Genomic DNA, 287433 nt, shown 5'->3' on the forward strand with positions numbered 1-287433 from the left:
TCAAACAACATCTCTAAAACAGATTACCTGGTCATTAGTGATGTAATAAAACTCACTACGCACTTGGTTCGAGTATAAAGCAAGGCTTTAATCAACTTGTTTCAAAACATGGAGGTCTAGTTGTACTTCACTAGTTCCTGTCTTACAAAATGTCCCTGAGCAAGCTGGCCCACTCCCGAGTATTTATACTCTTTGGACGGCGCCACCAGCTGGCCGTCCAGTGTTATTTCATGAGTCGTTTCTTCATGATGATAAGATTTATAACAATTAACACATTGCTGTTTGTGGGAGCTTGCTGTGCGCAAATTGGCTGCCGCGTTTCCTACATTGCAACAGTGACTACACTTCAAAAAGTACTTCATTGGCTGTAAAGCGCTTTGGGACGTCAGAAATCACGAAAGGCACTGGAGAAATGCAAGTTCTTTCTTTCTAATCTCTCCCTTTGCTTTTTTTGGTAATGAGTTTAAATTTATGCCCCCGAGTTACCGACTCGCTGATCACTGGAAATATTTTCCCACGGTTTACCTTATCGAAAGCCCTCAGAATCTTCAGCAGCTGCATCAGATCTCCTCTCAACCTTCTCTGTTGAAATGAAACTAGCTCCAGTTTCCCTAGTCTCTCTTCATAACTAAAGCCTCTCGTCCAAGGTATCAGCTTTGTGAATCTCTTCTGTCCAATCTCTATGGCTCTGACATCTTTCCTAAAATCAGGAACCCCAAAACCAGACACAATATTATACCTGGGGCCGTACCAATGATTTATATAGGTTTAGCATTACCTCATCACTTCGTATTCTATTCCCCTATTTATAAAACTCAGAAGCTTTTTTACAGCTCTATCAACTTCTCCTCCCATTTTTAATTGCTGTTTGTGGGATCTTGCTGTGCGCAAATTGGCGGCTTCGTTCCCTACATTACAACAGTGACGACACTTCAAAAAGTACTTCATTGGCTGTAAAGCGCGTTGGGACGTCCTGAGGTCGTGAAAGGCAAAATACAAGTCTTTTTCTAAAAAGATTTGTCTATCTGAACCCCTAAGTCTCTCTGCTCTCCTATTCCATTTTAGGTTTTACCGTTTGGTGTATATTTCCTCTCCTTATTCATCCTTCCAAAATGTAGCACCTCGCGTTTCTCCGCATTAAGTTCCGTCCAACACCTATCTGGCCAATCTACTAGCCCATGTCCTCCTGAAGTATGAGCATGTATAGAATAGAATAGAATACAGGAAACTCTTTTTTATCCGGCACTGACGGGACCGGCGTGGTGCCGGTTTATCAAAAAGTCCGGATTTCAGAGAGGTATAGTTAAAAGGTACGAGAGCCCCGTACACAGCAACAAAGCCAGGCTTCCCTGTTGCTTAGCAACATGTGCAGGAACTCCGGCCACAGACCAAGCGTCCCTGTTGCTTAGCAACAAGTGCAGGAACCCCAGTTACACAGCCACAGATCCAGGAACTGCCACTAATATGAAGTAAAACTTACCTGAGCCTACTCTTGAATTTTGCCGGTTAACAGAGATTTCCGGTTATTTAGGTGCTGGTAAATTGAGAGTTTCCTGGCAGATAGAATGTACAGCACAGAAACAGGCCATTCGGCCCAACAGGTCTGTGCCGGTGTTTGTGCTCCACACAAGCTTCCTCCCACCCCTCTTCACCTCACCCCATCCATACCCTTCTATTATTTTCTTCCTTGCGTGTTTATCCAGCTTCCTCTTACATACATCTCTGCTATTCACATCAACTACAGTGTCATTAGTGGACATATAGAAACATAGAAACATAGAAGATAGGAGCAGGAGTAGGCCATTCGGCCCTTCGAGCCTGCTCCGCCATTCAATGAGATCATGGCTGATCATCCAAATTCAGTACCCTGTCCCTGCCTTCTCCCCATATCCCTTGATCCCTTTAGCCTTAAGAAATATATCCAACTCCTTTTTGAATATATTTAATGAACTGGCCTCCACCACCCTCTGTGGCAGAGAATTCCACAGGTTCACCACTCTCTGGGTGAAGAAATTCCTCCTCATTTCAGTCCTAAATGGCTTACCCCTTATCCTTAGACTATGACCCCTGGTTCTGGACTCCCCGGCCATCAGAAACATCCTTCCTGCATCTAGTCTGTCCAGGCCTGACAGAATTTTATAGGTTTCGATGAGATCCCCTCTCAATCTTCTAAACTCCAGTGAGTATAAGCCCAATCGACACAATCTCTCCTCATACGTCATTCCTGCCATCCCAGGTATCAGCCTGGTGAATCTTCGCTGCACTCCTTCCATGGCAAGAACGTCCTTCCTCAGGTAAGGCGACCAAAACTGCACACAATACTCAAGGTGCAGTCTCACCAAGGCCCTGTACAACTGTAGCAAGACATCCTTGTTCCTGTACTCGAACCCTCTTGCTACGAAGGCCCACATACCATTTGCCTCCTTAACCGCCTGCTGCACCTGCATGCTTACCTTCAGCGACTGGTGCACAAGAACACCTAGGTCTCTTTGCACTTACCCTTCTCCCAATCTATTGCCATTCAAATAATAATCTGCCTTCCTGTTTTTGCCACCAAAGTGGATAACCTCACATTTATCCACATTATAGTGCATTTGCCATGTTTCTGCCCAATCACCCAATCTGTCCAAATCGTACTGGAGTTTCTCGACATCCTCCTCACAGCTTACCCTCCCACCCAGCTTTGTGTCATCTGCAAATCTGGAGATATTACATCCAATTCCCTCATCCAGATCATGAATATATATTGTGAACAGCTGGGGTCCTAGGACCGATCCTTGCGGTACCCCACTAGTCACTGCCTGCCACTCGGAAAACGACCCGTTTATTCCAACTCTCTGCCTTCTGTCCGCCAACCAGTTCTCTATCCAAGTCAATACCTTGCCCCCAATCCCATGTGCCTTAATTTTGCACGCTAATCTCTTATGTGGGACCTTATCGAAAGCCTTCTGAAAGTCCAAATACACCACATCCACTGGTTCTCCCTTATCTATTTTACCAGTTCCATACTCAAAAAATTCCAGTAGATTAGTCAAGCACGATTTACCTTTTGTAAATCCATGTTGACTTTGTCCGATCCTGTCACTGCTTACCAAGTGCTCTGCTATTACATCTTTTATAATAGATTCTAGCATTTTCCCCACTACCGATGTCAGGCTTACCGGTCTGTAATTCCCCGCTTTTTCTCTACCACCTTTTTTGAATAGTGGGGTAACATTAGCTACATATACATTCCTGTCTGAAAATGATAATCAATTTAATGTGTGATCAAAATCATTTAAACCATAAAAGGGTGATTTTTTTTTTTCTGCATAATGCTAAGTTGGAGACATTTGTTCCAACCCAGTGTGAAGGGGACCGATGATCTGTGCTGTCAGTTCACTATCCGTTCCCTGTACCGAGGCCTTGGATTCTCCGTCACCTATTTCCTTATAAACCAGCAGCTGATGTGCGCCTTGAGGTCCTCCTCTACCACAAAATTCAAGGCAGCTTGTGCAAGCCGCACGCCAACTCCTCGTCCCCTCAACACACTCCCGTGGAGCTGTGAGGGGAAGGGGGGGACACCCGCCTAGCCAGCCAGATCAGCCGAATCAACCCCAGCGATCAATGGGAGTGGCAGAAGTCGCAGCCAGATCGCCCTCACACATGTGAGCAATGACGGACAGGAAAAGACCCTCTGGTCCATCCAGCCGGTGGGGTGTGCAGTGTATATCCAGCATCACAACATACACACTCCACACCCCACCCAAAAGTCAGGTGATCTCCTGGGAGATGCGAAAAACCCAGGTTAAAAAACCCCAGGCCAATTAGGGGGGAAAAAAATCTGAGAAATGTCATAAATCTTATCATTCATGGAGAAATGACTCATGAAATAACACTGGGCGGCCAGCTGGTGGCGCCGTCCAAGGAGTATAAATACTCGGGCGTGGGCCCAGCTTGCTCAGGATGTTTCCGTAACCAGGAACTAGTGATATAACTAGAATCTCATGGTTTTGAAACAGTTGATTAAAGCCTTGTTTTATACTCAAACTAAGTGCTCAGAAGTCTTTTTACATCAGGAAATTCCTCTCCGACCCCCCCCCCCCCCCCCCCAACTTTAGCAGATCAAAACGAGTCCAGGAGATCACTCTGGCCCTGATTTATGTTATAAGATACCTACCTCTTGTAAGAGGTGATCTCCGCCCCAGCCAGAAACAGGCCCAGCTCTCGCTTGAAGGAATTCAGCGAGTCAGCATCCACCCCACGAGCTGGCAGCCTGTTCCAGAGGACCACTATTCCCTGGGCAGGGAACCACCTCCTGACATCTAACCTCGATCTGCCTTTACATAACTTGAGATTGTGACTCCTGGTCCTCCCTTCACAAGCATAATCCAGCCCCTTAATCATCTTATAAAGCTCGATCCAATCACCTTTAAGTCCATGCTTCTCTAAAGTGTAGGGCCCCCAGCTCTTTGAACCTATCTTGGTTACCAAGATGGTTTGAACTAGGAATTACTCTAGCGGCCCTTCTCTGCACCCTTTCCAAAGCCTCAATATCACCAAAACTGGATATAGCATTCTAACTGAGGCCTAACCAAGGTCTTGTACAAGGACAAAATAGTATGCATTGTCTTATAGTCAATTGTCCTATAACCTCACTCCAACACCCTATTTGCTCGAGCTGTTGCTTCACAGCATGGGTCATGAGCCTTTAGAGATCTATGCACTAGAATGCCCAGATCTCTTTCTTTCTCCACAAGGTCTAGTACTTTTCCCTGAAGGGTGTACACGAGTTCAGCATTCGCACTGCCCCACATCCGTAACGCTGCACTTTTCTAAATTAAACACATTTGCCATTCACGGGCCCAATCTACCAGCGCATCTAGATCTGTCTGTAACAGATGAAGATTGTCTACAGTCTTGGCTCTGGTCTTGGTATAAAGTCACTTACAGTCCTCTTCAGAGTTAAGCACGCTCCCTATTTTTGTGTCATCTTCAAATTTTTATACTGTGCCTCCAAACCCAGGTCATCTATATATATTGAGAAGAGCAATGGTCCCAACACTGAGCCCTGGAAGACACTACCGTTTACATGTCCAAAGTCTAAAAAACATTCATTAACCAGTACTCTCTGTTTTCTGATCATTAACCCAATTCCTAACGATACTGCCACGGTCCCTTTAATACCAAGAATCTTAATTTTATCAATAGGCCTCCTATGCGGCACCTCATTAAACATAGAAACATAGAAGATAGGAGCAGGAGTAGGCCATTCGGCCCCTCGAGCCTGTTCCTCCATTCAATGAGATCATGGCTGATCATCCAAATTCAGTACCCTGTCCCTGCTTTCTCCCCATATCCCTTGATCCCTTTAGCCTTAAGAAATATATCTAACTCCTTCTTGAATATATTTAATGAATTGGCCTCAACTGTCTTCTGTGGTAGAGAATTCCACAGGTTCACACTCTCTGGGTGAAGAAATTCCTCCTCATCTCTGTCCTAAATGGCTTACCACTTAGCCTTAGACTGTGACCCCTGGTTCTGGACTCCCCCGCCATCGGGAACATCCTTCCTGCATCTAGTCTGTCTAGTCCTGTCAGAATTTTATAAGTTTCAATGAGATCCCCTCTCATTCTTCTAAACTCTAGCGAATATAAGCCTAATCGACCCAATCTCTCCTCATACGTCATTCCTACCATCCCAGGTATCAGTCTGGTGAATCTTCGCTGCACTCTCTCCATGGCAAGAACATCCTTCTTCAGATAAGGTGACCAAAACTACACACAATACTCAAGGTGTGATCTCACCAAGGCCCTGTACAACTGCAGCAAGACATCCTTGCTCCTGTACTCGAATCCTCTCGCTATGAAGGCCAACATACCATTTGCTTTCTTAACCGCCTGCTGCACCTGCATGCTTGCCTTCAGCGACTTGTGCACAAGGACACCCAGGTTTTGTTGCACTTCCCCTTTTCCCAATCTATTGCTGTTCAGATAATAATCTGTCTTCCTGTTTTTGCCACTGAAGTGGATAACCTTGCATTTATCCACATTATACTGCATTTGCCATGCATCTGCCCAATCACCCAACCTGTCCAAATCATACTGGAGTTTCACGACATCCTCCTCACAGCACACACGCCCACCCAGCTTTGTGTCGTCTGCAAACTTGGAAATATTACATCTAGTTCCCTTGTCTAGATCATTAATATATATTGTGAATAGCTGGGGTCCTAGCACCGATCCCTGCGGTACCCCACTAGCCACTGCCTGCCACTTGGAAAAAGACCCGTTTATTCCAATTCTTTGCTTCCAGATACTCAACATCCTCAGCATTTCCTTTCTCAATACCATCTGCTCGCTCCTCAAAGAACTCCAGTAAATTTGTCAGGCATAACTTGCCTTTTACAAGCCCATGCTGGCTGTCGTTAATTGACCCATGTTTTTCTCGGTGAATATTAATTTTATTCGGTGTTATGGTCCCTGGAAGCTTACTCACTACTTATGTCAGATTGACTGGCCTGTAGTTAGCTGGTTTATTCTTTTCACCTCTTTTGGCAACGCTTCAGTCCTCTGGCGCAACATCCATATTGCAAGATGTTTGAGAGACTGTCGTCAGAGCCCTTGCTGTTTCCTCTCTGACGCCCCCCAGTATTCAAGAACGCATACCATCGGGGGCTGGTGCCTTTTCCATTTTGAGTTCCACCAATTTTTTCAGTACTACTTCCCCATCTACCGTTATCATATCAAATTGCTCCGCCTCCTCCTCTTGTACCCTTTCATTCCCGCTACCACACTCTTCGGTGCAAACTGTAGGCATAATATTTGTTTAGTATCTCTGCCATTTCTTTTCATCCTCCTGCAGGGGGTGGTGGGTTTGTCGGTCTTTTGAATTGACCTTGACGGTTCGAATCGTCCCACTCCCTGGTTCTGGGGCTTGGAATTATTTAGGGGATGTGATAGATGTAGGCAGACAACTGTTTGGTGCAAGAACAAATATTTTATTTAGAAATCGCACACCACACGAATTAACTAAACAAAACGTATACGCAACAGGTACAGAGGTTATGCAGTGAGAGGAAAAAAAACCCAAAATAAAACCACCTCCCACCACTACACTAACTAAGTTAGGCTCTGAAATTACAGGGACTATGCTCACCAAAGGATTTCTCCACAGTTTAGACCAGTTGCACACTGCTTTCTCTCTCCTCAATCTTGTGGACTCCTTGGCTGGTTGCAGTGTCTTTGGTATTAGCACTGGTCGACGTTTTGATGGTAAACAAGTTTTTCCTAGAGTCAGCGCTGGATGATGGTTGATCTTTCAGTGACTCCGAGGCTTCTTGTTAGGTTTTCTTGTTGCGTTGCTGTAACCTCGTGTGGCAAGTTAGATGTTTCAAAACCAGAGTCAAAGAGCCCAGAGTCCAAGTGCTTTTCCAGTGTGTTCTCGGGTACGTTTCTTCTGCTCCGGTCTGCTGCTGCTGCTGCCCGCCAGCACTCTCTCTCTTCAGATCGTCTGTTGAGGTCTCTTTAGCTACTAGCAAGCTCCCAGTTATACCTGAGAGGCTGCTTAAACTTTTGCGCCAAAACTCGTGTGCACAATTGATTTTAGATGACTCCCTTTTGTGCGATTTTGGCAGGCTGATCAACTCTGATGTGATCCCTTTGTGAGAATTTTGTTGGGCTGATTGCGCATTAGCATGATACAAGATTCCCAAAGGTGTTGATGGGGTTTTTGAATGGCGCTGTTAGAATGTAAATCAGGTCTTGATACTGTCCATTGTTTGTTTTGCTGATGCCAGGGTTTTTCTGTATAGCCGTTTTAAGAACTATTAAAATATGTATGTATCTGGGTCCCTGGTAAGTGGGCTTTTGTTCGACTGCTAATGTCTCCCTGGGGGCCTGCCTCCCAGGTGGGATAGCAGCCCTATAAGGAAGGATCCCATTTTCCTGTGCAGACCCAGCATCCAATTTAAAATGTCCAAACTCAATCCAATAGGCCCTAGTTTAGTCCAAAGGTGCCTAATAGTGAGATATTTCTGTCCACATTTCTCCTCCAAAAGGTTCAACACAGTCCCTTTTTAAATTCCAGACACGTCCATTGAGTAGGGGTCCCGGAATTTTGTGAATCCTACACTCCATAAGAGAATGATCGTGCATTTCTATCGCGCCTTTTGTGATCTCAGGATGTTCCAAAGCGCTTTACAGTCAATGAAGTACTTTTGAAGAGTAGTCGCTGCTGTAATGTAGGGAAACACAGATTTGCGCACAGCAAGCTCCCACAAACAGCAATGTGTTAATGACCAGATAGTCTGTTTTTAGGTATTGGTTGATGGTTAAATATTGGCCAGAGCTCCCCCTGCTCTTTCAAATGTTGGTGTTCAGAGAGATTTGGATGTCCTTGTGCAAGAAACACGGAAAGCTAGCATGCAGGTACAGCAAGCAATAAGGAAGGCAAATGGCATGTTGGCCTTTATTGCAATGGGGTTGGAGTATAAGAGTAAGGAAGTCTTGCTACAATTATATAGGGCCTTGGTGAGACCACACCTGGAGCACTGTGCACAGTTTTGGTCTCCTTATCTAAGGAAGGATATACTTGCCTTGGAGGCAGTGCAACAAAGGTTCACTAGATTGATTCCTGGGATGAGGGGCCTGTCCTATGATGAGAGATTGCGTAGAATGGGCCGATACTCTCTGGTGTGAGTCAATTAGAAGAATGAGGTGATCTCATTGAAACATACAAGATTCTGAGGGGGATTGACAGGGTAGATGCAGAGAGGTTGTTTCCCCTGGCTGGAGAGTCTAGAACTAGGGGGCATAGTCTCAGGATAAGGGGTCGGCCATTTAAGACCGAGAGGAGGAGGAATTTCTTCACTCAGAGGGTGGTGAATCTTTGGAATTCTCTGCCCCAGAGGGCTGTGGATGCTCAGTCTTTGAGTATATTCAAGGCTGAGATCGATAGATTTTTGGACTCTAGGGGAATCAAGGGATATGGAGATCGGGCGGGAAAGTGGAGTTGAAGTCGAAGATCAGCCATGATCTTATTGAATGGCGGAGCAGGCTCGAGGGGTCGAATGGCCGACTCCTGCTCCTGTTTCTTATGTTCTTATGCTCTTCTTCGAAATAGTGCCATGGGATCACCTGAGAGAGCAGACACATACCTTTTCAATCTTTAATCAGCACTACCATTTCTTTAACTTTTTATGTTTATTATAACCATCAATATTGTCGCTTGTTTTTCATACCTCCTTTCAGCCTCACTAATCTTTTTTGTTTTGCTCGCTATTCAGCTTGATTCTCTTTTTGCATTTAATTCTCCTTTTAATTTGAACTCTCTATTCATTCAAGGAACTTCCGCTTTTGCTGCAGCACCTTCACTTCTTGAGAGAAGATCACGAGCCTGTACCTGAGTCATCCGAAAGGGCAAGTGCAACAATGTTGTGGGAACGCCATCCCCTCCAAGGCACACACCATCCTGTCCCTTCGTCGGCACTGGGTCAATTGCCTGGAATTCCTTGGGAGCGCGATTGCCACCAGGACTGCAGTGGTTCTGAGGGCAACGAATGTGGCCTTGCCAGCAGTGCCCACAAACAAACAAAAAAGTGTTTCAAAAATGCTTCAGTGTGGTGAGGACATCCCTTTAACATCTATGGGTGTTTTGTTCCCACTGAACTGGACCACTCGTAACCCATAATGCTGCCCGGGCAGGGTCATTTGGGGCTCTACTCCCCTTCGCCTGAGTAAAGGAAGAAAGAAAGAAAGACTTGCATTTCTATAGCGCCTTTCACGACCTCCGGACGTCCCAAAGCACTTTACAGCCAATGAAGTACTTTTTGAAGTGTAGCCACTGTTGTAATGTAGGAAATGTGGCAGCCAATTTGCGCACAGCAAGCTCCCACAAACAGCGACGTAATAATGACCAGATCATGTGTTTTAGTGATGTTGGTTGAGGGATAAATATTGGCCCCAGGACACCAGGGAAAACTCTCCTGCTCTTCTTCCAATTGTGGGATCTTTTACGTCCACCCGAGAGGGCAGACGGATCCTTGGTTTGACGTGTCATCCAAGAGTCCACTTGCTAGTCCCTGTGTCCCTGGGCTCCACACACTCAGGGTCTGGCCAGTTGGCCAAGCTGCGATTCGGGGCTCTCCCCATTTCGCCCCTCGCTCTGCAGCAAAAATGCTAGGAGGAGGCAGGGCTATTGCGCCTTCCATGCAGCAAGAAGGCAGACCACATTAAAGTAGGAACCTGTCCAAAGAAACTGGCTGCTGTTAGTGTGGTGAAATGCGGGGCAGTTATTTGGCAACTACCCACAACGGCATGACTGCAATCAGGAACTAACTGTGTGGATCATCAGAAGTTCAAATTTGTATCCCATTACTCCAAGGATGCTGTAACTCAGCATCACGAGAGTGGCCGTCGAAAAAGACGTGAATTGAAGTCGTGGCCCCTCAAACAATGTGAGTAATACTCAGCAACACAGTTGCCTCTGGAGAATATTCAAGCAACACATCCAGCTCATAAGGCAGTGCTCCTGCCCCTTCAGTCTGTTAGCTCCTTATTTTTGTTAGTTTGTGAACAAAAAACACTTGTCAATCTCGTGCGAATCCTGACTGTACCTGGCAAAAGTCACTGACGTTCGTAGCCCTCAAGAGCAGATTCGCTTTCAGCATTGTGTGCTCGGGCCGAAGACAATGAAGCGCATTGTGAAGCCTCAGGCAATCAGCCACATAAAGTTACAACTGCAAGGCTTTGTAGCCTTATTTGTCATGGCACAGGGAAAATGGGACATTACAAAATTGCACTGCAGACCTGAAGGGACGTTTGAAGGGAGCTGGTATCAGGCATACATGGGTTATTGTGACATCACTGCGACCTGCAAAATAAAACAGAACTCAGTAATTTTGTAACTTCAGCTTAAAGGAATGCGTAGAGTCTATGGCCTAGAAATTCAGGTTGGGGCGCCCAGCTCGCCTGGGCGCCGGAATTACCGCTGCGCACGGAGCCACTTGCGCCAGCGGGATATTCAGTTTCAGCGCCCCAAGTGGAAACCGGCCGCTAAACAAGGGTTTCGGCGCCCCGCTTGGGGCGCTGAAACTGAATATCGGCGTGCAAAGTGCCGCAGCGCCACCCGCTGCGGCACGGCAGCCTGCGGTACTGCAGGCCTTCCTCTCACTCTTAAGGGGGAGGTGCCTGCAACAGCGCGATCCCTGCTCGCGAGTGCCGACAAATGAGCCCGGCACCAAGGAGAAGTGCCGGGCTCTCGGGAAACAGCCGGCAATGCCGCAGGGGGGGGGTGTAGGAGGCCAGGGACGGAGGTGCGGGCAGGCGGCCGCCAAAAAAGCAGCCGGCCGCACCTCCACCTTAACTCGCCCCACTACCGGCACAGGTAGGCCCCGTGTACCGGTCGCTGTTTGCGGCCGGCGCGGGGGAGGTGGCAGCGACCAAATATGGCCAGCCAAATATGACGTCATCGGTGGCGGCGCAGCGCTACTGGCTAACGCCGCCATTAGCGCCCCGCTAAATATCGCGGTAGGTTTGACCAGTGGCGCAAAAGCCCTCTTTGGGCGCAAACTGGTGGCGCAGGCCACTGAATTTCTCGGCCTATATGTTTCTATTCTAAGGATAAGGGGTAAGCCATTTAGGACTGAGATGAGGAGGAATTTCTTCACCCAGAGAGCGGTGAACCTGTGGAATTCTCTTCCACACAGGGCAGTTGAGGCCAATTCATTAAATATATTCAAGAAGGAGTTGGATATATCTCTTGAGGCTAAAGGGATCAAGGGATATGGGGAGAAGGCAGGGACAGGGTACTGAATTTGGATGATCAGCCATGATCTCATTAAATGGCGGAGCAGACTCGAGGGGCCGAATGGCCTACTCCTGCTCCTATCTTCTATGTTTCTAAGTTTCAATGTAAAATTACTCCCCTATCCATGGGAGAGGTTATAACCATCAGGAAAGGGGCTCTTTTCTCTAGTAAAGAGAAGGCTGGGTGGTGATCTAATAGAGGTCTTTAAAATTATGAAGGTGTTCGATAGGGTAGACGTAGAGATGTTTCCACCTGTGTGGGGAGTCCAGAACTACGGGCCATAAATATATGATTGTCACTAATAAATCCAAGAAGGAAATCAGGAGAAATTTTTTCACCCAGAGAGTGGTTAGAAGGTGGAACTTACCACCACAAGGAGTGGTTGAGGTGAATAGCATAGTTGCATTTAAGGGATTGCTAGATAAACACGTGAGGGAGACAGGAATAGGACATGTTGATGGGGTGAGATGAAGAAGGGGTGGGAGGAGGCTCGTGTGGAGCACAAACACCGGCACAGACCAGTTGGGCCAAATGGCCTGTTCCTCTGCTGTACATTCGATGGAAAACTGGGGGGTTGAATTGGGAACAGTAGGTGATCCCAGGAGATCTGCGAGGTTTCTATTTTTCTGCATTTGTTGACTTGTACTTATAAATAATTGTTTTCTGCAATTACGGAATTGTTTTTCCTGGGGTGAGGGGGTTGGTGGTTATTTTCTCGGAGATCCAAAAGTATTTGCAATGTATCACCCAGACAGAAAAGTTTGAAAAACAGTGATGCAGGAAATCGGTAAAAATTTAGGGTACTATTTCCTTCTTCTCGATTTCCTGCTTTGAACATCTCCAGATTCTGCATTATTTTCCACTGATCCAATTTCGGGCAGGGCCTGGCCTACTTGACGTCAGTTGAGCAGCACCCTGATGAATAAAATGGCGGGTCTTTATAGTAGAGGAGAAATTACACTAATTTTGAATATCTCCAACAAGGCCAAGGGATTATCTGGGATAATGGAATCTTTGCTGGTGTTTTGGAGATCGTTTGATGTTGTCCATCTTTCTATGAAAACCATAACCATAAACCAATGGCCTTGGGCAGGAGGTTAAAAGAACAGACTTACATCAACAATATCCTCCCATACCTCTTACCCTTTAAACATGAAGACTGTATTCCCAGTCCTCTGATCTTCTTGTTCCCTTTGCCCTGACAGCCCAGAGTTCATCAGTGCTCAGTTAATGAGAATCAGAATCATAGAATGGTTACAGCACAGAAGGAGGCCATTCGGCCCGTCGAGCCCGTGCCGGTTCTCTGCAAGAGCACTTCAGCTCGTCCCACTCCCCCCGCCCTTTCCCCGTAGCCCTTCAAATTTTTTTTCCTTCAGGTACTTACCCAACTCCCTTTTGAAAGCCACGATTGAATCTTCCTCCACCACCCTCTCAGGCAGTGCATTCCAGATCCTAACCACTCACTGCGTAAAAAAAGTTTTTCCTCATGTCGCCTTTGGTTCTTCTGCCAATCACCTTAAATCTGTGTCCTCTGGTTCTTGACCCTTCCGCCAAGGGGAACAGTTTCTCTTTATCTACTCTGTCTAGACCCCTCATGGATTTTGAAACCTTTATCAAATCTCCTCTCAACTTTCTCTGCTCTAAGGAGAACAACCCCAGCTTCTCCAGTCTATCCACGTAACTGAAGTCCCTCACCCCTGGAATCATTCTCGTAAATCTTTTCTGCGCCCTCTCTAAGGCCTTCACATCCTTCCTAAAGTGTGGTGCCCAGAATTGGACACAAGACTCCAGTTGGATTTATTAATGACTATCTTATGTTTATGGCCCCTAGTTCTGGTTTCACCTACAAGTTGAAACATCTTCTCTACCCTATCAAACCCTTTCATAATCTCGGTCGTGTCTATTTGCAACACCAAATTTCTGATTGGTCCCCTTGGAGGACAAGACCAGATTTCTGATTGGTCCCCTTGGAGGACAAGACCAGATTTCTGATTGGTCCCCTTGGAGGACAAGACCAGATTTCTGATTGGTCCCCTTGGAGGACAAGACCAGATTTCTGATTGGTCCCCTTGGAGGACAAGACCAGATTTCTGATTGGTCCCCTTGGAGGACAACACACCCGACAGTCTGTCCGGAATGTGTAATTTGATCCTGCCTGCTGGAATAATCAAGAGCTTTGCAATGTGTAATCTGATCCATTCATAGTGGCAGCCAGGTTCCAGAGTGCTCAGTACTAACACTACTGCTTTCACAGAACAGACAGGGCTCGCCCTCCCGGGTTATGAGCACTCACACTGCTGAGTTCAGATAGGAAGGGGTGAGACTATGGAAGGATTTCAACATGAGGATGAGAATTCTAAAATCAAGTTGTAGGTGGACAATGTGCCCCCTAATTTATTTTGGGTGCACGGTCCTTTAAACGGGCTGCGGGGCCCACTTAAAATTTCATGCATGCGCAAAATCTCCCATTGAAAAGACGGAAAGCAGCCTGTGCAGGACTTCCAGACAGATGCGTGGCTGCACAGCTTAGCGGGAATGTTGTTGGTGGACCATGAGCCAGTGCAGGTCAACGAGCACAGGTGTGGGGGGTGAATGGGACTTGCTGCGTGTTAGGGTACATGCAGCAGAGTTTTGGATGAGTTCGTTCATGGAGGGTGGAAAATGGGAGGGCGGCCAGGAGAGCATTGGAATAGTCACATGTAATGTTATGCATGTTGTAGGACCAACACAGAATACGTTCATGTTTATTGCCCAGCCATAGTTGCCCTTGAGAGGGTGGTAGTGAGCTGCCTTCTTCAACTGCTGCAGTCTGGTTTTGGGGGGTGGGGTGGCGGGGGGAGGGGGGGGGTGCGGAGGGTGAAGGTAGTGCAGGTGTAAAGGGGCTGGGGGTGGAAGAACCAGGTGTGATCCAGGCCTAACAGAGGGCGGGAGAACGTGATTATCTTCCAATCTTGGTCACGTTTTGGCTCACATTCCCCCCTCCTTTAGACCTGGATCACATTCTTTCCGTCCCACCCCCCACCGTTCTCACCGTGCTCCCTCCGCCCCCCAAACAAGCTCATGATCTTCTCCCCATTTCAATCCCCTCTTCCCCCACACCCCCCACCACCTTCAACCCCCTCCAATCCCTCTTGCCCCCGCACCCCCTTCAATTCCCCCTCTCCTCTTCAATCCCCTCTTCCCCCTCTCCTCCCTTCAATCCCCTCTTCCCCCCTCTTCTCCCTTCAATCCCCTCTTCCCCCCTCTCCTCCCTTCAATCCCCTCTTCCCCCTCTCCTCCCTTCAATCCCCTCTTCCCCCCTCTCCTCCCTTCAATCCCTTCCCCCCCTCTCCTCCCTTCAATCCCCTTTCCCCCCTCTCCTCCCTTCAATCCCTTCCCCCCCTCTCCTCCCTTCAATCCCCTCCCCCCCTCTCCTCCCTTCAATCCCTTCCCCCCCTCCTCCCTTCAATCCCCTTTCCCCCCCTCCTCCCTTCAATCCCCTTTCCCCCCTCTCCTCCCTTCAATCCCCTTTCCCCCCCTCTCCTCCCTTCAATCCCTTCCCCCCTCTCCTCCCTTCAATCCCCTCCCCCCCTCTCCTCCCTTCAATCCCCTTTCCCCCCCTCCTCCCTTCAATCCCCTTTCCCCCCCCTCTCCTCCCTTCAATCCCCTTTCCCCCCCTCTCCTCCCTTCTATCCCCTTTCCCCCCTCTCCTCCCTTCAATCCCTTCCCCCCCTCTCCTCCCTTCAATCCCCTCCCCCCTCCTCCCTTCAATCCCCTTTCCCCCCCTCTCCTCCCTTCTATCCCCTTTCCCCCCTCTCCTCCCTTCAATCCCCTTTTCCCCCTCCCCCCTCCTCCCTTCAATCCCCTCCCCCCCTCTCCTCCCTTCAATCCCCTTTCCCCCCCTCCTCCCTTCAATCCCCTTTCCCCCCTCTCCTCCCTTCAATCCCCTTTCCCCCCTCCTCCCTTCAATCCCCTTTCCCCCCCCTCTCCTCCCTTCAATCCCCTTTCCCCCCCTCTCCTCCCTTCTATCCCCTTTCCCCCCTCTCCTCCCTTCAATCCCTTCCCCCCCTCTCCTCCCTTCAATCCCCTCCCCCCTTCAATCCCCTCCCCTCCCTTCAATCCCCTTTCCCCCCTCTCCTCCCTTCTATCCCCTTTCCCCCCTCTCCTCCCTTCAATCCCCTTTTCCCCCTCCCCCCTCCTCCCTTCAATCCCCTCCCCCCTCTCCTCCCTTCAATCCCCTTTCCCCCCCTCCTCCCTTCAATCCCCTTTCCCCCCCTCCTCCCTTCAATCCCCTTTCCCCCCTCTCCTCCCTTCAATCCCCTTTCCCCCCCTCTCCTCCCTTCAATCCCCTTTCCCCCCCTCTCCTCCCTTCAATCCCCTTTCCCCCCCTCTCCTCCCTTCAATCCCCTTCCCCTCTCCCGCCCCCTCTCCTCCCTTCAATCCCCTTCCCCTCTTCCGCCCCCCTCTCCTCCCCACATCCAATCCCCTAACCTTCTGCGCACGGAACCGAGGCTAGCGTGGCAGTGCAGGCTGCAGCCACTGCACGGTTTGGGTACTGCGCACACACGACCGGATCGAGTGCGCATGCGCAGTACCAAACAGGAGCGCATGCGGAGAGGGAGTTAAAGACGCCGTGCCAATAATCATGCTGCATAATCTTAAAGACCTCTATCAAGTCACCCCTCAGTCTTTCCTTTTCTAGAGAAAAGAGCCCCAGCCTGTTCAATCTTTCCTGATCGGTATAAACTCTCCATTCTGGAATCATTCTCGTAAATCTTTTTGCAACTTCTCAGTGGCGCTATGTCCTTTTTATAACATGGAAGATAAAATTAAAGTTTTAATTTAATTAAGATTTATGCCCCCTTGTACTGGATTCCTCCACCAGAGGAAATAGATTATTTTTTATCTACCCTATCAAATCTTTATAATCATTTTAAACACCTTGATTAGATCACCCCTCAATCTTCTATACTCCAGGAAATACAAGCCAAGTTTATCCAACCTACCCTGATAATTTAACCATGCCAGCCCTGGTATCATTCTGGTGAACAGTCACTGTGTCCTTCCCGAGGTCTGATGCCCAAAACTGAATGCAGTACTCCAGATAGAGTCTGACCAAGGCTCTATAGAAACATAGAAGGAGCAGAAGGCCATTCGGCCCCTCGAGCCTGTTCTGTCATTTAATGAGATCACGGCTGATCATCCAATTCAGTACCCTGTCCCTGCTTTCTCCCCATATCCCTTTAGCTTTAAGAAATATATCTAACTCCGTCTTGAATATATTTAATGAATTGGCCTCAATTGTCTTGTGTGGTAGAGAATTCCACAGGTTCACCACTCTGGGTGAAGAAATTCCTCATCTCAGTCCTAAATGGCTTATCCCTTATCCTTAGACTGTGACCCCTGCTTCTGGACTCCCCCCGCCATCGGGAACAGCCTTCCTGCATCTAGTCCTGTTAGAATTTTATGTTTCAATGAGATCCCCTCTCATTCTTCTAAACTCTTAGCGAATATAAGCCTAATCGACCCAATCTCTCCTCATACGTCATTCCTGCCATCCCAGGTATCAGTCTGGTGAACCTTCACTGCACTCTCTCCATGGCAAGAACATCCTTCCTCAGCTAAGGTGACCAAACTGCACACAATACTCAAGGTGTGGTCTCACCAAGGCCCTGTACAACTGCAGCAAGACATCCTTGCTCCTGTACTCGAACCCTCTCGCTACGAAGACCAACATACCATTTGCCTTCTTAACCGCCTGCTGCACCTGCATGCTTACCTTCAGCGACTGGTGCACAAGGACACCCAGGTCTCGTTGCACTTCCCCTTTTCCCAATCTATTGCCGTTCAGATAATAATCTGCCTTCCTGTTTTTGCCACCGAAGTGGATAACCTCGGTGACAACTGAAGCCTAACTTCCTCCTCTCTGTATGCCAGCCTCTTGGAGATAAAGGCCAACATTCCATTGGCCTTGTTGTGCCTGTCCACTAGCCTTTAGTGAGGAGTGTACACGGACACGTCAATCTCTCTCCGCTCCTCCAGTTTCTAACCATTTAGAAAACACGCCAGTTTGTTTTTCTTGGATCTAAAGTGGATGACCTCACAATTTCCCACATTGAACTCCCATTTACCACTGCCTGATCAGCTCACTTAATCTGCCAATTTCCTCATGTAACATCCTGATCCCACCTGCACTACTTACTGTGTCCCTCAACTTGGTGTCATCTTCAAACTTGGATATACAGGTGGAACGTCCCGAATCCGGCAACCTCGGGACCGAGGCCGAGCCGGTTTTCGGGTTTCCCCGGACTTCGGAACGTGTTTCTGAAGTCCGAAGTCCGGAGTCTGGAAATGCCCGAGCCCAGGTTGCGATATTTCCGGGACTTCGGACATCAGAAACACGTGCCGAGTCCGGAAATGCGTGGGCCCAGGTTGCGCTTTTGGTAAGCCTCCCTCAGGGTGTCCGGATTCCAGAACATTTTTACAGATTCCGACCCCTGCCACCAATCGTCCCGGAGTCTGGATTCCAGAACTCCGGATTTGGGACGCTCAACCTGTACAACTCTTCACTCCTTCATCCAAGCCATTGATAAATATGGCGAAAAGCCGAGGCCCAGTACATATCCAATCGGGACTATGTACCTCTTGTGCGGAACTTTATGGAAATCCATGTAGGTGACACCCATTGACAATCCCTTAGCCATCGTGCTAGTGTCGTAACACTGCAGTCCTCTTAACAGTTAACATATGCTTTACATTCAATGTTTTAACACCATGATGAAACTTGCAGAAAGTACAAGCAGACACACGTAGAAAAAAAAAACTGGTTTATTAAAAAAAAAACACACACCATGACAAAATGGGAACAATCATAGCTCAATAATTAAAGCATTCAAACACAATCTTCAACTACAAGTGAAGGTGGAGACACTTCATTCAAATCGGCTGCTCGTGCAGTCAAGCTTTCAGGCTCGCACAGAAGTCGGTACTTTCCGTCCAACAATCCAAACCTGTCTTTGGAAGGAGGCACGCTTACATTTATTTTTATTATTTGGTGGGACAAACCGGTTACATGTGTAACAGAATCAAACAGCAACAATCGCCCCATCCCCCCAAACCACCTGGATATGGTTAGTACAAGTAGATTCGAAAGGAACGGTGGGGGAGAAGGAGTTTCCATTCTGGACTGATTTTGTACCGAGACACTCTGACTGTGGGTCGCTCTCCCTTTAATTGAACCAAGGGGTTGACTCATTTTATTTCCTTGTGCCAAAAACAGCACAAATTAGTTACAAGCTTAGAGACAAAGTTACGATTAGCTTCTAATACATTCCCAATTTATTTAAAAGGAATACTCCAGGATAAGGCCCCACACTGGCCTTGTCTAAATATTTCAAATCACCCTCCACCCCCTGGATAACTTTTAAACTAATTCTGCCGAATGGCCTCCGCTGTGGCCCCACCTTAACTGCACTCGACTCTCGGTGCCGAGACCGGATGTGACTTGTCCAAGCTTGGTTCCAGTCCCAGCATCAGGAAGTGGGACCTGCTGGGAGCCAAAGCACATCAAGTTTTAGCACCGAATGTTGGGATATGTGACACAGATTAAAAACCCTTCCTTCCTCCGGTTCTCTAATTAGGAGGCCAGGCACTCGGCAGCAAGCCTTTTAGCAAGTTAAACATTGCAGGTGGTGAGGGATTCGAGGTGGAGAAAAAAAATGATGCTTTATCCTGAAGTATTTTAAAAATCAGTAAACGTTTTACTTTTCCCAACATGTAAAAAAAAAAAAAAAAATCCTAATTAATAAGCCACAACTCTACCAAATCCTTCAACCAAGTTGAGCACAAAATAGGAAACCACAATTAACTGGCAGGAAGGCTGTTTCAGGGAACAAAAGCAGTTTGCTTACAGTGCTTGAAGACGGAGAGACGGAGTGATGCTTTTCACAGGGTTAGTTCCCACACGGCATGGAATTTTGATTCATTCCTTCAATTCTGGTTTAGAAGATGGCAACTATTTCCACCTGGCTTTGGGGCTGTGCTTTGCAACATTACCCAGCAATGCAACAGACTAATGACTGCGTCACTTCGACGCTCGCCCTCTCTCAAAAAGGCGCTGACTCATGCTGGGCAAGGGTCAGAAGAACTAAAAACGCCCACCAAAGCTCATCCCTCCGGGACTCACTCTTGCAGAAGAGCATCCAGCCGCAGTTGGAATGTTCCGAGCATTTTTGTACCGACTGCCTTGCCTGGCGGAATATTCCACTTGCACTGGGAGGCCAAAAGTATCTCATTTAAATGACCGTTATTTAGATGCAAGCCTGGTCATCAAGCCTTGGAATGTTTCATGACCACCGTGGCTGGGTGTAATAAATCACAAGAGAGTGCGAGTCTCCCCCCACTCAACCACACACATACACGCACACTTCCAGCAGGCATCGCTGCATCAGAAGCAGGAATACTAGCTGGTTTCCCCTCCCAGTCTAGGGTGTTGTGTCCAACTGCAGCACCTCAACCGAGGTCAGTTAATTCAGCACGGACTGGAGGTCAAGCTTGGACTTTTGTCTGTGAGGCTCTGCACTGCAGCACGGTTACCCAGTGAGGCACAGGGGAGCCAACACACACCTTCCTAAATACACGAGTCGTGCCACTTCTCAATGAGAATACCTTAATAATGCAAGTGAAAAATAAAATGTATTTGTAAGACGGGGTCAGCTCAACTGTCAGGAAGTGTGTTGGAGGGCCTGCAAGAAAGGCAGACATCAGGCAGCTCGCAGCACGTGAACACAGCTGCCGTGTCACTCACAAATAGGCTTCAAGCACGAAACGCAAGATAAAGATTAAAACGCCCAATCTTCTGCCAGAGCGTATCAACGGTACGAGGCGCAGCAAGAAGCGGTCATCTGCATCCAGTGCTTAAAGGTGAAATACACAGTGAAGTTATCGGCACTAACTGACTCACTGAACAGTAAATCCCCAGTCGCTAAACTCACAACCAACTAACAGTAGGCCCCCAATTCTTTTAAAGGTGGCAAACAAATCAATGGATTGGCGAACATTGCTTGTTCCTGCCACAGAGAGATCGCTGGGGTCGTTGCTGCAGAAAGTTCCATTGCCAGAAATAATAAGTTACTTCAATTCCAAAAAAGAAAATATGCTAGCTACTAAAAAAAAATGGAAGTCGTGTGTCCCCATCGCCCTCCTCCACGTGCTGCCTGATTTGTGCCATCAAATACCATACTTCATACAGTGAGGCAGTAATGTTAAACATGCTACGCAAGACCGCTCCAGTGTCCCCACATTCAGTTGGAACATGAAAGATTCCCTGTAGCCATCCTGGGATCACCTCTTCTTAAAGCCGTACTTTTTCCTTTCGTAGAACAGGTCAGTTTTTGAGCTGCCAAGATTGACAATTTTCGGACATCCATCTCTCTAGGAGGCAAAAAACAATAAAGGGTAAAAACTGTACTGGAAAAAAAACCACCACCACGATTACTTCAGTATTCGGACAACCTCACTGCCAAATGTCCACATATGGGACAGAAGTTCCCAGGTTTGAACCCCAACCTGTGTGGCGTTAGAGACACCAGCTAGGGAAGCAGTTGGCACTCTTCAACAAAGCTGGGCTAGGGTGGGAAATGAGGTAGAGCTCCGGTTTCTCATTAGCTAAAGATTTCTGCAGGAAAGCGAACACTGTGAACATCGGGTGAGGACAGAAGAAGGCTGGCTGCCAACATTCTCTGGCTAAGCTCGCTCAGGAAGTATGGCCCCTTGGGCAAGGCACCTGAGGACAGCTGGTGCCTGTACAAGTGTACCTTTGTGTGTGTCTGCTCCCTCAGGAAAAGAGGGAGAAAACTTTCAAAAGAATAATGTTTCAAAGACAAAATCCATAAAACAAAGTTGAGTTTGGAAGAATGTATGACTGAAGTGTCCCTACAATTAAGCAGATCCGAGAATCGGGGACTATTGGCTGCAGTGTCATTTCTGATTGGTTGTCACATTCTACCAAAACCATTTTATATTTGTATATGCACCATGATACAGGAAACTTTTTTTTATCCGGCACCGACGGGACCGGCGTGGTGCCGGTTTATCAAAAAGTCCGGATTACAGAGAATTATAGTTAAAAGGTACGAGAGCTCCGTACACAGCAACAAATCCAGGCTTCCCTGTTGCTTAGCAACATGTGCAGGAACTCCGGCCACAGACCAAGCGTCCCTGTTGCTTAGCAACAAGTGCAGAAACCCCCGATTGCACAGCCAAGAATCAAGAAACGGCCACTAATATGAAGAAAAACTTAACTGAACCTACTCCTGAATTTTGCCGGTTAACCGAGATTTCCGGTTGTTTGGGTGCCGGTAAATCGAGAGTTTCCTGTACTTCCTCGCAGCCTGGCTGCTACTGAACAGGTAGCTCACACTATTTGATGGCTACATTTCATTAGCTTCAAAAGAAAATTCTCTTCAAACTTACATCTTTTTCCTGGATAGTGCACTCCTTGCAGTAATAGGCATCAGACACGCCCGGGCCACCACAGATCACACACCGGCCCTGGTAGGACCCATAGTTACACTCATCACAGATACGGACCAGCGTGCACGGCCTGACATAGGAATCGCAGATCACACATTTACCATCACCTAAGAGGGAAGTCAATCAAAAAAATTAACAAACATGAAAGTATGCAGGACATTCCAATACGCTTTATAGCTACTGAATTGCTTTTGAAGTGCAATCATTATGTAGATAAACGTGGCAGCCCATTTGCACACAGCAAGGTCCCACAAACAGCGAATGAGATAAATGATCAGTTAGCCTGTTTTAGTGATGTTGGTTCCGGGATAAACATTAGCCAGGAAACCAGAACTCCCTGTTCTTCTTTGAATAATACTACGATGTAATAAAACTCACTACACACTTGGTTTGAGTATAAAGTAAGGCTTTAATCACCTTGTTTCAGAACATGGAGGTCTAGTTGTACTTCACTAGCTCCTCGTCTTACAAAATGTCCCTGGCAAGCTGGGGCCCATGCCCGAGTATTTATACTCCTTGGACGGCGCCACCAGCTGGCCGTCCAGCGTTATTTCATAAGTAGTTTCTTGATGATGAGATTTATAACAACCATGATGCGGGTTAGCATATTGGCAGCAGAGTTTTGGATGAGTTCAGGTTTATCAAGGGTGGAAGATGGAAGGCTGGCCTGGAGAGCGTTGAAATAGTCGAGTCTGGAGGCAACAGAAGCATGGAGGAGGATTTCAGCAGCAGATGGCGGAGGAGGAGGGACAGAGACGTGCGATTTCTGCAACTTCCTCCAGCCCTCCAACTCGGGCTTCATGCAGCCCCCCCAATCACTTCGCCCCACCAATGGCGGCCGTGCCTTCAGTAGCCCCAAGCGCTGGAATTCCCTCCCTAAACCTCCATCTCTCCACCTCCCTTTCCTCCTTTAAGACCCTCCTTAAAACCTACCCGCTTTGACCAAACCTTTAGTCACCCGCCGTAATATTTCCTTGTCTGATTACGCCCCTGTGAAGCACCTTGGGACATTTTCCTACATTTTAAAAGGAGCTATATAAATGTAAGTTCTTGTTGGTGTTGTAGATTACATGCTCAAGTCCTGCAGTGGGGCTTGAACCCAAGACCCTTTGACCCAGAGATGAATACACCGGAGGTTAAATGTCCGGAAAGCTCTATCTACCAGCAAAATTCAGGAGCCGTTTCCTATAAGTTTTTTTTACTTCACGTTGCTTTTTTTCCCCCCAGTCAGGCTCTGCAAGGTCTAGCTGAAGCTGTTGCTTAGCTACAGAGATGCTTTTAAGCTGCGGCCGACTGTTTTGAAGCTGTTGCTAAGCAACGGGGTTTGTTGATTCACACGGAGCTCAAAAGCTCCGTATGTTTTAACATTAGCGCTGGTTTGTCCGGCAGTTTTGATGGTACGGCACCAGCTCGGTCCCGTCGGTGCCGGATACCAGAAAGTTTCCTGTGCTATCAGTGAGCTAAGCTTACTCTATAATCAATGATTTGATGCTGAAAATAGAAATTAAGGTGGAACACAGACGGGAGGAGGTCACATACCTGAATGGATTTTTCTCAGCAGGAGTTTATGACACTTAGGCCAGTGTTGTCCAACACACTAACCACATGTGGCTAACTGGGAATCCAGATGTGGCTAATTGCATTTCTGATTAGTGAACAAAAAATGAACAATTGCCACAGTCGGTGGGCGGGTGATCTCAATATTCATATTCGCACGGCCCATGCGTGTGAACTTTAACCTTTGTATGCATTTGTTGGGAAGACGAAAAGCAGAGGGTGCAAGTGTTTTTTTGATCATTGTGAGTGCTTTACTTCCTTGGTTACTGTGGCAAATTTGGTTAAGTAAATATACACGTGAAGTAAGTATATTTACCTGTATTGTGCGTATGACGTTTTCTATTAAAATGAGTGCATATGGTTAAAATGGTGTCACCACAGCGCCACCCGTGGTTAGTCTGAAATTTCCACTGGGCAACATTGCACTAGGCTATTTACAAAGTATTTACAGCACAGACACAGGCCATTCGGCCCAACAGGTCCGTGCCGGTGTTTGTGCGCCACACCAGCCTCCTCCCACCCCTCTTCATCTCACCCCATCAACATACCCTTCACAGAAATCACAGAAACCCCACAGTGCAGATAGAGGCCATTTTGGCCCATCGAGCCTGCACCGACGCATATCCCACCCGATCCCCGTAACCCCTACACCAACACATATCCCACCCTATCCCCGTAACCCCATGTATTTAATCCCCCTAACACTAAGGGTCAATTTATCATAGCCAATCAACCTAACCCGCACATCTTTGGACTGTGGGAGGAAACCGGAGCACCCGGAGGAAACCCACGCAAACACGGGGAGAATGTGCAAACTCCACACAGACAGTCGCCCGAGGCCGGATTCGAACCCGGGTCCCTGGCGCTGTGAGGCAACAGTGCTAACCACTATGCCCTATTCCCTCATGTGCTTATCTTGCTGACGTTGAATGCAACTACGCTATTGCCTGAACTACTGATATTAGGGATTATCTTATATTTATGGCCCCTAGTTCTGGCCTCGCCTGCAAGTGGAAACATCTTCTCTATGTCTACCATATCAAACCCTTTCAGAATCTTGAAACCCTCCATCAGGTCACCTTCTCAGTCTTCTCCTTCCCTGGAGCAGATCATCTGCCATTTCACTTACAAACGGAGCATGAACATAAAATAATAATATTCTGAATGATTACTTCCTTCAAATATTCACTAGGGAAGACATGAGCGACTTGTGTTACACATTCAGAGATAGCCAAAGCATAATTAGTGACTTTGATATAAATGAGCTGCAAGTTCAGGACAGGCTAAAAGGGTTGAAAATAAATAAATCCACAACGATATGTGGTATTTATCCCAGAGAGAGAGACTGTGAGCATATTCGTAAATCACTGAATCATTTTGAGGGAATCAAAATAATAATAATCCTGATAATAAAGGATGAGATAAAGACAGTAGAGAGAAAGGGTCTTAGCTCCGAAAATCAAGAAGTAGAATCATTTTGGGTGGAGCTAAGAAACAGCAAGGGGCAAAAAACATTGGTGGGAGTTGTTTACAGGCCCCCAAACAGTAGTTGTAATGTAGGGCAGACTATAAATCAGGAAATTAGAGGTGCAGGTAACAAGGGTAATACAGTAATCATGGGGGACTTTAATCTACATATAGACTGGGCAAACCAAACTTGCAGGAATAGTGTGGAGGACGAATTCATGGGATGTATACAAATAGTTTTCTAGATCAGTATGTTGAGGAACCAACTAGGGAACAGGCTATTTTAGATCTAGTATTGTGCAATGAGAAAGGGTTAATTAATAACCTTGCAGTAAAGGGGCCTTTAGGGAAGAGTGACCATAATATGATAGAATTTTATATTAAGTTCAAACGTGATTTAGTTCAATCCGAAACTAGGGTCTTAAATCTAAACAAAGCAAACTACGTAGGTATGAGGGGCGAGTTGGCTAAGGTAGATTGGGAAATTACATTAAAAGGTATGACAATAGGCAAGCAATGGCTAGCATTTAAAGAATACATAATTTACAACAAATATACATTCCTTTAAGGCACAAAAACCCCACAGGAAAAGTCCAACCGTGGCTAACAAGAGAAGTTAAAGGTAGTATTAGATCAAAGGAAGAGGCTTATAATGTTGCCAAAAATAGTAAGCCTGAGGATTGGGAGGATTTTAGAATTCATCAAAAGGGGGACCACGAAATGGATAAAAAACAGAAAATAGATTATGAGAGTAAACTAGCGAGAGACATAAAAACAGACTGTAAAAGCTTCTATAGGTATGTAAAAAGGAAAAGATTAGCGAAAGTAAATGTGGGTCCCTTACAGGTTCAGACAGGAGAAATTATAATGGGGAATAAGGAAATGGCAGAGAAATTAAACAAATACTTTATGTCTGTCTTCACGGAAGAAAGCGCAAATCGTGAAGAACCAAGGGTCTAGCGAGAATGAGGAACTGAAAGAAATTAGTATTAGTAAAAAAAATATTACTGGAGAAATTAATGGGACGGAAAGCCGATAAATCCCCTGGACCTGATGGCCTACATCCTAGGGTTTTGAAAGAGGTGGCTATAGAAAGATAGCGGATGCATTGGTTGTCATCTTCCAAAATTCCATAGATTCTAGAACGGTTCCTGTGGATTGGAAGGTAGCAAATGTAACCCCACTATTTAAGAAAGGGGGGGGGGGTGGAAAGAGGGAGAGAGAAAACGGGGAACTACAGACCAGTTAGCCTGACATCAGTAGTAGGGAAAATGCTAGAATCTGTTAAGGACGTGGTAACAGGACACTTGGAAAATAATAATAGGATTGGGCAGAATCAACACGGATTTATGAAAGGGAAATCGTGTTTGATGAATCTGTTAAGAGTTTTTTGAGGTTGCAACGAGCAGAATAGATAAGGGGGAACCAGTGGATGTGGTGTATTTGGATTTTCAGAGACATTCAATAAGGTGCCACACAAGAGGTTATTAAACAAAATTAGGGCTCATGGGATTGGGGGTAATATACTAGCATGGATTGAGGATTGGTTAACGAACAGAAAACAGAGAGTAGGAATAAACGGGTCATTTTCGGGTTGGCAGGCTGTAACTAAAGGGGTACCGCAAGGATCAGTGCTTGGGCCTCAGCTATTCACAATCTATATTAATGATTTGGATGAGGGGACCAAATGTAATATACAAAGCTAGGTGGGAATGTAAATTGTGAGGAGGATGCAAAGAGGCTTCAAGGGGATATAGACAGACTAAGTGAGTGGGCAAGAACATGGCAAATGGAATATAATGTGGAGAAATGTGAAGTTATCCACGTTGGTAGGAAAAATAGAAAAGTAGAAATGTTGGTGTTCAGAGGGACCTGGGTGTCCTTGTACACGAATCACTGAAAGTTAACATGCAGGTACAGCAAGCAATTAGGAAAGCAAATGGTATGTTGGCATTTATTACAAGAGGATTTGAGTATAAGCATAAAGACGTCTTACTGCAATTATATAGGGCCCTGGTGAGACCACGCCTGGAGTATTGTGGACAGTTTTGGTCTCCTTACCTAAGGAAGGATATACTTGTCATAGAGGGAGTGCAACGAAGGTTCACCAGACTGGTTCCTGGGATGGGGGGATTGTCCTATGAGGAGAGATTGAGTAGACTGGGCCTATATTCTCTAGAGTTTAGAAGAATGAGAGGTGATCTCATTGAAACATACAAAATTCTTACAGGGCTTGACAGGGTAGATGCAGGGGGGATGGTTCCCCTGGCTGGGGAGTCTAGAACCAGGGGTCACAGTCTCAGGATAAGGGGTCGGCCATTTAGGACTGAGATGAGGAGACATTTCTTCACTAAGAGGGTGGTGAATCTTTGGAATTCTCTGCCCCAGAGGGCTGTGGAGGCTCAGTCGTTTGAGTATATTCAAAACAGAGATCGATAGATTTTTTGGATATTAAGGGAATCAAGGGATATGGGGATAGTGCAGGAAAGTGGAGTTGAGGTAGAAGATCAGCCATGATCTTATTGAATGGTGGAGCAGGCTCGAGGGGCCGAATGGCCTACTCCTGCTCCTATTTCTTATGTTCTTATGACTGGACACTGGGAAGATGTCGGTAGTTTGGAAACAGGCTAATCTGGTGCCCATCTTCGAAAAAGGGGAACAGGTACAGAGAACTACAGAACCATTAGAAACAAAAAGGGAAATGCAGGAAACAATCAGACTGGTGAAAATCTGTGCAGGGAACCGGTCAGGCCTGGAAGAAATGACAGATAAACAGCATTTAAAAAAGTAGACAAGCTTTTTTCTTTGAAGGGGGGGGGGGGGGGGTGAAAGGAAATCACACACTTGCACAAATGATCTGTAATAGGATTAAAAGTAGAAAAGTAAGACAACACCAAGGGCACTGTCTTCTCTGCAACAAGGTATTCTGAGAAAGGGTCCCCATCGAAGTGTCAATCCACCCCAACCCAGTTTCATTCCATGTAGCCAGCATCCCCATCAAAGAAAGTGGATGCTATAGTTAAGGTCTGAAGTTATTAAAGACAAAGTTAAGGCTGGAGGGCTACAGATTTCCATATGGAAAGATAAGGTGCTGTTCCTTGAGCACGTGTTGAGCTTAACTCGAACAGCATAGAACAGCAGCGGCAGAGGTCAGAGTGGGAGTTGAACAGGGAATTAAAGTGTTGAGCAACAGGGAGCTCAGGTCACACTTGCTGACAGAATGGAGGCATTCACAAAATGGTAACCTCTAAGTATTCAGCAAGGAAGACAGGGGACTGCTTTTCTGATCAGCTGTGGTCCTGTTGCTTGCCGCTTTTAAATTCCCCATTCTGACCTCTCCATCTTTGGCCATCTGATTAGTTAAACTGAATGCCTGCAATTCATTAAAGTTAAAGCTGTAGGGACCTAGGATAAATCTTGGAAACAGAGAAGAAATTAGCTTAAGGACAGAAAGCAGGTACTTATTAATATGGAGTGAGGGGAGAGGAGTACTCAGTGGGTCTAGTGTGGGGACCACTCACTATGGTTTCTAATTTGCTTCAATGGCATGGATTCAAAATTCAAAGCAAAGTCAAATCTGCAGAGGACACCAATCTCCTAGGGGCAGTGGAATTGAAGGGTGCTCAGAAACGACAATGATCTGGATAAAATATGTACATGGGCAGAAAATGGCAGATGAAATGTAACGTACACAAGTGTCAAGTGCTACACACGGGAAGGAGAAACAGATGAAGGGTACTCCGTGAATTGTGTTGAAATAGCCAAGCACAAAATGAAAAAGAAATCTAGGCGTAGTCCTTGATTACTGTGTCCATTTCTGGTTGCCAAGAAACGTGCCATTACGACACATCCACTGCGTGCCTCTGCGGAGACATGGGGGAATTCCGTGATGTGGGGGGGGGGGCGGTATGGAAAGAAGAGGAAGCCTGCATTCAACTATTGCGGTGCTGCTCGTAGTTGCTGCTCTATTGCAGCACTTCAAAGGATGCTGCTCTCCCTCACAACAGATTAGAGTGCAATTGTTAAATGCACAACGGAACAATGCAACATTGGAGACCCAATCCCAAAAAGGTAGCATGGCAACTTTTGGAAAGGATATGGTAAATGAAGGGGAAAAAAATTCTTAATATTCCTCATCATTCACACAAACATCCTTTTGACAGTCTCACCTGCACCTGCTGTGATTAGCATACCCAGACACATGAAAGTCCTGCCCCATAATCGGCCTTTTGGAATCCAGAGACAGGCTAGGCTTGTATCTGCTGGAGTTTAAAAGAGCAAGAGGTGACTTGATTGAAACATATAAGATCCTGAGGGGTCTGGACAGGGTGGATGTGGAGAGGATGTTTCCTCTTGTGGGAGAATCTAGAACTAGGGGTCACTGTTTAAAAATAAGGGGTCGCCCATTTAAGAGAGAGATGAGGAGAATTTTTTTCTCACAGAGGGTCGTGAGTCTTTGGAACTCTCTTCCTCAGAGGGCGGTGGAAGCAGAGTCTTTGAATATTTTTAAGGCAGAGGTAGATAGATTCTTGGTAAGCAAGGGGGTGAAAGGTTATCGGGGGTAGGCGGGAATGTGGATTAATCAGATCAGCCATGATCTTATTGACTGGCGGAGCAGGCTCGAGGGGCCGACTCCTGCTCCTAATTCGTATGTTCTGGAGAGACTTCACCCTTTGCTTGCACAATGCTTCAAGATGGATTGGGCCTCTGCAGCTATCTTTTTTTCACATCAAGAATTGTTTGCAAAATTGAGAAGTCTTCAAACTGTGCCCAAAATCTCGAATTGTGACTGGAAACTTCAACTCAGTAACTAGGACAAATGACTTACTGGCTCTGTTGAGCTGAAAGACAATGCAATTCTCATGAAATTTAAAATGCCTGCTAACATTAGTGCATTTGTCCCGCCCACACTCAACAAGTATACCAACAAGAACAGAAAATGATGGAAACACTTAGCAGGTCAGTCAGCATTTAATCGAGAAAACAGATGAGTTAATGTTTCAGTGTAGACCCTTCATCAGTTCTAACAAAGGGTCGAACATCTAAAACATTAAAAGAGGGGAACAGTAGCATAGTGGTTATGTTACTGGACGAGTAATCCAGAGGTCTGGAGTAATGATCAGGAGACACGAGTTCAAATCCCACCACAGCAAACATAGAAACATAGAAGATAGGAGCAGGAGTAGGCCATTCGGCCCCTCGAGCCTGCTCCGCCATTCAACGAGATCATGGCTGATCATCCAAACCCTAGCACCCGGTCCCTACACCGACAGCCATCCCACACAAGCCCTATCCCCGTAACCCCACGTATTTAATCCCCCCTAACACTAAGGGCCAATTTTTATCATGGCCAATCAACCTAACCCGCACATCTTTGGACTGTGGGAGGAAACCGGAGCACCCGGAGGAAACCCACGCAAACACGGGGAGAATGTGCAAACTCCACACAGACAGTCACCCGAGGCCGGATTTGAACCCGGGTCCCTGACGCTGTGAGGCAACAGTGCTAAACACTATGCCACCGTGCTGGGGGCAACTGGGGAATTTAAATTTAATAAATAAATCTGGAATAAAAAGCTAGTATCAGTAATGGAACTATTAGTGGCCACATCACGGAAGACCTCTCCTGGTCCCTCAACACCTCCTCTCTGGTGAAGAAGGCCCAGCAGCGCCTATATTTCTTGAGGAGGCTGAAGGGATGTAATCTGTCACCCCTGATCCTCTCTAACTTCTACCGCTGCACTATAGAGAGCATCCTGACAAACTGTATCACGGTATGGTACGGCAGCTGTAGCTCCCATGACCGGAAAGCCCTGCAGCGGGTAGTCAAAACTGCCCAACGCATTACCGGCACCCGGCTACCGACCATAGAACATATATATCAGAAACGCTGCCTACGGAGGGCACAGTCCATCATCAAAGACCCTACCCACCCCAGCCACAGTCTGTTCGCCCTCCTACCATCTGGGAGACGCTACAGATGCATTCGCACCCGTACGACCAGATTTAGGAACAGCTTCTTTCCCAGGGCTGTCATCCTACTGAACTCCACAAATAAACACTAAAGCCTGCACATCTGCCGATGCACTTTATTATGGTCATATTTATGCTAATATATATGTACAAATGTATGTTGAAATGTTTAAGTGTCCTAATCCAAATTGTACACTCTCGGGAGCCGCAAGCCTACATTTCGTTGTACTGCACTTGTGCACTAACAATGACAATAAAAGTTGATTTGATTTGATTGAGATGGTCATAAAAACCCGTCTCTAATGTCCTTCCAGTACACTTTACACCTAATCTCAGCCTATTACCATCTCGTCTAGCTCTTTTGTTTCTTTCACTTCTTTTGTCCGATCGCAGCCCTGCCTTCGATCTGGTTTCTTTTCTTTCCAGTTTTGAAGAAGGGTTCGACCCGAAACATCAACTCAAATTTCTCTCCACGGATGTTGCCTGACCTGCTGAGTTTTTCCAGCATTTTCTGTTGTTATTTCGGATTTCCAACATCTGCAGTATTTTGCTATTATAATAAGAATAATAAAACTGGACGGAACACCGACCACCGACCTAGGCACCGTCCTCGGACACGAAAACGGCACACCCAGCCCAGTCCACCCGGCAAAGTCCTCCCACTAACATCTGGGGACTTGCGCCAAAATTGGAAATGATACCTTTAAGCCAATGTCACAGACTCCTCCATCACCATCCCTGCAGGGCAGACCGACCAGAGGTGGCAGCACAGTGGTATACAGTCTGGAGGGAGTGGCCCTGGGAGTCCTCAACATTGACTCCGGACCCCATGAAGCCTCATGGCTTCAGGTCAAGTACGGGCAAGGAAAACTCCTGCTGATTACCACCTGCTCTCCCTCAGCAGATGAATCAGTACTCCTCCATGTCGAACACCACTTGGAAGAAGCATCCAGGCTAGCAAGGGCACAGAATGTACTCTGGGTGAGGGACTTCAATGTCCATCACCAAGAGTGGCTCGGTAGCACCACTACTGACCGAGCTGGCCGAGTCCTGAAGGACATAACTGCCAGACTGGGCCTGCGGCAAGAGAACCAACTCGAGGTAAAAAACCTACTTGACCTCGTCCTCACCAATCTACCTGTCGCAGATGCATCTATCCATGGCAGCATAGGTAGCAGTGACAGTGACCACCTCATGGAGACGAGGTCCCGTCTTCAACCTGAGGACACCCTCCACCGTGTTGTGTGACACTACCACCGTGCTAAATAGGATAGATTCAGAACAGATCTAGCAGCTCAAAACTGGGCATTCATGAGGCGCTGTGGGCCATCAGCAGCAGCAGAATTTTATTCCAACACAATCTGTAACCTCATGGCCTGGCATATGCCTCACTCTACCATAACCATCAAGCCAGGGGACCAACCCTGGTTCAATGAGGAGTGTAGAAGAGCATGTCAGGAGCAGCACCAAGTGTACCTAAAAATGAGGTACCAACCTGGGGAAGCTGCAACACAGGACTACATGCATGCTAAACAGCGAAAGCAGCATGCTATAGACAGAGCTAAGCGATCCCACAATCAACAGGATCAGATCAAAGCTCTGTAGTCCTGCCACATCCACTCGTGAATGGTGGTGGTCCATTAAACAACTAACGGGAGGAGGAGGCTCCATGAATATCCCCATCCTCAATGACGATGGTGCCCAACACGTGAGTGCAAAAGACAAGGCTGAAGCGTTTGCAACCATCTTCAGCCAGAAGTGCCGAGTGGATGATCCATATTGGCCTCCTCCCGAGGTCTCCACCATCACAGAAGCCAGTCTTCAGTCAATTTGATTCACTCCACGTGATATCAAGAAAAGGTTGAGCGCACTGGATACAGCAAAGGCTGTGGGCCCTGACAACATCCCGGCTGTCTTACTGAAGACTTGTGCTCCAGAACTAGCTGCGCCTCTAGCCAAGCTCTTCCAGTACAGCTACAACACTGGCATTTACTCGACAATGTGGAAAACTGCCCAGGTATGCCCCGTCCACAAAAAGCAGGACAACTCCAATCAAGCCAATTACCTTCCCTCCATCAGTCCACTCTCAATCATCAGCAAGTGATGGACGGCGTCATCGACAGTGCTATCAAGCAGCACTTATTCACCGACAACCTGCTCACCTATGTTCAGTTTCGATTCCGCCAAAACCACTCGGCTCCAGACCTCATTACAGCCTTGGTCCAAACATGGACAAAAGAGCTGAATTCCAGAGGTGAGGTGAGAGTGACTGACCTTGACATCAAGGCAGCATTTGACCAAGTGTGGCTTCAAGGATCCCTGGTAAAATTGAAGTCAACGGGAATCATGGGGAAAACTCTCCACTGGCTGGAGTTATATCTAATACAAAGGAAGATGGTTGTTGGAGGTCAATCATCTCAGCCCCAGGACATCGCTGCAGGAGTTCCCCAGGGCAGTGTCCTAGGCCCAACCATCTTCAGCTGCTTCATCAATGACCTTCCCTCCATCATAAGGTCAGAAGTGGGGATGTTTGCTGATGATTGCAGTGTTCAGTTCCATTCGTAACTCCTCAGATAATGAAGCAGTCCATGCCCACATGCAGCAAGACCTGGACGACATTCAGGCTTGGGCTGATAAGTGGCAGGTAACATACATTCGTGCCACACAAGTGCCAGGCAATGACTAGCTCCAACAAGTGAGAGTCCAACCACTGCCCCATGAAATTCAACGGCATTACCATCGCCAAATCCATCACCATCAACATCCTGGGGGTAACCATTGACCAGAAACTTAACTGGACCAGCCACATAAATACTGTGGCAACAAGAGCAGGTCAGAGGCTGGGTATTCTGCGGCGAGTGTCTCACCTCCTGACTCCCCAAAGCCTTTCCATCATCTACAAGGCACAAGTCAGGCGTGTGATGGAATACTCTCCACTTGCCTAGATGAGTGCAGCTCCAACAACACTCAAGAAGTTCGACAACATCCAGGACAAATCAGCCCGCTTGATTGGCACCCCATCCACCACCTTAAACATTCACTACCTCCACCACCGGCGCACCGTGGCTGCAGTGTGTACCATCTACAAGAGGCACTGCAGCAATTCGCCAAGGATTCTTTGACAGCACCTCCCAAACCTGCGACTTCGACCACTTAGAAGGACAAGGGCAGCAGGTGCATGGGAACACCACCACCTCCAAGTTCCCCACCATCCTGATTTGGAAGTATGTCGTCATTCCTTCACCATGGCCGAGTGAAAATCCTGGAACTCAATCCCTAACAGCACTGTGGGAGCACCTTCACCACACGGACTGCAGCGCTTCAGGAAGGCGGCTCACCACCACCTTCTCGAGGGCAATTGGAGATGGGTAATAAATGCTGGCCGCCAGCGACGCCCACATCCCATGAACGAATAGAAAAAAACCTCATCTGCTTACTCCACAAGTGCTAACTGACCTGCTGAGTGTTTCCAGCTTTTTGTGCCTGAGATTTCCAGTTTCTGCAGTTTTAAAAAGTTTTGTTGATTTTAAACTCAAGATACTTCAATTTCAAAACAAAATGCTGTTCAGAGACTGGGAACCATTCACACTCATTTCAATGACACAAGCCCATTCAGGCAAGTCCAAAATGCGTCCTAAGTAGTGAATAACTTGTTCCTTAAACAGTCATTCCTTCCTCTTAAATTCTAAAAGTGCAATTCTAAATTGCTCTTCCTTCGCTGGTTTCAGAATCTTACAGCGCAGGAGGCCATCCGGCCCATCGAGCATTTATATAGCACGTTTCACATGTCCCAAATTTCTTCACTGCCAACGAATTATCGTTTCAGTGTAGTCACTGTGGTTCTGTAGGCAAACGAGGAAGACTATTTCCATACAGTCATAAATCGTAAACAGCAATGAGATAAATGACCAGCTAATATGTTTTTGGTCGTGTTGGCTGAGGGATGAATGTTGGACAGAATACTGGGAGAACTCCCAACTCCTCTTTGAATAGTGCCACGGGATCTTTTATGTTGGCCTGAAAATGCAGATGGGGCCTTGGCTTAACATCTTATCCGAATGACTGCACCGCTGACAATATAGCACTCCCTCAGTGTGGCACTAAAGTGTCAGCCTCGATTATGCACTAAAGTTCTGGAGTGGGGCTTTCTGACTCAAAGGCAATAATGCTACTGCTGAACAAAGTAGACACATGGAGTGAGCGGATGCAGATTTATGCTGGTAATTCTCTATGTGGTGAGTTCCCAGTCTCAACTGCGTTACCAAGATAACACTGCCTGCAAAGTAACTCTAGGTTAGGCTTGAACACTTCTGAGCAGCAGAGGCATTGGCGCAGATCCTCTGCTTATCCCCTCATCCAGAGAATTAAATGGAGAAAGATTACAAAAAGACATCAACAAAGATCAAACACTGCAACAGATCTTGAAAGAGAGAGAGTACAGCGCCAACATGTTCCCGTAAAGGTCAAGGGTGGGACCAACAAGTCCCGGGAACCCTGGATGTCAAGGGATATACAAGAATGGATTAGGAAAAAAAGGGAGGCTTTTGGAAGATACAAAGGACTAAAAACAGTGGAAGCCCTAGAGGAGTATAGAAAGTGCAGGGGGGTACTTAAAAAAGAAATTAGGAGAGCAAAGAGGGGGCATGAAAAAACACTGGCGGGCAAAATAAAGGAAAATCCCAAGGTGTTTTGTAAGTATATTAAGGGCAAGAGGATAACCAGGGAAAGAGTAGGGCCCATTAGGGACCAAATGGCAATCTGTGTGTAGAGCCGGAAGATGTAGGCGAGGTTTTAAATGAATATTTTGCATCTGTGTTCACTATGGAGAAGGACGATGTAGGCATAGAAATCAAGCAGGGGGATTGTGATATACTTGAACAAATTAGCATTGAGAGGGAGGAGGTACTAGCGGTTTTAGCAGGCTTAAAAGTGGACAAATCCCCAGGCCCTGACGGGATGTATCCCAGGCTGCTGTGTGAGGCAAGGGAGGAGGTTGCAGGGGCTCCGACACAAATTTTCAGAACCACTCTGGCCACAGGGGAGGTGCCAGAGGACTGGAGGGCAGCTAACGTAGTACCATTATTAAAGAAGGGTAGTAGGGATAAACCAGGCCAGTGAGCCTAACATCAGTGGTAGGGGAATTATTGGAAAAAAATTCTGAGGGACAGAATTAGTCTCCACTAGGAGAGGCAAGGATTAATCAAGGATAGTCAGCATGGCTTTGTCAGGGGGAGATCATGTCTGACCAATTTGAATGAATTTTTCGAGGGGGTGACTAGGTGTGTGGATGAGGGTAGTGCAGTTGATGTAGTCTACATGGACTTCAGTAAGGCTTTTGACAAAGTCCCGCATGGGAGACTGGTCAAGAAGGTAAGAGCCCATGGGATCCAGGGCAATTTGGCACATTGGATCCAAAATTGGCTTAGTGGCAGGAGGCAGAGGGTGATGGTCGAAGGTTGTTTTTGTGACTGGAAGCCTGTGTCCAGTGGTGTACCGCAGGGATCGGTGCTGGGACCCGTGCTGTTTGTAGTGTACATTAATGATTTAGATATGAATGTAGGAGGTATGATCAGTAAGTTCGCAGATGACACGAAAATTGGTGGGAGTGGTAAATAGCGAGGAGGGAAGCCTCAGGCTACAGGACGATATAGATGGGTTGGTCAGATGGGCAGAACAGTGGCAAATGGAATTTAACCCTGAAAAGTGTGAGGTGTTCCATTTTTGGAGGACTAACAAGGCAAGGGAATACACAATGAATGGTAGGACCCGAGGAAGGACAGAGGATCAGAGGGACCTTGGTGTGCATGTACATAGATATCCCTGAAGGCAGCAGGACAGGTAGATAAGGTTGTTAAAAAGGCATATGGGATACTTATATTCTATGCCTCGGCTAATGAAGGCAAGAGCAGGGAGGTTATGATGGAGCTGTACAAAACGCTAGTTAAGCCACAGCTGGAATACTGTGTGCAGTTCTGGTCGCCACACTATAGGAAGGATGTGATTGCATTGGAGAGGGTGCAGAGGAGATTCACCAGAATGTTACCTGGGCTGAAGCACTTCAGCTATGGAGAGAGACTGGACAGGCTGGGGTTGTTTTCCTTAGGAGCAGAGAAGGCTGAGGGGGGACCTGATTGAGGTGTACAAAATTATGAGGGGCATAGATAGGGTAGATGGAAAGGAACTTTTCCCCTTAGTAGAGGGGTCAATAACCAGGGGGCATAGTTTCAAGGTAAGGGGCAGGAGGTTTAGAGGGGATTTGAGGAAAAACTTTTTCACCCAGAGGGTGGTTGGAATCTGGAACTCACTGCCTGAAAGAGTGGTAGAGGCAGGAACCCTCACAACATTCAAGAAACATTTAGATGAGCACTTGAAACGCCATAGCATACAAGGCTACGGACCAAGTGCTGGAAAATGGGATTAGAATAGACAGGGCTTGATGGCCAGCGCAGACACAATGGACCGAAGGGCCTCTTTCTGTGCTGTATAACTCTATGTCTCTATAACAATAGTTTCCTAACATTCTGCTAGTCAGCTGGACAGTGTTTCTGAAAATTGATTATAAATAAAAATCAAACATCAGCTCCTCCACCTAAAGATGAGTGGAATTTTCCATTACTGCATTCCAAGGATTTCCACAGCTGGCCAGAGTACAGCTCTTTCCATCACCGGCATCGCTGTACAAACAGAACACTTCAGAACTCACCGGCACATCCTGCACAGGTTTAGAGGTGCGCTAGTTTGCTTTTGAAAACGAATGTTCCTTTCAAAATGAAGAAGAGCCAATTCTTCACAAGAGGCACTTGTGCACTAATACTCCCTTCCAAGAGTATTTCAAATGAAAGTTAACCCCAAGATCACATAACCTTGAGCAGGCCCTCCGTCGGAACACTGCGCTGCAAGGTGTCAACCTGCTTTCTCTGCTGCAAAGCTCATGAAGCCCGCTCTCCTTTACAGTTTTTTTTTTGTGCTTAAATTTCTACCTGCCTCAGCCCTAACCTCCTTCAGGTAATCAAGACGTTCTCCCTCTCGTAGATGTCTTTTATTTCGCCCTTTATTGCCTCCTGTGGACTCATGCTAAATCACTTCTGCCACTTAACCGTCTCCTGCTATAACTTAAGCACTTTATAGGTCATTCTATTTCTTTGTACTCAGAGAGAGAGAGAGACTTTATATATGTGTGAGTGTGCTCTTACGTGCATGTGTTTTTGCCTCTCTTTTCTCCTGTTCACTTCTTAAATGTTGTGCATTTGCAATATCCTCTCATTCTGGTGAAGGGTCCACAGCACATATTATGTCATCTGTTCCTTCTGTAGATGCTGCCGTGTGTTTCCAGCATCTGCAGTGTCAGCACCCCCCCCCACCCCACCCTTGCACAAGCCGTTTTTTCTTCGCCCTCCCCTCCCATTGCTGCATTGTTGGATGTGTTGCCTTTTGGATGAGAGGCTAAACCCTATCTGCCTGTTCAGGGGATTGTAAAAGGATCAAATGGCACTATTCGAAGAGGAGTTGCCTGGTGTCCTGGCCAACATTCTTCCCTCAACCAAAACAAATTAAATGGTCATTCATCTCATTATGTTTGTGGGACCTCGCTGTGTGCAAAGTGGCTGCCGTGCTCATCAACAGCGCAGTTCAAAAAACCAATTCATTGGCTGTGAAGCACTCTGGGACATCCTGAAGATGTGAAAAGCACGAGACAAGTGCAATTTTCTTTTCTGTATCATACTCTGCCCTGGAGGAATTAACATGCGTTTGCCAGCTGTAATTTCAGTATTTTAGTGAGTCGTGCTTCTGGAAATCCGCTAGACGCGCATTCTAAAAATCCACATAAGTTTTAAGAAAGTTAAAACCCAATGCGTCTCCATTTAGTGCACAAGTAGCTCAAACTAGGAACCAGAGAAACGGCTGACTCCACCGATGACCTGCACCACTCAAGTTCCACACAAAAGCTAAGATGGTGCACCTGTTGCTCCAAGTCTCTTGCGATGGAATCTAACATAGAACATAAGAAATAGGAGCAGGAGTAGGCCAATCGGCCCCTCGAGCCTGCTCCGCCATTCAATAAGATCAAGGCTGATCTGATCCTAACCGCCAATCCACTGTCACAGAACCATCTCCTGAATCTAACAGAATTAGACACACGAACTAGGAGCAGGATCAGGCTACACGGCCCCTGGGCCCGCTCCGCTACCCACAGGGCCATGACCGATCCGAACCTAGACTCATGTCCAAATTCCTGCCCGCTCCCCGTAACCTTTAATTCCCTTTACTTCTAGGAAACTGTCTATTTCTGTTTTAAATTTATGTAATGATGTAGCTTCTACAGCTTTTTGGGGCAGCATATTCCATGGACCTACCACCCTCTGAGTGAAGTAGTTCCTCCTCATCTCAGTTTTGAAAGAGCAGCCCCTTATTCTAAGACTATGCCCCCTAGTTCTAGTTTCACCCATCATCGGGAACATCTTCCCTGCATCCACCCGATCCAACCCCTTCACAATCTTATGTTTCAATAAGATCGCCTCTCATTCTTCTGAACTCCAATGAGTAGAGTCCCAATCTACTCAACCTCTCCTCATATGTCCATCCCCTCATCCCCGGGATTAACCGAGTGAACCTTCTTTGTACTGACTCGAGAGCAAGTATGTCCTTTCTTAAGTATGGACACCAAAACTGTACGCAGCATTCCAGGTGCGGTCTCACCAATACCTTGTACAACTGAAGCAATACCTCCCTATTTTTATATTCTATCCCCCTAGCAATGAAAGCCAACATTCCATTGGCCTTCTTAATCACTTGCTGCACCTGCATACTAACCTTTTGAGTTTCGTGCACCAGGACCCCCAGATCCCTTTGTACTTCAGTACTTTCCAGTTTCTTGCCATTAAGATAATAACTTGCTCTACGATTTTTCCTGCCAAAGTGCATAACCTCACACTTTCCAGTATTGTATTCCATCTGCCAAATCTCAGCCCACTTACTTAGCCTGTCTATGTCCCCTTGCAGGTTTTTTATGTCCTCCTCACTCACTACTTTCCCTCCCATCTTAGTATCATCTGCAAACTTTGATATGTTACACTCGGTCCCCTCCTCCAAATCGTTAATATAGATTGTAAAGAGTTGGGGACCCAGCACTGACCCCTGCGGAACACCACTAGTTACTGATTGCCAGTCTGAGAATGAACCATTTATCCCAACTCTCTGCCTTCTGTTAGATAGCCAATCCTCTATCCATGCCAGAATATTACCCCCAATCCCGTGATTTTTTATCTTAAGCAATAATCTTTTGTGTGGCACCTTGTCAAATGCCTTTTGGAAGTCTAAATACACTACGTCCACTGGTTCCCCTTTATCCACCCTATATGTTACTTCCTCAAAGAACTCCAGCAAATTTGTCAAACATGACTTCCCCTTCATAAAACCATGCTGACTTTGTCCTATTAAATTATGATTATCCAAATGTCCTGTTACTGTCTCCTTAATAATGGACTCCAAAATTTTACCTACCACAGATGTTAGGCTAACCAGTCTATAGTTTCCAGCCTTCTGTCTACTGCCCTTTTTAAATAAGGGTGTTACATTTGCAGTTTTCCAGTCTGCCGGGACCTTTGCCGAGTCCAGGGAGTTTTGGAAAATTATTACCAATGCATCCACAATCCCTACCGCCACTTCCCTCAAGACCCTAGGATGTAAGCCATCAGGTCCAGGTGATTTATCCGCCTTGAGTCCCATTATTTTACCGAGTACCACTTCCTTAGTGATTTTGATCGTGTTTAGCTCCTCCCCCCCTATAGCCCCCTGTTTGTCCAGTGTTGGGATATTCTTAAGTGTCTTCTACTGTAAAGACTGATGTAAAATATTCATTGTGTTTTTGCCATCTCCATATTTCCCACCATTAATTTCCCGGTCTCATCCTCTAAGGGACCAACATTTACTATAGCCACCCTTTTTCTTTTTATAAAACTATAAAAACTCTTACTATCTGTTTTTATATTTTTTGCTAATTTACTTTCATAATCTATCTTCCCTTTCTTAATCAATCTTTTTGTTATTTTTTGCTGTCTTTTAAAGTTTTCCCAATCCTCTATCCTCCCACTAGATTTGGCTACCTTATATGCCCTTGTTTTTAGTCGAATACTATCCTTAATTCTTTACTTAACCACGGATGGCTGTCTTTTCTTTTACACCCTTTTCTTCTCAGTGGAATATATATTTTTTGGAAGTTGTAAAATAACTCCTTAAATGTACACCACTGATCATGTATTGTCTTACCCTTTAATCTATTTTCCCAATCCACTCTACTCAATTCCGCTCTCATACCTTCATAGTCTCCTTTATTCAAGTTTAGCACGCTTGTTTGAGATCCAACCTTCTCACCCTCTAATTGAATATGGAATTCAACCATGTTATGGTCACTCATTCCAAGGGGATCCTTTACTAGGACATTTTTAATTAAGCCTGTCTCGTTACACAGGACCAGATCTAAGGTTGCTTGCCCCCTGGTCGGTTCAGTTACATACTGCTCAAGAAACCCATCCCTAATACACTCAATGAACTCATCCTCAAGGCAGCCCTGCCCAATTTGATTTGTCCAATTAATATGATAGTTAAAATCCCCCATAATTATAGATGTTCCCTTATTACAAGCCACAACTATTTCCTGATTGATACTCAGTCCGACAGAGTTGCCACTGTTCGGAGGCCTATAGACTACGCCCACTAGTGTTTTTTTCCCCTTATTATTCCTTACCTCCACCCAAACTGTTTCATTATCCAGATCTTTTGACCCAATATCATTTCTCTGTATTACAGTGATTCCTTCCTTTATTAACATAGCCACCCCACCTCCCCTTCCTTCCTGCCTGTCCTTCCTGATCGTTAAATAACCTGGTATGTTTAATTCCCAGGCATTGTCACCCTGCAGCCATGTTTCTGTAATGGCCACAAGATCATACCCATATGTAGTTATTTGTGCCATTAACTCGTCTATTTTGTTACGAATCTCATGAAAGCAAGGGAGTCGCGGGCTTTTGGACCTTTCCCTTCCATTTTGAAGTCACTTCCATCTGATTTAGGTCTTTCATCCTTTCCCAACAAAAAAAATACCTGCGAGACGGATATACAGGAAACTTTCGATTTACCGGCACCTAAATAACCGGAAATCTTGGTTAACCGGCAAAATTCAGGAGTAGGTTCAGGTAAGTTTTATTACTTGCCTTCCTCCATCTGTTGCTGTGCAAGGGTGTGGCTGCAGCTGTTGCTAAGCTACAGAGACGCTTGGAACTTTTGGCCATTGTTCTGAACCTGTTGCTGAGCAACAGGGTTTGTTGCTTTATACGGAGCTCTCAGCTCCGTATCTTTTACGATAGCTTTCGGTTATCCGGAATTTTTGATGAACCGGCACGTCGGTCCCGGATAAAAAAAAGTTTCCTGTACAAGGGGGCACAATTGGCCCTCCAATTTTCCCTTCCAGTGTAAACTTGCCTCTGTCGTGAACCACTGCAAACAGAGACAGCTGCAAGCAGCGAGGTTAACTTCTCTTACATTGATCAGAAGGTTGCAGCAGACCGGTTCGGCCTCATTTGCCAGAGACTGCAGCAGTGAAGTCGAACCTATACCATTTTTTACCCGTGTGTGAAAACACTCCGCTTCGTAGAGCTGTTTTTCCCTACACTAGACAGCATGGGGAATGGTTAACTGCTATTAAGATATGAAAAATACAAACAGTTGACAAATGTAGACAGTGTGAGGGTAAAGATTAAGAGGGATAAAAAGAGAGACAGCAGAATGGGGTGCGGCGGCGCAGTATACAAAAATAAAAGTGACCTTGAGCTTGACGGGCAGAAAGCTGTACCTGCATCAGTAGTTTGTGAGGTCAGGGGGTTGCAGCACGAGATGGGAGAGGAGCCAATGGTTGATAGAAGATAAAAGGGACACAGAGGAAATGCTACAGTCTGATCCAACTAAGGTCAGCTCTTTTCTTCTGCATCTACAAAAACAGAAAAGCCGGCCTGTATCCTCAGCCCGTGAGACCGTCCTTATAGCCTGGATTCCCATGGCGCAGATACCCCCAGGCAGACTGCGTGCCAACCAATGCCAATGCTCACTTCCAAAAGGAACATTTACTCAGGGACGGACTCAATCCCCACAGATTTATGTTTCAACGGTGGAATGCAGCCCAGTTTTTCCACAAAGTCAGCCTGAGCTTCAATTGCATCTTTAGAGGGAAATGGTAATCTATCTGGCTGTGGTACAGGAAGCAGTGAATCGAGCTTTCTGTGTAGTAATTAGATGAAGGAACTTAGAAAAATAAGAACATTGCTGGCTTGAATAAAGTTTTGTTTTCATTCACTGAACTTTAGCGACTTGTAATACTTCACAAAAAAAAAGACCTTTTAGGTCCAATTTTCAGTATGTTTCCCTCCCTCTCTGCTCTGCACAATATGGAAACTGGAGCACACTCTCACCATCGAATAATCAAATACAGAGAGGCTAAAGCAGGTTGCCAGCCTATTTCTTTCGACAATGGTGGGGGGAAGGGAGGGAGAAACGAAGGGCAAACTTACATTTATATAGCGCCTTTCACATCCTCATGATGTCCCAAAGCACTTCGCAGCCAATAAATTACTTTTAAACTGTTGTAATGTAGGTCAACAGAGCAAGCAATTTGCACACAGCAAGGTCCCACAAACAGCAAGATGAATGAACAGATAATCTGTGGGATTTTTAAAAACAGTGTTGTTTGAGGCATAAATGTTGGCCAGGACACCGGAAGGTCTCTCCTGCTCTTCTCTGAATAGAGCCATGGGATCTTTTATGTCCAGCCGTGAGGACAAATGGGACCTTAGTTTAATGTCTCATCTGAAAGATGGCACCTCCAGTGTAGCATTGAAGTTAGCTTAGACTACATGCTCAAGAGTGGACACAGACCCTATGAGATTATAAGGTTACTTGGAGAAGGTTGGTAAAAAGGAATGTCTCGGCTACTACCAATCATCCGTACTAAAGCATTGAAATCAGGGAGCCATGCCGACCAGGAAGGTTCCAAGCTTGATCCCGTGTTGAGTTCGCTGGGATGGTGGGATTGGCGCTACAACTGGGATCAATGCTGGGAATAGGGAAAAACCCTCCCAAAAAAAGTGTCGTGGCACTTGCTCTTAAATCATGATCCAGTGACTTCAACTCAAGACAGGATTGAGTACCGCTGCAATGCCTTCCACAAGCTACCAAAACTCATCTAGGCTCACACTTCCAGGAATGAGCACTTGGGTGAGTGGAGAGTGGCCAGTGCCTCCTGGTGGCAGCCCAGTGTCTTCAAGAGTGCAAAAAAAAAAGCAAGCTTCTATGCCAACTATTTTGGAGCTGCAGCTATGAGCGTCAATAGTCCTCTTATGTGACAAATCTCACACTGCTGAGGAGTACACATGCAGAGAATAACTATAAAAACACATGCCAATTCACACTAAACAACAGATCTGATACTAAAGCAAATTAAAACTCATTTCCCCAAGCAATTTAAATTGGATGCGGATTCGCTGAATTCCTTCAAGCGAGAGCTGGACCTGTTTCTGGCTGGGGCGGAGATCACCTCTTACAGAAGGTGGGTACTGCAGGGAATTCAGGTCAGAGCGAGCTCCTGGGCTAGTTTCAAACGCCTGGATGGGTCGGAGAGGAATTTCCCGGATTCCCCGACCCCCCTCCCAAATTGGCCTGGGGTTTTTGCCTCTCCCAGGAGATCACATGGCTCCGGATGGGGTGGGGAGTATATATTGTGATACACAAGGTATCGCAACTGTGTGGGACAGGCTGGGTGGACCAGAGGATGTTTACCTGTCCGTCATTGCTCGTAAAAAAAGCGTCATCTCCATCCATTTAGGCTTGGACCCTTGTCATTCCTCAACAGGACAACCCGAGTCCAGGTCCTTTCCCCATCACTAAGGAACCAGTTGCTAACAAGTGTGAGGCTAACCGTGTGCCAATTTCTCTCTCTCCCTGTTCTGGTAGTCACAGAATGCTTTGGAGGGATAAGGCCCCTGTTACCTTTCCCTGTTAGGTATGTAATACGAGTGTTTGGGATGGTCTGTCCAGGGAGGTATGAGGCTGGTAACACCAGTAATTCTATGAGGAAATTGGGTAGGCATTTAGCAAGAAAATCAACTGAGAGATATTAGGGAGTGAACGATATATTCTGTTTTTGAACTCTGGCCAGTCAGATGCGCCATAATAGTCATTTCTGGTCCGATCCATTCTTACAAGAAGGAAAATGAGAGGGGACAGGAAAGAATGGATAAAAGAAAAAGGAAAAAAAAAAAACATGAAAGCTTGATGAACAGTTCCTTTACTTTCTTGAGATTATGCTGTAGGTTCTGGGAATGTCCTTGGCTGTTTTTTTCTGTAACAGCAGAACAGGTAAAATAACATTACTCTATAGGCCACATCCAACTGTATAAATCAGTGCTGTTACTAGGAATTTAGTCAAGTTCCAAGCTTGTGGGGAGTGTTCAACAACAACTTACGATTATATTACCTTCACAGGAGCATTTTCAGACAAACTTTGACGAGTCACATAAGGAGATACAGGAAACTTTCGATTAACCGGCCCCTCTACACCGGCAAAATTCAGGAGTCGGTTCAGGTAACTTTTATTACTTTTTTTACTCCATTTGTTGCTGTGCAAGGGTGTAGCTGAAGCTGTTACTAAGCTAGAGACGCTTGCAACTTGTGCCGATTGTTCTGAAGCTGTTGCTAAAGGGTTTGTTGCTTTATACGGAGCTCTGAGCTCCGTATCTTTTACTATAGCGTTCGGTTATCCGGAATTGTTGATGAACCGGCAACACGTCGGTCCTGTCCGTGCCGGATACCAGAAAGTTTCCTGTATTAGGACAGGTGACTAAAAGCTTGGGGAATGAGGTAGGTTTTAAGGAGCGTCTTAAATGGAGGAGAGAGGTCGAGAGATTTAGGGAGGGAATTCCAGAGCTTAGGGCCTAGACAGCCGAAGGCACTTCACAATATCCACCTGAACTTGTCAAAAGTAGTACAATTAGAGTACAGATTTTGTCCTTCCAATCTTGGGTTGTATTTTTGAACGAAGGTGAGGTACGGATCTTATAGTCCAATCACTGGTGGGGACAGCTACTGATCATGAATTAAGAGTGCTACACAAGAACCACAAGTCTGACTTTTCCTACAGCATATTGGTCCAATCTATACAATATATTAAATATCTTGTATCTGCATGCACTGCTGGTCAACTTTTACCATGATAAATGTGTGCCTGTGTAAACCTGTTGCGCTGTCAATACACGCTTCTCCACTATGGAGGTGCTGCAGCACCACACCTGGCAGGAGGGTGTCATTACTAGTTCACAGACAATTTCCATTACAGGAAACTCTCGATTTACCGGCACCTAAATAACCGGAAATCTCTGTTAACCGGCAAAATTCAGGAGTAGGTTCAGTTAAGTTTTACTTCATATTAGTGGCCGTTCCTGGATCTGTGGCTGTGTAACCGGGGTTCCTGCACCTGTTGCTAAGCAACAGGGATGCCTGGATCTTGTGGCCTGGGTTCCTGCACCTGTTGCTAAGCAACAGGGAAGCCTGGATCTGTGGCCATGTACGGGGCTCTCGTACCTTTTACTATACCTCTCTGTAATCCGGACTTTTTGATAAACCGGCACCACGCCGGTCCCGTTGGTGCCGGATAAATGAGTTTCCTGTATATATGTGGCGATAGGAATTTCTAAAAGAAATATAAAAACAGTAGAATGCATGACTGCTTCACATGAAGGCTACATTTGGCTTGACTCCCTGTGTGAAACACCACAGGAGGAGATCGACTAGTATAATAAATAATTCCAATTACAATACTGTAATTATCTTTTCAAGTCACAGTGACAACATCAATAGAATGCTAACTCCTGGTCACAATCCCATGAACCTGGATGGAAAGTGTGCATCTGTGTATACGGAGAAGGGGGCAGGGGGAAGTAGCGGGTTGGGAATCTGTGCCCCTCTGTGCTTGAATCACCCGGCAACTGTCAGGATTCAGCTGTGAACAACAATCACTTCAGGTGAGGTATCAGAGAAAAAGAGACTTGCATTTATATAGCGCCTTTCACCACCTCAGGACGTCCCAAAGGGCTTTACAGCCAATTTTGAAGTGTAGTCGCCGTTGTAATGTAGGAAACGCGGCAGTCAATTTATGCACAGCAAGCTCCCACAAACAGCAATGTGATAATGACCAGATAATCTGTTTTAGTGATGTTGATGGAGGGATAAATATTGGCCAGGACACTGGGGATAACTCCCCTGCTCTTCTTCGATATAGTGTCTCATGGGATCTTTTACGTCCACCTGAGAGAGCAGACGGGGCCTCGATTTAACGTCTCATCTGAAAGACGGCCCCTCCGACAGTGCAGCACTCCCTCAGCACTGCACTGGAGTGTCAGCCTAGATTTTTGTGCCTGAACTTTGAATCTTCTGACTCAGAGGCGAGAGTGCTACCCACTGAGCCACAGCTGACACTACCTGTGTAACTATACTCGGCAAGAGCCAGTTCAGTCAGATGACATTCTTTTTCCCCGTAAAATGCAATACAGGATTAGGTCCAAAGAAGAAAGACTTGCATTTATACAGCACCATCTCACATTTCGCAGAAACTTCCCAAAGTACCGCACAGTGAATTACTTCGGAGTCCAGTTACCGTTACATAGGTGAATGTAGCAGTCGCAATGCACAATAGATTTAATAACCAGTTCATCTGTTTTTGGCGGTGTTGATCGATGGAATTTGGCTGGCATGCCAGGAGAGTACTCTGCTAGTCTACAAATAGTGCTGTAGAATCTTCAACATTCACCTAAACAACTGCAACAGGCAGATTGGGCCTCTGTTGAACATCTCATCTGAAGGACAGCGCCTCCAACAGTGCAACACTGCTGAAGTACTGCACCAAAACATCAAGATAAATTATTTGCTGTAGTCCTGGAGTGGGAATCTGACTCAGAGTTTAGAGTGTTAAAAACTCCCAATCCGCACCCCCACCCCATAGAAGCAAGAAGGAGGCCATTCAGCCTCTCAAGCCTGCTCCACCATTCAATTAGATCATGGTTGATCTGAACCTCACCTCCATTTACCTGCTGTTGCTCCATATCCCTCGATATGGAGCAAAGGCTAAGGGTCCCGACAACATCCTGGCTGGCGTGAAGACTTGTGCTCCAGAACTAGCCACGCCTCTAGCTAAGCTGTTCCAGTATAGCTACAACACTGGCATCTATCCGACAATGTGGAAAACTGCCCAGGTATGTCCTGTCCACAAAAAGCAGGACAAATCCAATCTATCCAATTACCGCCCCATCAGTCTATTCTCAATCATCAGCAAAGTGATGGAAGGCGTCGTCGACAGTGCTATCAAGTGGCACTTACTCACCGACAGCCTGCTCACCGATGCTCAGTTTGGGTTTCGCCAGGACCACTCGGCTCCAGACCTCATTCCAGCCTTGATCCAAACATGGACAAAAGAGCTGATTTCCAGAGGTGAGGGAAGAGTGACTGCCCTTGACATCAAGGCAGCATTTGACTGAGTGTGGCATCAAGGAGCCCTAGTAAAACTGAAGCCAATGGGAATCAGGGTGGGAAACTCCACTGGCTAGAGTCATACCTAGCACAAAGGAAGATGGTTGTGGTGGTTGAAGGTCATTGCTGCAGGAGTTCCTTAGGGCAGTGCCCTAGGCCCAACCATCTTCAGCTGCTTCATCAATGACCTTCCCTCCAACATTAGTTCAGAAATGGGGATGTTCGCTGATAGCTGCACAGTGTTCAGTGCCATTCACTCCTCAGATAATGAATCAGTCCATGCCCGCATGCAACAAGACCTGGACGACAAGCCTTTCCACCATCTACAAGGCACAAGTCAGGAGTGTGGTGGAATACTCTACACTTGCCTGGATCAGTGCAGCTCCAACAACACAAGAAGCTCGACACCATTTAAGACAAAGCAACCCGCTTGATTGACACCCCATCCACCACCTTAAACATTCACTCCCTCCACCACAGGCGCACTGTGGCTGCAGTGTGTACCATCTACAAGATGCACTGCAGCAACTCGTCAAGGCTTCTTCGGCAGTACCTCCTAAACCTGTGACCTCTACCACCTAGAAGGACAAGGGCAGCAGGCGCATGGGAACACAATCATCTGCAAGTTCCCCATCAAGTTACACACCACCCTGACTTGGAAATATATCGCCGTTCCTTCATTGTCGCGGTGTCAAAATCCTGGAAACCCTCTAACAGCACTGCGGGAGTACCTTCACCACAGACTGCAGCGGTTCAAGGCGGCTCACCACCACCTTCTCAAGGGCAATTAGGGTTGGGCAATAAATGCTGGTCTTGCCAGCAATGCCCACATCCCATGAACGAATAAAAAATAAATCCTCATCTAACAAAACTGTTATTGATTCCAGTCTTGAAAGGTACAATTGACCCAACATCCACAGGCTTTTGGGACAGAAAACTCCAGAGTTCTACTAACCTTTGTATGAAAAGTGCTTCCTGATTTCCCTCCCAAATGGCCGAGCTCTAATTTTAAGATTATGTCCCCTCGTTCTTGAATTACCCACCAGAGGAAATAATTTCTTTTTCTACCCTAGCGAATCCTCTCATCATTTTAAACAGCTTGATCAGATCATCCTTCAATCGTCTATACTCAAGGGAATACAAGCCAGGTTTATGCAACCTGTTCTCATGTTTTAACTAGCCCCTCGAGCCTGCTCCGCCATTCAATGAGATCATGACCGATCTGCCACCTAACTCCATATACCCGCCTTTGCCCCATATCCCTTAATACCTTTGGTTAACAAAAATCTATCAATCTCAGATTTAAAATTAACAATTGATCCAGCATCAATTGTCGTTTGCGGAAGAGAGTTCCAAACTTCTACCACCCGTTGTGTGTAGAAGTGCTTCCCAATTAACTCCTGAAAGGTCTGGCTCTAATTTTTAGACTCTGCCCCCTAGTCCTAGACTCCCCAACCAGCAGAAATAGTTTCTCTCTATCTGCTCTATCATGTCCCCTTAATATCTTGAAAACTTCGATCAGGTCACCCCATAACCTTCTAAATTCCAGGGAATACAACCCTAGTTTGTGTAATCTCTCCTCGTAATTTAACCCTTGGCGTCCGGGTATCATTCTGGTAAACCTACGCTGCACTCCCTCCAAGGCCAATCTATCCTTCCTAAGGTGTGGGGCCCAGAACTGCTCCCAGTGCTCCAGGTGTGGTCTAACCAGGGCTTTATGTAGCTGTAGCATAACTTCTACCCCCTTGTATTCTAGTCCTCTAGATATAAAGGCCAGCATTCCATTAGCTTTTTTGATTATATTTCTGTACCTGTTCATGATATTTTAATGATTTATGTACCTGAACCCCCCAAGTCTCTTTGGATCTCCACTGATCTTAGTTTTCCACTATTTACAAAGTACCCTGTTCAATCCTTTTTGGGTCCAAAGTGGACGACCTCACATTTGCCTACGTTGAAATCCATTTGCCATAGTTTTGCCCATTCACTGAATCTATCAATATCCCTTTGTAATTTTATGCTTCCATCTGCACAGTCTACAACCCCGGCTTATCTTTGTGTCATCAGCAAACTTGGATACAGGAAACTTTCGTTTAACCGGAGGTTAAATGTCCGGGAAGCTCTATCTACCAGCAAAATTCAGGAGCCGTTTCCTATAAGTTTTTTTACTTCTCGTTGCTTTTTATTTCCCAGTCAGGCTCTGCAAGGTCTAGCTGAAGCCGTTGCTTAGCTACAGAGACGCTTTTAAGCTGCGGCCGACTGTTTTGAAGCTGTTACAGGGTTTGTTGATTCACATGGAGCTCAAAAGCTCCGTATGTTTTAACATTAGCGCTGCTTTCTACGGCAGTTTTGATGGTACGGCACCAGCTCGGTCCCGTCAGTGCCGGATACCAGAAAGTTTCCTGTATATGACTTTCTAAGCCAACATCTAAATTGTTAATAAATAGAGTGAATAGTTGAGGCCCCAACATCTGTGGGACACCACTAGTCACCTCCTGCCAATTAGAGAACCTGCCCATTATCCCCACTCTCTGTCTCCTGCCGCTCAGCCAATCTCCTAACCAGGTCAATAATTTGCCCTCAATTCCGTGAGCTTCAACCTTAGTTAACAGTCTCTTTAGGAGGGACTTTATGAAATGCCTTCTGGAAGTCCATATAAATAACATCCATACACATTCCCCTGTCCACTACTTTAGTCACCTCTTAAAAAAATTCAATCAAGTTCGTCAGGCAAGACCTACTTTTCACAAATCCATCCCACGTTGGAATCAGTGAATGAATGAATGATGTACCCCCTCCAAGGCTTCCCGAGTGGCAGGCAGTGACTAGTGGGGTACCGCAGGGATCGGTCCTTGCACCCCAGCTATTCACAATATATATTAATGATCTGGACGAGGGAACTAGATGTAATATCTCCCAAGTTTGCAGATGACACAAAGCTGGGTGGGCGTGTGTGCTGTGAGGAGGATGCCGAGAAACTCCAGTATCATTTGGACAGGTTGGGTGATTGGGCAAAAGCATGGCAGATGCAATAGAACGTGGATAAATGCGAGGTTATCCACTTTGGTGTCAAAAACAGGAAGGCAGATTATTATCTAAATGGCAATAGATTGGGAGAAGGGGAAGTGCAACGAGACCTGGGTGCCCTTGTGCACCAGTCGCTGAAAGTAAGCATGCAGGTGCAGCAGGCGGTTAAGAAGGCAAATGGTATGTTGGCCTTCGTAGCGAGAGGATTCAAGTACAGGAGCAAGGATGTCTTGCTGCAGTTGTACAGGGCCTTGGTGAGACCACACCTTGAGTATTGTGTGCAGTTTTGGTCGCCTTATCTAAGGATGTTCTTGCCATGGAGGGAGTGCAGCGAAGATTCACCAGACTGACACCTGGGATGGCAGGAATGACATATGAGGAGAGATTGGGTCGATTGGGCTTGTATTTGCTGGAGTTTAGAAGAATGAGAGGGGATCTCATTGAAACTTATAAAATTCTAACAGGATTAGACAGACTAGATGCTGGAAGGATGTTCCCGATGGCGGGGGAGTCCAGAACCAGGGGTCACAGTCTAAGGATAAGGGGTAGGCCATTTAGGACAGAGATGAGGAGGAATTTCTTCACCCAGAGAGTGGTGAACCTGTGGAATTCTCTGCCAAAGAAGGCAGTAGAGGCCAATTCATTAAATATATTCAAGAAGGAGTTGGATATATTTCTTAAGGCTAAAGGGATCAAGGGATATGGAGAGAAGGCAGGGACAGGGTACTGAGTTTGGATGATCAGCCATGATCGCATTGAATAGCAGAGCAGGCTCGAGGGGCCGAATGGCCTACTCCTGCTCCTATCTTCTAGGTTTCTAATATTTAAGTGATTTGTGTACTTGGAGTCCCAAATATCTCTGTTCCTCTACAGATCCTAGCTTGTCACCATTTACAAAATACTCTGATGTATCTTTCTTGGATCCAAAGTAGATGATCTCACACTTGCCCACGTTAAACTCCATCTGCCATAGTTTTGCCCACTCACCGAGTCTGTCTATGACTCTTTGCAACTTCCTGCTCCCATCTATATAACTTATACTATCCCTCCTAGCAACTAGCTCCCAGGAGTAATTTTATCTAATTAAATGACACGGCAAAAAAGGTGGCAGATGGACCATGCAGGGCTGAAAGGAGCCAATGATGAAGTCCCAGGAAACTGCTAAAAAATGTTAAGAAAAACGACAAGTAAGCAAGCTGCTCCACAGACAGTTTGAAGTGCTGGTGGCAAATAAGCAATCATCGTCCTGTGCTGTTTTTTTTTAGTTTTTTTTTTAAAAACATTAACCGTGCAGCCCTGGTCATAATTTTTCTCCTGAAAAATAAACGATGGGACTTCACAAATACTTCAAAAAAAATAATTAACGCCAGGGAATCAGCCAGAGCTGCAACTCACCGTGGAAATAAAAGACAGGTTGAGCAAAGTCAGCTCTTTGCAGCCCCAGCTAAAACGCCGGGTGTACATTCTACAACAAATGTAATTAACACTGTAAACCAGGAACTATTGCAATAAACAACCTTTATAGGACACCATTAAAACAGAGACGGTTACGAAGAGATCTGACTGAGGTGCTAAATTTTTTTTGACGGGTTTTGCTAAGTAAATCAGGAATATCTATTTCTGTTGGTTGGCGAGTCAATATTAAAGTATATAAATTTAAAATCATCTAGAAGAATGAAGGTACTTTTTTAAATAAATATATTGTGAAAGCTCCAAGATGTTTTACCTGGACAGAAGAAAGAAGGAGACAGACACTGAGCAATATGAGGAAGTGTTTGGGGGGGGGGGCTTGGCTGAAAGCATGGTTAATTAAGCAAGTCGGCTTTGAGGAAGCTTTTGAAGATGGTAAAAGATGCAATAAAGTAGAGGGGTTTAGGAGGAGAGCTCCAGAGTGCTGGGCCTAATGGCTGCAGGCACTGCCACCGATGGTAGAGCGGAAGGAGGGTCATGGGGGAGGTACAGCAGAACAGAGTTGGAAAACCAATGTGAACTGATGTGCTTTCCCGGAGCTCCTGTTACTGACTTACGGTTCTGTGTTTGAGGCCACTGCGGTTCACAATTTTTCTAACCCAAAGCCAGCCACTTAGTGCCCCAATTCTTTGGTCCTCTGCTCCTGTTCCCTATTTTCTTGCACTCCCCCCCCCCCCACCCACCACCCCTCAATATACAGGAAACTTTGTATTATCCGGAGGTTAACTGTCCGGAATGCTCAAGCCACCGGCAAAAATCAGGAGCAGTTTCGTTAGTTTTTTTTTCTTTTCGTTGCTTTTTTCTCAACAGTCAAGCTCTGCAAGGTCTCGCTGAAGCTGTTGCTAAGCTACAGAGACGCGTGCAAGGTACAGCCGACTGTTTAGAAGCAAGCAACAGGGTTTGTTGCCAGATACGGAGCTCAAAATCTCCGTATGTTTCAACATTAGCGCTGGTTTGTCCGGCAGTTTTGATGGGACGGCAACAGCTCGGTCCCGTCGGTGCCGGATAGCACAAAGTTTCCTGTAATGGGAGAGAGTCAATACAAATGAAGATGGAGACTGCAACACCAAATAATTGGGAAGTGGGCAAGAAGCAGAGAAACAGTTACAGTAAGAGAGACATTACCAGGACTACTTATTTCTACCTCATCAAAAGGAGGATGTAGAGGTCAGGGGGAGCAAAGCCACGAGAGAGAAAAACAATTGTAAACGAGAGTTCTGACGTCAACGTGCAGAAACACGAGAGTCAATGGATGGCGAGCAACAGTGTGATAGGTGAGCAGGGCTTGGTATAGAATAGGGTGTGGGCACCAACGCTCTGGATTAGTTGGAGTTTGTAAAGGGTAGAAAGAAACATAGAATATAGGAGCAGGAGTATGCCATTCGGCCCCTCGAGCCCACTCCGCCATTCAATAAGATCATGGCTGATCATCCAAATTCAGTACCCTGTCCCTGCCTTCTCCCCATGTCCCTTGATCCCTTTAGCCTCAAGAAATATATCCAACTCCTTGAATATATTTAATGAATTGGCCTCAACTGCCTTCTGTGGTAGAGAATTCCACAGGTTCACCACTCTCTGGGTGAAGAAATTCCTCCTCATCTCAGTCCTAAATGGCTTACCCCTTATCTTTAGACTGTGACCCCTGGTTCTGGACTCCCCCGCCATCGGGAACATGCTTCCTGCATCTAGTCTGTCTAGTCCTGTTAGAATTTTATAAGTTTCAATGAGATCCCCTCTCATTCTTCTAAACTCTAGCAAATATAAGCCTAATCGACTCAATCTCTCCTCATATGTCATTCCTGCCATCCCAGGCATCAGTCTGGTCAGAAAGCAGCTAGCAAGCAGCGTCCTGGAAAAGGAGGAGAGTTTCAGCCAGCCATACGGCGGGGAGGGGGTGGGGGAGAAGATCACAACTGACACAGGTTACATGACAGAGGTAGAACAGACCTGGCAATGGCTCCCTTCCTGTAAACTCTGTCTCTGCTTCTTGCCCACTTCCCAATTATTTGGGTGTTGCAGTCTCCCATCTTCGTTTATATTGACTCTCTCCCCTGATATTGCGAGGGGGGAGTGCAAGAAAATAGGATATAGAAGCAGAGGACCAGAGAATCAAGTCACAAAGGGGCACTAAGTGGCTGGCTTTGGGCTCGGAAAAATTGTGCATTGGCCTCAAACACAGAACAAACAGTAAGTCAGTGACAGGAGCTCCGAGAACAAAATGCAAGGCCGGAGCTGGTAAGGATGACAGGGTTATGGAGCTGCAGTGAAGGCTCCTTAAAAAAAGTCACACGGCAGCGGAGACAGGGGATGGGACAGCTCGGAGAATTAAATGAGGGGACTCAGAGCTGGCATGGTGTTCAAAGGCTTTCCGCCCTTTTTGTTTTGAAAGTTGAAACTGTGTGTGACAATGGGGAATGAGAGATCATTAAATACTCTATGTACCAAAGAGTGTTTGAGTGTTTCTTTGATTGTAAAATTTGAGCCATTCATTAAAAAGCGACACATCAGCACATTTCACTCCCCAAGGACATGTTGGAACTTTTCCCACATCCCACAGACTTGTGCCACATTAAAAAATGAACAGATCACAGATTTTTCTAAAGGGATACAGACCAATAATGAGACTTTATGCGGCTGTTTTCTATATCTTCCTTCCCCTTAATGCACAGTAAAAACCCCACTTGCTAGAACAGACTGACTGTTACAGCTCAATAGTTGGGTCACCAATGGCTGTAATAAACTTTCCAGCAGGTTTATGCCAGATCAGAGACGTTGAACACGGAGCTGCGTCGTGTGCTTGAATCAGCATTTTGTCCTCTAGTGCAGTTTGAAAAACACTCATTAGAACCATAAAGATGCAGTGACCCAGTTGCAAACTCTTTTAATTAGGAGAAAGTATGCAAGGAAGTAACAGACTGCAAAGAGGGATGGTTACGAAAATAATCAAGAAACAAAAATACTTACATTTCTCACACAATCGCCCAATAGCTGCAAAATAAAAAAAAAATCAAGTCAGATGAGGATTGACGCTTTGCAATAAGGTTATTTATTTATTTTTCGGTGAGATACAAGCAGGGTTTGTGAAAAGCATCAGCGACGCTTTCTAATGGGCACCGACTGGTTCAGCCAGGCAACTGAGGGTGCGGGGGAGTGGAGAAAGAGAACAATTTCTGCTATTCACTTATTTACAGCAATATAAAAAGCCAACAGTGGAAATTTTACCGTGGGTGAGGAGTCCTACTTGCATTTCACACTCTTGAGACAGTGAGCTACAGATAGCACAGCATGCAGGAGTACTAACGGACTATGTCTAACAGCAGCGGGATGAGGCTTTGCACACTGCACAACCAAATACAGGACACTCTTTATTATCCGGCACCAACGGGACCGGCGTGGTGCCGGTTTATCAAAAAGTCCGGATTACAGAGAGGTATAGTTTAAAAGGTACCAGAGCTCCGTACACAGCAACAAATCCAGGCTTCCCTGTTGCTTAGCAACATGTGCAGGAACTCCAGCCACAGACCAAGCGTCCCTGTTGCTTAGCAACAAGTGCAGGAACCCCGGTTACACGGCCACAGATCCAGGAACGGCCACTAATATGAAGTAAAACTTACCTGAACCTACTCCTGAATTTTGCCGGTTAACAGAGATTTCCGGTTATTTAGGTGCCGGTAAAGCGAGAGTTTCCTGTGTATACAAGGCACTTCCCAAGAGGGAAGGGGTGGGGGGGAAGAAATAAAAGTTCAGACAGAGCGAACCATCTGGGACTGTCCTCCACATGTCCTGGTGGCCTGTTCAGAACAGGACTGATGACAATATGGGAGCAGGATGGTGCTTGGGGGGAAGGAAAGGAACTGACAACAGTGGGAATTTTGGTTTTCAGAAACAAGGCAGAGTGGCATGGGTAGGGACTTGGAATCAGGCCACCAGCTGATCTCGGGGCAAAACAGCAGTTACCTTGCGGGGAGCTTCTGGTTCTTTAACCTTGTCCCACAAGGTACAGCCATCAAACATAACACTTTCCAATGCAGACCGAAGTCTACCACATTTTCCTCAACAATCCTGCTCACCCTAACCACACAGCTGTCTGCATCCTGGAGCTCTAGAATATAGACACAGCAATTATACCGCCAGCTACCCACAGACAAGCCCAGATTACGGGCCTTGAAATTGCGGTCGGCGGTGTAGCTAAGGAATACGCTGTCGATCTCCGAACTAAATTCACACCTGCCTCATGTGAAGCCCCAAGCGAAAACTTGCTTTGAAACTCTGTGGAGCTGTGCGCAGTGTAGTGGCCCACGGATCCCAGGCGTGTATCGTTGTGCCTAAGCGTACCTGGGATCACGTGGGGCAGCGCTCCTTTCACTAGCCAATCAGGAAACATAGAAAGCCCCGTGTATGACAACTTGTGAATTAAATGGTGTGATACTAATTATATTTATTTGACAAGTACAGTACTTGGCTTTAAAAAGCACAAGGAATACTTTGGAGTAAGTACAGTTAATTACTGGAAGACTCAGCAAGTTAAAAAAATGAAAACGATCTCATCCCTCAAACCGAGCCTTTACAGCTGCCTAGTAGGTTCTTTTACATGTTCCCTTTTCATTATTATACAATATCATCCCCCCCCCTTTCCCCATACACTGTGCAAACAGGCTCCTGCGCCTGTTTGCACCAGCCGTAATCTTTTCCAGCGCAATTGATGTGCAGTAGGTGGGCAATTAGCCCAGCTTTTCCATTTCAATGAAGACTTGAAAGTCGCAACGGATCACTTGTCTATTCAGAACCTGACAGATCGCAAGTTCGGGATTTAGCGTATGTGCTTCCCAAACTTGTGATCAATTTCAAAAGCGGTATGACGGCGTACTCGCAGAGTATGCCGTCATACCAACTGCAAATTCAGGGCCATTAATGTAGAACTGTTTCAAGAGTGTTGTATACCAGTGGTAGGACATTAGATCACAGTTGGAATACTGTGTTCAGTTTTGGACTCCATACTATAGGAGGCAAGAAAATGGGTAAGTGCAGATTCACTAGGCTGCCGCCTGGCGTAAATACATACGATTTAATTAGAACAGAGGAGATTGAGGGGTAATTTGATAGAGGCATTTAAAATTATGATGGGATCGGACAGAGTAGATCGAGCTGTTTCCACTAATTAAATCCCTTCATGGCCTTGCCTCTCCCCACCTCGGTTACCTCCTCCAGCCCTATGATCCCCAGAACTCTTTATTCCTCTGACTCTCGCCTCTCGTACATCCCCTCCCCTTCACCGTTAGCTGTCTACTCCCCGCATTCTGGAATTCCCTCCCGAACCCCTCTGCCTTCCTGTAAGGCTTGCCTTAAAACCCATCTCTCTGACCAACTTTAGTTACCCCTCTTAATATCTCCTCCTTTGGCTTGGCATCCATTTTCGTCTGATAATGTAGAAAAGCATCCCTAGGCATAAAGAGCACTATATTAAGGCAAATGTTGATTTAGGGGTCTAGAAGAAGGGGGATATAGGTATAAGATTAAATACAAGAGATTTAGGACAGAGAGCAGGAGAAACTTTACAAAAACAGAGGGCTGCGAGAGGCTGTGGAATTCAGGGTTAGGGGTCAGTGATTGAAGCAGCAACCAGGCCAATGTTTAAGAATAAGTTAGACAAGTGCTTGAAGGAAAGAGGAATAAATGGATGTGGGAACAGAGCCGCCACATGGGGATGAAAACTGCTGCTTACAGGGAAAGCAGTTAGTGGAGACTTAGCACTTCACAGCAAGAGAGAAAAAAACCGGAGGAAGAATGCATCGCCAGAAGCCCCACTTGTTTGCCTCCTTGCAGCAATCGCAATCAGTCCCAGGAAAAGGCCTTGATACTCGAGCACCCCGGGTTCATTTATGGACTAAGCTGATACAAAAGGAAAGGCACCTTTTTATGTTGTCAAAATGAACAGATGTCCAAAAATACAGCCACTTGCAGCCCGAGCTCTGGCAACTGCGGCCTAATTGCACTTATATTTCTTATTCATTGGTGGGATATGTGTCGGTGCAGGCTCGATGGGCCGAAATGGCCTCTATCTGCACTGTGGGGATTCTGTGGATTGTCCAGTTTAAATTACATGGCTGCTCTTAGCGTTGTCGCTTTGGTGAATAAAACCTAAATCAGAGCACCGAGATCTGTTAGCATCACCGACTTGACATCTATGCAAATTAATGGAAACATTGGCCCAGATTTTCCCCGCAGCAGCAAGATCGGTGATGTAACTGCCTGGCATGCTGATAAGCTCCTTCGTATTTTCCTGCAAATCTAATTAGAATACGCTGCAGTGAAGATGGCGGAAGATTGGGAGCGGCGAGGACATTTTATTCCCAGTGATTCGCCAAATATATAAACAGAGCGCCACGGTGAAGACTGGCATTAATGCGATACCGAGTTACGGCACTCAGCAAGAGTGCTGCTTCCACCGGGCAGATTTCTTCTCAGTGGGATTGGGCGGCCAGCTCCAGTTTAGACAATGCTGGTAAATCGTCACAAATTTGAGCGCGGAGATTTCAAGGGTGTGCTGAGCCTGTTCTCCAGCCTCAGACTGGCCAGTGTTTAATCTTGATATCTAGGTCCTGAAGCTCCATCTATGTGGCCAAAGACAAAAAACCTTGGACATCCCTGAACTAGAGAATGAGTGATCAAAGGAGCACAATTTTATACAGAAGTTAATTCCAGTCCTAATATACTCAACAAAATACTTGGTTATTTTTACAGCCATCAGTAAAATGCTGAAGGTTACAGCTAAAACATTAACTTTCCTTTCAGATGCTGATCAGCAGTTCCAGCACTCTATTTGTTTCCTTTCCAAGATTTCAGCATTTTCTTTCTAGCTGCACAAATTAAATATGTTTACCACATTCTCTCCTCTCCATATGGTTGTACAGCTACAATCTGTCAATGCCACTGTCCTCTCCACCCGAACACAGAAGCACACATTCAAGGTATGTCACATCCCAAGAAAAATGTGAAGGCGGTGATGACACAACCAATCGTAGAACGACACAGCGCAGGAGGCCGTTCGGCCCATCGCACCTGTGCCGGCTCTGTGAAGGAGCTCTCCAATTAGCACCACTCCCCCTGCTCTTCCCTCATTGCTCGAAAAGTGTTTTCCCATCTAGTATTTAGCCAAATGCTTTCAGAAAGTTACTATTGAATCTGCGTTCGCCACCCTTTCAGGCAGCACGTTCCAGATCATAACTCGCGGGGTAAATTTTTTATCCCCTCCTGTTCTTTTGCCACTTACCTTAAATCTATTCTAGTAAATCTCCTCTGCACCCTTCCTAAGGACTTGACATCCTACCTAAAGTGTGGTGCCCAGAATTGGACACAATACTCCAGCTAGGGTCTAACCAGCGCTTTATAAAGGTTTAGTAGAACGTCCTTGCTCCTGTACACTCTATGCCTCTTTTTATAAAGCCATGGGTCCCGCACGACTTTTTAAATAGCCTTCTCAACTTGTCCTGCCACCAAAGACTTGTGAAGGTGCACCCCCCACGGTCTCCCTGTTCCTTCACCCTCTTGAAATTTGGACCAATTCATTTTATTGCCCCTCCCTTTTTCTTCTTACAAAAATGAATTGCTCCTGTGTTAAATTTCAGCTGTCGTGTGTCTGCCCAGTCAGAGTATCAAAGCCTTTCTCCCCACTCTGTCCCCTACCTCCCACCCAATCAAAATCAAAATCAAAAGGGCACCTCAAATCCCAGGCACTCTCAGGTTTTGCTAATAATCTCTGGTGTCGAACCTTCTCGAATGCCTTCTGGAAGTCCATATAGGTAACATCCATAGATGCTCCCTTATTAGTGACCGCCTCAAAACTAGGATTAGTCAGGCATGACTTGCCCTTAAGCCATGCTGGCTCTCTCTGATGAGCTCACACTTGCTCAAGTGCTCAGTCACTCTGTCCCCAATGACAGATTCTGCAGCTTTCCTACAACGGACGTTATCTGGTTTCGCTCTCCCACCACTCTTAAATAATGGGAGTGATGTTCGCAATTTTCCAATCGAACAAGCACAATTCTCAATTCAAGAGAGCCTTGAAAGATTATAACTAATGTATAGATACTTACACAAATGTAGTAGGTACCTATACATTAATAGTTGAAAGATCTTACAGGCACTTCCTGTCAACCTTGGTGCTTCCACTGGTTGGGGAGGCCTGTGGGGGGCGGGGGGAAAGAGGCCTGTGGGGGGGGGGTGGAGAGGCCTGTGGGAGGGTGGAGAGGCCTGTGGGGGGGGGGGGGAGGCCTGTGGGGGGGGGGGGGAGAAGAGGCCTGTGGGGGGGGGAGAAGAGGCCTGTGGGGGGGGGAGAAGAGGCCTGTGGGGGGGGGGAGAGAGGCCTGTGGGGGGGTGGAGAGGCCTGTGGGGGGGTGGAGAGGCCTGTGGGGGGGGGGGGGGAAAGAGGCCTGTGGGGGGGGGGGAAAGAGGCCTGTGGGGGGGGGGGGGAAGAGGCCTGTGGGGGGGGGGGGGGGAAGAGGCCTGTGGGGGGGGAGAGAAAGGCCTGTGGGGGGGAGAGAAAGGCCTGTGGGGGGGGGGGAGAAAGGCCTTTGGGGGGGGGGGGGAGAGAGGCCTGTGGGGGGGGGGGGAGAGGCCTGTGGGGGGGGGAGAGGCCTGTGGGGGGGGGGGAAAAGAGGCCTGTGGGGGGGGGGAAAGAGGCCTGTGGGGGGGGGGGAAAAGAGGCCTGTGGGGGGGGGGAAAAGAGGCCTGTGGGGGGGGGGGGGAAAGAGGCCTGTGGGGGGGGGGGAAAGAGGCCTGTGGGGTGTGGGGGTGTATTTAGTGAGACAAGTTTACATAGGCAGCTTATCATCATCATAGAATTATACAGCACAGGAGGCCATTTGGCCCATCATACCTATGCAGGCTCTTTAGTAGAGGTATCCAGTTATCCCACGCCCCTGTTCTTTCCCTTCAAGTATTTATCAAATTCTCTTCTGAAAGTTACTATTGAATCTGCTTCTACCACCCTTTCAGACAGCGCGTTCCAGATCATAACAACTCGCTGTGTTAAAAAATATTTCCTCCTGTCGCCTCTGGTTCTTTTGCCAATCACCTTAAACCGGTGTCCTCTGGTTACCGGCCCCTCTGCCACTGGAAACAGTTTCTCCTTATTTACTCCACCAAAACCATTCATGATTTTGAACACCTCTATCAAATCTCCTCTTAACCGTCTCTGCTCTAAGGAGCACAACCCCAGCTTCTCCACAAAACTGAAATCTCTCATCCCTGGTACCATTCTAGCAAATGCAAAATGTGGAAATCTGAAATAAAAACAGAAAATGCTGGAGACACTCAGCAGGTCAGGCAGCATCTGTGGCGAGAGAAACAGAGTTAATGCTTCAGGTCGACGACCCTTCGTCAGAACTTGCAGATCATTCGAGCAAATCTCTTCCGCACCCGCTCCAAGGCCTTGACATCCTTCCGAAAGTGCGGTGCCCAGAATTGAACACAATACACCAGCTGAGGTCTAACCAGTGTTTTATAACGATTTAGCAGAACTTCCTTGCTTTTGTACTTTATTTCTCTATTAATGAAGTCAAGGATCCCGTATGCTTTTTTAAAAACCAGCCTTCTCAACTTGCCCTGCCACCATCAAAGTTTATAAATGTGGAGATAGGAATCTAAAGACACAATATGATCAAATCATATTGTATCTTTACTTTTAGATTCCAATCAATTTAAAAATGGGGGACTAAATTGCATCTGCACACCCTGGTCCAATTATTCCCCCCACCTATGCTCTAAATGCACTTCACCTGAAGGCTACACACAAGTCTTCTCTCAACATGCGTCAGCTGTGACTCAGTGGGTCGCACTCTCACCCCAGAATCAGAAGGTTGTGGATTCAAGCCCCACTCCAGAGACTTGAACACAAAAATCCAGGCTGACACTCTAGTGAGGGAGTGCTGCACTGTCGGAGGTGCCGTCTTTTGGGTGAGGCGTTAAACCGAGGCCCCGTCTGCCATCTCAGGTGGACGCAAAAAGATCCCGTGGCACTATTTCGAAGAGGAGCAGGGGAGCCCTGGGGCCAATATTTCTACTTCAACCAACATCAGAAAATAAATGATCTGGTCATTGTCACACTGCTGTTTGTGGGAGCTTGCTGCGCGCAAATTCGCGGCCGGTTTTCCTACATTACAACAGTGACTACACTTCAAAAAAAAACAGTACTTCAAGTGAGTGGACAAAAATTGGGCAGATGGAGTATAATGTGGGAAAATGTGAGGTTATCTAACTTTGGTAGGAAAAATAAAAAAGCAAATTATTTTTTTAAATGGAGACTACATAATGCTGTGGTACAGAGGGATCTGGGGTCCTCGTACATGAAACACTAAAAGTTAGCATGCAGGTGCAGCAAGTAATTCAGAAGACAAATGGAATGTTGGCCTTTATTGCAAGGGGGTTGGAGTATAAATGTAGGAAAGTCTTGCTACAACTGTACAGGGAACTGGTGAGACCACACCTGGAGTACTGCGTGCAGTTTTAGTCTCCTTATTTAAGGAGGGATATACAGGAAACTTTCGATTTACCTGCACCTAAATAACCGGAAATCTCAGTTAACCGGCAAAATTCAGGAGTAGGTTCAGGTAACTTTTATTACTTGCCTTCCTCCATCTGTTGCTGTGCAAGGGTGTGGCTGCAGCTGTTGCTAAGCTACAGAGACGCTTGGAACTTGTGGCCATTGTTCTGCACTTGTTGCTAAGCAACAGGGTTTGTTGCTTTATACGGAGCTGTCAGCTCTCCGTATCTTTTACTATAGCGTTCGGTTATCCGGAATTTTTGATGAACCGGCACCACGTCGGTCCCGGATAAAAAAAAAAGCTTCCTGTACTTGCATTGGAGGCAGTTCAGAGAAGGTTCACTAGGCTGATTCCTGAGATGAAGGGGTTGTCTTATGAGGAAAGGTTGAGCAGGTTGGGCCTATACTCATTGGAGTTTAGAAGAATGAGAGGTGATCTTATTGAAACGTATAAGATTCTAAAGGGGCTTGACAGAGTAGATGCAGAGAGGATGTTCCCCCTCATGGGGGAATCTAGAACTAGGGGGCATAGTTTCAGAATAAAGTGTCGCCCATTTAAAACAGAGATGAGGAGGAATTTCTTCCCACAGAGGGTCGTGAATCTTTGGAATTCTCTACCCCCGAGAGCTGTGGAGGCTGAACCAGTGAATATATTCACGGCGGAGATTGACAGATATTTGAGCTACAGGGGAGTCGAGGGTTATGGGGAGCGGGTGGGAAAGTGGAGTTGAGGCCAAGATCAGATCAGCCATGATCTTATTGAATGGTAGGGAAGGCTCGAGGGGCCGAATGGCCGACCGCTGGCTCCTAATTCTTATGGGCTGTAAAGCGCTTTGGGATATATTTAAACATAGAAGATAGGAGCAGGAGTAGGAGTAAGCCATTCGGCCCCTCGAGCCTGCTCCGCCATTCAATGCGATCATGGCTGATCATCCAAACTCAGTACCCTGTCCCTGCTTTCTCCCCATATCCCTTGATCTCTTTAGCCTTAAGAAATATATCCAACTCCTTCTTGAATATATTTAATGAATTGGCCTCAACTGCCTTCTGTGGTAGAGAATTCCACAGGTTCACCACTCTCTGGGTGAAGAAATTCCTCCTCATCTCTGTCCTAAATGGCTTACCCCTTATCTTTAGACTGTGACCCCTGGTTCTGGACTCCCCCGCCATTGGGAACATCCTCCCTGCATCTAGTCTGTCTAGTCCTGTTAGAATTTTATGAGTTTCAATGAGATCCCCTCTTATTCTTCTAAACTCCAGCGAGTATAAGCCCACAATCTCTCCTCATACGTCATTCCTGCCATCCCATGTATCAGCCTGGTGAATCTTCACTGCACTCCCTCCATGGCAAGAACATCCTTCCTCAGATAAGGCGACCAAACCTGCACACAATACTCAAGGTGTGGTCTCACCAAGGCCCTGTGCAACTGCAGCAAGACATCCTTGCTCCTGTACTCAAACCCTCTCGCTATGAAGGCCAACATACCATTTGCCTTCTTAACCGCCTGCTGCACCTGCATGCTTACCTTCAGCGACTGGTGCACAAGGACACCCAGGTCTCGTTGCACTTCCCCTTCTCCCAATCTATTGCCATTCAGGTAATAACCTGCCTTCCTGTTTTTGCCACCAAAGTGGATAACCTCGCACTTATCCACATTATACGACACCTGCCATACATCTGCCCAATCACCCAACCTGTCCAAATGATACTGGAGTTTCTCGGCATCCTGCTCACAGCACACACACACACCCAGCTTTGTGTCATCTGCAAACTTGGAGATATTACATCTAGTTCCCTCGTCTAGATCATTAATATATATTGTGAATAGGTGGGGTCCTAGAACCGATCCCTGCGGTCACTGCCTGCCACTCGGAAAAAGAGCAATTTATTCCAACTCTTTGCTTCCTGTCTGCCAACCAGTTCTCTATCCAAGTCAATACCTTGCCCCCAATCCCATGTGCCTTAATTTTACACGCCAATCTCTTATGCGGGACCTTATCGAAAGCCTTCTGAAAGTCCAAATACACCACATCCACTGGTTCTCCCTTATCTATTCTACCAGTTACATCCTCAAAAAATTCCAGTAGATTAGTCAAGCACGATTTACCTTTTGTAAATCCATGTTGACTTTGTCCGATCCTGTCACTGTTCTCCAAGTGCTCTGCTATTACATCTTTTATAATGGACTCTAGCATTTTCCCCAATACCGAGGTCAGGCTTACCTGTTTTCTCTCTACCACCTTTTTTGAACAGTGGGGTAACATTAGCTACCCTCCAATCCATGGGTACTGTTCCAGAGTCTATCGAATTTTGGAAGAATTTAAGGAGATAGATTTCTAGACACAAAAGGCGTCAAAGGATATGGGGAGAGAGCAGGAATATGGTATCGAGATAGAGGATCAGCCATGATTATATTGAATGGCAGAGCAGGCTCGAAGGGCCGACTCCTGCTCCTATATTTCTATGTTCCATGTCCTGAGGTGGTGAAAGCCGCGGTAGAAATGCAAGTTATTTCTTTAGATGATCACACGTGCAAACTGGCTCAAGGGCCAAACGGGGCCGGTGAGGAATTATGGATCACGTTGTGCGGGGTGAATGCAGGCACACGTGTGGGGGTGTGAGAGAGCGCGGGGTGGGGAAAGGGCCTCCTGCTATTCCCAGCTACAGAGGGAGGGGGAAGGAGGCCCTGCCGGTTGATGCCTGTCCCGGCTCCTTGTGTGAAACTCGACCAGAACTTCCAGCAAGGCCTTCCGGCCGAGCTCAAGGGCCGGTGCGCGCTGTCCACTGGACCATTGCTAGCGCTCGGTGTGGAGTTATCTTGCTCACCCTCCCTCCCGGGGTATCTCTCGCCTCACTCACCCACTCCGGCCTGTTTCCGACAGAAGATCAGGTCGGGATGATGCTTCGCCATCTCGCCGCCCAACCGCCGCCGGAAGCGCCATCCGCTCGACCTGTGACCCCATTAAAAAAAAAACTCCAATTCAACGTTAAGAGAGAGAGCGGGAGGGGGAAATAATATCCGATTAGATTTCGAAGAATAATCTGTAAAAAAAAAATTAGAAATACAATCTTAAAAGTGAGGTATAGCACAAGGAGGCGGGACACCGGGCGGACGTCACATCCCGTGGCAGGACCTAGAAGTGTAAAAGAAAAATACAATGTCCAAGCTAAAAGCTGCACAAGATATGCGTGTCGATTTTTTGAAATAAATTGTGAGATTACGTTCTAAGATGGTGATTTTATTTATTTTTTATTGGAGAGGAAAGGTTTTTTTTAAAGCCGCGGTGGCGCCTCAGCGGATAGGACCCGGCGACGGCTATTTAAGGCCGGCTGTGTGACGTCACGGGCAGGCGGCATCTTTGTCAGTGAACAAAATGGCGGCGCGCGTCCTGAGTGTCCGCGGACTGCAGGTAAAAGAGCGCGGCCCGAGTGGCGATTAACCCCGAGGGGACGGAGCAGACTCGGCCAGGAGCCGTACCCTCATGCCGAGCACCAGCCGGAGGCAGCGCCCCGAATTCTCTTTCGCCCCTTTTTTAAATGGCAGCAATCGGTCACCGCGCATCCCCTTTTAACAGCCCCGTGTCACAGCCGCCGAATTTCCATGGCAACCGCTTCAGCGGCCCTTGTTGTCCGGTTTGGGATTTCGGTTTTTGAAGGTTTTTTCTTTGTTGGAGTGGCTTAAAGTTTCAAATAAAAAAATAAAGGTTTTTTTTTTAAGTGGTGGTGATGGTGGGAGTCCAAGGGCACTGGGATGCTCCGGAGGGCCAAGGTGACAGCAAGGTGACAGCAAGGTTACCCCAGTCCTGGCTCTGTTCGGGCACAAATGGAGTCAGTAATCAGCCGGGCACAGCACCAGTTATCAAGCGTGTGTGAAATAAAAACCGGGGGGTGGGGAAATACTCAGCAGGTCTGGCAGTATCTGTGGCGAGAGAAAACGGAGTTAACGTTTCAGGTCGATGACCTTTGGTCAGAACTGGAAGAAGTTAGAGATGTAACTGAGATGTGAGTTCCAGTTCAAGAACATGTTTTCGTCAGCACCCCCCTCCCCACCACCAAATTTGCTCCAGTTTCTTCAACAAGAAGCGGAGTAATGGTCAGAGTAAAACTGCAAGTGCTGACATGCGTGACTGCAAATCCATCAACATAGGAAACGACACGTTCATGTTTTGTTTGCCCTTTATCAGAAGCGAAAAGAAAGACTTGCCTTTCTCCAGCATTTCACAACCTCAGCACGTCCCAAAGCGCTTTACAGTCAATGAAGTACTTTTTGAAGTGTAGTCACTGTTGTAATGTAGGAAATGTGGCAGCCAATTTGCGCACAGCAAGCTCCAACTAACAGCCATGTGATAATGACCAGATAATCTGTTTTCTCAGGTGTTGGTTGAGAGATAAATATTGGCCAGGACACTGCGGATAACTCCTGTGCTCTTCTTCAAAATAGTGCCGTGGGATCTTTTACGTCCACCTGAGAGGGAAGATGGGGCCTCGGTTTAACGTCTCATCCAAAAGACGGCACATTAGAAACATAGAAGATAGGAGTAGGCCATTCGGCCCCTCGAGCCTGCTCCGCCATTCAATGAGATCATGGCTGATCATCCAAACTCGGTACCCTGTCCCTGCTTTCTCCCCATATCCCTTGATCCCTTTAGCCTTAAGAAATATATCCAACTCCTTCTTGAATATATTTAATGAATTGGCCTCAACTGCCTTCTGTGGTAGAGAATTCCACAGGTTCACCACTCTCTGGGTGAAGAAATTCCTCCTCATCTCTGTCCTAAATGGCTTACCCCTTATCCTTAGACTGTGACCCCTGGTTCTGGACTCCCCGGCCATCGGGAACATCCTTCCTGCATCTAGTCTGTCTAGTCCTGTTAGAATTTTATAAGTTTCAATAAGATCACGTCTCATTCTTCTAAACTCCAGCAAGTATAAGCCCAATCTCCCCTCATACGTCATTCCTGCCATCCCAGGTATCAGTCTGGTGAATCTTTGCTGCACTCTCTCCATGGCAAGAACATCCTCCCTCAGATAAGGCGACCAAAACTGCACACAATACTCAAGGTGTGGTCTCACCAAGGCCCTGTACAACTGCAGCAAGACATCCTTGTTCCTGTACTCGAACCCTCTCGCTGCGAAGGCCAACATACCATTTGCCGCTTTAACCGCCTGCTGCACCTGCATGCTTACCTTCAGCGACTGGTGCACAAGGACACCCAGGTCTCGTTGCAGTTCCCCTTCTCCCAATCTACTGCCGTTCAGATAATAATCTGCCTTCTTGTTTTTGACACCAAAGTGGATAACCTCACATTTATCCACATTGGGCAGATGCATGGCAGATGCAGTATAATCACCCAACCTGTCCAAATCATAGTGGAGTTTCTCGGCATCCTCTTCGCAGCACACATGCCCGACCAGCTTTGTGTCGTCTGCAAACTTGGAGATATTACATCTCGTTCCCTCGTCCAAATCATTAATATATATTGTGAATAACTGGGGTCCTAGGACCGATCCCTGTGGTACCCCAGTAGTCACTGCCTGCCACTTGGAAAAAGAGCAATTTATTCCAACTCTTTGCTTCCTCTCTGCCAACCTCCAGCAATGCAGCACTCCCTCAGTACTGCACTGGGAGTGTTAGCCTAGATTTTTGTGCTCAAGTCTCTGGAGTGGGACTTTAACCCACAACCTTCTGACTCAGGCGAGGGTGCTACCCACTAAGTCACAGTTGACCACCAGGAAGCGATGCCACGATTGTCCAATCTGTCAAAGGTGTTGTGCAGAGCAGATAGAGTCCCTGGTATGCAATGGCTTTCCCTGTGTAAAACTCATCAATCTTTTTAAAGGTTTGATTAACTGCAGAATATTTTGTCTGCATTTTGCAGTAGCGTAATGAGTATTAAGGCGCTTTGGCTAGGTGCAATACTATCCATGTTGATCGTATGGTTTTTGTTTCTTTATGGAGTTGTACCAAACTTTTACTTGCTTTCTACCCCCACCCATTGATTTCAAGTTCAAATGAGATCGGGGATTATGGGGGAGGAAGAACGCCCTCGCGTTCTATTGGAGTGCCTTTTAAGATGCACTTGGTACAACTTGTCAACAAGAAAGCCTAAAGCCCACAGTATTAACCTACAACCTGATTAGTACTTTATCACTGGAGTGCAGAACTCTTACCATCAGCAAAGGGTGTTTGACTAAATGCCAGGGTATTGCTTTACAAATGTAATGTGTGACTTACATTGTAGTAGAGAAAGTTGGCAAAGTTCCAAAGTGGGCACAAGACTGAAAATGAGCAACTAAGGTGATACCAAGGACAGTGCAAGGTTGTTTTCTTGCTCTCGCTCTCGGGGCCCCCCCTCCCCACTACAGTGTTACAGGTTGAGAAGGCAGGAACAGCTTGCAGCTCAGACTCACTTTTCAAAATTGGGTACGTTTCCCCGAACTTTGACAAAAATGATTGTCAAATGTCAATCATCTGAGTGGATGGTGATGATCATGGAGTATGGATCACAGATGAGACCATATCTTCTGCTTGGCTGGCTCAGACTGGGCGTTAAACAGGGTGCTGTGCGTAATTTCATTTTAATCTATATACTACACATTATTAAGGCTTGAGAGTTTCACTTTAATTTGATTTTTTTCGACTTGGTTTCTCTGTTGGAAATATTTTTTAATTAGTTCCTGGAATGTGGGTGTCGCCAGCAACGAGCATTAATTTCCCTTGAGAAGGTGGCAGTGAGCCATCGCCTTGAACCGCTGCAGCCCGTGTGGTGAAGGTACTCCCACAGTGCTGTTAGGGAGGAAGTTCCAGGATTTTGGCCCAGCGACGATGAAGGATCGGCGATATACTTCCAAGTCAGGCTGGTGTGTGACTTGGAGGTGATGGTGTTCCCATGTGCCTGCTGCCCTTGTCCTCCTCGGAGGTAGAGGTCGTGGATTTGGGAGATGCTGTGGAAGAAGCCTTGGTGTGTTGCTGCAGTGCAATCCAAATATATACATTTATTTATAAACTGTTTCAAATGTGGAAGCTGGCTGGCCCCAGTTATACAAAAATGTGCTTTGAAAGGTTAGGTGTTCAGTCAGTATCAATGTCGTTTTACATTTATTTATTCCAGGAAGTTGTCCTTGTTTCAGAACCTGTTTACAGGGACAGTTCTGGGCATCCCTCTGTCCTTGGTATGCCTCATTGCTGATGAAACGGTTCCACTAACACTGGGCACCCTCTGACTCCTTGCTGAGGGAATGGTTCCACCAGCGTTGAGCCCCCTCTGACTCCTTGCTGAGGGAATGGTTCCACCAGCGTTGAGCCCCCTCTGACTCCTTGCTGAGGGAATGGTTCCACCAGCATTGAGCCTCCTCTGACTCCTTGCTGAGGGAATGGTTCCACCAGCGTTGAGCCCTCTCTGACTCCTTGCTGAGGGAATGTTTCCACCAGCATTGAGCCCCCTCTGACTCCTTGTGCTCCATCAACCCTGGACATCCACTGTGACTCATTGATGGGGAGTTGTTTCCACCAGTGCTGAGCACACTCTGTCATCTTGCCTAATTGTGTCAGCCAAGATACTGAGCGTTGTATTGCTGTTTGATGAGGCAGCATCAAAATCCTGTCCCCTCGCATCCGCAGGTGTACTTGTCAGCTGGGCTTGCTCGATTGTGCCTATTGTATTCATTCTCAGGATGTGGCTGTCGCTGACCAGGCTGGCACTTGTTGCCCATCCCTAGTTGCCCTGCGAAGGTGTCGGTGGACCTGACTAGCTTGCTAGGGTTGGGTGGGACTGGAGTCACATATAGGCCAGACTGGGTAAGGACGGGAGGTTTTCTTCTGAGCCAGTTGGGATTTTACAACAATCCGATGGCTTGGTAGTCACTCTAATGCCAGCTTTTAATTTCCAGATTTTTTAAACTGAATTCAAATTGTCAAATGACCATGGTGGGATTGAGCACATTCTCTGCAATAGTCAAGGCCTCTAGTCCAATAAGATAACCAGTATTCCAACATACTGCTGCTTAGGAGCAGGAACCCTGGCTGATTTCCACCCCCCCCCCCCACCCCCTCACACCTTAGCCCAGAGGTGCTGATCCTAATTGTAGCTCCTAATGCTGCCTCACTGACCGCAGTTAATTCACAGCAGATGGGGGATTGAAAGTGGTGACATTTTCTGGGTCTCTGGAACTAAATTTGAATTTAGTTTTAAAAAATCTGGAAATTAAAAGCTGGCATTAGAGTGACTACCAAGCCATCAGATTGTTGTAAAATCCCAACTGGCTCACTCATGCCCTTTAGGGAAGAAAACCTCCCGTCCTTACCCAGTCTCTGGCCTATATGTGACTCCAGTCCCACCCCACCCTAGCAAGCTAGTCAGATCCACCGACATGGACAAACTCACTGAGGCATTGCAAAGGCACGGAGAACATTTTAACCTGCAAAAGACGAGCGTTCACCAAAAGTTTTCATGGGTTGGTTACTTGGTGTGCAGCCTGCACACTCAAGCGGGCAGTATGCCAACACTGAATGCTTGTACAGTTCCCACCACTTGGACCATCTCTGTGTATCCCAGACAGCCGCCTCTATCGGGCAAATGGTGCTAGCTATTTACAATTACCATAGCTGTCGATTACAAAGGTGCGGCATCACCCGCATAAAGGGCATCACCCGCATAAGTGCGCTGACTATTTCGAGCAGTTCAGCAGCTGTTCACATCTCTCGGTTACCTGTCATTGAAAGTCGTCGCTCACCCCGCGTCACACCTCCAGCAGTGATGGCCTGTCCTGGACTCCCTGCCGGACGCACCGAACCCGCCACTGGCTGCGTTCAGCTGTTCCAATCCTTCTCCAGGTGGAAGAGATGCTCTTTCCCAGGGCAGGCTCCCTTTACCAGAAGAACAATCTCCCCATCGGGATCCTCCTTTTAAACCGGTTCCAAATTGCACCCTCTAACGGGGCCGGGAGCCAGGATTTGTGGTAAAATTCCAGTCTGTGGAGAAACTCCGGACCAACCAGTTATAGGGCTGTGGTGATTCCGGCCTCTCTATCTTAATCCCCAGCATTCCGGGGTTGGTTCAGGTGCCTGACGCGAGGATTCTGGTTGTGTCCGTGCTTTTTTTATAAAAAGAAAAATGTTTTGGCTACACTGGCAGCCGTATATAGCGGGCCAATTGTGGTGACACTAATGCACCTGTTTTAAGCGCTGGGGATAGCAGTGCAGCCTAATATTTGTAAAGAACAGAGAAAAATACATCTTTAAATTGCTATTTTCTAGGTCTGCACGTTTTCCAAGAATTAGGTTTTCTGAGATGGAAAGCGGCTTTGGAAGAAGATCCTTTTAACTCCTGTGACCTCTGACCGTTCAACCAAAAGTTTCTAAACCACGAGACTACAAAGAATATTATTTAGCACTTTAACAAGTGGTAGCTTGTCCTGCGTGCTGTTATTTAAACAAACTATTTTGAACATTTAATGTTGTACACCGAGCCGATAGGTATGGCACTGCTGCATTCTGTACATATTTTCATTACCAGCACCTTTTAGAATGATGCAGCACGGAGGAGGCCATTCGGCCTGTCGTGCCTGTGCCGGCTCTCAGAGCGAGCTCTCCAATTAGTCACACCCCCCCCCCCCCCCCCCCCTCCCTGCTCGTTTCCCATAGTCCTGCAAATTTTTACTTTAAGTATTTATCCAATTCACCTTTTGAAAGTTACTATTGAATCTGCTTCCACTGCCCTTGCAGGCAGTGCATTCCAGACCATCATAGCTTGCTGTGTTTATATAAAATATATATATATCTCCTAATCTCTCTCCCCGGTTCTTCTGCCACTCCTGATCAGTGTCAAGTTATCCCTGCTGAAAATGCATGTGTCTGTACTTTTGGTGACGACAGGATCAAGCTTGGCTCTGATGCTCTTTGCAGTGGTGCAGCTCGTCAATGCTTGGCCAAGGTATCTGTGATCTTGCAGACCAGTTGAAAGTAACGTGTACGAGTCTACGTTTTCTGACTGTGTGCTCCAGTTTCTCTCCTGACACCCCCCCCCCCCCCCGAACGTGCAGTTTCCAGCGGGAATGACTGAACTGCGATCAAGTTGGAATCCTGTTTTTCTTCTTTTTCCCCCCCCTCCCCCCCGCCCCCAGCTCAGGAGTCCTGAGCCTAACTATCGTGCTCCAACTGCTGCCACAGCGAACTCGGCACAGACCTGGAGTTAGATGATGATCTTGTACAGTTTGACTGTACCCTAGAGACCCGCAGTGATGAATACTGTTCTAACCCTAATTGACCGTGGCTCTTGACTTCCGCCGTGTCAGCCGTGGCTCAGTTGGCGGCAGCAGCCTCGCCTCCCGAGTCAGAAGGTTGTGGGTTCAAGTCCCACTCCAGGGACTTGGAATCATAGAAAGTTACAGCACGGAAGGAGGCCATTTCGGCCCATCGTGTCCGCGCCGGCCAACAAAGAGCTATCCAGCCTAATCCCACTTCCCCGCTCTTGGTCCGTGGCCCTGCAGGTTAGAGCATCCCAAGTGCACATCCAAGTACTTTTTCAATGTGGTTAGGGTTCCTGCCTCTACCACCCTTTCAGGCAGTGAGTTCCAGACCCCCACCACCCTCTGGGTGAAGAAATTTCCCCTCAAATCCCCTCTAAACCTTCCACCAATTACTTTAAATCTGTGCCCCCTGGTTTCTGACCCCTCTGCTAAGGGAAATAGGTCCTTTCTATCCACTTTATCTAGGCCCCTCATAATTTTATACACCTCAATAAGGTCTCCCCTCAGCCTCCTCTGTTCCAAGGAAAACAGACCCAGCCTATCCAGTCTTTCCTCATAGCTAAGATTCTCTACTCCTGGCAACATCCTTGTAAATCTCCTCTGTACCCTCTCTAGTGCGATCACGCCTTTCCTGTAATGTGGTGACCAGAACTGCACGCAGTACTCTAGCTGAGGCCTAACTAGTGTTTTATACAGTTGAAGCATAACCCCCCCTGCTCTTGTATTCTATGCCATGGCTAATAAAGGCAAGCATTCCGTATGCCGCCTTAACCACCTTATCTACCTGGCCTGCTACCTTCAGGGATCTGTGGACATGCACTCCAAGGTCCCTTTGTTCCTCTACACTACTCGGTGTCCTACCATTTAATGTGTATTCCCTTTCCTTGTTAGCCCTCCCCAAATGCATTACCTCACACTTCTCCGGATTGAATTCCATTTGCCACTGTTCTGCCCACCTGACCAATTTATTGATATCTCCCTGCAGTCTACAGCTTCCTTCTTCAGTATCAACCACACAGCCGATTTTAGCATCATCTGCAAACTTCGTAATCATATCCCTTATATTCAAGTCTAGATCATTGATATATACCACAAAAAGCAAGGGACCTAGTACTGCGCCCTGCGGAACCCCACTGGAAACGGCCTTCCAGTCACAAAAACACCCATCAACCATTACCCTCTGCTTCCTGCCTCCGAGCCAGTTTTGAATCCAACTTGACACTTTGCCCTGGATCCCATGGGCTTTTAACTTCATGACCAGTGACTTGAGCACAAAAATCTAGGCTGACACTCCAGTGCTGCACTGTCTGAGGTGCCATCTTTCAGATGTGACTGCCCTTGACATCAAGGCAGCATTTGACTGAGTGGCATCAAGGAGCTCTAGTAAAACTGAAGTCAATGGGAATCGGGGAGGGGGGGGAAACTCTCCACTGGCTGGAGTCATACCTAGCACAGAGGAAGATGGTTGTGGTGTTTGGAAGTCAATAATCACAGCCTCAGGACATCGCTGCAGGAGCTCCTCAGGGCAGTGTCCTAGGCCCAACCATCTTCAGCTGCTTCATCAATGACTTTCCCTCCATCCTAAGGTCAGAAGTGGGGATGTTCGCTGATGACTGCACAGTGTTCAGTTCCATTCGCAACTCCACAGATAATGAAGCAGTCCATGCCCGCATGCAGCAAGACCTGGACGACATTCAGGCTTGGGCTGATAAGTGGCAGGTAACATTCGTGCCACACAAGTGCAGGCAATGACCATCTCTAACAAACGAGAGTTTAAACACTGCCCCTTGATATTCAACGGCATTATCATCGCCAAATCCCCCACCATCAATATCACCATTGATCAGAAACTTAACTGGGCCAGCCACATAAATACTGTGGCAACAAGAGCAGGTCAGAGGCTGGGTATTCTGCGGCGAGTGTCTCACCTCCTGACTCCTCAAAGCCTTTCCACCATCTACAAGGCACAAGTCAGGAGTGTGATGGAATACTCTCCACTTGCCTGGATGAGTGCAGCTCCAACAACACTCAAGAAGCTCGACACCATCCAAGACAAAGCAGCCCGCTTGATTGGCACCCCATCCACCACCTTAAACATTCACTCCCTCCACCACCGGTGTACCGTGGCTGCAGTGTGTACCAACTCTACAAGATGCGCTGCAGCAACTCGCCAAGGCTTCTTTGGCAGCACCTCCCAAACCCTTGATTTCTACCACCTAGACGGACAAGGGCAGCAAACGCATGGGAACACTACCACCTGCAAGTTCCCCTCCAAGTCACACACCATCCTGACTTGAAAGTATATCGCTGTTTCTTCATCGTTGCTGGGTCAAAATCCTGGAACTCCCTCCCTAACAGCACTGTGGGAGTACCTTCACCACACGGACTGCAGCGGTTCAAGAAGGCAGCTCACCACCACCTTCTCAAGGGCAGCTAGGGACGGGCAATAAATGCTGGCCTTGCCAGCGATGCCCACATCCCATGAACGAATAAAAAAAAAAAAAAAAGCACCCTCTGCGCTCTCCGGTGTATCTAAAAGACCCCATGGCACTATTTTGAAGAAGAGCAGGAGAGTTCTCCCCAGTGTCCTGGCCAATATTTATCCCTCAATCAACATCCCTAAAACAGATTATCTGGTCATTATCACATTGCTGTTTGTGGGAGCTTGCTGTGCGCAAATTGTTGCCACGTTTCCTACATTACAACAGAGACTACACTTCAAAAAGTTCTTCATTGGCTGTAAAGCGCTTAGGACTTCGGTGGTTGTGAAATGCGCTGTATAAATGCAAGTCTTTTTTCGTTCCCCGCTGCTTGACTTTTTTTCTGTTGTTGCCTGTTTAGTGGCACGTGCGTCACCAGGGTGGAATGCATCTGCGATCGACCCGCCTGGCCCTTGCAGTTCAAATGAAACATGCCTTTTTGTGTGCTTTTCATAATCCTGTGTTTTTCACTGATTGCAGAAAGCCCTGGGCCATGGTGCCCGGAGGTACCACCTCTCTGCTGTGTGCCGGCGAGCTGTAGTATCCATGAGCCGCTTCGAGCCCAATAACTATATCAAGTATGAGACGCTGCGGAAGAACATTGGCATCATTCACAAGAGGTACATGGAAAGGATCTTCAGAGATCTTCCTGGTCACCACATTACAGGAAAGATGTGGCTGCGCTAGAGAGTGTACAGAGGAGATTTACCAGGATGTTGCCAGGACTGGAGGAAAGATTGGATAGGCTGGGGTTGTTTTCTTTGGAACAGAGGAGGCTGAGGGGAGATTTGATAGGTGTATAAAATTGAGAGGCCTAGATAGAGTGGATAGGAAGGACCTATTTCCCTTAGCAGAGAGGTCAATAACCAGGGGGCATAGATTTAAAGTAATTGGTAGAAGGATTGGAGGGGAGTTGAGAACTTTTTTCACAATGCCTCATTGTCTGAAAGGGCGGTAGAGGCAGAAACCCTCATCACATTTAAAAAGTACAGGAAACTTTTTTTTATCTGGCACCGACGGGCCCGGCGAGGTGCCGGTTGATCAGAAAGTCTGGATTACAGAGAGGTATACTTACTAAGGTACGAGAGCCCCGTACACGGCCACAGATCCAGGCGTCCCTGTTGCATGGCAACAGGTGCAGGAACCCCGGTTACACGGCCACAGATCCAGGAACCCCGGTTACGCGGCCACTAATATGAAGTAAAACTTACCTGAACCTACTCCTGAATTTTGCTGGTTGAGAGATTTCCGGTTATTTAGGTGCCAGTAAAAAGAGAGTTTCCTGTACTTTGATGTGCACTTGAAGTGCTGTAAACGACAAGGCTATGGACCAAGAGCTGGAAAGTGGGATTAGGCTGGGTGGCTCTTTCGGCTGGCACAGACACGATGGACCGAATGGCGTAAATTTCAATGATTTGAGGAGTCTATGGTTAGAATCTGTTGGGCCGAATGACCTGTTTCTAAGCTGTATATACTACTGTGCTTTCATGTTCCGACAGACTGGAACCTGAGATCCAAAAACCTGTATTTCACTCCTCCTATGCACTTTCCCTGGTCACGCTTCCAATTGCAGCTCTATGGGCAGATGCCGGGTATAAATTGGGATACTCGGTGGTTGTTTTTGGCCCCTTTTCCTACCTATGGGAACCGAACCTTCCCTCAGCGCCTTGCCACCTCGCTGCCACGAAGTCTCCACTGGGATAGCCACGGGGAAGACTCCCTGTCCTCCCTCGTCATAGCGCAGCGGCGAGTGGTCTTCCCAATGCCAAACTTGCACCCCATTAAACCTTTTCCCTGCCTACCATTGTTGCTTAACACTCTTGGTAGCTGGTTGCAGACTGTCCTTGGCAGAAGCCTCATCACATCTCTCGAACTTCTCCGTGCTGCGCATACAATGAAACTCGGACAGCTTTTTGTGTCGGCAAATGCAGCAGTCCTTTTGTGCACAGCAAGATCTCGCCAGCAATTGACCAATGGCGAGTTAGTCTGTTGTTGGTGCTGATAGTTGAGCGAGGAATGTTGGTTGGGACACTAGGAGAGCGTCCTGCTTTTCTTCAACTACAGGTACACTATCCCTTATCCGAAAGCCTTGGGACCAGCTGAGTTTCAGTTTTCGGAATTTTTCGGATTTTAGAAGGTATTATTATAAGACTGGGAAATTTGTATTTAATATAAATGTTAAAAGTTCAGGCTACCTCTTGCGACTGTTCCGTGTCTCATTCCCCTTCCTGCTTCTCTGGAAAACCGGATATCGGCTGACTCCTACTAAGCTGGCCTGCAAATCAGGTCGGGGGTCGGGTGGGGGGGAGGAGAAAAGAATATTGGACGGGCCGCGGTTCAGGTGGGGGGGGTGGGGGGGTGCGGTCGGTCGGGGGGAGAAAAGCATATCGGACGGGCCGCGGTTCGGGTCGGGTCGAAAAGAATATCTGACAGGTCGGGGGGGGGAGAAAAGAATATCGGACGGGTCGGCGGGGGGGGTAGAAAAGAATATCGGACGGGTCGGGGTTCGGGTCGGGTCGAAAAGAATATCGGACGGGTCGGTGGGGGGAGGGGGGGGGGGAGAAAAGAATATCGGACAGGCTGCGGTTCGGGTCGGGGGGGGGGGAAGAAAAGAATATCGGACGGGCCGCTGTATTGTTGGGTTCACTCTCCCGGTACCTCCTTCACACTGCCCGGCTCGGCCTGCAATCTCCTACCCAGGAGGGAACTCTGACTCTCTGCCCTGCTCAGCGTAAGTCGTGCGCCACTCTGGTCATGTCGTGCGCACGACTTACACTGAACGAAAAAACTTTCGGTTTTTAGAGGTTTTCGGTTTTCGGAAGTTCGGATAAAGGATAGTCTACCTGTATAACCACAAGATCTTGATTGTCCACCTGAGCCACTGCAACAGGCAGATGGGATCTTGGTTTAACATCCGTCTGAAGAAGAGCCCAATGTAACACTCCCTTAGTGTTTCACTGCTCAAGCCTTGGCTTGGGTTTTGAATCCACCACCTTCTGTGTTGGAGGCAAGAGTCATACCGAATGAGCCAAGCTGGCACTTGCCTGCCTGCCCCAACAGTCTGGACATGTCATAGAGGAAGAAAATCCTTGCCACAACCGGAATCTACCAGGTACTGACATTGGTTGTGGGTTCCAAGTTTCACTCCAGAACTTGCTCACATAATCTGACACTCCAGTGCACTATTAAGGGAGTACTACATTGTCAGAGGTGCTGTCTTTCAGATGAGACATTAAACCAAGGCCCCTTCTGCCTGTTCAGGTGGATGCAGAAGATCCCAGGGCACTATTTGAAGAAGAGCAGGGGAGTTCCTGATTTAACTGATTATTTATCGAATTTACTGTTTGTGGAACCTTGCGTGCAAATTGGCTACCTTGTCTGCCTACTTACCACAGTGGCTACCCTTACATTTATTGGCCCAGAAATTCGGGTCGGGGGCTTCCCGCGGGTGCAAGCCCCCGACCTGCACTTATCTTGCGCGCCGGCAGTTGAGCTGTAGGGCCCCGTGGAATTCCGCTCCGGGGCCTGGCCAGCTGCCAGCGCGCTGTGCTTGCGTGTCCCAGGGGCGTAGTTAGTTCGATGCGTCCCCCGGGATCACTTGGGCCATGGGCAGCCAATCGGCGCAGGAAAAAGGCCATTCATAAGTAGTGACAGGAAGACCTGTCAAAACTTATAAATACTACGGCCCCAAAATAGCAGTAAACCTTCAAATAAATTTTAAAAAATCATCACACTTTTTAAATAAACTATAAATTACATTAAATAACTATTTTAAACAATTTAAATTTTTGAAAAAAATAATTTTATATTCTAACAGGGCTAAAAATAAACTTACCTTTAAAGTGTTTAAAAATAATAAACCTGTGGAAAATTTTTTTTAATTTTAATTAATTGACCACTTATCTTTTAAAATGCAGGCCTTACGCCTGGTTTTTACATTTCTAAAATCTAAAGACTTACCCTCACGGAAAAACCTGTTTTAAAAAAAAAAACAATAAAAAAAAACGTAAGTTCAAAGCGCACGCGCAGACTCCCGCGCGCACGCGTTCGACCTCTGAACCCCTTCATTCTGAGGAACGGAAGTGCCGGTTTCCCACGCATGCGCAGTGCATGCAAGAAACCAGCACTTCCATCAGGCCCACGCGTGAGTACCCCGTGCGTACTCACCCGTGGAGTCCCGAATTTCTGGGCCATTGGCTGTGAAGAACTGTGGGATGTCCGAAGGATGTGAAAGATGCTATCCAAAGACAAGTCCTTTCTTTCTATGCACCAGTGCCACTGCCAGTCCCTGCAATTGGTCCCTGATGCACCGCCATGGTATAATTGGTTAGTAATGTATATTTAAAAAAAAAACACGTTTCCTGTATTGACCTTTTATAATGGAAACTAGCTATGTAAACATGTCACATTGTAATTACACCCTTCTGCCAGTGGCGGTGCCGAATAGGCAGGTTTCATTTTGGATATAGCAATTTATAATGGCAGCGTATCAAAATAAGGATAGAAAATGTGGACTAGATTATGTTTGCATGCCTGGGTCCTATTCCCTCCTGCTCTCCAATCCCACTTCACCTGGTGACCATTCTTGGCCTTGGATCCCTTTGTGCAATGCCATGGGAGATTGTCTGGTGTATTCTATAATAAATGTAATATATGCCGGTGTGTTATAACCACAAAATAATTGTACTTGGAAAAACAAAAGTGCTGCATTAATTGGGGATACGTATTGGTTTTCATCTACACATATTCAATGCCCATTTGTAACATTTAGTTTTGCCTTCGCTGATAGGCTGGACAAACCACTGACCTTGTCGGAAAAGATCGTGTATGGCCACCTCGATGACCCGGTCAACCAGGAGATAGGTCGTGGGAAGACTTATCTGCGCCTCCGACCTGACCGGGTGGCCATGCAGGATGCCACGGCTCAGATGGCCATGCTTCAGTTCATCAGCAGCGGGTTGCCCAGAGTTGCCGTGCCATCTACAATCCACTGTGATCACTTAATCGAGGCTCAGCTTGGCGGAGAGAAAGATCTGGCAAGAGCCAAGGTAATTTATTGAGCGCAGCACTTTGAGATGTCTTGATGGCGTGATGAGATGCTATTTAAATGCAATTATTCTCTGAGCATACAGGTATAAAACCTTGGTGCTGTGCACGGTTAGTCAGAGAATATAGTCTCATTTGCCTGTCTCGATTGTCATCATGTTGCCGTTTCTCTGCATCTCCTCAATAAATCCAATTAGAATGAGCTCTTTCTTTCTCTCTCTTTCTCTCTCTCTTTCTCTCTCTCTTTTTCTCTCTTTTTCTCTCTTTCTCTTTCTCTCTTTTTCTCTCTCTCTTTTTCCCTCTCTCTTTTTCCCTCTCTCTTTTTCCCTCTCTCTTTTTCCCTCTCTCTTTTTCCCTCTCTCTTTTTCCCTCTTTTTCCCTCTCTCTTAGGGGCCCCCCCTCTCTCGCAGGGCCCCCCCCTCTCTCGCAGGGCCCCCCCCCCCCCTCGCGCGCTGGGGCCTGCCCCCTCCCCCTCGCACGTGCTGTATACCTGCAGATTGCGAATGGGCCGAATGGTTTTCCTCATTTGTTAATATCTTTGATTACATTGCTTCAGTAAGAGGCTGACATTGAACACTGCACTGTCTTTCTGCTTTGTAGGATATAAATGAAGAAGTTTATAATTTCTTGGCGACGGCAGGAGCAAAGTATGGAGTTGGCTTCTGGAAACCTGGCTCTGGTATCATCCATCAGGTGAAGTGTCAAAAATCAATTCTTGCTCGCTCTTTAATGTTCCTTACCTCCCCTTCCCCCAAGAGTGACCAGATTAATTAACAGCTTTTGTTTCCTGTTGCGTACACCAAAAACCACGGAAGCTCAGCGTAAACTCGAGGAACAGCACCTCCTCTTCCGATTAGGCACTTTACAGCCTTCCGGACTCAATATTGAGTTCAACAATTTCAGATCATAACCTCGGCCCCCATTACATTTTTACTTATATTTTATCCACACCTTTGTTTTGGCCCTTTCTCCCCTCCCCCCCCCCCCCCCCCAACACCTTTTTTCCTCTTTTTTCTCTCCCACATGGCAGCTGTCTCCCATTCTGCCAGTGCATTTCATGCTAATCTAGAGCCGTCTTTTGTCTCTCCACTAGTCCTATCACCATCTCGTCTGGTTTTGAATACCTCTTAATGTCTCTTCACTTCTTTTGTTCTCTCCCAGCCCTGCCTTTCGATCTATTTCATTTCCTTTCCAGTTTTGAAAAAGGGTTTCGACCCGAAACGTTGACTCTAATTTCTCCACGGATGTTGCCTGGCCTGCTGAGTTTTTCCAGCATTTTCTGTTGTTATTTCGGATTTCCAGCATCTGCAGTATTTTGCTATCGTACAATTGTCAGCCTTGTCTCGGTGGGTAGCACTCTTTCGCCTCGGAGTCAGAAGGTTGTGGGTTCAAGTCCCACCTCCAGAGACTTGAGCACATAAAGCTAGGCTGACGCTCCCAGTGCAGTGCCGAGGGAGTGCTGCACTGTCGGAGGTTCCGTCTTTCAGGTGAGACGTTAAACCGAGGCCCCGTCTGCTCTCACAGGTGGACGTAAAAGATCCGTGGCACTATTTTGAAGAGGAGCAGGGGAGTTAAGCCCAGTGTCCTGGGGCCAATATTGATCTCTCAAGCAACATAACAAAAACAGATGATCTGCTCATTATCACATTGCTGTATGTGGGAGCTTGCTGTGCGCAAATTGGCTGCCGCATTTCCTACATTGCAACAGTGACAACAGTTCAAAATAAAGCACTTCATTGGCTGTAAAGCGCTTTGGGACGTCCTGAGGTTGTGAAAGGCGCTCTATATATGATGCTATATATATGCTTGGATTAGCCCCTTTCCCCTATAGATCAGGCCAAAACTAGCTGGAGAATTCCCACTAAAAACAATAAAAATTCTCAACAATCTGCACATTAATGGGGACGAAAACTCCACTTGACCTCATTTAGGGTCAAATCACAGTTAAAGGGTTAATCTGGATTTGCCCACCATGAAAGCAGAATTCAGTTAACCAGAACAATTAGCAGTACGTAAAATAAAACGGCATTTTCTCATGTGCAGGATCACGAGTGTCTCCATTAGTCCTCATTTCGGATTGACTGCTGAAGGGTTAAAGAAACTGGACCCCGCCATCTTTAATAATAAAAGACCACCTACTCCCAATACTACTTCTTGCTTTAATAGCAAACCACACTGCTTCAGACCTCATTACAGCCTTGGCCCAAACATGGACAAAAGAGCTGAATTCCAGAGGTGAGGTGAGAGTGACTGCCCTTGACATCAAGTCAGCATTTGACCGAGTGTGGCATCAAGGAGCCCTAGTAAAACTGAAGTCAATGGGAATCAGAGGGAAACTCTCCACTGGCTGGAGTCATACCTAGCACAAAGGAAGATGGTTGTGGTGGTTGAAGGTCAATCATCTCAGCCCCAGGACATCGCTGCAGGAGTTCCTCAGGGCAGTGTCCTAGGCCCAACCATCTTCAGCTGCTTCATCAATGACCTTCCCTCCATTATAAGGTCAGAAGCGGGGATGTTTGCTGATGATTGCAGTGTTCAGTTCCATTTGTAACTCCTCAGATAATGAAGCAGTCCATGCCTGCATGCAGCAAGACCTGGTCGACAGTCAGGCTTGGGTTGATAAGTGGCAAGTAACATTCGCGCCACACAAGTGCCAGGCAATGACTATCTCCAACAAGCGAGAGTCTAACCACCTCCCTTTGACATTCAACAGCAGTACCATCGCCGAATCCCCCACCATTAACATCCTGGGGGTCACCATTGACCAGAAACTTAACTGGACCAGCCACATAAATACTGTGGCTACAAGAGCAGGCCAGAGGCTGGGTATTCTGTGGCGAGTGTCTCACCTCCTGACTCCCCAAAGCCTTTCCACCATCTACAAGGCACAAGTCAGGAGTGTGATGGAATACTCTCCACTTGCCTGGATGAGTGCAGCTCCAACAACACTCAAGAAGTTCGACAACATCCAGGACAAAGCAGCCCGTTTGATTGGGACCCCATCCACCACCTTAAACATTCACTCCCTCCACCACCGGCGCACCGTGGCTGCAGTGTGTACCATCTACAAGATGCACTGCAGCAACTCGCCAAGGCTTCTTCGGCAGCACTTCCCAAACCCGTGACCTCTACTACCTAGAAGGACAAGGGCAGCAGGCGCATGGGAACACCACCACCTCCAAGTTCCCCTCCAAGTCACACACCATCCTGACTTGGAAGTATATCGCCGATCCTTCATCGTCGCTGGATCAAAATCCTGGAACTCCCTCCCTAACAGCACTGTGGGATCACCTTCACCACACGGACTGCAGCGGTTCAAGACGGCGGCTCACCACCACCTTCTCAAGGGCAATTAGGGATGGGCGATAAATGCTGGCCTTGCCAGCGACGCCCACATCCTGTGAACAAATTTTAAAAAAATCCAAGTCTTTTTCAAGCAGGGCCTTGGAGGCTCCTCTTTACCTTTTTTTAATTCTTTCCGAATACAAGCGTGAGCAGAAGCAGTTACCAAACGATTCCCACTTCGGATGAAATCCCCTGCCGCCATCGCAAAGCTGCTGGTGCAACAGCGCAGAGGGTGTTCGCTGACTCTTGAGCATGTAAGCTATGAGCGGCTAACACTTGCTACTTACTCGGTGCCATTTTACAAATGAACACTTGGAATGGATCGGATCTTGTCACTGGATGTTGAGACTGAACAGGATGCATCGACGGCAGCTTTGAACACAGCAGGGTGAATGGCAGCACAGCCTCAGCAGCTTAGCCTGCTCCACCTGCTTTAATTAACAGCCTTTAATTTCTTCTTTCCCCCCCCCCCCCCCCCACGCTTTCTCGGGCTGCCTTGCTTCACCTTAGTTCTTCTGTCTGGCAGTCCAGCCACAACTGGGAATGCGCACTGTGGGCGAGGCCCTACATCCTCTGACTCCCTAGAGCAGCATGTAAAAAGCTGGATTCCCAGGAGCTTGAGACTGCCGAGCTAAGGATTCCTAATTACAAACACTTCAGAGCAACACCACATTCCAGATGGTGCTGGGGCCATTTTCTCCAGAGTGCTGTGTCAAGGCACCTCTCTGCAGAGTCTGTTTGAGTGGTCGGGTTATCGGGAATTTCAGATTTGCACACCAAATATTCGTGTGTGGAAATAAGAACATAAGAATATTCAACTATGCAAAGCTTTAGGTGTAGATGCACAGCCAGATCAAGTTCGCAGTCTGCTGATCATTTTCAAATGTGGATTATTTTTGTCAATGTTTTTGGCATTGTATCTTCTACCCCCATCAAGCACAGTCACCAGCTCCTCTCGAGAACATAAGAATTAGGAGCAGGAGTAGGCCACGCGGCCCCTCGAGCCTGCTCCACCATTCAATAAGATCATGGCTGATCTTCAACCTCAACTCCACTTTCCCACCCGATCCCCATATCCCTTGATTCCCCTAGAGTCCAAAAATCTATCGATCTCGGCCTTGCATATACTCAACGACAGCCCTTTGGGATAGAGAATTCCAAAGATTCACAACCCCCGAGTGAAGAATTTCCTCCATCTCAGTCTCGGGATAAGGGGTCAGCCATTTAAGACACTGCCCCCTAGTTCTAGACTCTCCAGCCAAGAGAAACAACCTCTCAGCATCTACCCTGTCAATCCCCCATGGAATCTTGTGTTTCAAATGAGATCACCTCTCATTCTTCTAAACTCCAGAGAGTATCGGCCCAGTCTACACAATCTCTCCTCATAGGACAACCCTCTCATCCCAGGAATCAATCTAGTGAACCTTCGTTGCACTGCCTCTAAGGCAAGTATATCCTTCCTCGGATAAGGAGACCAAAACTGTGCACAGTGCTCCAAATGTAGTCTCGCCAAAGCCCTGTACAATTGTAGCAAGACTTCCTTATTCTTGTACTCCAATCCCCTTGCAATAAAGGCCAACATGCCATTTGCCTTCCTAATTGCTTGCTGTACCTGCATGCTAACTTTCCGTGTTTCTTGTACTAGGACACCTAACTCTCAGAATACCAGCATTTAATGAGGCTCAGAATATCATAGTGTAAACACTCACTGAGCTGTGTGTGAGAGCAATGACTGGCTTGTGTATTGAGTTTCTATTTGTTATGGTGGTCTGCTTGACTTCTGCATGGTGTTCCTTCTATTTTCCAGGTAGCCCAACTGAAATAGGTCCAGGAGGAGGCCATTCAGCCCCTCGAGCCTGTCCCGCCATTCAGTTAGATCATGCCAGACCTGTATCTTAACTCCATTTACCTGCCTTGGTTCCATATCCCTTAATACCCTTGCCTAACAAAAATCTATCAATCTCCCCTGACCTTTTCAATTGACCCCCAGCTTCAACAGCTTTTTGAGTTCCAGATTTCCACCACCCTTTGTGTGAAGGAATGCTTCCTGACTTCACTCCTGAATGGCCTGGCTCTAATTTTAAGGTTCTGGACTTGCCCATAGCCAACAATATTTTTAGTTTTATAAATAGGGTATATAGAGTATCAGAGTAAAGCAGCAATAAAATTATGGGGCAACACTGGTTAAGCCACGGTTAGAGTACTCTGTGCAAATTTGGACACCCCATTATAGATAGGATAGTAAAGCCAGAGAGAATGCAGGAAATTCACTGGGATAATATCAACGATGCGAAACCATGGTTATGAGGAGGCTCTATTTCCACTATTGCCATCGCCGAATCCCCCACCATTAATATCCTAGGGGTCACCATTGACCAGAAACTTAACTGGACCAGCCACATAAATACTGTGGCAACAAGAGCAGGTCAGAGGCTGGGTATTCTGTGGCGAGTGTCTCACCTCCTGATTCCCCAAAGCCTTTCCACCATCTACAAGGCACAAGTCAGGAGCGTGATGGAATACTCGCCACTTACTTGGATGAGTGCAGCTCCAACAACACTCAAGAAGCTCGACACCATCCAGGACAAAGCAGCCCGCTTGATTGGTCCCCTGTCCACCACCTTGAAACGTTCAATCCCTCCACCACCGGCGTACGGTGGCTGCAGTGTCTACCATCTACAAGATGCACTGCAGCAACTCGCCAAGGCTTCTTCGGCAGCTCCTCCCAAACCCGCGACCTCTACCACCTAGAAGGATAAGGGCAGCAGATGCATGGGAACACCACCACCTCCAAGTTCCCCTCCAAGTCACACACCATCCTGACTTAGAAGTATATTGCCGATCCTTCATAGTCACTGGGTCAAAATCCTGGAACTCCCTCCCTAACAGCACTGTGGGAGTACCTTCACCACACGGACTGCAACGGTTCAAGAAGGCAGCTCACCACCACCTTCTCGAGGGCAATTAGGGATGGGCAATAAATGCTGGCTTTGCCAGCGATGCCCACATCCCATAAACTAATTTGTTTAAAAAAAAAGCTTCCCCACTACTGAGGTTAAACTGACTGACCTGTAGTTGCTGGATTTATAGTTGCACCCTTTTTTGAACAACGGTGTAACATTTGCAATTCTCCAGTCTTCTGGCACCACCCCCATATCTAAGGAGGATTGGAAGATTATGGTCAGTACCTTTTGCAATTTCCACCCATGAATCCCATCTGGTCCTGGTGACTTATCTACTTTATAAGTACAGCCAGCCTTTCTAGTACCTTCTCTTTATCAATTTTTATTATCCCATCCAGTATCTCAACTACCTCCCCTTTCACTATCTCTTTGGCAATATCTTCTTCCTTGGTGAAGACAGATGCAAAGTACTCATTTAGTACCTCCGCAATGCCCTCTGCCTCCATGTGTAGGTCTCCTATTTAGTCCCTAATCAGCCCCACCCCTCCTTACTACCCGTTTATTATTTATAATATGCGTATAGAAGACTTTTGGATTCCCTTTTATGTTAGTTGCCAATCTATTCTCCTGTCCTCTTTGCCCCTCTTATTTCCTTTTTCACTTCCCCTCTGAACTTTCTATATTTGGCCTGGTTCACCCTTGTATTCTCATCCTGACGTCTGTTATACGCCCCTTTTTCTGCTGCATTTTACACTCTATCTCTTTCATCATCCAGGGAGCTCTGGCTTTGGCTGCCCTGACCTTTCCCCTTTAACTGTACCCGAACCATTTAAAGGCAGCCCAATGTTCAATTACAGTTTTGCCTGCCAATCTTTGATTCCAGTTTACCTGGGCCAAGATTCGTTCTCAACCCACTGAAATTGGCCATCCTCCAATTAAGTATTTTTATCCTAGATTGCTTCTTGTACAGCACAGAAGCAGTCCGTTTGGCCCATCGATTTAATAGAGCCCTTTAAATTTATGAGGGGTATTGATGGAACGAATAGGGAAAGATTATTTCCTCTAGTTGGGGAGTTTGTGATAGAAACATAGAAGATAGGAGCAGGAGTAGGCCATTCGGTCCCTCGAGCCTGCTCCGCCATTCAATGCGATCATGGCTGATCATCCAAACTCAGTGCCCTGTCCCTGCTTTCTCCCCATATCCCTTGATACCTTTAGCCTTAAGAAATATATCCAACTCCTTCTTGAATATATTTAATAAGTTGGTTTCAACTGCCTTCTGTGGTAGAGAATTCCACAGGTTCACCACTCTCTGGGTGAAGAAATTCCTCCTCATCTCAGTCCTAAATGGCTTACCCTTTATCCTTAGACTGTGACCCCTGGTTCTGGTCTCCCCTGCCATCGGGAACATCATTCCTGCATCTAGTCTGTCTAGTCCTGTTAGATTTTATAAGTTTCAATGAGATCCCCTCTCATTCTTCTAAACTCCAGCGAATATAAGCCTAATCGACCCAATCTCTCCTCATACGTCATTCCTGCCATCCCAGGTATCAGTCTGGTGACTCTTCGATGCACTCCCTCCATGGCAAGAACATCCTTCCTCAGATAAGGCGACCAAAACTGCACACAATACTCAAGGTGTGTGGTCTCACCAAGGCCCTGTACAACTGCAGCAAGACATCCTTGCTCCTGTACTCGAATCATCTCGCTATGAGGACCAACATACCATTTGCCTTCTTAACCGCCTGCTGCACCTGCACGCTTGCCTTCAGCGACTGGTGCACAAGGACACCCAGGTCTTGTTGCACTTCCACTTTTCCCAATCTATTGCCGTTCAGATAATCTGTCTTCCTGTTTTTGCCACCAAAGTGGATAACCTCGCATTTATCCACATTGGGCAGATGCATGGCAGATGCAGTATAATCACCCAACCTGTCCAAATCATACTGGAGTTTCTCTGCATCCTCTTCACAGCACACACGCCCACCCAGCTTTGTATCGTCTGCAAACTTGAAGATATTACATCTAGTCCCCTCGTGTAGATCATTAATATATATTGTGAATAGCTGGGGTCCTAGCACCGATCCCTGCGGTACCCCACTAGTCACTGCTTGCCACTCGGAAAAAGACCCGTTTATTCCAACTTTTTGCTTCCTGTCTGCCAACCAGTTCTCTATCCAAGTCAGTACCTTACCCCCAATCCCATGTGCTTTAACTTTGCACGCCAATCTCTTATGCAGGACCTTATCGAAAGCCTTCTGAAAGTCCAAATACACCACATCCACTGGTTCTCCCTTATCTATTCTACCAGTTACATCCTCAAAAAATTCCAGTAGATTAGTCAAGCATGATTTACCTTTTGTAAATCCATGTTGACTTTGTCTGATCCCGTCACTGTTTTCCAAGTGCTCTGCTATTACATCCTTTATAATGGACTCTAGCATTTTCCCCACTACCGATGTCAGGCTTACCGGTCTATAATTCCCCGATTTCTCTCTACCACCTTTTTTAAATAGTGGGGTTACATTAGCTACCCTCCAATCCATGGGAACTATTCCAGAGTCTATAGAATTTTGGAAGATGACCAGCAATGCATCTACTATTTCTAGGGCCACTTCCTTAAGTACCCTAGAATGCAGATTATCAGGCCTTGGGGATTTATCGGCCTTCAATGCTGTCAATTTCCCTAACACCATTTCCCTACAAATACTGATTTCTTTCAGTTCCTCCCTCCTCATTAGACCCTATGTTCCCCAACATCTCTGGGAGGTTATTTGTGTCCTCCTTTGTGAAGACAGAACCAAAATATGTATTTAATTGGTCAGCCATTTCTTTGTTCCCCATTATAAATTCCCCTGATTCTGACTGCAAGGGACCTACACTTGACTTCACCAATCTTTTTCTCTTCACGTCTCTATAGAAGTGATGGGTTATCAATTTAAACGTCAGAGGAGTGAGATCAGAAGCAATTTCTTCAATGGATTACTTTGCAGCGAATGGTTGAGGCAGAGACAGTTTCATTTTGTTCGGAAAATTGGCTAAATATTTGAACTTGAGTGAGACATAGTCTATGGGAGAGAGCAGGGCCATGGGAATAGTTTTGCCTTGCCCTAGGAAAGAGACAGCACGGATACAATGGGCCAAATGGCCTCCCTCTGTGCTGTACATTACTGTGGTTCCATGGATCAGGCTCGACAGCGATGCCGTTAAATAGCCTGCCAGCACTCAATTGTGTAAGTTCATAGAGCGAGATGGTAGAGGTTGATCAGCACATGTGGAATTGTACTCCAGCACGGGATTGGCATGGTGCGGAGACGAGGGAGAAGAAAGTAAAAGTTGCACTGAGACAGCAGCCTCCACTGTGTACTGACAAAACGTGATCTTACTTGCAGATTGTTTTGGAGAACTACGCTTACCCTGGTGTCCTGCTGATTGGCACAGACTCCCATACTCCTAATGGTGGCGGTCTGGGTGGCATCTGTATTGGAGTTGGAGGAGCGGATGCAGTCGATGTGATGGCAGGAATCCCTTGGGAGCTGAAGTGTCCAAAGGTAAAATGTCTACCATGATTTGTTAAATTACAATTGTCTTGACCAAGAAGCTCAGTCGCCCATAGCTGCCAGTCAGCCACAGGCACGGGTTGAGTCGAGACCTGCCTGCCTGCCATTGATGCTCATCCACTGAAGGGAATGAAATGTGGTCGGGCTCGGTCTGGGTTGTTGTGTTCCACACCTTGCCAGATGAAGGCAAAAACTGACTGGCCAACTTGCAAAGGCACCTCTTATTGTCATTGCCAGCATTGTGCCACAGCTGATGGTGTAGACTGTTCTACATTCTCTGTTTTAAGAAAACAGAATGGCAGGTGGTGTGGAGAATACAACAACAACAACTCGCATTTGTCTAGCGCCTTTAACATCCCAAGGCGCTGCAGAGGAGCATTGCATTGAAATGCCAGCACACAGTTATATCGCTGTTGCAGCTTCTGCGCTGCTGAGCTTCCCTATCTGAATTACAATTCAATGGTGAGAGAAAATCAAATTGTGTGTGTCTATGCATCTAATCGTCCATTACTGGGTCCCTCATATCCCTGCCTGTGCCTGGCGGGAGAGACATTGGTAGACATTGGACTGGGATCCCCAAATTTTTGTTTTTGTTATCGCAAAATTAGAGTATGCTTCACAAAATGAGCAAGGCTGTTGATTTTTATTTTTAACAGCTACCTGATAGTTTGGTGGGTAAATAGACTGTCTGGTGTGCTGTTGAGCCAGACAGCAAGTCTCTGGTTCCATCTCTAGTCTGTGTTGGGTCAGCTAATCTTAATCAGGATAGAGGCAGAGATGGTGCAGTTGGTCACATTGCATGGAGTCTTTTTTTATTCATGGGATGTGGGTGTCGCTGGCAAGGCCAGCATTTATTGCCCATCTGTAATTGTCCTTGATGTGGTGGTGGTGAGCCAGTTAAGAGTCAACCACATTGCTGTGGGTTTGGAGTCACAGATAGGCCAGACCAGGTAAGGACAGCAGATTTCCTCCCCTAACCAGATGGGCTCTTATGACAATCTGGTAGTTTCCTGGTCACCGTTACTGGTACTAGCTTTTTATTGCAGATTTATTTAATTAACTGAATTTAAATTTCACAGCTGCTGTGGTGGGACTTGAACTCATGTCTCCAGATCATTAGTCCAGACCTCTGGATTACTCGTCCACTAAGCTACTGTACGCCAAGCCTAGGGAGGGTTGGTTTCTGCTGCTGATCACTATCCAGTGGAAAGTTCAGGTGTGTGTGGTCGTTGGGTGAGGAGAAGTTTGGGCTTGCCTGTGATGCCCCCAGTGGTCAGGTGGATTACCCACCCTCACCGTCTTGGCCAACACACCAAGACTGGCCATTTTGGCAACACTCTTGAAAGTTGTCGGTACTTCGACGATCAAAAGACAAAGCCCTAGTTAGACCACACCTTGAGTACTGTGTTCAGTTCTGGGCACCACACCTTAGGAAGGATATATAGGCCTAGGAGGGAATGCAGTATCGATTTACCAGAAAGATACCAGGACACCAAGGGTTAAATTACGAGGAGCGATTACACAAACTAGCGTTGTATTCCCTGGAATTTAGAAGGTTAAGGGGTGATTTTGATCGAAATTTTCAAGATATTATGGGGAACTGATAGAGAGAAACTATTTCCGCTGGTTGGGGAGTCTAGGACTAGGGGACATAGCCTAAAAATTAGAGCCAGACCTTTCAGGAGTGAAGTTAGGAAACCTGCAAAAAGGGTGGTAGAAGTTTAGAACTTGCCTCTGCAAATGGCTGTTGATGCTGGGTCAGTTGTTAATTTTAAATCTGAGATTGATAGATTTTTGTTAACCAAAGGTATTCAGGGAGATGGGGCAAAGGCAGAACAGGCTGGAGGGGCTAAATGGCCGGCCTCCTGTTTCTATGTTTGAGGTGCAATTGTAGAATATCACGGGCCTGGTGTGGCATTCACATCCTGCACAGGTATATAAATGTAGCTTAACTGACATATGATCACTGGTGTTCACGGAACCATATCACAGAAAGTCGGTGCTTTCAGAGGAAGGGGGTGGGAGAGAAAAGAAACAGCTCTTTTTGTTTGAGGGTGTTTAGAATTCATGTCGATTGCTAATCAGGTATTTCCCTGTGTGCTACATGCAAACTCCAAAACCGGTTAAAACCACAGCCCTAAAGTAGGTCGCCTTCACACCAACGTGGAATCCGTGTGGGGAAAAAAATTGGCTTGTTTTACAGTAATGAACAACGGTTCAACCAGACTGCTTCTACCTCTGTTTCTGGTATCGAGTGTGGTAATTCTGGTGGCAGCTGGTTTCTCCTTGGTTGTTGAGGTTCTTGGAATATTGTGAAATAAAACACTTTGTTTGCTGTTTAGGTTATCGGAGTAAAGCTGACGGGACATTTGTCAGGGTGGACTTCTCCAAAAGATGTCATCTTGAAAGTGGCTGGCATTTTGACGGTTAAAGGGGGCACTGGTGCAATAGTAGAATATCACGGGCCGGGCGTGGAGTCCATATCCTGCACAGGTACATAAGATAGAGCTCAACTGTAATGCAAGATCACTCTAGGCAATCGTAATGGTATGTTTACGATATTGCTTTCCCTTCCTACAATTTACAGGCTGTTAAAACTCCACTTTATCCTCGCCTAATAACTGCCCTAGTTTACCTTGTCTTCTGCCCTATTTTTATTTCAACCTTGCACAGTCTGGCTGTGGCTCTTCGGCTTACATGCGTTTAAAAAAAATAAAATATTGTTTTGATCCTTGTGCTGCACTGTGCTAGCTGATAGCGGAGATACTGTAATCAATGTTCCTATTAAGTTGCGCAGCGGACAGGAGTTCCTGCACAGGACGGTCACCGGCTTTTGAATGGAAAAGCCACGCGGGTGCAGAAATTTGAATGGGCCGTGCAGACAAAAAAAAAATTAGTCACCATTGACTAATTACTCTCGGTATCCCTAAGTAAGAGGGAAAAATCAGCCAGGGATCCTGTTGCTCATCGCAATCCATTGCCCCCTGCAGGAGCTGAGTGTGTGTGCGGTGATGGGTTTGGGTGAGTGATAACGCCCTCCCGTGGTCCATTCGGCAACTAACCTTCCCTGTCACGCATGGATAATGGCCACTTGGGTGAGATACCATAGGGTTACTACCTCCTGGGCACATACTCCAGCTAGGCAGCAATGCTTGCAAGAGACAAAGGAAGAAAATTAAAGCGGAGGGAAGGCTAATTGTGATACCTGCAATGTCACACACGTTGGGAACAGGGAGACAATCTTCTATCAGGGTGGGGAAGGGCATATTGGGTGCTAAATCCCCATGGCTTCTTGTGCATCTTTAAGTGGCCAATTGAGCAGCAGAGGCCTATGGTAAAGGCGCCATGCTGTGTAACGCTAATCTACACCGACCAGAAGGACCCTGGTTTGATTGGCGTGAATTTTTTTATGGCAAATATAATGGCACGTGGAATTAATGAGAATGTGGCTAGAAAGATGGGTAGAGGACACACATTTCAGATTTTTTTTCTTTGTTCATGGGATGTGGGCGTCGCTGGCAAGACCAGCATTTATTGCCAAGTGCCCTTGAAAAGATGGTGGTGAGCCGCCGCCTTGAACCGTTGCAGTCTGTGTGGTGAAGGTACTCCCACAGTGCTGTTAGGGAGGGAGTTCCAGGATTTTGACCCAGTGACTGAAGGAACAGCCGATATATTTCCAAGTCAGGATGGTGTGTGACTTGGAGGGGAACTTGGAGGTGGTGGTGTTCCCATGCGCCTGCTGCCCTTGTCCTTCTAGGTGGAAGAGGTCGCGGGTTTGGGAGGTGCTGCCGGAGAAGCCTTGGCGAGTTGCTGCAGTGCAGCTTGTAGATGGTACACACTGCAGCCACGGTACGCCGGTGGTGGAGGGAGTGAATATTTAAGGTGGTGGATGGGGTGCCAATCAAGTGGGCTGCTTTGTCCTGGATGGTGTCGAGCTTCTTGAGTGTTGTTGGAGCTGCACTCATCCAGGCAAGTGGAAAGTATTCCATCACACTCCTTACTTGTGCCTTGTAGATGGTGGAAAGATGATCAAGAAAATAATTAAATTGAAGGGGAACTTAGAAAAAGTTTCTTTACATGGAGGGAGGTTGGAATGTGGAATCCAATTCTGTAAACCATTGTTGAAGCAAAGCCCATATGTGCTTTTAAGAAGGAACTATTATTATGTAGACAGGATACAACATCCTTTTCACAATAAGGTAAATGACCAGTTAATCTGATTTTGGTGATGGCGGTTAATGGAAAGATTTTGGCCAGGGTACCAGGAGAGCTGTAATGTTTTCTTGAACCACAAGAACAGGCAAACGGGGCCTCAGATTAACATATTATCCAGCAGATAGAAGCTATGCCATGGCAGCACTCCCTCAGTAAAGGACTGGAATGTTGGCCAAGATTATGAGACTCAAAACCGTTACCTTCTGATCAAGTGGCATGCAAGCCCATCAATAAAATTGGGAGTACTGTGCCCTATCAAACTAATTATGATCTCGCCTTCATGGTTATTTAATATCCTCCCAGTTCCTGCAGATTTTGTTTACTGTCTCCCAGCAGCTGCTGGTTTTTGTTACTAGAGGACGCTGGTAGATTTATGGTGCTACCTGAGCAAAAACAGGAAATTCCAGTTTGAGCTATAATTGAACCGCTTTCCCCTTCCAGGCATGGCGACTATCTGCAACATGGGTGCCGAGATTGGTGCAACCACTTCAATTTTCCCCTACAATTCCAGGATGAAGACATACATGGACAAGACCGGCAGAGAAGGTGGGTCCAAGGAGAATGGGTAACTTGCTTTCTGTTTGGGGAAAAAAAAATCGCATCCCAAGGGTAGATGAGATTTTATTCGATAGAATTTCAAAGTGTGTTTCAAAATAAACAAGTGATGGAACATGAGTTATGAGGGGAGACTGGTGAAAGCGTGAAAAAAAGATCGCATGGATGAACTACAGAATTTGTTCATCCCTGTTTGGTATAAAAATGAAACAAAAAAGGTGACTCAACCATGGCTAACGAGGGAAATTAGGGATAGCATAAGATCCAAGGAGAGGACATATAACTTGGCCAGAAAAAGCAGCAAACCTGAGGATTGGGAGCAGTTTAGGATTCAGTGAAGGAGGACAAAGGGATTAATTAAGAGGGGGAAAATAGATTGAGAGTAAGCTTGCAGGGAACATAAAAACTGACTGTAAAAGCTTCTATAGGTATGTGAAGAGAAAAAGATTGGTGAAGTCAAGCATAAGTCCCTTGCAATCAGAATCAGGGGAACTTATAATGGGGAACAAAGAAATGGCAGACCAATTAAATACATACTTTGGTTCTGTCTTCATAAAGGAGGACACAAATAACCTCCCAGAGATGTCGGGGAACATGGGGTCTAATGAGAGGGAGGAACTGAAAGAAATCAGTATTTGTAGGGAAATGGTGTTAGGGAAATTGATGGGATTGAGGGCCGATAAATCCCCAGGGCCTGATAATCCACATCCTAGGGTACTTAAGGAAGTGGCCCTAGAAATAGTAGATGCATTGTTGGTCATCTTCCAAAATTCTATAGACTCTGGAACAGTTTACATGGATTGGAGGATAGCTAATGTAACCCCACTATTTAAAAAAGGTGGTAGAGAGAAAACAGGGAATTATAGACCGGTAAGTCTGACATCAGTAGTGGGGAAAATGCTAGAGTCCATTATAAAAGATGTAATAGCAGGGCACTTGGAAAACAGTGACAGAATCGGACAAAGCTAACATGGATTTACAAAAGGTAAATCATGCTTGACTAATCTACTGGAATTTTTTGAGGATGTAACTGGTAGAATAGATAAGGGAGAACCAGTGGATGTGGTGTATTTGGACTTTCAGAAGGCTTTCGATAAGGTCCCGCATAAGAGATTAGTGGGTAAAGTTAAAGCACATGGGATTGGGGGTAAGGTACTGTCTTGGATAGAGAACTGGTTGGCAGACAGGAAGCCAAGAGTTGGAATAAACTGGTCTTTTTTTGAGTGGCAGGCAGTGACTAGTGGGGTACCGCAGGGATCGGTGCTAGGACCCCAGCTATTCACAATATATATAAATGATGATCTAGATGTAATATCTCCAAGTTTGCAGACGACACAAAGCTGGGTGGGCGTGTGTGCTGTGAGGAGGATGCCGAGAAACTCCAGTATGATTTGGACAGGTTGGGTGATTGGGCAGATGCATGGCAAATGCAGTATAATGTGGATAATGTGAGGTTATCCACTTTGGTGGCAAAAACAGGAAGACAGATTATTATCTGAACAGCAATAGATTGGGAGAAGGGGAAGTGCAACGCGACCTGGGTGTCCTTCTGCACCAGTTGCTGAAGGTAAGCATGCAGGTGCAGCAGGCGGTTAAGAAGGCAAATTGTATGTTGGCTTTCATAGCGAGAGGATTCGAGTACAGGAGCAAGGATGTCTTGCTGCAGTTGTACAGGGCCTTGGTGAGACCACATCTTGAGTATTGTGTGCAGTTTTGGTCGCCTTATCTGAGGAAGGATGTTCTTGCCATGGAAGGAGTGCAACGAAGATTCACCAGACTGATACCTGGGGTGGCAGGAATGACGTATGAAGAGAGATTGGGTCGATTAGGCTTATATTCGCTAGAGTTTAGAAGAATGAGAGGGGATCTCATTGAAACTTATAAAATTCTAACAGGACTAGACAGACTAGATGCAGGAAGGATGTTCCTGATGGCGGGGGAGTCCAGAACCAGGGGTCACAGTCTAAGGATAAGGGGTAAGCCATTTAGGACTGAGATGAGGAGGAATTTCTTCACCCAGAGAGTGGTGAACCTGTGGAATTCTCTTCCACAGAAGGCAGTTGAGGCCAATTCATTAAATATATTCAAGAAGGAGTTGGATATATTTCTTAAGGCTAAAGGGATCAAGGGATATGGGGAGAAAGCAGGGACAGGGTACTGAGTTTGGATGATCAGCCATGATCTCATTAAATGGCGGAACAGGCTCGAGGGGCCGAATGGCCTACTCCTGCTCCTATTTTATATGTTTCTATTAATATTAAATGTCTTGTAGAAATATATAGGCTATATTAAAACCAATGTTAAATCCAAATTATGTCTGCAAAGCCAGAACAAGGCTGAAAAAGCTGGACGGTCAGTATGTCAGAAGGAGCTTCTTTATGGAAGCGATGGAATGGCCTTCTGAGCAATGTTCCCTGTAGGCTTGCTGCACTATGTTCTGCGTGGCCTGTTTCTTTCAATGTGCAGTCCCTTTAAATTTCTGCGCATGCGTGGGATTTCCAATGTAAAAGCTTGTGAGCGAACTGCGCAGGAACTTGCAGATCACTGCGCTGACGCACACACTCTCAGCTTGGAGGGGGACATTGCTTCTGAGTACGAGCAGGCGAAAACCTTCATCCATTCAAGATTTGTGATGGGGAGGAGGAAGCTTGTTCCCTCAATGAATGCACTAAGTTGTGGCAATGGCCCACCTCCTCTCTATTTATCCTGTGCTCACATTGGTGTGATGGAGATATTCTCTCATAATTAAAGGCCATTAAGTCTTCAAGGTACAGCTCTGTTGACGATTCTGTTGTTAAATTCACCGCCCAGTGTGGACAAAGTAATAATGCTTCAGGTTTGGGTCTTGGCCTGTGCTGTGCTAGCTGACCGAAGCCTAGTGCAACAGTCGGGGTGCTGTAGTTGGCCTCGGTGTGGGCTGAGGTGGATTGCTATCATTTTGACTGTGTTAATTCAGTGCCCTCATACTGTTGACCTCAGCAACTCCTCCAAGCACATTTCTGTGCTGCCCATTCTCCATCCTCCCCTATTAAGACAGGGAGAGACCAGTATTCCTTAATTGTTAGTGCGCTCCACACATTGTTCCACCCTGCCATCTACTGAGATGAACCGAATCTGTTGTGCACGCGCACACTTTTAGGAAACATGAAAATAATTGTCTAAACCTGCTTCTATCAGGCAGGAATCAGCAATGAGTTACAGCTTCAGTTTTGTTCTTGGCTTTCGGATTACCTCCATAATTGAGCCTAAATCTAGGAATCATAGAATGGCTTCCTTCTGTGCTGTAACCATTCAGTCTGTGCCGGCTCTCTGCAAGAGCACTTCAGCTACTCCCACTCCCCCGCCCTTTCCTCGTAGCCCTGCAAAAAAATGTTTCCTTCAGTTACTTATCCAATTCCCTTTTGAAAGCCATGATGGTATCTGCCTCCGCCACCCTTTCAGGCAGTGCATTCCAGATCCTAACCACTCGCTGCGTAAAAAAGTTTTCCTCATGCTGCCTTTGGTGCTTCTGCCAGTCACCTTAAATCTGTGTCCTCCTTTCAAGCCTAAGCTTCTCCAGTCTTTCCTTGGAATTCTGATCGTTCGCCGCCATTTCGCCTTTGAAACTGACCACCGCAACTTCAGGATTTAGCGCACGTGCGGCCCAACGTGGAAATCCTGAAGTTGTGGTCTGTCATTCACTGCTCCTCCACAGGCTGCGCTGTGCACCCTGCCGCCCCCACCTCTCTGTCCTCGGCCTCTTACACTGTTTCAACAAAGCTCAACATAAGTTCAAGGAACAGCACCTCATCTTTCGATTTAGGCACTTTACAGCCTTCTGGACTCAAAATCGAGTTCCACAATTTCAGATCATAACATCTGCCCCCATTTTTTTTCCAGACAGCAGATATTGATGATTCTGCCATTCCCATTTACACCTCTCCTAGACCCATCTTTTGTTTCTTTACTTGTCCCATTACCATCTCCTTTTGCCTTGCACCATCATCCCTTTTGTCATTTAATCTCTCCTGCCTTCCATCCTATCACAGACCTTCTCTTTTGTTCTTTCCTCCTGTACCCCCTTTCCCTGCCCCTGTACGTGCGTCTGCTGCCCTTGTCCTTCTAAGTGGTAGAGGTCACGGGTTTGGAAGGTGCTGTTGAAAGAGCTTTGGCGAGTTGCTGCAGTGCATCTTGTAGATGGTACACACTGCAGCCACAGTGTGCCGGTGGTGGAGGGAGTGAATGTTGAAGGTGGTGGATGGAGTGCCAATCAAGCGGGCTGCTTTATCCCGAATGGTGTCGAGCTTCTTGAGTGTTGTTGAAGTTGCACTCATCCAGGCAAGTGGAGAGTATTCCATCACACTCCTGACTTGTGCCTTGTAGATGGTGGAAAGGCTTTCCACCATCTACAAGGCACAAGTCAGGAGTGTGATGGAATACTCTCCACTTGCCTGGATGAGTGCAGCTCCAACAACACTCAAGAAGCTCGACACCATTCGGGATAAAGCAGCCCGCTTGATTGGCACTCCATCCACCACCTTCAACATTCACTCCCTCCACCACCGGCGCACTGTGGCTGCAGTGTGTACCACCTACAAGATGCACTGCAGCAACTCGCCAAAGCTCCTTCAACAGCACCTTCCAAACCCGCGACCTCTACCACTTAGAAGGACAAGGGCAGCAGACGCATGGGAACATCACCACCTACAAGTTCCCCTCCAAGCCACACACCATCCTGACTTGGACCTGTATTGCTGTTCCTTCACTGTCGCTGGGCCAAAATCCTGGAACTCCCTTCCTAACAGCATTGTGGGTGTACCTACACCATATGGACTGCAGCAGTTCAAGAAGGTGGCTCACCACCATCTTCTCGAGGGCAATTAGGGATGGGCACTAAATGCAGGCCTAGCCAGCCAGCGACGCCCACATCCCATCAATGAATTAAAAAAAAACTTGTTACATCTCTAACTTTTTCCAGCTCTGATGAAAGGTCATCAACCTGAAACGTTGACTGTTTCTCTCTCTCTACTGATGCTGCCTGACCTGCTGAGCATGTCCAGCAATTTCTGTTTTTATTAACAGTTTTAAAGGCAGTGCAGAGAATAGCCATAGGCTGATCCCTAGAGTGGAAGATCTGAGTTATAAAGAAAGACTGAAGAAGCTTAGGCTTTTCAGCCTTGAAAGGAGGCATCTGAGAGATGATCTAGAGATATCCAAGATTGCAAATAGCATAGAAATGGTAAAGTCTGAAAACGATTTTAAATTAAATTAGACCTGGAGCCGGAGCTGCAACTGCAAGATGCTGAGCTGCCATTGTAATCAGAAAATAGGACAGGGGAACATAGGTTCAAACTAGTAAAAGGTAAATTTAGTACTGATCTCAGAGTTTTTCCCTTCTGTGATCAGCAGACGGAATGGACTCCTGGATAGAACCAGTTGGATGCTGTTCCAGGAGAGATGGAGTGTTATGCAGGAGCAGGTCTTTCAAGGTTTTTTGTTTCTTTCACAATTTTCAGAGATCGCTGCCCTTGCCGACGAGTTCCAAGACCTGCTGGTTCCCGACGAGGGCTGTGAGTACGATCAGCTGATTGAAATCAACCTCAGTGAGGTAAGGCAGCCTCGACAGCATCTGGTGGTAGTTTCCAGTCAAAACCTCATCGCGCCCACGTTGTTCTAAAACTGGATTCAGCCCTCCTTCAGCTTATTTCATGAGTAATTCACAAAGAAAGCAAGACTTGCATTTATATAACACAACCTCAGGATGTCCCAAAGTGCCCAACCAATGAAGTACAGTTGAAGTATAGTCACTGTTGTGATGTAGGGAAATGCAGCAGCCATTTTGAACACACAGCAAAGTCCCACAAACAGCAATGAGATAAATGACCAGATAATCTCTTTTTTAGTGATGGTCAGTTACATAGAAACATAGAAGATAGGAGCAGGAGTAGGCCATTCGGCCCCTCGAGTGTACTCTGCCATTCAATGAGATCATGGCTGATCATCCAAACTCAGTACCCTGTCCCTGCTTTCTCCCCATATCCCTTGATCCCTTCAGCCTTAAGAAATATATCTAACTCCTTCTTGAATATATTTAATGAATTGGCCTCAACTGCTTTCTGTGGTAGAGAATTCCACAGGTTCACCACTCTGGGTGAAGAAATTCCTCCTCATCTCTGTCCTAAATGGCTTACCCCTTATCCTTAGACTGTGACCCCTGGTTCTGGACTCCCCGACCATCGGGAACATCCTTCCTGCATCTAGTCTGTCCAGTCCTGTTAGAATTTTATAAGTTTCAATGAGATCCCCTCTTATTCTTCTAAACTCCAGCGAGTATAAGCCCAGTTCAGGGATAAATGTTGGCCAGTACTCTGGCGAGAACACCCCTGCTCTTCCATGGGATCTTTCAGGCCCACCAGAGAGGGCTAGCGTGGCATTCAAAAGACGGCACCTCCAACAGTGCCGCGCTCCCTCAGTACTGCGCTGGGAATGTCGGCCTAGATTGTGTTAAAGCCTCGAGTGCGGATTGAACCCACGACCTTCTGACCTGAAGGCGAGAGTGCTACCAACTGAGCCAAGGCTGGCAGCCACCATGTTGTCTTTATTGTACGGTGCCGTGGCTTCCTCTGCCAATTGCTGCCTGTCATTTTGGGGCAAGCAACTGCAAAGGTAAAAGCCATTAGTCCATCAATTTAACGGTAACGCAACCTGTGTTTGTTGGCGTGCTTTTATACACACACACACAGTTGTTTATCAGAAATAACAACAAAAAATGCTGGCAACACTCAGCAGGCCAGGCAGCATCCATGGAGAGAGAAACCGAGTTAAGGTGTCAGGCCACCATTTATTGCCCTGAGAAAGTGATGGTGGGCCTTGTTCATGAACCGCTATTCTTTGTAACACTTTGATACATCTGAGTGGCTTGCGAGCCTACTTGGGCGAACAGTTAAGAGCCAACCGCATTGGTGTGGGATTGGAGTCACATTTAGGCCCAGACCAGGTATGGGCGGCAGGTTTTCTTCCCTCGAGAACATTATTGAACCAGTTGGGTTTTTGCACCAATCTGGTACCTTCACGGTCAATTTTACTGATGCCAGCTTTTTATTTCTAAACTGAAATCAGGTTCTCAAACTGCCCGGAATCATCAAATCTTACGGCACAGAAGGAGGCCATTCGGCTCGTCGTGCCTGTGCCCTGCTGGGATTTGAATTCTCGTTCCCTGGATTACTAGTCCAGGCCGATGGATTACTAGTCCAGACCGATGGATTACCAGTCCAGTTGATAGCCTTGGCAATAGGGGGCACTTCATTGAGCGTCCGCCCACCTGTATTGAGGTAAAATTAAGATGGCTGCTTCTGATGGCTGTCCAGTAACACCTGCTGCAGACACTTGGATGGCAGGTGAAGCGCGATTGGGTGTGACCCAGACCTTCAACAAGAGCTGCTGGCTCTCCCCGTCTGGGCTGACGTGAGGAATTATTGCCATTTCTTCATTACATTACAACAGTGACTACACTTCAAAAAAGTACTTTGTTGGCTGTAAAAGGCTTTGGGGACGTCCTGAGGTTGCGAAAGGCGCTATGTAAAAACAAGTTTGTCTTTTTATTTATTTGGTTGAGGTAGTGGAGGACAGCTGGCAACCACGGTACAAGGCTCCAGTTTGAGATGCTGCCTTTGGAAATGGTGACAATTGTGGATTTATCTTAATTCAGCATTTTTTCGTATGTCAGAGCCTAATGCAGTTTGTTTGTGTAGCTGTTTGAATAGACTGTTGTATTGACCTGCTGCATTCCTGGTCTTATTGATCCACTTAAAATTGTACTGGTCCCAGTCCAGTGAACTAATGCTAATTTCAACCTGTATAATTTTTGATTTATTTGCAAAAAATTATTTAGATTAATTTTTTTGTGACTTGGGACCCAATTTGCATATTGAGAAACTGATTTATCGCTCCTTTCCCTGCTTGCGTTCCAAGCAGGCGGGGTGAATTGATGTTGTTCCCAGTTCCACAGAACAATGTCTGTATTCTCAATCAGTCCAGCACACACCAATCCCACAGGAGCGCCGAGCGCCTAACAGTGTGCGTTGATCCAGCAAGCTGCAAACAGCCTCATTAATAGCTTCACAGAATTCTGCATTTTTTCCCCTCCTCCTCTTGAAAATCAGCAGTTTGTTGGCAAGTGTGAGAGTTTCAGCATTACTTCTCTGGCCTGTTGATTCATGCCTCTGAGCTCCAGCTTTTCCTTTGTTGGACCTGGTATGCTCTGTGCGACAATGCAATATTACACTAAAAGTAACACCGACAAACAGGAAATGCTGGAAATACTGGTCCACCCCCATCTGAAAATACGGGGCAACCTTTTGGGTAGAGACCTCGTGTGTCATGGTTTTTTCCTTTTTCTGATGCTGACAAACCTGTGCGCTGCCAGCATTTTTATTTGGCAGGAATCTAAGCTCTAAGTCCACTTATGAAGAGCAAACTCTTTGATGCCTGAATTGGTAATTGTGGAATTGAGCCATGCGGAATAGGAAAGTCCCCCAGGTTTGCTTCTCGGCCAGGGTGGCAGTAGGGTAAGATGCAATTGGCTTCAGCCTCCCTCTACCGCCACCCACCACCCCCAAACCATGTAGGAGGGATAAGGTTGATTAAGGTTCCTGCTTTTGATCATTATCCAGTGACCTGCATGTCAGGACAGGATTGAAAAAGAAAGACTTGCATTTCTATAGCGCCTTTCACGACCTCGGGACGTCCCAAAGCAATTTACAGCCAATGAAGCACTTCTGAAGTGTGGTCACTGTTGTAATGGAGGAAACACGGTTGCCAATTTATGCACAGCAAGCTCCCACAAACAGCAATGTGACAATGCCCAGATAATCTGTTTTTAGTGATGTTGATTGAGGGATAAATATTGGCCAGGACACCAGGGATAACTCCCCCTGCTCTTCTTCGAAATAGTGCCATGGGATCTTTTACATCCACCTGAGAGAGCAGAGGGGCCTCGGTTTAACGTCTCATCCAAAAGACGGCACCTCCGACAGTGCAGCACTCCCTCAGCATTGCACTGGGAGTGCCGGCCTAGATTTTTGTGCTCCAGTGGGACTTGAACCCATGAGCTTTTAACTCGGAGACATGAGTGCTACCCACTGAGCCAGGGCCGACATGCCTCTGAACTGATTGGTTTCGGCTCTGATGTCCTCCCATGATTGAATCATGGACACTCACTGCCTCCACCACCGGGGGCCACTAAGTTAAATTGTAGTCCTTTACTGCTCGGCTGAAATCTGCTAACTTAGCACAGACTGGGGTTGAGCCGTGAATCTTCTGGGTCCTATGGCTCCGGTCTACATCCCTCAGTGGCTTTACCTTTTAGGTGAGTTCTGTGACAGTATTTATACTAATTCTTTGTAATGCTCCACAATGGTTACTGTGGAACGTGTCTGTCTGGCTTTCAACAAACCCCCCTCACGAAAGGAAGTATGTTGGTTGAGAGAAATTTTTGTGTAGTGCCACGGGATATTTCACATCGACCTGAGCCACTGGTACAGGCCGAGAAGTCCTCAGGAAGGTTGGCACCTCTGTCAGTGCAGCATTCCCTCAGTCCAGGTGATAATTCAGTACCCAACTTCTGGACTGAGGCATGAACCCACAATCTTCTGACCGCAAAGCAAGAATCGTACAAACTGAGCCAAAGTGTGGCATTATGCATTGAATTAAATGGTTACAGATAAAATAAACCCAGAATATTACTTCAAAGTATGCCAGGAAAATAAGACCAGAGCACATATGTAGAAATGTTCGAGAGGTAAATTTAGCTCAAATTAATATATTTACCCAGAGAGTGACAAATGTTTGGAGTAATCTACCAGGCAAAGTAATAGAGGCAACAAAATACAATTGGATGCCATGATGGAACAGTTAATGTGCTGGAGTGGGGAGAGCTTTGATGGGCTAAATTAACCTTTCCCATTTCTGAAATAAAAACAGAAAATACTGGAAATACTCACCAGGTCAGTCCCCATCTGGACAGGTTGTTCTGTTTTGGGGAGCAAACACCCCCGACTGACCTGCGTATTTCCCGCATTTTCTGTTTTTATTTCAGATTTCCAGAATTTGTAGGGTTTTTTTTCCCCCCATTCCTGACTTTTGTCTTGTCTTGGTTGAGTCGGCATGTGCAGTCTGGCCGTACTCCGCCAACTTTTGGCCAGGACACCGGGGATAACTCCCCATCTCTTCTGCGAAATAGTGCCATGGGATCTTTTACGTTCCCCTGAGAGCGCAGACGGGGCCTCGGTTTAATGTATCATCCGAAAGATGGGTCCTTGTACTTTGCAAACTAACCTTTCTTTCACTACCTTGCTGGAATGTGCTTATTTTCTTTTGTTTCAGCTTAAACCACATATTAATGGACCTTTCACCCCTGACCTTGCACATTCAGTGTCAGAGGTCGGGGCAGTGGCAGAGAAGAGCGGTTGGCCTCTTGATATCCGAGTTGGTACGTGACAGAAACTTTCAATTTAAGCAGCTCTGTTTTGCTTTGCCAACTAGGCGTGGATTAATATACAGTGACCCTTGAGATAGCAGCTAAGGAATCATCCCAGGGTATCCCTCTAATTTTATGGACTATGTGCTGTGGGTTGATGGGGATAGGTGTGTTCAGATTTGTTTTTTGTTTTTGTCCATAGCTGCCCCTATGACTAAGGTAAAGTCCCTGAGCCATACAGACGGAAGATCCCAGGCGCTGAGTTACCCAACCTCAACTGGGGCAGCAACAAGGGCACGAAAATTGGCCAGAGTGCCCTTAGGATCGGGAAGAGAATCATCCAGGGTTCCTGCTCCTGATAGCTGTTTAGCGACTCCTACCGAGGGAACGCATGCGTGGACAGGGAATGGGCTTGGCTGTCGCATCCTCCATGAAGGCAACATCCAAATAGCCTGTGGAGACTCACCATTGAGGCTCACGCACAAATAATGTCAGCCAAACCCTGCAGAACTGCTCTGGTGAGAGATTCGCTGCCTTCAGGGGCAGGGGGATGCAACAACTGGGGGAAAAAAAAAAAGTCTGTTTTGCTAGTGGAAATAGTTGTCCTGGTTGTACACTGAATGAATGAAGTAATTGCTTTATGCTAACTGACCTACATTGGCTCCCAGTAGAGCAACGCCTTGATTTTAAAATTCTCATCCTTGTTTTCAAATCCCTCCATGGCCTCACCCCTCCCTAACTCTAACCTCCTCCAGTCCTACAACCCTCTGAGATCTCTACGCTCCTCCATGTATAGAGCTAGCTACATGTTCAATTTGAAAAAAGAACAATTGGAGTTTTGCTTGTGTGTCAGTACTCCGACAAGTCGCGCCACCTGGTGAGCTGCTGATCCTGACTGTCCTGTGGGGGGGATGGGGAGGTACTGAGCTGAGATGCAGACACTTTCCGTCGACAGAAAAAGATATTTGAAGCAGTAGTTCTCCCCAGGGTGCTTCTGAACACATCTTCCTGTCACCTGGCTCCAGCAGCCTTCAGGCAAGCTTCCAGGCAACACATGTTCAACCAGAATATGGTCTGTAGCACTGGGAGAGCAACAGAGGAGAAATCCCAATATAACTTGGACACAATTACAGAATTCACAAGCTTGAAACAAAATTGGAGGTTAAAGGCATTCTCCTCTCACCCTTACAATAGTGGATAGACGACCAGAAAAAGTCATTATTTCTGGATTGTTAAAATCTCTAAAAGGGATCTGGTCCAAGAATTTGCAAGAATGCCTTCTCATCAGGATTTATCCTTTGCTCTTAAAGATTACCATTGTTACAGCTACTTCTCACAGGAAAAACCTTGGTCCTCTTCCAACTATGCCCCAATTTCAACTGTTGTCTCCTCTCTAAGGTTTGCTTTTTTATGGCCTTATTTAACGTGCATCACTACTTTGTGATTTGTATATCTGTGCTCCTAGATCCCTCTGCTCCTCTACCTTATTTAGACTCTTTATTTTCCAAGGAGCATGTGGCCGCCTTATTCTTCCTACTGAAATGCACCACCTCACACTTGGCTATATTGAAATGCATTTGCCAATTCCACGCCCACTCCACAAGTTTGTTAACACCCTCTTGTAATTTGTCACAGTCCTCTTCAGTATTAACTGTACCCCCCAATTTGGTGTCATCCGCAAATTTTGGAATTGTGCTTCCAATTCCCGAGTTCAAATTGTTTATGCTAATGGTGAACAACAGTGGTTCCAGCGCCGATCCCTGTGGAACACCACTTCCTACCTTTTTGCCAGTCTGAATAACTACCCTTAACTCCTACTCTCTCTCTTCTGTTTTGTAGCCAGCGTGCTATCCATTCTACTACTTGTCCCTTGACTCCACATGCGATGACCTTGGGCATGAGTCTACTATGCGGTACCTTATCGAAAGCCTTTTGAAAATCCAAATATATTACATCTACTGCATTCCCCTTGTCTGCTCTTTCTGTTACTTCAAAGAATTCAATAAGGTTGGTCAAGCCTGACCTTCCCTTTTGAAATCCGTGCTGATTAATTCTTTACTATATTTTCCGTTGTTTTTCCATTGCATAGACCCCATCATGTCCAGGTGTGATCCCTGGTCTGTGCTGAGTTAGTGGAGCTCAGCTGTTGGAGTGATGGGGGTGCTGTTGTTGGTCTCAGTCCCACCCTCGGAAAGGAAAAATCTGCCAGGGTTCCCGCTGCTGATTGTTCTCCACTGACCCAGACTGGGTGTTTGGATGCCTGATGAGGATAAGACCAGGGTTGGTTAGGATGCCCTTCCCTTTCTCCCTTTAACTTCTTTACTCAGTGGTAAAAATGGGGAACTCGCTACCACATGGTGGCGTTTAACATAGATGCATTTAAGGGGAAGCTAGATAAGTACATGAGGGAGAAAGGGATCGAAGAGTATGCTGATAGGGTGGGAGGAGGCTAGTGTGAAGCATAGACCAGTTGGGCCGAATGGCCTGTTTCTGTGCTGTAAACTCTGTAACGCTATGTAATCTTTGAGTAAGGATTCCATTATCTTTCCTACTACCGACATTAAGTTAACTGGTCTATAGTTCCCTTGACTATCTCCCTTTTTAAATATAGGAATCGTACTAGCTGTCTGCCAGTCCTCTGGTACTAGTCCCTTTTCTTATAAATATTTAATAGTGCCTCTGCTATCTCTTCCCTAGCTTCTTTTAATGTGTGCAGATGCAATCCATCCGGACCAGGGGTTTTATCCTCTCTAAGTTTGGTTACTTTATCAATTATCTCCCCTTTTCTATCATAAATGTCTTTATATATTTTTTTTAAATCTCCTTCTAATGTCATGCCCACCCTGTTGGTCTCCCTGATAAATACCGAGGCAAAGTAACTGTTCAATATTGCTGTCATTACTTGTGAGTTTGTCTTGTGGATCCCTTAGTGGCCCTATCCCCCTCCCGAGTTTTCTTTTATTTATGTGTCTGTGCTATTTCTTTTTATATTCCTTGATAATTTGATTTCGTAGTTCCTCTTTGCTTTCCTAATTGTTTTCTGGACTTCTATCCTAACCCCTTCGTATATTCCCTTTTGTCATCCCCTCCTTTATTGTCTATGTACTCAGTGGACGCCTTTTTCTTCAGTTTTAATTTTACCCATCTCTCTGCAATTGCTACATTTGCGATGGTTTCTCATCACGTCGTTCCAAAGGTTGCCCCGGGCTCAACTATACCAATGCTCTCCTCCACAGCTTCCCCGAAGTAAAAATCACCGGTGGAATCCTAATGGCATCGTAGGATCCCGGCATTTAAATATTAACGGCGGCCCAGGCCTCCCTGACGCTGCCGTAAACCTGGCAGTTAAAATGGCAGCGGGCGTGAACCTGTCTGGATAGGAGGAGGAAGCCGCGGCCACCATTTTACTCCAAGTGTTCTGCTTCTCCCAGTTTGTGTGAAAATTAAAATCGGCCATTAAACCACTGTTTTTGCTACATGCTTCCCTGATCTCTCTAGTTGCACATCTCCCCCCACCACCCCCCCCCCCCCCCCCCCCAACTACATCACTACTATCAGGAGGTCTGTCGATGACTCCTGCCAGAGTCTTGCATCCTTTACTGCTCCTTAACTCTACCCATAGTGTTTCCACTGCCGATCACCATTATTGAAATCCCTTCTTCCTACTGCGGGAATTGTGGGGCGGGGGGGGGGTTTAATCAATATTGTTACTTCCCCTCTTTTCCAAATTTCCCAGTCCTTCCCAAAGATCCTTTAACCCGGAATATTTAGCTGCCAATGATGCCTTAAAATTGGAAACGGAAAAATAAAATTTGGATGCACCTTGCACATTGAGCCCTTATTTTGAGTACGTTTTTTTTTGAGGGGGAAAGTGTACACGTTACAACCTTTGATTGTCCCCAACGCCTCCCATGCATCCACATTCCGCAGGTTAGAGTGGAGTCGCAGAGACTTAAACAGTTTGATGTTGTATTTCCTCTCCTCCTACACCAAAGCCAATGACTCCTTCGAGTGGTGCGGCTCCGCAGGTGCCAGGTATTATGGGAACGGTAGCAGAGTGGTTATGTTACTGGGCCAGTAATCCAGAGGCCTGGGCTAATGATCCGATGACAATTAGTTCAAATCCCACCACGGCAGCTGGGGAATTTAAATTCAGTTAATTAATTAAAACTGGAATAAAAAAAGCTAGCACCAGTAATGATAACCATGAATCTACCGGATTGTCATTAAAAAATCCATCTGGTTCACTAATGTCCTTTTTAAGGAAGGAAATCTACCGCCCTTACCCGGTCTGGCCGATGTGACGCCAGATCCACAGCAACGTGGTTGACTCTTAACTGCCCTCTGAAATGGCTGAGCAAGCCACTCAGTTCTACCAAAACCGTTACAAAAGTATACCACGTGGACTGCAGCGGTTCAAGAAGGCGGCTCATTTATTGCCCATCCCTAATTGCCCTTGAGAAGGTGGTGGTGAGCTGCTGCCTTGAACCGCTGCAGCCCGTGTGGTGAAGGTACTCCCACAGTGCTGTTAGGGAGGGAGTTCCTGGATTTTGACCCAGCAACGATGAAGGAACGGCGATATATTTCCAAGTCAGGATGGTGTGAATTTGCAGGTGGTGGTGTTCCTGCTGCCCTTGTCCTTCTAGTGGTAGAGGTCGTGGGTTGGGGAGGTGCTGCTGAAGAAGCCTTGGCGAGTTGCTGCAGTGCATCGTGTAGATGGTACACATTGCAGACACATTGCGCCAGTGGTGGAGAGAATGAATGTTTAAGGTGGCGGGTGGGGTGCGAAACAAGTGGGTTGCTTTGTCCTGGATGGTGGCGAGCTTCTTGTGTTGTTGGAGCTGCAGTCATTGAGGCAAGTGGCGAGTATTCCATCACACTCCTGACTTGCCCCTTGTAGATGGTGGAAAGCCTTTGAGGAGTCAGAGGTGAGACACTCGCAGCAGAATACCCAGCCTCTGACCTGCTCTTGTAGCCACAGTATTTATGTGGCTGGTCCAGTTAAGTTTCTGGTCAGTGGTGACCTCCCCAAGATGTTGATGGTGGGGGATTCGACGATGGTAATGCCGTTGAATGTCATGGGGTAGTGGTTAGACTCTCGGAGATAGTCATTGCCTGGCACTTCTGTGGCGCGGATGTTACTTGCCACTTATCAGACCAAGCCTGAATATCATCCAGGTCTTTCTGCATTTGGGCATGGACTGCTTCATTATCTGAGGAGTTGCGAATGGAACTGAACACTGCAATCATCTCCACTTCTGACCTTATGATGGAGGGAAGATCATTGATGAAGCAACTGAAGATGGTTGGGCCTAGGACACTGCCCTGAGGAACTCCTGTAGTGATGTCCTGGGGCTGAGATGATTGACCTCCAACAACTACAACCATCTTCCTTTGTGCTAGGTATGACTCTAGCCAGTGGAGAGTTTCCCCCTGATTTCCATTGACTTCAGTTTTACTAGGGCTCCTTGATGCCATACTCTGTCAAATGCTGCCTTGATGTAAAGGGCAGTCACTCTTAACTCACCTCTGAATTTCAGCTCTCTTGTCCATGTTTAGACCAAGGCTGTAATGAGGGCTGGAGCCGAGTGGTCCTGGCGGAACCCAAACTGAGCATCGGTGAGCAGGTTATTGGTGAATAAGTGCCGCTTGATAGCACTGTCAATGACACCTTCCATCACCCTGCTGATGATTGAGAGTAGACTGATGGGGCGGTAATTGGCTGTATTGGATTTGTCCTGCTTTTTGTGGACAGGACATACCTGGGCAGTTTTCCACATTGTAGGATAGATGCCAGTGTTGTAGCTGTACTGGAACAGCTTGGCTAGAGGCGCTGCTAGTTCTGGAGCACAAATTTTCAGCACGATAGCCGGGATGCTATCAGGGCCCATAGCCTTTGCTGTGTCCCGTGCGCTCAGTCGTTTCTTAATATCACGTGGAGTGAATCAAATTGGTTGAAGATTGGCTATTTCTAATGGTGGGGACCTCAGGAGGAGGCCGATATGGCTCTTCTGGCTGAAGATGGTTGCAAACACTTCAGCCTTGTCTTTTGCACTCGAGTGCTGGGCTCTGCCATCATCGAAGATGGGGATATTCATGGAGCCTCCTCCTCTCTTTAGTTGTTTAATTGTCCACCGCCATTCACGACTGGATGTGGCAGGACTACAGAGCTTTGATCTGATCTGTTGATTGTGGGATTGCTTCGCTCTGTCTATAGCATGCTGCTTCCGCTGTTTTGCATGCATGTTGTCCTATGTTGCAGCTTCCCCAAGATGGCACCTCATTTTTAGGTACGCCTGGTGCTGCTCCTGGCATGCTCTTCTGCACTCCTCATTGAACCAGGGTTGGTCCCCTGGCTTGATGGCACTGGTAGAGTGAGGGATATGCCAGGCCATGAGGTTACAGGTTGTGGTGGAATAAAATTCTGCTGCTGCTGATGGCCCACAGTGCCTCATGGATGTCCAGTTTTGAGCTACTCGATCTGTTCAGTATCTATCCCATTTAGCACAGTAGTAGTGTCACACAACACGATGGAGGATGTCCTCAGTGTGAACATGGGACTTCGTCTCCATAACGACTATGCGGTGGTCACTGCTACCAATGTTGTCATGGACAGATGCATCTGCGACAGGTGAGGATGAGGTCACCTACCACAGTCCCAGTCTGGCAGCTATGTCCTTCAGGAAGAATACTGATTCATCAGCTGAGGGAGGGCGGTAGATGACAATCAGCAGGAGGTTTCCTTGCCCGTACTTGACCTGAAGCCATGAGACTTCATAGGGTCCGGAGTCAATGTTGAGGACTCCCAGGGCCACTCCGACCGTATACCACTGTGCTGCCACCTCTGGTGGGTCTGTCCTGCCGGTGGGACATTGGCTGAAAGGTATGATTCTGAGAGTTTGACTGTGAGGCTGCTGCTTGACTCGAATGTGGGACGGCTCTCCCAATTTTGGCACAAGTCCCCAGATGTTAGTGAGGAGGACTGGGCTGGGTGTGCCGTTTTCGTGTCTGAAGCCGGTGCCGAGGTCAATGCCGGGTTTCTTCTTCTTGCTTTTCCTAGTGGTTTGTTGCAACTGAGTGAAGTGGCCTAGCAATCCAGAAGGCAGGTAAGAGTCAACCACATTTCTGTGGGTCTGGAGTCACGTATAGACCAGACCAGGTAAGCAGATTTGCTTCCCTAAAGGACATTAGTGAACCAGATGGGTTTTTACGACAATTTGCTAGTTTCATGTCACCATTTTTTTCCCCAGTTTTTTTATATTATTTAATTAACTGAATTTAAATTCCCCAGCTGCCGTGGTGGGATTTGAACTCGTGTCTCTGGATCAGTCCTCTGGATTACTAGTCCAGTAACATAACCACTGTGCTACCGTTATGGCCAGTATCTCCGCGATTTCCTTAACCTGCCTCAGCATCCTAGGCTGCATCCTATCTGGTCCTGGTGACTTATCAGCCTTTCTAGTACCTTCTCTCAATTTTTATCTCATCCAGTATCTCTACCACCTCCTCTTTCACTATGACTTTGGCAGCATCTTCTTCCTTGATGAAGAAAGATGCAAAGTACTCATTTAGTACCTCAGCAATGCCCTCTGCCTCCATGCGTAGGTCTCCTATTTGCTCCCTAATCAGCCTCACCCCTCCTCTTACTACCAGTTTTTTATTTGTATACCCATAGAATACTTTTGAATTCCCTTTTATGTTGGCTGCCAATCTGTTCTCATACTCTCTCTTTGCCCCTCTTATTTTCTTTTTCACTTCCCCTCGGAACTTTCTATATTCAGCCTGATTCTCACTTGTATTCTCAATCTGACATCTGTCATACACGCTCTTTTTCTGCTTTATCTTACTCTCTCTCTCTTTTGACATCCAGGGAGCTTTGGCTTTAGTTGCCCTACCTTTCCCCCTTGACTGTACCCAAACCATCTCCTCTTTAAAAGCAGCCCGTTGTTCGATTGCTGCTTTGCCTGCCAATCTTTGATTCCAATTTACCCAGGCCAGATCTGTTCTTAACCCACTGAAATTTGCCTTCCTCCAATTAAGTATTTTTACTCTAGATTGCTCCCTGTCCTTTTCCAAAGCTAATCTGAACCTTATGAAAATATGATCACTGTTCCCTAAATGTTCCCCTACTGACATTTGCTCCACTTGACCCACCTCATTCCCCAGAACCAGATCCAGCAATGCCTCCTTCCTTGTTGGGCCAGATACATACTGATCAAGAAAGTTCTCCTGAACACACTTCATAAATTCTTCCCCCCTCTCTGCCCTTTACGCTATTACTATCCCAGTCTATGTTAGGATAATTGAAGTCCCCCATTATCACTACTCTATAGTTCTTGCACCTCTCTGTAATTTCCCTGAAAATTTGCTCCTCTATATCCTTTGTACTCATTGGTGGCCTACAGAATACACCTCGTAGTGTAATCGCACCTCTGTTGTTTCTTAACTCTAACCAAATAGATTCTGTCCTTGATCCCTCCAGGGCATCCTCTCTCTCCAGTACTGTAGCATTCTCCTTAACTAATACTGCCACCCCACCTCCTTTCTTTCCTGAGCACCTTATATCCAGGAATATTTAAAATCCAATCCTGCCCTTTTTTGAGTCAGGTCTCCGTTATCGCCACAACATCATATTCCCATGTAGCTATTTGCACCTGCAGCTCACCAACCTTGTTTACCACGCTTCGTGCGTTTACACACACATTTTATGAAATAGTATGGGGGGGTGGGGGTGAAGAGAGAAATAGAGTTTTATATGCAATAACACTTTCTGGATTCCAGTGCTAAGTTGGACCAATGTTTTTGTGTCGGCAGGTCTGATTGGCAGCTGTACCAACAGCAGCTATGAAGATATGGGCCGTTCAGCTGCCGTGGCTCAACAAGCACTCGACCATGGCCTGAAGTGTAAGTCACAGTTCACTGTAACGCCAGGCTCTGAGCAGATCCGTGCTACCATCGAGAGAGACGGATATGTGAGTACTCATCTGCAATTCTGTTCCCAGTGCACTTCAATGAAACCCATGATATGTGGTCTCCAAGATTGTGCCCACCTCTCTACTTAAAGCATATTACCAGTCATTTTTTTCTCCTGCCTCGTCCCCAATATTCCTATCCTGCACGAAGGCACAGATGCTTCCACGTATGCTGAGATCTCTGCTTCCTCCAATTCTGACCTCTTGCAGACGCCCTATTTTAATTGCTCCACCATTGGCGGCCGTGCCTTCAGCTGCCTCGGCCCTAAACTCTGGAATTCCCTCCCTAAACCACTCCGCCCCGCTACCTCTCCTCGTTTAAGACCCCCCTTAAAACCTTTGACCAAGCTTTTGGTCACGTCCGAATACCTCCTTATGTGGTTCAGTGTCAAATTTTGTTTGATAATTGCTCCTGTGGAGCTCTTTGGGACGTTTCACTACATGAAAGGCACTATATAAATGCAAATTATTGTTGCTGGAAATCCCTCATCATTCTTCCAGTATGAGCCGAGATGTTGAGTGTCGGCAGAATATTCATCCCGTTGAGGGCGTCGCAACCGAGCCTGATTCTATCCGTGCCTACACTCTCCAACAGTCCCCTCCCTAACCTGATGGGGAAGAAGTTATTGTAGTGTCCCAACTGCAGTCCCAGATTGGGCCTCAAACCCTGATGCCACTGGAAGAGCTCAGTTGAAATGTTGAAGTATAAGATTTAAATTTTGCATGTGTACAGTAGTTTTTTTGGTGAACTGTAAACCTGGCAGCGCTTCTTGTGCACTGATGCACTCTGAGGTTGTAAGTGTTGCAATTTATACTAGTGAGATCAGTGCCCTGGATCTCAATGGGTTTGTCTTTTGCTCTCCAAGGACTTGTCCATTGTGGTCACAAATTAAGTCTCCGTTGTGTTCGTGAGGTTATTTGTTCAAATTACAGCCTTCAATGGATTGAAAGAAAGAGGGAGTCATTTTGGTGAATTTAGAGTAGATTTGGGATTTTTCAACTCCCTTTCCAAAACTGGGTACTAAGAGACCCAACAGCCCTTCGGGCTTTTATTTTGTGCTCTTGGATATACCTCTCGAGGCTGGTGACACCAGATGACATAAGTTGGCAATTTGCGTAGTAAATCATAGGTTCTCAGACTAGAGTCTTTGGACCCTGGGGGAGAGGTGGTGCTGTGGTGGGATCCATGAGGCCATTCAATTTCTATCCATCGGATTTCTATATTTTTCTGTGTTGATTTACTACCACATAATTCCTACTATATAGACAAACAGCCTTTTCTTGCAGTGATAGCGTAGCATTCCTTTGAGTAGTTGAAGCTGTCTTTTGAAAGACAGCACGGGGTGGAGGGGGGAACGGTGTCTGTGTACGTGTCAATATTTATAGAGCTTCCCTCCCACCCAACACACAAGTTTGAAAAACACTTATCCAAATCCAACCATAGTGGCATTGGAAATGGTGATCCCAGTCATGTTCATTGCTGTTCTGAAGGCAGATCAGCAGCTGGGGCTGGTACAGTTGATCTCCGCATCTCTGGGTGAGAATTACATAGAATTTACAGGCCATTCGGCCCAACTGGCCTGGGCGCTCCACACAAGCTTCGATTTCCGTTTACAATTTTTTTCCCCAACGCTTCACTCGCCAGGTGTTGACCTCACTGAGCGCATTGTGGCAGTAACTGACCGGAAGGCCCCCATACTTAACTGAACTGGAGGCGGGAGGAGCCGGAGTCCAAGTTGGGATTTACCCAGCCTCCAAAGTCGTGGCTCTGTGAGGGGTAGCACATTAAAAGAGCGCGGGCCGCCCTCCCCGGACACCAACCCCTTGCCCCCCCCCCCCCCCCCTCCCCTCCCCCCCACGACAACAATCCCTCTCTGAGGCCCAATCTCCCTCCCTGACCTCGGTATTGGAAAGATAAAGACAAGAATGGGATCGGTGGCAACTCCCAGCTCATTCGACGTTCCTCAGTCAGAGACCGGTTGTGAATTGAGGCCCAGAAATCTGTAGAGCCACAAGTTTACTGAAAGGACAGGTTGGACGGGCCTTATTATGACCTCTGCTGCTTCAGGCAAAGACCTTTTCTGCATTGTGGAGCTTTAATCTGAGGAGGAGCAACAGACTGTTTGGAGAAGCTCCCCCCTGCCCCAGTCTTCCAGACTTAACTCAACTTTCTGTCTTCACAGGCCAAGATCCTGAGAGACGTCGGTGGGATTGTTCTCGCGAATGCGTGTGGGCCCTGCATTGGACAGTGGGACAGGTAGAGGAGTTGCACTTCAATTTTCTTCTAACTGCACTAAGCATGAGGCTACATCAGAAACTAGCTTATCTTCCCACAATGGTACTGGCTCATGAGCATTGTGTTAGAATAAGTGCAAGGTGGCTCCAAGTTGGGATTTACACAACCAGACCCAAAAAAAACCTGCAGCCTCCAGCTTCCAAAGCCACTGGTCTGTGAGGTAATTCGCTGCAGTGTGGCTCCTTTGCACTGATCTGACGACCATTCCATTTGGTTTTCAAAATGAGAGATTGAGTAGACTAGGCCTATATTCCCTATAGAGTTTAGAAGAATGAGAGGTGATCTCGTTGAAATGTATAAAATTCTTACAGGGTTTGACAGGCTAGATGCTGGGAGGATATTTTTCCCTGGCTGGGAAGTCTAGAACTAGGTGTCAGTCTCAAAATAAGAGGTCAGCCATTTAGGACTGCGATGGGGAGGAATTTCTTCACTGAGGGTGATGAATCTTTGGAATTCTCTACCCCAGAGGGCTGTGGAGGCTCAGTCATTGAGTATATTCAAGACAGAGAGCGATAGATTTTTTGTTACTAAGGGAATCAAGGGATATGGAGATCGGGCGGGAAGGTGGAGTTGAGGTAGAAGATCAGCCATGATCTTATTGAATGGCAGAGCAGGCTTGAAGGGCCGCATGGCCTACTCCTGCTCCTAGTTCTCTTGTTCTTATGTTCAATAATCTGAAATGTAATAGTTATGGGCTCAGTTGGCACGTCCTACAGATCAGAAAAGTCCCGCGTTTAATCCTGAATCTTCGCTGAGGCAGCAGTGGGCACTAAAGTTGGTCGCAGCATCGCTGGGCTGGGGGGGTGGTGGGAAATCGCCGAGGCTTTTCAGTGCCGATCCCTGTCCAGTGATGTCTACTTGAACATGTGCGTGTTGACATTGGGTGGGGCTACGCTAAGATAGCCGCCTCGGCAGTCGAATAACCTGCCAACACTCACTGTCTAGACTCCCCCACAAAGAACCGTTTCTCAAGATTTCTTTGAAGTGTTGCCGGCCTTTGTGCAGCATAAAGAGTTGGCGGCGTCAGGAGAGAAGGGGAGAAGAATGTATAAAGCGAAGCTCCTCTATCTCGATATAATCAGATGGCTGATGAACTTGGGAGTTGTCCTATTTAAATCTGTGATGATGGCGATAGGCAACACCAGCCAGAAGATGGCAAAATGCTGTTAATTTTAATGCTGTCAGTGCTATTTTAATGCTCCCTGTAAGTTAAGGTCCTGCTAATGAAAGTAGGGCTGTAGGTACCCCACCAATGAAGCGATTTAATGTGCTGTAAAGCAGAATTGCACACCACTTCGACTCTGCTCTGCATTGCCATCTGCCTGGCTACTCTGTTTGAATTGATGCTACTTCAATTAAATGACTTGATTTAGAAACATAGAAGATAGGAGCAGAAGTAGGCCATTCGGCCCCTCGAGCCTGCTCTGCCATTTAATGAGATCATGGCTGATCATCCAAATTCAGTACCCTGTCCCTGCTTTCTCTCCATATCCCTTGATCCCTTTAGCTTTAAGAAATATATCTAACAACTCCTTGAATATACTTAATGAATTGGCCTCAACTGCCTTCTGTGGTAGAGAATTCCACAGGTTCACCACTCTCTGGGTGAAGAAACTCCTCTTCATCTCAGTCCTAAATGGCTTACCCCTTATCCTTAGACTGTGACCCCTGGTTCTGGACTCCCCCGCCATCGGGAACATCCTTCCTGCATCTAGTCTGTCTAGTCCTGTTAGAATTTTATAAGTTTCAATGAGATCCCCTCTCATTCTTCTAAACTCTAGTGAATATAAGCCCATTGACCCAATTTCTCCTCCATACGTCATTTGATCTGTTGTGAATGTTTGAATGAAATCCCCTTTGAAGAATATTTTCAAACCGTCGTTTTGCCTGTTCCTGGGTCCAACTTACTTTAGTCTTTTTTTAAAACTTCCCCTCAAGGCGGGACGTTAAGAAAGGTGAGAAGAACACCATTGTGACCTCCTACAACAGAAACTTCACTGGGCGCAACGATGCTAACCCTGCCACACACGCCTTCGTCACATCGCCCGAGGTAAAATCTCCAGGACGCCTGTGTGTTTTTAGTTTTAATTTTCAAAAGAAGTCTGATGACACTCCGTCAAGACTGACTCGTGAATAATAGCATTGATACATTTAACGAGGAGACTTGCACGACGGAGAAGAGAATCGAGATTATGGGGGCAGGTATGGAAACTATACTTGTGCAGAGTATAAGCAGTATGGACCGGTTGGGCCGAATGGCCTGTTGCTGTGCTTTAAGCGCTGTGCCGTAATGGCCACTTGGATGAAGTACTGAAGAGAAATCACTACCCATGAAACTATACCCCAACAAGGTGGGGGGCGGTCTTGTTAAGCACCATTGCAGTGTTTCCTGTAATGGCAGGTTAAGAGTGCAGTGGTACCTATTAATAAAAGTGTATGTTTACACTATAACTGCAGCATTGAATCATAGAAATTTACGCCACAGAAGGAGGCCATTCAGCCCATCGTGTCTGTGCCGGCTGGAAAAGAGCTATCCAGTTTAATCCCACTTTCCAGCTCTTGGTTCGTAGCCTTGTAGGTTACGGCACTTCCAAGTGCATATCCAAGTACATTTTAAATGCGATGAGGGTTTCTGCCTCTACCACCCTTTCAGGCAGTGAGTTCCAGACCCCCACCACCCTCTGGGTGAAGAAAGTTCTCCTCAACTCCCCTCTAATCCTTCTACCAATTACTTTAAATCTATGCCCCCTGGTTATTGACCTCTCTGCTAAGGGAACTAGGTCCTTTTTATACACCTCCATTAAGTCTCCCCTCAGTCTTCTCTGTTCCAAAGAAAACAACCCCAACCTTTTCAATCTTTCCTCATAGCTAAAATTCCCCAGTCCTGGCAACATCCTTGTAAATCTCCTCTGTACCCCCTCTAGTGCAATCACATCTTTCCTGTTATGTGGTGACATAAGAACATAAGAAATAGGAGCAGAAATAGGCCACTTGGCCCCTCGAGCTTGCTCTGCCATTCAGTAAGATCATGGCTGATCTTGGGCTCAAAGCCACTTCCCCGCCTGCTCCCCATAACCCTTCACTCCCTTATCTTGCAAAAATCTGTCTATCTCCACCTTAAATGTATTTAATGACCCAGCCTCCACAGCTCTCTGTGGCAGAGAATTCCACAGATTTACGACCCTCCTGAGAGAAGAAATTCCTCCTCATCTCAGTTCTAAAAGGGCGACCCTTTATTCTGGAAACTATGCCCCCGATTTCTAGATTTTCCCACGAGGAGAAACATCCTCTCTGCATCTACCCTGTCAAGCCCCCTCAGTATCTTATATGTTTCGATAAGATCCCCTCTCATTCTTCTAAATTCCAATGAGTATAGGCCCAACCTGCTCAACCTTTCTTCATAAGTCAAACCCCTCATCTCTGGAATTAACCTAGTGAATTGTCTCTGAACTGCCTCCAGTGCAAGTATATCCTTCCTTAAATAAGGAGACTAAAACTGTACGCAGTACTCAAGGTGTGGTCTCACCAATACCCTGTACAGTTGTAGCAGGACTTCCCTGCTTTTATACTCCAACCCCCTTGCAATAAAGGGCAACATTCCATTTGCCTTTTTGATTACTTGCTGTACCTGCATGCTGACTTTGTGTTTCATGCACAAGAACCCCCAGGTCCCTCTGAACTGTAGCATTTTGTAATCTCTCTCCATTTAAATAATAATTTGTTTTTTTTATTTTTCCTGCCAAAGTGGATAACCTTGCACTTTCCCACATTATACTCCATCTGCCAAATGTTTGTCCACTCACTTAGCCTGTCTATATCCCTTTGCAGATTCTTTGAGTCCTCTGAACAACTTGCTTTCCCACCCATCTTTGTATCATCCGCAAACTTGGCTACATTACACTTGGTCCCTTCATCCAAGTCATTAATGTAGATTGTAAATAGTTGAGGTCCCAGCATCGATCCCTGTGGCACCCCACTAGTTACCATTTGCCAACCGGAAAATGACCCATTTATCCCGACTCTCTGCTTTCTGTTAGTTAGCCAATTCTCGATCCATGCTAATATATTACCCCCAACTCCGTGAGCTCTTATCTTATGCAGTAACCTTTTATGTGGCATCTTATCAAATGTCTTCTGGAAATCCAAATACACCACATCCACTGGCTCACCTTTGTCCACCCTGCTCGTTACCTCCTCAAAGAACTCCAGCAAACTTGTTAAACATGATTTCCCTTTCATAAAACCATGCTGACTCTGCTTGACTGCATTATGATTTTCCAAATGCCCTGCTACTGCTTCCTTAATGAAGGACTTCAGCATTTTCCCAACGGCAGAAGCTAGGCTAACTGGTCTATAGTTTCCTGCTTTCTGTCTCCCTCTCTTAAATAGGGGTGTTACATTTGCGGTTTTCCAATCCGCTGGGACTTCTCCAGAGTCCAGGGAATTTTGATATATTGCAACCAATGCATCCACTATCTGTGCAGCCACTTCTTTTAAGACCCTGCGATGCAGGCCATCTGGTCCAGGGGACTTGTCATCTTTTAGTCCCATTATTTTACCAAGTTCTTTTTCCTTAGTGATAGTGATTTGTCTTTAGCTCCCCCCTCCCTGTGGCCCCTTGATTATCCATTATTGGGATGTTGTTGGTGTCTTCTACCGTGAAGAAAGATACAAAATATTTGTTCAGATTCTCTGCCATTTCCCCGTTCCCCATTATTAATTCCCCAGTCTCATCCTCTAAGGGACCAACGTTTACTTTAGCTACTCTCTTCCTTTTTATATACCTGTAGAAGCTCTTACTATCTGTTTTAATATTTCTTGCCAGTTTACTCTCATAATTCATCTCTCTTTTTTAGTCATCCTTTGCTGGTTTTTAAAAATTTCCCAATCCTCTGGCCTGCCACCAATCTTGGCAACATTGTATGCCTTCATTTTCAATTTGATACCATCTTTTACTTCCTTAGTTAGCCACAGATGGTGCTCCCTTCTCTTAAAATCTTTCTTTCGCACTGGAATATATTTTTATTGAGAGTTATGCAATATCTCCTTAAATGTCCGCCACTGTATTTCAACTGTCTTACCCTTTAATTTATTTTTCGAGTCCACTTTAGCCAGTTCTACCCTCATGCCATTGTAATTGCCTTTGTTTAAGATCAGGACACTGGTTTGAGATACAACTTTCTCATCCTCCAACTGAATTTGAAATTCAACCATGCTATGATCACTCTTTCCTAGAGGATCCTTTACTATAAGATCATTTATTAATTCTGTCTCATTACACAGTACCAGATCCAAGATAGCCTGCTCCCTGGTTGGTTCCATTACATACTGTTCTAGGAAACCATCCCGGATACACTCTATGAACTCCTCTTCAAGGCTACCATGGCCAATTTGATTTGTCCAATCAATATGGAGATTAAAATCACCCATGATTATTACCGTACCTTTTTTTTTATACAGGCCTCCATTATTTGTTGACCAGAACTGTACGCAGTACTCTAGCTGTGGCCTAACTACTGGCCTATTTCTATAAGAATGCACATCTTGTGAAGCTGACTGCTACCAGCCTGTCTGGTCCCTGAGCTTATGGCTTTTCCTTGGAGAAATATCCAGTGTGACCATGGATTTTAACCCCTTATTTGTTGTTTCCAGCGATGAAGAAACCAAATCAAAAATTTAAAAGAACCTTTTTTGTCACAACTACACAAGTATAGTGTCAGTGCAAAGCAGACAACATGGCAGGCAACCTTTGGGATAAAATGTGCCCAGTATCCACCTGATGCGTTGTGGCGAGGCTACTGATGAAGACAGCTCATCTTGACCTACTTACTTGCCCTCTTAAATGAGGGAGGCACGAGCACTGAGGTTTGAGAGAAGATGAGACGGAGAAGCGAAACCAGCTTAAATAAAGTTCATAAATGGATTTCTAGTCGTCATTGAGCCTTCTGCTTGCTCGGGAATTTATAAGAACTAGATACAATTGTTTGTAGCTCAGCGATTTAATCATTTATTCAATCTCCACAGAACCGGCAGGACAGGAGAGCTGCTTGTTAGTGCACTCTCTGGTTAATAAGTGGTACGATGCTGATTTCTGCATTCTATTCATGACTGGTGTCTACTTTCAAACATGCTGTACGGGCAAGCTGCCTCCTGAAGCGGGGGGGGGGGTGGTGGACAGGCAAGGGTGTGTCCGACCAAGTGACTATATTGGACCACCTAGCAATCTGAGAGAAGATGGCATTGGCAAGAAATTCCAGTCTTGGCCATTATCTACAACAGCTGCTGGATGAAGGGTGAGGATAGGATGGGATTCAGCTGTGATGTCTCCCACAGGACAGAGGGAAGAGGTGGAAGATTTGACTTGTAGTTCTCACTTATTGGCGCTGGGTGCAGCTAATGAGTGACGTAAATGGCCTCGCAACCAGACGTCATCGTTCACAGGATGTGGGCGTCGCTGGCAAGGCCAGCTTTAATTGCCCATCCCTAATTGCCCTCGCGGATGTGGTGGTGAGCCGCCGCCTTGAACCGCTCCAGTCCATGTGGTGAAGGTGCTCCCACAGTGCTGTTCTACTTCTTTGTAGCAGTTTGGTACAACTGAGTGACTTGCTCGGCCATCTCAGAGGACAGTTGAGAGTCAACCACATTGCTGTGGGTCTGGAGTCCCATATCGGCCAGACCGGGTAAGGGCAGCAGATTTCCTTCCCTAAAGGACATTAGTGAACCAGATGGGTTTTTACAACAATCCGATAGTTTCAAGGTCACCATTACTGACACTAGCTTTCATGTTTAACACGACCACAGATGCAGCGTGTTTCCGGCCTTTGCTGTAAATTACTGTTAATGTATTAATCCAGTGACCACCCCCGCCCCGGAGTGCTAAAAGCCAGTGCAACTGTGTGGGGGGACAGTACAGCAGCTGCCCTCTGGCTAATTGCCATTTTGTGTTCTCAGATTGTCACCGCCTTTGCCATCGCTGGCACTTTGAAGTTTGACCCTGAGCGCGACTCGCTGACTGGAGCCGATGGGAAGAAGTTCAAACTGACGGCACCGAGTGCTGCCGAGCTGCCCAGCAAGGTACGGGGCACTCTCTGACAGGCAGGCTCGGAATCAAGATGCTGCATGTGTTTATCAAATGCTGCTCTTGTATGCAGCAGAATCTGCTGCAGTTTAAAAGATGGTCACTGTATGGTAATGAAATCTACCTCAGTTATATGAAACTAAACCTCAACTGAAATAAGAACATAACAATTAGGTCCCTTGAGCCTGCTCCGTCATTCAATAAGATCACGGCTGATTTTCTACCTTAACTCCCACCCTATCCCCATAGCCCTTGAGTGCCCAAAATCTATTGATCTCAGTCTTGACTTGGCATCCACAGCTCTCTAGAGTAGAGAATTCCAAAGATTCACAGCCCACTGAGTGAAGACATTTCTCCTCATCTCAGTCTTAAATGACCGACCCCTTATCCTGAGACTGACCCCTAGTTCTAGACTCTCCAGCCAGGGGTAACAACCTCTCGGCATCTAATGCACCCACTATGATCAATTTGTTTCCATTTTTATTGGCACTTGTGCTTATTCCTCACCACCTGGGGAGGGTGAGGAAGACTGGAGTGCTGAGAGGTGGAGTTTTCCCCCATCATTTTTAAACGTTTATTCTTCCCCCCCCATCCCCCCACACACATTTAGTTTGTGATCTTAGCATGCTGCCAAGTTGTTTCGTGGATACAAGGTTAATTCCCACAGAGAAGGAGTTAAAATTGGAAGGACAGTTCCCCAGGTCAGTTATCCAACAACTGTTTGAGACCTTGCTGTGTGCAAAATGGCTGATGCATTTGCCTAAATAACAATCACTCACTTCAAAGTAATTCATTTATGTGTTGCACTTTGTGATGTGATACGGTGCTTATATAAAAGAAAGACTTGCATTTATATAGCGACCTCAGGGCATCCCAAAGTGCTTTACAGCCAATGAAGTACTTTTGAAGTGTAGTCACTGTTGTAATGTAGGAAACACAGCAGCCATTTGTGCACAGCAAGCTCCCACAAACAGCAACGTGATAATGACCAGATCATCTGTTTTTGTGATATTAGTTGAGGGATAAATATTGGCCAGGATACGGGGGATAACTCCCCTGCTCCTCTTCGAAGTAGTGCTGTGGGATCTTTTACGTCCACCTGAGAGAGTAGGCGGGGCCTTGGTTTAACGTTTCATCAAAAGACGGCACCTCCAACAGTGCGGCACTCCCTCAGCACTGCACTGGAGTGTCAGTCTAGATTTTTGTGCTCAGGTTTCTGGAGTGGGACTTGAACCCACAGCCTTCTGACTTGAGTGCTGACAATGGAAGTTCTTTCTTTGACACTTGTGATCATTGCAAATATTGAGTAGCTTGTCTGTGGAGTCTTGTGCAATGGTATGGATCCCAAAGTATGATCGACCAGAAGGTTCACAGAACCAAACCTCATGGCACAGCTTTTGTTACTTGTATTTCATCTCCTTGATGAATAAAACGACACATTTCTTTTGTTGTCGTCGTTATTACTTGTTTTCATTCCCATGCGTCTGTAACATAGGTGAAATATCAAAGTTTGTTGACCCTCAGTTATTCACCTGGCTTCCCTTACCCATCAGGGGCCCTTGGAGATAATTGAGATCTGCTATCGTGGTGTGTGACTCACTGAAAGGTTTACAGTGAGATGTAGGAGTGTGATTATAAGACACACAGAATTGCACACTGTTGAGAAATCACAAACCGACCATTCAGTCAACAAAGCATCACACCTTCCCAATGATCAGATTGAATCTGGATACCTGCTTATGATAAATTAAGGCTTTATGTCAGTTTTGGCTGCAATATTAACTTGGAGATTGCCATGCCAACGGTCTTGGTTACTCAGATGGTGAGTGCGTTTCTCATCTAGAACTGAGCAATAAGATTAGGATGTTTGATCTTTGCTGGGTTACCTGGTTTCGCATGGGGAAGCAGCAGGAGTACTTGAATTACCTCAATGATCCTAGGTGAGGGAATGGATTCTCGCTTCTGATTGCTGTCCAGTGACCCTTGCTGGACAATGCAGTTGTGCATCACAGCCAAGGAAAGGACGAGCCACAGTAGTGATGCCCCTCTGTTTAAATAGCCAGTTGACACTAGCTGTCTAACCTTAATCATAGAAGTACGGCTGCTTGGGCGCAGTAGATGCCCGTATCTGCTTGGTGCCTGTGGTACCATACCCAAGGAGACCTGTGGGGGCGGGGGGGGGGGGGAGAAAGAAGAAATTGCTGTGTCATATATTGAGAGGTCACTGTGAAATCTTTATTTCCATCTTGAAGGGTTTTGATCCTGGTCAGGACACGTACCAAAACCCACCAAAAGAGTCCAAGGGCATTAATGTGAATGTAAACCCGAAGAGCAATCGGCTACAACTGTTGACACCATTTGATCCGTGGAACAAGAACGACTTGGAGGACATGCAAGTACTGATCAAGGTCAGTTGTATATTGTTTAATCCATCTCCCAATCTACTGTATTTTTTTTTTTAAAACCAACACATTGAAAGCTTTGTGTTTTTGGAAAACTCACTCGGGTCTGTCCCTACTCAAATTTAGGTAAATGGGTCTGATGCGATGTGCTTTGGATACCTAATATGTAATTGGCAGGTCTGACACATGGGTGGCTTATATCGAGATCGGACATCCTGCTGTAGTAAGAGACTGGATCAAACAGACCAGCCTGGTCCCCAGGTCGATCCCCATTCTGTGCTGAGTTAGTTGGCCTCAGCCAGAGCAATGCTGCAGCCATTCAAGCCTAGGCTTTCCAATGTGGGATGCATCTCGGGCAGGGCAGGTCTTCTGTCTGCCACGGAGATGCCCTCGGGATCACAGCCAACCCTCTAACCCAAAGGTCTGGAGGTGGGCCGAAATTCATTGCAGCAGGCCTCGCATTGAGAGCGAGTGCTCAGGCCCCCCTCTGAGGAAAACAAAACATCTGAGGCCTCCTTTGAACATTGAGGGCACCAGGGCCTAACAGACGGCCCAGATGTCCAGCGTTCAAGCAGAGCCTTCGTTCCCCTCATTGCAGTCTGATTTGCGTGTCCCTCCACATTTCTGGCCCCGGATGTGCCAGAGAACTGGAGGGACCTGGCAAGTTCCAGACACATTAAGGATAAATGGCCACTTGGGCAGTGTGCTCGTGGGTTGCTGTCACCCATGCAGCCAGATTGCAGCAAGTTGGCACCTTCAGAAGGGAAGGCTGTCTATCTGCATGAATGTACATCTATTTAATTTAGCCGGCTGATCATGCAGATTTTCTCAAGTCAAAGATCATTCTGTAATTTCTCTGCCTCTCGCTCTGGCTGCCTGCCTGCCGCTTTCTCTGTCTCGCTCGCTCTGGCTGCCTGCCTGCCTCTCTTGCGTGCTCGCTCTCTCTCTCTGCCTGCCTGCCTCTCTTGCGCGCTCGCTCTCTCTGCCTGCCTCTCTTGGGCGCTCGCTCGCTCTCTCTCTGCCTGCCTGCCTCTCTTGCGCGCTCGCTCTTTCTGCCTGCCTGCCTGCCTCTCTTGCGCGCTCGCTCGCTCTCTGCCTGCCTGCCTCTCTTGCGCGCTCACTCTCTGCCTGCCTGCCTGCCTCTCTTGCGCGCTCGCTCGCTCTCTGCCTGCCTGCCTCTCTTGCGCGCTCGATCTCTCTCTCTCTCTCTCTCTCTCTCTCTCTCTCTCTCTCTGCCTGCCTGCCTCTCCTGTTTTTGATGTAGACGCTTTTTTTTATTTCGCAAATTTTAAGCTGTCACTTCCCTGCCTGAGTGCGGGATTCGATCGCAGCGAGCACTTCACCCTTGTAAAGGCATTAATCACCTTGTAGACCTTTCGCCCTGCTTCGACTCTGAACCTTTCACTTTAGTTTAATAAGAATTTCTCCTAATTATTTCAGAGGATGCAGCCAAGGGACTGCACTCTGCCATGAAGGCCTTATCCACAGACGTGACTGTTATACTGATCATTTCAGGGGATCAATAATCTAAGCTAGGACTTTGAGAGAGCTGTGAGCCGCACAGTAACAAGCCCCGATAAACCTGCACCATTAATGGGGTCGTTTCAAGGCTAGTCTCTTACATTGGAAGAGGCTAACGGGTCCATCAAATAGCTTTGCATTGGTATTAAGTACAAGTTTGCCTTGTGACTGCAGAGGTGAAGTCCTTGACTAACCTCCTGAATCTAGAAATGCCTAAATCACAAGAGGGCAGAGGGTCAAAAGACCAGCAGAAGCCGGAGCCACAGTCGCTGGGCAGGCTATTCGGTTTGTTCCACTTAAAGCAATGAAGAATATTTTCATTTCAGATGGTCATCCCAAGTGATATTTTCAATTGTTACTGTAACTTAGATGCTCGTCTGCCATTTAACTTGATTCATCCTTTAATACGACAGACAAACACTTGTAAAGTACATAAGTTTGCAAACATGCTGAGTTCCATGTATTATTTCATGTCATTGAAAGTGCATTTACTTTGAAACATTATGCCGTATTTTGTTCATCTTGCTTGCTACCAGATTGACTGCAGCCACCCTCGGTCACATCTTTTTTTATTGGTTCGGATACAGTAACATCTAAAAGCAACTTTCTCAGTCTCCATGAAAACAGCCGATCAAGTCCACAAATCCATTTAATTGAATCAACTGCAGTTTAGTCGTGCATTCGCAGATTGCGTATATTTTTGCTCATGCAGATAGCGAGATTTCGGCATTCCATCGCGAGTGAAACTTTGTTTCATTCCGAAATTGTGTGTCTCGCCATGGAATCACAAGAGTTGGCAATACTGGTCCTCTCTCTCTCTCTCTCTCTCTCGTTGTAAACTTCCTTAGTGAAGTTTTGGACAGAACGGACACAATTCTTGATGGACATGAGTACATAGAAAACTAGGAGCAGGAGTCGGCCATTCGGCCCTTCGAGTCTGCTCCGCCATTCAATATGATCACGGCTGATCCTCTATCTCAATACCATATTCCCCCTCTCTCCCCTATAAGTTGGCGTAAAGTTTCATAAAGACACAAGTCCATAGTGCTGTGGGATGTAGAGAGAAAAACTGGTTCACGCTGGTGCATTGTAGAGGATGCTATTCTAAGGCTGTAGCAACAGTAGCGGAGAGTCTCTACACTACATGTGAGAGTGATCGATGCTGACTCTGCAACTGAAAGTGGAGGAAATGGTCCATTCTTCATCTAAGGATCCTTCCCCTTGACGACACAGATTTGGTCTCTGGCCCTCTAATTGGAAATCTAGTGCTTAAATGTTAGAAAACGCCTGGCTACTAATTATTGACCTGTGGGTTAGTTGCACAATGTTTCCCTATTCTGAGTGGTTTTGTTTTATTTTAGGTGAAGGGCAAATGTACCACTGATCACATATCTGCTGCTGGACCTTGGCTGAAGTTCCGTGGCCACCTCGACAACATTTCAAATAACCTGCTCATCGGTGCCATTAATATTGAGAATGGCAAAGTGAATGAAGTGAAAAACCAGCTAACCAACCAGTATGGGGCTGTGCCGGACACTGCACGCGCTTACAAGGTGAGTGAGTCTGCGAAAGGAGAGAATTGGTCAGCTCTTCTGATTTTCTTAATGGGTCAGCCTACCTTAGCCGGTTTCCTTGTCTTTAGCTGGTCAATGTCGGGCAGCAGTAGGAGGTGTTGCAGTTGACCTCACTGCCCTGGGCTAAATAGAAGGAAAATTGAGTGACCTCGGCTGCAAAGTGCTAGTCTCTTGGCAACAGCATTGGGCTTGACTTTGTTACCTCTAGACTTGACTATTCCATCGCACTCCTGGCCGGCCTCCCTCCCTCTAGTCTCCACAAACTTGAGGCCACCCAAAACTCTGCTGCCCATGTCCTAACTCGCACCATGTCCTAACTCGCACCAAGTCCCACTCACCCTGTGCTCGCTGACCTACATTAGCTCCCGGTTAAGCAACACCTCGATTTAAAAAATTTTCATCCTTGTTTCCGAATCCCTCCATTGCCTCAACCCTCCCTATCGCTAAACTCCTCCAGCCCTACATTCCCCTGCGATCTCTGCACTCCTCCAATTCTGGCCTCGTGAGCATCCCCGATTTTAATCGCCCCAGCACTGGTGGCTGTGCCTTCAGCTGCTTCGGCCCTAAGCTCTGGAATTCCCTCCCTAAACCTCTCTGCCTCTCCACTTCTCCTCCCTTAAGACACCCCTTAAAACCTACCTCTTTGACCGAGTTTTTGGTCATCTGCCCTAACGTCTCGTTATGTGGCTCGGTGTCAAATTGTGTTTTTTGGAAACGTCCCTGTGAAGCGCCTTGGGAAGTTATACTGCGTTAAAGGCACTATATAAATGTTTGCTGTTGTTGTTGATATCAACCTCGGTCACTTGACAGCGTTCCATATCTAGGCTTGCGCATGACCCAGTCAAGATATCCGAGAGCTACTCCACCCCAGTAAGTGCTGTTGCCTCCCAAGAGCGTGGGAAGGGCAGGTAAAAGGAGAGAATTGGTCCTGTGGCTATTTTAGGGTTGCCATCCCTCCCAGGCTTGTCCTGGAGTCTCTAGGAATTAAAAATTAATCTCCAGGACACTGCTGAGAGCAACCAGGGTGAAAATTGGAGGAGCATTTTTTTTTTTTTTAAACTGAATTTCTTGCATTAATTATAAAAGTATTGCAGATAGGGGGGAAAAAAAGGCTGTGAGCGAGTGGAGGTGGGAGGTCATGTGGTGTAACCTCCAGGAATACATCCAACCAGAGATGGCGACCCTAGTTTACTCCCTTAGAACAGAGTGAAGTATTGAAGCTGTTTTTCCCTCTTTCCTCTTCCTCCCCTCCCCCCCCCCCCCCCCCCCCCCCACAGAAACAAGGCATCAACTGGGTGGTGGTTGGTGACGAGAACTATGGTGAGGGCTCCAGCAGAGAGCACGCTGCACTCGAGCCTCGGCATCTAGGAGGCCAAGCCATCATTGTCAAGAGCTTTGCTCGAATTCACGGTAGGTGTATATGGTGGACGTTGAAATTTTGTGTCAGATAGAGTCTACTCGCATTCAAAAATAATTAATTATACCATAATTTGAATTAAGTACAGGTAGCATAAATAACAGCAGAGGGGGAATTTAGTGCGAGGAAAAATTGAATTGGTGACTTTGAATTAAGAGGAGTGATTTTGTTAAATAGACCGGGGTATCTCCAGTTTCCCTGTTTAGAATCAATTGTCCCTGCAGCTGCAGGTACAGTATATTGGAAATTGCTGAATCGCAGAGGTCTGCTCATTCTTCTGTTGTTTCTGCATTTCTAAGTTGCCTATCCTTGTGTTGGGAGGACTGTTGGTCTGAGGGTCTTTCAAAACCAAGGTTCCCACTGTTCATGGGCCAGTGACTCTAACTGGTAGACTCATTGTGTGTGGACCCTCTGATCTGTGTCCAGGATGCTCGTTTACAAAGTAAGGGGAATCCCAATATATCTAAAACTAATGTGGTCCCTGGTTAGAAGAGAGTCTCTTTTTTTTGGTTAGCTGGGTGTAGGATGCACAGAAAGCCCATCACTCTGCTTTAAAGACTGCAAACTAATGAGAACTCCATGAACTAATTTCCATTTGCCTGATGTAAAGGACACATCCTCACCTCATACGAGCACACCTCACTTGCCTGACTCAGAGATTACATAGAGGTTGGCAAAAGTCGAGGCTTAAGTGTGTGTCTCTCTTTTTTTTCCCCCGGCACCCCACTCCACCCCAAAGGCTGCATGAGGTACTGTTGGAGTTCAACTGCACAACTTTTCCTTGCTTGTCCAGCTAGGACAACCCCACCCATTAGGACGTTTGGCTTGTAAGGATATCTGGAGCCGAGTGAGAAGAATTCTAGTCCTCAGTGATAGATTTATGAGTCAAACGGGGCTAAAAGGGTAGAATTGAGAGAACCGGCTGCATAGACTAGGTTTGAATTCCCTTCAATATAGACGATTAAGGTGATCTTATTTATAAAAAAAAAAAAAAAAAAAAAAATTCGTTCCTGGGATGTGGGCATCGCTGGTAAGGCCAGCATTTATTGTCCATTCCTAGTTGCCCTCGAGAAGGTGGTGGTGAGCCGCCTTTTTGAACCGCTGCAGTCCGTGTGGTGAAGGTGCTCCCACAGCGCTGTTAGGGAGGGAGTTCCAGGATTTTGACCCAGCGACGATGAAGGAACGGCCGATATATTTCCAAGTCAGGATGGTGTGTGACTTGGAGGAGGTGGTGTTCCCATGCGCCTGCTGCCCTTGTCCTTCCAGGTGGTAGAGGTCGTGGGTTTGAGGTGTTAATTAAAGGATTTGATTGAATCGATAGAGAGTAACTATTTCCTTGGGGGTGGGGAGTCCAGAACAAGGGGGCATAACCTTAAAATTAGTGCATGGCCAAGAGCATCAGCCTAGATTATGAGCCTAGAGTGGGGCATAGAACCCACAAGCTTCGGACTCTGAGGGGAGAGTGCTACCAGCTGAGCCAAGCTGACACTCGTCTCCTCCGTAGCCCAATTCTTGTACCAATGGTGAGCTTCACTCTTGAATATACGTGAAAGAAAAACATCTCCGGCGCAATCTGAGCTCTGCGCTTTTTTTGCAGAAACCAACCTCAAGAAGCAAGGCCTGCTGCCTCTGACCTTCAACAATCCTGCTGATTACGACAAGGTGCAGCCAGATGATAAAGTCTCCATCACTGGGCTGAAGGAATTTGCCCCTGGAAAGGTATGAGCATGGAGTTGTGCTTCTTTCTGCCTGGAGCTCATTTCTTAAGACCATGCAAGTGGAGGATGAGTAAAGACAATTCTTGCCGTGGAAGCCCATCCCTTTGGTACCCGCTCGTTAGAGCATCCAGTTGTTTCGAACATTTCAGAGAGATTACAGTTCAGAGGGACCTGGGGGTCCTTGTGCATGAAACACAAAAAGTTAGCATGCAGGTACAGCAAAGTAATCAAAAAGGCAAATGGAATGTTGGCCTTTATTTCAAAGGGGGTTGGAGTATAAAAGCAGGGAAGTCCTGCTACAACTGTACAGGGTATTGGTGAGACCACACCTTGAGTACTGCGTACAGTTTTGGTCTCCTTTAAGGAAGGACATACTTGCATTGGAGGCAGTTCAGAGATGATTCACGAGGTTAATTCCAGAGATGAGGGGTTTGACTTATGAAGAAAGGTTGAGCAGGCTGGGCCTATACTCATTGGAGTTTAGAAGAATGAGAGGTGATCTTATTGAAACATACAAGACACTGAGGGGAATCGACAAGGTAGATGCAGGGAGGATGTTTCCCCTCATGGGGAAATCTAGAACTCGGGGGCGTAGTTTCAGAATAAAGGGTCGCCCTTTTAGAACTGAGATGAGGAGGAATTTCTTCTCTCAGAGGGTCGTAAATCTGTGGAATTCTCTGCCCCAGAGAGCCGTGGAGGCTGGGTCATTAAATACATTTAAGGTGGAGATAGACAGATTTTTGCAAGATAAGGGAGTGAAGGGTTATGGGGAGCGGGCAGGGAAGTGGCTTTGAGCCCAAGATCAGCCATGATCTTATTGAATGGTGGAGCAGGCTCGAGGGGCCAAATGGCCTGTTCCTGCTCCTATTTCTTATGTTCTCAGTTCATCCCAATATCTGTTTTTAAACTTGCTTTCTCCTAACTTAAATAAAAGTCCTACGGCCCTACTCTCCCAGTTTACTTTAAAGTAATATTCTGGCTTTACCTTACCAATACCATTTCAGGTCTCCCAACTAATGAACATCCACAAAACCAATGCACATTTGTCTGTCTTACAAGATCAGGAGTCTAGGCTGGCAAAGCTGAGCCAGATCCTCCTTATAAGGCCTAGGCTTCCTCTGTCCTGTGTAACAGCTGAGCCATCTCATCATAGACATTTACGGCACAGAAGGAGGCCATTCAGCCCATCGTGTCTGTGCTGGCCGAAGAAGAGCTCTCCAGCCTAATCCCACTTTCCAGCTCTTGGCCCGTAGCCCTGTGGGTTACGACACTTCAAGTGCATATCCAAGTACTTGTTAAATGTGATGAGGGTCTCTGCCTCTACCATCCTTTCAGGCAGTGAGTTCCAGAACCCCACCACCCTCTGGGTGAAGAAAGTTCTCCTCAACTCCCCTCTAATCCTTCTACCAATTACTTTAACTCTATGCCCCCTGGTTATTGACCTCTCTGGTTAGTTTTCGCCTGTTGAGTGCGGAGCAGCTTTTGGGCTCCAAGGACACGTGCTCGCTGTTGGGACCACAGGCCTTGCTGACACGTAGTCTGAATTTAAGGGGGCCTGAGAACAAGTGGTTATAACCGTAGAAGCAGTGGTTCCTGTGTTCGCACTCTTTCTCATAAAGCAAGCCAAGTGTACTCCCAGTTAAAAATCAGACAAGACAAATATAACCCCATCTGTGGATGCTGCAAGTATTCAAGGTAGCCTTGCTGTTTGTGTCTGTTAGTAGCTCCAAGTTAGGGAAACATCGGCCTAGATATTGGGCCGCGTAGCTCCTGGTTCTCGGGTGCTATGTGCCTTACTAAGGCCTGAATTTCTAGGTCCTCAGATCCACATATTAGAAATTAAAAGCCTAATTTATTTTTCAATTGGAAGAGATTTCAGCTTGGGAATTTTCTATTATCATTTTTTTTCAATTGAGACGCCTTGGTGAAGGGCCAAGACCTTTAGATACCATCGTTGTTGGCGAGAAGATGAGAGAAATCAAGTAGTTGGGGTTAGGTGAAGTCGGATTTGGATTTTAAAACCCTATAGATTTTAGGAGGAAGAGAATACTGAATTACTCCGACTTTACAGCACACAAATAGGCCATTGGGCCTGACTGGTCATTCTGTGTTTATGTTCCACCCGACCTCGTCTCCACCCGACCTCGTCTCGCCCTATCAGCATAAGGAGAACATAAGAAATAGAAGCAGTCGGCCCTTCGAGCCTGCTCTGCCATTCAATAAGATCATGGCTGATCTTCTACCTCAACTCCACTTTCCTGCACTATCCCCATATCCCTCGATTCCCTTAATATCCAAAAATCTATCTATCTCTGCATTGAATATACTCAACGACTGAGCCTCCACGGCCCTCTGAGAATTCCAAAGATTCACCACCCTCTGAGTGAACACATTTCTCCTCGTCTCAGTTCTAAATGGCCGACCCCTTATTCTGAGACTGTGACCCCTGGTTCTAGACTCCCCAGCCAGGGAATTTTGTATGTTTCAATGAGATCACCTCTCCTTCTAAACTCTAGAGAATATAGGCCCAGTCTACTCAATCTCTCCTCATAGGACAATCCCCCCATCCCAGGAACCAGTCTGGTGAACCTTCGTTGCACCCCCTCTATGGCAAGTATATCCTTCCTTAGGTAAGGAGACTGAAACTGTACACAATACTCCAGGTGTGGTCTCACCAGGGCCCTATATAATTACAGTAAGACATCTTTACTCTTATACTCAAATCCTCTTGTAATAAAGGCCAACATACCATTTGCTTTCCTAATTGCTTGCTGTACCTGCATATTAACTTTCAGTGATTTTGTGTACAAGGACACCCAGGTCCCTCTGAACACCAACATTTCCCAATCTCTCACCGTTTAAAAAATGCTCTACTTTTCTATTTTTCCTACCAAAGTGGATGTCTCCACATTATATTCAATTTGCCATGTTCTTGCCCACTCGCTTAACCTGTCGATATCCCATTGCAGCCTCTTTGCATCCTCCTCACTACTTACATTCTCACCTAGCTTTGTATCATCGGCAAACTTGGATATATTACGTTTGGTCCCCTCATCCAAATCATTGATATAGATTGTGAATAGCTGAGGCCCAAGCACTGTAACGGCCTGCCAACCCGAAAATGACCCGTTTATTCCTAGTCTTTTTTTTCTGTCCGTTAACCAATCCTCAATCCATGTCAGTACATTACCCCCAATCCCATGAGCCCTAATTTTGTTTAATAACCTCTTGTGTGGCACCTTATCGAATGCCTTATGAAAATCCAAATACACCACATCTACTGGTTCCCCCTTATCTATTCTGCTAGTTACAACCTCGAGAAACTTTTAACATTTGTCAAACACGATTTCCCTTTCATAAATACAAAAGCAAAATACTGCGGATGCTGGAAATCTGAAATAAAAACAGAAAATGTTTAACTCTTTCTCCACAGATGCTGCCTGACCTGCTGAGTATTTCCAGCATTTTCTGTTTTTATTCCCTTTCATAAATCCGTGTTGATTCTGCCCAATCCTATTATTACTTTCTAAGTGCCCTGTTACCACATCCTTAATAATAATTCTAACATTTTCCAACTACTGATGTCAGGCTAACTGGCCTGTAGTTCTGCATTTTCTCTATCCCTGTAGTACAGGAAACTCTTTTTTAACCGGCACCTAAATATCCGGAAATCTCTCTTAACCGGTAAAATTCAGGAGTAGGTTCAGGAAAGTTTTACTGTATATTAGTGGCCGTGTAACCGGGGTTCCTGGATCTGTGGCCATGTAACCGGGGCTCCTGCACCTGTGGCCGTGTACGGGGCTCTCATACCTTGGTAAGTATACCTCTCTGTAATCCGGACTTTTTGATCAACCGGCACCACGCTGGTCCCGGATAAAAAAGAGTTTCCTGTAGTTCTACAGTTTTGAGGTCCTGGGGATTAAGTTACAGTAGGAGATGGTGCTTGAGTGTGCAGGGAAGAGGGCGAGGAAAGATCAGAAGCACAACGACCTTAAGGTAATAAAAATTTGCACTAGCCCTGGCACACTCATCGGGCACATTGCTGGGCATCTTCAGTACATGCGCAATTCAATTAGCCCCACCTCCTAATTTGACACTGATATTTTCTTCAGTCAGGTCTCATATTTTTCTTCTTTCTCCTCATCCTCTTTCAGCCTCTCACTTGTACGCTTAAGCACAAGGATGGCAGCCAGGATACAATTCTGCTCAACCACAGCTTCAACGAGGGCCAAATTGCCTGGTTCCAAGCCGGCAGCGCGCTCAACCGGATGAAGCAACTGCAGAAGTAAAGCCACCTGCTCCTGGGAAGGAAAGGGAAAAGGGGGGAACTGTGCCCAAGGACATGATTGTACTAATGTAACTATTGCTCCGCCTTGACCGCCACCTCGTCCTCCAGTAATCAGCACCGTGACATTCAGCACTTTGGCCCATCAAGAGTGCGCCTGTGTGTTTTTAAATATAATTCGTTCATCGTCTCCTACCTCGGCATGAAGTGAATGGAGCCTAATTTCTGTGGTCCTCTTAGATGCTATTTATTTTTATTTTCTGTAAATTTGTTTTGCACCCTCTGCCAGGAGAAACCAAATACTGTAATGGAGTCTGCTTCCTTTCGGTGTTTCAAGGTGTCGCCAATCAAGTAACATTTGGTTCATGTGGTTTTCAACAAAAAAAAACAACTGACCTAATAAAATCTGGAAACTGAAACTTGTTCTTGTGAGGGCTGGTAAATGTCTGCCGGTCTCTATAGGCGGTGTGTATGGTGGTGCTGTATAACAGGTTATCTAGCTAAGGAGCCTCTGAGGGCTGGTAAATGAATGCCGGTCTCTCTAGGAGGCGTCTATAGTATTGCTGTACAGCACCTTTTTTTCCTCATTGCCCATCCATAGTTTCCCCTTGAGAAGGTGGTGGTGGGCCGCCTTGAACCACTGCAGTCCGTGCAGTGAAGGTGCTCTCGCCTCCCAAACCTGTGACCTCCACCACCTAGAAGGACAAGGGCAGCAGGCGCATGGGGACACCACCACCTCCAAGTTCCTCATCCAAGTTGTACACCATCCTGACTTGGAAATATATCGCTGTTCCTTCATCGTCGCTGAGTCAAAATCCTGGAACTCCCTCCCTAACAGCACTGTGCGAGTACCTTCACCACACGGACTGCAGCGGTTCAAGAAGGCGGCTCACCACCACCTTATCAAGGGGCAATTAGGGATGGGCAATAAATGCTGGCCTTGCCAGCGACGCCCACATCCCAGGAATGAGTTTTTTTTAAACAATGCTGTTAGAAATGCTGCAGTCTGTGTGGTGAAGGTGCTCCCTCCCACAGTGCTGTTGGGTTGGGTGGGGGGCGGGGGGTGGGTGGAGTTCCAGGATTTTAGCCCAGTGACGATGGGGTGGTGATGATTGTACTAATGTAGCTATTGCTCAGCCTTGACCACCGCCTCGTCCTCCAGTAATCAGTACCGTGACATTCAGCAGTTGTGCTCCGTCCAGTCTGATGTTCAGACACCTTTGGAGTTAGCCTGTGTTTGTGATTGTTTTTAAATATAAACCGTTCTTGTCCCAAGCAAGGTTGGTGTGTGACTTGGAGGTGATGGTGTTCCTGTGAACCTGCTACCCCTTGTCCTTCTAGGTGATGGAGTTTGCCAAAGAAGCCTTGGAGAGCAGACACCGTAGCCACAGGCTAGTGGTTGAGGTTCTGATCAAGCAGACTGCTTTGTTCTGAGTGGTGGTGGTGAGCTTCTTGAGTGTTGCTGCAGCTGCACCCATCCAGGTGTATGGAGAAGATTCCATCACACTCTTGTGCCTTGTAGGTGATGGAGAGGCATTGGGCAGTCGGGAGGTGAGCCACACGCTAAAGAAAAACAAACCTCTGACCTACTCTAGTAGCCACAGCATTGATGTGGCTGATCCAGTTGAGTTTTTGGTCAATGGTGGCCCCCAGGATGTTGGGGGACTCGGTGATGGTAATGCCATTGATTGTCAAGGGTAGGTGGTTAGGCTCTGTTGTTGGAGATGGTCATTGCTTACCGTAAATGTAACTAATGTTTCACCCCCCGATTCCCCATTGTCTCAAGTGGAATGTTGGCTTTCATTGCTAGGGGGATAGAATATAAAAATAGGGAGGTATTGCTTCAGTTGTACAAGGTATTGGTGAGACCGCACCTGGAATACTGCGTAGTTTTGGTGTCCATACTTAAGAAAGGACATACTTGCTCTCGAGTCAGTACAAAGAAGGTTCACTCGGTTAATCCCGGGGATGAGGGGATGGACATATGAGGAGAGGTTGAGTAGATTGGGACTCTACTCATTGGAGTTCAGAAGAATGAGAGGCGATCTTATTGAAACATATAAGATTGTGAAGGGGTTGGATCGGGTGGATGCGGGGAGGATGTTCCCGATGATGGGTGAAACTAGAACTAGGGGGCATAGTCTTAGAATAAGGGGCTGCTCTTTCAAAACTGAGATGAGGAGGAACTACTTCACTCAGAGGGTGGTAGGTCCATGGAATATGCTGCCCCAAAAAGCTGTGGAAGCTACATCATTACATAAATTTAAAACAGAAATAGACAGTTTCCTAGAAGTAAAGGGAATTAAGGGTTACGGGGAGCGGGCAGGAATTTGGACATGAGTCTAGGTTCGGATCAGTCATGGCCCTGTGGGTAGCGGAGCGGGCCCAGGGGCCGTGTAGCCTGATCCTGCTCCTATTTCGTGTGTCTAATTCTGTTAGATTCAGGAGATGGTTCTGTGATAGTAGATTGGCGGTTATGATCAGATCAGCCATGATCTTATTGAATGGCGGAGCAGGCTCGAGGGGCCGATTGGCCTACTCCTGCTCCTATTTCTTATGTTCTTATGTAAGTTTTACAAGTGCTCCTTGGTGGCACATTCGGTCGAATGCTGCCTTGATGTCAAGGGCTGTCACTCTAGCCTCACCTAGAATTCAGGCCTTGTGTCCATGTTTGAACCAAGGCTGTAATGAGTCTGAATAGTCCTGGTGGAACCCAACCTGAGCATCGGTGATAAGGTTATTGGTGAGCAAGTGCTGCTTGATAGCATTGTTGATGACTCCTTCCATCACTTTGCTTTTGATTGGGAGTAGGCTGACTGGACAGTAATTGGCTAGGTTGGATTTGTCCTTTTTGTGGACTGGACGTACCTGGGCATTTCCACATTGTCAGATGCCAGTGTTGTAGCTGTACTAAAACAGCTTATCTAGGGGTGAGGCTAGTTTTGGAGCACAGGTCTTGAGCACTACAGTCGGGATGTTGTCAGGTCCTGAATCTTTTGCTGTGTCCAGTGAACTCGGCCGTTTCTAGATATCTCATGGAATGATCAAATTGGCTGAAGACTGGTATCTGATGGTGGGTACCTAGGGAGGAGGCCAAGAAGGATCATCCACTCAGCATTTCCGAGTAAATGCTTCAGCTACGTCTTTTGCCCTCGCGTGCCGGGCTCTGCCATTGTTGGGAATGGGAATGTTCATGGAGCTTCCTCCTCCCGTTAGTTGCCCAGCCCAGGAGACTGAGGGCAGCACGGTGGCATAGTGGTTAGCACTGTTGCCTCACAGCGCCAGGGACCCGGGTTCGAATCCGGCCTCGGCTGACTCTGTGTGGAGTTTGCACATTCTCCCCGTGTTTGCGTGGGTTTCCTCCGGGTGCTCCGGTTTCCTCCCACAGTCCAAAGATGTGCGGGTTAGGTTGATTGGCTATGATAAATTGACCCTTAGTATTAGGGGGATTAAATACGTGGGGTTACGGGGATAGGGTGGGATATGTGTTGGTGTAGGGGTTTACGGGTATCGGGTGGGATATGTGTCGGTGCAGGCTCGATGGGCCGAAATGGCCTCTATCTGCACTGTGGGGTTTCTGTGATTTCTGTGTTACAAACTTTGAGGTGGCGGGATGAGAGAAATTGTATTTTTAACACAATTATTTCACTTCTGGGCATCTAAGCTGTTGGTCATAGTCTTGCTTTGGCTGAGGGAGAAGAGGTCCAGGTGATGTGTTTGCTAGTCTGAACCAGTAACCCCATTCCCTAAAAGATAGTTGGTGCTCAGGCCATAAGAACATAAGAAACAGGAGCAGGAGTCGGCCATTCGGCCCCTCGAGCCTGCTCCGCCATTCAATAAGATCATGGCTGATCTTCGACCTCAACTCCACTTTCCCGCCCGATCTCCATAATCCCTTGATTTCCCTAGAGTCCAAAAATCTATCTATCTCTGCCTTGAATATATTCAACTTCAGCATCCACAGCCCTTTGGGGTAGAGAATTCCAAAGATTCCCAACCCTCTGTGAAGAAATCCCTCCTCATCTCCGTCTTAAATGGCCTTTTACTATCCTGAGACTATGCCCCCTAGTTCTAGACTCTCCAGCCAGGGGAAACAACCTCTCAGCGTCTACCCTCAGAACTGTCAATCATCCTCAGAATCTTAAATAACAACAGAAAATGCTGGAAAAACTCAGCAGGCCAGGCAACATCCGTGGAGAGAAAATAGAGTCGACGTTTCGGGTCAAACCCTGAGTCTTGACAAAGGGTTTGACCCGAAACGTTGACTCTATTTTCTCTCCACGGATGTTACCTGGCCTGCTGAGTTTTTCCAGCATTTTCTGTTGTTATTTCGGATTTCCAGCATCTGCAGTATTTTGCTATCATCCTCACAATCTTGTATGTTTCAATGAGATCACCTCTCATTCTTCTAAACTCCAGAGAGTATCGGCCCATTCTACTCAATCTCTCCTCATAGGACAGCCCTCTCATCCCAGGGATCAATCCAGTGAACCTTCGTTGCACCGCCTCCAAGACAAGTATATCCTTCCTTAGATAAGGAGACCAAAATTGTGCACTGTGCTCAAAGTGTGGTCTCACCAAAGCCCTGTACAATTGTAGCAAAACTTGCGTACTCTTGTACTCTAATCCCCTTGCAATAAAGGCCAACATGCTATTATCCTTCCTAATTGCTTGCTGTACCTGCACGCTAACTCTCCTGTACGAGAACACCTAAATCTCTCTCAACACCAACAATCGTTTCTCACCATTTAAAAAATATTCTGTTTTTCTATTCTTCCTACTAAAGTGAATATCCTCACATTTCCCCTTTTTTAAAATTTGTTTGTGGGATGTGAGCGTCGCTGGCAAGGCCAGCATTTATTGCCCATCCCTAATTGCCCTCGAGAAGGTGGTGATGAGCCACCTTCTTGAACCGCTGCAGTCCGTGTGGTGAAGGTACTCCCAGTGCTGTTAGGGAGGGAGTTCCAGGATTTTGACCCAGCGACGATGAAGGATCGGTCGATATACTTCTCAGTCAGGATGGTGTGTGACTTGGAGGGGAACTTGGAGGTGGTGGTGTTCCCATGCGCCTGCTGCCCTTGTCCTTCTAGGTGGAAGAGGTGGCGGGTTTGGGAGGTGTTGCCAAAGAAGCCTTGGCAAGTTGCTGCAGTGCATCTTGTAGATGGTACACACTGTAGCCACGGTACGCCAGTGGTGGAGGGAGTGAATGTTTAAGGTGGTGGATGGGGTGCCAATCAAGCTGGTTGCTTTGTCCTGGATGGTGTCGAGCTTCTTGAGTGTTGTTGGAACTGCACTCATCCAGGCAAGTGGAGAGTATTCCATCACACTCCTTGTGCCTTGTAGATGGTGGAAAGGCTTTGGTGAGTCAGGCGGTGAGACACTCATCGCAGAATACCCAGCCTCTGACCTGCTTTTGTTGCCACAGTATTTATGTGGCTGGACCAGTTAAGTTTCTGGTCAATGGTGACACCCAGGATGTATATTATACTCCATCTGCTGCCTTATTGCCCACTTACTTAACCTGTCTATATCCCTTTGCAGGCTCTTTGTGTCCTCCACAGCTTACTTTCCCACCTAGTTTTGTATCGTCAGCAAACTTGGATATATTACACTCTATTAATGACTTAGATGAAGGGACATAGATGGTAAATAGCTGAGGCCCAAGAACTGATCCTTGTGGCACCCTACTAGTTAGCCTGCCAACCTGAAAATGACCCATTTATCCAAACTCTGTTTCCTGTTTGTTAACCAAGCTTCTATCCATGCTAATATATTACCCCCCCCCCCCCCAACTCTTGCTTAACAACCTTTTATATGGCACCTTATCGAATGCCTTTTGGAAATCCAAATATACGACATCCACTGGTTCCCCTTTATCTACCCTGCTAGTTACATTCTCAAAAAACTCTAATAAATTTGTCAAACATGATTTCCCTTTCATAAAACCATGTTGACTCTGTAATATGATTTTCCAAGTGCCCTGTTACCACGTCCTTAATATTGGATTCCAGCATTTTCCCAATGACTGATGTCGGGCTAACTGGCCTGTAGTTCCCTGTTTTCTCTCTCTCTTTTCTTGAATAGTGGGTTTACATTTGCTACCTTCCAATCCGCTGGAACCATTCTAGAATCTAGGGAATTTTGCAAGATCACAACCAATGCATGCTATCTCTGCAGCCACATCCTTTAGAACCCTAGGATGCAGGCCATCAGGTCCAGGGGATTTGTCAGCTTTTAGTCTCATTAGTTTCTCAAGTACTTTTTCCTCTACTGATTAATTACTTTAAGTTCATTTCTCTCATTAGCCCCTTGTTTCCCTGCTATTTTTGGTATGCTTCTTGTGTCTTCTACTGTGAAGACATATCCAAAATATTTGTTTGAAGTCTCTGCCATTTCCTTATTCCCCATTATAATTTCTCTTGTCTCTGCCTCTAAGGGACCAACGCTTACTTTGGCTGCTCTCCTCTTTGGCTCTTACAATCTGTTTAGACTCGGGATAGTCTAGCATGATTAGCAATCTGGCTTTTCTTCCCTCCGCTACCCAGCCCCTCAAAAGTATCAGTAATTGGCAAATGCATATCCTACTACTTCCATGATACTGCAAGATCCCACTTTTCAGCTTGTGGGGTAGCATTGTCAAACCCCCCCCCCCCCCCGCTCCATTTCTTTGTGTTGGCATCAGCCACTGGTCTCCTGCTGGGAGCCAATTTGGAAAATACAGGAAACTCTTGTTTAAACGGCACCTAAATATCCAGAATTCTCTATTAACCGAAAACACCACCTCAATAACCGGCAATGTTGCCGAGTCCGAGTCTCCCGCGGTGGCCGAGTTAGTCAGTGGGGGTAGTTCTCCAAACTGCCACTACTCGGCTTCTGGGCGCTGTCGGAAGTCGGAACACCTCAATACCCCTGTAACAGGAGTCTGACTCTCCCGTGCTGCTGGTAGTCTCTCATGACCTGCCATTTTACAGGGGTACTGTGTGTCTCCCACACTGCATTACCCTCAACTGGCAGTACTGTACTTAAGCATCTTCCACCATCCATTTAACACAACATTCTGTAGGTGAGTACCCAATTACTGTATACTGCACATTTCTTGATTTTTAAATTTTTTAAAAAAAATAGCCTCGGTATATAACCCTCTGTCATCTGGAATTTTTGATCAACCGGCAACACGCCGGTCCCATCGGTGCTGGATACCAAAGAGTTTCCTGTAGAACCCTAGATTGAAGTTCAGGCTGGTGGTGGCGTTGTTGGCTCTGGTTAGATGTATTCTGGAGGTTTCATCACATGACCTTCCCCGCCCCCGCACGCCACTCATTGGTCGCCCAACCTGTCCATTCTCGCGGCGCCCCACATTCCTAAACCAGTTGGAAAGTGAAAGGCTATTTGTTATCCGATTGGATGATTCCTGACAAGTCAGTCTTTTCTTTCCCATCCCCAACATTTTTATAACTATTAAGCAAACGTGTTGAAAGAAAATGAATTTTTTTTTTTTTTTAACGCCCCTTTGATTTTTCTCCTGGGTTGCTCCCAGCAGTGTCCTACAGATTAATCTTTCAATTGCCGGTGACTGGAGCATAGGGGCAGGAGGAGGCCATTCAGCCCCTCGGACCTGTTACGCCATTCAATTAGATCATGGATGATCTTGATCCTAACTCCATCTTCCTGCCTTGGTTCCGTATCCCTTAATACCCTTGCCTGATGACAATCTGGCGCTCAGTTTTGAAAGTTTTAATTGATTTCCCGCCATCCCCATCCCAGCTTTTTGAGGGAGAGTTTTCCAGATTTCCACTGCCCTTTGTGTGAAGAAGTGCTTTCAGACATCACCCCTGAACAGCCTGGCTCTAATGAATTGGCAACTCCGGTTGGAGCTGGTCCTGAATCATGGTGTGTACAGTGGATAGGCTGGGGTTGTTTTCTTTGGAACAGAGAAGGCTGAGGGGAAATTTAATTGAGGTGTATAAAATTATGAAGGGCCTAGATAGAGTGGATAGGAAGGACCTTTTCCCTCAGCAGAGAGGTCAATAACCAGGGGGCATAGATTTAAAGTAATTGGTAGAAGGATTAGAGGGGAGTTGAGGAGAACTTTTTTCACCCAGAGGGTGGTGGGGGTCTGGAACTCACTGCCTGAAAGGGTGGTAGAGGCAGAAACCCTCATCGCATTTAAAATGTACTTGGATATGCACTTGAAGTGCCGTAACCCACAGGGCTACAGACCCAGAGCTGGAAAGTGGGATTGGGCTGGATAGCTCTTTTTCGGCCGGCACAGACACGATGGGCCGAATGGCCTCCTTCTGTGCCATAAATTTCTATGATTCTAATGTAAAAATTAGTTTATAATGTGCATATATGGAACACGTGCATTTTATACAAAAGCATACTTCATGTAAATAGTACAGTCCCAGCAAACCACCGTACCATCTATAATAATCGTACAGGTATGTGAATTCCTGCCAACTTTTCTATTATAAATCCTTAAATCCACATTCAAAATGGACACTTTATGAAAACTTGTCATGTAATTGCATTCTCCTACCCAGTGGAGGTGCTGCAACAACAACTTGTATTTATATAGCGCCTTTAACGTAGGAAAACATCCCAAGGCTTCACTGGAGCGTTAATGAAACAAAATTTGACACCGGACCTCATGACCAAAAGCTTGGTCAAAGAGGTAGATTTTAAGCAGCGTCTTCAAGGAGGAAAGAGAGGTAGAGAAGCGGAGAGGTTTGAGGGAGGGAATTTCAAACAATAGGGCCTAGGCAGCTGAAGGCCTGGCCACCAGTGCCATCAAAATCAGGGATGCTCAAGCAAAAGAGGCCAGAATTAGAGGAGTGCAGATATCTTGGGTTGGGGGGTGGGGGGGTTGTGGGGCTGGAGGAGGTTAGAGATGGGGAGGAACGAGGCCATGGAGGGATTTAAAATCAAGTTGAGAATTTTAAAATCGAGGCATTGCTTAACTGGGAGCCAATGTAGGTCAGCGAGCACAGGGGTGATGGGCGAACTGGACTTGGTGTAAGTTCGGACACGGGCAGAAGAGTTTTGGATGACCTCAAGTTTACGTAGGGTAGAACATGGGAGGCTAGCCAGAAGTGTGTTAGAATAGTCAAGTCTAAAGGGCATAAGAGATTAGCGTGTAAAGTTAAGGCACATGAGATTGGGGGCAAGGTACTGACTTGGATAGGGAACTGGTTGGCAGACAGGAAGCAAAGAGTTGGAATAAACGGGTCTGTTCCCGAGTGGCAGGCAGTGACTAGTGGGGTACTGCAGGGTTCGGTCCTAGGACCCCAGCTATTCACAATATATATTAATTATCTAGACGAGGGAACTAGATGTAATATCTCCAAGTTTGCAGACGACACAAAGCTGGGTGGGCGTGTGTGCTATGAGGAGGATGCCGAGAAACTCCAGTATGATTTGGACAGGTTGGGTCATTGGGCAGATGCATTGCAGATGCAGTATAATGTGGATAAATGCGAGGTTATCCACTTTGGTGGCAAAAACAGGAAGGCAGATTATTATCTGAATGGCAATAGATTGGGAGAAGGGGAAGTGCAACAAGACCTGGGTGTCCTTGTGCACCAGTTGCTGAAGGTAAGCATGCAGGTGCAGCAGGCGGTTAAGAAGGCAAATGGTATGTTGGCCTTCGTAGCGAGAGGGTTTGAGTACAGGAACAAGGATGTCTTGCTGCAGTTGTACAGGGCCTTGGTGAGACCACATCTTGAGTATTGTGAGCAGTTTTAGTCGCCTTATCTGAGGAAGGATGTTCTTGCCATGGAGGGAGTGCAGCGAAGATTCACCAGGCTGATACCTGGGATGGCAGGAATGACGTATGAGGATAGCTTGGGTCGATTGGGCTTATACTCGCTGGAGTTTAGAAGAATGAGAGGGGATCTCATTGAAACTTATAAAATTCTAACAGGACTAGACAGACTAGATGCAGGAAGGATGTTCACTATGGCGGGGGAGTCCAGAACCAGGGGTCACAGTCTAAGGATAAGGAGTAAGCCAATTAGGACAGAGATGAGGAGGAATTTCTTCACCCAGAGTGGTGAACCTGTGGAATTCTCTACCACAGAAGGCAGTAGAGGCCAATTCATTAAATATATTCAAGAAGGAGTTGGATATATTTCTTAAGGCTAAAGGGATCAAGGGATATGGGGAGAAAGCAGGGACAGGGTACTGAATTTGGATGATCAGCCATGATCTCATTGAATGGCGGAGCAGGTTCGAGGGGCCGAATAGCCTATTCCTGCTCCTTTCTATGTTTCTATGTAACAAAGGCTTGGATGAGGGTTTCAGCAGCAGATGAGTTGAAGCAGGGTTGGAGCCGGGTGATGTTACTGAGGTGGAAACAGGCGGTCTTAATGATGGCGCGGCCACGTGGTCGGAAATTGCTCTGCTCGGTGGATAGCGCTCTTGCCTCTGAGTCAGAAGGTTGTGGGTTCAAGTCCCACTCCAGGGATTTGAGCACAAAACTCTAGGCTGACACTCCAGTGCAGTGCTGAGGGAGTGCTGCACTGTCGGAGGTGCCGTGTTTTGGTTGAGACGTTAAACCAAGGCCCCCTCAGGTGGACATAAAAGATCCCGTGGCACTATTTCAAAGAAGAGTAAGGGAGATAACCCCGGTGTCCTGGGTCAATATTAATCCCTCAACGTCACTAGAAACAGATTATCTGGTCATTATCACATAGCTGTTTGTGGGACCTTGCTGTGCGCAAATTGGCTGCCGTGTTTCCCACATTACAACCGTGACTACACTTCAAAAGTACTTCATTGGCTGTAAAGCACTTTGGGATGTCATGAGGTGGTGAAAGTTGCTATATAAATGCAAGTCTCTGTACAACCACACTCCCCTGAAAACTGCACTTGGTTTTGATTGCCATGTGCACCGAGCTGGAGTAGTAATGCATCGATGGTGGTGCTTCACTGTGTTGACTTGTACACGGCACAAGTTATTTGGTGCATCAGGTGCTTTGTTGTGACTCCGATCTGCTCCGAAACCTGCGGTTTTACCACCACCAGGATTTTATTTTCTTCATTGCAGAATTGTGGTCCTCCGGCAGCGACTGTGCCACGCGGAGTCTTGTCGTGGTGTGTCACGTCAAAAGCGCCAGCTCCGCTTAAAAGCTGCAGCTGCCCAGAAATAAGCTTTGTGTAGAATATTGCTGTAAATTCAGACTTTCTAATAAACATCCTTCCCCCGACCTTTACCACATTTTAGGGTGGTGGAATCACTATCATATCATAGAAAGTTACAGCACGGAAGGAGGCCATTTCATCCCATCGTGTCCGCGCCGGCCAACAAAGAGCGCTCTCCAGCCTAATCCCACTTCCCCGCTCTTGGTCCGTGGCCCTGCAGGTTAGAGCATCCCAAGTGCACATCCAAGTACTTTTTAAATGTGGTTAGGCTTCCTGCCTCTACCACCCTAATGGAAATAGGTCCTTTCTATCCACTTTATCTAGGCCCCTCATAATTTTATACACCTCAATAAGGTCTCCCCTCAGCCTCCTCTGTTCCAAGGAAAACAGACCCAGCCTATCCAGTCTTTCCTCATAGCTAAGATTCTCTACTGCCGGCAACATCCTTGTAAATCTCCTCTGTACCCTCTCTAGTGCAATCACATCCTTCCTGTAATGTGGTGACCAGAACTGCACGCAGTATTCCAGCTGAGGCCTAACTAGTGTTTTATACAGTTCTAGCATAACCCCCCTGCTCTTGTATTCTATGCTACGGCTAATAAAGGCAAGCATTCCGTATGCCTTCTTTAACCACCTTATCTACCTGGCCTGCTACATTCAGGGATCTGTGGACATGCACTCCAAGGTCCCTCTGTTCCTCTCCTCTACGCTACTCAGTGTCCTACCATTTAATGTGTATTTCCTTTCCTTGTTAGCCCTCCCCAAATGCATTACCTCACACTTCTGATTGAATTCCATTTGCCACTGTTCTGCCCACCTGACCAATTTATTGATATTCTCCTGCAGTCTACAACTTCCTTCAGTTTCAACCACACAGCCACAATGTTTGAAACGCGGCTTTGAGAAGTCAAACTCCACGAGTTGAGGGGAAAAGAATTGCTTGGCACGAGATGTGGTGTTCTCCCGAGCTGACGCCGCCCTATGATACTGTTTTGTGTACACAGCACAACTTGAGTAAAAGGGAATGGAAATATTACCTGGAAACACTAACGCAGCAAAGGGTGTTGGCTGCTGCACCTCGAGAACAGAATTGGCGCGTGCGTATTTTAAGTGTTGGCTCAACGGTACGACTCGCCTCTGAACCACAGGGTTCGTGCCCCACTGCGGAGACTTGAGCCCACAGTCCAAGTTGATGCTCCAGTGTAGTACTGAAGGAGTGCTGCCTTTTGGATGGGAAGGTTATAGTGAGACCCAGTGGACACTGACACTTGGGGGGGGGGGGGGGGGGGAGACCAAAACTAGGGGCCGTAAATAGAAGATGGTCACTAATAAATCCAATAGGGAATTCAGGAGAAACTTCTTTACCCAGAGAGTGGTGAGAATGTGGAACTTGCTACCACAGGGAGTAGTTAAGTTGAATAGCATAGATGCCTTTAAGGGGAAACTAGATAAACACGAGGGAGAAAGGAATAGAAGGATATGTTGATGGGGTGAGATGAAGAGGGGTGGGAGGAGGCTCGTGTGGAGCAGAAACACTGGCACAGACGAGTTGGGCCGAATGGCCTGTTTCTGTTCTGTACATTCTATATAAACTCAGTGGATATGAAAGACCTCGTGGCTCTATTTAAAGAGGATAGTGATTGGGTGCAGGGACCTTGTTTGACGTCTTTCTCTAACCCAGGGGCACTGGGGCCCAATGAAGGCTGCTGCAGGAGCCGAGATCAGCTTCAGGCCACGGACGGAAGCTGAGTCTTTCCACCTTTTGTGGGGTTCAGAACCCAAAAGAAGGTGCTGTGTAAATACAAATCTTTTTCCTTTTGTTAGTTGCCTCTCCATTCATATTATCCCTTTTAGTGGCGCACTGAATGAACTTACTCCACCAGGTTGCGTTACCCTTTGAGTGAAGGTGATTTCAGCCACTTCTGCACAGCTCTGACAGCTGGCTAAGTATTCACACTGGGCAGAGAGCTAGGAACAGAGCTTCAGCCTATTCTATCTCTTTCAGAGAAGATTTGATGGGGGAGCAGAAGGAGGGAATGAATTTGTTTTCTTCAAGCTCCCCTCACCTCCCTGTTCAGGCCGCAGACAGACTGCAGCTAATGGGCCTGATGAGTTGGTCCCGGCCTCTGCCACTTCAGGCTGGTCAACAGGAGATGTGAGAGTGGCCAATGGACAAACTGTCCCTCTGATATTGCCCCCTCGATGGAGGAGCAGGGCCAGATTCTTACAGTCGCACAGCTAAGATTGGGAACGCAATCCAATCTATCACCCTACCCATCCAGGCACTGCTTTTCCAATATGCTGTGCAATCACCCTGTATTTGAACATGTCTGTGGTCCCCCTCCCCCTTTACATTACCACATTTTCACTCTCATTCCCCGCACAGCCAAGGCAGTCCTGCCCAGTGGCCATCATGTCCCGGGACAGTTTTAGTTTCCCTCTACAACCTGGCTTAAAACCGCACCTCCTTCCTCCCAGCCTAAAGTCCTAGTCGTTGAGACTGCATCTGCCAACTTTTTTATTATTCGTTTATGGGATGTGGGCATCGCTGGCAAGGCCCATCCCTAATTGCCCTTGAGAAGGTGGTGGTGAGCCGCCGCCTTGAACTGCTGCAGTCCGTGTGGCGAAGGTGCTCCCACAGTGCTGTTAGGGAGGGAGTTCCAGGATTTTGACCCAGCGACGATGAAGGAACGGCGATATATTTCTAAGTCGGGATGGCGGGGAACTTGGAGGTGGTGGTGTTCCCATGCGCCTGCTGCCCTTGTCCTTCTAGGTGGAAGAGGTCGCGGGCTTGGGAGGTGCTGCCGAAGAAGCCTTGGCGAGTTGCTGCAGCGACTCTCCTAGTTGAGGGAGTCCAACCAATGCTTTTGGGTTCTCCTGAGGAGACTGCCAAAAAGAACGAATTAGCAAAATGTTACAGTTCTACTCTATACAACTTTGGAACAGAGGAGACTGAGGGGAGATTTAATTGAGGTGTATATAATTATGAGGGGCCTAGATAGAGTGGATAGGAAGGACCTATTTCCCTCAGCAGAGAGGTCAATAACCAGGGGGCATAGATTGAAAGTAATTGGTCGGAGGTTTAGAGGGGAGTTGAGGAGAACTTTTTTCACCCAGAGGGTGGTGGGGGCCTGGAACTCACTGCCTGAAAGGGTGGTGGAGGCAGAAACCCTCATCACATTTGTGCATGTGCACCTGAAGTGCCGTAACCTACAGGGCTACGGACCAAGAGCTGGAAAGTGGGATTAGGCTGGAGAGCTCTTTTTCAGCCGGCACAGACACGATGGGCCGAATGGCCTCCTTCTGTGCCGTAAATTTCTGTGATTCTCTGAATAGTGTCAGCTTGAAAACCCCTGTGTGTGGGGGGAGGGGGGGGTAATTAGCCCCTCCCCATAACAATTGAAAGCCGCAGATCTTCCTGTAAAGTGTGCTCAGTGTGTGTGTATGATTTGTACTGGTGTGCGCAGTGTCTGAAATCTGCCCACATTGTGTGTGTGTGTGTGTGTATCCACAGCGTCTGTGGCTGGGTGTTTGTGCAACGAATATGTCTCCATTACAACAGCTCACCATCCCGCCACCCCCCCCCCCCCGCTCTAGATAAACGGTCCGTCGTGTTTCTGTTCCAGAGCGAATCACGGCGGGAGGGGGCTCTGTGTAACTGGATTCCTTCCACTCTGCGTCTCCTTACTGAAGCGGGCTGGAGCCCAGGTCCCCGTCCCGTGAAATCCTGGCCCACTGTTGTGACGAGGCCCGCTGGTGTTCCCGCGAGTGCTCACGTTAGGTGTATTCGCAGAGGTGCCCACATCCGGTCGGGCAGTGGGAGTGGAACTGGAACCAGTCCATGATGTGCTGGAGGTGGCCCCCGTGGGTACATCCCTGGCACCAGACGAACAGCCCCTTCACCGCATGGTGGCAAATCGCACAGGTGCTAGCTCCACGGCGACACCTGGTGACAAAAAGACCATCAATCATAAACAATATATATTGTTGGATTTCAGGGGATCAGTCGACCCACAGCCACAGCCCTCGCATCTCCTGCAGAGTGTCATTTTGAGGGGCTTTGATAGTCGATCGGGAGAAACTGTTTCCATAGAGTCATAGAGTTATACAGCACCGAAAGAGGCCCTTCGGCCCATCGTGTCCGCGCTGGCCATCAAGCCCTGTCTATTCTAATCCCATTTTCCAGCACTTGGTCCGTAGCCTTGTATGCTATGGCGTTTCAAGTGCTCATCTAAATGCTTCTTGAATGTTGTGAGGGTTCCTGCCTCTACCACCCTTTCAGGCAGTGAGTCCCAGATTCCAACCACCCTCTGGGTGAAAAAGTTTTTCCTCAAATCCCCTCTAAACCTCCTGCCCCTTACCTTGAAACTATGCCCCCTGGTTATTGACCCCTCTACTAAAGGGAAAAGTTCCTTTCTATCTACCCTATCTATGCCCCTCATAATTTTGTACACCTCACTCAGCCTTCTCTGCTCTAAGGAAAACAACCCCAGCCTGTCCAGTCTCTCTCTTCATAGCTGAAGCGCTCCAGCCCAGGTAACATCCTGGGGAATCTCCTCTGCACCCTCTCCAATGCAATCACATCCCTCCTATAGTGTGGTGAGGAGGGTCGGTAACCAGAGGACACAGATTTAAGGTCATTGGCAAAAGAGCCAGTGGGGAGATGAGGAGAATTTTTTTTTTTACGCAGCGAGTTGTGATCTGGAATGCGCTGCCTGGAAGGGCGGTGGAAGCGGATTCAATAGTAACTTTCCAAAGGGAATTGAATAAATAAATACTTGAAAGGGAAAAATTTGCAGGGCTATGGGGAAAGAGCAGGGGGAGTGGGACTAATTGGAGAGCTCTTTCCAAGAGCCAGCACAGGCACGATGGGCCGAATGGTCTCCTTCTGTGCTGTCTCGTTCTACGACTCAACGCTCCTTTTTTTAATAACACTGGGGAATGGGATTCTTCCCCACGGCCAGTAATCTAACTGTAGGCAACGTTCCTGCTAAGACGCGCAGCGGTCTGGCGGTCTCGCACAGGCTGCTCCCCGGCTTTTAAATGGAAGAAACCGCGCGTGTGTGAAAATTCGAATGCGCCGCGCAGCCAGTTAAAGGGACGGCGCAGCCAGTTAAAGGGGCGGCGCGTGAACATGAAAAAAAAATTGGCGGGAACACTGACTGTAGGGTACAGTTCCACAATACCTTGCCCTAAGCACCCATTCGAGTCTGTACCATCGCCAGCTGAACTATACGTGGGGCCGACCCCCCCCCCCCCCCACCTGCCACAGTATGCGAGCCGCCGCGTATTTCACTCGCCTCTCGCACATCCAGCCTCGGGTGTTCATCGGCCGCTTGCAGTTGTTGCAGTTCACGTGCAGGGTCGTCGACGCCTGGTTCAGGCAGTTGATGGATCTGCACGTGCTCAGTTTGATCACCTCGTTGGCCACGTTCCAAAGCCGGAAGCGCTGGAGGAGGTCAATGTAGGACGTGTACCAGTGCTCCTGTCGGGTTTAAAGACAACGAGAGGCGTTCATTCCTACTGATGCACCATTACTGCTTGAAATATCTTCAAAAACAAAAAAGAACTGCGCGCCGCTGATCCGCCCAAAGATCAGGCAGCATAGGAACAGGAGGAGGCCACTCAGCCCCCTCGAGCCTGTTCCGCCATTCAGTTTGATCGTGGCACAAAAACCAGCTAACTGCAGCCAGGGTGGCATTGGGGCTGCTGCAACTGGCTTCAGTATCCCAGACAGGGGCGGAAGGGAAAGGCTGGATGTGACTGGGGCCGCGGACATATTTTGCTCTCTCTCCCTCCCCAATCCAACCTCTATCGAGAGGCTAAATGTAGCTCTGTCCTCTGTTTTAACGCCTGAGCCAAGTGTGTGTTTGATTACCTGTCTGTACCTGGGGGTGCGGTAGCACAGTTGGTTATGTTACTGGACTAGTAATCCAGAGGCCTGGACTAATGATCCGGAGACGTGAGTTCATAAATCCCACCACTGAATTTAAATTCAGTTAATTAAATAAATCGGGATAAAATGCCAGTATCAGTAATGGTGACCATGAAACTACCAGATTGCCATAAAAACCCATCTGGTTCACTAATGTCCTAATGTGTCAGCCGTGGCTCAGTGGGCAGCGCACTCGCCTCTGAGTCAGAAGGTTGGGGGTTCACGTCCCACTCCAGAGACTTGAGCGCAAAAATCTAGGCTGACACTCCAGTGCAGTGCCGAGGGAGTGCGGCACTGTCAGAGGTGCCGTCTTTCGGAAGAGACGTTAAACCGAGGCCCCGTCTGCTCTCTCAGGTGGACATAAAAGATCCCATGGCACTATTTCGAAGAAGAGCAGGGGAGTTATCCCCTGGTGTCCTGGCCAATATTTATCCCTCAACCAACATAACAAAAGCAGATTACCTGGTGATTTTCACATTGCTGTTTGTGGGAGCTTGCTGTGCACAAATTGGCTGCCGCGTTTCCCACATTACAACAGTGACTCCACTTCAAAAGTACTTCATTGGCTGTAAGGCGCTTTGAGACGTCCGGTGGTCATGAAAGGCGCTATAGAAATGCAAGTCTTTCTTTTAGGGAAGGAAATCTGCCACCCTTATCCGGTCTGGCCTATTATGTGACTCCAGACCCACAGCAACGTGGTTGACCTTTAACTGCCCTCTGAAATGGACTAGTAAGTCACTCAGTTGTATAAGGTGGCTCAACACCAGCTTCTCAAGGGCAATTAGCGATGGGCAATAAATGCTGGCCTTGCCAGCGACACCCACACCCTGTGAATGAATAAAACAAATGAGATCTGATTAACAACAACTTGCATCTATATAGCGCCTTTAAAGTAGTAAAACATCCCAAGGTGCTTCACAGAAACGTTATCAATCAAAATTTAACACTGTCGAGTCATATAATGAGATATTAAGACAGGTGACCAAAGGCTTGGTCAAAGAGGTAAGTTTTAAGGTGCGTCTTAAAGGAAGCAAAAAGGTTTAGGGAGAGAATTCCAGAGCTTAGGGATAAAATGAGGGTCGCATTTATTTCCAACACCAGATTTCTGATTGGTCCCCTTGGAGGACCAGACACACCCAGCAGTTTCGCTGGAATGTGTAATTAGATCCTGCCTGCCTAAGTAATCAATTACTTTGCAATGTGTAATTTGAGCCATTCTGACTGCCTGGCTCCAGACAGAACAGAGCTCACGTAGAACAGACAGGGCTCAACCTCGCGGGTTAAGACCTTCTCCCACCCAACCCCGCAAGTTCCTGACCCTGACCTTCCCCTCCCCCGCTCAAGTTTCTGACCTTCCCCCCCCAAAGTTCTTGAACCCCCTCAATTTCCTGACCTTCTCCCCCTGCCCAAGTTTCTGACCTCCCACCACCACCCCCCCCCCACCCTGAGTTCCTGACCTTCTTCCCTCCCCGAGTTCCTGACCTTCTACCCCTGCCCAAGTTCCCGACCTTCTTTGCCCCCCTCCCCCCGGGTTCCTGACCTTCTCCCCCCAATAAGTTCCTGACCTCCCCCTCCCATAGATGGGACATTGCATGTGTGTCACAGATTGTTAACAGGTTTATTGGGCATGAAGTGAATAGTGACAGTGTCGGGACGTCCGGATTTCGTCCCGTCCAATGATGTCACTTGCCACACACGCACCGAGCTTTCCGAGAAATCAACCAGGTCTAGGGGGAGGAGAGGGTGACCGTGGTGGGGTTGGAAGAACGTGATCTGTCTTACCATTTGGGTCACATTCTTGCTCTCACTCCCCGACCTGGACCACGTTCTTCCCCATCACCACTGTGCTCTCTGTGCTCTTTACAACCCCCCCCTCCCCCCCGAGTTCTTGACCTCCTCTCCTCTCCCCTCCGATCCACTCTCTCCCCCTCTTCGATCCTCTCCCTCCCTTCGATCTTCTCTCCCCGCTCCTCTCTCTCCCCTCTGATTCACCTCTTTCCTTTATCCAATTCCCTCTCCCCTTCTCTCTCCCCCTCCGATTCCCTCTCTCTCCCCCTCTGATTCTCTCTCCTCCCTCCACTCTCTCTCCCCCCTCCGATTCCCTCTCTCTCCCCCCTCCGATTCCCTCTCTCTCCCCCCTCTGATTCCCTCTACCCCTCCGATTCCCTCTCTCTCCCCCCTCCGATTCCTTCTCTCTCTCCCCCTCTGATTCTCTCTCCTCCCTCCACTCTCTCTCCCTCCTCCGATTCCCTCTCTCCTCTCTCCCCTTTCGATCCTCTCTCTTCCCCCCCCACCCTGGCCACCAACGGATCCAGTGACCTTCTCCTCACGGAGCCGAGGAAAGCGTGGCCCACGGTGCAGGCCGCAACCGTTGGGTACTGCGCACGCGCGGCCCCGGGATACCGCGCGCAGGCGCAGAAGGCCGCAGCGATGTTTGTGCAGATAATCACAGTGAAAAATGAACGAGTGGGTGGCGCGGGGCTTTCACCTCAGCGCAGACTGACGGAAGAGCTGGGTGTTCGTCCCATAGATCGACGTGGATTATGGGGCAATAGAATTATGAGAGAGATGGGACATGGTAGGTAGAAGCAGACCGTTCACAATAGCTGAGGGGCCATTGATACAAGATTAAATGTTAGAGATTTAGAAGGACGAAGGAGGAGAGGCAAAATAAATTTAAAATGGTAAAATTTTAAAGGGGGTGCAGGGACAGAGAGACCTGGAGTGGCAGGATGAGTTGATAAAGCTGTTTTAAAAAAGCATATAGGATCCTTGGCTTTGTAAATAGAGGCATAGAGCACAAAAGCAAGGAAGTTATGATAAACCTTTATCAATCACTGGTTAGGCCTCAGATATTGTGTCAATTTCTGGGAACCACACTTCAAAGAAGGATGTCAAGGCCTTGGAGAGGGTGCAGAGGAGATTTACTGGAATGGTACCAGGGATGAGGGAGTTCGGTTATGTGGAGAGCCCGGAGAAGCTGGGGTTGTTCTCCTTATGAGGGGTTTTGATAAGAGTCGATCGGGAGAAATGGTTTCCACTGGCAGGAGGGTCGGTAACCAGAGGACACAGATTTAAGATCATTGGCAAAAAATCCAGAGGGGGAGATGAGGAGAATTTTTTTTTTACGCAGCGAGTTCTTCTGATCTGGAACGCGCTGCCTGAAAGGGCGACGGAAGCAGATTTAATCGTAACTTTCAAAAGGGAATGGGATAGGCACTTGAAAAGGAGAAAGTTCCAGGGCTGTGGGGAAAGAGCAGGGGGGAGTGGGACTAATTGGAGAGCTCGTTCAAAGAGCCGGCACAAGCACGATGGGCCAAATGGCCTCCTTCTTTTCTCTTTGATTCCAGAACAGGGGGCAGGTCAAACTTGTTCACACAGAGTATTGTGAGGCTGTGAAATTCACTTCCAGAATTAGTGATCGAGGCAGAAATGATGTCAACGCTCAAGATTAGATTGGCTAGGTAGATGAAGGAAAGGGGGTTGAAGAGATATGGGAACAGGGCGGGTTATTGTGAGTAGGACTACTTGCTCGCATGGAGGGTAAACACCGACACAGATTGGATGGGCCGAATGGCCTGTTTCCGTGAGGTAAGTTATGTATACTGTATTTCTATGGATGTCTTCCTTCTGGTTGTAAGGCCCTATATGAAGCGAGCGTGGGCAGTAGAGAGAGCCCAAAAACTGCCCGTTAATTCAGCATTAATCTGCCACTAAATTGGTAATCCCACTCAGCGAAAAAACACCAGATGACCAATGGGATCGATGGAGAGTTGCGCTACCCATGGGATGTGGGAAGGTCACCCTCAGAATGGTGTGTGGCACAGAGGCACCAAAAGAAGGGAGGAAGTACATTAGATATAAAGCCTGAGTGTGGTACTCAGCGAAGTGAAGAACAAGAAGGGCCATGTTCCATGCCTGACCTGTGCTGAGTTGCCTGATTTCATTGATGAGGGCTCTACAATGTGCACCAATATTCCCAGGGCCGGGGAAGGGGAAGTTCAGCAAGCTCCCATTTCTGATCATCATCCATTCATCCCTACTAGAATTTTGAGCTAGTGGGTAAGAACATTAGAACATAAGAAATAGGAGCAGGAGTAGGCCATACGGCCCCTCGAGCCTGCTCCGCCATTCAATAAGATCATGGCTGATCTTCGACCTCAACTCCACTTTCCCGCCCCATCTCCATATCCCTTGATTAACCTGGAGTCCAAAAATCTATCGATCTCCGCCTTGAATATACTCAACGACTCAGCATTCACAGCCTCTGGGGTAGAGAATTCCAAAGATTCACAACCCTCCGAGTGAAGAAATTCCTCCTCATCTCAGTCTTAAATGGCCTGCCCCTTATCCTGAGATTGTGACCCCTAGTTCTAGACTCTCCAGCCAGGGGAAACAACCTCTCAGCATCTACCCTGTCAATCCCCTTCAGAATCTTGCATGTTTCAGTGAGATCACCTCTCATTCTTCTAAACTCCAGAGAGTGTAGGCCCATTCTACACAATCTCAGGTTAAGATAGGATTGGGCTCAAACCCAAACAGAAAACAAGAAAGTCTGGCATTTATTTCGTGCCTTTCACAAAGTCAGGACATCCAAAAGCGCTTTCCAATTTATGTACAGCAAGCTCCCACAAACAGCAATGTGATAAATGACCAGACAATCTGTTTCTGTGATGTTGATTGAGGGATAAATATTGGCCCAGGACACCTCCCCTGCTCTTCTTCAAAACAGTGCCATGGGATCTTTTACATCCACCTGAGAGACAGCACCTCTGACAGTGCAGCGCTCCCGCAGCACTGCACTGGGAGTGTCATCCTAGATTTTTGTGCTCAAGTCCCTGACGTGGGACTTGAACTCACAACCCTCTGACTCAGAGGCAAGCGTGCTACCAACTGAGTCACAGCTGACGCAGTTGCCGATGCTCATTATCTACATGAAGAACAGGGACATTGGGTAAGGTATGGCCGCAGAGCTATACCCTACCCTCCGTAAACCTAACTCGCACCAAGCCCCGTTCCCCAATCACCCCTGTGCTCACTGACCTACAATGGCTCCTGGTCCACCAACTCCTTGATTTTAAAATTCTTATCCTCGTATTCAATCTCTGTAACCTCTTCCAGCCCTACAAGAGCTCTGTTTTCCTCCAACTCTGGCCTCTTGTGCATCCCCCCGCTTAGTTTGCCCCACCATTGGCGGCCGTGCCTTCAGCCGTCTAGACCCCAAGCCCTGGCATTCCCTCCCTGAGCCTCTCCGTCTCGCCACCTCCCACTCGTCCTTTTAAGACCCTCCTTAAAACCTTCCTCTTTGACCAAGATTTTAGTCACCCGCTCTAATATCTCCTTCCTTGGCTCAGTGTCAGATTTTGTCTGATTTCGTGAAGTGCCTTGGGGCATTTTCCTACTTTAATGGCAAATTGTAGCAAGAGTCGACACACTTAATATAGAAACACAGTAAAATAGCAGCAGGAGTCGGCCATTCGGCCCTTCGAGCCTGCTCCGCCATTCAATATGATCATGGCTGATCCTCTATCTCAATACCATATTCCCGCTCTCTCCCCATACCCCTTGACGCCTTTTGTATCTAGAAATCTATCTATCTCCTTAAATATATTCAGTGACTTGGCCTCCACAGCCTTCTGTGGTAGAGAATTCCATAGGTTCACCACCCTCTGAGTGAAGATATTTCTCCTCATCTCAGTCCTAAATGTCCTACCCCGTATCCTGAGACTGTGACCCCTGGTTCTAGACCCCCCAGCCAGGGGAAACATCCTCCCTGCATCCAGTCTGTCTAGCTCTGTCAGAATTATATACGTTTCAATGAAATCCCCTCTCATTCTTCTAAACTCTAGTGAATACAGGCCTAGTCGACCCAATCTCTCCTCATACGACAGTCCTGCCATCCCAGGAATCAGTCTGGTGAACCTTCGCTGCACTCCCTCTATGGCAAGTATATCCTTTCTTAGGTAAGGAGACCAAAACTGCACGCAGTACTCCAGGTGTGGTCTTAGAAGAGAGTTGGCGCAAGTCATCCTGATCTTGTCTGCCCATACCTGTGTCTGCTCATCGATTTCTTTTTTAATCCTGTCTCCGAGCACAATCAGGACAGATATCGCCATCTGCACGTCTCCCTGCTCCGCGTAGAAGCACATCATGTCCCTGACGATGGGGTTGAAGTAGGCGGTGGAAAACCCGTGCTCAAACGGCGGCTGCGAGACCGAGACGAGAGAAATGCCCTCGGTCGGAGTCAGCGAGACAGAATCCGCCTCGTTGCCGCTGATGTGGGGGGAGTCCGTCTTGTCCTGGAAGTGGTCGAGGGTGGTCGGGTGATCCAGGATTTCGTGTCGCAGTGGGAAGCCCTCCTGCGGGAGAATGAACTCGTGGTCTTCTCCTGAAGGGGGAAAGAAAGCCCGGCAACTTAAAGCCAATCGTGAAGGGACGTGCTCGACCAGAGGAAGCTCCTGCTGTAGCGCGATGGGTAGACACTTCCTGGTGTGGTACTAACATAGAAACATAGAAGATAGGAGCAGGAGTAGGCCATTCGGCCCTTCGAGCCTGCTCCGCCATTCAATGCGATCATGGCTGATCATCCAAATTCAGTACCCGGTCCCTGCTTTCTCCCCATACCCCTTGATCCCTTTAGCCTTAAGAAATATATCCAACTCCTTCTTGAATATATTTAATGAATTGGCCTCTACTGCCTTCTGTGGTAGAGAATTCCACAGGTTCACCACTCTCTGGGTGAAGAAATTCCTCCTAATTTCTGTCCTAAATGGCTTACCCCTTATCCTTAGACTGTGACCCCTGGTTCTGGACTCCCCGACCATCAGGAACATCCTTCCTGCATCTAGTCTGTCCAGTCCTGTCAGAATTTTATAAGTTTCAATGAGATTCCCTCTCATTCTTCTAAACTCCAGCGAGTACAAGCCCAATCGACCCAATCTCTGCTCGTATGTCATTCCTGCCATCCCAGGTATCAGCCTGGTGAATCTTCACTGAACTCCTTCCATGGCAAGAACATCCTTCCTCAGATAAGGCGACCAAAACTGCACACAATACTCAAGATGGTGTGCCACGCCGAGCAGGGAGACCCCCGGGTCTAATCCCTGCTGTGACTGAACTAGCTGAGCTCAGCCAGAACAGCAGCAGTTAGGCCCTGACTGGCTTCAGCACACCCTGGGCTGCACAGTGGTAAACAAGCCAAGGTTTTAACTCCTAACTTGCTCTCCAGTGATCCCTGTGTGTGTGGGATCAGGCTTGGCTGTAAAGGTTTCGAACAGCCTACCACCACGCTCTATCTCGGCTCGCCAATGAGGAATGGCATCTTGGAGGAGATGGCGGAGAGCTGGCGGTCTCATGGAACCGCACCCCAGTGTGGATCAAGAGAGAAGCGGAGAACGTTCTCTATCTCACAGCATCATCACAAGTACGGGAATTAAAATCAGAGACAGTCCAACCTCAGCTGGTGCTATAGACGGGCCTGATAGTTCCCCTTCCTGGCCCAGAGGCCGAGGCCGATACTAGCGCCCTCTCCTGGCATCCTGACTCAGTACAGACCGGGGATAGAATCATACAATGGTTACAGCTCGGAAGAAGGCCATTCGGCCCGTCGAGCCCCTGCTGGCTCTCTGCAAGAGCACCTCAGCTAGTCCCACTCCCCCTAAGATTGACCCGAAGTGCTTTACACAGACCGTTCAGCACAGAGACAGGCCATTCGGCCCAACTGGTCCATGCCAGTGTTTATGTTCCGCATGAGCCTCCCCTCCACCCCTCTTCATCTCACCCTATCAACATATCCTTCTATTCCTTTCTCCCTCGTGCTTATCTGGCTTCCCTTAAATGCATCCATGCTAGTCACTTCAACCACTCCTTGTGGTAGCAAGTTCCATATTCTAACCACTCTCTGAGTAAAGAAGTTTCTCCTGAATTCCTTATTAGAATTATTAGTGACTATCTGATATTTATGGCCCCTAGTTCTGGTTCACTCACTGATGCACACTTACTCACACTCATTCATTTGGCCCCTCGAGCCTGTTCCGCCATTCAATGAGATCATGGCTGATCATCCAAATTCAGTACCCTGTCCCTGCTTTCTCCCCATATCCCTTTAGCCTTAAGAAATATATCTAACTCCTTCTTGAATATATTTAATAAGTTGGCCTCAACTGCCTTCTGTGGTAGAGAATTCCACAGGTTCACCACTCTCTGGGTGAAGAAATTCCTCCTCATCTCTGTCCTAAATGGCTTACCCCTTATCCTTAGACTGTGACCCCTGGTTCTGGACTCCCCCGCCATCGGGAACAGCCTTCCTGCATCTAGTCTGTCTAGTCCTGTTAGAATTTTATAAGTTTCAATGAGATCCCCTCTCATTCTTCTAAACTCTAGCGAATATAAGCCTAGTCGACCCAATCTCTCTTCATACGTCATTCCTGCCATCCCAGATATCAGTCTGGTGAACCTTCGCGGCACTCCCTCCATGGCAAGAACATCCTTCCTCAAATAAGGTGACCAAAACTGCACACAATACTCAAGATGGTGTGGTCTCACCAAGACCCTGTACAACTGCAGCAAGACATCCTTGCTCCTGTACTCGAATCCTCTCGCTATGAAGGCCAACATACCATTTGCCTTCTTAACCGCCTGCTGCACCTGCATGCTTACCTTCAGCGACTGGTGCACAAGGACACCCAGGTCTCGTTGCACTTCCCCTTTTTCCAATCTATTGCCGTTCAGATAATAATCTGTCTTCCTGTTTTTGCCACCAAAGTGGATAACCTTGCATTTATCCACATTATACTGCATCTGCTATGCATCTGCCCAATCACCCAACCTGTCCAAATCATACTGGAGTTTCTCTGCATTCTCCTCACAGCACACACGTCCACACAGCTTTGTGTCGTCTGCAAACTTGGAGATATTGGCCTAGAAATTCACTTTGGGGCGGCCAGCTCGCTCGCGCCCAAAAGTTAGCGCTGGGCGGGGAGCCATTAGCGATCGTCAGATATTCAGTGTTTGCGCCCCAATTCGGAACCGGGTGCTATACCAGGGTGTGTCCGCCTCCGCTTGGGGCGCTGACACTGAATTTCAGCGCTCTTGGCGCCGCTGCGCCAGCCGCTGCGGAGCGGCAGGCTGCGGTACTGCAGGCCTCCTTCTCTTAAGGGGGAGCTGACTGCAACGGGGAGATCGCCGCTGGAGAGTGCCGGCAAATGAGCCCGGCACCACGGAGAAGTGCCGGGTTCGCGGAAAGCAGCCGGCAATGCCGCGGGGGGGGTGGTGGAGGAGGCCGGGGAAGGAGGTGCGGGCAGGTGGCCGCCGAAAAAGCGGACGGCCGCACCTTCCCCTTTAAAGCGCCCCACTAAGGCTACAGCACGGCCCCGTTTTCTGGTCGCTGTTTGCGGCCGCTTCGGAGGAGGCGGCCGCTACTAAATATGGGGATCGGGCCGGTTTCGGGGCGGAACCGGGGCACTGCGCTCACCGATGACGTAATCGGTGCCGGCGCAGCGCTAACGGCTACCGCCGCCAATACCGCTGCGCTGAATATCAGCGCAAACTCATTTTTGGCGCAGAAGCCCTCTTTAGGCAGTAACTGGCCGCAAAGCTGGCAGCGCCTTAATGAATTTCTAGGCCATTATATCTAGTTCCCTCGTCTAGATCATTAATATATATTGTGAATAGCTGGGGTCCTAGCACCGATCCCTGCGGTACCCCACTAGTCACTGCCTGCCACTCGGAAAAAGACTCGTTTATTCCAACTCTTTGCTTCCTGTCTGCCAACCAGTTCTCTATCCAATCAGCACCTTACCCCCAATCCCATGTGCTTTAACTTTGCACGCCAATCTCTTATGCGGGACCTTATCGAAAGCCTTCTGAAAGTCCAAATACACCACATCCACTGGTTCTCCCTTATCTATTCTACCAGTTACATCCTCAAAAAATTCCAGTAGATTAGTCAAGCACGATTTACCTTTTGTAAATCCATGTTGACTTTGTCCGATCCGGTCACTGTTTTCCAAGTGCTCTGCTATTACATCTTTTATAATGGACTCTAGCATTTTCCCCACTACTGATGTCAGGCTTACCAGTTTCTCTCTATAATTTCCCGTTTTCTCTCTACCACCTTTTTTAAATAGTGGGGTTACATTAGCTACCCTCCAATCCATGGGAACTGTTCCAGAGTCTATAGAATTTTGGAAGATGACCAGCAATGCATCTACTATTTCTCGGGCCACTTTCTTAAGTACCCTAGGATGTAGATTATCAGGCCCTGGGGATTTATCGGCCTTCAATCCCATCAATTTCCCTACAAATACTGATTTTATTCAGTTCCTCCCTCTCATTAGACCCTATGTTCCCCGACATCTCTGGGAGGTTATTTGCGTCCTCCTTTTTGAAGGCAGAACCAAAGTACAGGAAACTTTGTGTTATCCGGAGGCTAAATGTCCGGCAAGCTCGAGCCACCGGCAAAAATCAGGAGCCGTTTTGTTAGGTTTTTTTTCTTCTCATGGCTTTTTTTTCAACAGTCAGGCTCTGCAAAGTCTCTCTGAAGCTGTTGCTAAGCGACAGTGTTTGTTGCCAGATACGGAGCTCCATATGCTTCAACATTAACGCTGGTTTGTCCGGTAGTTTTGAGGGAACGGCAACAGCTCGGTCCCGTCGGTGCCGGATAGCACAAAGTTTCCTGTATGTATTTAATTGGTCTGCCATTTCTTTGTTCCCCATTATAAATTCCCCTGAATCTGACTGCAAGGGACCTACGCTTGACTTCACCAATCTTTTTTTCTTCACTCATGCTCACTCACACTCACTCAGTCACACTCACTCACACTTACTCACATCCACTCACACTCAATCACACACACTTGCTCACTCTTTCACTCACACTCACTCACACACACTCACAATTCATTCACACTCATGCTCACTCACACATCCACTCACGTTCACACTCACACTTGCTCACTCGCTCACTCACACACATTCACACACTCACTCAATTCACTCACACAATTCACTGTCACTCACACTCACACACTCGTGCACTAATTCACACACTCATTCACTCACTCACACACACTCACAATTCATTCACACTCATGCTCACTCACACAATTCACTCACTCACACACTTACTCACTCACATCCACTCACACACACACTTGTTCACTCGCTCACTCACACACACTCACTCACTCACAATTCACACTCACACCCACTTACACTCACAAGTCACACTCACACTCTCACACTCACAATTCACACTCACACTCTCACACTCACTCATTCACACTCACTCGCACTCACACTCACAATTCACGCTCACACTCACTTACACTCACTCACACTCACTCATTCACACTCACTCGCACTCACACTCACAATTCACGCTCACACTCACTCACACTCTCACACTCACTCGCACTCACTCACACACACTCACACACACTCACACTCACAATTCACGCTCACACTCACTTACACTCACTCACACTCTCACACACTCACACTCACAATTCACGCTCACACTCACTTACACTCACTCACACTCACTCACACTCACTCGCACTCACTCACACTCTCACACTCACAATTCACGCTCACACTCACTTACACTCACTCACACTCTCACACTCACTCACTCACACACACTCACACTCACAATTCACGCTCACACTCACTTACACTCACTCACACTCTCACACTCACTTGCACTCACTCACACTCTCACACTCACTCACACACACACTCACACTCACAATTCACGCTCACACTCACTTACACTCACTCACACTCTCACACTCACTTACACTCACTCACAATTCACACTCACTCTCACACACACACTCACAATTCACTCACTCACTTACACTCACTCACACTCTCACTCACTTACACTCACTCACAATTCACACTCACTCACACACACACTCACAATTCACTCACACTCACTTACACTCTCACACTCACTTACACTCACTCACAATTCACACTCACTCACACACACTCACAATTCACGCTCACACTCACACTCACTCACACTCTCACACTCACTTACACTCACTCACAATTCACACTCACTCACACACACACTCACACTCACAATTCACACTCACACTCACTTACACTCACTCACACTCACTTACACTCACTCACAATTCACACTCACTCACACACACACTCACACTCACAATTCATGCTCACACTCACTTACACTCACTCACACTCTCACACTCACTCACCTGGCGCATTTTCATGGTCGACTATGAAGAAGTCGTCCTCATCGCCTTCACCGTCACCAAACAGATAATCTGCTGGGGCATCGCTGCCCTCCGTCTCCTCGTTCTCTGAAAGAATGGGAAATGCAGAGATTTTACAGCCAAAGAAGTACTTTTTGAAGTGTAGTCACTGTTGTAATGTAGAAAATGCGGAGCCAATTTGCACACAGCAAGATCCCACAAACAGCAATGTGATAATGACCAGATAATCTGTTTTAGTGATGTTGGTTGAGGGATAAATATTGTCCAGGACACCGGGGAGATCTCCCCTGCTTTTCTTCGAAATAGTGCCGCGGGATCTTTTGCGTCCACCTGAGAGAGCAGGCGGGGCCTCGGTTTAACGTTTCATCCGAAAGACCGCACCTCTGACAGTGCAGCACTCCCTCGGCACTGCACTGGAGTGTGTCAGCCTGGATTATGTGCTCGAGTCTCACATCCTCAGGATGTCCCAAAGCGCTTCACAGCCAATGGGTTACTTTTTGAAGTGTAGTCAGTGCTGTGTTGTAGAAGATTGTGACCGCCCGTTTGCACACAGCAAGATCCCATGGACAGCAAATGAATGACTACACTGCGCAATACAATGTACGAGTCTCCTGGATTCTTAAACAAGGTAAGATCCCACTCACCATTGTAAGACTATTGATACTGTTTTTACATTACTTTTATTTCTAACAAAGACAGAACAATAACGTAGACAGAATTGGTTTAAGTCGTGTTCTCGAAAAGCCTGTCTTTCCCCCCAGTGACGTTGCTAACATTAGAGAAGGATGAATTTCAGAACACTGAACTGTAAAGAGAGGCACATATAAATACTTAAGCTCGGTGGAGAAATATTGAGCGTAAAGAATTATTAAGATTTTAACACATGGGGGGAGAAAGTGGGTATCGCCCATTTTGGGGCGCTAATATCGTCCGGGCGCAAAGTTTAACGCCCAGCGCTAATTATCGCCTCCGACTGCAAAATTCGCCTCTATCACCCCATGGAGGTGATTTGAGCGCTAAATCAGGCGCTACACACCTCTCTTAAGACGCAAACGTCAGGGAGCGAGGCGCTACCTCAGAACGCTACCGAAGCTCAGGCGATGTCCGTAACCATGGAAGCCAGACAGACTGGCACCATCCAGTTCTTAAAGGGGAGGGGCCATCTTGCTGGCCAGCCGCTCCCTGCTCATTGCAGCCTTGAATCTCGGCCTGGAGAGGCCTCAAAAGCAATTGTGTTGGAAGCACTAATGGATAGGCCCAGGGAAAGAGCTCGACGCTTAGGAACCTCAAAAGTGGTGCCGAGGGCCAAAACTCCATAGGACAGCGTTAAATCTCTCCAGACTTCTCTCTCCCTCTCAACCTGCGTATACCAAAAATTTTGCCGACAAGAAAAGGCAGGAAGCGCCCACCTTTAAATAGCGCTCCCCCAGCTCCTTCCCGACTTGAAAACGTTCCCCTCTACCTGTCGTTCCTAGCGGCAGGCGCTAAGGCAGGGGGCGCGACTCAATATCCGGTCCGGGGCATTGCACGCTCGACTGACGTCATGATCTGCGGACGCAGGAGATCGTGGCAGTAGTGTTTAGCGCCACCGCAAAACAACTGGTCAATTTCGCGAGCGGCGTTGAAATCGCCACACTAGGGCGCTACTTTCTAGCGCCCCCCAGAGGCGCTAATCAACCGAATTTTTCCCCCATAAGCTTTTAAAACTCAGGCTTTACATCACAGCAGGGGGCAGTGTGAGAGCAGGAGATTGCTGCAATATAAAAGGCAATCTGCTGCTATGAGAGCATGCATCAATGGTTGTTTACAACAAAGCTATGGCTCGGGGAAAGCAATGATAGGAAGTAACAGCATGGGGCCTCTGGTCTCTGGCAACTGGATCAAACAATTGGGTGGTCATAAAACATCAGACAGTGTTGCACCCTGCAGGAAGTATACCACAAAGAAAATGGTGTAAATAAGCAATAGTGTTTTTTTCTTCGTTAGAAAGAAAGCAACCACTTGCTGCCTATGGGACCCGGTGGCGTGAACAGGCTTGGAGAAGCCACCTTCATGGGTCCTCATTAAAATCCACGCACGTGAGTGATTAGATGTGAAACTAACGTGCGCTACTCTGTATGGGTGTTTAAGATTAATGTTTGGTCAATAATAAATGAAATGAATTATCAGACATATTGCTACCTTTAGCTTTACGAATCTGTTTAAAGAGTAAAGGACTTTTCCAACTACCACCGCAGGAGGTCAATCTGTTTGTTAAAAACACACAAAGTTATCTTGAAATGAGCAGGAGTCATAGAAATAAAATCGGGGGAATAAAATTTGGTATTCTGAGGGATTTGGGTGTCCTTGTACATGAAGCACCGAAAGTTAACATATAGGTACAGCAAGCAATTAGGAAGGCAAATGGTATGTTAGCCTTTATTGCAAGGGGATTGGAGTATAACAGTAAAGACGTCTTGCTGCAATTATATAGGGCTTTGGTGAGACCACACCTGGAGTACTGTGTACAGTTTTGGTCTCCTTATCTAAGGAAGGATATACTTGCCTTAGAGGCGGTGCAACGAAGGTTCACTAGATTGACTCCTGGGATAAGAGGGTTGTCCTATGAAGAGAGATTGTGTAGAATGGGCCTATACTCTCTGGAGTTTAGAAGAATGAGAGGTGGTCTCATTAAAACATATAAAATTCTTACAGGGCTTGACAGGGCAGATGCTGAGAGGTTGTTTCCCCTGGCTGGGGAGTCTAGAACTAGGGGGCATAGTCTCAGGATAAGGAGTCGGCCTTACTGAGATGAAGAGAAATTTCTTCACTCAGAGGGTTGTGAATCTTTGGAATTCTCTATCCCAAAGGGCTGTGGATGCTGATTCGTTGAGTATATTCAAGACTGAGATTGATAATTTTTGGACTCTCGGGGAATCAAGGAAATGGAGATCGGGCGGGAAAGTGGAGTTGAGGTTGAAGGTCAGCCATGATCTTATTGAATGGCGGAGCAGGCTCGAGAGGCCATATGGCCTACTCCTGCTCCTAATTCTTATGTTCTAATGAATAAAGCCCCCACATATCTTGGTACCTTCGTTAGTTTGCAGTAAGGTGATGGTTGAATCCAGGGGTAAGCTGTCCTGCCGGTTCTCCATTCGGGCCCGCTCCAGTTTGACTTCACTTCCTAACGCCGTCGTACCGTCTTTTAAAGTAAAGCTGCGGAGGTGGAGGGGGGGGGGAGGAGAGGAGAGAATAAGCAGAGAATCCTTGACAACCCAGAACAATGTATGACACGGCAGGTGGCGCTAATACAGAGCGGTGGGCGTGGGCAGAGTCCTGGAACCTGTGCCCATATCCAGCCCAAGCTGACGGGGCGAAAGGCTCCTCGATACTCACGTTTTTGTCGTGCCTTGTCATGTTGAAACGTCTCAAACACTTTGTGAAATGAATTCCCGATGGAAGTACTGTTGTTACTTGGGCAAACGCAACAACCATTCTGCACCCGCAACTTCCCATAAACACCAATGAGCCAGTTAACCGGTTTTCGGTGGTGTTGGTTGAGGGCCATGGGATTTTTAACCTCCAAGTGAACCACCCCAACAGGCGGATGGGACCTTGGTTTAACATCTCATTGGAAGAACACCATAGCTGGCAGTCCAGCACTCCCGCAACACTGCCTAGGTTATAGAATCGTAGAATGATACAGCACAGAACGAGGCCATTTGGCCCATCGTGCCTCTTTGAGAGAGTTTGCCAATTAGTCCCGCTCCCCCGTTCTTTCCCCGCAGACCTGCAAATTTTATCCCTTCAAGTATTTCTCCAATTCTCCTTTTGAAAGTTACGATTGAATCTGCTTCCTCCGCCCTTTCAGGCAGTGCATTCCAGATCAGATTGAGTAGATTGGGCCTATACTCTCTGGAGTTTAGAAAAATGAGAGGTGATCTCAATGAAACATACAAGATTCTGGGGGGGATTGACAGGGTAGACGTAGGGAGGATGTTTCTCCTGGCTCGAGAGTCTAGAACTAGGGGTCACAGTCTCAGGATAAGGGATCGGCCATTTAAGACTGAGATGAGGAGAAATTTCTTCACTCAGAGGGTGGTGAATCTTTGGAATTCTCTGCCCCAGAGGGCTGTGATTGCTGAGTCTTTGAGTATATTCAAGGCCGAGATCGATAGATTTTTGGACTCTAGGGGAATCGAGGGATATGGAGATCGGTCGGGAAAGTGGAGTTGAGGTCGAAGGTCAGCCATGATTTTATTGAATGGCGGAGCAGGCTCGAGGGGCCGAATGGCCGACTCCTGCTCCTGTGTCTTATGTTCTTATGTTAACAACTCGCCGTGTTAAAAAAATGTTTCCTCATGTCGCCTCTGGTTCTTTTGCTCAAGTCCTGGTGTGGGGCTGGAACACGCGACCCTCTGGCCCAGCTGTAAGGCTGCTGCCATCGCCTGTCACGCTGAGTGAAGCATGTCCGGGCAGGAGCCGGCGGCTTGGAGTCCAGAGCACAAGGTGCGGCAGCCAATCACAGGTGCTGCACTCCGCAGGATGTCAGGGGCCAGTGTCATCATTTGCAGCGGGCGCCGTGGCAACACATGTTGTGTTTCCATAGAAACACCTGGGGAAAATTGCATGTTCCGTGTCCAGTTTACATTAAAAAATGTAAAATAATGCTTTTTAGATCACGGTGACTGTGTTAATTATTGCTTGGACTTAACCCCAGAAATGAGAATCAGCGTGAGCCAAATACTGTAGGTCTGTTGAATGCGATAAAGCAGTTCTTGCATTTCTGTAGCGCCTTTCATGACCTCAGGACGCCCCAGAGCGCTTTACAGCCAATGAAGTACTTTTGGAAGTGTAGTCACTGTTGTAATGTGGGTAACGCAGCAGCCAATTTGTGCACAGCAAGCTCCCACAAACAATGACCTGATGATCTGTTTTAGTGATGTTGGTGGACACCAGGGAGAAATGCCCACCTCTTCTTCGAAATAGTGGCCGCGGGATTTTTTACATCCACCTGAGAGGACAAACGGGCCCTTGGTTTAACATCTCATCTGAAAGACGGCACCTCTGACAGTGCAGCACTCCCCTGGGAGTGTCAGCCTGGATTTTTGTGTTCAAGTCTCTGGAGTGGGACTTGAACCCACAACCTTTTGATTCAGAGGCGAGGGTGCTGCCCACTGAGGCACGGCTAACACTGCAGTGTGTGCTGTATGTTACTTGTACATAATATGCTGTGTTTATTCTATGTTGTGTTTTTTTAAAGTATGTTGTATCAATGTTGTATGTTATACCTCTAGACTTGACTATTCCATCGCACTCCTGGCTAGCTTCCCATCTTTCACCCACCATATACTTGTGCTCATTCAAAACTCGTATCTTAACTCGCACCAAGTCCCGTTCACCCATCACCCCCTGTGCTCACTGACCTTCATTGGCTCCCAGTCCAACAACGCCTCAAATTTAAAAATTCTCATCCTTGTGTTCCAACCCCTCCATGGCCCTCGCCCCTCCCTATCTCTGTAACCTCCTGTAAGCTCCACAACCCTCCGAGATCTCTGCACTCCTCCAATTCTGGCCTCTTGCGCATCCCCAATTTTAATCACTCCACTACTGGCGGCCGTGCCTTCAGCTGCCCAGGTCCCAAGCTCTGGAATTACCCTCCCTAAACCTCCCCGACTCTCTCTCCTCCTTGAAGAAGTTCCTTAAAAACATAACCGTCGACCAAGCCTTTGGGTCACCTGTCCTAGTATCTCCTTCTGTGGCTCGGTGTCAAACTTTGCCTTCACGAGAGTGGCTGATAACGCTCTCATGAAGCGCCTTGGGACGTTGTGCTAGGTTGGAGGCGCTATATAAATGCAAGTTGCTGCTGTGCGTTTGCAGTGCACCCCGTTTGGTGCGACGGTGCTGCACGCGGTGTACATGCGCTGTATGTTGTATGGTCTGAAGGGTGCGCTGAAGGTGTGACCGCCCCCCCCCCCATCCCAGGGACACAGTACCTGCTGAGGGGGTGACCCGTCTTGCCAGCGCCTGGCACCATGTTGCCCGCCGCCCCGGCGTAAACGATCTTCAGCATCATCCAGATCTGCGCCACCTGGTAGCGCCTCAGCTCCCGGGCCACAGCCGCGTTGCGGTCGCACAGCTCGGGCAGCGGCCCCCCGCTCAGGCAGTAGCGCCTGGCCGTCTCGGCGAACCCTTCCACGGAGGCGGGGCCCGGCTGGCTCTCGAAGACGCTGAGGGCACTCGACACGTTGGTGAACTGCTCGGCCGGGTCCTGCCGACGGATGAAGAAGAAGGGGTAGCGCCGGTCGGGGCCGCAGGTCTTGCGGTGGGATTCGGCTGAGCACAGGCCCTCCTTGACGGCAAACGCCACGTCGCCAAAGAGGCTGACACACAGGCCCTCCGGGACCGCCTGGCTGGCCGGCCGCCGGGCGTCCTTGAAGAAGTGATGGTAGAGGGTGCTGTCCTTTGAGCCGGAGAGAAGGAAGTGGGGGTCGTGGGCGTGGCGCCAGGCGATGCCGGTGGTCACGTCCTTGTGTTCCTCGAACATGGCGAAGGGGACATAGGGCCTGCGCACGTCCCAGACGTAAATGTTGTGGTCAACCATCATGGAGCAGGTGGCAATGTGGTACTTCCTGTCCGGGCGCCAGAGCACGTGAGCCACCGAGGCGATGGTCTGGACACAGTAGGTCTCCCTGGCCTTGTAGCCGGTCAGGTCCCACACTTTGACCATTTTGTCCCGGCCACCAGTCACCAAACAGCCCCTACGTGAGAAACGCAAGATATCAAGAGCATCCCAGCAAGAGCAGGTCTGTACTTGAACAAAGCACTCACTCGATACGGCTCAATCTCTGACCCAGAAAGGCCCCCGCCCCTCCTCCCCGCCCCCTCCCACCCCCCACCGCGTGTGTCCGTGTGCGCACTCGTGTCCGTGCACGCTCGTGTGTCCGTGTGCATGCTCGTGTGTCCGTGTGTGCTCGTGTGTCCGTGTGCATGCTCCTGTGTCCATGTGCACGCTCGTGTGTCCATGTGCGTGCTCGCGTGTCCATGTGCGTGCTCGCGTGTCCGTGTGCACTCGTGATCCGTGTGTGTGCTCCTGTGTCCATGTGCACGCTCGTGTGTCCGTGTGCACGCTCGTGTGTCCGTGTGCACGCTCGTGTGTCCGTGTGCGCGCTCGCGTGTCCATGTGCGTGCTCGTGTGTCCGTGTGCGCTCGTGTGTCCGTGTGTGTGCTCCTGTGTCCATGTGCATGTGTCCATGTGCACGCTCGTGTGTCCGTGTGCGCGCTCGTGTCCATGTGCATGCTTGTGTGTCCATGTGCGTGTCCATGTGCACGCTTGTGTGTCCATGTGCGTGTCCATGTGCACGCTTGTGTGTCCATGTGCGTGTCCATGTGCACACTCGTGTGTCCATGTGCATGTGTCCATGTGCGTGTGTCCATGTGCGTGTGTCCGTGTGTGCATTCGTGTGTCCATGTGCGCGCTCGTGTGTCCATGTGCGTGTGTCCATGTGCACGCTCGTGTGTGTGTGCTTGTACACCTTCCCGTGCATGTCCATGTACACGCACTTGTGTGTGTGTGCTCCTGTGTCCATGTGCACGCTCGTGTGTGTGTGCTTGTAAACCTTCCTGTGTGTGTCCATGTACACGCTCTTGTGTGTGTGTGCTCCTGTGTCCATGTGCGCGCTCGTGTGTCCATGTGCATGTGTCCATGTGCACGCTCGTGTGTCCATGTGCGTGTGTCCATGTGCACGCTCGTGTGTGTGTGCTTGTACACCTTCCCGTGCGTGTCCATGTACGTGTACAAACGTGTCCTCCTCGCTACCTCCAGTCCTACCTGTCGTCCGGGTGCCAGTCGCAGGAGAAGACGGGCCCGTTGTGCGCCGTAAACATCCGCTCGCACCGATCCGGCCTCCGCATGTCCCACAGCTGCACGTTGCCGTTCTCGAAGGTGGCGGCGAAGGTGAAAAAGTCTCGGACGCTGAAGTGGACGTCGCGCACACTCTCCGACTGACCTGCGGGGGCAGCGCACCACAGTAAAGGCACGGGGGCGTGGAGGGGGGTTTGGGCTAACACAGGAGGCCAGAGCTTTACTCTCCGAATAACCAGGCAACTGACCTCCAAATGCCTTGAGGGGGACACTCGGCGGCAGGTGAAGTACTGTTTGAAGTGGAGTCACTGTTGTAATGTGGGAAACGCAGCAGCCAATTTGCGCACAGCAAGCTCCCACAAACAGCAATGTGATAATCACCAGATAATAGGAGTTTGTTGAGGGGTAAATATTGGCCAGGATACCGGCGAGAACGACCCTGGCGTGGGAACTTTTACATTCACCCGAGAGGGCAGACGGAGCCTCGGTCCAAAAGACGGCACCTCCAACACTGCAGCACTCCCTCAGTTCTGCACTGGGGTGTGTCGGCCTAGATTATGTGCTCAAGGGAGTCAACAGTGTAAATTAAGAGTTCTGCTGGTATAGAAACATAGAAGATAGGAGCAGGAGTAGGCCATTCGGCCCCTCGAGCCTGCTCCGCCATTTAATGAGATCATGGCTGATCATCCAAATTCAGTACCCGGTCCCTGCTTTCTCCCCATGTCCCTTGATCCCTTTAGCCTTAAGAAATATATCCAACTCCTCCTTGAATAAATTTGGTATATTTGACCCCCTGCCCTTCCCTGAGATAGGTTTTAAGGGGCGTCTCAAAAGAGAAGAGAGCTGGAGAGATATTGGGGGGGAATTCCAGAGCTTAGGGCCTAGACAGTTGAAGGCATGGCCGCTAAAGGCGGGACGAAGGAAGTGGGTGATGCACAAGAGGCCAGAGTTGGAGGAACGCGGAGTTCTCAGAGGGTTGTAGGGCTGGAGGAGGTTACAGAGATAGGGAGGGTTGTAGGGGCAGGAGGAGGTTATAGAGATAGGGAGGGTTGTAGGGCTGGAGGAGGTTATAGAGATAGGGAGGGTTGTAGGGCTGGAGGAGGTTACAGAGATAGGGAGGGTTGTATGACTGTGGGAGGTTACAGAGATAGGGTGGGTTGTAGGGCTGGAGGAGGTTATAGAGATAGGGAAGGTTGTAGGACTGGAGGAGGTTATGGAGATAGGGAGGGTTGTAGGATTGGAGGAGGTTACAGAGATAGGGAGGGTTGTAGGGCTGGAAGAGGTTACAGAGATAGGGAGGGTTGTAGGGCTGGAGGAGGTTACAGAGATAGGGAGGGTTGTAGGGCTGGAGGAGGTTACAGAGATAGGGAGGGTTGTAGGGCTGGAGGAGGTTACAGAGATAGGGAGGGTTGTAGGGCTGGAGGAGGTTACAGAGATAGGGAGGGTTGTAGGGCTGGAGGATGTTATAGAGATAGGGAGGGTTGTAGGGCTGGAGGAGGTTACAGAGATAGGGAGGGTTGTAGGGCTGGAGGATGTTATAGAGATAGGGAGGGTTGTAGGGCTGGAGGAGGTTACAGAGATAGGGAGGGTTGTAGGGCTGGAGGAGGTTACAGAGATAGGGAGGGGGGCGAGGCCAGGGAGGGATTTGAACACAAAGGTGAGAATTTTAAAATTGAGTTGTTGCTGGACCGGGAGCCAATGTAGGTCGGCGAGCCCAGGGGGCGATGGGTGAAGGGGAATAGTCAAGTCTGGAGCTAAGAAAGACATGGATGAGGGTTTCAGCAGCAGATGAGCTGGGGCAAGGGACGGAGGTGGATGTAGAAGGTCGTTGTGAAATGGAGGATGCAGGGTTTGGAAGCACAGCTCAGGGTCAAACAGGAGGCCGGGGTCAAACAAGTGGCCGAGGTCAAACAGGTCACCGGGGTCAAACAAATGGCCGAGGTCAAACAGGTGGCTGGGGTCACATAGGTGGCCGGGGTCAAACAGGTCACCGGGGTCAAACAAGTGGCCAAGGTCAAACAGGTGGCCGGGGTCAAACAGGTGGTGACCGGAATGAACTGAGCAGCCTGCGGGTGGCGCTGTCCAGGGAGAGTATAAATACTCGGGCACAGGCCCAGCTTGCGCAGGACATTCTTAACAGGAACTAGTAACGGACACAACTAGACCTCCATGTTGTAAAACAGTTGATTAAAGCTTTGTTTAACGCTTAGACCAAGTGCCTAGTAGTTTTCTTACGTCAGGTGGCCGGGGTCAAACAGGTGGCCGAGGTCAAACAGGTGGCCGGGGTCAAACAGGTGGCCGGGGTTGCGAAGGGTCTGGTACAGCCCGAGACAGGGGAAGGGGGATGGAATCGGTGGGTCCGGTCCCTACCTGAAAAGGTGCAGACGGACTCCTTCCTCCTCAGGTCGAAGCACTTCATGGAGCCGTCCTGCGACCCGCTCAGCAGGATGTACAGCTCCACCGGGTGGAAGCAAACCTTGTTGACGGTGCGCTTGTGCTCCATAAAGAGCTGGTCCTGCTTGTTGCGGGAGGGCTTGGCCAGGTTCCAGGTCACCACCGCGCCGTTGGTGGCCGCCGTCGCCAGCAGGTTCTCCTCCATCTGGTGCCAGGCCACGTCGGCGCAGCTGAAGTTGAGCGAAGGCTTGCGGCCCACCCGCAGGTTGGCCTTCTCGCTGAACTGGTCCTCCTCGATGGCGTAGATTTTGAAGATGTTGCGCCCGGCCACTGCCACTTGGGTGCCGTCACGGCAAACGCCAATGGCGTTGGCGGGGGCATCCAGGCTGCAGGACATAGTTTTGCCACCGACGGCACTGCCGCCCAAAGCCGTGGCCATTCTCGCCATGGCAAATGACCCTTGAACTGCCGAGTCACTCGGGGATCCGCCGCGCCCGCAGCCAATCGGGCCTCATCCCCAGCCGGGGTCCTGACGAGCAAGGCCGACAGCTGTCAATCATTGAGGAGCGTCGGCACGGTTACCGGGACCTGGGGAAGGTATTAAACGGAACCAGTTGGCGAACAAACAGCAAGATTTCTTCCATGTACAGCGAAATTTATAAACGCGTTCGTTATGATTTTGTTGCACAAAATCCTCGGCCCCTCCCTACGACAAAGATTGAGCAGTGGGGTAAGTGTGAATACAGAGGTTGAAGGCTGTTAGAATCATGGAATGATACAGCACAGAAGGAGGCCGTTCAGCCCATTGTGCCTGTGCCGGCTCTTTGAAAGAGCTCTCCAATTAGTCCCACTCCCCCCTGCTCTTTCCCCGTAGTCCCTGAAAATTTTTCCTTTTCAAGTATTTATCCAATTCCCTTTCAAAAGTTACTATTGAATCTGCTTCCACCGCCCTTTCAGGCAGCGCATTCCAGATCACAACAACTCGCTGTGTAAAGTAAAAGTCTCCTCATCTCCCCCTCTGGCTTTATTGCGAGTTATTTTAAATCTGTGTCCTCTGGTTACCGACCCTCCTGCCAGCGGAAACAGTTTCTCCCGATCTACTTTTATCAAAAGCCCTCATGATTTTGAACGCCTCTATTAAATCTCCCCTTAACCTTCTCTGCTCAACGTAGCTTCTCCAGTCTCTCCGCATAACTGAATTCCCTCATCCCTGGTACCAGTCTAGTAAATCGCCTCTGCACCCTCTCCGAGGTCTTGACGTCCTTTCTAAAGTGTGGTGCCCAGAACTGGACACAGTACTCCAGCTGAGGTTTTGTATATACAGCTGCCAACAGAAATTTTCACTTCTGCTTGTCAAAAATTCTTGACCTTAAAAGCTTGCCGAAGGAACGACATCCAATATGGCAGAGGCAGTGGTATGTGTGTCACATGCAATCCATCCCCCCGCCCCCCACCCGGGGTTTGGTTCCACGAGCATCCCTCAGGCAAGTGCTTATGCTTCTTGGAGCAGCATGGACAGCGAGTTGCCAGGCGACCATGGGGGGGGGGCATCGCACACAAGACAAGCACGCCTTTTCCCGGCGCCCATGCCTCACAGCTTTTCTCTGTACGCTCATGTGCTCCCGGGTCAGGTGTAACAGATTTAAAAAACACTAGCAATCTCGAATAAAAACCGAAAGTGCTGTAAATTCACAGTGGGTGACTTGGAGAACCGCTCGGGTTAACGGTCCACGTGGGATCTTTCTGTGACCAAAATAGGCAATTTGTCATAGGAACAGGAGGAGGCCATTCAGCCCCTCGAGCCTGTTCTGCCATTCAATTAGATCGTGGCTGATCTGTATCTTAACTCCTTTTACACGCCTTTGCTCCATGTCCCTTGATACCCTTAACCAACAAAAATCTATCGATCTCAAGCCTTGAAAGCTCCAATTGACCCCCAGTATCCACAGCTTTTTGGGGGAGAGAGTTCCAGATTTCCACCACCCTTTGTGTGAAGAAGTGCTTCCTGACATCACCCCTGAACGGCCTGGCTCTAATTTTAAGGTTATGCCCTCTTGTTCTGGACTCCCCCCCCACCAGAGGAAATAGTTTCTCCCTATCTACCCTGTCGAATCCCTTAAACATTTTAAACACCTTGATCAGATCACCCCTCAAACTTCTAAACTCGAGGGAATACAAGCCACGTTTATACAACCAGTCCTCATAATTTAACCCTTTGAGCCCCGGTATCATTCTGGTGAATCTGAGCTGCACCCGCTCCAAGTCCAATCCCTTTGACATTCAACGGCATTACCATCGCCGAATCCCCCACCATCAACATCTTGGGGGGGTCACCATTGACCAGAAACTTAACTGGTCCAGCCACATAAATACTGTGGCAACAAGAGCAGGTCAGAGGCTGGGTATTCTGCGGCGAGTGTCTCACCTCCTGACTCCCCAAAGCCTTTCCACCATCTACAAGGCACAAGTCAGGAGCGTGATGGAATACTCTCCACTTGCCTGGATGAGTGCAGCTCCAACAACACTCAAGAAGCTCGACACCATCCAGGACAAAGCAGCTCACTTGACTGACACCCCATCCACCACCTTAAACATTCACTCATTCCACCACCGGCGCACCGTGGCTGCAGTGTGTACCATCTACAAGATGCACTGCAGCAATTCGCCAAGGCTTCTTCGGCAGCACCTCCCAAACCCGCGAACTCTTCCACCTAGAAGAACAAGGGTAGCAGGTGCATGGGAACACCACCACCTCCAAGTTCCCCTCCAAGTCACACACCATCCTGACTTGGAAGTATATCGCCGATCCTTCATCGTCGCTGGGTCAAAATCCTGGAACTCCCTCCCTAACAGCACTGTGGGAGCACCTTCACCACACGGACTGCAGTGGTTCAAGAAGGCAGCTCACCACCACCTTCTCGAGGGCAATTGGGGATGGACAATAAATGCTGGCCCTGCCAGCGATGCCCACATCCCATGAACAAATAAAAAAAATATATCCTTCCTGAGGTTTAGTGCCCAAAACTGAACGTAGTTACTCCAGATTGGGAATAACAACAGAAAATGCTGGAAAAACTCAGCAGGTCAGGCAACATCCGTGGAGAGAAATTTGAGTTGACATTTCGGGTTGGACCCTTCCAACCCGAAACGTCAACTCAAATTTCTCTCCACGGATGTTGCCTGACCTGCTGAGTTTTTCCAGCATTTTCTGTTGTTATTTCGGATTTCCAACATCTGCAGTATTTTGCTATCGTACTCCAGATTGGGGTCTGACCAAGTGTCTGTACAACTGAAGCATCACTTCCTCACTATTGAATTCCAACTCCCTTGAGATAAAGACCATTAGCCTTTTAGCTTTTAGTGATTTGTCTCCATGGATACCTAAATCCCTTTGCTCCTCCACAGCTCCTAGTCTTTCACCATTAAGAAAATATTCTGATTTGTCTTTCTCAGATCCAGAGTGGGATGACCTCCCCATTCCCCGCATTGACCTCCATCTGCCACAGTTTTGCCCACTCACTTTGTCTATGTCCCTTTCTAACTTCCTGCTCCCATCCGCACCCACTGCGGCTCCGAACTTACTGTGATTTGCAAACTTGGATATACAACTCTCTATTCCCTGGGGTACGCCACTTGGCACATCCCACCAATCAGAGAACGAACCCTTAGTCCCTACTCTAATTGCAACCAATTACCGACCCGTGTCACAAGATTACATGTACGCTCATTTTTTTGCTAATAATCTCTTGTGCGGAACCTTATCGAATGCCCACGGATCATAGAATCATAGAAAGTTACAGCACAGAAGGAGGCCATTTCGGCCCATTGTGTCCGCGCCGGCCAACAAAGAGCGATCCAGCCTAATCCCACTTCCCAGCTCTTGGTCCGTAGCCCTGCAGGTTAGAGCACCCCAAGTGCACATCCAAGTACTTTTTAAATGTGGTTAGGGTTCCTGCCTCTACCACCCTTTCAGGCAGTGAGTTCCAGACCCCCACAACCCTCTGGGTGAAGAAATTTCCCCTCAAATCCCCTCTAAATCTTCCACCAATTACTTTAAATCTGTGCCCCCTGGTTTTTGACCCCTCTGCTAAGGGAAATAGGTCCTTTCTATCCACTTTATCTATGTCCCTCTTAATTTTATACACCTCAATAAGGTCTCCCCTCAGCCTCCTCTGTTCCAAGGAAAACAGACCCAGCCTATCCAGTCTTTCCTCATAGCTCAGATTCTCTATTCCCGGCAACATCCTTGTAAATCTCCTCTGTACCCTCACTAGTGCAATCACATCTTTCCTGTAATGTGGTGACCAGAACTGCACGCAGTACTCTAGCTGAGGCCTAACTAGTGTTTTATACAGTTGAAGCATAACCCCCCTGCTCTTGTATTCTACGCCACGGCTAATAAAGGCGAGTATTCTGTATGCCTTCTTAACCACCTTAGCGGAAGTCGATATAGACATCTACAGCGACTCCCCTATCCACCATGCTGATGACCTCCTCAGAAAATTCAACGAGGTTAGTCTGACACCACCTGGCCTTCACAAATCGGTGCTGGCTCTCTTTGATCAGCACTTGTCCAAGTGCTCACTCAATCTGTCCCTGATGATAGATTCCAAAATCTTCCCCACAACTGTCATTAGACTGACAGGGCCTGCACTTCCCTGGTTTCTCTCTCCCTTCTGAAATATTGGACTGGCATTTGCAATTTACCGATCCAACGGCTCAATACCCGAATCAAGAGAGCGTCGGAAAATTATGACTGACGCATCTGCAATTTCCTCCCCTATTTCTTTTAATATATTGGGGTGGAAACCATCAGGTCCTGGAGATTTGTCTATCTTAAGTTTCATTATTTTCTCCATTCCCATGTTTTTTTAATTTATATTAAACCCACTAAGTTCCTCCCCTTGATTTATTTTTCATCTCCCTTACACCGCTGAAATCTTGTCCTCTTCCTCCACTGTGAAACCGGATACAAATTTAATTTAACAAGTCTGCCATTTCCTTATTGTCTGGGGTTGGAACTGGGGGCTGAGGCTGGGGGTTGGGGCTGAGGGCTGGGGGTTGGGGCTGAGGCTGGGGGTTGGGGCTGAGGGCTGGGGGTTGGGGCTGAGGGCTGGGGCTGGGGGTGGGGATTGTGGGCTGGGAGTTGGGGATGGGGGTTGGGAGATGGGGATGAGGATGGGGATGGGGGCAGGAGGTGAGGGCTGGGGCTGGGATTGGGCAGGGAGCCAACTCTGCCCCAGCTCGCCAACACAGCACAAAGTAGAGTTTGAACCTGTCCTGTTTTGGGTCCATACCAACACTGGGAACCAGGCACCGCCGTGATCTTTAGACAGCAGCAGACTGATTGCCGCCCAGAAATATCCTGACCTGGAAAGCCCTAGGAACGGAGAATGTCTCACTCAGCCCACGGAGCTCATTTAGTGAAAAAAATCAGATCATTCAGTAAACTTTGCTCTGCAGAGAAAACCATTTCTTTAACAAACACATCTGGCCTGTTACTGGGATCCGGGGGTGTAAGAATCTGCAACTGGTAAGGTTACCTATAGAATGTATCAAGTGTCAGACAATAAATCCTTCCTGGGTATTCCTGACACATTGACGTAATCTAGGGCTCAGGACCATAGCATTTGCAATGGTCATTGTCAAGCCAGAAGTGGAACAACAACTTGCATCTATATAGTGCCTTTAACATGGTAAAACATCCTAAGGTGCTTCACAGGAGCGATTATCAGATGAAATTTGACAGCGAGCCACATATTAGCTTGGTCACAGAGGTAGGTTTCAAGGAGCATCAAAGGAGAGAGAGGTGGAGAGGTTTAGGCAGAGAATTCCAGAGCTTAGGGCCTCAACAGCTGAAGGCACAGCCACCAATGGTGGAGAGATGAAAATCTGGGATGCTCAAGAGGCCAGAATTGGAGGTGCGCAGAGATCTCGGAGGGTTGTAGGGGCTGGAGGAGATTACAGAGATAGGGAAGGGGGGCGAGGCCATGGAGGGATTTGAGCACAAGGATGAGAATTTTAAAATCAAGGCGTTTCTGGACCGGGAGCCAATGTAGGTCGGCGAGCACAGGGGGTGATGGGCAATTATCATCCTATGTAGGAAGTGTCCTGTCAGCAGGCATTAGAATTGATTGAGCAGTAACTAGGTGTTTAATGTATTGCCGATCAGTTAGAAGGTCCTTGTCACACTCCTGGGCAGCACAGAATTTTGTTGACTAAGATTTCTAATATTTGATCCTTCTCTGGAATTTTTTGAGGATGTAACTGATAGAATAGATAAGGGAGAACCAGTGGATGTGGTGTATTTGGACTTTCAGAAGGCCTTTGATAAGGTCCTGCATAAGAGATTAGCGTGTAAAGTTAAGGCACATGGGATTGGGGGCAAGGTACTGACTTGGATAGAGAACTGGTTGGCAGACAGAAAGCAAAGAGTTGGAATAAATGGGTCTTTTTCCAAGTGGCAGGCAGTGACTAGTGGGGTACCGCAGGGATCGGCCCTAGGACCCCAGCTATTCACAATATATAATAATGATCTAGATGAGGGAACTAGATGTAATATCTCCAAGTTTGCAGACGACACAAAGCTGGGTGGGCATGTGTGCTGTGAGGAGGATGCCGAGAAACTCCAGTATGATTTGGACAGGTTGGGTGATTGGGCAGATGCATGGCAGATGCAGTATAATGTGGATAAATGCGAGGTTATCCACTTTGGTGGCAAAAACAGGAAGGCAGTTTATTATCTGAATGGCAATAGATTGGGAGAAGGGGAAGTGCAACGAGACCTGGGTGTCCTTGTGCACCAGTCACTGAAGGTAAGCATGCAGGTGCAGCAGGCGGTTAAGAAGGCAAATGGTATGTTGGCCTTCATAGCGAGAGGGTTTGAGTACAGGAACAAGGATGTCTTGCTGCAGTTGTACAGGGCCTTGGTGAGACCACACTTTGAGTATTGTGTGCAGTTTTGGTCACCTTATCTGAGGAAGGATGTTCTTGCCATAGAGGGAGTGCAGCGGAGATTCACCAGACCGATACCTGGGATGGCAGGAATGACGTATGAGGAGAGATTGGGTCGATTGGGCTTATACTCGCTGGAGTTTAGAAGAATGAGAGGGGATCTCATTGAAACTTATAAAATTCTAACAGGACTAGACAGACTAGATGCAGGAAGGATGTTCCCGATGGCGGGGGAGTCCAGAACCAGGGGTCACAGTCTAAAGATAAGGGATAAGCCATTTAGGACAGAGATGAGGAGGAATTTCTTCACCCAGAGAGTGGTGAACCTGCGGAATTCTCTATCACAGAAGGCAGTTGAGGCCAATTCATTAAATATATTCAAGACGGAGTTAGATATATTTCTTAAGGCTAAAGGGATCAAGGGATATGGGGAGAAGGCAGGGACAGGGTACTGAGTTTGGATGATCAGCCATGATCTCATTGAATGGCGGAGCAGACTCGAGGGGCCGAATGGCCTACTCCTGTTCCTATCTTCTATGTTTCTATGTTTCTCTGACCTTGGTCCTCCAAACTCTCTCGCTCAGCATCACAACTTTCCCGTAATCCTGTTATCAATTCCGCCAAGGCCATTGCTCCTCTGACCTTCCTCCTAAGCTCCTAATATACTCTTCCCAAAGCTCTTCTTCCTCCCCATTATCCTCGCTCATTGCATGGCCTCCTAATCATCTCAAGATCTTTCCCAGTGCCGTGGGACTGTGGAAATCCTTGCCACCCTCAGTTTTCTCTCCCTCCTACAAGCTACAGGCTTTCAATTCCTCAGCTTGGCATCTCCAAGCCATTATTTCTTGATTTACTCTTGTCTTTTCTCAAGACAGTTTTCAACCTTGCTGGGTGGGGGTCCCTCACTGTGGGCCTTGAATCTTCACTCGTATTTCTCAGTGCAAACTCTAAACTTTCCTTGCATTTATATAGAGCCTTATCCCTTATCTCAGCGCGTTTCACATACAACAAATTACCTTTGAAGGGCAGCGACTGTCATTATTTGGCAAGCCTGCCCGCAATCTTGCACACGGCAAGATCCCGCAAAGAGCGGTGAGTTAAATGACCAGTTCAGCCCGATTTGGGTGATATTGGATGAGGGAAAAATGTTGGCCAGGATAACGTCCACCGGAACTACCGAAATGGTCAGGGCCTCGGTCTAAAGTCTCAATTGAAGCGCATTTTTAGAAATAAATATATTAGCAGGCCTTGTTCTGCTGTTTTTGATTGGTTAGTAATGGCTGATGGCAAATTAAATCACAAAATGCAACAAATTAATTTAAACAGTTTAAAAACTGTAAATGACCCAGGTCTCCATTAGTGATCCAGTGCTTCTGTTTTTCTTTATTCGTTCCTGGGATGAGGGCATCGCTGGCAAGGCCAGCATTTATTGCCCATCCCTAATTGCCCCTTGAGAAGGTGGTGGTGAGCCGCCTTCTTGAACCGCTGCAGTCCGTGTGGTGAAGGTGCTCCCACAGTGCTGTTAGGGAGGGAGTTCCAGGATTTTGACCCAGCGACGATGAAGGAACAGCCGATGCACTTCCAAGTCAGGATGGTGTGTGACTTGGAGGGGAACTTGGAGGTGATGGTGTTCCCATGCGCCTGCTGCCCTTGTCCTTCTAGGTGGAAGAGGTCCCGGGTTTGGGAGGTGCTGCCGAAGAAGCCTTGGCGAGTTGCTGCAGTGCATCTTGTAGATGGTACACACCGCAGCCACAGTGCGCCGGTGGTGGAGGGAGTGAATGTTTATGGTGGTGGATAGGGTGTCGATCAAGCGATCCAGTTAATGACCTGGTGCCGCGCACCTAGGACTCCATTAATGAATCAGGACTGCAGTTAATGGCTATTGATCTCCATTAATGACCCAGGGTGTATATCAATGACCTACGACCTCTATTACTGATCCAGGGCCTATGTTAAAGATCTGGACCACCGCTCATGAATTTTACTTGTGCTGCACTTGTGGTAATTGTGGGAAAATGGGAACAACATTCACACCAGTGATTGTTATCCGGTGTCCCCTTTGGGTAAACGCAGCCTGGGTTCCTGGTTTAGAGAGTGGAACATCAGCCAGGGTCTCCGGTCCTGACCCTGATCCGGTGACCCCTGCTGTAACATGCACTGTTCAGCTGTGGTGTCTCCCCCAATAACAATGGCCTGTGTACAATTCTGGGCACCATAATTACAAAAAGGATATAGAGGCACTGGAGAGGGTGCAAAAAGAATTTACAAGGATGATACCAGAAATGCGAGGTTATACATATCAGGAAAGGATGAACAGGCTGGGTCTCTTTTCTCTTGAAAAAAGAAGGCTGAGGGGTGACCGAATAAAGGTCTTTAAAATGTTGAAAGGTTTTGATAGAGTGGATACAGAGAGAATGTTTCCACTTGTGGGGAAGAGCAAAGCTAGAGGCCATCAATATAAGATAGTCACCAAGAAACCCAACAGGGAATTCAGAAGAAACTTCTTTCCCCAGAGAGTGGTGAGAATGTGGAACTTGCTACCACAGGGAGTGGTTGAAGCGAATAGTATCGATACATTTAACAGGAGGCTAGACAAGCATATGAGGGAGAAGGGAACATAGGAACAGAGGGAGGCCATTCAGCCCCTTGAGCCTGTTCCACCATTCAATGAGATCGTGGTCGATCTACCACCTAACTCCATATACCCGTCTTTGCCCCATATCCCTTAATACCTTTGGTTAAAAAAAAATCTATCAATCTCAGATTTAAAATGAACAATTGATCTAGCATCAACTGCCGTTTGCGGAAGAGAGTTCCAAACTTCTACCACCCTTTGTGTGTAGAAGTGTTTCCTAATTTCACTCCTGAAAGGTCTGGCTCTAATTTTTAGACTATGCCCCGAGTCCTAGAATCCCCAAACAGCGGAAATAGTTTCTCTCTATCTACTCTATCAGTTCCCCTTAATATACTGAAAACTTCGATCAAATTACCCCTTAACTTTCTAAATTCTAGGGAATACAACCCTAGTTTGTGTAATCTCTCCTCATAACTTAACCCCTGAAGTCCGGGTATCATTCTGGTAAACCTACGCTGCACTCCCTCCAAGGCCAATAGAGGGTTACGCTGATAGATTTAGATGAGGAAAGACGGGAGGAGGCTCGAGTGGAGCATAAACGCCGGCATGGACTGGTTGGGCCGAATGGCCTGTTTCTGTGCCGTATATCCTACTTAATCCTATGTAAACAATGGCCTGTCAGCTCTCAGTTGTCAGAACGGCCCCTTGGGCAAGGTATTCGGGGGAGATGGGGCAGCCACCACCTGTGGAACTGAACCCCAATATGAGTCAGCACCTTCAGGGAAGGAGAGAAAACTGGGTCAAAGGACAAACCGTGGAATGTGATGGTGAGCCCGTCTTAGGTAGGAACAAAAGTGCCTCAGTGGTAGCACTCTTGCTTTTAAGTCAGAAGGTCGTGGGTTCAAGCACCACTTCAGAATTTGAAACCATATTTCTAAGCTGACACTCCCAGCGCAGCACTGAGGGAGTACAGGTCATACAGTTCATTGCTGTTTGTGGGACCTTGCTGTGCGCAAATTGGCTGCCATGTTTGCCTAGAGTGACTCTACTTTCAAAGTAATTCACTGGGCTGCAAAGTGCTTTGGGGCCTCGTGAGGATGTGAAAGGTGCTACATAAATGCAAGAGGGGAGATGAGACTTTTTTTACGCAGCAAGTTGTGATAGAAACATAGACATAGAAACACAGAAAAATAGGAGCAGGAGTAGGCCATTCGGCCCTTCGAGCCTACTCTGCCATTCAATATGATCATGGCTGATCCTCTATCTCAATACCATATTCCTGCTCTCTCCCCATACCCCTTGATGCCTTTTGTGTCTGGAAATCTATCTATCTCCTTCTTAAATATATTCAGTGACTTGGCCTCCACAACCTTCTGTGGTAGAGAATTCCACAGGTTCACCACCCTCTGAGTGAAGAAATTTCTCCTCATCTCAGTCCTAAATGTCCTACCCCGTATCCTGAGACTGTGACCCCTCGTTCTAGACCCCCCCCCAGCCAGGGGAAACATCCTCCCTGCATCCAGTCTGTCCAGCCCTGTCAGAATTATATATGTTTCAATGATCTGGAACGCGCTGCTTGGAAGGGCGGTGGAAGCAGATTCAATAGTAACTTTCAAAAAGGGAATTGAATAAATATATGAAGGGAAAAAATTTGCAGGGGCCTCCGGGGAGAAAACGGAAGGCCGGGCCCGGGGAGAGGCGGAATCAGCGGCCGGATAAAGTAACGTGTTGGGGAATCGATTTAAATCGAGGGGCAGTGAAGCTGATTTTCAGGCTCCAGCTGCTGCACAGGTTGGTTGAAAGGATCAGCAGTAATGGAGGGTGAGCGGGAGAAGCAGGCCACCACACGTGGAGCCGAGCCGGCAACAGTGAGGAGGAGGCCGCGGGGACGAGGAGGACGGAGCGGCTGAGGGACATCGTGCTCCCACTGCCACTGGGTGCCAAAGAATTGACTTTCTGAACACGGCGCTGTAAAAATAGCTGACGCGTCCCCACGGGGAGTAAGCATTCCATTGTACTAGTTACATGTGGCAAATAAAATTGAATTGAATTGATTTAATTGGAGAGCTCTTACAAAGAGCCGGCACAGGCACGATGGGCCGAATGGCCTCCTTCTGTGCAGTACGATTCTTTTACCATGTAATAGCATGAAACCGTGAGGAATCACTGAGGTTAAACCCGGTTTAGGCCCTTTAACAAACGTCTTAGCATCAAATCTTCGCCCGATTTGAAGATGAGCCGGACCTAAGCAACGAGTCAAAGCCTTACAGCTACTCCTGTCCAAGTAAATAAGTTCTACTCCTCCTAATTATAGAAATATGAAATGAAACACTGAAGTAGCGAGGACATTGACTAAAATAGAGCGTGTTTTCATTTACACCCAGACCAGCTGCAGCTCAACGCCACTGCTCCCAGCCCCGTCCCTTCCACTTAAAGCCGTGACTCCAGGGGGCCCCCCGAACCCCAGAAATCCATCCCTCGCAGACCAGGCCAACCAGTCCTATTACCCCATTGCGTTTCTTCCTTGCTGGTTTGTTCTGTCTGAACATTGCGGGCCTGGAGTTTTGAGAAGTGCTGTTCTTGCCCGGGTAAATCCTAAATCAGAACAACAACAACTTCTTGCATTTACATAGCGCCTTTTAGCATAGGCGCTTCACAGGAGCGTTATGAGACAAAAACTGACACCGAGCCTCATGAGAAGATATTAGGACAGGTGACCAAAAGCTTGGTCAAAGAGGTTGGTTTTAAGGAGCGTCTTAAAGGAGCCCCAGGTGGGCAGAGGAAACGCTTCAATGACACCCTCAAAGCCTCCTTGAAAAAGTGCAACATCCCCACCGACACCTGGGAATCCCTGGCCCAAGACCGCACAAAGTGGAGGAGAATCATCCGGGAAGGCGCCGAACACCTCGAGTCTCTTCGCCGGGAGCAAGCGGAAGCCAAGTGCAAACAGCGGAAGGAGTGCACGTCAACCCAAGCACCCCACCCACCCGCCCCTTCAACCACCGTCTGCCCCACCTGTGACAGAGACTGTAGGTCCCGCATTGGACTCATCAGTCACCTGAGAACTCATTTTTAGTGTGGAAGCAAGTCATCCTCAGTTCCGAGGGACTGCCTAAGAAGAAAGGAGGAGAGAGAGGCGGAAAGGTTTAGGGAGGGAATTCCAGAGCTTAGCAGCTGAAGGCACGGCTGCCAATGGTGGAGCGATGAAAAATGGAGATGCTCAAGGGGCCAGAATTAGAGGAGCGCAGAGACTTTGGAGGGTTGTTGGGCTGGAGGAGGTTACAGGAAGCCCATGGAGGGATTTGAAAACAAGGATGGGAACCCCAAAATTGGTTAGTATTTGCAACTTGAGATGCATGAAAATTAAAGAGAACATGGAGTTGAACTTCATATCTGGTCCACAAGGCGCCAGGGTGCACACTTAAGTGAGCCATGAAGGCAACAAGCTAAGACGCTGGTGGTCTAGTGTCTGAATATGTTGCCTGGCTAGGGACTGAGCTACACAGGAGGAAGGGGGAGGGGGAAGGGACATCCTAGTTCCTCAATCTACCCTGAGTTAACTGAGGTTAACCAAGACAGTAACTGGAAATCTACAAGTAGCTCCAACTTCCCTGGGCTAAGGAAGGGGGAGGGGGAAGGGACATCCACCAGGGTTTCTGCCCATCTCCCTAACCTCCTCCAGCCCTACAACCCCTCCGAGCTCTCTGAGCAGACACACCTTGGCGCCAGCTCCCAGCAAGGACCAGTTCTCAGCCCCCAGGAGCTGAAATCACAATAGCTGCAGCCCCGACGGCACCACGTGCCAGGAAACGAAAGGGGAAGTTAGTGCGAGGAAATGAAGACACAGCAACTTTCACTGGAACAGCAGCAGATACCGCGAGGCAAGCAAACCACAAACCAGCGACCAGCTTGTTTCCTAGTTAGTGCAATTGCAATCCACGATAATCCCAATAAATCCATTTGGGAACCTCTTTAAGACAATTGCAACAAGGCTCCCTTTGGCCAGAGCCATCACTAATGGTTTAATCCACGGAGAGAGATTTCTGTCACCATAAACCTCAGTCGCCACCTCGTACCAGGACCCTCAACCTGGTTAAATGTGGCAAACTGCGTTTATACCGTGGGCCCCAATGGACTTCCAAGTGAGACTGACAGATTCTTTCTATTCTTCGTTACTTTCTCTCCCCCACACCTCCACCTTTTTTCTTTCTTTTTCTCCCCTTTTTCCCCACTTCACAACCTGTGCATTCATTTTAACGGCCGGCGGCTGGATTGCCCAGGCTCCACGCCAGCCGCTTGCAGCCCAGCAAGAGAAATGTCAGGCGTTGCGAGCACAGAGCGGGCTCGAAGGGCCGAATGGCCTACTCCTCCTATTTCTTATACGGGGGGGGGGGGGGGGGCGGTGCCAATCCTGAGCCTGTGGTGGGGCGGGAGGGTGGACATGATAATCTCTCATGCGATAGCAAAATACTGCGGATGCTGGAAATCCGAAACAACAACAGAAAACGCTGAAAAACTCAGCAGGCCAGGGCAACATCCGTGGAGAGAGAAATAGAGTCAACGTTTCAGGTCGAAACCCTTCGTCAAGACTGAAGAAGCACAGGAAATGAAACAGATTAAAAGGCCAGTTTGGGGGCTGGGAAATGGGGATGAGAGAACAAAAGAGAAGTGAAGAGACATTAAGAGGTATTCAAAACCAGACGAGATGGTGACAGGACTGGTTTGTTCTCTCATCCCCATTTCCCAGCCCCCAAACTGGCCTTTTAATCTGTTTCATTTCCTGTGCTTTTTCAGTCCTGACGAAGGGTTTCGACCTGAAACGTTGACTCTATTTCTCTCTCCACGGATGTTGCCTGGCCTGCTGAGTTTTTCCAGCATTTTCTGTTATCGTAATCTCTCAGGTCAAACTCCTGCTGAGCGAGGGAGAGTTGGTGGGCCTGCCTTAGACTCAGAACAAAGCAGCGACGCAGAGGGATTGACATGTCCAAGGTTGGGCCTGCTCTCTGTACGTGAAACCCTCACACCCCCTTATAACCTCAATAACGCACAATATTCCCCCCGTGTCCTGGGCTAGGGAAGGATAAGCCAGCCAGCGTTTCCGGTGCACGGGTGAGGACAAGATCAGGCTCACCTGTGATGCCCCACGGAAATAGCTAATCAGTAGAGCTCGCACATGAAGACTCACGGATTGGGTGAACTTGAGCACCAATGGAATTGTACCCACCATGGAGGGGGAGAAGATGAAACACTTACCCCAACACTAACCTCATCCATGCCTTTGTTAGCTCTAGACTCGACTATTCCAACACACTCCTGGCCGGCCTCCCACATTCCACCCTACGTAAACTTGTGGTCATCCAAAACTCGGCTGCCCATGTCCTAACTCGCACCAAGTCCTGTTCGCCCATCTCCCCTGTGCTCGCTGACCTACATTGGCTCCTGGTTAAGCAGCGCCTCGATTTCAAAATTCTCATCCATGGCCTCGCCCCTCCCTATCTCTGTAATCTGCTCCAGCCCCACATCCCCCCCGAGATCTCTGCGCTCCTCCAATTCTGGCCTCTTGAGCATCCCTGATTATAATCGCTCAACCATTGGTGGCCGTGCCTTCTGTTGCCTGGGCCCTAAGTTCTGGAATTCCCTGCCTAAACCTGTCTGCCTCGCTACCTCTCTTTCCTCCTTTAAGACGCTCCTTAAAACCTACCTCTTCACCTACCCTAATATCTCCTTATGTGGCTCGGTGTCAAATTTTGTTTGATAACACACCTGTGAAGCGCCTTGGGACGTTTTACCACATTCAAGGCGCTATATCAATGCAAGGTGTTGTTGTTGTAAATGCCCTGTCCAGTGTAGTACTGAGCTATACTGATCTGGTTCAATCCCTGTCGGCCTCAGTGCCTCTAGGGTATGGGGGTGGGGGGCGGTCAAGCTCCTGCTCAGTATCCAGCGACCCTTTGCTGGAAGGTGCCTGTGTGGACCTGGACCTTGTGTTAGAATGGGATATTGGCCTCTGATGCCCCCCCACCCAACCACCCCACCCCCCAACACCACCCCCCCCCCCCCAACCACCCCACCCCCCAACACACACCAGACCTCCCACCCTGCTGGCCATGACTGTCTGACGTTGGTGGGGTGGGGGATACCTTAGAACTGGAAGTCCCAGCCACCTCCCCCCCTCCACCAGTGTGGGTCTGACACCTACAGGAGGAGAGGCAAGAAGAGCCACAACACATCCCAAGTTCAGCAATCCCAGCAGCGAGCCTCATTAGACGGGGTTCAGATTCAGAGTTTGGGGTACAAGTGCGAGTGAGCCTCTGTGCTGGAAACCCTACAACAACACTGAAGGTTATAAAATAAAAACAACTAAAAACACAGAACCGGAGTCCTTGACTGAACTATGCAGCGACACTGCTGAAAGAACAAAGAGAATCATTAACATGCATTGTGTCCCCGGCTAGTCTTCATCTAAAATACACTGCTCGTTTAATAACTAAATCATACCTCCTGCTTCCAAAGGCTCGAGTCAGATCTCCGGTGCTCTTCATTGTCATCGCTCTGCCTGGCATGTTCAGTGAAGCAAAGAAAATGAAAGCTCCCTGCGAGGGTTGCAGGATCTCACGCTGCCTCATCTCATCTCCTCTCCCTCCACGCCCAGTCCCAGTCCCCAAGCCCTCCCTTCTCTGCAGACAGCCAGTGCTCAGCTGCGACCAGGCTGCATGCTTCTCCTCTCCTTCCTGCCAGGGTCCAGCCCCCACTTGCAGGCTCCCAGCTGGCCGGCGAGTCAAGCAGTGGACGGAGGGGGCTGGTGAAAGGGCAGGGCAGGCATGACACTGAGCAATGAAGGAGGTTCCCCCCTCGTCTATAGAGCAGGGACCATCTATGGGCCGGAGGGAACACAGACAATCCGTGCAGACACTCTGAAAGCAAGCCAGCCTGTTTCTCTTGGGCCTGGAGTTTTTTTTTAATTTTAAGATTTGTAGAGTTCCAAGATAAAGTCAGAGCCAACAGCAGCAGAGACGGTGACAGAAGACAGCAGATTGCTGCGGTACCAAGAGGCTCTGTTACCACAGCAATCACTGACTCCCAACAACAGAGCTGTCAACCACAATCTTACAGCACAGAGGGAGGCCATTCGGCCCATCGTGCCTGTGCCGGCTCTTTGAGAGAGCTCTCCAATTAGTCCCACTACCCCCTGCTCTTTCCCCATAGCCCTGCAAATTTTTCCCCTTCTAGTATTTATCCAATTCCCTTTTGAAAGTTACTATTGAATCTGCTTCCGTCGCCCTTTCAGGCAGCGCGTTCCAGATCACAACAACTCGCTGCATTAAAAAAATGTCTCATGACATGGCCCCTCGACCGTGTCCATTCCATTTCCCCGCACTTCTGCTCTCACCCCTTCCCCTCCCTCCCAGAACCACGATAGGGTTCCCCTCGTCCTCGCCTTTCACCCCACCAGCCTCCACATTCAACGGATCATCCTCCGCCATCTCCAGTGTGATCCCACCACCAAACACATCTTCCCCCCCCCCACACCTTTCAGCATTTCGAAGGGGCCGCTCCCTCTGCAACACCCTGGTCCACTCCTCTATCACCCCCAACACCCCTTCCCCTTCCCACGGTACCTTCCTGTGCAAGCACAGGAGATGCAACACATGCCCTTATACCTCCTCCCTTTCCACTGTCCAGGGCCCCAAACACCCCTTCCAGGTGAAACAGCGATTTACTTGTACTTCTTGCAATCTAGTATACTGTATTCGCTGCTCACGATGCGGTCTCCTCTACATTGGGGAGACCAAACACAGATTGGGTGACCGCTTTGCGAAACACCTCCGTTCAGTCCGTAAGGGTGACCCCGAGCTTGCGGTCGCCTGTCATTTTAATTCTCCGCTCCACTCCCACTCTGACCACTCTGTCCTCAGCCTCTTACACTGTTCCAATGAAGCTCAACGTAAGCTCGAGGAACAGCACCTCATCTTTCGATTAGGCACTTTACAGCCTTCGGGACTCAACATCGAGTTCAACGATTTCAGACCATAACCTCGGCCCATTTTCTCTCTCTCACATGGCAGCTGTTGATCATTCTGCCATTTACACCTCATCTAGAGTCATCTTTTGTTTCTTAACTTGTCCCATTACCATCTCCTTTTGCCTTGCACCATCATCCCTTTTGTCTCTTAATCTCTCCTGCCTTCCATCCTATCACAAACCTTCCCTTTGTTCTTTCCTCCTCCCCTTCCCCACACTTGCTTAAAAATCTGTTACATCTCCAATTTTTTCCAGTTCTGACGAAGGGTCATCGACCTGAAACGTTAACTCTGTTTCTCTCTCCACGATGCTGCCTGACCTGCTGAGTATTTCTAGCATTTTCTGTTGTTTCAGATTTCCAGCATCTGCAATATTTTGCTATTGTACCTCATCCAAGTGGGTGTTTTATAAAGAGTGGATATCGCTCAACCATTGGCAGCCGTGCCTTCAGCTGCCTGGGCCCTAAGCTCTGGAATTCCTCTCTCCTTTAAGACGCTCCTTAAAACCTACCTGTTTGACCAAGCTTTTGGTCATCTGCCCTAATTTCTCCTTATGTAGCTTGTGTCAAATTTTGTTTTATAACACTCCTGTGAAGCGCCTTGGGGCATTTTACTATGTTAAAGGCGCTATATAAATGCAAACTGTTGTTAAGAGTCAGCACTAGTGTCGGCTAGGGTGGGGGGGGGGGGGGGAGAGAGAGAGGAGCAGACAACACAGCCAAATTCTATCCTGTCCTTATCCAATGCCCACTGGTGCACGGTTAAGCAGGGATCCCTAAATGGTGGTCAGGAGCAAGGATCCTGACTGATATCACCCATCCTTAACCCAAGGGAAAGGAGTAGACGGGGCCTCGGTTTAACGCCTCATCTGAAAGACGGCACCTCCGACAGTGCAGCACTCCCTCAGTACTGCACTGGGAGTGTCAGCCTAGAATTTTGTACTCAAGTCTCTGGAGTGGGACTTGAATCCACGACCCTCTGACTCAAGAGGCGAGAGTGCTGCCCACTGAGCCACAGCTGACGATGCAGGACATAGGAATTCATAACGGGAAAAGCCAACAGGAAGTTTTAATATACTATATACAGATAGATAGAATTCTTCCATTTGACTCTTTCCCAATACTGCCACCGCCTCGCTGACTGAGATCAGGTATGGGCACGGTGCAGGGATGGAATCTTCCTGGTCTGTAGGGATCACTACCACACCAGATGATGCATATTCCAACTCGGCTTATCAACTGACAATAGCAGAAACATTCATTCTTTGTAACACCGGTGACTGCTCGGTTATCACAGGAACGTTCTTACTGCTCCAGCGATTCTTCAATGGCGAGAGAACAGGAAGGTCGGAAGGGAGGCCGAGACATCCTTAAACCCTTTAATTGCCCCAGGCACTGGGCTTTAAAAAAAAGACTTGCATTTATCACGTCTCCAAAGCATTTCACATACAATGAATTACTCTGAAAGTGCAGTGTAGGCTAAAGGGATCAAGGGATATGGGGAGAAGGCAGGGACGCGGTACTGAATTTGGATGATCAGCCATGATCTCATTGAATGGCGGAGCAGGCTCGAGGGGCCGAATGGCCTACTCTTGCTCCTATCTTCTATGTTTCTGTGTGACTCGGTACATAGGCAAACGTGGCAGCCATTTTGCACACAGCAAGATCCTGCAATACATCCACAAAATGAATGTTCAGTTAACCTGTTCTGATGGCGTAGGCGCGAAGGTATGCGGGCTAGGACACTGGAAGAACTCCCTACTCTTCTTCAGAAAGCGCCGTGCTATCTTAAACAGCCTTGGTTTAAGGTCACCTCGAAGATCGATACCTCTGCCAACGCAGCACTCCCGCACTGAAGTGCCAACTTGGATTACTGCGTTGAAGGCTGGGAGCTGGGCTTGAACGCAACAAGATATGTTGGTGATCAGGCACATTTCCCTCTTCCCCCCCCCAACCCCCTGTACCTCAAGGTAGAAAAGGGGCCATAAAATAGCATCTCATGGTCCTAATTTTGAGACAGCTAGCAATTACATACTGTAAATTGATTTTTTTAAGCCTGCAAGTGTTGCTGGCAACTATTTCAAAACTAGAGCTCTCGGGCCATTCATTTGTATTAGTAAAATACTTTCATAGTTCTCCATAATACTAGTTCTGATAAGTGTTGTCCCTGACCCTCCTGTATTGTAAACGGCATGACTAGGAAACTGCTCCCACCCAACACCAAACTCTCCCGCTTTCTCTCTCACACACAGACGCACGGCTGGGCAGGTGGAGGGATTCAGGAAGTGGAATGGATTCGCTGCTGCGCTGCGAGTGGAGTAGGCTGAATGACCTCCTTCTGTGCCGTAAGTTTCAACGAGTCGATGAACTCATAACCTTCTGATCCACTGGGCCAAGCTGGCACAGTTAAATGGGCAGCGTGACATTGGAACAGGGGCACCGTGCACTCTGTGGGCTGGCCTCGTTTCCTCAGTGGTAATGGGTACACAGAACTAAATCCATTGATCAAACATCTTTAATATGCTGCGAGTGCTGGGTTGGTACTACACAAACACACACACATCACTGTGTCCAGAACATGAGGTAGTCAACGTTGCCTAACCAAAGAAAATGCACATTTTTTTTTTGGAAAGTCTTCCATTTCCACTGGGCACCCGCCGCCTTTATCTGCTCATCAGAAAAACGTCCCATGTCGTTGCTGGGATCTTGCTCGCCAGATGCTTCCTGCTCTAGTTAAACATCCAGCATCTGTCCTCGTCTCGGAAGGCCGGATTCCTCGAGGAACCGTAGGGCTAAACAAGAGCAGCAGGCAGTTGCAGCTCCAGGCAGGCGGCTATTGCGTCCGTGCTGTACTCCGAGCCACGGCTTCGAGTTCTGCTCATTAACCATTCGTCCACCAGGACAGGAGCCCCAGTCCCGGCTCACTGATGGATGCCTGCAGAGAGTTTGGGAAACACAAGTAGAAATCACGCAAGGGATTAAGGGGGCATTTCCCTCTTTATTCTGTTCTCCCCTGCCACATAACACACAATACTGGAACAGGAGGAGCGAGGGGGAAAGCACGCCAGAGGGCAGAGAGCGCGAGAGAAAGGAGGAAATGAGAAAGAGAGACACAGACGGGCTGCTAAAGACGCAGAGAAACACGCACCACAGTGAGCGGGATGTAATCCTACCTCGAATATCGCCTCTGTGGGATGCAAGAGTGTTTGGATTTTACTTTATTTTTAGGTACGTTTTTTGCTCACCAGACCAGACACACTCGAAGAGCGGCCTACAGTTCTCTCTCTCTCTCCCAGTGGCTGCCAGATGTCACCCTGCACCCAAACACCAGGAGGCGCCGGACAACGCCCAAGCACAACCTTCCCATCCGATTCTTTTCCCCCTCCAATCAGGTTAGGAATGGAGCAGAGCAGGACTCAAACCCTCGCCCACCCCCGTGGAACTGAGAGCCGTATTTCAACTCTGCACCGTCCGGGCCCCTCCTCAGAAAGGAGGACCTCTTTCAAGATCCTATGCCTCAACTGGGTTTGAACTGAAGTGCGGTGCTGAGGGAGTGCTGCACTGTCGGGGGTGCCGTCTTTCGGATGAGACGTTAAACCGAGGCCCCCGTCTGCCCTCTCGGGTGGAAGTAAAAGATCCCGCGGCCACTATTTCGAAGAGCAGCAGGCGTGTCCTGTGGGCCAACATTCATCCCTCAAACAACGTAACTAAATAGATTATCTGGTCATTATCACATTGTTGTGGGAGCTTGCTGTGCACAAATTGGCTGCCGCGTTTCCTACATTACAACAGTGACTACACTCCAAAAAAAAGTACTTCATTGGCTGTAAAGCGCTTTGGGACATCCTGAGGTGGTGAAAGTCTTTCTTCTCTATCCAGAGAGAGTGCCAAGGCCCTGCACCCAGAAAGTAGAGAGGTGGGCCTGTCTCACCGTCAGTGTGTAGGGAGACTCCTTCTTCTGTGTTTCTTCCACTGTGGTGGTGGTGGTGGTGGTGGTGGTGGTGGTGGTGGTGTTATCCGCTTTGCTGGGCCCAGTGGGCGAGGTGTCAACAAAGCATTCGTCCACCACTCGCAGCCGGACCTCCTCCCCCACATCCATGTAAAGGTCGTGTGTTCCCTCGTCGGTCTCGTACTCCCACACCCAAACCTGCTCCGTCTCATCACTGTCAGCCCAGTCAAGGAATCCGCGGCCGGCACCAGGATAAACCCCGGCTTTCGTGGGCAAGTGGCACCACCTCGAATTACACAGAGTTTTACAGCACAGATACAGGCCATTCGGCCCAACTGGTCCGTGCCGGTGTCCATGCTCCACACCAGCCTCCTCCCACTCCCTCTTCATCTCACCCCATCAGCATATCCTGCTATTCCCTTCTCCCTCATGTACTGATCTAGCTTCTATTTGAAAAGTATAACATTCTTACAGGGTAGATGCTGAGAGGTTGTTTCCCCTGGCTGGGAAGTTCAGAACCAGGGGTCAGGGTCCCAGAATAAGGGGTCGGCCATTTAGGACTGAGATGAGGAGGAATTTCTTCACTCAGAGGGTGGTGAATCTTTGGAATTCTCTGCCCCAGAGGGCTGTGGAGGCTCAGTCGTTGAGTATATTCAAGACTGAAATTTAGATTTTTGGTCACTAAGGGATCAAGGGATACGGTGACAGTGCAGGAAGGTGGAGTTGAGGTTGAAGATCAGCCATGATCTTAATGAATGGCGGAGCAGGCTCGAGGGGCCGAATGCCCTACTCCTGCTCCTACGTCTTATGTTATGTTCCCCTTAAATGTATCTCTGCTAGTCCCCTCAACTACTCCCTGTGGTAGCGAGTTCCACATTCTCACCACGCTCTGGGTAAAGCGGTTTCTCCTGAATTCCTTACTGGATTTATTTATGACTATCGTATAATTAAGTATCGCCCCCTGTTTCGGAATTCCCCCCCACAAGTGGAAACATCTTTAAACCGGAGTCACTCCAGATTCTAGTGGGAACAGAACAGGAGGTCAAGCTTCTGATAATGAGCGGCCTTGTTCGTTGCCAGGGTCAGGTGGTGGTGACTTCTCGCCTGCCTCCCATCCCATCCACCCCCAGGTGAAGGGGCGCCGCTCACTGAAGGATACAACTTGGCCGGCTGCTGCAGGGATTCGGGAGGGATGAGGATGTCATCGAAATATCCCAGGGTCACTGCGAGGAAGAGAGAAGGAGCAGCATTGAAGAATGGAACATTTATAGTGGGTTAAGACACCGGCCTTACACGACGGGCCCAGATTCACTGCCAGCCCACACTGACGCGATTTAAATTCCACCGCCACCCCACCATCTTGGCTGAGTGCCAGGGTGAAAGAAACTCGAGGTAGTCTCCAGGGTGTGAGTTGACGCTAGCATCACCCCAATACCTCGGCAGGTAAATGCACTGCCTGGTGATGCAAAGAATCATAGGAACAGGAGGAGGCCATTCAGCCCCTCGAGCCTGTCCCGCCATTCAATCAGATCATGGCTGATCGGTACCTTAACTCCATCTACCCGCCTTGGTTCCTAACCCTTAATAACCCTTGCCGAACAAAAATCTATCAATCTCTGTTTTGAAATTGTTAATTGAGCGCTTCAGCTACGAAGAGCGACTGGACAGGCTGGGGGTGTTTTCCTTGGAGCAGAGAAAGCTGAGGGGGGACCTGATTGAGGTGTATAAAATTATGAGGGGCATAGATAGGGTAGATGGAAAGGAACTTTTCCCCTTAGTAGAGGGGTCAATAACCAGGGGGCATAGTTTCAAGGTAAGGGGCAGGAGGTTTAATGGGGATTTGAGGAAAATCTTTTTCACCCAGAGGGTGGTTGGAATCTGGAACTCACTGCCTGAAAGGGTGGTAGAGGCAGGAACCCTCACAACATTCAAGAAACATTTAGATGAGCACTTGAAACGCCATAGCATACAAGGCTACGGACCAAGTGCTGGAAAATGGGATTAGACTAGACGGGGCTTGATGGCCGGCGTGGACACGATGGGCCGAAGGGCCTCTTTCTGTGCTGTATAACTCTGATTCCCCCCGCCAGCCTCAAAAGCTTTTTGGGGGGGGGAAGAGTTCCAGATTTCCACCACCCTTTGTGTGAAGAAGTGCTTCCTGACATCACCCCTGAATGGCCTGGCTCTAATTTTAAGGTTGGGCCCCCCCTTGTTTTGGACTCAGGAAGGTCTCAGCGTCTGGGCTGCACTAGCTGGCCTCAACCAGGGTGTCAGTGGGAGCAGTGCCATTGAACTCAACAGACGAGTTGGAGGGAGAGAGGGAGGGGCATCAGCCAGGGTCCCTGCTCCTGATCACTATCCACTTCCTTGCTGTTGGAATTGGCGTCACTGTGTGAATGAAGCAAGCTTGGTTGAGATGGCCCTCGATTAAAGAACGGTGGAAGGGTACTCCAACATGACCCAGGACCTTCAGGAATGGGGGAGCAAGAGTGGGGAGGGAGGGCCAAAAAACTGCTCCAGGTGACTCCCAGAAGCGAGAATCCTTAATCACTGCAGAATGTTGGAATCCTGTGCACACAGATGAGCAGACTGAACCCAAATTCATTGGCCGGTGATCCCGGCAGCAAGATTCCCCTCCCCTCCTGAATCTGTTGGCTTTCAACCCAAACCCCACTGGTTAAAGTACAATACGAAGCCTCTGCCTTCGGGAGACAAGAGCAGTCCGTCTCCTATCCAAGGTCACAAGAACATTATTTTTTTCACACGCCCAGAGTATTATGCAACTCAATTATGAAGGGCAACCTCCTGATCTCACAGACACTCACATGGACAAGCTGTTCGGAACACACACAGGCTGCAGAACAATGAACAGCCACCGTCACCCATTAACCCAGCGCAGTCAAGCTGCACTTTACACTGTATTAGAAACTGATTTTGTCTCCTCTACTGCCTGACCGAGTGATACAACAGGTGGGCGGGTGCCCGCCGCCCAGCTCTCTGCCAGTGCTGCTTGACTGGTCATTGGGACTTGCAGGACAACGGTCCCTGCATTAGAATGAAGTCACCCCACTCCCCCCCCCCCCCCAGGGCAGTGTCGGAAGTCAGATATCCACAGTATGTGTGAGGGAGAAATGACAGGCGTGCTTGCTGGGCCTTACTGCACCACACTGGCACACCCACATAACTCGAGGGGCTGAATGGCCTCCTCCTGATCCTATACACGACCAGGCAGTACATTGACCTGCCGAGGTGCTTTTGAAAGATGTCTCCACACACCTCAAACCACATCACTGCTGTTAATCTAAACACCCTCCACCAATTTCCAACCAGGCTTCCTTCTCCTTCTCTCCGGTTTTTCTCTCTCTCCGGTTTCTCTCCCCCTCTCTCTCTCCGGTTTCTCTCCCCCTCTCTCCGGTTTCTCTCCCCCTCTCTCTCTCTCCGGTTTCTCTCCCCCTCTCTCTCTCTCTCCCCCCCCCTCTCTCTGGTTTCTCTCTCCCTCTCTCCGGTTTCTCTCCCCCTCTCTCTCTCCGGTTTCTCTCCCCCTCTCTCTCTCTCTCCGGTTTCTCTCCCCCTCTCTCTCTCTCCGGTTTCTCTCCCCCTCTCTCTCTCTCTCTCTCTCCGGTTTCTCTCCCCCTCTCTCTCTCTCTGGTTTCTCTCCCCCTCTCTCTCTCCGGTTTCGCTCCCCCTCTCTCTCTCTCCGGTTTCTCTCCCCCTCTCTCCGGTTTCTCCCCCTCTCTCTCTCTCCGGTTTCGCTCCCCCTCTCTCTCTCTCCGGTTTCTCTCCCCCTCTCTCTCTCTCCGGTTTCTCCCCCTCTCTCTCCGGTTTCTCTCCCCCTCTCTCCGGTTTCTCTCCCCCTCTCTCTCCGGTTTCTCTCCTTCTCTCCGGTTTCTCTCCCCCCCTCTCTCTCCGGTTTCTCTCCCCCCCTCTCTCCGGTTTCTCTCCCCCTCTCTCTCCGGTTTCTCTCCCCCTCTCTCTGGTTTCTCTCTCCCCCTCTCCGGTTTCTCTCCCCCTCTCTCTCCGGTTTCTCTCTCCCTCTCTCTCTCTCTCCGGTTTCTCTCCCCCTCTCTCTCCGGTTTCTCTCCTTCTCTCCGGTTTCTCTCCCCCTCTCTCCGGTTTCTCTCCCTCTCTCTCTCTCCGGTTTCTCTCCCTCTCTCTCTCTCTCCGGTTTCTCTCCCCCTCTCTCTCCGGTTTCTCTCCCCCTCTCTCTCTCTCCGGTTTCTCTCTCTCCCCCTCTCTCTCCGGTTTCTCTCTCTCTCTCTCTCCGGTTTCTCTCCCCCTCTCTCTCTCTCCGGTTTCTCTCTCTCTCTCCGGTTTCTCTCCCCCTCTCTCCGTTTTCTCTCCCCCTCTCTCTGTCCCCGGTTTCTCTCCCCCCCTCTCTCTCTCTCTCTCTCTCCGGTTTCTCTCCCCCTCTCTCTCTCTCCGGTTTCTCTCCCCCTCTCTCTCTCTCTCTCCGGTTTCTCTCCCCCTCTCTCCAGTTTCTCTCCCCCCTCTCTCCGGTTTCTCTCCCCCTCTCTCCGGTTTCTCTCCCCCTCTCTCTCTCTCTCTCCTGTTTCTCTCCCCCCCTCTCTCTCCGGTTTCTCTCTCCCCCTCTCTCTCTCTCTCTCCTGTTTCTCTCCCCCCCTCTCTCTCCGGTTTCTCTCCCCCCCCTCTCTCTCTCCCCCCTCTCTCCGGTTTCTCTCCCCCCTCTCTCTCTCCGGTTTCTCTCCCCCCCTCTCTCTCCGGTTTCTCTCCCCCCCCTCTCTCTCCGGTTTCTCCCTCTCTCTCTCTCTCCGGTTTCTCTCCCCCCCTCTCTCTCTCCGGTTTCTCTCCCCCCCCTCTCTCTCCGGTTTCTCCCTCTCTCTCTCTCCGGTTTCTCTCCCCCTCTCTCTCTCCCCGGTTTCTCTCCCCCTCTCTCTCTCCGGTTTCTCTCCCCCCCTCTCTCTCCGGTTTCTCTCTCCCTCTCTCCGGTTTCTCCCTTTCTCCGGTTTCCCTCCCCCTCTCTCCGGTTTCTCTCCCCCTCTCTCTCTCTCTTCGGTTTCTCTCCCCCTCTCTCTCTCTCTCCGGTTTCTCTCTCCCCCTCTCTCTCTCCGGTTTCTCTCCCCCTCTCCCTCTCCGGTTTCTCTCTCCCCCTCTCTCTCTCTCCGGTTTCTCTCTTTCCCCCTCTGGTGCCCCACCCGAACAGTCATTTTTTATGTTTGAGCATTGAGAGCGAACGGTGGAACAATATTCAACCATGGTGGGAGTGTCACAGTGAAGCATGGCTTTGTCCAACGTGCACACAGTCACTTCCGGCGGGGGCCCTTTGCCGCTCATCCTAATGCCCCCCCTACATTGCAACAGTGACTACACTTCAAAATGTACTTCACTGGCTGTAAAGTGCATTGGGACGTCCGGTGATCATGAAAGGCGCTATATAAAGGCAAGTCTTTGTTTCTTTCGAACCGCTTGAGGGCCCTAATCTTATTGATCAGCCATGATCTTATTGAATGGCGGAGCAGGCTCAAGGGGCCGTATGGCCTACTCCTGCTCTTATTTCTTACGTTCATAGAGTTATACAGCACAGAAAGAGGCCCTTCGGCCCATCGTGTCCGTGCCGGCCATCAAGCCCTGTCTATTCTAATCCCATTTTCCAGCACTTGGTCCATAGCCTTGTATGCTATGGTGTTTCAAGTGCTCATCTAAATGCTTCTTGAATGTTGTGAGGGTTCCTGCCTCTACCACCCTTTCAGGCAGTGAGTTCCAGATTCCAACCACCCTCTGGGTGAAAAAGTTTTTCCTCAAATCCCCTCTAAACCTCCTGCCCCTTACCTTGAAACTATGCCCCCTGGTTATTGACCCCTCTACTAAGGGGAAAAGTTCCTTTCTATCTACCCTATCCACACCCCTCATAATTTTGTACACCTCAATCAGGTCCCCCCTCAGCCTTCTCTGCTCCAAGGAAAACAGCCCCAGCCTGTCCAGTCTCTCTTCATAGCTGAAGCGCTCCAGCCCAGGTAACATCCTGGTGAATCTCCTCTGCACCCTCTCCAATACAATCATATCCTTCCTATAGTGTGGCGACCAGAACTGCACACAGTATTCCAGCTGTGGCCTAACCAGCGCTTTGTACAGCTCCATCATAACCTCCCTGCTCTTATATTCTATGCCTCGGCTAATGAAGGCAAGTATCTCATATGCCTTTTTAACCACCTTATCTACCTGTCCTGCTGCCTTCAGGGATCTATGTACATGCACACCAAGGTCCCTCTGATCCTCTGTCCTTCCTAGGCTCCTACCATTCATTGTGTATTCCCTTGCCATGTTAGTCCTCCCAAAATGCATCACCTCACACTTTTCAGGGTTAAATTCCATTTGCCTCTGTTCTGCCCATCTGACCAACCCGTCTATATCGTCCTGTAGCCTGAGGCTTCCCTCCTCGCTATTTATCACTCCACCAATGTGTGAACATGTTCTTACGTTCTAACCCCTGGTCTGGTTGAGAACAGTTAGCACAGTCTGGGGACAGAAATTCCAGCTCTGGTCACTTTTACCATCCCTTTATTTAAGTCCCTCCCACCCCCTTGCTCTGGATGAATCTCTTCAGTTTTTCCCCGAAAAAAGATTGAACAGCAAACCCTCAAATAAGGAGTCACTCACCGTAGACTCCGTCCTGAATGCAGCCTTTAATTTTGCCAGTTATAATCTCGTCCAGAAAGGGTCGAAAGACCACGTATCGGAAATGTACTGTGTGGAAAAGCAGGAAGAGGAAGGAACACCGTTTAAAGGACGCACCTGCATTGCTACAGCACCCTTCCCACCCTCGGGTCGTCCCAAATCCCCACAAACCAATGAATCACTTTTGAAGTGCATTCACTGTTGTTATTTAGGCAAACATGGCTGCCAAATTGCACACAGCAAGATCCCGCGAACAGCAAATTAGATAAATGTCAGTTAATCTGTTTTTGGTGGTGTTAATTAAAGAATAAATGTTGGCTAGGACACGGAGAACTTCCTCGCTCTTCTAAAGGGGCCATGGGATCTTTTACGTCCCTCTGAACAGACACAATGGGTCCTTGGTTTAAGATCTCATCCAAAAGGCGATACCTCGAACCATGAGCGAGATTGGAATCCACAAGCTTCGGAGTCAGAGATGAGTGCGGTGCTACAAGCTGAGCACGGCTGATACAGGTATCTCAACAGGTGAGGGATTGAGGGAGGGCTCTCGCTCAACACCAGTTCTGCAGATGAGGAATCTGCACCTGAACCAGGCTGCCACAGAGCAAGAGGGAGAAAGCAGAGGGTTACTCACCCTGCGCTGCAGGGCTTCCCCACCTTCCAGCACCTGGCAAGGCAGCGGCACAGGCTGTGAGGTGGGTTTCCAGCTCGCCCTCGGAGGCAAAGGAGGCTAGAACTAGGGGGCATAGTCTCAGGATAAGGGGCCGGCCTTTTAAGACTGAGATGAGGAGGAATTTCTTCACTCAGAGGGTTGTGAATCTTGGGAATTCTCTACCCCAGAGGCTGTGGATGCTGAGTCGTTGAGTGTATTCAAGGCTGAGATCGATAGATTTTTGGACTCTATGGGAATCAGGGAAGATCGGGCAGGGAAAGTGGAGTTGAGGTCGAAGATCAGCCAGGATCTTATTAGTTCATGGGATGTGGGCATCCTTGGCAAGGCCAGCATTTATTGCCCATCCCTAATTGCCCTTGAGAAGGTGGTGGTGAGCGGCCATCTTGAACCGCTGCAGTCTGTGTGGTGAAGGTACTCCCACAGTGCTGTTAGGGAGGGAGTTCCAGGATTTTGACCCAGCGACGATATACTTCCAAGTCAGGATGGTGTGTGACTTGGAGGGGAACTTGGAGGTAATGGTGTTCCCATGTGCCTGCTGCCCTTGTCCTTCTAGGTGGAAGAGGTCGTGGGTTTGGGAGGTGCTGCCAAAGAAGCCTTGGCGAGTTGCTGCAGTGCATCTTGTAGAGTTGGTACACACTGCAGCCACGATACGCTGGTGGTGGAGGGAGTGAATGTTTAAGGTGGTGGATGGGGTGCCAATCAAGCGGGCTGCTTTGTCCTGGATGGTGTCGAGCTTCTTGAGTGTTGTTGGAGCTGCACTCATCCAGGCAAGTGGAGAGTATTCCATCACACTCCTGACTTGTGCCTTGCAGATGATGGAAAGGCTTTGGGGAGTCAGAAGGTGAGACACTCGCCGCAGAATACCCAGCCTTTGACCTGCTCTTGTTGCTACAGTATTTATGTGGCTGAGGAGGCTCGAGGGGCTGTATGGCCTACTCCTGCTCCTAATTCTTATGCCTGCAGTAGCGAGACTGACTGGAACTAATACTAAATCAGTTGAAAGCAAACCAGGGGTGGAGAGAATTGAGTTTCCCCCATCCCAGTCTTTTGGACTACACTGTAGGGGTACAGCCTGGCTGGACATCAACATAAAGAAGGGAGATCCGCCACTTATAATTCCCACGTGTAACTCAGGGACAGAAGCTAACGACTGCCCCTGCCCTCCAGCCCTGGTTTAGGATTTGCTCTGTGATGCGCTATCAATTACTCATAAAAGACGGAGAGTAACTAAAGGCTTTTATTAGCAAAGAACAGAGCATGTCTCTCGTGGTTGACTGGGTTCCAAGAAGGCAGGGGGCTGCCGAGCAGTCACCTTTATACCTGGGCCTGTGGGTGGAGCCAGGGGCGGAGCCAGTAGAGACATGCTGAGGCATGCATAGGTACAACAGTGTGCAACAACAACAATAACAGTGGTTTACCACATTCACCCCTTGTTTAAAATTGAGTCCGGCGGGGTGAAGTGTACTAAAGGTTCGTGTAAGTAAGTCTATCAGGTGGCCTTGTATGCCGTCCTGATCATCGTGGTGGCGGCGGTGATGGTGCAGCATCCAACGTTGAATCAGGCGTCTCATTGAGTGGTTGGGTGGTCAATGACGGGTCCTGAGGCTGCGGCATGCCGTCTACCGGGGTTGGGTTGTGGGTAGTGGTGGATGGCAATGGTAGTGTTTCAGGGACACCCGAAGGTGCGAGATCTCGTGTGGAGGCTGTGTCCTCCCGCCCGTCTTATGGGACCTCACGTGCTTCCGCAGCAGGACGGGTCCTGGAGAAGTCAGCCATGTCGGTAACGAGATCCCTGATGTGGACTTCCTGGGGAAGGAGAACATTCTCTCATGAGGGGTGGCATTGGTGGCTGTACAGAGCAGTGACCGAATGCAATGGAGCGCCGCAGGGAGGACCTCCTGCCAGCGAGAGGTCGGAAGGCCCTTAGATTTCAAGTTTAAAAGGACTGCCTTCCAGGCCGTCGCATTCTCCCTTTCCACCTGGCCATTCCCCCGGGGGTTGTAGCTGGTGGTCCTGCTTGTAGCAATACTTCTCGCGAGCAGGTACTGACGAAGTTCGTCGCTCATAAAGGATGAGCCCTGTCGCTATGAATATAGCTAGGGAAACCGAACAAGGCGAAGAGGTCATTCAGACATTTAATGACCATGGTACTGGTCATGTCTGAGCAAGGGATGGCAAACGGGAAACGGGAGTACTCGTCAATTATGTTGAGGAAGTACACATTGCGGTCAGAGGAGGGGAGGGGCCCTTTAAAATCGACGCTCAGCCGTTCAAAGGGGCGCGTGGCTTTGATCAGGCTTGCTCTGTCTGGCCTATAAAAATGCGGTTTGCACTCGGCACAGATTTGGCAGTTCCTGGTCATGGTCCTGACCTCCTCGATGGAGTAGGGCAGGTTACGGGATTTGATGAAGTGAAAAAACCTGGTGAGCCCCGGGTGGCAGAGGTCATTGTGGAGGGTCTTCAGTCTATCAACCTGCGCGTTGGCGCATGTACCACGTGATAGGGCATCTGGGGGCTCATTGAGTTTCCCGGGCCGGTACAAGATATCGTAATTGTAGGTGGAGAGTTCGATTCTCCACCTCAAGATCTTGTCATTCTTGATTTTGCCCCTCTGCTTATTATTAAACATAAAAGCTACTGAATGCTGGTCAGTGAGCAGGGTAAATCGTTTTCCGGCCAGGTAATGCCTCCAATGTCGCACAGCTTCCACAATGGCCTGGCCCTCCTTTTCGACAGAGGAGTGTGGAATCTCGGGGCCCTGGAGGGTCCTTGAGAAAAAGGCCACGGGTCTCCCCGCCTGGTTAAGGGTTGCAGCTAGGGCAAAGTCGGATGCGTCGCTCTCCACTTGGAAAGTGATGGACTCATCCACTGCGTGCATCGTGGCCCTCGCAATATCTCTTTTTATGAGAGTGAAGGCTGCACAGGCCTCTGCTGCCAGGGGGAAGGAGGTGGACTTGATGAGGGGTCTGGCTTTGTCCGCATAGTTGGGCACCCACTGAGCATAGTACAAGAAAAACCCTAGGCATCTCTTCAGTGCTTTTTGGCAGTGGGGGAGGGGGAGCTCCATAAGGGGCCGCATCCTGTCGGGGTCGGGGCCGATGACTCCGTTCTCCACTACACAGCCAAGAATGGCAAGGCGCTTGGTACGAAACATACATTTGTCCTTGTTGTATGTTAGGTTCAGACGCTGGGCCGTACGGAGGAATTTCTCTAGGTTAACATCATGGTCCTGCTGGTCGTGGCCGCAGATGGTGACGTTGTCTAGATAGGGGAAAGTGGCCTGGAGCGCGTTCTGGTCAACCATCCGGTCCATCTCCCGTTGGAAGACTGAAACCCCGTTGGTGACGCCGAAGGGAACTCTGAGGAAGTGGTAGAGACGACCGTCAGCTTCAAAAGCTGTGTACTGGCGGTCCTCAGCCCTGATGGGGAGCTGGTGGTATGCCGACTTTAGATCAATCGTCGAGAACACCCGGTATTGTGCTATCTGATTGACCATGTCAGATATGCGGGGGAGTGGGTATGCATCTAGCTGGGTGTAGCGATTGATCGTCTGGCTGTAGTCAATAACTAGGCGCTGTTTTTCGCCAGTCTTCACTACCACCACTTGTGCTCGCCATGGGCTGGTGCTACTTTCAATAATCCCTTCCTTCAGGAGTCTCGCTACCTCGGATTTAATGAAGCTCCTATCCCCGGCACTGTAACGCCTGCTTTTGGTAGCGATGGGCTTACAGTCGTGGGTGAGGTTAGCGAACAAGGAGGAGGGGGGGGGGGGACTTTAAGGGTGGAGAGGCTGCAAATGGTGCGCGGCGGGCAATTTAAAAGCTGCTGGCTGCAGACTGAGAGTGGGGGGAGGGGTCCGTCGTACGCTAATGTGACACTCTTAAGGTGGCACTGAAAATCCAACCCCAGTAGAACGGCAGCGCAGAGATGGGGCAGGACCAGGAGTTTAAAATTTTTGTATTCTGTGCCCCTCACTGAAAGGGTCACTACACAGTAGCCACCGACATCCGCTGACTGGGCTTTGGAAGCCAAAGAGATCCGATGGCGCATCGGCAGGACCGGGAGAGAGTAACTGCGCACCGTGTCGGGGTGGATAAAGCTCTCCGTGCTCCCGCTGTCAAAAAGGCAGGTAGTGGCGCGGCCGTTTACCGTAATGTCCATCATGGGCCTGGACAGTTGATGAGGGAGAGATTGGTCCAGCGTCACGGAGGCCAGCGTATGGTCGAGCGAGTCGATGTGGTCGTCAGATGAGGCGGTGGTTGAGTCCGGGTCCCCCGTGGTTGAAGTTGGAGACGTCCAAGATGGCAGACAAAATGGCGGCGCCCATGATCCCGATCCCCACGCGGCTGGGGGAGCCCAAGATGGCTGCCCCCACGGTTCACACGCGGCGCTGCTGGCGTTAGCGGTTTTACCTTTGCAGGCGCTGACATAGTGTCCTTTCTTCCCGCAGCCGGAGCAGGTAGCGTTTCTCGCCGGGCAGCGTGCTCTGGGGTGTTTTGCCTGGCCACAAAAATAACATTTCTGTGCCTTGGACATCGCAGCAGCAGTTGAAGGTGGCGGCGGTCCCATGACCCAAGGTTGTGGCGTCCACGTTGCGGAGCGGTTAGGGGAGAAGGCGTCCATATTCCTGCGGGCCGCGTCGAGCGAGTGGGACACTGCCTTTCTCAGGTCCATTTCTCCCTTTTCCAACAGTCTCTGCCGGGAGTAGTCGGACCTTAGACCCGCGACAAAAGCATCTCGGATCAGTCCCTCAGTGTGTGCTGCGGCTGATACTTCTTTGCAATCGCAGCCTCGGCCGAGTATCCGTAGTGCCCGTAGGAAGGCCTCCACCGATTCCCCGGGCTGCTGTCTGCGGGATCTTAAGAGGTGCCTGGCATAGACCGTATTTACCGGGCGTGCGTATTGCCCTTTTAGCAGATCGATAGCCGCCGCGTAGGTCGTCGCGTCCTGGATTATTGTATAAACTTGGTGGCTCACCTTTGAGGCCAGGATTTCCAACTTGTTTTCGTCCAGGGTCACAGTTGAGGCTTGCAGGTAGGCCTCGAAGCAACGCAGCCAATGCGCGAATTTGGTAGCCGAACCCGCTTCTTGGGGGTCTAGGTCCAGGCATGTTGGTCTGAGGGCTCGCAGCAGCTCCTGCTGCTCAGCGTTTGGTGCAGCAGCCTGCTGCTCAGCGTTTGTTGTCGACATTTTGTTTTTGCTAATAAAATTGATGCGCTATCAATTACTCATAAAAGACGGAGAGTTAGGAGAGTAACTAAAGGCTTTTATTAGCAAAGAACAGAGCATGTCTCTCGTGGTTGACTGGGTTCCAAGAAGGCAGGGGGCTGCCGAGCGGTCACCTTTATACCTGGGCCTGTGGGTGGAGCCAGGGGCGGAGCCAGCAGAGACATGCATAGGTACAACAGTGTGCAACAACAACAATAACAGTGGTTTACCACACTCTGGCAGGAGGGAAATGAAGACACTGGATTGCCGAGAGTCACTAAAATAGAAAGACTATTCCTTAGTGCACGGTGTCTAACCTTTGGTGTGAGACGCTCCGTCCCCTGGGAAGATGTAGGAATCTTCCAGCTTGGTAATGTCATACAGACAGACACAGAGGCCGACATTGTATACCACCTGTGGAGAGAAAACAAGAGAGAGAGACACACACAATCAGCGACAAGGCTCACTGGGAAAAAGGGCTGGATTCCCAACTGAACTTTTAAGTCAGTGACAGCCCTAGATTCTGCAGCTCTACCTCCCCCTCTCTGCGTGGAAGTTTAATCCAGCCATTTTTTAAATCTTAGCGCAGTCTGCTGTCTGAAAATTTCCACGAGTTTATATTGATGACCTTTGGTCCCATTGCCCGACCTCACCTTAAATTTACACTTAGCTAATCAAAACCACTTCCAATTTAAATAAAATTCAATTCCCTGCCTTTTTGCCCTCGTTTTCAAATCCTTATTTTCAAACCCCTCGCCCTTGCTAGCTCTTATTTCCTCCAGCCCCACAACCCTCAGAGACATTCGCGCCCCTCGAATTCTGTCCTCCCTGATTTTAATCGCTCCACCATTGGTGGCTGTGCCTTCAGCTGCCTGGGCCCTAAGCTCTGGAATTCCCTCCCTAAACCCTCTCCATTTCTCCTTCCTCCCTTAAGACGCTCCTTAAAACCTACCTCTATATGCAGCTCGGTTTCAAATGTTGTTTGAGAACGCTCCTGTTAATTAAGCCCCTTGGGATGTTTTACTCTGTTAAAGGCGCTGTATAAATACAAGTTGTTCTTGTTTATCATAGAAAACATAGAAACATAGAAGATAGGAGCAGGAGTAGGCCATTCGGCCCTTCGAGCCTGCTCCGCCATTCAACGAGATCATGGCTGATCATCCAAACCCTAGCACCCGGTCCCTACACCGACAGCCATCCCACCCAAGCCCTATCCCCGTAACCCCACGTATTTAATCCCCCCTAACACTAAGGGCCAATTTTTATCATGGCCAATCAACCTAACCCGCACATCTTTGGACTGTGGGAGGAAACCGGAGCACCCGGAGGAAACCCACGCAAACACGGGGAGAATGTGCAAACTCCACACAGTCACCCGAGGCCGGATTTGAACCCGGGTCCCTGGCGCTGTGAGGCAACAGTGCTAACCACTATGCCACTAACCACTAGGCTGTATAGATTGAACGTTTTAAACCTTTCCTCATGTTGCTATCAGAGGTGACACCAGCAGCAGTCTGAGCGAGCCACCCTAAAACAGCAAGTGCTTTCCACTCAATGGCCTGTTAAGAACCTTTCCCCGGAGAGGCAGGCACAAACAGGCTTAGGAATAACACCTGGGAATACAAACAGGTCCATTTTAACAGTATCAGGATGCAGTGCCACTTAGAATCTTACAGCACAGGAGGGGGCCATTCGGCCCATCATGCCTCTTTGAAAGAGCTCTCCAATTAGTCCCACTCCCTGGATGAGTGCAGCTCCAACAACACTCAAGAAGCTCGACACCATCCAGGACAAAGCAGCCCGCTTGATTGGCACCCCATCCACCACCTTAAACATTCACTCCCTCCACCACCGGCGCACCGTGGCTGCAGTGTGTACCATCTACAAGATGCACTGCGGCAACTCGCCAAGGCTTCTTCGGCAGCACCTCCCAAACCCGCGACCTCTTCCACCTAGAAGGACAAGGGCAGCAGGCGCATGGGAACACCATCACCTCCAAGTTCCCCTCCAAGTCACACATCATCCTGACTTAGAAATATATCGGCCGATCCTTCATCGTCGCTGGGTCAAAATCCTGGAACTCCCTCCCTAACAGCACTGTGGGAGCACCTTCACCACACGGACAGCAGCGGTTCAAGAAGGCGGCCCACCACCACCTTCTCAAGGGCAACTAGGGATGGGCAATAAATGCTGGCCTTGCCAACGACGCCCACATCCCATGAACGAATAAAAAAAACTCCCCTGCTCTTAGAATCATAGAATGGTTGCAGCACCGAAGGAGGCCATTTGGCCCATCGAGCCCATGTTGGCTCTCTGCAGGAGCACTTCAGCTCGTCCCACTGCCCTGCCCTTTCTCTGTGCCCTGCAAATTTTTTTCCTTCAGGTATTTATCCAATTCCCTTTCGAAATTCCCTTCTGAAAAGCAGTTCAGCAATATAAAACGCAGCATAAAGCAAATTACAGGAAACTCTTTTTTGTCCGGCACCGACTGGACCGACGTGATGCCGGTTCATCAAAAATTCCGGATAACCGAGAGCTATAGTAAAAGATACGGAGAGCTGAGAGCTCCGTATAAAGCAACAAACCCTGTTGCTTAGCAACAGGTGCAGAACAATGGCCACAAGTTCCAAGCGTCTCTGTAGCTTAGCAACAGCTGCAGCCACACCCGATTGCACAGCAACAGGTCGAGGAAGGCCAGTAATATGAAGTAAAACTTACCTGAACCTACTCCTGAATTTTGCCGGTTAACCGAGATTTCCGGTTATTTAGGTGCCGGTAAATTGAGAGTTTCCTGTACTCTTAAGCTGCTGCAGCAACAGATTCTCCAACTCTTACCTTGTTGGCCAGCTTTTTGTTCAGCTCTTCAGCTATGGCATCATTTAACCTCCTTTCAAAGAGCCAGGGTGGGATCCGCACGGTATCCACCATCTCCACCAGGACAAACATGGTGGGCGAGACAGGATCGCCGCACTGGGAAGAAAGGAGGAAGGGGAGTCACTTCACCCGAACACTGCTCATTTTTAAGGCCCTCATATTGGGGAAAGTGCAAAAAATATTTTCAGCAAGTTAATTTCTAGGATTGCAAGGACTATTTTTTTTTGCATTGATAGAGTGCCTCATTAGTACATGCTACAAACAGGTTTTCCTGCCCTTCCAATCGTGTCACAGTATCTTTTACATCCCCCTGAATCATCGGAGCAGGCAGGCAGGAGCTCGATTTAACCTGCAGCACCTGCGACAATGCAGCACTCCCACAGTACTGCATTCATACAGCGCCTTTAACATAGTAAAACGTCCCAAGACGCTTCACAGGAGCGATTATCAAACAAAATTTGACACCAAGCCACATAAGGAGACATTAGGATAGGTGAACTAAAGCTTGGTCAAAGAGGTAGGTTTTAAGGAGCATCTTAAAGGAGAGAGAAAGAAGCGGAGAGGTTTAGGGAGGGAATTCTAGAGCTTAGAGCCTCGGCAGCTGAAGGCACGGCCACCAACGGTGGAGTGATTAAAATCAGGGATGTGGAGGAGGCCAGAATGGGCGAGTCGGACATGACCTTCCCAAGCTGACTCTCTCCAATCAGCTCACACTGATCCAAGTGCTCTGTCACTCTCTGCCTTTGATGACAAGATCGAGCAGCTTCCCCACAACTGGTTGCAGTCTCTGGGAGCTGCACTCACCCACTGACCCATGGCAGGGCTGGGTGGTGAGGCTCAAGTCTTCTGTACAGGGGACCATGAGCTGGAGGGCCTGGGCACAGCTCTGGGACCGAGCACCAACACCAGGCTCCCAAACCCCCAGACTCCACGCCCCCAGACTCCACGCCCCCAGACTCCGCCCCCCCAGACTCCGCCCCCCCAGACTCCACACCCCCAAACCCCCAGACTCCACACCCCCAGACCCCAAACCCCCAGACTCCACACCCCCAGACCCCCAGGCTCCACACCCCCAGACCCCCAGGCTCCACACCCCCAGACTCCACACCCCCCACACTCCACACCCCCAGACTCCACACCCCCAGACCCCCAGGCTCCAGACCCCCAAACCCCAGACCCCCAGGCTCCAGACCCCCAGGCTCCAGACCCCCAGACTCCACACACCCAAACTCCACACCCCCAGACCCCCAGGCTCCAGACCCCCAGACCCCCAGGCTCCAGACCCCCAAACCCCCAGGCTCCAGACCCCCAAACTCCACACCCCCAAATTCCCAGACTTCACACCCCCAAATTCCCAGACTCCACACCCCCAGACCCCAAACTCCAAACCCCCAGACTCCCAAACCCCCAGACTCCACACCTCCAAACCCCCAGACTCCACACCCCCAGACCCCAAACCCCCAGGCTCCACACCCCCAGGCTCCAGACCCCCAAACTCCACACCCCCAGGCCCCAAACCCCCAGACTCCATACCCCCAGGCCCCAAACCCCCAGACTCCACACCCCCAGGCCCCAAACCCCCAGGCTCCACACTCCCAGACTCCACACCCCCAGGCTCCACATCCCCAGACTCCCAGGCTCCAGACGCCCAAACCCCCAGACTTCACACCCCCAGGCTCCACACACCCCGACTCCCAAACCCCCAGGCCCCAGGCCCACCGTTCACCATCGAGCAGACCGCAGGCTTGAGTTTGACGGCCCCGGGCCGCACAGCTTCAGTCAGATTCCCCTCCTGCGCAAATCCACTTTACAACAGACGGTCAACAGCGCAATCCACTTTGCGGCAGGCGGTCAGGCCGGTGTGAGGAAAATCTCCCCGCTTGGTTTTCCCACAGTTTGCGACAGCCGAAGGCTGGATGGCCTTAAAGGTGTGATAGAGCATTGAGGGGAGATCATTCTTTCATTCTTTGATACAGGCGACTACTCTACTTTAAATCTATGATATGTAAGTCTGCAAAATCGAAATCCTGCAACATTTTAAAAGAAAAATTAGCTATATTTTAATTTAGGTTGAACATCCAAAATTAATGCAATAATGAATCAGTTCCTTTCTAAGTGTGAGGCAAAGATAACAACAACTTGTATCTATATAGCACCTTTAATGTAAAACATCTCAAGGCGTTCCACAGGAGCAATTATTAAACAAAATTTGACACCGAGCCACATAAGGAGAAATTAGGGCAGGTGATCAAAAGCTTGGTCAAAGAGGTAGGTTTTAAGGAGCGTCTTAAAGGAGGAGAAAGAGGTAGCGAGGCGGAGCGGTGTAGGGAGGGAATTCCAGAGCTTAGGGCCCGGGTAACAGAAGGCACGGCCACCAATGGTAGAGCGATTATAATCAGGGAAGCTGAAGAGGGCAGAATTAGAGGAGCGCAGATATCTCAGGGGTTGTGGGGCTGGAGGAGATTACAGAGATAGGGAGGGGCGAAGCCATGGAGGGATTTGAAAACAAGGATGAAAATTGTAAAATTGCGACATTGGTGGACTGGGGGCCAGTGTAGGTTAGCGAGCACAGGGGGTGATGGGTGAATGGGACTTGATGCGAGTTAGGACACAGGCAGCCGAGTTTTGGATGACCTCACGTTTACGTAGGATTGAAGATGGGAGGCTGGCCAGAAGTACGTTGGCATATTGAAGTCTAGAGGTAACAAAGGCATGGATGAGCTGAGGCAGGTTTGGAGTCGGGCGATGTTCCAGAGGTGGAAATAGGCAGTCTTAGTGATGGCGCGGATATGTGGTCGGAAGCGCATCTCGGGGTCAAATACGAGACCAAGACAAATGATTAAATGGCTTGCGCCTTTGACTGCGATTCCTCTACAGCTACTAGTTGATGTGTTTCTTCTTCATTAAAGTTCATTATCTCCAATATTTGACAACTTCTTTGCATAATGGTTATCTGTAATATTACTCACAGTTGTGAAGTCTCGCAGCATTTATCCTAACCTGTCTGTCCCTTTAAGGCCACTGCTTAGGTACTCTCTGTGTGGGGAAATGGCCTCAACAGGTACATTCTGAGGTCAATTGGAGACTAATTGCTGACAGTAATGTCTGTAAGGTGGCAGTTGCTTGTAAATCCCCAGCTCCTGCCCTCAGGAGCAAGGAATTGCTGGACGAAGAAAGACCAAGATCCATCTAGTTTGCTTTCGACCATCCTGGTATTACCTAGTATTTACAGCACAGAAACAGGCCATTCGGCCCAACAGGTCCGTGCCGGTGTTTATGTTCCACACCAGCCTCCTCCCACCCCCTACTTCATCTAACATCAGCATATCCTTCTATTCTTTTCTCCCTCATGTGTTTATCTAGCTTCCCCTTAAATGTATCTATGCTATTCACCTCGACCACTCCCTGTGGTAGCGAGTTCCACATTCTCGCCACTCTCTGGGTAAAGAAGTTTACCCTGAATTACCTATTGGATTTATTAGTGACTATCTTATATTTAAGGCCCCTAGTTCTGGTCTCGCCCACAAGTGGAAACATCTTCTCCAGGTCTACCCTATCGAACCCCTTCACAATCTTAAAGACCTCTGTCAGGTCATCCCTCAGCCTTCTCTTTTCTAGAGAAAGGAGTCCCAGCCTGTTCAATCTTTCCTGATAGGTGTAACCTCTCAGTCCTGGTATCATTCATTTTTGCACCTTCTCCAGTGCCTCTATATCTTTTTTATAATATGGGGACCAAAACTGTTCACAGTACTCCAAGTGCGGTCTAACCAAGGCCCGATACAAGTTTAACAAAACTTCTCTGCTTTTCAATTCTACCCCTCTCGAAATGAGCCCCAGTGCTGTGTTTGCTTTTTTTTATGGCCTTATTAACCTGCGTCGCTAACTTTAGTGATTTGTGTATGGTCGCATGACACAACAACAATGGAGTCGTTATCAATTGGTCTGCAACCGTCTGAAGCGAGGAAACCCCCAGTTTGGGAACCATAGGTCGTCCAGAGTCAGCTATTCCTCCCGAGCATGCTACACTCACCACCTGTCATATCGCAAATTACTTGTATGAGTTCGGAGAAGCCAAGTTATCAAGGTCAGAAAAAAACAGCAGGAAATGGCTGGCTTTCTTTTTATTATATTTGTCAGAAAGACAGACGTGCATTTCTACAGCGCCTTTCACGACCACCGGATGTCCCAAAGCGCTTTACAGCCAATGAAGTACTTTTTGAAGTGTAGTCACTGTTGTAATGTAGGAAACCAATTTGTGCACAGCAAGCTCCCACAAACAGCAATGTGATAATGACCAGACAATCTGTTTTAGTGATGTTGATTGAGGGATAAATATTGGCCAGGACACCGGGGAGAACTCCCCTGCTCTTCTTCGAAATAGTGCCGTGGGATCTTTTACGTCCACCTGAGAGAGCAGACGGGGCCTCGGTTTAACGTCTCATCCGAAAGACGGCACCTCCGACAGTGCAGCACTCCCTCAGCACTGCACTGGAGCGTCAGCCTAGCTTTATGTGTTCACATCCCTGGAGTGGGACTTGAACCCACGACCTTCTGACTCAGAGGCGAGGGAGAATCTGTAACATAGTGCAACGTCTGAAATGTGACCCCCAGATGCTAGATGCAAGAGAAAAAAATAAAGAACCATGTTACAGGGAAGCAGAGGAATGTGTGTGCTTATGGGAGGAACCTGAGGGAAGATTTTTTTTAAAAAGCCTTTCATGTCCTCGGACATCCCAATGCACTTCACAGCTAATTAATTACTTTTGAAGTGTAGTCACTTGTTGTAATGAGGGGAAGTGCAGCAGTCAACATGCCCACAGCAAGTTCCTCAAATAAAACAATGGGGTGAAGAACCAGTTAATCTGCCTTTGGCGATGTTGGTTGGGGGAATGAAGGCCAGCCAGAACATCCGGGAGAACTCTCCTGCCTTTTGGATAGTGCCATGGGATTTTTTTTTTTACGCCCACCTAAACAGTCCGAAGGGACTTTGGTGGTTATTAATCATCCAAAAGATGGCATCTCTGACAATGCAGCACTCCCTCAGTCAACCTAGATTATCCGCTCAAATCCTAGCGTGTGGCTTTGAAGCCATGATGGTCTGAATCAGAGGCAGAAGTGCTACAACTAAGCCAAGCTAGCACTTAAAATGTTTTAACACATTCACTGGTAATACAATGTCCGCATAGAAACATAGAAACATGGAAGATAGGAGCAGGAGTAGGCCATTCGGCCCCTCGAGCCTGCTCCGCCATTCAATGAGATCATGGCTGATCATCCAAATTCAGTACCCTGTCCCTGCCTTCTCCCCATATCCCTTGATCCCTTTAGCCTTAAGAAATATATCCAACTCCTTCTTGAATATATTTAATGAATTGGCCTCTACTGCCTTCTGTGGTAGAGAATTCCACAGGTTCACCACTCTCTGGGTGAAGAAATTCCTCCTCATCTCTGTCCTAAATGGTTTACCCCTTATCCTTAGACTGTGACCCCTGGTTCTGGACTCCCCCGCCATCGGGAACATCCTTCCTGCATCTAGTCTGTCTAGTCCTGTTAGAATTTTATAAGTTTCAATGAGATCCTCTCTCATTCTTCTAAACTCCAGCGAGTATAAGCCCAATCGACCCAATCTTTCCTCATATGTCATTCCTGCCATCCCAGGTATCAGTCTGGTGAATCTTCGCTGCACTCCCTCCATGGCAAGAACATCCTTCCTCGCATGCCCGATACGAGACTCCCAAAGCAAGCGCACTACTCGGAGCTCCGACAGGGCAAGAGAACCCCAGGTGGGCAGAGAAAACGCATCAAGGACACCCTCAAAGCCTCCTTGAAAAAGTGCAACATCCCCACTGACACCTGGGAATCCCTGGCCCAAGACCGCTCAAAGTGGAGGAGAAGCATCCGGGAAGGCGCCGAACACCTCGAGCCTCTTCGCCGGGAGCAAGCGGAAGCCAAGCGCAGGCAGCGCAAGGAGCGCACGTCAACCCAGGCACCCCACCCACCCGCCCCTTCAACCACCGTCTGCCCCACCTGTGACAGAGACTGTAGGTCCCGCATTGGACTCATCAGTCACCTGAGAACTCATTTCTAGTGTGGAAGCAAGTCATCCTCGGTTCCGAGGAACTGCCTAAGAAGAAGAGAATGTTGCAGACACATAATCATAAAAGGAAATCTTACTTCCATCTCTGTTATAAAGACACTCCCACCAGCTATCGAATGCAAAATACAGTCCGGAGGAAGCTAGTTTTCCCATAAATCATTCCTTGATCTTTTATTCTCTCCATGCTCCCACACCATTGCAGTATTGTGATTCACTCCCGAGTCCTGTTATTTGAGGAAGGTCACGACTCAGGCAGAAATTTAAACCGTAGAGGGATTAGGTTTACATTTTCTGCGTGAGTCGCGAGGATCGGGAAAGAGTCTTCCGCAAATGGCAGGACGGGCGAATGAATCACGAGCGTCGCCAACAAATCTCCAGCTGAGAGTCCAAAGCCAGGGGACCTGCGTAAACCTCGGCTCATCCGAAACCCCGCTGCCCGTGTCCTAACTCGCGCCGAGTCCCGCGCTCCCGCCACCGGTGATCCCCTTAAGCTACGCAGCCCACGAGGCCGTGCCGCGGTCTGGAAGCCCCGTGCGCAGGCCGCTTGTCGGCTTCGCAATGGGAAGAGCCGCGCACGTGCAGAAATTTGAAAGGACCTACATTGGCTCCCGGTCCGGCAGCGCCTCGATTTTAAAATTCTCATCCTTGTTTTCAAACCCCTCCGTGGCCTCGCCCACTCCCTATCTCTGTAATCTCCTTCAGCCCCACAACCCTCCGCGATCTCTGCGCTCCACCAATTCCGGCCTCTTGCGCATCTCCTGATTTTAATCACTCCACCGTTGGCGATCGTGCTTTCAGCTGCCTCAGCCCTGAGCTCTGGAATTCCCTCCCTAAACCGCTCCACCTCTCCGCCTCTCTCTCCTCCTTTAAGACGCTCCTTAAAACCTACCACTTTGACCAAGTTCCTGTCCTAATATCTCTTTATGTGGCTCGGCGTCAAATTTTGTTTTATAATACTCCTGTGAAGCACCTTGGGACGTTTTACTACATTAAAGGTGCTATATAAATGCAAGATGTTGTTATTGGGATCACGGAGGAAGGGATTACTACAGTTGGCTTCAGTATCCCTGAGCATAAAATCAGCCAGGGTTCCCACTCCTGATCAATATTCAGTGATTCCCCTCACCCTGCCCCTGGGTGAAGACTGGATCGGGCCCAGCTGTGAAGCATTGCACGGCCGAATATCTTGCCGACACCCACTGCCGGGGGCGGGGCCCACACGTGAAGAACAGCCCCTTGGGCAAGGATGGCCGTAGCCTGCAGTGCCCTACCCGCTGCGACAGAGATTGTAGGTCCCGCATTGGACCCGTCAGTCACTTGAGAACTCATTTTTTTAGTGTGGAAGCAAGTCGTCCTCAGTTCCGAGGGATCGCCTAAGAAGAAGACCCCCCCCCCCCACTGCGGTGAGAGGAGTGGGTTAAAAAGAAAAGTTGGGAGGGAGGGAGGGGGGGGGGGGGTAAATAAAACCACCCAAGAGAAAGCGTCGTTCCCCCTTTAATCGGCAGGCATGACTTCCCCCCGCCCATCCTGCCCTTTTGGAGCGTGTGATTGACAGCCTGCAGCGATGTCATTACAGGAGGGCGGGGCTAGAGTCTGTCAGTTTCCACACACACACACACAGAGAGACAAAATTAATCTTAAAACAAAAAAAATTAGCAGGCAGCCAGAGAGAGAGGGGAAGCGGAGGAACAATACAGACCGCCACCGAAGGACCTGCAGTCAGTGTGGTGGCAGAGACCTGAGGCTTCTGTTTGGAACGGTAAGGGCGTTTTGTAACCGAGACGAAATTGTTCGGGGTTTTGCACATTTTAGCAGAGGCTGGGAGTGGAAATTCCGCAGACCATTGTTGTTGTGTTGTTTTTCTTTCTCTCCAGTCTCGAAGGGACGTTAGGGCCCGGCTGCTCTTCCCTGTGTCGCTGTTTAATGCTGAGTAGATCTCCTTTCAGTGAGGGGGAGACCCCCCCCCAAGAAAAGCAGCACTTAACGCTGGACCTGTAACCTGTTTGTTTTAACCATTTCATCTTTGTTACAACAACCGGGTTTGTTTTTAAATCCCTTTGTGCGGTGCCGATTACCTGGGCGGGCGTGTAGGTGGGTGATCCTCCTCCGGACCCACGCCAGTGCTGCTGTCACTGAGTGTGAGTGAGAGTGAGAGCGTTTGCTGCTCTTTATTCCAGGCTGACACTCCCAGTGCAGTGCCGAGGGAGTGCTGCACTGTCGGAGGTGCTGTCTTTTCGGATGAGACGTTAAACCGAGGCCCCCGTCTGCTCTCTTGGGCGGACGTAAAGGATCCCATGGCCGCTATTTCGAAGAAGAGCAGGGGGAGTTCTCCCTGGTGTCCTGGGGGCCGATATTTATCCCTCACTCGACATCACTGAAAAACAGATTATCTGGTCGTTATCACATTGCTGTTTGTGGGAGCTTGCTGTGCGCAAATTGGCTGCCGCGTTTCCCACATTACAACAGTGACTACACTTCAAAAGTACTCCATTGGCTGTAAAGCGCTTTGGGACGTCCGGTGGTCGTGAAAGGCGCTATAGAAATGCAAGTCTGTCTTTTCCCTCCCTCCTCCAACAATGGGTAAACACCTCACCTCTTCTTGTCGTCTTCCCAGCCCCTCCCCCAGGGTAAACCCAGTGCTTGTCGTCTCATGTCATGGTGCGTCGGGACCCTCATGAACTGCCTTTATTCACTCACTGGGAGGGAGGGGAGGGGGGAGGTGAGAGTAGGGGAGGTGAGAGTAGGGGAGGGGAGGAGGTGAGAGTGGGGGGCACAGGGAGGGGAGAGGGAGAGGGGAGAGTGGAGGAGGAGAGAGTAGGTGAGGGAGGGGAGAGTGGGGATGAGAGGGGAGAGTGGGGGACACGGAGGGGCGAGTGGAGGGAAGAGAGTAGGGAGGGAGGGGAGAGTGGGGGCACGGGGAGAGTGGGGGGCACGGGGGGGAGAGTGGGGATGGGAGGGAGGGGGAGGGGAGAGTGGGGGCACAGGGGGAGAGTGTAGGGGAGGGAGGGGAGAGTGGGGGGCACGGGGGGGAGAGTGTAGGGGAGGGAGGGGAGAGTGGGGAGGGGAGAGTGGGGATGGGAGGGAGGGGGAGTGGGGATGGGAGGGAGGGGGAGGGGAGAGTGGGGATGGGAGGGAGGGGGAGGGGAGAGTGGGGATGGGAGGGAGGGGGGATAGGGGAGAGTGGGGGGTGGGAGAGTGAGGGAGGGGAGAGTGGGGGAGGGAGGGAGGGGAGAGTGGGGGAGGGAGGGGAGAGTGGGGGAGGGAGGGGAGAGTGGGGGAGGGGAGAGAGGGGATAGGGGAGAGTGGGGGGGTGGGAGAGTGGGGGAGGGGAGAGTGGGGGAGGGAGTGAGGGAGGGGAGGGAGGGGAGAGTGGGGGAGGGAGGGAGGGGAGAGTGGGGGAGGGAGGGAGGGGAGAGGGGGAGAGTGGGGGAGGGAGGGGAGAGTGGGGGAGGGGAGAGTGGGGGAGGGAGGGAGGGAGGGGAGAGTGGGGGAGGGAGGGAGGGGAGAGTGGGGGAGGGAGGGGAGAGTGGGGGAGGGAGGGAGGCGAGAGTGGGGGAGGGGAGAGTGGGGGAGGGGAGAGGGCGGGAGGGGAGGGGAGCGTGGCTTCCAGTAGCAGTATCGCAGTGTGTGTCAACAACATTAAACAGGAGAAAGAACAGATCAATAGCGTAAATATTTTATCACAGCATCAGTTGCCAGATTTACAGTGTGTAAGCCCTGTGCGAAATTACTTAGTACAACAAGATCCGCCTTGTCCAGTGATGGGCTCGTTGGCATTAATGCAAGCATTTGTCCTGAACTAATGGGTTGCTAAACTGGCCAAGAATGGATGTGTTTTGGTAGCAAATAAACGATGCAGATGGAACTTTCCCTGCGGTGACTAGGATCTGGGTGGGTCTTCCTGAGTGTCGGGTTAGATCGGCGATGCAAATGGAAACACTTTCAAAAGTCAGGTTGCAGGATTATTATTTTATATTATTAAAAATCAGACACTTCCTGTCCACAGACCTTGCATTCCATTGCCACCTTTTTTGGCCACTCTTTTATGTCAACATTTACCATTCAATTTTGCTATGTCAACTGTCACGGTGTAGTGCCAGCCTCTGGCTACTAGGTGGCCATTGTCTACCCAAACTCCATCACCCTTGTGTAGATAAATAAACCTTACAATCCATCATCTGACCACGGGCAACACTACGGGCAGTTTGTGAGTATCTTGCACCACCTCTCATTGCCCTCCTCACCTCATCCGCTGCTGAAACCCTCATCCATGTCTTTTGTTACCTCTAGATTTGACTATTTCAATGCACTCCTGGCCGGCCTCCCACGTTCTACTCCCCGTAAACGTGAGGTCATCCGAAACTCGGCTGCCCTGTGCCCTAACTCGCACCGAGTCCCGTTCGCCCATCACCCCCTGTGCTCGCTGACCTACATTGGCTCCCGGTCCGGCAGCGCCTCGATTTCAAAATTCTCGTCCTTGTTTTCAAATCCCTCCATGGCCTCGCCCCCCCTCCCTATCTCTGTCATCTCCTCCAGCCCCACAACCCTCCGAGATCTCTGCACTCTTCCAATTCTGGGCTCTTGAGCCTCCCCGATTTCCATCGCTCCACCATTGGCGGCCGTGCCTTCAGCTGCCCGGGCCCTAAATTCTGGACTTCCCTCCCCAGATCTCTCCGCTGCTCTATCTCTCTTTCCACCTTTAAGACTCTGCTTAAAACCCTCCCTCTTCCTGCCCTAATATCTCCTTACATGGCTCGGCGTCAAATTTTGTTTTATAATCGCTCCCGTGAAGCACCTTGGGAACGTTTTACTAAAAGTTAAAGGCGCTATATAAATGCAAGTTGTCGTTGTTGTTGATACTCGGTCATTCTAGAGACTTCTCCATTTTTTTCCCCCCAATAGAATTTAGGAGTCAGAGGTCATGTGGCTAAAATACTTGTTGCTGGGTGTTAATGCACACTGACCACTCTCCTTTCAGCATTGTGGACAGGGTATGTTCAAACATGCCTCTTCACGGCAGGCTCGAGGGGCTGAATGGCTTACTCCTGTTCCTATGTTCCATGCCGGCCAATGCTGATTATGCTTTTACAGCCATGTCTATGTGTGTCAGCACGGTGGGGGAGGCCGTCCACCTGGAATCTGGATATGCTGCCAGCATTTCGACGTTCTAGACCCCTCGTGGAGTGCGGGGGGAGGGGGGGGGTGCTGACGGTGATGGTCTCCTGCTGCCGTGAGTGGGGGAGCAGGCCTGTGTTTCAAGGGCAGAGGAAGAGTTGAGGGCTGTTGCACTGCAAGAATATTTCAGTGTCTGGGAGCCTATAACAGTCATTCCAAATAACAACAGAAAATGCTGGAAAAACTCAGGAAAATAATACCTGATTCATGCACGATGGACCCGTCTGGCTGTATTGCAGTACTTTCTTCTATCTGACTCACTCACGTACGCTATTTCTCTGTTTCTCTCTCTCTCTCTCTTTATCTCTCTCGTTCTCTCTCCTGCTCATTTTCTCTCTCTGTCTCTTTCTCTCTTTTTTCTCTCTTTCTCTCTTTCTTTTTCTCTCTCCCCTCCTTTTCTCTCTCTCTCTTTCTCTCTCCTTTTCTCTCTCTCTCTTTCTCTCTCCTTTTCTCTCTTTTTCTCTCTCTTTGTCCTTTCTCTCTTTCTCTCTCTCTCTCTCTTTCTCCTTTTTCTCTCTTTTTCTTTCACTCTTTGTCCTCTTTCTTTCTCTCCCTCTTTCTCTCTCTCTCCTCCCCTCCTTTTCTCTGTCTGTCTCTCTCTTTCTCTCTCTCTTTCTCTCTCCCCTCCTTTTCTCTGTCTGTCTCTCTCTCCGACTTGCCCAGTACAGGGCTTCCATTGTGCACCTTGAGGCAGCTGGTTAATGAGTGTCTTCCTCAGTGGCCCAGGAGCAGATTGCCTGCTTGGCCTCGGGGGTGGGGGAGGTGGGGGGGTGGTGAAGATAGACCCGAACAGCTGCGATTAAAAAGAACCCCCCAGCAAAGTGACTAACTGCTGCTTGAATGGGGCTGTGCAAATATCCTGTGCATGAAACCAGTCTTAATACCCACTCTGGGGCTTCTCTGAGAGCTCAGTGGGCAAATGCACTGCCCAGTGTGAATGTCATAGAGTCACAACGGCACAGAAGGAGGCCATTCAGCCCATCCAGTCAGTCCCATTCCCCCGCTCTATCCCCGTAGCCCTGCAAGTTTATTTCCCTCAAGTGTCTCCCCTTGAAAACATTGAGTGTCTCCGCTTCCACCACTTCCGTCGGCAGTGAGTTCCAGGTCCTCACCACTCGCTGCGTAAAAATGTTTTTCCTCACGTTCCCCCCTGTATCTCTTGCCCAAAACCTTAAATCTGTGTCCCCTAGTCCTTGTACCATCAACTAGTGGGAACAGCCTTTCCCCGTCTAGCCTATCCAAACCCGTCATAATCTTGTACACCTCGATCAAATCACCCCTCAACCTCCTTTGCTCTAACGAAAACAAATCCAGCTTCTCCAACCTGTCCTTGTAGCTAAGATCCCCCATCCCCGGAACCATTCTGGTAAATCTCCTCTGCACCCTCTCAAGGGCCTTCACATCCTTCCTAAAGTGTGGTGGCCAGAACTGGACACAATACTCCAGTTGTGGCCTAACCCAGCGCTTAATAAAAGTGAGCCATTTGGAGCAGGAGGTTGCAGGTTGGATCCCTGGTCTTCGCTGAGTCAGCTGGTCGGGGCGGGTGGAGCCGTACACACCGAGAATGGCCATTTGGGGCGAAGGTCCTGGTGAGGACCAGCGGAGGCCAAGGAGAAAATTGGTGAAATAGAAACCGAAAAATGCTGGAAACACTCAGCAGGTCGGGCAGCAGCTGTGAAGAGAGAAACAGAGTTAACATTTCAGGTCGATGACCCTTCGTCAGAACTGGAAAAAAGTTGGAGATGGAACGGGTTTTTAAGCAAGTGCAGGGGGCAGAGTGTGATGAAATATGTCATTCATCAGACTCTGTATTTAACTACATATATTGTATTGCCTGCTCCTGTGTTTTTACCTTGTATTGTATATAGGGCACCGCCCCCTTTCTCCCCATTGGATGTGTCGGCTCCGCCCATACCTGGCCCTACTTAAGACAAGCCCAGGCTTGTCTTGCAGCAGAACAGCAGAATGCTAGGTGAAGACACAGGCATCTTTCTTTGCTAATAAAAGCCTTGTTTTATCCAGTTAACTTTGAGCCTTGAAGTTATTGAGGCGCATCACAGAGAAAGGGGGAAGGGGGGAGAAGCGGAAAGAACAAAAGGGAAGGTCTGTGATAGGATGAGGCAGGAGAGATTAAATGACAAGGGGATGATGTTGCGAGGCAAAAAGGAGATGGTAATGGGACACGTAAAGAAACAAAAGATGGGTCTAGAGGAGGTATAACTGGGAATATCTGTATCATCAACAGCTGCCGTCCAAAAAAATGGGGCAGAGGTTATGATCTGAAATTGTTGAACTCGAAGTTGAGTCCCGAAGGCTGTAAAGAGCCGAATCGGAAGATGAGCAGAATCATCAACAGAAAATTGGTGAGATTGGGGGAAACATTTTGAGGCAGTAAATATTGATTAATTGTGGTTTTAAAACCGGGGCCTCAAACTATAATCTGGCAGGCGTTCAATAATTATCTACCTGATGACCACACTGGTGGAATCGGATCCCCAAAACGCCATTTATCCGTCCGTCCGTTGTGTGCTGCCCTATCTGAAGTCTACGCCTGAGATTCTTGAGTCTTCTTGGGCACGAGTGGCTGAACTGGTTTCCTGTTGGCTTCCTCGCGGTTTTTAACCTTCCAAGTGGGCTGCAACCAAGGCTAAGGAGACCCACCCACCCTTACAACGGCGGGAAGGGATACGGCCCACATCCATTGGACACAGCTACCCCACCGCTGGACATCAGTCTAGTATTCAGAACCAATGCTCTGTTACTCCACTCTCCGGGGCTGTCTAGGGTGAGACCCGAGCCCAACCCTTCTGACTCACAGGCAGGAACACTACCCCCGAACCAGTGCTTCACTCTGTCCAGACACTGGAACCTCACTTATTGCCAACCCAATATTTAGATGCACTGCAGCAACTCGCCAAGGCTTCTTCGGCAGCACCTCCCGCACCCGCTTCCACCTAGAAGGACAAGGGCAGCAGGCGCGTGGGAACACCGCCACCTCCAAGTTCCCCTCCAAGTCACACACCACACGGACTGCAGCGGTTCAAGGAGGCGGCTCACCACCAACTTCTCGAGGTCAACTAGGGATGGGCAATAAATGCTGGCCTTGCCAGCGACGCCCACATCCCATGAATGAATAATTTTAAAAAAAAATTTAGAGACTGTATTCTAGTCTCCACTCACCTTTTGACTGTGCAAGTGTGCAAAAGACTGAGCTGAACCAGTCCCGTACAGACTGGGGATTAAAATGTGGAACCTTCAGGTCTGTGCCTTATTTCCACCTGGGAGCAGTAACTGTACCTAATGGAGGATAAAAATAAAAAATACACAGAAACAGGCCATTCGACCCATCAGGTCTATGCTGGTGTTTATGCTCCACACTAACCTCCCACCCCTCTTCATCTCACCTGATGTGCCTCAATAATTCCGAGACTCGAAGGTAGCAGAACAAAACAAGGCTTTTATTAACTTAGAACGAAACACGTAAGCGAGAGAGATGTCGTCCTTCTGGAGATTGGGGCTAGACTGAAGCTAGCTTACAAACGGGGCCAGGTATGGGCGGAGCCCTACACACAGCACATTCCAGTATACAATACAGCACATTCCAGTACACAATACAATGAGGTCTGGGGGAAGGGAAATGACACTGAAACCGATCTCAGTCACAGGCAGTGATGAATGGAAATATTTCATCACATCACCCTATCACCATAACCTTCTATTCCTTTCTCCCTCATGTGTTTATCCAGCTTCCCCTTAAATGTATCTCTGCTATTTGCCTCAGCCACTCCCTGTGGCAGCGAGTTCCACACTCTCACCACTCTCTGGGTAAAGAAGTTTCTGCTGAATTCCTCATTGGATTTATTAGTGACTATCTTCTATTGATGGCCCCTAGTTTTGGTCTCCCCCACAAGTGGAAACACCTTCTCTACGCCTACCCTATCATCAACAACAACTTGTATTTATATAGCGCCTTTAACGTAGTAAAACTTCCCAAGCCGCTTCACAGGAGTGTTACAAGACAAAAAATTTGACACCGAGCCACATAAGGAGATAGTAGGACAGGTGACCAAAAGCTTGGCCAAAGAGGTCGGTTTTAAGGAGCGTCTTAAAGGAGGACAGAGAGGCGGAGAGGTTTAGGCAGGGCATTCCTGAGCTTAGGGCCTAGGCTGAGCCCCTTCATCATTTTAAAGACCTCTATCAGGTCATCCTTCAGCCTTCTATTTTCTAGAGAGACGAGCCCCAGCCTGTAGACTCTTTCCTGATAGTTGTAACCGCTCAGTTCTGGTATCCTTCTTTGTAAATCCGTTTTGCCCTTTCTCCAGTGCTTCTTCAGGAAACTTTGTGTTATCCGGAGGCTAAATGTCCGGCAAGCTCGAGCCGCCGGCAAAAATCAGGAGCTGTTTCGTTAGGTTTTTTTTTTCTTTTCGTTGCTTTTTTCTCAACAGTCAAGCTCTGCAAGGTCTGTAGCTAAGCAACAGCTTCAGCTAGAGACGCTACAGAGACGCTTGCCGACTGTTTAGAAGCTGTTGCTAAGCAACAGGGTTTGTTGATTCACACGGAGCTGAAAATCTCCGTATGTTTCAACATTAACGCTGGTGTGTCCGGCAGTTTTGAGGGAACGGCAACAGCTCGGTCCCGTCGGTGCCGGGTAGCACAAAGTTTCCTGCATATCTTTTTTTTAATAATTTGCAGACCAGAACATTTATACAGCATGACGTAAGAAAACTACTAGGCACTTGGTCTAAGCGTTAAACAAAGCTTTAATCAACTGTTTTACAACATGGAGGTCTAGTTGTGTCCTTCACTAGTTCCTGTTAAGAATGTCCTGCGCAAGCTGGGCCCGTGCCCGAGTATTTATACTCTCCCTGGACAGCGCCACCCGCAGGCCGCTCAGTATTATTTCCTAAGTTTGTCTTTCATGAATGACTGATTCATGTCACAGCACTTATCATGTCCTGAGGAATTCCCAAAGCACTTTGCAACTGATGAATGACTGTTTGAGTGTGGCCACTGTTGTAATGTAGGTGACTGCCTCAGCCGCTTTACGTGAAGGAGTGACTGGATTATCTGTTGGCTGAGGGAGGAATGTTGGCCAGGACTTTAGTAGTGCCGCGGGATCTTTAACGTCCCCCTGCACAGGCAAAAGAGTCCTCGGTTTAACAGCTCATCTGTAAAATGGCACTTCCAACAATGCAGCACTCCCTCAGTACGGCCCTGAAGTGTCAGCCTGGAAAGAAAGACTCGTATTTCTATAGCGCCTTTCACGACCTCGGGACATCACAAAGCGCTTTACAGCCAATGATAGTACTTTCTTGAAGTGTTGTCATTGTTGTAAACGCGTCAACCAATTTGCGCACAGCATGATCCCACAAACAACAATGTGATAATGACCAGATAATCAAGTTTAGTGATGTTGGTTGAGGGATAAATATTGGCCCCAGGACACTGGGGAGAACTCCCCTGCTCTTCTTCAAAATAGTGCCGCGGGATCTTTTACGTCCACCTGACAGAGCAGACGGGGCCTCGGTTTAACGTCTCATCCGAAAGGCGACACCTCCGACAGTGCCGCACTCCCTCAGCACTGCACTGGGAGTGTCAGCGTGGATTTGAACCCACAACCTTCTGACTCAGAGGCGAGAGTGCTGCCCACTGAGCACTGAGCCACAGCTGACACCTGGCTGGCGCGTTCCACCCACAGCCTCTGCCTCTGAGGCGAGCGTGCCAGATTAAATTCACGGCTCACTAACTGCTCAAACGGCGCCTAATAGACCATCCCAAGCATCTTGTTTTTTGTTGCACGCTTTTAATTTCTTTTCTGAAAGGTCAAAATCAATCAGTGACGTGCTACTCTGGGAGGGGAGGTGCAGTACCTTTGTCTGGGTTATCTATCTCCAGTGGAACTCGTGTTAACAATGACAGAATGTGCTGGCTGGTGTTGGCAAGTAAGTTGACACCGATTATTCCTCGAGTGACCCACATCCAATAGAGCCTGAAAACTCTGATCAGAATTAAAAGCGAGACTTTCCCCGAGAGCACGAGGCTCATCAATCGAGTCCGCTGAGCTGAACAACAACAACAGCAACAATGTGCATTTCTATCGCGCCCTTTAACGTAGAAGAACGTCCCATGTTGCTTCACAGAAGCGTTAATCAGACAAAATTTGACACCGAGCCACATAAGAAGATATTAGGGCAGGTGACCAATAGCTTGGCCAAAGAGATAGGTTTTAAGGAGCGTCTTAAAGGAGGAAAGAGAGGCGGAGAGGTTTCAGGAGGGAATAGCAGAGCTTAGGGCCTCGGCTGCCAGTGGTTGGGAGATGCTCAAGAGGCCAGAATTGGCGGAGTGAAGATATCTCATGGGGTTGTGGGGCTGGAGGAGGTTACAGAAAGAGGGGGGGGGCGAGGCCACGAAGGGATTTGAAAACAAGGATGAGAATTTTAAAATCGAGGCGTTGCTTAACCGGGAGCCAATGTAGGTCAGCCAGCATGAAATCTTTAAAGATGTGGGTGTGTTTTTTCACCGTAAATGTGATGGAGAGGTAGCGGCCATGATTATGCACCATACTTTGGGTAGTAAGTAGTTGGGTGTGTTTTCCTGTTAAAGAAGGCCACAGTGTAGCACAACCATGGGGACCAGAAGGTCCCAGAATTTTCTTTTCAGTTTAACTCCCCTTGCTCTTCTTCGAAATAGTGCCATGGGATCGTTTACATCCAGAGAGCAGACAGGGCCTTGGTTTAACATCTCATCTGAAAGACGGCACTTCTGAGATTGCAGCACTCCCTCAGCACTGCACTGGGACTGTCAGCCTAGATTTTTGTGCTCAAGTCTCTGGAGTGGGACTTGAACCCACAACCGTTCTGACTCAGAGGCGAGGGTGCTGCCCACTGAGCCACAAGACTGACACACAAAACTTGGTGAGGAACAAGCCCAGTGCTCATGGACAAGATGTGGCAGGAAGTCAAACAGTGAAATAAAAAAGGGAAGCAGTGGAAAGTGCCGGAAATCTGAAATAAAAACAGAAAAACCCTGTAACATACTGACTCCATCCCTCTCCCTGGCCACTATCTGAGGCTGAACCAGACTGTTCGCATCCTCGCCGTCCTATTTGACCCTGAGCTGAGCTTTGTGTTCAAATCCCTCCACGGCCTTGCCCCTCCCTATCTCTGTAACCTCCTCCAGCCCCACAACCAATGTTCCCTTCAAGCTGCGCGGCCGCACAGCGGTCTGGCGGGCCCACGCAGGACTCTTCCCGGCTTTATAATGGAGAAACCGCGCACGCGCGGAAATCTGAATGGGCCGCATAGCCCGTTAAAGGGGCCGCACGGTTCCCCCCACCAAAAAAAAATTAGAGGCAACATTGTCTACAACCCTCCGAGATCTCTGCGCTCCTTCAATTCTGGCCTCTTGCACATTCCCGAATTCCATCGCTCCACCATTGGCGGCCGTGCCTTCAGCCGCCCAGGCCCTGAGCTCTGGAATTCCCTCTTAAACCTCTCCGCCTCTCCACCTCTCGCTCCTCCTTTAAGTCGCTTCTTAAAACCTACCAAGCTTTTAGTCACCTTGTCCTAAAATCTCCTTGAGTGGCCCGGTGCTAAACTTTGTCTGCCAATGCTCCCGTGAAGCGTTATTTAACGTTTTACTACATTAAAGGTGCTATATAAATGCAAGCCGTTGTTGAAACGCACAGCAGGACAGTCAGCGTATCGCGAGAGAAAGGGCAGCTTCTCGTGTTTTGGGTGTGACAACAGAAGCTGTTGATGGAAGGAAAATATAGGAAACTCTTTGGTATCCATCACCGACGGGACCAGCGTGTTGCCGGTTGATTAAAAATTCTGAATGACGGAGAGGGTTATCTACCGAGGCTATTTTTAACAAACAAAAATAAAAAAATCAAGAAATGTGCAGTATACAGTAATTGGGTACTCACCTACAGAATGTTTGATTAAGTACAGTACTGCCAGTTGAGGGTATCTGAGGAAGGATGTTCTTGCCATGGAGGGAGTGCAGCGAAGATTCACCAGACTGATACCTGGGATGGCAGGAATGACGTATGAAGAGGGATTGGGTCGATTGGGCTTATATTCGCTAGAGTTTAGAAGAATGAGAGGGGATCTCATTGAAACTTATAAAATTCTAACAGGACTAGACAGACTAGATGCAGGAAGGATGTTCCCGATGGCGGGGGAGTCCAGAACCAGGGGTCACAGTCTAAGGATAAGGGATAAGCCATTTAGGACAGAGATGAGGAGGAATTTCTTCACCCAGAGAGTGGTGAACCTGTGGAATTCTCTACCACACAGGGCAGTTGAGGCCAATTCATTAAATATATTCAAGAAGGAGTTGGATATATTTCTTGAGGCTAAAGGGATCAAGGGATATGGGGAGAAGGCAGGGACAGGGTACTGAGTTTGGATGATCAGCCATGATCTCATTAAATAGCGGAGCGGGCTCGAGGGGCCGAATGGCCTACTCCTGCTCCTATCTTCTATGTTTCTAATTCATAACTCTTTAATTACTTAACAGTAAAACAAAACTTATACAGTAAACGACTGGGAGAGTCAGACTCCTGTTATTGAGGTGTTCGGACTTCCGACAGCGCCAAGAAGCCGAGTCGTGGCAGTTTGGAGAACTACCCCCACTGACTAACTCGGCCACCGCAGGAGACTCAGACTCGGCAACATCTCCGGTTATTGAGGTGTTGTTTTCGGAGTATGAATTTTGCCGGTTAATAGAGAATTCTGGTTATTTAGGTGCCGTTTAAACGAGAGTTTCCTGTATGTGGACAAGATACAGAGAGAATATCCAACCAGTGCCAAACAAGGAGTCTCAATCGCCCAACCAAAGCTCTTATATATGTTTGTATCAGAGTAAAAACATTCTTTCATAGCAACATAGGGACAGGAGGAGGCCATTCAGCTCTGCCATTCAATTAGATCATGGCTGATCGGCACCTCAACTCCATATCCCTTGATGCCCTTACTTAACAATAATCTAACGCTCTCAGTCTTGAACGCTCCAACTGATCCCCAACATCCACAGCCTTTTGGGGGAGAGAGTTCCAGATCTCCACTACCCTTCATGTGAAAATGTGCTTCCTAATTTCACTCCTGAACGGCCGAGCTCCAATTTTAAGATTATGTCCCCTCTCCAGCAGAGGAAATAGTTTCTCTGTATCCACCCAATGTTTTTTTTTTAACGTGCTAAGCACCTCGAGCAGATAACCCCTCGACCTTCTATGCTCGGGAATACGAGCCAAGTTTATGCGAAACGGAACAGGTGTTTCTTCTCCCTGCCCCCTCCCGTCCCAGGTGCAGCAGGCGGTTAAGAAGGCAAATGGTATGTTGGCCTTCGTAGCGAGAGGGTTCGAGTACAAGAACAAGGATGTCTTGCTGCAGTTGTACAGGGCCTTGGTGAGACCACACCTTGAGTATTGTGTGCCGTTTTGGTCACCCTATTTGAGGAAGGATGTTCTTGCCATGGAAGGAGTTCAGCGAAGATTCACCAGACTGATACCTGGGATGGCAGGAATGACGTATGAGGAGAGATTGGGTCAATTGGGCTTATACTCGCTGGAGTTTAGAAGAATGAGAGGGGATCTCATTGAAACTTATAAAATTCTAACAGGACTAGACAGACTAGATGCAGGAAGAATGTTCCCGATGGCGGGAGAGTCCAGAACCAGGGGTCACAGTCTAAGGATAAGGGGTAAGCCATTTAGGACAGAGATAGGGAGGAATTTCTTCACCCAGAGAGTGGTGAACCTGTGGAATTCTCTACCACACAAGGCAGTTGAGGCCAATTCATTAAATATATTCAAGAAGGAGTTGGATATATTTCTTAAGGCTAAAGGGGTCAAGGGATATGGGGAGAAGGCAGGGACAGGGTACTGAGTTTGGATGATCAGCCATGATCTCATTAAATGGCGGAGCAGGCTCGAGGGGCCGAATGGCCTACTCCTGCTTCTATGTTTCTATGTCTTGTCCCCCCCCTCCCCTCCCCCGATGTCTTTGGCTTCCTTACAGGGTATGCTTCCATTGACAGCAGTTGACCTCTGTCACCTCACCCAATAATTCATGAGCCTTCTGAAGGGTTCACGCCCAATGCTCCAGAGGATTAATCTCCTGGACAGTGCTATAAAAAAAATCTTGGGGGGTGGAGGCGGGGGGCATTTAACAAAAAAATGGTGGGGTTTTTTTTCACTTTTTTTGAACATTTTTGTTAATTAGTTCAAAAAATATTGGAGAGGGGAGAAGAAGGGCTGTTTGACTGGGTGGCGGAGAGGAGGAATGGTCATGGCAGGAGGCCATGTGATAACACCTTCAGGAGTGAGACTTACGCTCATAAATCTAGGCTGACACTCCAGCGCAGTGCTGAGGGAGTGCTGCACTGTCGGAGGTGCCGTCTTTCGGATGGGACGTTAAACCGAGGCGCCGTTTGCTCTCTCAGGTGGACGTAAAAGATCCCGTGGCACTATTTCAAAGAAGAGCAGGGGAGTTCTCCACAGTGTCCTGGCCAACATTTATCCCTCAATCAACATCGCAAAACCAGATTATCTGGTCATTATCACGTTGCTGTTTGTGGGAGCTTGCTGTGCGCAAATTGGCTGCCGTGCTATCTCCATTACAACAGTGACAATACTTCATTGGCTGTAAAACGTTTAGGACGTCCGGTGGTCGTGAAAGGGGCTTTATAAATGCAAGTCTTTTTTTTATACATCTAACCAGAGTTGTCGGCCCTAACTTGGAAAGAAGTTTGTGAGGCGATGAGACAGTGAGATAACTGGAGCCGATCAAAATACGTCCACTTTGGACATATGATACACAGATAGCTAATGACTAAGATGGGCGGAGGAGGCCTGTTGCAAAGCTTGAGTTAACCTATTGAGGGATTCAGGGGCTGTGTGAAACGGTGGGAGGGAAGGTCAGGTGGCTTATCAATGTCATCTGACCCCTCTGACACGTTGCGCACGCTCTAGCCAGTGTGGCTTCCTTTTGAGATGTTGCATAGAAACATGGAAGATAGGAGCAGGAGTAGGCCATTCGGCCCCTCGAGCCTGTTCCGCCATTCAATGAGATCATGGCTGATCATCCAAATTCAGTACCCTGTCCCTGCTTTCTCCCCATATACCTTGATCCCTTTAGCCTTAAGAAATATATCCAACTCCTTCTTGAATATATTTAATGAATTGGCCTCTACTGCCTCCTGTAGTAGAGAATTCCACAGGTTCACCACTCTCTGGGTGAAGAAATTCCTCCTCATCTCTGTCCTAAATGGCTTACCCCTTATCCTTGGACTGTGACCCCTGGTTCTGGACTCCTCCGCCATCGGGAACATCCTTCCTGCATCTAGTCTGTCTAGTCCTGTTAGAATTTTATAAGTTTCAATGAGATCCCCTCTCATTCTTCTAAACTCCAGCGAATATAAGCCTAATCGACCCAATCTCTCTTCGTACATCATTCCTGCCATCCCATATTTTCTTCTCCCCGATTGTTCTCCTCTCTGCCCCTGAAGGTGTTGGCTCAAGGTGGCGACACTTCCCCGGTGCCAACTACCTTCTCGTCACTCATCGACCTGGTCATTCTGTGTGTGTATGACCTTAGACAGTGCATGTCAGCAAGCTGTTTTCCCATTAGGCATCATAGCCAAACCTGACACAGTAGCAACCAAGCGTGGACCATCGGACCACAAGAATAGGAGTAGGCCATTCAGCCTCCGAGCCTGTTCCTGAGCGGGACCCATGTTTGGATGAGCTTGATTGGAGGAACCTGTCCTCTGCCCTGCCTGAGGTCAACTGATCAACACAGGCCGGGGATTGAATCTGCCGCCTTTCAGGTGGAGATGTGCTTATTGATCATTCATTGATTATGACGTAAGAAAACTACTAGGCACTTGGTCTAAGCGTTAAACAAAGCTTTAATCAACATGGAGATCTAGTTGTGTCCTTCACTAGTTCCTGTAAAAGAATGTCCTGAGCAAGCTGGGCCCATGCCCGAGTATTTATACTCTCCCCGGACAGCGCCACCAGCAGGCCGCCCAGTATTATTTCATAAGTCATTTCCACATGAATGACAAGATTCATGTCAGATTACATCATTACATCATCGTCGCTGTGTCAAAATCCTGGAACTCCCTCCCTAACAGCACTGTGGGAGTACCTTCACCATATGGACTGCAGTGGTTCAAGAAGGCGGCTCACCACCACCTTCTCAAGGGCAACTAGGGATGGGCAATACATGCTGGCCTTGCCAGCGACACCCACATCCCATAATCGAATAAAAAAAAACAACACAAGGCAGATGTTAACCCAGCTGCCCCAAGCGCTGGGAACGCCTCAAAGGCACATGATTACGTGGGAACAGGCTATTTTAGCCCATTATTGACAAGTAATTCTGGGCACAGACACGTGATGCTTTGATTGGCAATAAAACCAGCAAAGAGCAAGGCAGCTGACTCCGTGGTGAGTTAAGCGGATAAGCTGACAGAATTGGACTGGATCTAATGGGAAAGGAAGATTGAGCAGTGCTTAAAATGCTGAAGGGCATGCGGTTCTCCGTTGGGATGCGTGCAGGTATTTTATCTGGGACTGGATGACTTGTCACGGGCCCAGCAGCAGGCCTCAGACAAGATTGGAAGAGTTCTGCCCTTAGTCCATTTGTGTTTGAGCTAAGGGAGATGGATATAGCCATGCTCATCAGTAGTAATGATCCAACCTGTAAGGTTAGAGTTATAGTACTGTACCAACACAAAGAACAAGGAGGTCCCGCCTCCCTTTAGTGGAATTCAGGCTGTCTTGCTTGAGGAGGGATCTGAGAAGCGTTTCTACAGCACCTTACAGGCCCTCAGGACGCCTGAAAGAGCTTTACAGCCCATGAAGTCCTTTTTGAAGTGTAGTCGCTGTTGTCAGGTAATGAGCAAAGCAGGGAGGGAGAGCGGAAACACTGGGGAAGAATGAAAGAAATGGAGGGCGAGAAAGTTAGATTGTAGAGGTATAGTTAATCTGACCGTATACATGGATTCCTGTGGAAAGTCGGAGTTCAGACAGTACTTTACCCCGTGTCCCTTTCCCGCAACAATCTACTGTACAGGTTTTATCTTGGTGTCCATTAACCATAATTTCTTCAATTACCTCGTTATTTCGTCTACCATTTTGAACCTGGATGATGGACCGTGACCATTCATCAAAGATTCAGCAAGAATGACTGCATTGTATTGATGAAAATTGTTTTGTGCCGGACTCGCTGTCCATATTCGATAGTGTTGATGGCAGGAGAATATGCGAGTAACCACAGATCAATAAGAAAGAAAGACTTGCATTTCTATGGCGCCTTTCACGACCACCGGACGTCCCAAAGTGCTTTACAGCCAACGAAGAACTTTTTGAAATAGCAACAGAAAACGCTGTAAACATCCATGGAGAGAGAAACAGAGTTAACGTTTCAGGTCGAAACCCTTCTTCAGAACTGAGAAAAAAAGCAGGAAATGAAACAGATTAAAAGGCAAGTTTGGGGGCTGGGAAATGGGGGAGGGGATGAAAGAACAAAAGGGAAGGTCTGGGAGGTGAAGAGACATTAAGAGATATTCAAGACGAGATGAGATTGTAATAGGACAGGTAAAGAGACAAAAGATGGCTGAACTTTTTGAAGTGTAGTCACTGTGTCTGCAGTGTGTACCATCTACAAGATGCACAGCAGCAACTCGCCAAGGCTTCTTCAACAGCACCTCCCAAACCCGCGACCTCTACCACCTAGAAGGACAAGGGCAGCAGGCGCATGGGAACACCACCACCTTCAAGTTCCCCTCCAAGTCACACACCATCCTGACTTGTGTTGTGTATGTAATATGTGTGCTACTTTGAACCTATGGACAGGACTGCACTACTTGTAGGGCGTAGTGATACGCAGTACCACTCCTGGCCATAGGGGTATAAATAGTACTGTGGGTACTGATCTCCCCTCAGTTCCCGCCTGTGGGCATGAAGTAAAGACCTACGTATAGTCCCTACCTCCAACCAGTAAAGACCTGTTTTATTGTTACTGATTAAGTCTGAGTATTAATTACTTGAACAACTCACAGATTTAACACTGGCGACGAGTCTGATTCGGACCCTGCGGCAGTCACTCCACGGCAGCTTCGTCCACAGCCAGGACGTTGCAGAGAGGTTTCCACCCTCTCCACCCCACTGGAAGACATCCTGACCTCGGAGCCTCCATCGGCGACCGTCAGCTTCTTCTCCAGCTTGGTGGTGGGTAAGCCGTTGTCTGAGCCAGGCAGCGACGCGACAGGCAGTCGACCGCGTTGGCCGCACGAACGGGGCTGGGGGAGCTGGAGGAATAGGGCGCGAGAGCCGCTTCGAGCGGGAGGCGTTTCAACAGAGCGATCGCATCTCCTGATAAGAGCCGAGAGCCGCTTCGCGATCCAGCGATCGCATCCGCTGATAAGGGCCGCACTCGGGCGATCGCGGCGAAGATAAGGGCCGCACTCGGGGGCTGAAGGGAGACGGCGTTGGGGGACGGGTGAAGACCGCCAAGTGCGGGAAAACCGCCATTTTGTGGGCGGAGGACGACGGCGAGAGCGGGAAGCCGCCATCTTGGATAGCAGTAAAAAAAAAAAAAAAATCTGAGAAATTGCAAATCTACAATGCCTAAACACGGGAATATTAGCACCTTTGATAGTGACCTCGAAGATTGGGCCATATATGTTGAAAGAGTAAAAAATTATTGTAAGGCCAATAAAATTCGTGACCAAGATAAAGCTCTAACATTATTAAATTTAATGGGTGCGAAGACATACGGGCAATTGAAACACCTGTTATCACCAGATGAACCGGCGGATAAGACGTTCGATGAGATTGTTACTGTCCTGAAAGATCATCTAAACCCCACGCCGCTGATGCTAGCGGAACGATTTAAATTTTACGACAGAAGGCAGCTACAGCATGAAAGCAATGCTGAATATTTGCTGGAATTGCGTAAATTAGCGAAATATTGCCAGTTTGGAACGGGACTGACAGATGCACTACGAGACAAATTTGTGTGTGGTTTATTTAAACAGGATACACAAAAGCGACTGCTCGAGGAGAATGAGCTGACGCTTGAGAAGGCGGTCACTATGGCAGCAGCACACGAAGCCGCAGCGAGAGGCACGGCAGTAATGCAGCTACGGTCACCGGAGCTCAGTGCACACAAATTGGGTGTGAGTTCTGGCAAATGTTATCGTTGTGGAAAGACAACGCATGATCAGAACCAGTGTTGGTTTAAAAACCAAGAATGTAGAACTTGTGGTAGGCTTGGACATATAGCTAGAGTATGCAGGTCAGGGAAGAAGACCAGCAACAAGAAGTCACCGCAAGGAAAATACGCAAAGGTACACAAGGTGACCGAACAGGAGTCCGATTCAGACGCTAGCAGTAATGAACTGGCTAGCTTAAGCTGTAATGAACTGGCTAGCTTAAGAGTACTCAACGCTGGTAAGGGTGCAGACCTCCAGACAATTTGGGTCACTCTTCAGATAGAAGGAGTCCAAGTAAAACTGGAATTGGACACTGGATCGGCATTGACGGTCATAAATAAGAAAGATTACGGAAAGTTATTCCAACATATTCCCCTACAGGATACGGGGATTATATTGAAAACATACACGGGGCAAAGAGTGTACCCCATCGGGAAAATAGAGGTTGCAGTGGTCCACAAGGGCGAAGACAGTCAAATAATGGACTTATATGTGATATCTGAAGGAGGTCCTCCACTACTAGGATGGGAGTGGATTAGGAAAATGAATATGGACTGGCATTTCCTACAAACAATAACGAGTGAGAACTCGGTGAAGATAGTCGGCCCAGACTCTGGAACGGATGATGGTAAGCCCAACTCAGGTGCAAAAGACAAAGTTTCAGCACAGAATTCCACTGAGCAACAACAACATAGTTTAACTGTGGATTCTGAGTCTGGCAAGTCTACTGATGTGCCCATTTCTGAGGGACACCGGGCTCGAACTCAACTCCATTTCAAACTACAACAGCAATTAGAACAAATGCTTTGCCGTTTTGAGCAAGAGTTGAATGCAACGAAAGAGTTCTTTGATATAGAGTTGGAGAATCTGGAAAGACAACAGAAGCAGCTGATGGAGAAAATGGAGCAGGAGCACACAAAACGTCTGATGTCAGAGGAGTTAACGGTCAGCCAACTCCTGCATATGCTGAAGGACAGAACTCTGAAATGGGAAAAACTTGAACACGAACTTCAATATTCAAACGAAAGGGGTTCGGAGCTCTCAAAGGTTATTGGAAGAGCTGAGGTGGCAACACAGACTGAGATGACTGCAACAGAGCAGCCCTTGGATGCCAAAAGTACGCTGACTCACGTCAACGTAGAACAACAGACCGCTGAAACAGCTGCTCCGGTAGAGGGATTGAATAGTCCGATCAATCAATCTCCAAAAGAAGTTGAAGTAGTAAAATCTCAAATGAGGTCATTAGTAAACGACTTGCTGAAAGCCCAGAAAAAGCTGGATGAAGAGGTACACATGAAGAAGTCTCTTCAGGAAAGATGTCTGGACTTGGAACAAAAGCTGGCTAACGCCCAGCTGGGTATGGAGGAAATAGAAGACCCTCTCGCTGGCCTAGATCAGGACGACACCGAATATTACTATGTCCTGTCCTGCCCAACTTGTAACTTCGACTCCCACCATACAGAAATCATGGAGGAGCACCGAAAGTCTACGGAACATCGGGAGAAGGTGGCTCTACTACGGAAAAAGGAGGAAGAGAAGGAGGAACTGCGCATGCAGCTGGCAGCTGACAGTGGAGCCCAGAGAGTCTCCAAGAAGCAGAAAAGGAAAAGTCGAAACAGAAGATGACCCATCTGAACCATTATTACCTCTACCAGATCACACACGTGGTCCCTCCGAACGGAGCCAATTCAGTTCGGAAGTTCAAACTGTTAAATCCATGGAAGGACTATTGAATGAGTCACTCCAGCAACGTGAACCGACTACACCACAGAGATTGAATCTGTGAACTGTTTTCCGCAGAGACTGAATCTGTGATCTGTTTTGACATGAAGTTATCTATGTATCTATGTTATTCTGTTATGTAAACCTGAAGTTATATAGGTATATATGTTATTACGTTATGTTAAATGGGGAGATGACTGTAAAGCTAGGAAGGGAGGAATGTTGTGTATGTAATATGTGTGCTACTTTGAACCTATGGACAGGACTGCACTACTTGTAGGGCGTAGTGATACGCAGTACCACTCCTGGCCATAGGGGTATAAATAGTACTGTGGGTACTGATCTCCCCTCAGTTCCCGCCTGTGGGCATGAAGTAAAGACCTATGTATAGTCCCTACCTCCAACCAGTAAAGGCCTGTTTTATTGTTACTGATTAAGTCTGAGTATTAATTACTTGAACAACTCACAGATTTAACAACTTGGAAGTATATCGGTCGTTCCTTCATCGTCGCTGGGTCAAAATCCTGGAACTCCCTCCCTAACAGCACTGTGGGAGCACCTTCACCACACGGACTGCAGCGGTTCAAGGCGGCGGCTCACCACCACCTTCTCGAGGGCAATTAGGGACGGGCAATAAATGCTGGCCCTGCCAGCGATGTCCACCTCCCATAAACAAATAAAAAAGAAAGGACAGGGTCAGGTTGAGTGGCGACGCACCTCATGATTGAACAGCTTGGTGGCAGTCAGCATCAAAACTCACATGAATCATGACCACTTGGGCAAGGTAACAGGTCCACTGCTGTCAATCGACCTGTACCCAATAAGGGAGTCAAAACCATCAGGGGAGGGGAGGGGGGAATGTTTCCACTCGGATACATGCATAGAGCATTGGCTGCGTGTCCGAGACTCCTTTGGATAGATCTGGACCTTGGGCAGTAGTGTAAAGCAGGTGATGGCGAGTCGGCAGCCTGGTTTCCATCTCTCCCTGGTTTTTATTTCCATTGAAGTCAAGATCTGCCCCATTGTTTGGCATTAAGTGCCAGCTGTGGCACAGTGGGTAGCACGCTCACCTCTGAGTCAGAAGGTTGTGGGTTCGAGTCCCACTCCAGAGACTTGAGCACATAAAGCTAGGCTTGCACTCCAGTGCAGTGCTGAGGGAGTGCTGCACTGTCGGAGGTGCCGTCTTTCAGATGAGACGTTAAACCGAAACCCCGTCTGCTCTCTCAGGTGAACGTGAAAGATCCCACGGCCACTATTTCAAAGAAGAGTTCTCCCCGGTGTCCTGGGGCCAATATTTATCCCTCAACTAACACAACAAAAACCGATTATCTGGTCATTTTCACATTGCTGTTTCCGGGAGCTTGCTGTGCGCAAATTGGCTGCCGCGTTTCCCACATTACAACAGTGACTACACTTCAAAAAGTACTTCATTGGCTGTAAAGCGCTTTGGGACGTCCAGTGGTCGTAAAAGGCGCTATAGAAATGCAAGTCTTCCTTTCTCTCTTATAAGGGCTCAGTACATTGAAGTTTGTAATTTGTGAGTGTCCTTGGTTTCAGAGCGCCCCGTGTATATTTTACCGTGAGGTTATTTGTGTCTCTCAATAAGAGTCTGGGTTTTTTGGGAGTCTGTTTTTTAGGAGAGTCTGTAATTGGTAATGTGGCATTTGGTAATTGGGGCAGCTTGGGATGGCTTCAAACACTTCCTGAACACAAAGAATCACAATAAATATGTGAGACAGACTTGTTTATCCAATATATATTCACAGCCTCATGACAGGATGCTGCCCTCAAAGCAACAGTCAATTTTCTTTTGCTGTGCTACCCCGGTGGAGCTCTGTTTATGTAACTGGTTTGAACTGGCTCCAAGGGTGAAGGATAAGCAGCATTAACAGCGAGGGAGGGAGAGTGGAGAGGGAGGGAGGGAGTGTGGGGAGGGAGGGAGGGAGTGTGGCAAGTGAGGGAGGGAGCGTGGAGAGGGAGGGAGGGAGTGTGGAGAGAGAGTGAGGGAGCATGGAGAGGGAGGGAGGGAGTGTGGAGAAGGAGGGAGGGAGGGTGGAGAGCGAGGGAGGGAGGGTGGAGAGGGAGGGAGGGAGTGTGGAGGGAGGGAGGGTGGAGAGGGAGGGAGGGAGTGTGGAGAGTGGGAGGGAGTGTGGAGGGAGGGAGGGAGTGTGGGGAGGGAGGGAGTGTGGGGAGGGAGGGAGTGTGGGGAGGGAGGGAGGGAGTGTGGAGAGCGAGGGAGGGAGTGTGGAAAAGGAGGGAGGGAGGGTGGAGAGCGAGGGAGGGAGTGTGGAGAGCGAGGGAGGGAGTGTGGAGGGGGAGGGAGGGAGAGTGGAGAGGGAGGGAGGGAGTGTGGGGAGGGAGGGAGGGAGTGTGGGGAGGGAGGGTGGAGAGCGAGGGAGGGAGTGTGGGGAGGGAGGGAGGGAGGGAGCGTGGAGAGGGAGGGAGGGAGTGTGGAGAGAGAGGGAGGGAGGGAGGGAGCGTGGAGAGGGAGGGAGGGAGTGTGGAGAGGGAGGGAGGGAGCGTGGAGAGGGAGGGAGGGAGTGTGGAGGGAGAGGGAGGGAGGGAGGGAGCGTGGAGAGGGAGGGAGGGAGTGTGGAGAGAGAGGGAGGGAGGGAGGGAGCGTGGAGAGGGAGGGAGGGAGGGTGGAGAGAGAGGGAGGGAGGGAGGGAGCGTGGAGAGGGAGGGAGGGAGGGCGGAGAGAGGGAGGGAGGGTGGAGAGAGGGAGGGAGAGTGGAGAGAGAGGGAGGGAGGGTGGAGGGAAGGGAGGGAGGGTGGAGAGGGAGGGAGGGAGTGTGGAGGGAGGGGGGAGTGTGGAGGGAGGGAGGGAGTGTGGAGAGGGAGGGAGTGTGGAGAGGGAGGGAGGGAGGGTGGAGAGGGAGGGAGGGAGGGTGGAGAGGGAGGGAGGGAGAGTGGAGAGGGAGGGAGGGAGTGTGGGGAGGGAGGGAGGGAGTGTGGCAAGTGAGGGAGGGAGCGTGGAGAGGGAGGGAGGGAGCGTGGAGAGGGAGGGAGGGAATGTGGAGAGAGAGTGAGGGAGCATGGAGAGGGAGGGAGGGAGTGTGGAGAAGGAGGGAGGGAGTGTGGAGAAGGAGGGAGGGAGGGTGGAGAGCGAGGGAGGGAGGGTGGAGAGGGAGGGAGGGAGTGTGGAGAGTGGGAGGGAGTGTGGAGGGAGGGAGGGAGGGAGTGTGGGGAGGGAGGGAGTGTGGGGAGGGAGGGAGGGAGTGTGGAGAGCGAGGGAGGGAGTGTGGAGAAGGAGGGAGGGAGGGTGGAGAGCGAGGGAGGGAGTGTGGAGAGTGAGGGAGGGAGTGTGGAGAGGGAGGGAGGGAGCGTGGACAGGGAGGGAGGGAGCGTGGAGGGGGAGGGAGGGAGAGTGGAGAGGGAGGGAGTGTGGGGAGGGAGGGAGGGAGTGTGGGGAGGGAGGGAGGGAGTGTGGAGAGGGAGGGAGGGAGTGTGGGGAGGGAGGGAGTGTGGGGAGGGAGGGAGGGAGTGTGGGGAGGGAGGGAGGGAGTTTGGAGAAGGAGGGAGGGAGTGTGGAGGGGGAGGGAGTGTGGAGGGGGAGGGAGGGAGTGTGGAGAGAGAGGGAGGGAGGGTGGAGAGGAAGGGAGGGAGCGAGGAGAGTGAGAGAGGGAGGATGGAGAGGGAGGGAGGCAGCGTTATCTCTGGGGTGGGAAGAGTGAATGGAACGGGAAGTGCAGGACGATTACCAACTTAATGGTTGATGGGGGAGAAGTGTGTCAAGTTGAATTGAAGGCGGGTGGGGGTAGTAATTGGATGGGGTGGAGTGTGAACTGGATCCAGTGGGAGGTGGAGTGTCTGCGAACTGGATCCAGTGGGAGGTGGTGTCTGTGAACTGGATCCATTGGGAGGTGGAGTGTCTGTGAACTGGATCCAGTGGGAGGTGGAGTGTCTGTGAACTGGATCCATTGGGAGGTGGAGTGTCTCTGTGAACTGGATCCAGTGGGAGGTGGAGTGTCTGCGAACTGGATCCAGTGGGAGGTGGTGTCTGTGAACTGGATCCATTGGGAGGTGGAGTGTCTGTGAACTGGATCCAGTGGGAGGTGGAGTGCCTGTGAACTGGATCCATTGGGAGGTGGAGTGCCTCTGTGAGCTAGATCCCGTGGGAGGTGGAGTGTCTCTGTGAAGTGGATCCAGTGGGAGGTGGAGTGTCTCTGTGAATTGGATCCAGTGGGAGGTGGAGTGTCTCTGTGAACTGGATCCAGTGGGAGGTGGAGTGTCTGTGAACTGGATCCAGTGGGAGGTGGAGTGTCTTTTAACTGGATCCAGTGGGAGGTGGAGTGTCTTTGAACTGGATCCAGTGGGAGGAGGAGTGTCTTTGAACTGGATCCAGTGGGAGGAGGAGTGTCTGTGAACTGGATCCAGTGGAGGTGGAGTGTCTGTGAGCAGGATCCAGTGGGAGGTGGAGAGTCTTTGAACTGGATCCAGTGGGAGGTGGTGTGTCTGTGAACTGGATCCATTGGGAGGTGGAGTGTCTCTGCGAACTGGATCCAGTGGGAGGTGGAGTGTCTTTGAACTGGATCCAGTGGAGGTGGAGTGTCTGTGAGCAGGATCCAGTGGGAGGCGGAGAGTCTTTGAACTGGATCCAGTGGGAGGTGGAGTATCTGTGAACTGGATCCAGTGGTAGGTGGAGTGTCTTTGAACTGGATCCAGTGGGAGGAGGAGTGTCTGTGAACTGGATCCAGTGGAGGTGGAGTGTCTGTGAGCAGGATCCAGTGGGAGGTGGAGAGTCTTTGAACTGGATCCAGTGGGAGGTGGTGTGTCTGTGAACTGGATCCATTGGGAGGTGGAGTGTCTCTGCGAACTGGATCCAGTGGGAGGTGGAGTATCTGTGAACTGGATCCAGTGGTAGGTGGAGTGTCTTTGAACTGGATCCAGTGGAGGTGGAGTGTCTGTGAGCAGGATCCAGTGGGAGGCGGAGAGTCTTTGAACTGGATCCAGTGGGAGGTGGAGTATCTGTGAACTGGATCCAGTGGTAGGTGGAGTGTCTTTGAACTGGATCCAGTGGAGGTGGAGTGTCTGTGAACAGGATCCAGTGGGAGGTGGAGTGCCTCTGTGAACAGGATCCAGTGGGAGTTGGAGTATCTGTGAACTGGATCCAGTGGGAGGTGGAGTGTCTGTGAACTGGATCCAGTGGGAGGTGGAGTGTCTGTGAACTGGATCCAGTGGGGGTGGATTGTCTTTGTTAACTGGGGCACTGGGAGGTTGGATGTGTGAGTGACTATCGGGGGAATTATTGTGCAAGTTGGTCTGTTGAAAATCCAAATGTCACTTTGCCTTTTCTCCTTTTTGGGACGTGTAACACTGCTTAAAATAAACCAGGCCCCAATCACTTTTAAGGCAAAAACTCTAAATTTTCCATGGCTTCAACATTTGGATTTCCCCTTCTTCAAGCTTTCAAATGTTTACATATAAGTGACAGAATATTGCATACGCCGACCGCTTAAAGGGCACAGCCCATAACCACCTGTTTTCACGTGTCAGGGCCGTTGTTCAGTTGTTTTGTTTTGGCTGTTTCTGCAGCTGTCGTTCCGCTTTTGCTGGTTTTCTAGGTCGATCTGCAGGCACAGTGCCTACTTCATTGAGTCACTGCCCCCAAGACACTTACCAATATCGGCCCTATCCTGGCTCCTCCTCGTTCAGCCTCTGCCAAGTACCTCCCTCCTCCCGTCCCCGTCATACCTTCTTGTCTGGATTTCGAGATCACCCCCACGTGGTTGTTCCCGACAGGTGTCTCTCTCCCAAGGCCCTCTTCTCTGGGCCGAGTACAAGAGTATTCTCAGGTGATCTGTTTTCTTCTTTCCCTCCCCTCTCCTTTTTTTAAAATTCATTCACGGGACGCGGGCGTAATTGCCCTTGAGAAGGTGGTGGTGAGCTGCCTTCTTGAATACAACTGAGTGTCTTGCTGAGCCATTTCAAGAGTCTGTGGGGGAAAGATTCGGTTGATTTGCGCCTCCCGTTAGCAACCTAAGAGGGCGCTAATGGGGCGCAAAGCCCCTAGCGCCCCGGCCGCGATCTTCGGTAGCGCCCCCTGACTTACCGCCGGACGCTATGTTCGACAAGGTCGGGGGGGGTGGGGGGGGTGTACGTGCGGCCAGGGCGGCGCAAATTAAAAGGGAGGTGCCGGGCGGCCATTTTTGTTGCTGGCTGCCTGCCAGCACCTGCCCCCGGCCTCCTGTGAAACCCCCCCCTGGCGGGGTGCTGGCTGCACTCCGTGAGCCCGGCACTCCCGATCCCTGGTGGCCCAGCTGGGCCCCGGGTCGCACTGCGCTAGGCCCCTCCCCTTTAATAAGGGGAGGAAGGTCTGCAGAACCGCGGCGCGACGTGCCGCAGCGCCATAGCGCCGCGATATTCACTCGCAGCGCTCCAAGAGGGAGGCGGGGTGCTTCCAGTGAATTTTGGGCGCGGGGGTGCTAACTCTTTCGGGGCGCGACCCAATTTAGCCCCCTGTGGGTCTGGAGTTACATATAGGCCAGACCGGGTAAGGACAGCAGATTTCCTTCCTTAAAGGACATTAGTGAACCAGATGGGTTTTTATGACAATCCAGTAGTTTCACGGTCACCATTACTGATACTAGCTTATTATTCCAGATTTATTGAATTAAATTTCTCGGCTGCTAGTGGTGGGATTATGAACTCATATCTTCCAGATTACTAGTCCAGTAACATAACCACTGCGCTACCATACCCATTGTGGAGTAACCTATTGTCAGATACCACATCTCTCGGGAACCATCCCAAAGCTCTTGCTGTACAATGCCGCCTATCTTGGTGCCATCGGCATACTTGGATATGTGGCTCTCTAGTCGTTAATAAATGCAGTCAATAGTTGAGGCCCCAAGACAGATCCCTGGCGGGGCACCACTAGTCACATCCTGCCAATGAGAGTACCTGCCCATTATCCCTACTCTCTGATGTTTGACTTGCCGGGGAGCAGGACTCAAAGGAGGAACCTGAGACCCCGGTCCCCCACTCCCACTGCTTTCCTTGCCAGCTGTTGCTGCGGCTCCGGATGGAAGCTGGTTACCGTGGTTACATGCAAGGGAATCCAGCTCCACGCTTTTAATTTTGGCACGGGAACCCAGCACCAACTCACCAGGCCCAAGTCTGAGGCATCGTCAGGCAAAGGGGGTGGGGGTGAGATTTAGGTTATTTACATCCCTCTACTGGGAGGGGAGTCCAAAACTGGGGGGGCGGGGGCAGGGGGCGGCCATAACCTTAAAATTACAGCTATCCCCTTCAGGGGTGATGTCAGGAAGCACTTCTTCACACAAAGGGTGGTGTAAATCTGGAACTCTCTCCCCCAAAAAGCTGTTGAGGCTGGGGGATTCAATTGAAAAGTTTGATTCTTGTTGGGTAAGGATATCAAGGGTATGGAACCAAGGCGGGCAGATGGAGTTAAGATACAGATCAGCCGTGATCTCACTGAATGGCGGAGCGTGATCGAGGGGCTGAATGGCCTCCTCCTGTTCCTGTGCCGTTCACAGTGAAGTGTTCTGAAATTCTCTCTCTACCAATCTTTCACAGCTCAGTGACCTTTTAGGATAGATACATTCTCCCTGAATGGTCTTTAAAGCGTGATCACTGATAAAAAAAACTCGACTGTACTTTGAGAGTTGTCCTTTGACTAATGATGCTGCAACATGACCAAATACTGCAGAGCAGGAGATCAATAAAACAAACAAACTGCTGGCCTTTCGACCCAAGTCAGCAGAGTACAGGCCGGAGGATGTGGTGCCCAAACCACGTGGGTACTGCCCTGGGGTAGTGTGGCCAGTTTTGATTGCCTGAGATCTAAGGAAGACATTCAAAGCCCTTGAGTCTGATCCTGAGCGTCGGAGGATCGAGTGATGAGGAAGACTGGAGAAAGCTGGGGGGTGGGGGGTTTCCAGCTCTGCAGGGAAAGTGGTTTCAACAACTTGCATTTATATAGCGCTTTTAACATAGTAAAACGTCCCAAGGTGCTTCACAGGAGCGTTATCAGACAGAGGGCAGCACGGTGGCATAGTGGTTAGCACTGTTGCCTCACAGTGCCAGGGACCCGGGTTCGAATCTGGCCTCAGGTGACTGTCTGTGTGGAGTTTGCACATTCTCCCCGTGTTTGCGTGGGTTTCCTCCGGGTGCTCCGGTTTCCTCCCACAGTCCAAAGATGTGCGGGTTAGTTTGATTGGCTATGATAAATTGACCCTTAGTGTTAGGGGGATTAAATACGTGGGGTTACGGGGATAGAGTGGGATATGTGTTGGTGTAGTGGTTACGGGGATCGGGTGGGATATGTGTCGGTGCAGGCTCGATGGGCCGAATGGCCTCTATCTGCACTGTGGGGTTTCTGTGATTCTGTGAAGATTTGACACTGAGGAGGTTGGCCAAGGAGGAGGTTTTTAAGGCGCGTCTTCAAGGAGGAGAGAGGGGTAGAGAGGTTTAGGGAGGGAATTCCAGAGCTTAGGGCCCAGGCAGCTGAAGGCACGGCCGCCAATGGTGGAGCGAAAAAAATCAGGACTGCGCAAGAGGCCAGAATTGGAGGAGCGCAGAGATCTCGGAGGGTTGCAGGGCTGGAGGAAGTTATGGAGATAGGGAGTGGGGGGGAGGCTGTGGAGGGATTTGAAAATAAGGATGTCAATTTTAAAATCGAGGCGTTGGTGGTCTGGGAGCCAATGTAGGTCTTGAAAATTTTCTGCTGATCAGAGAGAGCCAGTATGGATTTGTAAAGGGTGGGTCACGCCTGACAAACCTGAGTGAAGACATGACTGAAGTAGTGGACAGGGGACTGTCTATGGAGGTTATTTATATGGACTTCCAGAAGACATTCTGTGATGAAATATATTCCATTCATCACTGCCTGTTTTCTGTGTCTTGTAACTGCCTGCTTTCTGTGTCTTTTCCCTTCCCCCAGTCCTCATGTATTATGTATTGGAATGTGCTGGAACTGGTTGTGTGCAGGGCTCCGCCCATACCTGGCTCCTTTGTAATCTAAGTTCAGTCGGGCATCAGCCTCCTGAAGGAAGACATCTCCCTATTTTACGTGTTATGTTCTGAGTTAATAAAAGCCTTACTTTTGTTCTGCTAACTTTGAGTCTCGGAATAATTGAGGCACATCACATTCAATAAAGTCCCTCATAAGAGACTGTTAGCTAAAGTTGAAGCTCATGGAATTGAGGACAAATTATTGACCTAGTTAGGAGATTGGCTGAGCGGCAGGAGACAGAGATTAGAGATAATGGGCAGGTTCTCTAATTGGCAGGATGTGACTAGTGGTGTCCCACAGGGATCTGTGCTGGGGCTTCAACTATTGACTGTATTTATTAACAACTCAGATGACGGGATAGAGAGCCACTGATCCAAGTATGCAGATGGCACAAAGATAGGCGGCATTGTAGGCATTGTCGATGGAAGCATAAAATTACAAAGAGGTATTAATAGATTACGTGAATGGGCAAAACTGTGGCAAATAGATTTCAGTATAGGCAAGTGTGAGGTCATCCACTTTGGACCTAAAAAGGATAGATCAGAGTACTTTCTAAATGGTGAATAGCTGGAAACAGTGAAGGTCCAGAGACTTGTGGGTCCAGGTACATTAAAATATCATGGGCGGGTACAGAAAATAATCAAAAAGGCTAATGGAATGCTGGCCTTTATATCTAGAGGATTAGAATACAAGGGGGTAGAAGTTATGCTGCAGCTGTACAAAACCCTGGTTAGACCACACCTGGAGCACTGTGAGCAGTTCTGGGCCCCACACCTTAGGAAGGATATATTGGCCTTGGAGGGAGTGCAGCGTAGGTTTACCAGAATGATACCTGGACTTCAAGGGTTAAGTTACGAGGAGAGATTACACAAACTAGGGTTGTATTCCTGGAATTTAGAAGGTTAAGGGGCGATTTGTTCGAAGTTTTCTTGATATTAAGGGGAACAGATAGGGTAGATAGAGAGAAACTATTTCCGCTGGTTGGGGAGTCTAGGGCTAGGGGGCATAGTCTAAAAATTAGAGCCAGACCTTTCAGGAGTGAAATTAGGAAACACTTCTACACACAAAGGGTGGTAGAAGTTTGGAACTCTCTTCCGCAAATGGCAACTGATGCTGGATCAATTGTTCATTTTAAATCTGAGATTGATAGATTTTTGCTAACCAAAAGGTATTCAGGAATATGGGGCAAAGGCGGGTATATGGAGTTAGGTCGCAGATCAGCCATGATCTCATTGAATGGCGGAGCAGGCTCAAGGGGCTAAACGGCCTCCTCCTGTCCCTATGTTCAGCTAGCACAGGGGTGATGGATGAACGGGACTCGGTGCGAGTTAGAATACGGGCAGAAGAGGTTTGGATAACCTCAAGTTTACAGAGGGGATGTATGTAAACTGCCTTTCTGTTCGGCTTTATGAGGTGCTAGTGCCCCCAGCTTCTGACATACAGGTCCTCACAAAGTTAATGGCAACCCCAAGATAGCCTTGCCTGGCTTACTAAGGATGGTCAACGAACCAGCAGCAGCTCCCTGTTAAACCAGTTATAAACATGTCTTGTGAATATCAATATAGAAAGAACTTGTACTGATACAGTGCCTGTCATGTCCTCAGGACATCCCAAAGCACTCCACAGCGAATGAGTAACACTAATCGCATTTCCTTTATCTATACACTGGGTGATTTAGTTTTTTTTAAAAATCAATTAAATTAGTCTAGCTCAATCTGCCCTTTACAAATCCGTGCTGACTCTGTCTGATTAGCTCATCCCTTTCTAAATGTTTATTAATTTAATTCTGTATTATGGAGTCCAGAAATGTACCATAAGAACATAAGAAATAGGAGCAGGAGTCGGCCATTCGGCCCTTCGAGCCTGCTCCACCATTCAATGAGATCATGGCTGATCTTCTGCCTCAGCTCCATTCACCAGCCCTATCGCCATATCCCTTGATGCCCTTACTAGTCAGAAATCTATCGACTTCTGTTCTGAATATACCCAATGACTGAGCCTCCACAGCCCTCTGGGGTAGAGAATTCCAAAGATTCACCACCCTCTGTGTGAAGAAATTTCTTCTCATCTCAGTCCTGAATGGCCTACCCTTTATCCTGAGGCTGTGGCCCCTGGTTCCAGACTCCACAGCCAAGGGAAACATTCTCCCAGCATCCACCGTATCAAGCCCTGTAATCATTTTGTATGCTTCAATGAGATCCCCTCTCATTCTTCTGAATTCAAGAGAATACAGGCCTAGTTTACTCAATCTCTTCTCATACGACAGTCCCGCCATCCCAGGAATCAATCTCATGAACCTTCGTTGCACTCCCTCTATGGCAAGTATATCCTTCCTTAGGTAAGGAGACAAAATTGTACACAGTACTCCAGGTGTGGTCTCACCAAGGCCCTATATAATTGGAGTAAGGCTTCTTTACTCCTGTACTCAAATCCTCTTGTAATGAAGGCCAGCATACCATTTGCCTTCCTCATGGCTTGCTGCACCTGCATATTCCCTTTCAGTGACTCATGTACAAGGACACCCAGGTCCCTTTGAGCATCTGCATTCCCCACAGCTGAGGTAAGGCTAATTGACCTATAATTTCCTGGTTTATTCCTTTTCCCCTCTTTTTTGAAGAGGAGTGGAAGGTTTGCCATCCTCCAGCCCTTTGGCACAATTTCAAAGATTATTGGCAAATATTAGTTAGCGCCTCTGCTGCCTCCTCCCAGACCACCTCTCATATTCTGGGCTGCAAAGCATTTGTGGCTGGTGACATTTGCGATTGTTGGTCTTATTTTTGCTACAGCTCTCCAGTGGTGGGTCTTCCATGTCCTCCTCGGGTGCAGAGGACATGGACGAGGACGTTGCCTGGGGCTGGGGAATTTTAGCTATGAGGAAAGATTGGATAGGCTGGGGTTGTTTTCTTTGGAACAGAGGTGGCTGAGGGGAAACCTAATTAAAGTGTATAAAATTATTAGATGCCTAGATAGAGTGGAGAGGAAGGACCTAGTTCCCCTAGCAGAGGGGTCAATAACCAGAGGACATAGATTTAAAGTAATTGGTCGGAAGTTTAGAGGGGATTTGAGGAGAAATTTTTTCACCCAGAGGGCGGTGGAGGTCTGGAACTCACTGCCTGAAAGGGTGGTAGAGGCAGAAACCCTCATCACATTTAAAAAGTACTTGGATATGCCCTTGAAGTGTCGTAACCTACAGGGCTACGGACCAAGAGCTGGAAAGTGGGATTAGGGTGGAGAGCTCTTTGTCTGTCGGCCGGCACGGACGCGACGGGCCGAATGGCGGCCTCCCGTGCTGTAAATATCTGTGATTCCATTCCCACCGTCACTTTCCCCTGTAGAAATGGAGGTAAAATATTTATCAAGTGTTCCTGCCATTCCATCAGCCTCAAGTACATGATGGTCCCCTTCATCTTCAAGTGCTCCCAGCTCCTCTTTGTTTCCCATTTACTTACGTGCTTATAATACTGGTGATTTATTTCAATCAATAGACTTCTTTCTTACACTTTCTTAGGCTTCCTACTCTCTCTTTTTTTGCTGCTTGATGTGGCGTTATTCCAACCAATGAATCTTGGCTCGATCTCCATTCATCTGCCACTAAAATCTCCAGTCCAATACATTTAGCTTTCTCTTTATTTATTTTCAGTATGAATCTAATTAGGTTCTTGTCACTATTTCCCAAGTGTTCTCCTATATTCAGGTCATTTACTTGTCCTCTTGAACCTAGAGTTAGATATCTCCTCTGAATCTTCAAGTCCCACTCCAGAGACTTGGAACACAAAAATCCAGGCTGACACTCCCAGTGCAGTCCTGAGGGAGTGCTGCACTGTCGGAGGTGCCGTCTTTCGGATGAGACGTTAAACCGAGGCCCCGTCTGCTCTCTCAGGTGAACATAAAAAATCCCACGGCCCTATTTAAAAAAAGAGCAGGGGAGTTCTCCCCGGTGTCCTGGTCAATATTTATCCCTCAATCAACATCTAAAACAGACTATCAAGTTGCTGTTTATGGGAGCTTGCTGTGCGCAAATTGGCTGCCGCGTTTCCCACATTACAAAAGTGACTCCACTTCAAAAAGTACTTCATTGGCTGTAAAGTGCTGTGGGACATCCCGAGGTCGTGAAAGGCGCTACGGAAATGCAAGCCTTTTTCTTTTAGATCTAGCACTGCATCTTTCGCTGTTGGTATGGCAACATACTGATTGAGGAGACAGTCCTGAATTCATCCTCTCACCGTGTTGACCTCAAACCTTTATCTTATCTAAAAAAAAAATCCCATGCTACTTTTTGAAGACGAGCAGCAGCAGGTCCTCCTGGTGTCCTGGCCCCCTCTCAACAAATACCAGACCAGATTGACAGGTCATTTTTCTCATTTACCCTTTGTGGGACCTTGCTGTGTGCAAATTGTTTCCTGTGTTTGTCTACCAAACAGTGACAGCCCATTATAAATAATTCATTGGCTACAAAATGCTTTATGACACCCTGAAGACATGAAATGTGCTATATAAATGCAAGATTTTGCTTCCTCCTTTATCCCTGTCTACTTTAGGATGATCAAAATTGGCCTTAAGTATACTCTATACCACTGTAAAAGCTTTCTAAGTTGCCTACAAGTTATATCCTTTGCATTATTCAATGGTCTATCATATACTCCCAATATGGTAACAGATTCCATTACGGTGACATATTGGGATTTGTTCCCATATTGAGATTGAGGGAGGTGGAATCAGCCAGGGCTCTCCTTTCTGGTCACTGTCCAGTGACCGCTACAGGCTCAGCTGTGATGCCCTGCAACATGGTTCCATTGCCCGCCAACACTGACTAGGCTGGCCTATAAAGCACAGCCGCTGGGTGAGGATCTGGCTAACAGCAGCAGATCCGGCCTCCAGCATCATTCCACCATCTACAAGGCACAATAAGGAGTGTGATGGAATACTCTCCACTTGCCTGGATGAGTGCAGCTCCAACATCACTCAAGAAGCTCGACACCATCCAGGACAAAGCAGCCCGCTTGATTGGCACCCCATCCACCACCTTAAACATTCACTCCCTCCACCATCGGCGCACCGTGGCTGCAGTGTGTACCATCTACAAGATGCACTGCAGCAACTCGCCAAGGCTTCTTCGACAGCACCTCCCAAACCCGCGACCTCTACCACCTAGAAGGACAAGGGCAGCAGGCGCATGGGAACACCACCACCTCCAAGTTCCCCTCCAAGTCACACACCATCCTGACTTGGAAATATATCGGCCGTTCCTTCATCGTCACTGGGTCAAAATCCTGGAACTCCCTCCCTAACAGCACTGTGGGAGCACCTTCACCACACGGACTGCAGCGGTTCAAGAAGGCGGCTCACCACCACCTTCTCAAGGGCAATTAGGGATGGGCAATAAATGCTGGCCTTGCCAGCGACGCCCACATCCCAGGAATGAATAAAACATTTTAAAACAAAATCCCCAGCCTCCGAGGGAGGAGTGAGTGGGGAAAATGAGGAGGGGGTGGGGGAAGAGAGGGAGTAACGAAACCCATAAAAATGAAGATCTACCCTGCTCGAAACAAGTGGCAATCTTTTGAAATCTATTTCCAGTGTGTAGCCTGAATCTGCCCAGTCCCAGGTGCTGTCCCGCGAGGTGGTTGAATTTAATTCAGGTCAGCACACTTTGGTCTCTCATTCCTTCCGACAAGCAAACGGGACATACCCAGTAGAGGGGGTGCTGCGTCAACAGGTGGCTGCAGCAATACTCAAGCTGCAGCTGCTGTGGCTCAGTGGGTTGCATGCTTGCCTTTGAGTCAGAAGGTTGTGGGTTCAAGTCCCACTCTACGAGACTTAAGCACAAAAATCTAGGCTGATGCTCCCAGTGCAGTGATACACTGTTGGAGGTGCCTATGGCACTTATTCAAAGAAGAGCAGGGGGGGTCTCCTGGTGTCCTGGCCAATATTCATCCCTCAGCCAATACTTAAACCAGATTATCTGGTCATTTATCACATTGTTGTTTGTGGCAGCTTGCTGTGTGCAAAGTGGCTGCTGTGTTTCTCACATTATAACAGTGTCTGGACTTCAAAAAGTGCTTCATTGGCTATAAAGGGCTTTGGGACATTCTGAGGCTGTGAAAGGCGCTATATAAATGCAAGTTCTTTCTTGCTTCGCAGTCAATGTTCTCTTTCTTTCCCTCCTGGCAGACCGACCCGGGAAAACAGGTTCTGCTGGGTTTCTCTGCGAGCACAGACTGGTTGTTTTTTTAAGGTGAGCCCTGACCGGAGGATATTGATGTGAACCTCTCTCCACTGACAGTCAGTGCAGACAGCACGGGGCCTGATATCTGTCATGTGTGTTTTACTGTTCAAAAAACAAGCAGTTAAAAATAATTCTTGTGTGGGAGAGACTCTGAGCATTCGTGGAATTGCATCGAATGAACAACACAGAAACAGGCCATTCGGCCCAACTGGTCCGTGCCGGTGTTTATGCTCCACACCAGCCTCGTCCCACCCCCTCTTCATCTCACCCCATCAGGATATCCCTCTATTCCTTTCTCCCTCATGTGCTTATCCAGCTTCCCCTTAACTGCATCTATACTATTCGCCTCAACCACTCCCTGTGGCAGCGAGTTCCACTCTCTGGGTAAAGAAGTTTCTCCTGAATTCCCCAATATACAATAAAAACATAAAATGTTGGAAATATTCAGCGGGTCAGGCAGCATCTGTGGAGAGAGAGAAACAGAGTTAACGTTTCAGGGCGATGATCTTTTGTCAGAACTGGAAAAAGTTAGAGGTTTTTAAGCAAGTACAGAGGCAGGGAAGGAGGGAGGTGAGGGAAGGACAAAAGGGAAGGTCTATGATAGGGTGGGAGGCAGGAGAGATTACATGACAAAAGTGATGATGGTGCAAGGCAAAAGGGGATGGTAATGGCCCCCCAGATTCTCACCAACTTCTACCGGTGCACCATCGAGAGTATCCTGTCCGGCTGCATCACTACCTGGTATGGCAACTGCACCGCCACAGACCGCAAGGCTCTACAGATGGTGGTGAAAGCTGCACAACACACTATAGGAATTAAACTACCTGCTGTGCAGGATATCTACCCCGAGAGGTGCCGGGGGAAGGCCCTGAGAATCATCAAAGACGCGAGCCACCCCAGCCACAACCTCTTCGCCCTGCTCCCGTCTGGTAAGAGATACCGAAGCATATGGTCTCGTACCAGCAGGTTTCGAAACAGCTTCTACCCCCAGGCCATAAGACTCATGAACAAATAATTTATTATTATTTATTACTGTTGTCTTATTTATTATTACTGCATTTCTATTAGTATTTTTATCATTGCTATTGTGGCGACACGCCACCACTGGACATAATCCGCTCACGGCGGCACGGACAGTTTAAGCAGACGCCCCCAGCCGGGGGCCCTTTCCTCCAGCAACTTGTTTCCTGCAGGGACAGGCTGCCGGGAGCACTTCCTGTCTGGGGAGTATTTAAGTGGATGCGCGGGCTTTTCCAGTTCCTCTTTGCCATGAGGTAGAATAAAAGCAGTTGTGTTTTACTAGCTCTGGTCTCGACTCCCACGTTTGCCGCGGTATCTCAACACTGGTGACCCCGACGCTCAGGACGAATCCTAAGCTAGCATGGCGGATACAAACGCAGCCACGGTTAAACTACCGGACTTTTGGGAGAACCTGGCCGAAGCCTGGTTTGTTCAAGCTGAGTCCAGATTCCGGCGAAACACATTACAGTCGACGCCACAAAGTACGACTACCTCGTCTCCTCTCTCACCTACGCCACAGTCCCCAAGGTTTGGGCAGCGCTGCAGGATCCACCACCGGAAGGCAAGTACGAACATCTGAAGGCTGCGCTCCTTAAAAAATTTCAAACGTCCTCTTACCAGCGCAACTGCCAACTCCTTGACCTCCCCGGCCTTGGTGACGCTTCACCCTCGGATCTGCTTTCCCACATGCTGTCCCTCTCGGACAACAAAAACACCGGCGCCCTCTTTCGCACGCTTTTCATTCGGCAGCCCCCCGCCAGCATCCGCCCGCTCATTGTGGAGTCTGGCTCCACGGACCTGAATGACATAGCCGAAAAGGCTGACCGGCTGCTCTCTGCACAGTCTGCTCGCGACGTCGCGCCCGACCTCACGGCAACGACCACGTGGTCTTCCCGGCCCACTAGGCCCGACTGCCCTACCACTCCGGGTCACTGCTACTACCACACCCGTTTTGGCACTAGGGCCCAACGCTGCACGCCACCGTGTACTTTCAAACCCCCCCCCGCACCGGCCCCCGCGATGGCCGCGGGGCAAAAGGGGCCTCTACTGTACGTTACCGACGACAGAACCAACCGCCGATTTCTGTGCGACACAGGGGCCCAGCACAGCATCACCCCCGCCTCTGCCCTCGAAATCCAACGCGGCACACGGGGTATCACGCTGGCCGCAGCCAATGGCTCTGACATCCGCACATATGGCACCCGCATGGTCACGCTCGACCTCGCGGGCTGCCGCTACCGCTGGGAGTTCCTCACAGCCAAGGTCCTCTGCCCACTCATCGGCGCCGACTTCCTACGCACCCACGGCCTCCTTGTCGACATTCCGAGGCACCGCCTTGTCGACATCAACACTATGGCCCCCATCCCCGGCGCATTCACCCCGGCCCGTTCGGCTGGCCTGACGACCTACTGCCTCGCCAGAGCCATGGACGACTACTCGGCACTCCTAGCCGAGTTTCCCGCCCTCACTAACCCGACCTTTTCGGCCAAAGCCGCCAAACACGGTGTGGAGCACTATAACCCCACCACCGGCCCCCCAGTTTCTGCCCACGCCCGCAGACTCAACCCGGCCAAGCTGGAAATCGCGTGGGCTGAGTTCACCACCATGGAACAACTCGGCATCATCCGCCGCTCCAGCAGCCCTTGGGCCTCGCCCCTCCACATCGCCCCCAAGCCCGGCGGAGGCTGGCGCCCTTGCGGGGACTACCGCCGCCTCAACGACGCCACCACCCCCGACCGATACCCAGTGCCACACATCCAGGACTTCTCGGCCTGACTGGCCGGACGAACCGTCTTTTCCAAGGTCGACCTGGTGCGCGGTTACCACCAAGTCCCCGTACACCCCGCGGACATCCCCAAAACGGCCGTCATCACCCCATTCGGCCTGTTCGAGTTCCTGAGGATGCCCTTCGGCCTCAAGAATGCAGCCCAGGCTTTCCAGCGCCTTATGGACTCAGTCCTCCGGGACCTGAACTTCCTATTCGTCTATCTAGACGACATTCTCGTGGCCAGCTCCTCCAAACAGGAACACCTCGAACACCTTCGCATCCTGTTCGGGCGCCTAGCCCAACACGGGCTCATCCTCAGCCCGGCGAAGTGCCAATTCGGCCTAACCGAGATCGATTTTCTCGGTCACCACATCACCCCTGCTGGGGCCGTCCCCCTGCCCAACAAGGTGCAGGCCGTCCAGCAATTCCCCCGCCCCACAACCATCAAGGGCCTCCAGGAGTTCCTCGGGATGGTGAACTTCTACAACAGGTTCATCCCCAGAGCTGCAGCCCTCGTGAAGCCCCTATACGACTCCCTCCAAGGTAAATCCGGCAAGATGGACGTAGCCTGGACCACTGACATGTCAGCCGCCTTCGACGCCACCAAAAACGCGCTCGCCGACGCCACCCTGCTCGCACACCCGAGGGCCGATGCCCGGGTCGCGCTCACCACTGACGCCTCCGACCACGCGGTCGGCGCCGTGTTCGAGCAGTGGGTCAATGGCGCGTGGCAGCCACTTGCCTTCTACAGCCGCCAACTGCGCCCCCCGGAGGTCAAATACTCCACTTTCGACCACGAGCTTCTCGCGCTCCACCTGTCAGTCCGCCATTTCAGGTTCCTCCTGGAAGGCCCTCCCTTCACCGCGTACGTGGACCACAAGCCGCTCACATACGCGATGGCCAAGCACACCGAACCCTGGTCCGCTAGGCAGCAACGCCAGCTCGCGGCCGTGTCTGAGTTTACTACGGACATCCAGCACGTCTCCGGTAGAGACAACGTTGTCGCTGACTGCCTTTCCCGTCCCGCCATCTGCGCGAATCACCTCGCGGTCGACTACGCGCAACTAGCAGCGGCCCAGCTCACGGACCCAGACCTCCTCTCGGCGGCTACCAGCCTGCCAGGGCTATGCCTAACCAAGGTCGCGCACGGGCCCGAAGCCACGGCAGTCACTTGCGACACCTCACTCGGCCAACCCAGGCCAGTCGTCTCTGCAACCTGGTGCCGCCGCATCTTCGACGTGCTCCACGGGCTCTCCCACCCGGGTTCCCGTGCATCCGTCAAACTCCTCTCCCAGCGCTTCGTCTGGCGTGGCCTCAGCAAAGATGTTCGGACTTGGGCCACCTCCTGCCTCGCCTGCCAACGGGCTAAGGTACAGCTGCACACAAAAGCACCCCTGGGAGACTTCGAGGTACCCAGCCGCCGCTTCGACCACGTACACGTCGACATCGTCGGTCCTCTGCCGCCATCGCAAGGCCAAACTTATCTCCTCACGATGGTCGACCGCTACACACGCTGGCCTGAGGCAGTGCCGCTGACCTCCACCACCACAGCCGACATCGCCAGGGCGTTCGTTAACACCTGGGTTGCGAGGTTCGGCGTACCGGCCGACATAACCTCCGACAGAGGCGCCCAGTTCACCTCCGAACTCTGGACGGCCACAGCATGCAACCTCGGGGTGACGCTCCACCGAACCACGGCGTACCACCCGCAGGCCAACGGACTTTGTGAACGCTTCCACAGGTCACTCAAGGCCTCACTCCGCACCGGCCTGCAGGACAGTACCTGGACTGACCGCCTACCATGGGTGCTACTAGGCCTATGCACCGCGGTCAAGGAAGACCTCCAGTCCTCGGCAGCGGAGTTAGTCTACGGACAACCGCTGCGCGTCCCAGGCGAATTCCTTCCGGAGGCTACCACGCCTTGGTCGGCCAAACAGCAGCGGCTCAACTCTTTCTCTTCCGCTCAGCAGTTCGCCCCACTTCCGGTCAACCGACACGGCGAACTCGCACCTCACGTCCCGCCAAATTTACAGCAGGCGCGCTTCGTCTTCGTGCGACACAACGCGCACCGTGGGCCCCTGCGACCCCCGTACGACGGACCGTATGAGGTGCTACAAACCGGGGACAAGGTCTTCAAGCTGCGACTCGGCGACAGGGTCGACACAGTCTCCATCGACCGGCTCAAACCAGCACACACAGAACCAGGGGAACAGGTCCCTGTGGCCCGGCCTCCAACTAGAGGCCGTCCCGCCAGCAAGCCAGCACAGCCGGCGGCGAACCACCCGACCCCACCAACTAGACCGGCGACCACTCAGAGCCACTGCAGCAGAACCATCAGACCACCGTCACGACTCGTCCACTCCTCCTAAGCGGATTCTGGGGGGAGCTCTGTGGCGACACGCCACCACTGGACATAATCCGCTCACGGTGGCACGGACAGTTTAAGCAGACGCCCCCAGCCGGAGGCCCTTTCCTCCAGCAACTTGTTTCCCGCAGGGACAGGCTGCCGGGAGCACTTCCTGTCTGGGGATGCGCGGGCTTTTCCAGTTCCTCTTTGCCATGAGGTAGAATAAAAGCAGTTGTGTTTTACTAGCTCTGGTCTCGACTCCCACGTTTGCCGCGGTATCTCAACACTATGTCATATTTATTCCAATGTTGGGAGGACTCGTAAAAATCAACATTTCATTGTGCAGTACACACGTCTGCTGCATATATGACAAATAAAATTGAATTGAATTGAATTGAATTAATGGGACAAGTTAAGAAACAAAAGATGGGTCTAGAGGAGGTGTAAATGGGAATGGCAGAATCATCAGCAACAGCTGCTGTCCGAAAAAATGGGGACAGTGGTTCTGATCGGAAATTGTTGAACTCGATGTTGAGTCCAGAGGGCTGTAAAGTGCCTAATCAAAAGATGAGGTGCTGCTCCTCGAGCTTATGTTGAGCTTCATTGGAACAGTGTAAGAGGCCGAGGACAATGAGGTCTGAGTGGGAGTGGAGCGGAGAATTAAAGTGACAGGCGAATTCCCTATTGGATTTATTAGTGACTATCTTATCTTTAAGGCCCCCAGTTTTGGATTCCCCACAAGTGAAAACGTCTTCTCTACGTCTAGCCCATCAAATCCCTTCATAGTTTTAAAGACCTCTATCAGGTCAGCTCTCAATCTTCTCTTTTCTACAGAAAAGAGCCCCAGGCTGCACTGAGTTAAAGCAGGTCCACGACTTGCTGGAGATCCCAGTGCTGTGCAAACAGCCCCATTAATATTGCAGGTCACGTTCCGTAGCACTGTCCCATAACAGACCAGCGATTGGACAAGTTGTATGTAAATTGTGATTCAATCCCTGGCTGCTGGTCACTTCTCCAAGAAAGAAAGACTTGCATTTCTATAGCGCCTTTCACGACCACAGGACGTCCCAAAGCGCTTTACAGCCAATGAAGTACTTGTTGAAGTGTAGTCGCTGTTGTAATGTGGGAAACGCAGCACCCAATTAGTGCACAGCAAGCCCCCAGAAACAGCAATGTAATAATGACCAGATTATCTGTTTTAGTGATGTTGGTTGAGGGATAAATATTGGCCCCAGGACACCGGGGAGAACTCCCCTGCTCTTCTTCAAATAGTGCCATAGGATCATTTACATCCACCTGAGAGAGCAGACGGGCCTTGGTTTAACGTCTCATCCGAAAGACAGCGCCTCCGACAGTGCAGTGCTCCCTCAGCACGGCACTGGAGCGTCAGCCTGGACTTTGTGCTCTAGTCTTATAGAATCATAGAAATTTACAGCACAGAAGGAGGCCATTCGGCCCATCGTGTCCGTGCCGGCCGACAAAGAGCTGTCCAGCCTAATCCCACTTTCCAGCTCTTGGTCCGTAGCCCTGTGGGTTACGGCACTTCAAGTGCATAGCCACTTTTTAAATGTGATGAGGGTTTCTGCCTCTATCACTCTTTCAGGCAGTGAGTTCCAACCCCCACCACCCTCTGGGTGAAAAAATTCTCCTCAACTCCCCTCTAATCCTTCTACCAATTCCTTTAAATCTGTGCCCCCTGATTACTGACCTCTCTGCTGGGGGAAATAGGTCCTTCCTATCCACTCTATCTAGGCCCCTCATAATTTTATACACCTCAATTAAATCTCCCCTCAGCCTCCTCTGTTCCAAGGAAAACAACCCCAGCCTCTCCAATCTTTCCTCATATCTAAAATTCCCCAGCCCAAGCAACATCCTCATAAATCTCCTCTGCGTCCTCTCTAGTGCAATAACATCTTTCCTGTGATGTGGTGACCAGAACTGCACGCAGTCCTCTAGCTGAGGCCTAACTAGTGTTTTATACAGTTCAAGCATAACCTCCAGATTGAATTCCATTTGCCACTTTTCTGCCCACCTGACCAGTCCATCGATATCTTCCTGCAGTCCACAGCTTTCTTCCTCACTTACAACCAATTTTTGTATCATCTGCAAACTTCTTAATCATACCCCCTACATTGAAGTCTAAATCATTGATATATACCACAAAAAGCAAGGGACCGAGTACTGAGCCCTGCGGAACCCCACTGGAAACAGCCTTCCAGTCACAAAAATATTCGTCGACCATTACCCTTTGCTTCCTGCCACTGAGCCAATTTTGGATCCAACTTGCCACTTTCCCTTGGATCCCATGGGGCTTTTTACTTTTCTGACCAGTCTGACATGCGGGACCTTATCAACAGTCTTACTAAAATCCATGTAGACTACACGCTACCCTCATCAACCCTCCTTGTTGCCTCCTCAAAAAATTCAATCAAGTTAGTCAGACACGACCTTCCCTTAACAAATCCATGCTGACTGTCCTTGATTAATCCGTGCTTTTCTAAATGACAATTAAGACTGTCCCTCAGAATTTTTTCCAACAATTTGCCCACCACCAAGGTTAGGCTGACTGACCTGTAATTCCTCGGTCTATCCCTTTCACCCTTTGCAACGTTGCCAGTCCTCCGGCACCACACCTGTAGCCAGAGTAGATTGAAAAGTGATGATTAGGAATCACCCCAGATGGGACTATGAACCTACAATCCCTGGCTTAGGAGGCCAGTGCCTTATCCATTAGGCCACTGGGGCTAGACAGGAAAGAGTCTTGGTAATAATCTTTCTGACTATCTCAGACATGGGACTTGAACCCACAACCTTCTGATTCGACAGAGGTGAGAGTGTTACCCACTGAGCCACGGATGCCACACTAGTCAGAGGAGTGATCGTACAAGCCATTTGCAGGTGGAGTTTCGTGCTTGGCGGAGGGCAGGGGTAGTAGGGGAGACAGCTGATTCAGGAACCGATTTAGGCCCCTCACTCCTGCGCCTTTGGTCCTAGGCCCACTGTGCGAGATGTACTAGTATTCATTTAAAACTGAAATCTTGTGCTCATTTTTCCTCTTTCCCCCCCCGCCCCCTCTCTGTTTTAAAGAGACAGACTTTTGGTGTCCAGTTTAACTGCCTACTCGAGAAAAATTAAAAAAACAATCTGTGTGGTCCACAATGGGCCTACTTCCACTTCAGCCACTCACCCTGAAACTGGCCCTTGAGGAACATGCCACAAGGTAGTTACAGTCGAGGAAGGCAGTTTGGCCCATCTAGTTCAACCACTCAAAGATCCTAACCCCCATCCCCATTTCAGCATCCAATTTCTTAATTGATTCCAGGATTTTCGCCTCTACCATTCCCGCTGAAATATTCCGATTTTTGCCTCGTGCTGCTCATTCTTTCTGCCAAGATGAATTTCTTGACACCGGTGCTAAATTTACCTTTAATTGTTTGAACCTATGTCCCTTGACCTACTCTTGCTGTTTAACTTAAAGTAGTATTCTGGATTTACTTTTTTCATTCTCTTGATCACCAGGATGCCTTCGTTCCTGACTGAAAAGGCCAAGTATCTCCTATCTTTCCTCGTAACTCTGACCACGAGGGATCAGCCGTGTGACTCTTCTCCGTACGTCTCCAGTGTTTCATTGTTTCCCTCATGTCTCAGCGACCAAGTCAGAAAGCAATACTCAAAGTGTGGTCTGACTCAGACCATCATATCATTTGGTCACAATCTTCCTCATGTGTCAGCTGTGCCTTTGAGTCAGATGGTTGTGGGTTCAAGTCCCACTCCAGGGATTTGAGCACAAAAATCTAGGCTGATACTTGGAGTGCTGCACTGTCGGAGGTGCTGTCTTTTGGATGAGATATTAAACCGAGGCCCTCTCAGGTGGATGTAAAAGATCCCACGAAGAAGAACAGGGGAGTTCTCCCTGGCGTCCTGGGCCAATATTTATCCCTCAATCAACATCATTGAAAAACAGATTATCTGCTCATTATCACATTGCTTGCTGTATGCAAATTAGCTGCCGTGTTTTCTACATTGCAACAGTGACCACACTTCAGAAAGTACTTCATTGGCTGTAAAATGCTTTGGGACATCCTGAAGTTGTGAAAGGCGCTATAGAAATGCAAGTCTTTCTTTTTCTTTTCTCGTCCAACTCGTTTTACTGTGTTGACGGTGTTGTGCAACATTCGATTGGCTTTGTTGATTGCTGCGCTACACTGGGTTGGGCACGTTGAGTGTCAAGTCTACGAAGACTCCTGGGTCTCTCTACTTCATTCTCAGCTATTTCACGATCGTTCTTGCCGCGTCAGCTGTGGGCCAGTGGGTAGCACTCTTGCCTCTGTGTTCGAAGGTTGTGTGGCTTCACGTTCCGCTCCAGAGACTTGAGTGGAGTGCAGTACTGATGGTGGTGCTGTCTTTTGGATGAGACTTTATACCGAGGCTCCATCTGCCCATTCGGGGGGGACATTAAAGATCTATTGGAGGAAGAGCAGCGGAGTCCTGGCCAATATTTATTTCTCGATTAACATTTCTAAAAACAGATGACCTGGTCATTAACACAACTTTTTGCTGTGCGCAAATTGGCTGCTGCGTTTCCTACATGACTACATTTCAAAAGTGCGTCATTGGTTGTAAATCACTTTGGGACATCCTGAGGTCGTGAAAGGCGCTATATAAATGCTAATTTTGACAGCGTAGTCAAGGATAAATGGTTTAGAATCCTTCAGCCAGTTTCTTATCCATTGCCAGGGTTCACCCTGAGTCCCCACAGTTTTGAGATTAATTAATAGCCTTTCACGTGGAACTTTATCAACAGCCTTTTGGAAGTCAGAGGGAGAAGGGAATAGGAGGATATGTTGAGATATGGGAGGAGGCTCGTGTGGAGCATAAACACCGGCACGGACCAGTTGGGCCGGTTTCTGTGCTGTCGACTCGATGTATTCCATTCTATGTAAAGGCTCACCACAGTCCGCCTGGGTTGTCACTTCCTGAACGGAGTTGAGGAGGTTGGTCTGGCAGAATCCTTCCCTTCTGAATCTGTGCTGACTGCTGTTAACCAGGTTATTGTCGTACAGAAGCTCCACAAGTTTACTCCTGATATTTGAGTGCATTATCTTGCATGGAATGGGGGGAAAGAAAGACTTGCATTTCTATAGCGCCTTTCACGACCACCAGACATCGTCTCAAAGCACTTTACAGCCAATGAGGTACTGTTTGAAGTGTAGTCACTGTCATAATGTGGGAAACGCGGCTGCCAATTTGTGCACAGCAAGCTCCCACAAACAGCAATGTGATAATGACCAGATAATCTGTTTTAGTGATGCTGGTTGAGGGATAAATATTGGCCAGGACACCGGGGATAACTCCCCTGCTCTTCTTCGAAATAGGATCTTTTACGTCCACCTGAGAGGGCAGACGGGGCCTCTGTTTAATGTCTCATCTGAAAGACGGCACCTCCAACAGTGCAGCACTCCCTCAGCACTGCACTGGAGTGTCAGCCTAGCTTTAGGTGTGGGAGTAGAGACTTGACCCCACAACCTTCTGACTCAGAGGCGAGGAGTGCTGCCCACTGAGCCACAGCTGACACATCTTAACAGGTCTGTACCTGTGTCTGTTCTGTCGCCCTTTCTGAAAATGGACACCACATTAGCCTGCTTCCAGTCTACCAGTACCTCGGTGTCCACTGACTCTCAGAATGGAGACAAATCTCCTCCTTATGCAGTCTTAGCATTCTGTGATAAATATCAAGGTGTTTAAAGGATTCGATTAGTGTAGATAGAGAGAAACTATCTCCTCTGGTGGGGGGGGAGTCCAGAACGAGGGGGCAGAAACTTAAAATTAGAGCCAAGCCGTTCAGGGGTGATGTCAGGAAGCACTTCTTCACACAGAGGGTAGTGGAAATCTGGGACTCTCACCCCCAAAAAGCTGTTGAGGCTGGGGGGGTCAATTGAAGAGTTTAAAACTGGTGGTGGCTCTGGGACAGGTTCCCCTCCCTCAAGGACAGTTTGGGGGTTAGTGAACAACTTGGGTTTTTACTACACTTCAGCAACTTTCGTGGTCTTTTTGTTCTCAAGTGCCAGTTCACTGACTACCTGAAGTATTGAGTTTGATTTCACAACGTGCCTGTCGAGGGGTTTGAACTCATGGTTGCTGGGTTGCTGGTCCATTACCATAAGCACTAAACTACTGTACCCCTTTCATACACGGTGGCATAGTGGTTAGCACTGTTGCCTCACAGCGCCAGGGACCCGGGTTCGAATCCGGCCTCGGGTGACTGTCTGTGTGGAGTTTGCACATTCTCCCCGTGTTTGCGTGGGTTTCCTCCGGGTGCTCCGGTTTCCTCCCACAGTCCAAAGATGTGCGGGTTAGGTTGATTGGCTATGATAAAATTGACCCTTAGTGCTAGGGGGATTAAATACGTGGGGTTACAGGGATAGGGTGGGATATGTGTCGGTGCAGGCTCGATGGGCCGAAATGGCCTCTATCTGCACTGTGGGGTTTCTGTGAATTCTGTGAAAATCTCCCAAGCTTTTCACCTCTAGTATCCTACCCAAAGTCTACACTCTGTGAGGCAGAACTCCATGTGCCGCACTCCCCTCCTCCCTGGACCATTCCTCCGCACAGCACTGGGATCACCAGCAAGCCGTGGGCCTGCTTTAACTCCTAGCAGTTTAAAAAAAATATGTGACGTAAGAAAACTACTAGGCACTTGGTCTAAGCGTTAAACAAAGCTTTAAACAACTGTTTTACAACATGGAGGTCTAGTTGTGTCCTTCACCAGTTCCTGTTAAAGAATGTCCTGCGCAAGCTGGGCCCGTGCCCGAGTATTTATACTCTCCCTGGACAGCGTCACCCGCAGGCCGCTCAGTTGATTCATGTCATGACAGAAACTCCAGGATGATTTGGACAGGTTGGGTGATTGGGCAGAAGCATGGCAGATGCAATATAACGTGGATAAATGTGAGGTTATCCACTTTGGTGTCAAAAACAGGAAGGCAGATTATTATCTGAATGGCAATAGATTGGGAGAAGGGGAAGTGCAACGAGACCTGGGCGTCCTTGTGCACCAGTCACTGAAGGTAAGCATGCAGGTGCAGCAGGCGGTTAAGAAGGCAAATGGTATGTTGGCCTTCACAGCGAGAGGATTCGAGTACAGGAACAAGGATGTCTTGCTGCAGTTGTACAGGGCCTTGGTGAGACTACATCTTGAGTATTGTGTGCAGTTTTGGTCGCCTTATCTGAGGAAGGATGTTCTTGCCATGGAGGGAGTTCAGCGAAGATTCACCAGGCTGATACTTGGGATGGCGGGAATGACGTATGAGGAGAGATTGGGTCGATTGGGCTTATACTCGCTGGAGTTTAGAAGAATGAGAGGGGATCTCATTGAAACTTATAAAATTCTGACAGGACTGGACAGACTAGATGCAGGAAGGATGTTCTCGATGGTCGGGGAGTCCAGAACCAGGGGTCACAGTCTAAGGATAAGGGGTAAGCCATTTAGGACAGAAATGAGGAGGAATTTCTTTACCCAGAGAGTGGTGAACCTGTGGAATTCTCTACCACAGAAGGCAGTTGAGGCCAATTTATTAAATATATTCAAGAAGGAGTTGGATATATTTCTTAAGGCTAAAGGGATCAAGGGTTATGGGGAGAAAGCAGGGACCGGGTACTGAATTTGGATGATCAGCCATGATCGCATTGAATGGGGCCAAATGGCCTACTCCTGCTCCTATCTTCTATGTAACTCCTAGCAGTTAAAAAAAAAAAAATGTGACGTTAAGAAAACTACTAGGCACTTGGACAAAGCTTTAATCAACTGTTTTACGACATGGGGGTCTAGTTATGTCCTTCACGAGTTCCTGTTAAGAATGTCCTGCGCAAGCTGTGCCCGTGCCCGAGTATTTATACTCTCCCTGGACAGCGCCATCCGCAGGCCACTCAGTTGATTCATGTCAATATGTAAATTGGGTAATTATTACTTGAATGGTTGAACAGGCTGGGGCTCTTTCCTCTAGAAAGGAGAAGGTGGAGGGGGTGACCTGATCGAGGTCTTTAAGATTATGAAGGGGGGTTTGATAGGCTAGACGTAGAGAAGATACTTCCATTTTGGGGGGGGTGGGTCCAAAACTAGGGGCCATAAATACAAGATAGTCTGCAATAAATCCAATAGGGAATTCAGGAGTGCCCGAAAGGATTCAATAATGGAGAATAGTGATTTTCAGAGGACATCATCTTGAAAAGGAAACATTATCAAGGCATTGGGGAGAGAGCAAGGGAATGGGTCTAATTGGAGAGCTCTTTCAAAAAGCCCGCACAGCCACGATGAAATGAATGTGAGGTATGATTTTATTTTTTCTATTTTACGTATTTCTATAAATTCCTCTCTCTATCTCTCTCTCGCTTCCTTGCTTGGCTGAAGAGGCCATGTTTCCGCAAACTCGCGACCTCCGCCACCTAGAAGGACAAGGGCAGCAGCCACATGGGAACACCACCACCTCCAAGTTCCCCTCCAAGTCACACACCATCCCGACTTGGAAGTATATCGCCGTTCCTTCATCGGCGCTGAGTCAAAATCCTGGAACTCCCTCCCTAACAGCACTGTGGGAGCACCTTCACCACACGGACTGCAGCAGTTCAAGAAGGCGGCTCACCACCACCTTCTCAAGAGTCAAAAAGAAAGACTTGCATTTCTATAGCACCTTTCACGACCACTGGACGTCCCAAAGCGCTTTACAGCCAACGAAGTACTTTTTGAAGTGTAGTCTCTGTTGTAATGTAGGAAACGCGGCAGCCAATTAATGCACAGCAAGCTCCCACAAACAGCAATGTGATAATGACCAGATAATCTATTTTTGCGATGTTGATTGAGGGATAAATATTGGCCAGGACACCGGGGAGAACTCCCCTGCTCTTTTCGAAATGGTGCCTTGGGATTTTCTATGTCCACCTGAGAGCGCAGAGGGGCCTCGGTTTAATGACTTATCCGAAAGACGGCACCTCCGACAGTGCAGCACTCCCTCAGTACTGCATTGGGAGTGCAAATACATGGCAGATGCAGTATAATGTGGATAAATGTGAAGTTATCAACTTTGGTAGGTAAAACAGAAAGGTAGAGTATTATTTAAATGGTGATAGATTGGGAAATGTTGACGTACAGAGGGACCTGGGTGTTTTTGTACACCAGTCACTGAAAGCAAACATGCAGGTGCAGCAAGCAGTTAGGAAGGCAGATGGTATGTTGGCCATCATTGCAAGAGGATTTGAGTACAGGAGCAAAGATGTCTTACTACAGTTATACAGGGCCTTGGTGAGACCACACCTGGAGTACTGTGTGCAGTTTTGGTCTCCTTACCTAAGAAAGGATATACTTGCCATAGAGGGAGTGCAGCGAAGGTTCACCAGACTGAGTCCTGGGATGGCAGGACTGTCGTATGAGGAGAGATTGGGTTGACTAGGCCTGTATTCACTAGAGTTTAGAAGAATGAGAGGGGATCTCATTGAAACGTATAAATTTCTGACAGGGCTAGACAGACTGGATGCAGGGAGGATGTTTTCCCTGGCTGGGTGCTCTAGAACGAGGGGTCACAGTCTCAGGATACGGGGTAGGACATTCAGGACTGAGATGAGGAGAAACTTCTTCACTCAGAGGGTGGTGAACCTGTGGAATTCTCTACCACAGAAGGCTGTGGAGGCCAAGTCACTGAATATATTTAAGAAGGAGATAGATAGATTTCTAGACACAAAAGGCATCAAGGGGTATGGTGAGAGCGGGAATATGGTATTGAGATAGAGGATCAGCCATGATCATATTGAATGGCGGAGCAGGCTCGAGGGGCCGAATGGCCTACTCCTGCTCCTATTTTTCTATGTCAGCTCAGATTTTTGTGCTCCAGTCTCTGGAGTGGGACTTGAATCTGCAACATATTTTGACTCAGGCGAGAGTGCTACCCACTGAGCCACAGCTGACCAAGAGAATAAGGTATGAAGGAAGCCTGTGTGACATCTCCTTGGAGATGCCACAACCTTGACTCTCCTCCTCCAACACAAGTCAACGCCTCCAGGAGAGGAGTGAGGAAAAATTGTTGGGGGCGGGGGGAAAAGGAGGAAAATAAAGCTGCGGGATTTGGAGGGGTGCAGGATGTGTGTTTTCAACACTTTGCATGTCTAGTATCATGGCCGTCGGCTGGGACCGAGCCCTTGGCTTAGTGGTAGCATTCTCCACCTCTGAGTCAGAAGCTGCAGGGATCTGAACCCCACTCTAGACAGTCCTGGCCAGTGGAGAACGAAGCTCTGGCTCGGAATTCTGGGTTGGCGTCCAGCGGGATAGGTGTGTCTGATTACCTTTCAGTGACTCCTGGTTGGAATTGTGCATGGATTGGTGAGGACAAGATCAGAGTCAGTTGTGATGGCTCCCACACTTGAATTGCATTAATGGCTTGTGGTCAAGGCTCACAGATGAGTGCTGGCCATCTGGGACTGGGTACATGTGGGTGGTCCCCCACCTCATTCTCTACCACAGAAGGCAGTTGAGGCCAATTCATTAAATATATTCAAGAAGGAGTTGGATATATTTCTTAAGGCTAAAGGGATCAAGGGATATGGGGAAAAAGCAGGGACAGGGTACTGAATTTGGATGATCAGCCATGATCTCATTGAATGGCAGAGCAGGCTCGAGGGGCCGAATGGCCTACTCCTGCTCCTATCTTCTATGTTTCATTGTATGGGTTGAGGGAGCTTGTAAAACTCTCCCGCTGTGTGGGGTTAACCACCCTATCGACCGGCATGAAGATGGTTACAGAATGTTCATGTCGTGGTCTGTCAGCCTGTCACTGCTTCACTCTGTTCTCCAGGGGGAAAGTGTGAAGATATGAAAACAGTACCATCAGCTTTGGGGAATATAGTGTGACCACGCTCATTCTCATTCCGCAGAGTTGAGCAATGTGATCTGATACGTGCCGTTGCTATGCCATCGCTATGGTCTGTTGCTAAGATTCTTTGAGATATTGCACTGGTTGGGAGGGAACGAGGGGCCCCTTCATTCAGATTTCTCCTGCTCGTTCATTTATTTATTGCTCATTGCTGTCTCCCACCTATTGGGGGGCTGGTTCCAGCCCGGTGCTGTTCTCCGTTTGTTGATGTGGTTTTTGATTGCCTTGTGGGTAGTAGCTTTCATCCTTTGTCACCTCTGCTGAAACTGTTGACTCCTCTAGTGTCGCCCGTGGCTCAGTGGGCAGCACTCTCTCACCTCAAGTCTGAAGGCTGGGGGTTCAAATCCCACTCCATAAGACTGGAGCACTGTTGCCTCACAGCGCCAGGGACCCGGGTTCGAATCCGGCCTCGGGTGACTGTCTGTGTGGAGTTTGCACATTCTCCCCGTGTTTGCGTGGGTTTCCTCCGGGTGCTCCGGTTTCCTCCCACAGTCCAAAGATGTGCGGGTTAGGTTGATTGGCTATGATAAATTGACCCTTAGTGTTAGGGGGATTAAATACGTGGGGTTACAGGGATAGGGTGGGATGTGTGTTGGTGTAGGGGTTACGGGGATCGGGTGGGATATGTGTTGGTGCAGGCTCGATGGGCCGAAATGGCCTCTATCTGCACTGTGGGGTTTCTGTGATTTCTGTGAGTGCGGCACTGTCGGAGGTACCGTCTTTCAGATGAGACATTAAACCGAGGCCCCTGTCTGCTCTCTCAGCTGGATTTTAAAGATCCTATTTCGAAGAAGAGCAGGGGAGTTCTCCCTGGTGTCCTGGTTAATATTCATCCCTCAATTAACATCTAAAACAGATTATCTGGCCATTATCACATTGCTGTTTGTGGGATCGTGCTGTGCACAAATTGGCTGCTGCGTTTCCCACATTACAACAGCGACTCCACTTCAAAAAGTACTTCATTGGCTGTAAAGCGCTTTGGTCTAGTGGTCGTGAAAGGCGCTATATAAATGCAAGTCTTTCTTTTTTTGCTGAGGTATGGTTCCACAGGCACAGGTGTCCTCCTGTACCCAGTCCCGGATGGCCAGCACTCATCTGTCAGCTTTGACCACGAGAAATTAATGCGATTCAAGCGCGGCAGCCCTCACAGCTGACTCTGAACCTGTCCTCGCCAACGCCCCATCCATGCACAATTCCAACCAGGAGTCACTGAAAGGTAATCAGTAACTGGAACTCTTGGCTATTTTCCCCCTTCCCTAATGGGTGCAAAGGTCAGATGTGGCACCCCCGACAAGCGCTCCGATACTTGGACATTCCGGCTCTGTACCGCTCCGTTTCCTATTGGACAAAGTCACTGCGTCATCGGGACTGCTGACAGAGCTGTCACTCCACGGGACTGGCGGAGGAGTCCTTTCAAATCCCCTTCACTCTTATCACTTCATCCCTTCTTCCCGCACACCCCAAAGATACATATACTGGATTAGAGTCATAGAGTTATACAGCACAGAAAGAGGCCCTTCGGCCATCGTGTCCGCGCCGGCCATCAAGCCCTGTCTATTCTAATCTCATTTTCCAGCACTTGGTCCGTAGCCTTGTATGCTGTGGCGTTTCAAGTGTTCATCTAAATGTTTCTTGAATGTTGTGAGGGTTCCTGCCTCTACCACTCTTTCAGGCAGTGAGTTCCAGATTCCAACCACCCTCTGGGTGAAAAAGTTTTTCCTCAAATCTCCTCTAAACCTCCTGCCCCTTACCTTGAAACTATGCCCCTGGTTATTGACCCCTCTACTAAGGGGAAAAGTTTCTTTCTATCTACCCTATCTGTGCCCCTCATAATTTTGTACACCTCAATCAGGATTGAGTGAGCAGGTGAGGTAGGTCGCTGGCGTCTGCCATTACGACTCTTGAACCGGATGCTATTCTTCAGATGAAGAAAGCCCTTGAGCTCATCCTTCTAGATTCCCAACCCCACCCACCCCCCCAAATACAGAATCCCACCCCCCACCCCCCAATACAGGTGAGTCCACACCTGGAGTACTGTGCACAGTTTTGGTCTCCTTATCTGAGGAAGGATATACTTGCCTTGGAGGCGGTGCAACGAAGGTTCACTAGATTGATTCCTGGGATGAGAGGCTGTCCTATGATGAGAGATTGTGTAGAATGGGCCGATACTCCCTGGAGTTTAGAAGAATGAGAGGTGATCTCATTGAAACATACAAGATTCTGAAGGGGATTGACAGGGTAGATGCTGAGAAGTTGTTTCCCCTGGCTGGACTGTCTAGAACTAGTGGGCCTAGTCCCAGGATAAGGGGCCGGCCATTTCAGACTGAGAGGAGGAGGAATTTCTTCACTCAGAGAGAGGGTTGGGAATCTTTGGAATTCTCTGCCCCAGAGGGCTGTGAATGCTGAGTCTTTGAGTATATTCAAGGCTGAGATCGATAGATTTTTGGACTCTAGGGGAATCAAGGGATATGGAGATCGGTCGGGAAAGTGGAGTTGAGGTCGATGATCAGCCATGATCTTATTGAATGGCGGGGCAGGCTCGAGGGGCCGAATGGCTGACTCCAGCTCCTAATTCTTATGTTCTTATGTTTTTAGAATCCCAACCGTACCCACACCCCAATACAGAACACCATCGCCTCCAAATTCCTCTCCAGGTCACGCACCATCTTGACTCGGACATATATTGCCATTCATTCATCGTCGCTGGGTCATAATCCTGGAACTCCTCACCCAACACCATCGTGGGTGTACCTTCACCATATGGACTGACACAGTTCCCTCACCACCTTCTCACGTCACCAAGCAATGGGCAATATATGACAGCCTTGTCAATGGTGCCCGCATCCTGCAAATGAATTTTAAATAAACACAGAATCCCAATCCTACCCCCCCTCCAAATATAGAATCCCAACTCCACCATCTCCCCTGCTCCCTGATTTACATTGTCTCCTCTCCCCTTTGAAACCTGCTCGATGGGCCTCAGACTTTTGTTTTTGTTAATGAAGGCCCAGCCCCTTCAAACTGGTTTAACAAACTCCTGGTGCTGGAGTGCAGCATTCAGTGAGGGTGGGGAGGGACGGGATGGAGTTGATTTTCGCAGAATGGAGCTCCTCAGGGACTGCTGGTCCGTCAGGAGAAGTGAACGAAGCAAAACATTCCCACCCCTGCTGTCCAACCGCTACGAGGGCTGTGACCCCTGACCGTGGCTTTGCCGTGACCCCTGACCTTGGCTTTGTCATTTTCTTTGTAACCCCAAATACGGAAGTTCATTTTTTTTTCCTTTTGGCCTCAAGGCTAGCCCTGAGCAAAAAAGATGGCTCACTATTAAATTCCAGGGACGGGAGGGGGCGTGCAGTCAACTGGGGAAAGTCTGAAAATCAGACGATGGTTAAAAATTCCCCAAATTCAAATTTCTCTTTGCTAAAATTTCCATTGTGACATATTTTCTTTAATTCATTATTTTTACATTTATTTTGTTATCAGGTAGTTTACAGGCACTTTTTTCACTTACTTTTTAAATTTCCCTGCATGGCCATGGGATTCACACAGCTTGGGAACCATGTCTGTCAACCTGAGGCGGGAGTTCAGTGGCCATTGCTCCAGCTGATTAGTTGACAGCATGAAATGTAGTATAAAAGCTCCCACCTCACAGCTGATCACTTTCCTCAGGCAGAAGCTGTTGCTCAGTCCATTTTCAGCACAGATTCTGCAGGCTGCAAGTCTTTCCAGCATTGTCTCCATCCAGTGTCACCTCATTGGAAGAACCTCGCTCACCATTGACAGAATGCGTCTGTCATCTTTACTTCACCTGCCATCTATTCCATCAGCATGGGTGCCCTTTATACTGTCTCACCTTGGTCCTCAGAATCCAACCACGATCAGCCCCCAACACCAGCACCAGGCACACCAGCAGCACCAACAACAAGACCAACCTTCTCCGTGATCACCTGATGATGCACAGGACAGAGGGCATCAGCACCTGACCACATTGCTGCCCGGGAGGCCAGAGATGGCCTCATCATGGCCAGATTTAGTTAACCTTACGCTGTACACCCATATGGCTGCCACATGATGCGCCAGGTTGGCACCACCCCACACCAACACCATAAAGCATCCCTACAATGCCCGAGCCATTCCTTTCGTACTCATCACCATTGCGGGGGGTACCGTTATGTCTCACCAGTCACTGCAACTCACTAAGCCACTTCCAGAAGTGCACACAAATCTGTCCAAAGTGTTGAAAATAAAGATTTTTATGTTTAACACCACATTAACAGAAGCTTTACATAAACTTTGGATAAAACACCCAAGTGGCTACTGTTGTGTGTTGTTAGTTGCACTAGGATGAGGGTGAGTGAGAGGGGTGGCTAGTGAGATGGGGATGTGATAATGTAGATAGAGAGTGGGATGGGTGGAGGTGCAAGGTATGTTGGTGTGAGTAAGGATGTGTGGGAGTAGGTTAGATGTGATCAGAGGCACAGCAGGATGAGGTTGAGTGTGGCTTTGTACGAACGTTTCCTGATCTAATGAGTTTGCGGCACTGCACCCAGGCCCCCCTGAACACATCCCTCCTCTGTAATCTGCAACCAGGCTGTCTTGGTCCTGGGGAGGTCTCTTCCGCCCATCGGAAGGGAAGAGGACCATAAGCATATGGAGGGGGTCGTCGAAGAACCTGGGTGCAGCCCTCTGCCTCTGTGCAGTCATTGTCGGTGGTTGCAGCCCTCCAATGCTGTAGTGCACTGACAGCACTATGTTAGATTAAACTTCAAATGTAATGTGGCCACGGTCCCTTTAAATATCCCGGCTGAAAATGTGTCATGAATGATGTCACCAGACCCGCTCCGTCTCATTGGGCCGGGTAACGCGCTGGGCGGGGCTTAATAGGCCCCATTAAGGTAAGTTCATTTTCTGCAGCGGGAGGGGGCTGGCAGCGGGGTCGCGACCCCCCACGGTCACCGCCCGCACCGGACCCGCCCAGGTAGAGAAAATTTCGGCCCATGTCTCGGCCAGTGCCGTGCCCGAGCTGCAACCGCACTGCGTGAGTTTGAGCTGTTCCGAGCTCGGGCCTTGTTTAAATCTCACTGGCCTAAGCTGCTCGCCCCGAACGGCCATCCCACCACAGCTCGTAATATTGGGCGGGTCGCCGGCGAAATACCCGGCGACGCTCGGGCTGATATTTTATGCAGAGCCAGAAGGAGCAGGAGTTTTTGGAGAAGGCCCTTTTAAAGCGCGCTGGTCAGGCCGCTCATCGCCAACACACTCGGGCGGAGCACGCTCCACCCACCTGTCTCTGAAAAGCCAGGCAGGGTCCTAGGACGTAGATTTGCCCAATCCAGAGGCTGGCCCACTGAATCAGGCGGGCGCTCTGGCCACCCAAGGAAAAGCACCTTTAAAAATGGCGGTGGCCGGACCGCTTGCGTTAACCGGCGGGGAGTTTACCGACCCCATTTTGAAGCCGTCACCGCCTCGTTAACGCCAATTTGGCTGGGTGAAAATCTGACCCGAGTGTCTCTGTGTGTGTGTGTCTCTATATCTCTCTCTCTGTCTGTCTCTCTCTCTCTCTATCTCTATCTTTATCTCTGTCTCCCTCTTTCTGTATCTCCATCTCTCTGTCTGTCGGTCTGTCTGTGTGTGTGTCTCTCTTTCTCTCTGTATCTCCATCTCTGTCTGTCTGAGATATTAAACCGAGGCCCCGCCTGCTCTCTCAGGTGGATGTAAAAGGTCCCACGGCACCATTTCGAAGCAGAGCAGGGGAGTTATCCGTTGGTGTCCTGGGCCAGTATTTATCCCTCAATCAACATCACTAAAACAAATTATCTGGTCATTATCACATTGCTGTTTGCGGGAGCTTGCTGTGCACAAATTGGCTGCTGCGTTTCCCACATTTCAACAGTGACTACACTTCAAAAAGTATTTCATTGGCTGTAATGCGCTTTGAGACGTCCGGTGGTCGTGAAAGGCGCTATATAAATGCAAGTCTTTCTTTTTTCTATCTCACTGTACCTCTAGCTCTCTCTGTCTCCCTCTATATCTCTCTCTCTCTTTCTGTCTGTCTATATGTCTCTTACTCTCTCTGTCCTATCTCTCTATACCTCTAGCTCTCTCTGTCTGTCTGTATCTCTCTCTCTCTCTCGTCATTGTTATTACAGTGAAACCAAGTTGTTTTTCCTCCAGCTGTTTAATGCAAACTCCACAGGGAGTAGATTGGACACTCGAGGGGTTAAAGACCTTTGCCGCTGCCAAGGTTAGTCCCCACGAGGAGGGAGAGCCTGAGAGCTTCATGCTGCGGCACGTATTAGAATAAACAGAGGCAGCCCTGAGAGGAAGCTGGCAGCAGCTCCTCCGTCATCGGCAAGCTTTGTCCTTTTGTCCTTGCTGCAGAGTGCTTACTCCATTCTTTCTCTTTATTTCCTCTTCACTTTCATTCCCTCTTTCTCTACCCCTTTTCTCTGTCCTTTTCCCAAGTACACTGGCTCCTTATTGGGGTACGATCACGGGCACCTCACCTAAGTGTGTGTGTCACTCTTTCTTTCACGCATTCTCTCTCTCTCTCTCTGTCCTTTATGTTTATCTCTCACTCTCTCTCTCTCCTTTGTCTCTCTCTCTGTCCTTTGTCTCTCTCTCTCTCTCTCTCTCTCTCTGTCTGTCTGAGGAGCAGCTTGGAAAGACTCTCATAGAATCCTAGAAATTTACGACACGTAAGGAGGCCGTTTGGCCCATCGTGCCTGTGCCGGCTGAAAAAGAGCTCTCCAGTTTAATCCCACTTTCCAGCTCTTGGTCCGTAGCCCTGTGGGTTACGGCATTTCAAGTGCACATCCAAGTACTTTTTAAATGTGATGAGGGTTTCTGCCTCCACCACCCTTTCAGGCAGTGAGTTCCAGACCTCCACCACCCTCTGGGTGAAAAAAGTTCTCCTCAACTCCCCTCTAATCCTTCTACCAATTACTTTAAATCTATGCCCCCTGGTTATTGACCTCTTTGCTAAGGGAAATAGGTCCTTCCTATCCACTCTATCTAGGCCCCTCATAATTTTATACACCTCAATTAAATCTCCCCTCAGCCTCCTCTGTTCCAAAGAAAACAACCCCAGCCGATCCAATCTTTCCTCATAGCTAAAATTCCCCAGCCCAGGCAACATCCTCGCAAATCTCCTCTGCACCCTCTCTAGTGCAATCACATCCTTCCTGTAATGTGGTGACCAGAACTGCACGCAGTATTCTAGCTGTGGCCTAACTAGTGTTTTATACAGTTCAAGCATAACCCCCCCTGCTCTTATATTCTATGCCTCGGCTAATAAAGGCAAGTATCCCATATGCCTTCTTTAACCACCTTATCTACCTGTCCTGCTACCTTCAGGGATCTGTGGACATGCACTCCAAGGTCTCTCTGATCCTCTACACTACTCAGTATCCTACCGTTTATTGTGTATTCCCTTGTCTTGTTAACCATCCCCCAAATGCATTACCTCACACTTCTCCGGATTGAATTCCATTTGCCACTTTTCTGCCCACCTGACCAGTCCATCGATATCTTCTTGCAGTCCACAGCTTTCTTCCTCACTTACAACCAATTTTTGTATCATCTGCAAACTTCTTAATCATGCCCCCTACATTGAAGTCTAGATTATTGATGTATACCACAAAAAGCAAGGGGACCCAGTACTGAGCCCTGCGGAACCCCACTGAAAACAGCTTTCCAGTCACAAAAACACCCGTCAACCATTACCCTCTGCTTCCTGCCACTGAGCCAATTTTGAATCCAACTTTCCACTTTTCCTTGGATCCCATGGGCTTTTACTTTTCTGACCAGTCTGCAATGTGGGACCTTATCAAAAGACTTGCTAAAATCCATGTAGACTACATCAAACGTGCTGCCCTCATCGACCCTCCTTGTTACCCCCTCAAAAAATTCAATCAAGTTAGTCAAGTGGCCAACCATCCAGGATTGCCCTGGAGTCTTCAGGAATGGAGATCAATCTCCAGACACTCGCTGCGAACAACACACCGGGAGAAAAATCATCTGGGCATTAAGAAAAACACAGCCTTTAAAAAAAAAATCTTATTTGAACACTTTTGTTTACTAGTTACAAAAATATTGGAGATAGAAAAAAGGCTGTTTGACCGACAGTCAAGAATCACCCAATCGGGGACTGTTCACAGTCCCATTGGCGTGGGAAGGTGGGACACTATGATGGTGGACATGTCTGGCGGCCAATGGCGGGAGTTTGGGGGGGTGCGGGGGGGGGGGTTGGAGGCCGGAGGTCATGTGATGACACCTCCGGGAATGTGTCCAACCAGCGTTGGCGACCCGTACCACTACGGGATCCGGATTTCAGTGTAACTGGGTCAGGGGAAGAACTGGTTCATGTTCAATCCCCCTTCCCTGCAGAAGAAACCCGTTTCCAATTGTGTCACGGTACTGATTACTGGAGGACGAGGCGGTGGTCAAGGCTGAGCAATAGCTACATTAGTACAATCATCACCACCCCATCGTCGCTGGGCTAAAATCCTGGAACTCCCCCCCTGCACCCCCCTAACAGCACTGTGGGAGGGAGCACCTTCACCACACGGAAGTCTAGTTATCCTTCACTAGTTCTTGTTTACAAAATGTCCCTGAGCAAGCTGGGCCCGTGCCCAAGTATTTATACTCTCCCTGGACAGCGCCACCAGCAGGCCGCCCAGTATATTTCATAAGTCATTTCGACATGAATGGCCCGATTTATGACAATTATCACATTGCTGTTTGTGGGAGCTTGCTGAGCGCAAGTTGGCTGCTGTGTTTCCCACACTTCAGAAAGTACTTAATTGGCACTTTGGGACATCATGAGAGGCGCTATATAAATGCAAATCAATATTCCCAGCTTTCTTTCCTTCTTTCTTTCTTTCCTTCCCCTTCGACCGGGAGGAAAATGGCATCCAAGGTTCCTGCTCCTAACCGACGTTGAGTGCGAGCAGGGTTGGGCCCCCCGACTCTGATTCTGCCCATCACCTTCAAGTGTATCGCACACGATGAATGACCATTTGGGCAAAGTACCAGAGGCTGATTGGCACTTGTGGATCTATAGCTTAACATGAGTCAGCACCTTGGGACATGCGTGGCGGGCAATGGTGCCAACCCTCCGGGATTATCCTAGAGTCTCCAGGAACGAGAGATTAACCTCCTGGCCATTGCTGCGACCAACACCCGGGAGAGAAATACCAATGCGGCAGTAAAAAAAAATGGTGTCTTTTTTTTTTCCATTTGCTTTCAACACGTTTATTTATTCGTCAGAAAAATAACATAGAACATAAGACGTAGGAGCAGGAGTAGGCCATTCGAGCCTGCTCCGCCATTCAACGAGATCATGGCTGATCATCCAAACCCTAGCACCCGGTCCCTACACCGACAGCCATCCCACCCAAGCCCTATCCCCGTAACCCCGCATATTTAATCCCCCCTAACACTAAGGGCCAATTTTTTATCATGGCCAATCAACCTAACCCGCACATCTTTGGACTGTGGGAGGAAACCGGAGTACCCGGAGGAAACCCACGTAAACACGGGGAGAATGTGCAAACTCCACACAGACAGTCACCCGAGGCCGGATTTGAACCCGGGTCCCTGGCGCTGTGAGGCAACAGTGCTAACCACTATGCCACCGTGCTGCCCCTTCAAAATATTGGAGATGAGAAAAAAAGGCTGTTAGAGATGGGAGGTCATGTGACGAGAGCTCCAGGAATATGTCCACTCAGAGTTGGCAACTCGAGTGACGGGAGAACGTGAGCGCGCGGTACGGTGACAGAACCTGGCCCTCTCGCTTCCAGCAAACGAGCTTCAACCGAGCCCCGAACAGAGAGCTGAAAGTCACTTTGCCTTTGCAGGTGAGGACACGAGTTTTGAGCAGTCACAGCTGAATGGGCTCATACCCAGCGTACAAATTGTCCGTCTGACTCCAGGGGCGTTGACCTTTCGGTGGCTCTCAGCTCGCGGCAGATCGACCTATGTGCGCCACTTTCCTGCGTTGTTGCACTGAACTGGTTCTGGTCTTTGAGTTGGTCCGGAAAACCAAATCCCGGTGCTCTGTGCTTGACCGGTTTCCCCCGCCGGGCTGGCACCGAGTCTACACTACGCCAACCTGAGGGAACTGGTGCCTGGTCCGGTGGCTTGGCGTGTTTTACATCATGAAACCCTCACCCATGCCTTTGTCACCTCTAGACGTGACTATTCTAACGCACTCCTGGCCAGCCTCCCACGTTCCACCCTACGTAAACTTGAGGTCATCCAAAACTCGGCCGCCCGTGTCCAAACTCGGCCGCCCGTGTCCAAACTCGGCCGCCCGTGTCCAAACTCGGCCGCCCGTGTCCAAACTCGGCCGCCCGTGTCCAAACTCGGCCGCCCGTGTCCAAACTCGGCCGCCCGTATCCTATCTCGCACCAAGTCCCGTTCACCCATCACCTCTGACCTACGTTGGCTCCCGGTTAATCAACACCTCGATTTAAAAATTCTCATCCTTGTTTTCAAATCCCTCCATGGCCTCGCCCCTCTCCCTATTTCTGTAATCTCCTCCAGCCCCACAACCCCACGAGGTATCTGCCTCTAATTCTGCCCTCTTGAGCATCCCTGATTATAATCGCTCAACCATTGGTGGCCGTGCCTTCTGTTGCCTCGGCCCTAAGCTCTGGAATTCACTCCCTACACCTCTCCGCCTCTCTTTCCTCCTTTAAGTCGCTCCTTAGAACCTACCTCTTTGACCAAGCTTTTGGTCACCTGCCCTGATTTCTCCTTATGTAGCTGGGTGTCAAATTTTGTTTGATAATCGCTCCTGTGAAGCACCTTGGGACGTTTCACTACATTAAAGGTGCTATATAAATGCAAGTTGTTGTTGTTGTTGTTGCCGTTACCGCATGACTCAGTGTTTCCCAGGCCAACGGGAGAGGTCATATTATGGCGGTGGGTTGGAGAAATCCAGGGGGATCCGGATCTCTGCCATCGGTTTGCGCCGGTTGCCGAAAACATTGAAGTAAACATAAAACCGGCTTGAGAGAGACCAGAGGGAGAACCGGACTGGGGAGTAAATAAGGCTTTGGACAACTGGAGGGGGCGGCCCTCAAATCACCGCTTAGTGGCCAATTGTGGGAGAGTGACAGGAGAGGGCTAAGAGCTACTAGTCTCGAGCACGAATGGTATGTGATGGGGGGGCGGGGAGGAAGCAAGAGCAAAAATTGGATTCTAACCTTGGCCCTTCTCGTTCTTTCTGCAGACAGGAATCCTCACAAAGCACCATGTCATCAGACCAGAGAGAGACGTCACCCTCACAGCCACCTCACTCGCCTCGATCGCCGGTGTCCCCGCCTTCATTATACTTTCGCGACAGCATCAAAACTTGGGAGCGGAACAACTCTCTCCTGGGGGACCTGCCCAGCCCCCTCCCCACCAAACGCACCCGCACCTACTCTGCGTAAGTACTCCCACAGCACGGTCACCTTTGGGCTTTGCTGGAGGAAGGGTTTTACTGATCGTTACTATCTACTCCGCAAACCGATAAAATTCTTACACATTGAAGCCATCGTTTATTAAGTGTACGTTAAGTACTGTACGCTTAACAGATAGTCCTTACAAGCAGGTTATCGATAAATTGGGGACTCAAACGTGAGCTCAGTATCTTAGGCCTTCACGAATCCAAATATTCATTGCGATCTGCCACTTTTTATACACTTCTCTCCTCCTGACTACATTACAATTCGCAGTTTCTGCATTCCATGATTATACAGAAAGTTAAAATACAATTCCATATAAGGAGAATTTAATTGAACTTGTCCCTTATCCCTGACTTTAGTTAGTAAACGTCTTTCTTTACTTAAAACTCTTTTTCCCGTTGGGCTAACTAGATCGGCATAACTCCCTTACTTTGTAATCTTTGTGTCAGCTGTGGCTCAGTGGGCAGCACTCTCGCCTCTGAGTCAAGAAGGTCGTGGGTTCAAGTCCCACTCCAGAGACTTGAACACAAGGCTGACACTCCAGGGCAGTACTGAGGGAGTGCTGCACTGTCGGAGGTGCCGTCTTTCAGATGAGACGTTAAACCGAGGGCCCCGTCTGCTCTCTTGGGTGGACATAAAAGATCCCAAGTCACTATTCCCAAGAGGAGCAGGGGAGTTCTCCCCAGTGTCCTGGCCAATATTTATCCCTCAACCAACATCACTAAAACAGATTATCTGGTCATTATCATATTGCTGTCTGTGGGACCTTGCTGTGCGCAAATTGGCTGCTGTGTTTCCCACAATACAACAGTGACTACACTTCAAAAAGTGCTTCATCGGCTGTAAAGCACTTTGAGACGTCCGGTGGTCGTGAAAGGCGCTATAGAAATGCAAGTCTTTCATATCAATAGTTTCACTCATTACACATAATTGCTATTCCAACTGAAACCTTTAATTATGTCTTTGACTGGAACAGAATCAATCTCCCGCTTCTACAATTGACCCCAATTAAATAGATATAATGCAAATCAGGATGTTTTCCTTTTGCAGAACTAACTGTTCTCCCCGAATCTTGGGAACCAGCATGCAGTGGCAGATCCTTAATTAATCCCAACCTTAATTCATGATGAAACTGGCCACTGATGGAGAGCCGGCCTCACGTCAAAGATTCAGTGATCATTACTTTTAAACTGAATCATACTTCTCTGCACAATAAAGGCTAAAGGCTAATCATACTACAGTATGAAGAAAAATCGTTAGCAGTGTAACGTTAGCAGACATCAGGATAGCGTGATTAACCCTTTCCTTACAGCGAGGAGAGGCGCAGTCGTCTTATTTAACACTGCCTGTATAAGCAGCTCTGACTGTGTGTGGTGCATGGTTGTATACGGGGCTTGTTGTGTTTTCTGTCCCCCCTCTAACCTTCTCTTCATCTCTTCCACCCCAGTCCACTCCACCCAGAAGATGCGGAGGCACTCTGAGTCCAGGCCCACAGTCACTGGTTCTCACCCAGCACCTCACCCAAGTAAAATCCTTTGGAGTAAGAATTAGCCTAACTTGGTGCTGCGCGAGCAGCAGGCCTCTAGGCCAAGGCCCCAGGCAGGCCTGAAATTGGGACCCCCCACCCCCCCGCCCCCAGCCTGGTCTAAATCCTGCGGGTGAGCTGCCATCCTCTGCCGCGCCCTCCAGCAGGATCTGAATTTGAGGCCACTTGCCTTGCCGGCAGTGGCCTTGGGGTGGGGGACCTTCTGGCTCCACATTAAAATTATATTTTTTCACTGACCTTCTTGTTAGGCCGTTTCCACGGCAACAAAACCCGAGCAGCGCAGGCACTGCTCAAGACAGCCCAATTTCTCTCAAGAGTCCGAAAAGAGGCGCTAGGCCCCCTTCATTAGCATAGGCAAGGGGGCTAATGCCTTAAAGTTGGCCGTGGCCACTATAGCGTCGTACCTCTTTCGGGCATCCTTGGGCGCGGGGAATAGCCCCGTGGAATTGGTGACATTTGCCCCAGTTTCCCGCCGATGACCAATTTCTACCCCTTCGTTGTACGCACCGAGACGGTGAGCGAGGGGCAAACCAT

The 287433-nt window shown here is 48.6% G+C and overlaps 6 protein-coding genes across 14 annotated transcripts in view; 2 read left to right on the forward strand and 4 right to left on the reverse strand.

The window, feature by feature from the left end:
• Positions 1-18578: 18578 nt before the first annotated feature.
• Positions 18579-66859, reverse strand: phf5a (PHD finger protein 5A). The gene is made up of 4 exons (XM_085969544.1): positions 66759-66859; positions 56323-56346; positions 22240-22406; positions 18579-21198 (listed from the first exon to the last, which is right to left on the reverse strand). The coding sequence occupies exons 1-4, from the start codon at positions 66808-66810 to the stop codon at positions 21109-21111; spliced, it is 333 nt and encodes a 110-aa protein (XP_085825670.1). The 5' UTR covers positions 66811-66859; the 3' UTR covers positions 18579-21108.
• A 356-nt stretch (positions 66860-67215) lies between these two features.
• aco2 (aconitase 2, mitochondrial) lies at positions 67216-138393 on the forward strand. Its single transcript, XM_085969539.1, has 18 exons — positions 67216-67309; positions 77108-77247; positions 81417-81675; positions 82274-82366; positions 91314-91472; positions 93824-93974; positions 96138-96242; positions 101747-101838; positions 106614-106719; positions 115522-115679; positions 117863-117936; positions 119914-120025; positions 124927-125049; positions 127306-127461; positions 130338-130529; positions 131828-131960; positions 133565-133686; positions 137840-138393. The coding sequence occupies exons 1-18, from the start codon at positions 67274-67276 to the stop codon at positions 137972-137974; spliced, it is 2346 nt and encodes a 781-aa protein (XP_085825665.1). The 5' UTR covers positions 67216-67273; the 3' UTR covers positions 137975-138393.
• Positions 138394-146288: 7895 nt separating this feature from the next.
• On the reverse strand, positions 146289-193857 carry LOC147099012 (GATOR2 complex protein WDR24-like). 3 transcript variants are annotated; one of them, XM_085969541.1, is made up of 9 exons: positions 193563-193857; positions 177512-178123; positions 175109-175286; positions 173274-174038; positions 170369-170493; positions 167281-167385; positions 161098-161435; positions 154413-154597; positions 146289-153058 (listed from the first exon to the last, which is right to left on the reverse strand). In XM_085969541.1, the coding sequence occupies exons 2-9, from the start codon at positions 177981-177983 to the stop codon at positions 152890-152892; spliced, it is 2337 nt and encodes a 778-aa protein (XP_085825667.1). In that variant the 5' UTR covers positions 177984-178123; positions 193563-193857; the 3' UTR covers positions 146289-152889. The 3 variants fall into 3 exon arrangements, with proteins under 3 accessions (XP_085825667.1, XP_085825669.1, XP_085825668.1); XM_085969543.1 differs by lacking the exon at positions 193563-193857 and adding an exon at positions 178753-178857; XM_085969542.1 differs by lacking the exon at positions 193563-193857 and adding an exon at positions 178690-178841.
• A 3724-nt stretch (positions 193858-197581) lies between these two features.
• Positions 197582-222669, reverse strand: polr3h (polymerase (RNA) III (DNA directed) polypeptide H). 5 transcript variants are annotated; one of them, XM_085969552.1, is made up of 7 exons: positions 222594-222669; positions 214383-214517; positions 211865-211961; positions 205649-205735; positions 200193-200256; positions 199016-199247; positions 197582-198019 (listed from the first exon to the last, which is right to left on the reverse strand). In XM_085969552.1, the coding sequence occupies exons 2-7, from the start codon at positions 214491-214493 to the stop codon at positions 197966-197968; spliced, it is 645 nt and encodes a 214-aa protein (XP_085825678.1). In that variant the 5' UTR covers positions 214494-214517; positions 222594-222669; the 3' UTR covers positions 197582-197965. The 5 variants fall into 5 exon arrangements, with proteins under 5 accessions (XP_085825678.1, XP_085825680.1, XP_085825675.1 ...); XM_085969554.1 differs by lacking the exon at positions 222594-222669 and adding an exon at positions 216148-216256 and having other exon boundaries at positions 199016-199240; XM_085969549.1 differs by lacking the exon at positions 222594-222669 and adding an exon at positions 216148-216256.
• LOC147099014 (uncharacterized) lies at positions 205745-211858 on the reverse strand. Its single transcript, XM_085969545.1, has 2 exons — positions 210489-211858; positions 205745-208145 (listed from the first exon to the last, which is right to left on the reverse strand). The coding sequence occupies exons 1-2, from the start codon at positions 211527-211529 to the stop codon at positions 208062-208064; spliced, it is 1125 nt and encodes a 374-aa protein (XP_085825671.1). The 5' UTR covers positions 211530-211858; the 3' UTR covers positions 205745-208061.
• The window catches only part of LOC147099015 (cold shock domain-containing protein C2-like), a 77930-nt gene continuing 12486 nt past the window's right edge, over positions 221990-287433 (forward strand). The window contains exons 1-3 of one of the 3 annotated variants that reach the window (XM_085969547.1): positions 222190-222277; positions 266501-266590; positions 285137-285334. In XM_085969547.1, coding sequence (XP_085825673.1) covers positions 266502-266590; positions 285137-285334 — 287 coding nt within the window. In that variant the 5' untranslated portion in view covers positions 222190-222277; position 266501. Of the gene's footprint in view, positions 222278-266500; positions 266591-285136; positions 285335-287433 lie in introns of all 3 variants that reach the window. The other 2 variants (XM_085969546.1, XM_085969548.1) reach the window with 2 other exon arrangements.

The sequence above is a fragment of the Somniosus microcephalus genome, chromosome 28 (genome assembly GCF_052327205.1).
Source record: "Somniosus microcephalus isolate GS21.2 chromosome 28, FLI_Smic_1.0, whole genome shotgun sequence".
NCBI classification, from domain to species: Eukaryota; Metazoa; Chordata; class Chondrichthyes; order Squaliformes; family Somniosidae; genus Somniosus; species Somniosus microcephalus.

Excerpts from the sequence above, each read along its gene's own strand:
- phf5a (XM_085969544.1), bottom strand. The coding sequence starts at position 66,810 with ATGGCGAAGCATCATCCCGACCTGATCTTCTGTCGGAAACAGGCCGGA. Across the intron at positions 22,407-56,322 it reads TGGGCGATTGTGTGAGAAAT|GTGATGGTAAATGTGTGATC; the intron begins GTAAGTATTTTT and ends CTTCCCTCTTAG. Across the intron at positions 21,199-22,239 it reads GCACTATCCAGGAAAAAGAT|AGAGATGGATGTCCGAAAAT; the intron begins GTAAGTTTGAAG and ends TTTGCCTCCTAG.
- aco2 (XM_085969539.1), top strand. The coding sequence starts at position 67,274 with ATGGCGGCGCGCGTCCTGAGTGTCCGCGGACTGCAG. Across the intron at positions 96,243-101,746 it reads GGACAAGACCGGCAGAGAAG|AGATCGCTGCCCTTGCCGAC; the intron begins GTGGGTCCAAGG and ends CACAATTTTCAG. Across the intron at positions 131,961-133,564 it reads GAGCTTTGCTCGAATTCACG|AAACCAACCTCAAGAAGCAA; the intron begins GTAGGTGTATAT and ends CTTTTTTTGCAG.
- LOC147099012 (XM_085969541.1), bottom strand. The coding sequence starts at position 177,983 with ATGGCGAGAATGGCCACGGCTTTGGGCGGCAGTGCCGTCGGTGGCAAA. Across the intron at positions 170,494-173,273 it reads ACGGGTCACCCCCTCAGCAG|CTTTACTTTAAAAGACGGTA; the intron begins GTACTGTGTCCC and ends CCACCTCCGCAG. Across the intron at positions 153,059-154,412 it reads CGAGGCTGGATGTGCGAGAG|GTGTCGCCGTGGAGCTAGCA; the intron begins GCGAGTGAAATA and ends TTTTGTCACCAG.
- LOC147099014 (XM_085969545.1), bottom strand. The coding sequence starts at position 211,529 with ATGTCGACAACAAACGCTGAGCAGCAGGCTGCTGCACCAAACGCTGAG. Across the intron at positions 208,146-210,488 it reads GGCCCATGATGGACATTACG|GAAGTCCACATCAGGGATCT; the intron begins GTAAACGGCCGC and ends CTCCTTCCCCAG.
- polr3h (XM_085969549.1), bottom strand. Across the intron at positions 205,736-211,864 it reads CGGAGCGTCTCACACCAAAG|TACATTTCCGATACGTGGTC; the intron begins GTTAGACACCGT and ends TTTTCCACACAG. Across the intron at positions 198,020-199,015 it reads AGTCTCCCTACACACTGACG|GCATCCATCAGTGAGCCGGG; the intron begins GTGAGACAGGCC and ends AACTCTCTGCAG.